Genomic DNA, 241,865 nt, shown 5'->3' with positions numbered 1-241,865 from the left:
CTGCCTAGAATTCGCGGCCCGGATTCGCGACGTCTGAGCTGTCGTGCATGCCGACACTGTCGTCGTTATCGTCGCCGTCATTTTGTCGTTGCCATTGTGCCACCTATCGCTGCTTTGAACAGTCCTTCGAGTGGTCCCGTAAATTCTTTTTCTTAATATCTTCGAAGAGCTACGTTTGGCAATCTAATCGCACACGAGCAAAGATGGAACACAGACACGCGCGACGCGTTAGCAAAGACGATATCAAACGCGCCACGCCGAAACGAGATTCGTTCGAAGCGGCGTGTTCTGGTCGAGCCGCCCCCTTCTTTTCCGTCCCCTGCTGACGTTGCAAGTACGTTGCAGAAATACTGTACGTAGTACTGTGAGAGTCGGGTCAGTTTTTGTTTGTCCGAATGAGATCTCAGCGGGACAGCAAACAGGCGCCGTTGAACGTCCATCGCCGACGCGTCAACTGTTCTATTGCAGCGTGCTCGCCGCACTCGGGGAACGAGAAACTGCGGCGCATAACCTACCACGTGGCGCTCGGCAGTTATCGGAAGCAATTCCTCTTCGCTGCAAGATTATTATTCTGTGCACTGACAGCCGTGTCTTCAGCTCGAGGAAGCCTCTGTGGAAGATCCTTAAGCGCGGACTACTATTCCGAGCTTTACAAAAGAAATACTCCGGGTATTCTAGAACGACGTGAGAACATCCGCGTTCACTTTTATTCAATAAATAAATAAATAAATAAATAAATAAATAAATAAATAAATAAATAAATAAATAAAACGAGCATCATTTAGCTGCAGCTAACTGTCAGAGTAAGCGATAGCACGCTTATAAAAGTTTGAGAGGTATACCAGCAACGTCGACAGTTGAGCGAGTAGGTGACCAGAGTGATATAATTTATTCGACTAAAGGCAGAGAGGCCGGCCTGAGCTAGTATTCTTTCATCGTGACGGCTAGCTCTCTGAGACGCCGTGTTAAGCTGCGCAAAGTGGGCGAAGTGGGCGAAGTCCGCCTCACATTAAAAAGCTAAGGAGCGGCGTGCAAAAGAAAGGAAGACGACCGAGCTCAAGGGGATGTGTATTGTTGGCACAAAAAAGTTTACGGGTTACAGGGTCTGCGGCAAAGCTGAAGCCAGGCCAGAAAGTCTGGAATTCAGGGATCTATATTATACAGGCAATATCTGGCGACTATAACATAGCGTTTTATTCGCTTTAGATTCTGCATCATCATGATACCTTGGTGGTGAAGCAGTGCACTTACAAGGCGAAGACACATAAGAATACACCCAAACTCGTAAAAAGTGGCATAGCGGCCTTAATTAACTAAGTCTTGCCCGGAAAAAATAAAGGAATGTTTCAGCCAACACCTTATCAGGTTAAAGAATGCAGGATACGAAAAATGTGGGCTGTGTAGACCAGCCTATAAGGTGATTCATTATGTGCGCAATGGCTACCAGAAAGCGCGTAATAGAAAAGAGAATGACAGCAGAGAAATTGTGTCGATACCATACGCACACAAGATTGCGCATAATCTAAAGAACGTAGGCAGCAGATATGGTCTACAAGTAGTTTTTTTTTTTCCAGCACCTAACAAACTCGGTAAAATATGTGCCGGACTGGACCGAAGAGTTTCATCAAAAATAAAAGTAAATGGCTATAGGTGCACGGTCAAGCATAGGAAAGAATTTGTCAAGTGCAGGTCGTGCGTCGTATACTGTTTGCCCATATCTTGTGGAAAAGTATACATCGGCCAAACGGCCGGTCGGTGTGTAAACACAAGACTTTTGGAGCACAAGTAAAACTCTTACTTGGGCTAGTTGGTTCATGCTTGAATGAGTAAAGAGCAAGGCGCAATAGACCAGGACAGAAGAAGGGCACAAACGACGGGAGGCGCCGGTCCCGTCGTTTGTGTTCTTCTGTTTTGGAGCACAAAAGGTCACTGGGGGAAAACGTTCATTTCCACATTAAAGGACATTGCTCACAACATGGGTGCTGGCCGCTTTACAATGACACTACAGCATCGCACCACAAGGATAAGCTGACCAGCGAAATAGTGTAAGTTTTTCACATTTACAAGAGAGGAGAGGGTTGTATCAGTCAACCATCTGTCCTTCTGGGCCATCGTGAGGTTGCCTTTTTGGAAGAACACTAGGAAAAAGAAAAGAAAATGTAATAGAAAATGCTTGTTAGGGGTGCAACAAATAGATAGGATTGCACACCATGATAGATCGGTTGCATATCTTTGACGCCCGAGTATGCGCGGGCAAATGAATTTGAAAATGTGTTTAATCTTGCCTTGCTTATCTTTGACGTCTGAGGGTGCGCAGATGTATAGATATGAAGTATGTGTTTTGAAATTAAGTAGTTGCGAGTGTGGCGAGTGTCGTGTATTCTTGCGTGCCTTCGCGTTGTCCTTCTCAGTGCGCTGCTTCACCAACAACGCATGATGATTAATCGCCAACTCGCCCAACTTTCCACGTGACTAGATTATGTGTGCCCGAACTGAGCAGAACCTGAGCTCTTCAGTCCGAACTATCTAAACAGTCCACGCCGAATGTGCATCTGTGGCCGGTTCAGCAGGTATAGAGTGACTTCTGCACCATAAAACTACAGACCAGCTCGGCAAGAACAATGCTTACAATATACTGGAAACGTTTGTAGTGCTGATTAACGATGATGAATGTTATGGCAGTTATACTATTCTGATATACTCTTCATAGACGATAAATTATAAGAACGTTTACCATAAGGAAGGGTATGGAAGATATGCACAGATTGTTGCAGACAAGCACGCCTAACATCTAGAAAAATAGCAAGAAAGTGACAGCAAACGAAATAGGGAAGCAGTAATGATCAGCCAAACGTAAAGGTGCACTTTTCCCTTTATCGCCTTTCGTAACGATAGCAACACATCTGAGCAGATCGCTACTCCACTCCACCAAAAATAAATACATAAATGAATAAACATTTCTTACCAATATGAATACTTGCTAATGCATTCAGTGATTGTAGAAGTGCCAGGAATTATTAAAAAAAATAATTTATTAACTTTTAGTCCTAGCCCTGCGCAATATTTTCCCTTTCCTGTTTTGTCCTGTAAAGTCTGAATTTCCTTTTAATATCCTCGTTAGTCCCCATTATTGAGTTCTCTCTGGGCTCTGTCAGGTATTTTATATAAATAAATAAATAAACAAATAAATAAATAAATAGTTTACCATGTCATTCGTCCTCTGGCTATGACTGCATTAGCAGTAAGTTCCTTAAAAGCACTAGCTTCTTTAGTTTCGTGATATATACTAACAAACGTTTTTCAACCATCCTTGAAAACGTGTGCTTCCAAAGGAGTGGAAAATTGGGAAGCTGGTTCTAATCTATAAATCCGGCCTTAGAAATGAACCTCTTAATTACCGACCCACATCCCTTACAAGCTCTTGTTGCAAATTATTAGAGTTTGCAATATTAACAAATATTACTAGCTTTCTTGAGTCAACATATATTTCATTAAGGCACAACATTTCTTTTTAAAACCATATTACTGCTGAACTCACCCTGTTTCTTTTGTTCATCAGTTGCGTCTCATCCTAGCTCGATCATCCTGCGCTGATTGTGTTTCCTTGGATTTTAGTAAAGCATTTGATAAGGTACATATGCCATAAGCTATTTCCCTTTAAACTAAGTTTGATAAATATCGACTCTGAAATGGAATAAACGTTTCCTCACTAACCGTTTCCAATTCGTTGCCACTAGCGGTCATAACTATACACTCATTGAAGTTCAATCAGGTGTACCACAAGGCTGAGTGCTGGGGCCCCTGTTATTTTTTACGTAAATTAGAAATCTTACTGCTACAATATCCACTAACATACATCTGTTCGCAGACGATTGTGTTGTCTTCCGGAAATTGTCAACGCTGGCAATACTAAAGCACTTCAACCTGATTTGAATAATATAATTGTCTGGTGCCGAAAGTTCCTAGTGGAATTAAATATCAACAAATGTAAAGTAATGCGCGTGTTGAGAACTAACTACAATCCAAGCAGTTACCAACTTGACATTGTCCCCTTGGATTTCGTCACATCGTGGTGTGTTCATCGTAACCAATCTAACTTGGGTCATTCATGTAGAGTAATCGCATGAATAATCGCATGTAGAGTAATTCATGGTAATCGCACGCACAGGTACTTACGGCGTAACTTTTCCAAAGCACCGTCCCCTTTAAAGCTACTGCTCTGCAAGACGCTCCAAACTTGAACATGCAACTACGATATGGAGGAGGAGGAGGAGGAGGAGGAGGAGGAGGAGGAGGAGGAGGAGGAGGAAAGACAGGGAGGTTAGCCCGTTCCCAGACTGGCTGGCTACCCTGTCTACGATATGGGATCCTAGTCACTTTAACCATACATACTTCACGACGACCTCATACTGCGACCGCGGTACATTTCAAACCGTGTCGATCACCGTAGTAAAGTAGGCATTGATTCATGTTAAACAAAGTATTTATTTCAGTCTTTCATTTCCTCCACATCTCAGGAATGCAACCACCTTCTCTCAAGTCTCGTAGCCATCAATGTTACCAATTATTTTTGTGAAGGTTTCTTTATCATCGTTATCACATTTTATCACATATGCATAATCAGGAGAGTCTTTGTCACCAGAACTGAGTGTACTTGTTTGTTTGTTCTATTTTTGTTACTTTGTAACCACTTCCCTCTTTAATGTCACGTTACCAGGTATTATAAGGTATTATAAATAAAAAGAAACTAATAAAATATTATTAGTCATGCCGAGAGGGTGCGCATGCTCGCAATCTGTTGCACGTTGTTCTCCCCAGGGTAATCCATTAATAAATCTTGGGATGTTTCCGCCATAACCCTCATCCTGCAGGGTCAACGCTCGAATTTGTATCATTCTCGCTAACGCAGCCTTCCAACGAAACTTGGCGTTTCTTTCTTTTTATTGTTATGCTTATCTCCCCTTCTCCATCATTTTTTGACAAGCTAGCCTAATTTCGACGTTGCGCTCCGTACAACGTGTCTCAATGCAGAAGCTCGTGCCGATAGCGAGTTTCTAGTTTTGATTCCGATACCGATGGCGGGAACAAAGCCCCGCTGAACGGATAACACAACGGTTAAGATAACAGAAGTATGCGCGTAAACAAGCTATATAAAATTATCGTGCCTTATAGTGAACACTCAGGCACATTTGTGCGTATCTGTCGGGAGCATCAGACAAAACGCTGCGCTGAAAAAATGTCAAAGCTCGGTATATATATGGTTCGATAATATCGTTGTTGTTTAACTTCGCTAAAATTAAAATTAAAAATTAAATTATGGGGTTTTACGTGCCAAAACCACTTTCTGATTATGAGGCACGCCGTAGTGGGGGACTCCGGAAATTTCGACCACCTGGGGTTCTTTAACGTGCACCTAAATCTAAGTACACGGGTGTTTTCGCATTTCGCCCCCATCGAAATGCGGCCGCCGTGGCCGGGATTCGATCCCGCGACCTCGTGCTCAGCAGCCTAACACCATAGCCACTCAGCAACCACGGCGGGTAACTTCGCTAAACGCGAGCCCGGTCACGCCTGATTTAAGCCCGATGACCTTCGTTCCCTCGCACGCACATCCCTGTGCACAATACAGCGCAAGCAGGTCTTTCAGCTATAACATATAGCGTGTCAACCGGTGTCGTCGACGGTCTTGTTGCGGTTGTCGTACTGCTGAGGTCGTCGTCACCACATGTCTTCATCGTCGCGTACCCGTCGCTGTGATCGTGTCATGGTTCTTGCTCTTGTCGCCTCAACACATGGCTCATACACACCAGAGAGGAGGAGGAGGAGGAGGAGGAGGAAGAAGAAAACGTTTATTGAGCTCTAGAAAAATTTTATGAATTTGATGATAAGATGATGTCTTCCACCTTCTTAGCAATGGCTGTCTGCCCCTAGTCCAGGGCTCCGCTGGATGCCGCTGCCAGCTGGGCCCGTCGGATCAGCCATAGTTGGACGTCCTGACGGTCGCTGTATTCGACTGTATCCACATGCCCAAAATTCTTATAAGCGAGAGGATTTGTTACACCAGAGGGGTGAAGAACGATAGGCCAGAACTTAGCACCGCGAACTCTTAACATACTTTTGATTGTGACGTCTCGACTGCTGCGCGCGCGTCTCGAATGCACCTTTGCACTCATTTACCAAGTGACATTTTTTTATAACTCGTATCTCTTACAAACTTGCAATTTCATGCACACTGAAATCGCAAGTAGTCTCGAGGCGTGTTGAGCGTACGATGAACATGCCTCGAGTTTCCTCTTACGTACCTCGAAAGTGGATGAAGTTTGCATATATGACTAACGCTATAAAGAAATGCTTAGCCCCGATGGCGGGATCGAACACCTGTCTGCCAGCACAGCCGCCCGATGATCTGACCGTTAGGCCACGTGCGATCGCACGCATGCTGCTTCTCTCGTGCATATCAAATTCGCTCTTTGAGACGTAAGGCGCGTGTACGTGTCACGTGTCAGTTTCCGTGCATTCCCTCGTAACAGCTAGCGCTTTGACACGCTGGGTTAGAGTGCACTGTCTCCGTGTGCAATTATATGGTCACTCCAAGCGAATCTTCGCCGTGGTCGTCGCCCTCAGCGTTTTCGTGAGGCTCCGCATATATTTAGGTATGCCATGCCATGATATATGACATGCTGTATATGCGGATTATATTGCTACACTATTCTATCGCTAAAGTTGCTCATGCCAGCGGTTACATTCTCGACAATATTATTTCTCAGAATTTTCATAATGGCAGCACAAAAACAAATGTCTCGATGCACAACACTGACAGCGCATGCCTTTTATCTTAAATATTCTCAGACTATTAAATATTCTGTTGGATCAAGTCCAATAAAGTGGGTGAAGTTCGCCTATAATGCTGTCCCATTAAAATATTCCAGAATATTTAAAGGACTGAAAAGCTACGCTTCGTAGATAAACCAACCAATAAACGTGCTAGCTAGACTTTTGTCAGCGTGCCCCTTCGTCAAATTGCATCTTTTAAAGTCGCAGAACTTCTTTTATTTCGATGAGCTGTGCGCGCAAGCGTTCACACAAAACTTGGCCCTCTTGCCAGTGAAAATGATCGGTAAAGCCAAGTGCGGTATAATAATCACTCACAGCTTTCAACGATATTGAATGTAGGCTGTTACTTACCTAGTAGATCCAGAGGGTCGCCATAATCAAGTAGCGTTTGTGCGATCGTGGTTCATGAAGTGTTTTGTATGTCAGTAGTTAATTAGAACACGACATCAAATCGCTGTCATAAAGTACTAGGGAATCTAGGGAAAAAAAGGAGGCATATACTTAGTCCAAAATTGGCGGGATAAGTGTTGTCAGGTAAATTCTGGGCCCACATGATTCACACATGTACAAATGTCTCGCGGCAAAAGATCCGCTCCTTTTATCTTGGCTATTTGGCATTTTGCATACGCAGAGCTTTTTGTGTGGGCACCTGTTTTGCATCTTTTGTTCCCAAGAGCACGGTAACTCGTGGTATTCATGCTTAGCGAACACAGAGTGGTCGAATTCGTGTTACACAAGCATTCGCCAGAATGTTTCGTTGCAGCAGCCACTCAATCATTCCACTAGCTCTTTTCCACCTTGCAATTCCCACTGATTCGAGGACCGTGAAAATGTCAATCGCGGCAAAGTATATGAACCATGAAGACCATGATTACACCATGAACCATGAACCATGGTTACAAACTAAAAAAGAAAAATCGCCACTACGCTAGTCGACTCGCACTTACACATTCCATTTCAGACTTAAGCAATGTTTATGATTCACACAAGTGCACATGGCTGAGTGATGTATGAGAAATGGTGCTGAACAAGGGCACACAAAAAAATGAAAAAAAGAATGTGTGAGTTATGACAGTATGTTCAGTCAAGTGAAGCGTAGAAAATATAAAAACACAAGGACGGGAAACAGTCTAAAAAAAGAAGGAAGAAAAAAAGAAGAAAAAAGGGAGAGAAGGAAACTAAATTGAAAAAAGACGGTGTTTTGAGCCGGGTGCCAGCACTCTACGGATTTTCCGCATCATCGCCTTCGCCGAACACTTCGTCATCCGCGTCATCAGACGTGCTGTTGCCTGCGGAACTGCCGATGTAGTACCACAGCTTGGATCTGCCTGCAGGCTCGTCGCCACCGGTCTCAGGAGCAGGCGGGGCACCCGCCTCGTCTTTCTCCGGCACCGGGGCCTCGACCTCTCGCATCATTCGCGGCCAGAGCTGCATATTTTCTTTTGGACCACCGCCGTCGACAACCAAATACGCAGTCTTGGACGTGACGCTGGACCTCGTCGACACCTTTTGAGACTCTGGCGACGTCGACTCGAAGACCGCGGAAGCACGTTCAGACAACGTCGTTTTTTGAGAAGCGTGTTTGTCGGCGCCTGCCACTGCCACCCCCGTCGCGTTAAGAGACAGAGCTCTTAGCTCCTGCGAAGTCTCTACGCCGGCGGCGGCAACCGGTGTCCCGGAAACGTTGCCCGGCGACGTCGTCTCGACGGAAGGCTCCACGGCGGTGGCGGTGCCCGCCGAAGAAGACGCGAGCGTCGAGTCGGTGGTGCTGGAATTCGAGGGTGGAGAGTAGAACGTCTTGCCGGCCGTCGTCATGGACGAAGACGCGTTGTCCGGAGCCGTCGGCGAAGCGGAAAGCGGCGTGCCGCCGTTGACGAGAGCCTTGGCGGGCTCCGGCGAGCCCAGCGCTTCGCCGCTGGCGTTTGCTTGCAGCGGCACTCCAAAGAAGGCGAGAGCCCCTTGGAGGACGTCTGGCTTCTTGACGATGACGGCGAGGGCGCCGAGACCGACGCACATGCAGAGGACCCCCGAGATGAGCACGACGCGCACCTTGCGGCTGTAGATGGCCGGCATGCGGCGCCGGATGGACTCCGCCGACGAGCGGATGCGCAGCTCTTCGTTCATGGCGCGGCCCTCGTGGACGGCCACGGAGCGGCCTAGGGCTGCGCTCAGGTTCGAGACGGGAGTCCCGCTTCCCGAGACGGCGCTTCTTCTTCTTCCTCTTCCTACTCGCAGTTTGGTTTGATTTGGTTTTCCTTTACTGATGGCGCATGTCCTTTGTGGGGAAACGTCCAAGAGTCGGATGGCATTGGAAAACACGTTTAGTTATTACTAATCACAATGGAAACTTCGGGGAAGGAATGAAGTTTCTTTTTTTTTAATGACCGAATCTTCAAATTCTGTTTTTGTCTCTTACAACCATTCCGTTCTTCCTTTTTTCAGAGCAAGAGGGACAGAGGAAGGGAGGAGTACTCAAATGGCAGAAGAGTGGAGAGGTCGGTCTAAGTGAAGTGCCAGCCTGCAATGCGTAGCTCGATCTTCTATTGTGGTTATGCGCAGTGATCCGCAAAACAAGCAAATCAGCAATTACGAGGAAATTTTTTCTTATTATTTTGAGTAGATAACTGCTACCATTTATGCAATATTAGTTGTTTGCTACGCCTCATAGACATTAAAGCATTGAAATAAACTAATTCTGCACAAATGGGTTTTACAGCACAATATCATGCATGAAGTTTAGCAGGATTCTGTATTATTAATCTTCTTGCCCCATTGTGCTTAAGTCAGCCAACCGGTCATGTACGTAGAAAGACACCAAGTCTCCCGGACCGGTTGCGGCCTGTACGTGCATGCGCGAACGCAACCTGCGGAACCTGTGCCTGCACTTGCTGTGCCAGGGGATAAAACGTGCACATTCACTGTACATGGGAGAGCCTGTCATTCCACTGCAATAGCAGCGCGAATTAGCGAAAGGTACTCCGACCTATATCCGACAACAGCGTCGCAACACTTCACTAGAGATTCGGCAGTAACTGCAATCGTAATCATTGATCGAGGCTGTGTGAGCAACGATTGGTGTCGCATTACACGCAAAATGGCGAAACTCTCTTGCAGCGTCCTTTCTTGACGATCTTACAAGGACTGTAAGTAGCTCCGGTGTGGACATACATGACCGTGTCGTCGGCTAGACGGTCTCCTAGCTACGCTCCAATAGCCTGGACGAGGGTGCCTCGATGTCAGCGCCGCCTCCCGCCGTTAACAGCGTGGCATCGAGGCACCCTAGCCTGGACCACTCACCGCCATGAGGGTTGGGCCGGGGAGCATACAGGTGCTGGTTGCACGCAAACTGCAGACTGTGCAGTAGCTATCATCATCATATTAGTATCATCATCATCATCACCTTTACCGTACCACCTTAACCTTCCTACCCTATCTCTTTAGATGCTCCAAACTGAGTAGCAGGCCAGAGTTACTCAGGTCCGACCTTTCTTTCATAAAAGATTCTCTCTCTAGGCGGTTGCCAGCAATTAAGCACTGACCTGGCAGCCTCTGAAAAATTATGTCAGTACCATTAACCACTATAACCATTACACCTGGCGTGGCGCCGCTCAGGTCCGGGCTCTCAGTCCCAACTTATTTAAATCGTCTAGTGTTGAGGGTTGGGCGAGTTGGTATTAGATTCTCAAACTGGTACAGCGCAACAAGGAAAGGAAGAAACAGCCAAGCCAGCTCTTTCCTCTTTTCGCCGGCTCGGCTGTTTCTTCCTTTCCTTGTTGCGCTGTACCAGTTTGAATACCAGTACAGTACCAGCCTCTCTGTACCAGTACAGAGAGGCTGTACCAGCCTCTCTGTGTACGCTGACGACACCTGCATCTCGGCCTATGCGGCGACGCGTATCCAGGTGCTTGCAGCCCGACATATATGCACTATAAATTTGTGCTCAAAACCACAAAAATTTCGATCAATAAGCTGCGCGTAAGTGGCTTTCATCCACAGGCCCCTTGATGTAGTTGCACCGATTGCATCGCGGTAGCAGCGCTGAAAAGGAGGCCCAGCACAAGAAAGACCAGTCGAGGAGAGGAGCTGACTTCAAATGATATTTTGCTCGAAGAATGAAAGTAGGCGTACATTACCATCTAGCAGCTTAGCTTTATCAAACACGGGTTGCAGGGAGCAAACATGGAATGCTCTCGAGACACTTGCACGAGAAGCCAACAGGCGCTTAAAGCGCGTTCAGGTTACGTGTGACTGTGACTGTACGTCTACTGAGCGGTAAATTGTGCATCCGATCGAAAGAACAATGCCAGATATAGTGCGGATTGCAAAAACATTAATACACTATAACTCTTTACCGTTATATTCTTCTTTAACACCATTTTAATTGGAGAATTTATATTCTGGGACTATATACGTGCCAAAACCACGATATATGACTATGAGATACGCCGTAGTGGGAGACTCCGGAACCATTCTGACCACCTGAGGTTCTTTAACAGGCATCCAATGCACGGTACATGGCGTTGTTGCATTTCGCCGCCATCCGAATGCGGCAGCCGTGGCCGAAATTTTATCCCACGACCTCGTGCTTAGCAGCGCAACGCCATAGCCGCTAAGCCCTCGTAGCGGGTTAAATTGAGAGTCGATCAAAGTGAAGGCAAAAGCAACGAACGATTTGGGCATTTGCTAGACACATTGAGGTTGAGAGAGCTAATAAACGTCTTTATTTAACGTCTTTGTTTCTCATCTAGCTCGGTGCTTTATCACCGAAAAAAGCCAAGAGAAAGAAATCACTGAGCCAACCACGAAAGCAAGAAATCTTCACCGTCTTTGACGGAGGCTTTGTTGCATGTAGTCCGAGTGATCTGATGACACATACTACTCGCACCTCTCATTTGGGTCTTTCTTATGATGTATAATCATCAGCATCCTATTTGGCACCAGAAATCGCGGTATTGTGTAGTCGTAGTAATCGTGCTAGCAGTAGGTGATGATGATGACGGCGGCGATGATCCCAAAAACTGTGGTCAGCACCATCTGTTTTGTCTTCAATGTAGTCGTCGTCGTAGTAGTATAAGCGCTTTTTGTTTGCGGCTCCCTTCTACCGTCTGTTCATCACTGGGCTATATTCATCGCATTTATGAGAAATGTGTCCTATTAGCGACGAAAAGGAATAGAAAGGGGGGAAACTGTCTCTCCCTAGACCTAACTTACATATAGCGTGGATACCACGCCACTAAGGAATTCATCATAATGAAACAGCTCTCTCGCGCGCCTCTTTAAATGGTGCGCTGGTCTTTGTTGCCGACTACTGCTCATGTCACTGCCGCTAGACGTAGTCAGCTTTCTTTGACCGAGAACAAAAAAAAAAAGCCTTTTGCTAGCAAAATGCACCAAAATCATACATCCATTTTCTTGAAACCATCAGTGCTGTCATACGTAACCGACAATTCAAAGTTTCATTAGCAGGGCTACGTTGCCATATCCCCTCGCTTAATTTTTACGCACCTGCAATGAGCTGCAATCAATTGATAACCCTACGGTTATCACTATCTTTACCGCCACAGTGGGTTTTGCCATTGCTGAAGAAATCATCATCATCATCATCATGATCATCATCATCATCATCAAGACCAACACCACCATACAGAAGTGACAGAGAAATGATGGACACGGTGCGTTAATATACCAGACAATATGAGTGGTCCAGAGATAGCGCAGCTGGGATGCAAGGACTCTCTGCCCCGTGTGTCCGGTGACCCCTTTAGATGAGTTCACTTTTGCAACACTTCAGGTACTAAGAGATATGATTGTACCAGCCCTTTGGATAAGAAACGACAAAGACGACAGCAAGAACAATGACAAAGAAGTTACGTTTCCCCCGTTCATTTGATTTATCGCGAAATGTATCCGTTGCTTTTTAGACAGAACTGAGTCTTTTTTTTTAATTCCATTCCGCTCCTAGCGAATCCACTATTGTCGGTATATGCGCCACCTGCAGAGGGAAAGCAAAGCGAACCAATCTCTGCCACTCATCTTCCAAAGTGGGTATGTGTCAAATGACCGTCACAGTGGTGTACGAAGCACAGGGGCTCGTATAGTGGGTTGTGCCATAACGATTTCCGAAAACTCTTGGGACGTTCGTACACAAGGAGTCTACATTAAGTTACGCACATTTTCTCTCAGCGATATTTTCCGAGACATATAGTTTCAAGCTGACGTAAAGGCGTTGCCGTTGCCGATTACCCCGGTCGATTTCACAGCTCAGGGGGTATGCTCAGAGGACACAGCTAGATAAGGGGTAATTGGAGATCGGAGGGAGAGGCCTTCGTCCTGCAGTGAACTTAAAATGGGTTGATGATGACGATGATGGGTCATAGTTCAGGACCATCGTCATTATCATCACAGCATTTTCGAAGCAATGGTTTCCGCCGGACCGCACGCCGCCCACCGACGCGCCAAGCGCTCGACTTCGACGGGATTCGGGCTGCCCATGTACGCCTGCGCCCTGCTCAGTGGCTCGATCACGCTGGCCGCCATAGCGGCAGTGCTTGTGCTGCCAGAGTTGGTGCGCGCCGTGCGGGAACGGCGAGAGCGCCACGTGGTCACTGCCATCGCCGCCGCCGCCCCGTCGCCCAGCTCCGTCAGACGGAGAACTGCGGTCGTCGCGAATGTGGAGGACGCGCTCCCCAAGGTCGCGGACAGCTCGCCGCAAGTCGCGCCCGACTACGCCGCAGGAGACGAAGTCGACGTTGAAACGACGAAGCCGCTGGACGACGCCGACCGCAGCCGGAGCCGCCTGAACGAGTCGTCGAGCGCCGCAAGCGACGCAAGACCGCTGCTTGTCTAGGGCAGCCGCGCGGTGGGGGCCGCGCGCGATAATTTAGTTTAACTATAAACTTGTTGTTTCGGGAGTTCGCGCACCCGTCTCCCAAACCCCTCGCTTTATTCTTCCCGGATTTTTGAAAGTACGAACGATTTATTGGCGTGGTGCGATATTAGGCAGTGCGCTGCGAGACGCGCTCTGTGCGATAAAGATTGTTGGAGAACTTCCTCCCGGGTGTTGCTACACCTGGGGGCTACGCGTGCGTGTAGGTGAACTAAGGCTGAATTTTGCACACTTGTCGAGTGCTTTGCCTGCTTTATTTCTGAAAGCTTCGAATGTGTGAAAATGCGTGATGAAATGCGAGACTGAGTGCTCAAGGTCGAGTGCCGTGATGTGACGATTGTTTTAAGTGAGCAGTACTTACTTTTCCTAGAGTTCATATATATGAGGACCGCGCCTCTAAATAAATAGGCGTTGAATATATGTTACTAGTCTCAAACTGTCTTTTTCTTGGAGGCTCTTGGACTGTCAATTGAGTATCACAATGGTGTACGAAGCACAGGGGCTCGTACAGTGGGTTGTGCCATAACGATTTCCAAAAACTCTTGGGACGTTCGTACACGAAGATTCTACGTTAAGTTACCCGCATTTTCTGTCAGCGATGTTTTTCAAGAGTTTCGAGCTGACGTAAACGCACTGCCGTTGCCGATTACCCGGCCGATTTTACAGGTCAGGGGGTATGATCAGAGGACACAGCTAGATAAAATGGACTGCACAGATCATAGGGTAGCAACAGCGTTAGTAAATAAACACTTTGAGGCTGTGTTTAACTTGAGTGAAGAACTCTTGTTTCAGTATAAGTAACCATTCTATTTACTTTCTTTTTAAATAATTCGGCAACCGGGCAAACTGCTTTTCCGACCAAGAATCATCATGCAACATTAGAATGTTGACACATTCCAGTTTCCGGCGGGAATGTCAGCGAACTCAATAGACTGGGACGAAAATAAATGAAAGACACGCATTCAAAGTGCCTAGGCACTTAACCGTCCGCATTCCTTTCTTTATTTATTTAATTTATTGTTCTTCCGTACGCACTTCTTTTTTTCCAATAACACCTTATTAACTCAGCCAGATGACCACCTTCATACGTTCTGAGTGATCATAGCCTTGCAAGATGTCGCCACGTGCACTTCTGGTGCTGTCGGTGTCTCTGTGTCACTGTAATTCACCGACCGCAAGGCGCGTACGTAATGCTAAAACTCTCCAATAACTAGTACCAACTCGCCCAACTTCGATATGTTGTACTTCCGCAGCCCTTACATATATCGTACAGTATTTAAGTAAAGGAGCTATTTAAACCTAACGTTGATATAAGTTTGTTCTGGGCTATTGTATACATTTCAGCCCGTTAATACAGTCATAGAAATCACTTACAACGGTCTTCTTCTAAAACAGTCGCCCCTTAGAGGCACAAATTGTGCGACTAAGGTAATCATCAGCTAAGCGACTTTACACTTTGTGAGGCGGAGGAGCATTTCCAGCGGATGGCACCCACATAACGGCTACGTGCGGTTACCTGTAAAGGGTGCACTGCCACGTGGCGGTCATTGTTGAGGTGAAAACAACCTTTTCCATTGTCTTTCTGCGGAACCGTTGTTTGTTAGCTTTCTTTTTTTTTTTTAATGAAAAAAAAAACGAAATGAAATGTCTCAAAGATACATTTGAGTCATCTAATTTTAAATTTGACAGTGAAGCTGTTAGTGTGACTGGAAGTGCTCAAAAGCGTTATGTGTCCGATTCCACGGTTTTTAGAAAAACAAAGCAAAAACAGAAAAAATAGGTGACTCGCGAAGTTATTATTTTGAGGAAATGTGAGAAATGTTAGGGGGTATATGCAGGCAAATTTTGAGGTATGTTTGTTAACTAGACGCTAAGTGAAAACTGCTGAACTCGCGTTTTTAGTCTGCTTAGAAGCGTCATATGAAACGCTCACAAAGGTTCCCCACTGCACTAGGAGGAATAATGACGGCATCAATTTCATATTTAGAGAAAACGGGCGCCATGATATGGGTGAAGTGCATAGAAAGTTTCAGGTAAGTTGGTATGATAATTATGTACTTTGAAAATAATTACTGAAGACTGGTCTTCTCCCTTATTTCATGCGTTGTAAACGAGGCGAGCAGTTGGCTTTCCCGGTCTCCTCGGCAAACGATGTGAGACACGTTGTTTATATTTAGTTGAAGTAGGGAGACTGCTGTGTGCGTCGTGCGATAAGTGGTTATTGTATGTAGCTCAAGTACTGCCTTCGTGAATATTGTTGGAAATATTTACTTATATTCTTTCGTGGGCGTTTTGAACACTATAAATGTATGCGTGAATGCATTGCATATTGAAAACTATGTTTCAAATAATTGGCTGCGTTAGCTTCTTCGAGAATTACTGTTCTCAATATTTTTACGTATTAGAGTGCATTTACATTGTGTACGTGAATATTGCTTTATATTTGAAAATTCCGCTTAGCTAAATACTGGAGTACGGTAGCTAGCTGGGCGAGTCGGTACATCTGCACAATTATTACACCCAGCGCGCACTAAAAAACACGGACGAAGAATAGAGACAAACACGAGCGCTCGTGTTTGTCTCTATTCTTTGTCCGTGTTTTTTAGCGCGCGCTGTGTGTAATAATTATGTGGCTGACTACTGTTTCTTTTCTATTTACGTTGTTAGTTCGTAGATAATTGTATAATTTATGTTTACATTAACAATGGAAATACATCCCAGTGCAATACGCGTAGGTGCTCTTTCTCCGTTTGAAATACTGACTGGAGCAAGAGCCCTTGTCATTTAGCACTTGCTTCGCTTTCTTTTGTATTCGGAAAGAAAGAATAAAATTCTTCTTCGTCTAAAATTACTCAGGCGTTGCAGAATGTCATACTGTCATCATCTGCAATGCTTTCCAGAGTCATAAAAGATCTATACATGACACCAAATCCAAATTCAGTGTATATGGGGTGGCATGCCAAGTGTAATGTGTGTCGCACCTTTAACGTCCCTGACTTATTTAGAAACGGTGCAAGTAATTACTGAACCCTCGACCCGTTCCCCTACCTTCCCCTACCCCCTTTTCATGCGTTATACGAGGTACGCAGTTGGTTTTCCCGGTGAACTAAACGTTGGCAAAGGTCAAATTGCGTTGGTTAATTGCGGCATTTGCAATAACTTGTGTACTCAAGCACTCCGTACCCTTATGAAGTTGTTTTACGAATGGTGCTAAATTTCTACGCTTCCCTGGCATAACTAAAGATTCTACCGAGATCAAACTTAACGACAATGAGAGGACAACGATAGCAAACCAATACCTGAAGTAAAATGCGTACGGATAAAATACAGCGTTTGTAAAAAAATAATTTTAAGTGCTTGCACATGTCATACGGCCGTTATTAATCGTTTCTTAATGTCCCGGGAGAGCTGTACGTTACACGAAGTTTATATTAGGTGCCAATGGGGAGCTTAATTAGGAGCGTTGCTAATACTTACTGAACCTTCTTATTTTCCTTATCTTCACGCGTCATACGAGGTTCGTGGTAGGTTTTCCCTGTGTCCTCGGTGAACTAAGTGAACCACCTTGCTAATATTTATTCAATATAAGGGGCAGGTTATGAGCTATATAGACAAAGTTCAAGCCCGTTAGAGGGTCGTTTATATTTCGCATTCGATTCGGAAATTTCACAACACCGAACACCCCTAACATTAAGAAATTTCGATCGATAAAGCAGTATCAATGAGCGCACCTCAGTTCTGCGTAATAAAACAACAAATCACTACATAAAACGGGGTAATATGTATCTCTAAAGCGCACGGGCATCTTAAAATTTTCAACGGCTTGCCTGATTTTCTTCAATTTATTACACTAGGACCACCCATTCTTGACCCATTGCGTGTGTGCCACTGAATATACCTGGCTCATTTTTTACCATTCCTACGGAATTGATATGCGTATTTGTGACACAAGGTGTTTATCATTGTTAAATGCATATTTATAAGCATTATTTCCTATTTGTCTGTGCATACACCTCTCAGCACCACTCACTCTTTGCTCTACGAACATCACACTACTCATCGTGACATTGCCCCGTCGACGTGAAACAGAATTTGTACGCGTCGCATTTAGTTTCAAGTATAGTATTTATTAACCCACTTCACTAATGCTTTGTTTCACAAATATTTCAGTATTTCCGTTGAATCTGCGTAACGTTTTTTCTTCTTTTTGTTTACTGGCAGCCATCAAGAAGAACACGCATAGCTTTCCTTGTTGTTGTTGTTTTCTTCTTCTTCTTAAGTGCAGCTGAGAGGCACCATCAAGTTTCTGTGTAAAATAAGTTTGCACTGCTTTCTTTTAAATATTCGGTTATGCAAACCAACGTGAACTGGTTCGAACTGGTTTGAGCCGTTTTTTTTTTTTTTTCGCTCCGGAGTAAAATTGAACCGTTCTCGCTGAACCAGAACGAAAGTCGGAACAAAGAAGTTTCGGTTCGGCCCTCTGTATTTGCTTATGAGTGTGTTTTACGAACGGTGCAGAATAAGTTCTGCCCTATGGAAGGTGGAACTAAAAGTTGAAGAACGGTCAAGTTTCGGTAAAAACGGGGGAACATTATGGCCAGCGCACTCGCGAAGTAAAATCTGCGTGAATAAGATGCGCGGGTGAGGTTTCAAACGAGCGAGTCATGTGCGGGCGACGTTTTAATGCATGTGGTTTAGGTATACCTAGGGACCTGAAATTCTTATTCCAATTGCTCGAAAGAAACAGCTTCCCTGAAGAAAAAAAAAACTGGGTTTCGATTCTGTAAGGCTGCACAAATCTTCTGTGCTCTCCGTTCGGTCAAGAGCTAGACAGCATTGGGTATTAAGCATTGCGGCACCGAGGTTCTCTACAAACAACAGCTCCCGCAGTGTAGCGCCCACGCACATGCTCCCCGCGTAATCTTCCAGCAGCCTTCCCTACTTTCGCTCGTAATGATTACACACACTCCTTTCCTCTGTGCCTTCACATATCCTCCTCACACAAGAACGGCAATCGGTGTCACTCGTAGCAAAAGTGTCAGCCATCATTTCACACGAATGTATTTTCGCCGATGAAGTATAATAATAATAATAATAATAATAATAATAATAATAATAATAATAATAATAATAATAATAATATGTGACGAGAAAGAGCAAAGCCATCACCAGATCTCTCAAGCTGATGGAAATAAATGAAAGAAAAAAATTTAGGTAGGAAGGGGAGGCTGGGTGGCTTATTATGGGGTGAGGGAGAGAGAGAAAATACAAAGAAAGACAGGGAAGTTAAGCACATGAACGACTGGTTGGCTACCCTGCAGCGGGGAAAGGGGATGAGAGATTGAAAGAAATAAGGAAAATGTAAAAGAGGTCACGTGCACAGTGCGAGGAGAGAGAGGTGCGGCGAGCCTTACCTACCACCGCCGAATGCAAGATAGAAAATAAGTACAACGCGATAACAGCAGGAAGGAATAGGATTTATTGACAGGAAAGACAGAGAGGTCGACAACGCGATAAGATATCCACTGCCACTCTGACAACAACGTAACTGCGTTTGGGCGTACGGTAGGTACACTTTACCTGCCAATGCGTGTGAAATCGACAGGCCAGTTTGGGCCATGCATGTTCTAGACGCGGAAGAAGAGAAAGAAGTGCACACGACCCAGGCCACTGAGCCACGGAATGTCCGACGACGACGACTCCGACGAAGCGGAAAAGGAATCTGTCGGGTTCGCCTGGACTTCGCAGACGTGCCAGATACGCATCGTCGTTTTCCTGTTCGTGCTTTCGATTTTGCTGGGTGCTCTCACGGCGTACATCATCCTCCCCCGTCTGAAAGAAGACTGCAAAAAATACCACTTGAGAAAGCAGCTGTCCAAAAACAAGCGAGGTTTGGCGATCCCCGTGCGAAACCGTACCGGCAGAGGTGGCAGCGGCAAGTCACCGGCGACGAGCAACGGCGCGACCACCGTCTCCAGCCGCCTTTATAACCTGACGAGAAACAATGCTTCGTTTTCAAGCGATACCCGAGGTCTCTCTTCGGCAACTCCTCCAGATAAACGTACACGAAGTTCCCTAGATGACGCGGCTGGAGACTTGAGTGTCCTGCCCATCGACTTTCGTCCTGACAACGAAAGCGATAGCGAAGACGTCGTGGTTATTGTGGGATCGGATCGAACGCCGGTGATGGCTACCACTACCGCCGAGGTCACAGCGGAAGACGAGCTGAACTTCATTACCATGACCACATTAGGTGAGCTGTCGAAGTCCGCATCGCTCGAAAACGTTGACCAAAACGCAGTCCAGACTACGGCGACGGGTGCTTTACGAGATGATACCGAAAAATTCCGCCTCGAAGAGAACACTACAATGAGCAGGTATGCAGAAAGAAGCTCGGAAACAGCTTGGGCCGAAACATTTGTAGCTGCTTTGTCCACCAGCACCGCGGCCGCGACGTCATCTGATGTTTTGCCCTTAGGCAAGAACTATGGCGGTGGCTTTTCCGAAGCTGAGATCACTAGTGAATACTACCCACTAAGTGAAGCTCGAGCAACTGATAATGCCACGAATGTCTCGGTAGCAACTGGTCAGGACGCACCGGAAGACGAAAACAAACAGACAAGCGACGCAGACGTCATCAGCAGCTTCAGCGGCAGCGGAGCCTCTACATGGCCGAGTGAGTTTTTCGAGACCATCCTATTATCCAGCACTGCTCAGGTTATGCTATCCAGTGAGCAGTCTACTGCAACTAGCTCTTTCGGAGACGCCGTCGCGCTCAATGCCTCCAGAGGACTTGCCACACAAGGTGAAGCCGATAGTTCTAATGACGACACGAACGCCTCTGTGGCCAGCTCTGCAGGTACCGCAGCGTTAGATGAACGCCACGAGCCAAGTCAGGCGTCACTGGCCGGCGGCTTTGGAGACACTACCAGCGACACATCTGGAATCGCTTGGTTCAATACCACGCTGTCAGAAGTGACCGAATTGAACTCAATGATTGATTATTCTCCTTCGCGTGACAGCTATTCCATCAGTTTTGAAGAGCACAACACTGGCACCCTGGTGACAACTAGCGACATAACTGAAGACATGAGCCGACATTCGTCCCTCATCGCGATCGGCGGAAACTTGGACGGCACTACCACCGATTATCAAGCAACAATTCGAGACAGAACATCTATCGGCACAGCTAGCGACCCCTCAGACAATAACGCTGTCCACTTTCAGCAAGAGCTCTATTCTACAGTTACTGGACAAGAAACACCACTTCATAACGACACAGGAGGCTTGGGTCATTTACTTATAACTCAGGAGCGGAAGCTGTGCTTTTCTGAAAGTGAGGCGACGCCTTCTGAAAGCAGAGGGACGGTTGCAAATACAGGACCAGACGTTCCACTCACTTCAGTAGTCAGTGTCGCTCAACAAGAGAACGTGACGCCTGAAACTCACCTTCTTAACTTCACGAAATTCGACATCGACGCAAGCAGCAAGGGGAACCTTGAAAACGCCAGTGAATTCGGCACACATTATGTTAATACAATTATGGAGCCATCTTCACGGCCGAGTTATGTTGTACCTAGCCACATTAGCGAAGTGACGTCCACTGAGCGAAGTACTTTCGCCAACGCCGACGATGCTACAACCGGCAGAAGAGAGATGGCACAACATACATCGCTCGACAGCGAATATGACGATAGCACACAATTTGCATCAGTATCATCGTTAATCACGAAGCTAATATCTGACAAGCTGCCATTTGAAACGGCAACAGACGATGACGCTGTGAAGGAGACAGTCTCAGGAGCCGAATTTGACATCCCCGTCCGCCAAGCCAAATATGAGTCCGAAGCCACGGAGGCTGAAGACTACGACGATACAGTGATACCCGAAGTATCCCCTACGTTCCAGCGATTAAGCACAGCAGAGACGACTACTACCGCACATTCGACGGAAACGGACGCAGATGAAAATGTGGAAGCAAATGACATTACTAGCGGCATCTGGAAGGCCAAGGAAGCCTTGCAGCAAAGCCGACCGCTCCCAAACATTGAACGCCTGCGAAATCTGCAGAGGAATATGTTCCGAAATATTAATCGGCCAGCCACCGCTCAAGGCGCCATGCGACTCGTGCACAGATCAAACCGGCGTCGGGGTTTCACAGCGCGGCGTCACGCAAAGCACTTCGAGCGTACCTTCGCACCACAGGCCAAGATTCGCAGTTTGGAGGAGTGACCTTCCGCATGTGCGTCTTTGATCGCACCGATAGATTAACGCACAGATTTCGACAACTTGACTGCGCAGTGTGCGAACCCCTTTGCTAGTGAACTTGCGTTATCACGTTCGAGCATTTACACCGGTAAATTTCGCTATATATCATCAACACATTTCCAAAACGCGATTCTCGCTAACCACGCAGCTTGCGCGCACTTATTGCGATAATGTATTAGCCTGTTCCTTGAACACTGTACAACAGTAGGTTAGGTACAGCGCATAAAGCTCGAGTTTAAGGTTGGGCGAGGTCTTCGCCACAAAGTGCACTTTGCTTCGCCAAATCTGCGCTGCCAATGTGCATAGATCCAACCTGCGACATTCTAGAATCCGTCGCATGGTTTAACTGCCTCTACTGCGAACAAGTTAACGAAGCGAAGCTGCACGCATAACTCGCGGAAACGGTACTCTTACTTCACAACAAGCGCGCGCACACAAACTTTTTATTTAATGAAATTTTTCGATGCCATACTCGTCGCCATGCGTCGATTCCCTCTATACAGAGCAAGCAATAGGAACGTGCCACTACCGCGGTGTAAGCAAAGAGAACGACGTCTGCACGCGGCGTCACGTCACTGCATCTGTCCCGTCAAGGCGACGCCCTCTCCCTCGCCACTTCGCTCAACCATTTCGGATTTCCCGCGCAGCGCCGGCTGCTATACCAACGGGAGCTAAAACCAATAGAACCTTTTCTTTCTTGAAGTTGGGTCGTACCGCCGAGTATACAGGGTTTCCAAACTATCATGCACCAAGATTTAAAAATATGCAAGTGTCACATAGTCGGACAGAACCAAGGTAATCTTGTTTGCCATCGCTTGGAAGTACATACTCTGGCTATTTTGTGCATTCCGCCTAATTGCATAATCAGTGGCGGTTTAGCCAATGTATATAGGATATGGAGCAATTTCTGGAGCAGGAAAAATGTCGTTCTGGAGCAGCTTAGGAGCAGCTACATCAGCATTTTGGCGCAGTTTCGGGGCAGAAAATTTTGTCTTTTTGGAACACTTGCGGAGTAGTACAGCAGTAATCTATGGCCATTTGGCAAAGCTTGTTATTACTGTGCAAACCAGTAAGTGCTGCTCAACAGTAAAGCGAGACACAAAGCCAACAGCGACATATAACATTACAAATGCGCTAAAACAATTTGCGCCGTCAGGCACTGACAAAAAGTGATGGCAAATGTCTTATGTGCATTCCAAATGACCGACGCGCTTTGATATGCTTTACCGCACTAGACAAACTGTGTATTACGCCCAAGAACAAAGCTAGAAGCTCGACAAGAGACGATGCATGAACGGAGCCAAGATGCGATGCCTCCGCACGGTGTGTCGCAAACATGGTGATGGCGGTGGAGCGCAACGTTCGTACCATCCCGCACACAAACTTTCGTTGTGAGGCGGTTTGTCGGCTTCCCGTGTGTCGTGTGGCCTCTGTGAATAGATACCAGTCGATTCGGCGTGAAATTGCAACTTCTGCCGCCGATACCCGTGCGACCTTCCGAAGCGCTACCGATTAGGCCTAACGGCCAAGGCAGTGTGCCAGGGCGAAAATTGCATGTTGGCCGTTGGGACTCGCAAGGTTTCCATAAGCCCTCGCGGAAAGCTTGCCGCTATTATTTTCGTATGAGTGGCTAACCGACGATCGGTTCTGAGATCATGCATACGTGTGTTCAACAACCGTCCAAGCTGGCAACTACCGCAGTGGCGCATAGAAGTTTGCAGATTGACAAAAAGTTCCGAACTGCATTTGCAAACGCGTGAATCCGCGTGCGTGAACACAGGTATGTGATATGATCTGCGTGCCTTCCAGTGGCTAATCGGTCCTATACCTTCGAACATAGGCGCTGCTTTCGTCGTCGTTACCTATGTCGGCGTCAGGTATAGGAATTGCTACGATTGGAGTTGATGACCCGGACGACCCTTAATTTGTACCAAGGCGTGCCTCATAATCAGATTGTGGCTTCGCTGCGTAAAAACTCCAGAATTAAATATTCTTTTGTCCCGAAACCAATTGAGCGCGCTGGTAAGGCTGCGTGCAATGCATCGACCTCAGCCGAGTATTTTACCAAATATGTGAGAAATAGAGCAGTAGATAATCGAGTCGCGAATTGAATTATTTGACTACTCTCAACGTCCGATTTCCGACTCCCTAGGGGCCGTGAAAACGTCCGAAAAAAAAAAAAAACGAATCTATGCCTTAAACTTCACTGCCCCCAATGGCTCAAATCGCCACAGGCAGGTCCGAAACGGCTCTGAAAGCCTGCCAGTACACTTTTAGCCGTATCGGTGCTCTTACTGTAACAGGGGACGGCGGGTGAGCGCGTGTATAATTAAGGAATACATACTGTGCCCTGTGACAACTGCCCCTTCCCACTCTTGGTATGCTTCACCGAAACAATACTTCCCGTATGGTTCACCGCGTAACACTGCTGTATTGAGAAGAAGCCAACTTTCGGGAACCAGCATTATTCAACGCGTTGTGCTTTCCGAGTTTCGAAGCCATCGGCGAAGATTACAAAGGCGTAGTCGTGCTATTGCTAACAGCGGCGATTGTTTTAAGGGAGAAAAAATACACGGCACCGAACAGCAAGAACCTAGGCCTAGCGTTGCCGTGGTGGTGGCTACGGCTGCCAGCGGATCTGCGTGCGAGAGCGCCTGTTCGAGGCGGCAAAATAATCAAAATGGCGGCGGCGGTGGCTTCGATCAATGCCGTTTCGGACCTGCGGTCATTGCGAAAGTGCGGAAAATGGGCGGCAAAAGGTTTTTGCGTCCGAAATCGTACGTTATTATACACTGATTCTACGGGGTACCGAGACGGTGCCGCGAAGGCATCCGGAAAATCAGTCGTTGACTGTAGTTGCATAACGCTAATGAAAACATTGCATTGCAGCGAGAACGCGAAAATACCGCACTTTTGCGCAGTTGGACCAGCACTGCATAATTAGTATGAATCAACAAACTTCTCAGATATAATAATTAGATGAAAAAGTCAATGAGAAAATTGTAGACAAACATGAAAAACTCCCGATACAGCTTTCTGTTGCTGCATAAAACATTTTCCCGAGCGTGAAACAAGCCCGTGAATACATGCAAAGTGCCCCGAGTGGCCAGTCGCACGGCAAATTTGCGTGTACTCGCGGGTTTCTTTCACGCTTGGAAAAACGCGTTTATGTATAGCGTATTGAGCAAAAGAAAGCTGCATTGGAAGTTTTTCATCTTACCTACAATTTTCATTGGCACCTTTAATTTAATTAAAATATTAGAGAAGTTGATGAATTAAGGCTAATGTAATTAGGCATAATGCAAAAAATAATCTATCTCCAAGCAACAGCTGACATTACATTGGTTCTGCCCAGCTACGTGGCATTTGCATATTTTTAAATCTTGATGCATGATAGTTGGGACATCCTGTATATATCTTAGACCATGGCCACGACCAACTGGGGAGAGGGGGGATGCAAGATGAGAAAGGTCCTGAGTAGGGGCGGGGGCGCCCTTGCAGATACAATCTATAGGGTCAGCTTTATGGCGCTCCAGAAGAAGGGGGCAGCCACCCCTGTCAAGCCACACTCAATCAGCACCGCCGGAGCCCGAACAACAGCAATATTCTAGGTGTTGGCCAGGACAGTGTTCCTGCTGAGCAGCTGTGGACAATACCATACCGTGGTGCATACACTTGTCGGAGAAGAATGGTCAATAAATGACAAGCTAAATTTAACTATTTCATTGGGAGCTGGCAAACGACGATTTCTCGTCACTCTTATCCCATGCACCATCAAGGTGCGACGCCGGCGTGGAGGGCAGAAATAGGAGAGGCCTTGATGTCATGCTTTCGATGCCAGAAATACAGCCACGTTGGTGTGCCATCTCCCTTTACACCTCCAATCAGCTTGCCAGAGCAGAAAGGTGTGAATTTTGAACTTGCATTGCTACGAACCGCTGGAAGTGTGTGCTACCGACACGCGTCGGAACAAAGCCCAAGAAACTTCTGTAACGGCTTTAGTGAAGCAGATGTGCATCTGCGCTTTTCTGTGGCATGTTGACGATCACGACGACAAAAACCTGCGCCGTAATTACTTTATCTTTGTTGTCAGTTGACACTAATGCACACAGACCCAAAACACAACCGTCAAACTTACACACCATGCTCCTAATTCAGCTTGTCTCGCAACAGAATGTGCTGCGAGAAAGACACAGGCCGTAAAATCTTCTCTTTTTTTAAAGGCAAGAGCAGCAGCGAGAGCTTCATGAGGGCGTTTGCTCTGACAACGTTGAAGCTTGAGGTACCAGCAGGGAGGAAGGAAATTTGTCACAGGGAGCATTACGTCACGCAGCAAACCTTGGCAAGCAAATGCTCTGTGAAGCCACAGTGGTGGCCCAACACGCGACCTCTTGCACTGAGATCACGTAGCACGAATTGCGATTGGCTGAGATGTTTGGTTCCCAGTAGCTGTGACACTAGATTTTATTTGGTGTGCATTTGTTCGGTTGCTCTGCCTTGACTCTGCCTGCAGACTGGGAACACCAAAACCAACCACACACTTTGACGTGATCACATGCTGGGCCGACTGGTTTGGCTTCAATCGTGTTGCGGTATGCTCCCTCCTATCTTGTTCTCTCCTCCATGCGAGGGGCATCATTCCCGATGCGCAGCGGCACCTGTATCGCATGCTGTGTCGACGGCGGCGACCACGGCGAACCAACGTGACTTCCAGAAAGATTCTTTGCGCAACTGGGAGGCAAGCCCGGGCTTACTGTGTGCGTTGCGATCGGAGTTCCGCGCGGGTTTTGGTATTTTATGATGGCAGCCGCAGAAGTCTTCAGCCGCAACGGCTGCATTAATAATGAAATGTTCATCGCTGAAGTTGGGCACATAGCACGCGAGTGATGCTATGCCGATGCTGCTGCAGGTTTTACCAAGTTCACAATACTCGTCGCAGTTGAGCCGACTGAACCACTAGGAGTCCTGCAATATCTTTTTAAAATATAAAAACATTGTAAGTTAAAGCGTATTCTGTTTTATTGCCATCTTTAGCACATTGCTTAATGTGACCATTAAGCGAAGGTTGGGCTGCCTTCGATCAACACACTAACCTAGCAACACTGCGCCACCGCAACTAAACATGCGACGACGTGCGGTAACTCGTGCATCGTTTGGGTGCGCGCCCTCTTTCTCCGTCGGGCGCGATGCGACGTTGAGTGAGCGCGGCACGTGCGGACGAATAGGTTATCAAAGCAATATCAACGGCCAGTGGTTGTACGAGAGTGGGCGCAGGCGGCTCCCATGTAAGTTATCTGTGCAGGTCTAGAGTTCCAGTAGGTCACTGTGCAAGGGACTCGGAGCCATACCAGACTTTGCTATCATGATCAATGCCAGGCAAAACTGCCAATTTAGACATCACATTAATGTCATATCAAGCAATCATGCAAATAACACAAAACATTGAATGCACACAGCTTGAGACTGCAATCGGGATGCCCCAGTGTGCACCATCTCTCGCAAGGCAGCCAAGTGCAGCCACTTTTTTATCCAAATTAGTACCAACATGTAATTTCGAAGCTGTAGAAGCTCTACCACACGTAACCAGATGACGATGGGTATAAAAGGGCATTTAGACCGCTCCGAGGTCAAAATTCTTTGTACCAGTCTAGCATATAAATAGAGCAGAAATATTGTTTTACTTATGAAACAATGCTGTAATAGTGAAATTAGAGTTGTTTGAAGAGATATCATGCCGCTGCTACAAGACAGACTGAATGGAAGCTTCACGGAAGGAATCAGAAGCGCCCAATGGCCAATCCACCCTTAATTCTGTGTACACAAACCCACAGCAAGGCCAGAGGGGACATGTCTCCCCTAGCGCAGCTCTCGTTACATTGACGCTTTTGTCCCTAGACCATTCGACAGCTGGTTACCTTAGAGACATCACACACACACACACGATTGCTGCCATCATAACAGGGCCAGATGAAGGATGAGTGCTTTCTTTTTCTCCATTTGTGGCTTCCCCACGGTACGTATCACCGACATGTTCATCCAAGATATTGCCAGCCCCCAAAGAAATTCTGTACCTTGCATTACGACTCAGCAAAATTGGCGGGCAGGTAGCAATTAAACGAGGTATGCCACTGCTGATAAAAAATATGCTGCGCATTTTTCCTGAGTGCTCACATGTGGCAGCTGCAGTGATCACAGCAGTGGAGCAAGCGTAAGTATTGTGGTGCCACGATGCATTTATCTCCTGCATACTGAAACCGAAGCTAGCTCATAGAAGCAAGTACATCTTCACTACTCGGGGAGCTCCGATGCTGGGCACTATTCTTTTTTTTCTAGGGTGTAACACAACAAAATGACATCGGAAATGTCATGCCAATACTCCTTTGAAACATGTGAAGTTGGTCATACAACAATCTGAGCTTGAATTGGCAGTAATGTCTTTATTAGCACTTTGTTACATTATTTTCTTATTCACAGACATTAAGATGTAGCAGGAAAAAAATTAATGTGAAATCTGCTTTCGGCAGCCACTACCGCACATATCGAAATAATCATTTTATACATCATGTAAAGCAGCCCTTTTATTGTCTACAACCATTCAATCATTTCATCGCTGCCTTACACACACCACAGTAAAAACAATAGAGCACAAGGGTGGTAACAGCTCCAGATAAACAGCTACAACTGAGCAACTTGAGGCAGGTTCCTTTCTTGATTGCCCAACCACACTGCAGTGACACAGCAAGAGCCCAGATTCACCCACTTCAATTAAACACTCATGAAAACAGAACAGCAGAATGTTGCCGCTGATGACACGGGAAAATTTACATTTCACCAAAAAAAATTTCTTTTCAAGGTCCATTTTTTCTTGTCCAACTCTGACAACAGGCTTCCTCCTCGCCAATGTTGCCGTCACAACGGCACATGCGTGCGCAACAGTTTCAATGACAGCACAGTCCTTGCTGTCAGCAAATTCTTAGGCCGGGGAGAAAGGAAAATAAATAGCACTTTATTACCTTTACTTCTGCAGACTTCACACGACACAAGCACGGAAAAAATGGTAAATTTCGCATGAAAGGTAGCAGAGAGAAACCAGTGGCATTCGACATTCTGCAAACGGTGATACAGTGGGGATTGCTCCTGCATGCTCTTCACCAATGCTCAGATCTAGAAAGGGAACGAGATACACAAGGTCAGAACAACACACCAACATAACAGCCAGCATGATGAAATGTGGTAACCAACATGCAATACACTGCTGCTTGAGAACTAGGTGAAAGTAACATATGGCAGCACGACACTTACCCCCTCAATGTCCTCATCGCCACTGACTTCATCGAACTCAATGTTGTCGTCTTCCTCTTCTTCACCAAAGTTGACAGTGTCGTTGATTTTCGCTGTAAGAAGATGCAGTGATTTAGATGTCTGCACAACACCAGTTAACCTCAACATGACGGCAGTGCACAAGATCAGAACAGTGCTACCATTAAAATCTCGGACTTCAAAGCAAATGACCCCACATGTGAAAGTATTCACACTGAAGAAAATTCTAAAGAAACAATTGTTCCACTGCAAGCTACAGTGGCAGTTCTATATCTTGCATTGAGAACACTTCCATCATTCACACAAATGAACACACCTTTTATTCAGGAGATCACTACACGCAACACAGGGGAGACTAGCGACTGCAGGCCCGTAAAGAAAGTTACAAGAGAAAAGTTATTACACTGGAACACTTTCCATTACCGAAATGTCTCATCAAAAGCCATGTGCCAATAGACTTCTGGACCACCACAGCTTATGTTCCCTTCTCTTTTCTATCCTGTAGTCCAATTCATAGCACAAACTTCTCACTTATTTACCTCTGTGCTGATTTAGGCACTAACAAGCTACCCTAAATGAGTTTAGGCTGGCAAAGCATCCTTTCAAAACAGTTTTAATTCATTTAACAGTAAAAGTGTGACTATTAGAGCAGAAAATGAAGGACTACTCTTCTTGTGCCAAGAAAATTGCAGAGTATTCTCTCACATTAAGGACATTTTGACACAAGAAAGCTTCTAAAAACTTGCCAGGCCTTCTTTACCAACAAACCACTTACTACACCCATTTGACACTGCCAAAATCCACAATTTCATGGCGAGGCAGTGCAGGAACTTCAGGATGGCATTGCCACTCTTAATTCCCTTTTGTATTTTTTGGCTTACTTTCACAATAACAGTGGCCACAATAGCTTAAGTTAGAAATAAGGCTTGGCTTAATGTTTCTATTAGCGTACATTTAAGACAGGTTTAGCGAAAGGGTATGAGCCAATGCTTCACAGTGAAGTTCTGGTTGCACTGCAGAGCAAAAAAATACAACCCAAAATGTTCCCAATCCCTGCAGCAGAAGCCACAAATGTTCACGAAGTTACTCAACAGACGCTGCCTAATTTTTTTTCAAACTGCCTGTGTTTAACTTTTGTCAGAACTGGGTCTTCAAACTTTTTAAAAGTGTTTGCTACACTGGAATGAAGAAACTGAAGTAATTTGTGAGTGCAACTCTGATATTTGAAGGTAGCTGCATGTGTTCCATTTAGTTAGCACTGCAATGAACTGAAGCAACAAGGAAAATCAGTACGCCTCTCAAGCTGCAGCTTACCGTGCTCTGGCAGTTCTCCGTAGGACTTTAGGTTTCGTGCTTCGTCTGGATTGTATTTGAGGATGACGTCTGCCTTGGCATCTTGGTAGTCCCGCAAACCCACTAAAATGATGTCACCCTGGTTTATCCAAACCTGCAACCAGCATTGCAAAAATCAATTCAACAATTCTTCATGTAAACTTTGTTGCCTTTTTCATCGCTTGGTATCCATATTATGTTGATTAATTGCTTGATTGATGAAATTCTTCCCTCCAACGCTACACAATGGCAACAACAGGCACTGCGGTGGGACAACTACAATAAATTATGGATAGCAAGGGGGGAGGGGTATTTGTAAGTGTCCACCTAATGGACATGTTCATTTTGTCCATTGCTGAAGTGCTGGTTAGGTAGGAATGCTCATCTCGTTGTGACGCGCACTGGCCAATCAGACCTTCAGCAGCAAACAAAATGAACATGTCCACTAGGTGAACACTTACGGAACACCCTCCCAGGTCTACTAAACATGCCCATAAGCTCAACTTGACTACAAGGGTGGTTGACCACTATTAAAAAGTGGTAACCAGTTGGGAAGCAAGCCAGTGGCCTTGTACCTCACAGATGACTGCGACAGCGGACTACCTGAGTTACGCACATATTTTAATGCTTTCCTAGTATCAATAATGTAAAGCAGGAAACTTGGCAACAGTTTCATGCAGTACTTCAAAGACTTTTGAACCAATAGTATCTATTAATGATGTAGATGCTATTACATGGTCAACTTCAATGGCCAACCAAGTGACAATCTATTGAGTGGATAGGGTTATGCAGATAAGTGTGAGGGATTTTAGTCAGCCTTGCAGTCTGCACTCATTTAAGCCTGCAGACAACCCTGGCATAAAGCAGGTTGGTGAAAGTTATGCAGTGAACACAAATGTTCCATTTTAATTTTTCTCCCCTTCATTTTCGCCATATGCTGGCGAAACTTCAGACACGAGGAAAAATAGAAAATGTCTTCATTTGAATATCGTGACATCAGAAGCATTTAGTTTTTTGGGTCTGCATATGCAGAATACAACTACAATCAGCAAAGAGTGCACTGCCACTCAAAAATTTAGAAAAATAAACGGAAGAGAAAAAGCACGAAGCAAACAGTACATGCAATGCAGAATCAACAGCTCACAAGAAAAACTATAATGTAGGGCCACAGAATTTTGGCTTTTTCACAATTTGTACATTACAAAAATTTGTGGGCAAGAATACAGCTACTGTCAGACTTGACCCGAACAGTGAAGATTCATTTCTAGTGGCTTAACAGCACTTATGTGTTAAAATGTGGACTGTACTGAGCAAGAATGAAATGTCTTGGAAGGACGATGTATTAAGCTAGCATATTTAAGGCACCCAACACTAAAAACAGTAATATATTCTCTATGGGGAAGCAATAAGGCACTTAATGCATGTTCAGGTTAAATACGACAGAGGCTGTACCTTGCCGTGCCTGCCAAAGGTACCAAAATACCTACAACTAGTAAAATAGGACACTGAAATACATGTCACAGAGCATGCACAGCACACACAGCTATACACCTTCGTATAACTTTTATACTTGCTTTTTTTCTCAGTTTTCCTCGAATGTGACACAGTCTCTTCATGCCATCAAAGCACATGGCCTCTAGCCGTCCGTTGCCAAGCATTTTGATAACTTGTGCATATTCTGTTAGAAACAAGGAAGCCACAAAACGGAAGTTGTTATACAAAAGCAAGAATGTTTGCTACTGGTCCAATGAAAAAGTATATTCAAATGACTACACCTTCCTAAGAATCGAAACTGTGAGTGACAAGATTGTTGAAGAAACACCAGTACACATAATGAAAAACAATTCTTCAAAACAAAGCTCTAAAAGTTGCTGGAGCCATTCTTTCAGAACGTAGGTAATCCAGAATGTTATTGCTGTATCAGCTGCATAATGTATAGCGGGAAGGAATGGCATATGCCACCTTCACATCAAGTCACAAGATAAAAGCAAGGGTTAAAGAAAACTGCTAAGTAAGATTGCAAAGAACAATTAGGCCTCAAACCCAACTCAAACCATGCAAAAAAGCTAGCACTAGTTCGAATTGGGCGATTTCAATAAGCCGAATTTACTACTATACTTAGTTACTGCCTATAATTATGCTGCTCACCAGATGCAAACTTTCACAGAACGGACAGTCTGCTTGTTCGTTAATGCTTACAAGCGACGCAGTAAATGACCGGGTAAGTGATCGCGCATATACTTTGTAGTAGGCGTGTGCAAAACCTTACCTTGGCCGTCCTCCTTGAAGACGAGTTCTCTCTTTTCAGTTTCATTTTCGTTCTTTCCTCTTCTCCTATTTTTACCTCCCTTTCCTACAAGCATCAAGAAAGGAATGTCAAGGCCCAAACATGACACAGCAGCTATTGGGGCTATGCGTCACTGAATTATGTGATCCATTACAGGCTATTAGCGTCGTACATTACACGAATTGTGAAAAGGATTTTGGTACCTAAACACTTTCGCTGCATTACTTATGATTTTACACTCCGTTTACGGTCGTCACAATGACACCACGGTGAAAGCAGTGCCCTACTATTCGATAAACATCGCAAATATAAATATCCCCAATATCTCACAAAACGCTTCGCACGGCTAAAAGAACGTGCACAGTGACAAAGTGACTGCGGAGTCTTTGCAGAAGTCAAAATTGGTGCAGCAAAGTATCATACATTCCTACTAGAGATAAGGGAAGCAGTCTCGCACCATTTGCGCTACTGCCTATACTTCAATACGTTTGTTTCGGTTCGAAACTTAACACAACCTTTATAACAGTACTGATATGCCTTCCCGCAACTACAGAAACTTGGAGTAGATTTTTTGCAAATAAAGTATAACGCTGTACGCATTACATCAGCGCCTGAAAGTACAACCATTGTGGGCCGCAGTCAGCCGCCTCACACTAACGCACGAGACTTAATACTACGGCGATTCAGCAAACAATTGAAAGCCGAGTACTCACCCTTGTTCTTCGGCATATCAGGAGTACTTAGTTGGCGTTTTTCACAATGAAATGCTCACAAATTTCGGAGACCTACTTGTGCAGCACGCAATATGGACGACGCACAAGCCCGGAAAAGATGGCGCTGCCTGCGGAGCCTCATTGTTGCTTATATTTGCTGTGCTATTTCGCATAAAGCACTGAAATCAGCGTCACCGCGTGATAAAAAATAAAATTCAAAGTACAATAATTTACACCGTAAATTGCCGTGTGGTTTCTGGGCATCTGCGTAGGTATTCTATAGAACTTATTCAAAATTTTTTTTGTGTTTGATCTGACCCAATTCTTGTTTTGGTTTTTGGTCTCTATGATGGATGGATGAATAGATGGATGAATAGATAGATGGATGGTGGCTATACCCTTTGTAACGGACGGCGGCTGGCGCCACCTAGCCTTTTTCTCCCCCTCCTATTTTATTATTATTTTTTGTGGCGCCGCAGTGGCGCCGCAGTACAAGGTTGTTAGTGCAGCCGGGCAGCGCGCAAGTGGAGTATTTAAACGCGCTCAGGGGCGGGGAAAGAGAGAAACTGAACTTCAGTTGCTTCAGTGCTCCGCCATAGACTCCGCAGCGAGCCGCATTCTGAGTTCTCGCTACGCGCGACTTTGCTGCCGAAACCACCGGTCAGACGTTGAAACTTTATATAAACGGTAATCCTAAGAAGTCAGGCACTCGGGATGACAATCAAGGCCGTCTGCGTATTGTCGGGCTCGGACAAAACCAAGGGGACCCTTCACTTCTCGCAGGAGGTGAGTGGCGCAGCGGGTGTGTTCGTTCATTTCATTCGCGCACATTCGTCATGTGCCAAAACAGGCGACTATGTGCCAAGAAGTACCTTTTTGCAACTATCGCAGCACGCATTGCTACCTTAATTATGTAGCTATCTGGCAATATATCTCATCCGTCTGGTACTACTTGTTATTTAATGGTCTAGGCGCCGGGGCTCTGCACACGGCACCATTACCTCGATCGTCGCATGTTTCCTTCTCGAGTGCTTCCGCGACTATCAAAAGTTACGAATGGCCTTAGGGCCACTCGAAAACAGCTACTTCGTTTATTAGTTTGTACACGGCGTTTTATTAATCGTGCGGCGGCGTTTTTTGCAGGGCGAGGGAAAGCCGGTTAAAGTTGTCGGCGAAGTAACTGGCCTTGGGAAAGGACTTCACGGGTTTCACATTCACGAGTTCGGCGATAACACTAACGGTAAGTTGAGTTGTTTCACACCAGTTAAGCCAATTTGGTTGATCACGGTTTCTTTCCACTTTTTGTGCCACTCTGTGTGCACGGCCAACCGCGCACACAGCGCATTTGTCCCACTGGGGCAGACCTGCTTCTAACAGGTGGTTTGTATCCTGCGTGTTATTGACGTGGTTTTTCTTTTGCAGGGTGTGTGAGTGCAGGTGCGCACTTCAACCCGCACAGCAAGGAGCATGGTGCACCGACTGATTCGAACAGGTGATTTGTCTGGAACTCGATGCATCAGGGCGTCGATGCGTTTGGTCAGCTCATTGAAATTTTCTTACTGCCTGCGCACTTATCCTTTAACAGGCATGTTGGAGACCTGGGCAATGTTGTTGCTGGCGACGACGGTGTTGCGAAGGTGAACATCGAGGACTGTGTAATTTCGCTTTGCGGAGCGCACAACATCATTGGACGATCTCTTGTGGTGAGTGTCAAATCCCCGGGACAGTTAATGCCTGCTTTTCACGCAGAAGTGTAGCACTTACCAATATCCCTTGTCAGCACTTGTTGCACTCAAATGTACAGGCTGGCACCACATCAATGTTTACTTGTTGTTCTCGCTCTGTAGTGAATGTGAATAATCCGTGAAACTTCTTTCTCTGCTGTGCAATTCATTGACTAGCAAATTCTTTAGCAGCAGTGATGTTTTTGTAGACAGTGTCACTATGCAACTCATGACAAATGCCAACAGGTTCACGCCGACCCAGACGACCTTGGAAAGGGAGGCCATGAACTGAGCAAGACTACAGGGAATGCGGGTGCCCGACTTGCCTGTGGTGTAGTTGGCATCACCAAGTAAGCCAACCAAATGGCACACATGATACTTCGTTCATGCATTCTCAACATGCAGACCAATAAACTTTCTTTTTCCCGAAGTGTCCCCCCGCTTCTTTTTGTGGCTTTATGCAACAGCCATTCTGCATCTTTGGCATGGTATTGCCTACTGCTAATGCGACTCAGATGCACTGTCATATATCAATTTGGCATTCTTGTAGCTAACATTGCTACCAATTCTGCAGTCGCTGTGCACACACTCCCAAGTTTGAAAAACCTGTGCATGCCCTAGCCTAGTATTCAGACTTGCTGCAAATGGTCCTCTACAATAACAGGGTGTCTACCAAGCTGACATTTCCTAATTCCCCGAGTGCATTTGCAAAATTCCCTGAGTTGCACAGAACTTAGTTTCATGTCAAGACGGGTTGTCGCCCGATGTTCCACTCTTTAGTAAGCATGTTAAAAAATTACAAAAACTATTTGATCCAGTTTGAATAGTAAGGAGCAGTGTGTATATTACTCAAAGAAAACAGAAGTGCGGAGCTAATAAAATGCACAGCGAATAACCTTATCTTTGAAAAATATGGTAAAACACTGCAAATTGAGTCAAACATTCTCAAATACAAATAAAAACGAGATGCATACAGAAGCAAATATATTCTAATATGAGATTTCTATTAACTCGTAGCAAGCTCATTGGTGTGAGGCCTGAACTTTGTTACAAGTGAGATTCTCTTAACATTTCCTGTCAACCTCAACTATCCCGACATATTCTCAGTCCACGCACAATGCCTCAGTGTTGCGTTTCACTGCTATAAAGAGTTTATTTTGGTTTGGATGAGGGACCCTTGCATCTTGGCGTCAGCCAACAGTTTGCTTTTTGAGCTCAAGCTCCTTCAAAGAAATGGCGGCACACTGCTGAAGAACTCCCCACCATCCCTACTCCCCACCCTCCCCAGACCCCCGAGCGATGGGAGACCTTGTTGTCCAGCCCCGACCTTCCGACCCAGCTCGCGCTGGCGGCTAGGGGCCAGGAACTGCTGGACGCACATGGGACCTGAGAAGGTTCCACCCCATCTGGTGCCAGTGCGCACCAACATTAACTAAGGGATCAGTATAAAAGTTGATTCTCTCCCTCTTCCTTTCCCATTCATTCCTCAATGCGTAGGTCCTTTGTGTTCTCGTACTCCTTTCGTCATGCGTTTGCCCCATGGACCATTTGAAGAATCCTCTTGGTCAGTTGTACAGTCAACGTCCGAAAAATCGGGCAGTTCGAAAAAATTAATGTCTGTCTTTTACTGCCCTCAAAGGCTGAAATCGCCACAGGCACATCCCAAAAAGCTCTGAAGGCATGCCAGTACACTTATTAAGCATATCGGTGCTCTTACTGTGACAGAAGATGGCGGGTGCACGCGTGTATAATTAAGGAATACATACTGTGTCCCGTGATAATTGACCCTTCCCACACTGGTTAGCTTCACTGCAATACTTTTGTGCATGCTTCACCACGTAACACTCCTGCACTGAGGCGAAGCTGACTTTAGAGAACTGGCTTAATAAATAGCGAACGTCGAAGCAGCTAGGCATAGCGTTGCCGCAGTGGTGGCTACGGCTGCCAACGGATCTGTGTGCGAGTGTGCCGGTTCGAGCTAGGCGGCAAAAACTCGAGGAGAGTGTGTTGGGAGGCTGGTTGGTAAGGTGTGTGTGTGTGTGTGTGTGTGTGTGTGTGTGTGTGTGTGTGTGTGTGTGTGTGTGTGTGTGTGTGTGTGTGTGTGCGAGCGTGCGCGCGCGCGCGCGCGCGCGCTTAAACTGCGCTAGGGACGAAACACCGAAGTAGATCAAGACGGGACTAACGCAGTTGTGTTCGTAGTTTCGTTCTGCATCTACCTCGGTGTCTCGTCCCTAGCACAGTTTCAGTTAACAAAAAAGGTAATCATTATGGCGGCGGTGGTGGTGGCTTTGATTAATGCCGTTTCGGACCTGCGGTCACGGCAAAAAGTCCGGAAAATCGGACGGCGAAGGGTTCTCGCGTTCGAAATTTCAGACGTTCTTATACAGTGACTGTATAGGGTGGTGCCGCGAAGCCGTCCGAATTATCGGGCGTCCGGAAAGTCGGTCCTTGATACACTGGGAACTCCTCCAGCGGATGAAACGGCGTCGAAGAGGATTCGTTACGATTCCTCTCTGTCACTTGAGCCAGCAGTACCGCGACTTCCGTTCCCTTTCAACAAGATTACTGCTAATTTTCCGGTGGAAGCAGAAATTCTCGGAGTTATCCCTAAGAATTCTCGGTTTTCCCGGTTGGTATAGACACCCTGAATAATCGGCCTCCTTCAATTACAATGCCTCCAGAGTGCTGCCCCTCAAGGAAGCTACAATTGTGTACTAGGTAGCGAGAACAGTAAACATTGCTAGCTGAAGTCTTTACTTAGCATGTTGTGCTTCAGTAGATATTCAGCACATTTTTGCTGTCTATTCTCATCAGGTGCATGCTGGCTTTGCCGAATTGCAACAGCTTGGCTGCCAGTCTTTGTGCACCTAACTTAAGCAGACATCTAAGCAACATTAGGCTACACTACGTGACATGCTTCGACTATTCCAATTTTCTTGCGCAGCATATGATGCTTATTAGCAGCCAAAACATCAGTTCTATCTTCACATGTTGCTAACAAAGCATCATCACTTTTGAGCTTTTCTTTCACATACAAACAGCAAAAAATACAGAAATAGACATTAGTGCGAAACTAACACAAGGTCAGTTCAAATTAATAAAAGGTTTCACATTTTTGTAATGTTACAGTAATAGGTCAATAGAAGTAAGGTGAACACTTTTTTCAGAGGAAGAAAAATTGTCAGTTTTACGCAAAGGAAGAGCATTGAAAGCGATAGCATGGTTTAGCGTTGCACTGAAGGTGTCTTGGAAGGCTGGCATGATGAGCGTGCCAGTAGCATGGCAGGTGTCGCCCCTCGATGGCGCACGAGATGGGTTTACTGGAGAACACACAGATGCAGCTCCGCGCAAACGTGTCGGCGCTCTGCATTCCAATTTGACCTTGGCTGAGCTTAAAGGTCAGATTTACAGAACCAGGTGTTTTCTGGGCTTGTACCTGGAGAGCTCCAATATGGTCAGTCTTTCCCGAAAAGTGGGAAATTTGTCATGCAGAGCAAGATTGCAAGCTTTCCTCAAGCAAAGCTTATATTAGCTTACAAATTTCAATGGCGGTGTCGTGGTCGCACAAAAAAAACAGTTGCTCCTGGAGCAGTGCAGTTGCGATAAAGGTTAGTTGATCAGTTGACAGCTGCGCTGGCACCGGAGCGCGAGTCATTAGAGAGTTTTAGATGAAGGAGATGCAAGCGTTGGGGCCCCCTAGTGCTTGGGGCAACCAGTACTGCGCATGCGCAGTATTGTGGCCCCAAGTGCTAGGGGGCCCCAAAGTTTGCGTCGCCCTAATCTAAAACTCTCCATTAGCAAGGATTCCAGCTACATAGGTGCGCATTCACGCAATGTGCACAACCGGATCCTTTTAAACTCTGCCAGAGAGGGAAAGGGTAAGAAAGGGTTTCGCGCTCGCTTCGTTTACATTCAGTTCCATCTTGAAAAACGGATGGGGCGGCCACATGTAGTGCGTTTCCTCGAGGAACTGACAGTCTTCGACAAGCGGCAACAAGAACTCACCCGTCAAAGGGCTCGCCGCCGATCCAGCCCGAGCCTCGGCAACCAGACTGTAACGACAACATTCCGAACTGAGAGAAGCGGGAGGCCCAAGCAATCCGGCAGTTTTACATGTGGGTTACTTAACCGTGACAAAGGTCAGGTGCATGCACATTTTCCTGTAGGGAGAGGGTTGCTCTTTATTTTTCATCAGTTTGCACAATGAATCTGACAGACTGTTGCTGGTGCTGTGTCACATCTTCGTGATGCTTTTTAAAAATGACACCTATCATAATGCCGCAAGATAGAACAAGAAGTTGCTGAAGACAATGTGTGCAAATGCTTGTTTCTTGTACAGAAGACCAGAAATGCATTCCATTTCAGCAGCAAATCAGTTCATAAAAGAAATGCACCCACTTGCACACATGCTGAATTATGACAAGGCAAAATAAGTATAGGACGCTAGGAAGTCAACAATGTATCAAAGTGTTTATTGTTTAGCAATCTCATCAAACAAATGCTTCAGAGGAAAGATCACATCAATACAGGTCTAACCAACTATGAAGACATGCTAGCAAGGAAGCGCTCAAAAGGTTAGAAGGTTTAAGTATCATGTCCATCAAAGGAGTTCTACTTTACATCATAGGTACGAATGCATTTCTGCATCCTAGTGTGGGCATACCTTAGAAGAGAATTGTAAAAGGAAGGACGAGCCTAAAGAATTTGTCAAGACGTATACTTATCGATTTTGCTCTCGGTGATGTTCCCTGGTGTACCACAAAAACATTCAGTACAGCATCCATACTGCTGCTAAAGATTTTATGCAATTGAAAAAGCCTGAAAGTAGTTCAGGGAAGAAGCATTCGAGAAAACTACACATGAGCCACAACACAGATTAAAAACAAAAACATGTTTCGAAGTGTCAACATACACAAGACTGTGGTCGAAATGTGAAGTGGCATCAGACATCCAAGCCTTGTCAACCTGGACGGCCATTAGCACTGGAATGAGGCTACGGCAAGTGCTTAGTGCCATATTACATGCTTCCAGTTCAACAAGGTGCATGATTTGAAGCACTGCAGAAGAAGCAGAAATATTGTGATGCACATACTGTGCCATCTTGATGCATTGAAATAGCTATGTAAAAGTCTTCCTACACTGTTTTCCCATTTTCACAAGTGAATTGTGCTACCAGCACTAACTTAACTGCTACCTCCTCTTCAGTAGTTCTCACATATAAGGTTCCTTGAACTCCAATACAAATTGTTGGCACTTTCTCCCAGTTTGCTGCCTTATTCACATCTAAGCTGCCACTTCTTAGCATACTACTATTCAACTGGCAGCTGTGTTTTCACTCAAGGCTACAGTTAAAACCACCACAAGTTCACATTTAAAGCATAAAATATGAAAACCTGTTACAATGTCACTACTTCTATATATGCCTCTATGAACATAACACGTGTGAGAGAACAAACTTTTTAATTTCAGAAATTTAAGACAGCGCACTGAATTGTGAGGAGCAACAGTGCAAACTAATCGGGGTATCAAGACGTGACAACCAATGTGGGTATCCCTAGCTGCTCTTCTGGACAGAAAAGCAAAGTAGCTTTAGATTTGATTGGTGCCGAGAAAACAAAACACGCAACTTGTCTCACAAGCTAGAAATTCCGCTACTTCTGCAGGCACTGTGGCCACATGGCTGATGTTAGCAGCAGAACTTGAGGCAGCCATCACAATTGAATACAAGCACTTCAGTGCAGATATTTACAACCATGATGTACCTACACTGTGAAGAGCAGGCCGTTTGTCGTGGGAGTGATAGCTCTAAAACTCGCTGCCTGTGCCCCCAACTACTGTGCAGCAGAGAGGGGTATGAATGCAAAAGCTGTTCGTACTCAATACATCTCGTTGCATACAATGACCAAGTGCCTAACATTCATCTACCTGTGAAAAACATAGGCAGTCTCACCAAGTTGGAAGAGCAGTCATCACTGTTGTTTCATTATAAGCATTAGACATCTTTTAGAGCACAACCCACTGAAAGCAACGTCATGTTCAATCACAGAGTTTGGCTTCTGGTGTCGGACACAGTCTTCAAAACAAAGTATGCCAGCAAAGTGTGAATGCTTTTCATGTCTACAGTGTAGACAATGCACAACAACTTCTGTTGGAACTATAGACAACACAATATTACATGCACTAAGTGCGGTTCAAAAACAAAAAGACTGCACACGCATAATGTTGCATATAGTGCCAAGATGACCCAATTTAAAAAAAGAACATAATCACTGTGCTTTTCAATGTACACCGAAATGAGACGTACAAAGCAATGAACTGATTGATGAAAAGAGAAAACAGAAAACACATGGTACGATACGGTGTCCAATACAACATGCAACGTGTCTGAAAGATGGCCGTTTCAACTGTCGCAACATGAACCTGTTGGAAATCTGCTGGATGTGGTTGCCAGTATGGCTGGTGGTACAAGGAATCACACCACGAGCCTTCTGCTTCAGCACTGCCGCCCATCAAGCTCAAAAGCAGTTGCATGCATATACTGTAGGCATGTGAACAGACGTCACTGTCATCTCTTCTATGTCAATTAAAAAGGCACAGTAAAACATTTTCTTTTGCCAAAAGATTTAAGCCAACACATTTGTGCAGTTCGAACAGTGTAAATGGAAGCTGTCGCACCTGGTTTGTGAACTAGATATGTTCAAAGAGAGCAAAAAGGTAAAGGTGTTGAGGTGCTTGCACTAGGTCTCATCTCTGCCACTTCAAGCTTTTCCATTCCATAACACACTGTACTAGGTGCACTTCGTGCCAAACTGTTCAGTCTTTGCACAACATCCACGACACAAGTACACATGAAAGGAAAGGCAGGTTCAGCAAACAAATTGGGAAGAGAAAGTTCGTAGATGAAAAACTGCACCTGCTGAACACCTGGCAATACCATTTGACCAGTACGCTAAACTACTACAGAAAACAGAAAAATGCCGCAGCTAGAAACAATTAAGTCGTTTTAAGAATGTCTGTACACACTAAATATAACTTTCACTATGCTTTCTTCTCTTTCTAGCACACCGTAGAACACAAAAGGTGCTGCACATGGCTACCAAATGGATACTACAATTTCTACCAACAGAGATCCAGATAAATGCAGCCCATGCTGATGCAAGCAAAGAGGTGCATGCCAATTGCATTCGTCTCACTCGCCAACACAACTGCCAGCCTTTCTGGACTTGGCAAACTGGTCAAGAACACAAGCTTCACAATACAATCAACTACAGCGGATCACACTTGCAACAAATTATGCCGAGGTGCTACACAGGTAACACAGCTCTTGCAGGTCCCTGTTCAGAAACCATGCAAAACTATCCATGCAGGGGAACAAGGTAAGGTTCCTGAAGGAGTAAAACAACTCAAAATTAATAGAAAAAAAATCAATCTTTGCCTATAAAAGATCCGATGGCACATAACCTTAGGTACTTCAGTGACAAAAGAAACAACACATGATTCATGTACGACACAGATATACACACACACACATATATATATATATATAATTATATGCTATAGGGTATCAAGGTGGAACTAAACGAGTTATTCTCCAGCAACTAATTAGTTCCTCAGGTCAAAAACAAGAGACTTAATACAGCAATACACTTCTACATGCCACTAAGCAAACTTGCGCACAGAGGCACTTTCCGAGCTCTTTGAAGTCCAGGCGGTTTCTTTTGCCTGCTTGTTTCAAACAATCTGCAGCATTTCATAACCCTGCACTGTTCCATGCAAGTCCTTGCAGAGGCCTGTCTCTTTCAAACAGAAGCGCACGCAAATGCAAGTGCTCGAACAGCTACTCGGTGACAATGAATAACAAAAAAGCAAGTACACACGCAAGAACATAATGGGTTCCAGATGGCCAACGGATGCGCGCTGAACTCCATACCGACGAGTCCGAGGAAGCTGTCACTGAATGTGTGCAAAAGGCAACAGAGTCGATGTCTTTTCTTTGTTTGTGTGTTTTCCCTTCTCTGGAAGAATCAGGGGCCCGTCAGACCTCTGTGGATGAGTGGTGCCGTGCCTTGTTTGCTCGTCTCCTAGCCAGTTCTGATGCCGCAACGGGCTCCAGATTTGGGGGCTTGGGGTAGTTGTTGATGGCTCTGAATGTGGCTGCCATGGCACCCTGCAACACAAGGAGAGATCCAGCTTTCTAAATTCCAAAGATATACACACTGAATACTTAAAAAGCATGTTAAAAAACAAAACTTGGAAGAAAGAAAAGAGGAACAATCCGACTTAGAATGCCTTTACACTCTCATTTATTCCATACTTCTCAGGCAAAAAAAGAGCCAACAAAAAGCAGGACACTACGGAGGCGGACACAGTTTGCTCCTTTCATTCCTAGCCAATGGAAATGTGCACTATGCGAGAACCGGCACTTCACTTTTGCCCAAATGAGATCGCAGCGGCTAACATAGAGTCCATAATGGCAAAACACAATACCATAAGTCTGCAGTAACAATGTGTCATTATTCATTGGGCTGTGGCTTCTAAAGTGGCATCTACCTAACACTCCCCCCTTGCAAACTGATCTCTCAACATGTGACCGCCACTGTGACCATTAAGCCACGAAATGACAAGCGGAGCGTTAGCTAATTTTAGAGAATTTATCCGCTAGGGACAAACTGAGCAAAGCATGTCCATTCTTCGTAGCAGCTAGGTGCACCACCCCAGATTTTTCTCTTGAAACTCACACATGCGCACAAGGGTCAGGCAAACAGCATATCTCGCTCAAGTATCTGGGCCCTTGACAACATGAAAATACAGACCTTAAGCCAGCATAACCTAACGCAACGAAAGCCAACCAGGTCAATTTTAACCCACAACATAAACTCTGTGCTAGATGAGAAAAGCACGCCATGGATGAATATTACTTGAAAATCATTGTTCAATACTAGCTCTCCGCTTGATGGCAGCTTCCCATCATGAGAGTGACTGACCATCGCAACCCACAGTTACAAATGAAAATGAGAAGCAAGAGACAAACCTTCACCAGATGAGGCTCCTGATGGGAAAGCCTGCTGACTGGAAGATTGTTCTTGTTCACAATCCAGGCATGTCCCAAGACATCAGCTGCCCTGTATCTTTGCTTTGGGTCCACATGCAGCATTTTCTGGACTAGATGCTGCATACAAGATATAATCCCAGTTAACAACGAATATGCAGTGCAGATGTGCCTCGTTTGGTTTTGAACACTGAAACGAGCCAAAACAATGCACCTTTGCCGGACTCGAGATATTGGCCCAGTTTCCCGACATTAGGTCAAACCTCCCTTCTCCAATCCGGGCCAATATGTGGTTTGGCGTGTCGTTCGGTCCATTCGCAAAGGGCGTATGCCTGTCGAGAAATAGAGGTACATAAGCATAACTGCTGGAGCTACAAAGTACTAATAACAAGACAGGGCAATAGTGAATGCTCATAATGTTGCAAAGCGAGCTCCATCGCAGCACATAATGCTATGGAAAAGATGGTGCCTTGCAAACTACTCAAGCTAAGCTGCTATGTTGTTTTGCAGCGTTATGCACAAAGAACGAGCTTGCCTGTCGAATTTTGAATGCTCCGTTCCTGCTAAATTTCATAAAAAAAATTAAATTATGGTGTTTTACGTGCCAAAACCACTTTCTGGTTATGAGGCACGCCGTAGTGGAGGACTCTGGAAATTTTGACCACCTGGGCTTCTTTAACGTGCACTTAAATCTAAGTACACGGGTGTCTTCGCATTTCGCCTCCATCGAAATGCGGCCGCCGTGGCCAGGATTCGATCCCGTAAACTCGTGCTCAGCAGCCCAACACCATAGCCACTGAGCAGCCACGGCGGGTCTGCTAAATTTCATGTCACTCAACTAAAACATAGTTTAATCAAAGAAATTCAAGGTGTGGATACTCTTGAGGCTTTCACTCCCTTGCACCTGAAATGCTCATTCTGGATATTCAAAACCTAAAAAACCTACTTTCTCTTTTTTTCCCCTTTCCTCCATCCCTCTCTCTTCTTTCTGGTTCTTGTGCCCCTAGAGCTAGCATAATGTCAGGCTGTACTTGATCCCACATACAGGCATTTACTTCATAAATGGATTAGTAAAAAGAAAAAATTACAGCATCACCCTAATTTGAAGGCAGTGGGTACTTATGCAAGGCTTTATTTAGTATTACAGACTATAAGAACATAAGAAAGGGACAAGGTGAGCGCTTTATTTAGTAATGCTCCATCAAGGAGTTAAACTGCACAACCACATCTGCAACTTGTTTCCACACATAGCTGGCAAGCACAATTACTTGAAGCAGTTACAAGAAGACTACAACTAAATGCAATAGGTGAAATCTGGGCACAGACAAGCCCTAGGCAGACCTAACAAAAATGGTAGCTACGACATACTTCCAGCATCTGTGGTACGCAAGGGCATGGCCTTCATGATTGCTTTCTTTTAATCTGAGGAAGCTGTCACTAAAGAATACAATATGAAAACAACATATTGACCTTTTAAGTAATTTTCACAAGCCTCGAATATCATGTAGGGCCTAGCTCTTGCAGTGACAAACTCTTGTGTTTTCTAGGTATTATGCATTTGCACAGCTTGTCATTTAAATTTGTTATCTGTCATGAATTTGTTCACATGAACACAAGCACTCAAAAACATTCAAGCAAGGCTGCAATATGCCTCAAAAAAGCACCACGTGTCTTTGGCATTGCAAACACTTGCAAGAGTTGCGCAACAGGCAAAGTGGTGGGTCAGCGCTTTGGCCACCATCCCACATGCAATGTCACTGAAACACAATTGGAAGGTTACTTGTGGTACGAAGAGAGTGACCACGTTATCTTTTCGTCCATTTTTTTTTTCTTTACCATGTTATCTCTACAGTTCAATAGAATGTAACAATTACTTTGCCCCATGCTTTCTCTGGCTTCATTATCTGTCACTTCCTATGATTGTGACTAAACTCTGTCAAGAGACTCACCCCGCCAGCATGGTGTACAACAGCACACCCATGCTCCAGATGTCGCAGGCCTCATCATAGCCCTGCTTCTTGAGCACTTCGGGAGCCACGAAGTTGGCCGTATAGCACGGAGTCATAAGGAGTCCATTCTCAGCACGCATCTGCTTTGCAAAACCAAAGTCGCAAATGCGCAGGCTCTCTGGACTACCACTTTCGTCTGCATACATGATGTTCGATGGCTTTAAGTCACGGTGAACCACCTGCAACATTGGTCAACAAAGCACTGATTAGCTGCCTAGTGAGCTTGGCAGCATGGAACTTGCTAGTGTTTTACTGAACGACAGGAACCAGCAAAGTGCACCTTCTTTTATTGCAGTTAAAATAAGAGTGCATATACCCAGTACAATGATCAGAAGAAGTACACATAATGCTGTATTGTCATATACATAAGCCATACAAGAACTGCAATAGACAAATTTCAAGACAAGTTTCACTAAGCCGCCACTTCCATAAAGCATGCCATTAGTATAGCAATCCTCAGCGGGCTGAAGGACAACTCTGGTAAGAAGCGTGTTGTGTTTGAACCACGACGGATACGCTCAAGATCAAATGGCAGGGAGGTAATAACGGAGATTCTACCATAGGAGTGGAGCTGAGGAGATACACCCCCAGCTTCCCCCTAAGATTCACAGGAAAAACCCAGTGGCATTCTCATCAGTATTGTGCTCAACGCTGCCTTGAACCCAAGTAAAATAGGAAAAGTAGGGAGGAGTGGTGTCCTCATGGTGCCAGCAGGGCTGCTCCACATGAGCAGTGAATATGGTGAAGTTTGTCTGTTACAGGAAGCAGATGCAAGGTTGAAAGGCCAACTGTAACAAAATTTCACTTAGGCTAAACTGCTTATAAATGCTTAGCATATACTATGCATCTAATCATAGCAAAGGCACTGGGCTGGTAATTGTGTAATTTTATTATTAGCAGTCTTTAAATAGCACCTAAGCAGATTACACGCGCACCTGGCGATAAGCGGTAGCAATAGCAAAATGGTGAAATTTTGAGAACTGTACACAACAGCTGGTGCTGATCTCTCATTTGCGCCTAGGTACACAGGTGCGTTGCTTGCTCAACATGTGCAAGTTGACGTGTGTCTCTCTCGGCGTGCTTTCTCATTGCGCAAGTGGTTCGAGCATGTTGCACGATTACCGATGCATTGCATGGCCGTCGGGTGCTTGAACACGTACTGGAACATGAGCAATTGCTGTGCAGTACACAACGCCGAGTAGAGGGATACCAAAGACCTATTTTCTGTTCCAGTTTTCAGAGCGCAAGCGTGCACAGCGCCGCAGCAGGCAAGTCTGATGTGGACCAGCCAACGGGTACAAAGCATGTAAGCTGCAGTTGACGAGAAGCTGCAAAAGGTATATTTCAACAGCACAGTCACTTACCTATGGAATATCTGCTTGACAAATACTTTTTCAGGATGACTATAAGTACTACAAGCCATGATGGCGCTCGAAAACCAAAGGAGAGTTATATTCAGGGGTGATATTCTCAGGCAATCATTTCTGGTAGTGCATAATCTTACAGGGCATTTCATGCGTCTCTACATCGGAGACTTCAAAGAAAACAAATGAAAGCATCTCCAACACAGCGTCAGAAACTGTCAGCAGAAACTCCACACTGCATTTGTCATGAAGGAGAATGTAACACGGCAGCCATGGTTTAGATGTGGCAGCAAACCATGCAAGAATGTGATGCTGCCAGAACAAAATGGACGAAACTATCACGGCCGGAGTCCAACCTGTCTGGCCGTTAGTTTACGCACACTTTGCATGAGGTCCACGGCCGTGTGCTAGAGGGTAGACCCCACTAGCCTGGAATACCGAACATTTCAGAATAGCAATCATTATTCAGTTTCACTGCGATGTTAACAATGCCTCATCACTATGAACTAATACTACGAAATCTGGGGATTCTTAGATTTCCGTGTATCCTTCACAGCAATCAAAACAGTAGGCTAGCAGACAACAAGGCACAGAGAGTGGACGTAGCGGCGCATGGGTTTGGAAAAGCAGAGACAGCATCCGAGAAAAGAAGAACGCGGGCGAGCAGAGGCGACAGAGCATCAGGTTTTGCGAGCACATGCTCCGCCCAGAAAAGTGTTGCCTAGCAACGGAGGTGCGTCTCTTCCTTCTTTCAGCCTTCCGCCTGTGCATGCCTCTTTCTTTCGCACTTCTTCCTGCGGCCGTACTAGCTACGCGTGCGGTGAAATGTACCCTCCATATTCGTGGGGATGCCACACAGTCGCACTTTGCAGACGGTGTCGTTTGTGCATGCTTACACTTTGACATAGTTCAGGTGTCTGTCTCGAGCGAGACATTTGCGGTGTCCACGGCAAGAAATGTGAAAAAAACAAAAAGCAAGAAACATTGTGCTTTGGAGGGGACATGGCACTACCTTTTTGTCAGTAGTTTTCTTGGCGTCGGCGTCTGTTTTGCATGCGTGGTGGCGCAATCTATGGAAAATAGCAATAGCGCATGCTACGGGCTAACAGCGAGAATTTCATGGATAACTCGTATGATGACAACTTATAACTGATGGGTTGATGGGCGGAATGGTTAATTTTAGAGCTTTCACTACAATAATCTTTCAGAATAATGAACAATTTACCGCAGTCCCCTGAAATTCGTTATATTGAGATTTCACTGTATTCCCGCACCAGCCATACTAAGACTGTAGAGCATCCCATTTTCGCTGACGTAGCGTAACTACACCGTGCGTAGATTGAATCTGCGTTAAGCCATCCACACCTTTAGCTTGGCCACCCCAATGAGCTCTTCGAGCAGAAGCAGAACACATCGAGGCTCTGCTTGTTGAACATGGGCAACCAGATAGAGAAAACCAGCTTGACTTGAAGAATACTTCGCATTAACAGAACATCGCAGGCAAGCAACGGCGTTGGCAGAGCACACAAAGCAGCTACCAAAGTATACTAACTCTGTGGCTAGCAGACATACGGGACCTGTGTGCTCACATACAGGAACGGTGTACAAGCAAAGAAAGCAGGCGACCTGGGTGCTAATTCTCTAGAGTATGCATAGCACATCACTTCTTGCTGGCCGCAGGTTTTTTTTTTTTTTTTTCGGTATCAAAAACATTGATTTTTGCTAGCAAATTGTGAAGCGTCCACTCACATTTCAAGCATAAAATTTCCCACAGAGGCTATTGTATGTCTAAATTATCTGATATGGGGCTTCTTATGCAGTCCAGGATTTCGTTGCAGTTGGCCTTTAATGTGCAACAGTTAACCCTTTATTGATGAGTGTTGCCTACAGGCAACATACCAAAAAAGAATTTTTTTTTCTTGCCGAGTTTAAGTATTGAGTGCGAAGTTTCTTGCTAAATGTCTTCGGCCAACACTGAATGAGAGGCAGCAAGCGTCATTTGTTGGTTTAGAGCAGGAACACTGGACGAGGAATTAGCCACACGTGTCGCAGGCTACAGCAACAACTCACTGTCTCGTGCAAGCACGTTCAGAGGAGATAGACCGATGCAACATATGCAGCTGCAGTGGTGTCACACATGTGATGTAAAGCAAATGAAATGTGCACCTATGGTTCACATATGATGAGAGCTGTCTATACAAATGGAAAATGAAGCTTTAGGTGGCTTGGGGTGAAGCCCACTTCCAGTTTCCTGCCTGGGTTTTCCCTCTATTGCTGAAAAATTTCTGCAAAATATATTTTCTTGTTGATTATGCTTATTCTTGATTTATTTTGCATATTTAGATAGAAGAATAAAAATTTTTTCTCTGTATTTATATGTCTCGTCATTAAAGGGTTAATGACCACTGTACAGTAACTAGCTTGTGCAGCACTTGCTTTGCACTGGAGGCATTGTGAGCACAGATGCGCGAGAGCAGAAGAGAGAACTGACCCCATTGTCGTGCAGAAACTTCATTGTCTTTGCAACCACTTCCAGTACAGCGCTGGCTTCTCTCTCGCTGAAGTGCTTCTGGTTTAGGATCCTATCCAGGAGCTCCCCTCCCTTGAGTAGCTCCATGATTATATACACAGAGGTGGCATCCTGGTAAACCTGTTGTAATCAAGAAGTTAAAAGAAAAGCAAGTGAATACTTTGAGCTATATGACATCACCCAAAAGAGTGGCATCGGGGCTACAAATTAAAACTGCTACACATTTTTCAGGGATGTTTGAACATTAGAAAACTTTCAAATAATGAATCAGATATTGTTCTATTTGATTAGGTCATCGAATCAAATAGTCATTATTCGCAAATGTGTTTATTTTCCTAATAGTTTCCCAATACTTCACACTACCATCTGTGCACGATCAGACACGAAACTGAAGAAAATTGAGGCCAATTTTATCCCAGCCATCATGGACATGAAAAACAAAGTTACATAGAGCACACTGGGTCACTCAGGGAGCCAGGTTTTTCTAGATAAACCACAATCATGTGCATTGCCATTTCTCTCAGACATTACATGCAGCAATGAGTACTATTTATGTTTCATCTGCAAGTTCTTCCAGGTGTAAATCTGAATACATTTGATTGCAACTTTATTTAACAGTGGCACTATCTGCTGCAACCATACCAAATAGAGAAAAAGTTTTTTGCTCTCTCTCTCTCTCTCTGCCATCACTGCAATCAATGCGCATTTCTGTTTTAGTCTCGAAGATATACACATTGCTAACAAGCTCACAAGCCTGCCTTTCAGAAGTTCATTCTACTAATGCATGACCACACATGCTCCAAAGAAGCCTGCTTTTTCTTCATAATGCTTCATTCTAGCTTTTGATAAGGCGTACTTCATGATGTGTAGTGCAGTGACAGAAACTTGCTAACAGAGCAAATATTGGGATGTCCACATTGCTTGATATGGTCAAAAAGGCTCTCCATTATTCTGAAACTATACGAAAGTGTTAATATCCAATTCACTTGAATTCACTTTTGGCACTATTCAACTTGAATTTTATGCAGTCTCAAAAACTACTATTTGCACACCCATAACACTTGTTTGTGTCAGCTGCCTGACTTGATAATCATGCTATAAAAGCTCAGTTTATGGGTTATGTAATCAATGATCAATAAGCTTATCATTTACTATAACCAGTCTTGGTTCACATTCTCTAAACTTTGGGACTACTCAGACACCCAAAGATCAAAGGCATCTGGTGATTGCTTCAAAAACCACTAACATGCAAATGATGCTCTACTGTTCATACAAGCAGCCCAGAATACAAGGTTGGCACACCTGAATAGATCTCGCCGAATCTCTCCAACGCCCCAAAGTAATTTAGGGCCTCTCTTATGACCTTTATATGACATCATAACTTTTAAATGAGATAAGGTGCTCTCTAAGCTGTGTTCCATATAGGTATATGGTTGGAAGTAATCAATGTACTACAGTTAAACCTTGATATATCGAATCACTGCTTATATCAAACATCACCTGGAAAATCGCATGCATTTTTAATTTATTTCAAATGGGGTCGGATATAAATTGGATATATCGAACTCTATCACCCCAGACCATGTGCACTCTGTTGACAGGTGGTGAGCTTTCCTACAACACCCTCGAAGATAGCGGTGGCACGATGGGCATTCCCAACTGCTGCGATCGCGCCGAGGGCGCCATTTGAACGTAGCGGCACACACACGCAGCAGCTTGGCTAGTTCGACAACGTCAACGACGCATTGCATTTGCTGTGCTGACTCCTCCTCGGTGCCGCGCTCTGCCTGCCACGCCTCGCGAGGACTGGCGGTTTGCATGCACAAAGACGCACGACAGCGCACGCTCACTGGACTCACTCATAGAAGCCACTTAATACTTTGTTATTGACAGTGCTTCAAAATGCTTCGATTGATGGACGTGGAGATTGCAGCAGAAATAGCAGCCAAACGAAGACTCTGGCAGAGGTTGATCCCGCAAGCACCGATGTTGCTCCACTCCTGACTTCAACTGGTTCTGTAGCTGCTTTGGCCCTTCTACGCCGCTACTGTGGAGCAATAGAGAGCACCAGCCTATCGCTTGTGGATCGTTTAAAATATGTTTAAGCACGTGGCTGCCAATAAGAAGCAGGCTACACTGCTGCAGTACTTTCAGCCAAATAAATGAATACTTCATATGAAGCTTGAAGTGCGTATTTACTGTGCCACGATTGGGGTGTGATCGAGGATCGTTGTTCGGAGCGCACGATTGGCCTAGGCCGTGCCCATTCGCACGGCCGAGGATGTTGGCGCTGCCTAGAATAATCGCATGCGGCGCAATCAACCACACGTTCACGGCTGACGAAGTTGGCGCCGGCACAACCAAACACACACTCTTAACAACAATCCTCGATCGCGCCCTTGGTTCATTGATTCATTTGCAGAAGCTTTTGATACATTTTTAACGTGATTTTATATATTGAATTCTGAATATATCGAACTATTTCGCGATCACCGCGCTGTTCGATATATAGAGGTTCAACTGTATTGTACTCTACTACGAGTTGAAATACAGGAGTCTACGACTCAAGTGGCATTGAGACTGCACAGCAGTGCCGACATAAAAAATATTGCTGAACTAAATACTAGTAATTAGAACAGTGTTTAATTCCCCAATTTTTTGGATGTCATCACCAGCTGCAATAAAAAATAACAGTGGCATCTGGGCTTTGAAAGTCTCTGCAGACTGTGTATGACAAAGAAGAAATTTGAACACAACACCATGTCCTTGGTGAACAGTGTTAATAAAATGTCTATCTGTTAATACAGTACTCATTTCAAGTGGACTGAATTTATTCTGTACTGTACATATGCCAGCACCTTTTCCACACACTGAAAATTCAAGTGAAAAAGACTTACATCGTACACCGTGAGTATGTTAGGGTGCTGACCATACCGCAGCAGTATTTCCACTTCCTCTTGACAATCTCTCTTGAACTTGTCAATGATCTGAAGATAAACACTGCTTTGTTAACAAGACCATGTGGCCCATAGAAAAACAAGCAATCATCCCCCAAAATTCTTCGTGTTTTCTAATAAAAGTGAGTGTAGGGCAGTGGAGTGGAAAGTTACAACTCAACACTTCTATCTTCCATAACACAGACCAAAAATAAACGCTCCTGGCCAAGACAGCAGCATCACACAATAGAGCCTCATTAACAAGTCTCATAACAAAACCAAACTTTGTTATATGGTATATGTTTGTCACATGTTCATATCAGCAAGAAAATTTTTGTTTAAATAGTTGTTATTTCTGTGCTTGTTGCATCAAGGTTCGACTATGTGAACTGGTAGGGTACCACATGAAGCATATGCGTGGAGGCTGCGTATTCGGTTTGCATAATGACTTGTTTTCCTCTTGTCATATTCAAAACAAAGAAAATGAAATTACAATGCATACCCAAGGTAATTAAAAAAATTAAAATGCAATTAAAACTCTTCCTATAACCTTCCCAAGGTTTAGGATCACTAGTGCAACGTTTTGCAACTTAATTTCTTCAACAAGTCTTCAATTTCCTTTGTTTTCTTTCTGCACATGTACGCGTGTCGCCCATGGGTTCACAGCATGACGGGAAGGATGCAAGAAGACAACACACCTTGACGGCATACTCCTTGCCAGTTGCCCTATGCACAGCCCTCTTGCAAGTCGAATAGGAACCTAAGCCAAGGTCCTCCTTGAGCTCATACTCCTTTGTAATAGCTTCCTTAAAGTGAAGGCCGTACTGAAATTTTCAAGGACATGAATTAGAATAGCTACACAAGACATTTAAAGGAGCGGTGACATATATCTGAAGGGCACTTTCACGAAAATTTGCGCATGCAGTCGTGGCACTAACCAGAATCCACTCACAATCATTGATATGATGTATTGCTAAGCCTAGGTTTCAGTGTCACAAGTTGCCAGGCATGACATGATCAAACTGACAGCAACAAAAGTGGCAGCGCAAATGTTCTCGCAGTACAAAGTCAGCAGTGACACGTGCAGCCAACTAGAGGGCATGCACTGCAGCTTGACATGGAGAAGAAAATACCCAGAGAGACAGTGTTGGCTGTTAACACCACAAAGTCAACATCATTAGCAACCATTGCATTTACACCATTGCTGGTCAACCAAGCATGATACTGTGTTAAGTGCTTGTATCTGAGAAATTGAAACCAGCAGGAAAAACTAGCTTCTTTTTTGCACATGAAAGCTCCCTCTTCCGGCATCCACAAATTGAATACGGTTGAACCTTGCAATGATGAAACCAAAAAATTCGCTTTTGCAAGAATTTTGTTGTTGCGAAATGAGACAGCACAGATGGGTAATGCACCACAGAACAACACTTTCCTGTCAAAATTCCATTACCCTACTTTGGCAAGCTTTGCTCGCGGATTGCCGACAGTACAAAGTGCACTGCATGCGTCGATCAGCAGTGGCATCACTGCTGTAAAGTAGTATTCCCAGTCAATTGCTTTCAGAGATACAATTACTTTTGCGAGGTTTTGCGTAACTCGCCACTAGACGCAGTGCAACAGCGCTCCACGCACATAGCAGCATTTCTTCAGCGCACGCTGTCGCCCATAGGCACCGACACGTCCGGTGCCGAGTGCAAAAGTGCTCTTATCTCCTATACCCGAAGAGAATCGAACAATATTACGGCCCCTTCAAGCAAATCTATTTCCGGTGCCGGATCCGCACGAGATGCCTGTCAGGTGGCACCAAAACAGCATTCTTGAAGGAAGGGCTGCATATTCCGGGATGATCACCAAATCACGGCCCGATGCGTGGCACTCCATGCTACGACCGCCATCTCAAGCGCCATAAACAATTCCACGTCTGTGGGGCATGGATTTCCTTGCTTTTGCTGCATGTTCCTCATCAAGGTGCACATTACGCACTGCACTACGTGTGCAAGAACCGTCGTCGCATGTCGGTAGCAACATGTGTGCTGCTTCAGATGGGCGATCAAACAAGATGGTGGCTGTGACGCATTTCCAGCACACACTATCGCTTTCAGCGCTTGGTTGTTCTCGTAAATAAAAATGGTGGCGCCCACGCAAGTGTAATGTGGTGGTATTTTATGCAATTTTAGTGCAAGGCAATCACATTTGAGCACATTTTGGAGCCTGCTAGCCTTGCGCGAGTAGGTAATACCGTATTTACTCGCATAATGATCGCACTTTTTTGTCAAAAAGAATTGACGCAAATTCAGGGGTGCGATCATTACGCGGGTTAAATTTCCCACAAAAAGAAAAAAATTCTTTTCATCCTGCATTTCCTGCGAGATGACAACATGTCAACAAATAGACGGCTGCCGCTGTATGTAGGTATGTAGTGCGGGACACCAAAACAAAAATGGCAGCCGGCGGAGCAAGCCGAACGTGCCGAACGCAATTTTTTTTCTTCTCATGAGTACATTACGTGCGTTGAAACAGTTTCTTCCATATCGGTAATGAATAATATTGTTAATATCGGCAAGTTTGCGGCAATAACGCAGCCATGTCCACTTTGAGGGGACAGAAACAGATAGGCGCACTTAGCTGCCAGTGACATAGGAACACATGGCGGGCATGCTGCGGCAACTGCGGCATTTGTCTTCACTACTATCCTAATACAACAGGTTTCCGCTAAGGGAAGGCGAATATCTTAGCTGTGTTACAAGCGTCGGCGTATCAATGGCGTACACTTCTAATGTATCAGTGTAAACATGGCTGCTATCGTTGCCGCTGGCGATTTGTTGCGTGCCCACGAGTGCACACTAGAAGAATCGAAAGGAGCCTTTTTTGTTGTTGACCACAACCATTATGAAGCCTACACATAATAAAGTTAAGTTTGGTTGTAGCTTTTTTTTTTGTCGTGGAAGTGCGGAAAGTGATGAAAGGAATGAAATAGGGCATCTGCTTAAGAATGTTTGGTGCGAGAAGACTGCTTGGTTTGTGTTGAGTCGTTCGCGTAGCATTCAACATATGGTAAGCACGATCCTTTAGCTAGACTTGGCACACGACATATCGCTTCGGCAAGTTCGGGGTGCGATCATTACACGGGAAATTTTAAAAAATCGAATTTTGACGACAAAATTGAGGGGTGCCATCATTACACGAGTGCGATCATTATGCGAGTAAATACAGTATGTGGGGTTACATTCCAGCAAATTTCGTTGTTGCTTGGAGTACAGCAAGATTTCTTTGTCGAGAGGTACGAAATGCATTGAATCCTATAGATGTTTGCCGGGAATACAAAAATATTTCATTGTCGGAGGATTTCGTTATCACAGGTTTTGATTGTATTATAGTTTCAGAAAAATTTTTATGCAAGCGTGCAGTCAGCACTTCACCAGTGCTGAATCGACTCCACAAGTATTACTCCATCACATCAGGAGGAGGCAACAAACCGACCAATCGCTGATGTGCTCACCTGCTGAATAACATCTGTGCTCCAGCTGAGTAGAGTGATTACTGTGTTGAAGAATTTTCGAAGCAATAAGTGTAGCTAGGACACACTATAACAAAGATGTGTAGCCATTTTGACCTGTTAAGTGTGAAACAATCAAAAGTGCCGCTCTATTTTAAGTCGGTCCATACAAATGATATTATAGCAGCAACAGTTGTCTATTGCTGCTCCTTCTGTAACCAAACGAGTACAGGAAAGAGTAAAAAACGTGAGCACATCACTATGTTCACATGCTTCTCTTCAATGTTCTATGCTTCGATGAACAGCTTTTTAAAGTAAGCTTTAAAAGACTTGGCAAATCTTGCCTCCCGAGAAAATCCCTGCAAGCATAGCATTTCAATTTCCTTTTTGCGAGTACAAAACTTGATAACAGTGCTGCCACGGGTTCATGGTGTCATGCTTTATATATAGTCTATGCAGCAAACTCACCCATTTGGAGGACTGGTTGTCCTTGCTTTTGACATAATCTTCCTCGGTCAGACTAGGAGCTACAAAACTGAATCCTCTGAACAACTCATGGGCATTGGCACTTGGAGGCACTCCAGGAGAGTCTGAGGAGAAAGCCAGTCATGGCAAAAGAAACAGAAGTGATATTCAAAATAAAGTTCAACCAGGCAAATAAATTAAGAGAAAGAGCATAGTATGGGCAAAAAAGAAAATATTACCTGTAAAATCTTTTGCGCAACACGAGGTTTGTTGCAATAGAAGAAAAGAAAACAGGTAAGGTGAGAAAATGGGCAGAGAGCATAGCAAAGAGTAAGAAGGATGGAATGAAGTGCTACCTTTGAACATTTGTGCTACAACTTGCTGGGGTGAGGAAAGAACTCTGCTCTGATCAAATGACACTGCAATCTTTACATCTAGCCACTTTTTGTACAAACAGCATGTGCTAAAGGGACTAAAGGCATTGCAATTGCAATAGGTCAGACTGACCACTATAACCTGATGTCATGGGGATAGCATACTCTCTCAAATTGCTTAACAGGCCTAGATGTCTGAACAAAATCATTCTAACGCACTGTGGAAATCAAATATTGCCTCACTAAAAATAAGACACATACAAGCCATCTTACTTTACAAATGCGTGCATTTTGATCAAACATTTCTCACTGACACTGCCATATAAAGTCTCTTATAAGCAATTATCAGCAGATGAATGAAAGAAGACGAGCCACACCAATGATGTGCCACCCTATTCACACAGCCACACAATTGCTCGCTTAATAATAAAATTCAGCATAATTAGCGTACCATATTTTCTCGTGTATAATCAACCCCTGCATAAAATCCATAACTCCAATTACAAGCCACCTTAGAAAAGCTTTGTGCACTTAACACACAATTAACAACATACACCAGTGCTCAACCCATTACATGAATATCACACAATTATTGGAACAATGAGGGACCCTACAAACAATCTTGTGTGTGTTCAATCACCACTTTAACTGCCGCACTCTCAAAGTGAAATATGAATTCACTGCATTACACTCTGCATTACAGAGTTTAATCACATTGCTTAAATAAATAAGTGCACCTGGTCGTAGGGTAAGTCTACCTACCTGGCAGGACAACAGCTTGTTTCCATATGGTTACGGAAGTGAATTACCTTACAATACCCCATGTGGCTAATAATTAAAACCCTGGCAGCACTTCAACTTTACTGACACCGAGCGTCAACAGATATCTTCAAGGCAATAATTCTGAGCCCACTGGCGTGAAGCTACACTGCAAGACATGGTGCATGTTTTAACCCACGGATCAATTTCTACTGAAGAAATTCTCTAATTGTAGGAGTCTGTAATACTCATAAATATACAATATACCAAGTCAAAAGAGACTATTTGTATGCACAACTTGCAATAATTTCCAGCTGTGCACTAACTGCATCTATGCTAACATTCATAGCATGTATGAATTTTTCTGACACCAGCATGTCACCAGTTGGCCTGCCTTTATAACAAAGAAATTCTCAAGGCTAGGATGCAGCCACAAAAGCAACTCTTCAATATATCAGTATGCAGACCTTCTGGCGTCTTCGATGTAAATTCCCTGTCGAAATACAGTGTGTTATCTGGTCTTGACACAGCTGGTATGAAAGGAGGCACCACTTCCCTCCTGTACAGATGCCCCCAATCAATGGTGGCAAAAAACGGGTGTGCCTTGATGTCGCCGATTGCATTTGGACCGGACCCTTGAACAGTGAAAAAAGAAAGGGGGGGGGGGGGGGGGGTCACATGCGCGCATCATTTGTACCTCATGCAGGCCTGCTAAACATAAACCCTGAACCTTGCAGTAGTAACTACATAAGGTCTCTAAGCAATTACTGAAATGCATTTTATCATGGTTGCACCTTATACCAAGTACAATGTTATGATCCACACTGCCCTACCATGCCTTGATTTGGCAAGGAATCTAACAGATCAAAAGCCGTTTCTCAACATTACAAGTTGATCATACATCATAACATCACATTTTTAACCATCATATTAACCATTCACCTTGTTTGCAAGAATGACAGTACTCAGTTATTACTGTAGTTGTCATTCTCTCCTATGCTCTCCATTTACGACAAATTATCTGAAATCTCCCACACCATCATGCTGCATGACTAATGACACCAGCACTGGAGACTCAAAGCTCAGCGCACAAGAGATTTTGTTTCTCATCCTTTCCTGAACCAAAGCCGGAAATCAAACCTTCAACCTCAAGCTCAGCAGCACAGTGCCATAGACACAGACCCATTACGTTAGATCCTGTGGGGAAAATGACCTCAAGACACTATAAATGGAGACATGGCACATTAGTAAGGATGAAGGAGTCTCACCTAATCTATTTGCAGGGTTTCTCTTGAACAATGCCCTAAGAAGGCTCTGTGCTTCAGGACTGAGGAACTGCGGCATGCTCAACTTGGCCCTAAAGACAGCAACAAAATGGGTGTTGAACACATACACAGAGAAGCAGGGAGCTCAAGCTATTTTGCGACCACAGCAGAGAGACTCACTTGAGTATCTGTAGCATTGTCTCCTTCCTATTGGTACCTTGAAATGGCAGGCCGCCTGTCAGCATTTCAAACTGGAAGTGAAGCAACATGAAATGAGCAATGGACTATGCTATAAAATTTTGCTCATGCTGATGGTGGGGCTAAGGAATTGTTGCGAACTAGCCACAATTGTTCAGTCATAGTGATACAAGGCATGTGCCCTGAATGGGCAGGGCACACTTAGGTTCTTCTATTCAAGGATGTGTGAAACACCAATATGGTCTCATTAGAAAGGCAATGAACTGAGTCGAGTTGGATTTCTTGTATTTAGGAGAAAGCTAAATTCTAACGACTGTTGGAAGCAGAAGTTTGATTTAGGGCCTCAAGTTTTTCACATCACTGAAAACAGAAAAAAATTGACTAATTAAAAGAAAAAAGAAGAAGCACAATGCTTGCCCAGTTAACACAAAGCTGCAGCCCAGCAAAAAAATAAACAGTATTATACTTCTATAGACTGCATCACTGGTACATACAGACTGGACAAAACTGATATATTATACAGCATTTTAAAGTACTATACCACTAATTTGCAAGTAGGACTCCTGCAGTACCTGCACAAGCATTATCATAATTCTGCACATGCTGTAAACTAAATACACCACATAACTGACACCAAAGGTTGTCATCAATGGTGATAATTGTTGAGACAAAAATAATGCCCTAGAGGTTGTACAGTTTCTTAAAGGTATACAGAACTGTTTTACGCCATATACAATGTGGCGAGAAGAGAAAATGCAACTCACCATAAGTACTCCAAAAGACCACCAGTCGGCAGCCATTGTGTGTCCCTTGCGGTTGATGACCTCAGGTGCCATGTATTCGATAGTGCCACAAAAAGAGTAGGCCTTCTGGTCATTGAGCGCTTCTTTGCTCAGACCAAAGTCTGTTAGGCTTATGTGGCCATCAGAATCCAAAAGAATGCTGCAACATGAACCAATTGAGTACCCCATAAGCAATGATGTTAATAAGACTTCTACACCTGTTCAGCTTTATAAATTAAGACTTTTTTAAAAGGAGTAAAGGCAGAAAATTTGTGTCATTTTTATTTCTTTACTGGATAGCTGTCAACCCAGTAATTGCACTATGGAGCCTCTATTCTTCGAGAGCACAATAAATTATGTTAATTGTTAAAGGCCAATGCTAATCTTAAGAAAGCCTGGCACACATAGAAACCAGCTTCCATGCAAAGTTTTGCACTTGAAACATCAGTAGATTCATCACGAAAGGCTTGCAAAAGTAGCAAATCTTGGAGGTAACGTGCTGGGACTTGCGTCATACCCGTCAACCACCAGGTACATGTGTCTGTCACAGTGCTATATTTGAAGGCTGCTTAAAAGAAAATTACACAATTACCAGCACTGCAGATTAGCCAACATTGCTTCAGTAGTATATAAACTACTCGTGTATAACCAATTTAGCCAGTGAGATTTTGTTGCATTTGGTCTTTGATGCTACCATTCCAAAATGCATGCCTAGTGCAGTATGTCTTCAGACATGAAAAAGAAGACTAAGAGGAGAAGTATGAAAAGAGAACAAGCTTACTTCTCTGGCTTGAGATCTCTATAGATGATGCCGAGGCCATGAAGGTGGTCCAGAGCGAGAGCAAGCTCAGCCAGGTAGAACTTCACATCTTCCTCAGTGAACATGACCTAAAACAGCATTAAAGGGCTCTTACTATCGGGCCATAAGAAGTTTTAAATACCAAATGGAGGCGCATATAACTGCAAGGCAAAACAACTCGCAGTGAAAGAAATGTGCTAAGGAGAATACTTCCCGACTACTGAACAAAGCAAGGGCAAGATTGCGCAAGCATCTACCTTTCCGAACATTTGCTTGCTCACTCGCGATTCACCGGTGCAACGGTTTTGTCAGCATTCCTTAGCACGGAAAAGCGGCAGCCGGAATTTAACACTGCCTCCTCTGTGACGTAGGGGGTGAAGCAAACATTCGAAAAGCAAGATGCTTCTGCGATTGTGCCCCAACTGCTTCATTTACAGCACACACCATTGCACAGCATAAAGCGAGGAAAAAAATAAGAGAAGGCAGTAGGACTCTGTCAATTGTAGCACCACCCAGAGGCAACGGTGTTTGGCTGCTAAACATGCGGCCACAGGATCGAATCCCGGCCATGGCGACGTCGTTTCGATGAGGGCAAAATGCAAAAACAACCGTGTACTTAGATTTAGGTGCACATTAAAGAACCTCAGCTGGTCCAAATTATTCTGAAGTCCCCCGCTACGGCATGCCACATAATCAGAGCATGATTATGACACATAAAACCCCATAATTTTTAATTTAATTGTAAACACTCGGCAGTTTAGAGGATTATTATGATGCAAGCCGCAACCTGCAAACATTTTCCTTAGCAAAGCAATCAAGGCACTGTTGGCTGCTCACGGACAGACAGCACACACGGAAAACAACACTAAATAAGAAAAGTGGAGACACACTATGAAACCAAACTCGGTAAATGCCTATGACACAAACAGCCTAGTGATGAGGTGCACTGCCATCAAACAACAAACAAGTAAAATACAGCACACAAAGAATCAATTGAAACAGGACGCAGCAGTAAGCACTCTGTGAAAGGAGAAGGAAAAAAAAAAGGTTCACCTCTTTGCTAAGCCTTGTGAAAAGATCGCCGCCCTTCAAAAAATCCAGAATTAGATACAGTTTTCCTTCAGTCTGGAAAGCTGCAGAAAAAAAAATGGGGGGGAGGGGGAGGCAAGCAGGCATGTGTTCAATAAAGCACTAGGCAGCCCAAGGTTTTCATTTTGTGCAGTGAAGAGAACCATACCATAATGCAGCTTCACCACAAATGGATGCCGAACTTCAGCAAGGATGTCTCTCTCCATTTTTGTTCTTAACCTGTCCCTTACTGCAAAAGAAGAAAGAAGACAACATGAGAAACGGATGCTACACAAAGGCCCTTCTCAGAACACAAATGTCTTCCAAACAAGGCAAACCTTTTAATGTTGCTTTCTTCAACACTTTCATGGCATATAATGTGCCTGCATCTGGACCCATAATCTTCTTCACTAGAAACACCTACAGGTGAACACAACGAAAGAAATTAGAGGCACCTCCTGAAGCATCCATTAAATTCTTCATGCCAGCAGTCATGCAGACACAAGCGACCAAGCTGTTTATACAGCAGCAGAACATCAAAGCACATCATGACACAATGGAAGTAGTGAAAGTATGGTCTAATGATGCATAGCTTTTTGCCCAATGTCTGAAAATGGCAAGAAGAGACACTAACATCTTTTTGGAAATATGGAATTTGACAGCTTATCCATTCATACTGACAAACGCTTGTAATGTGGCAGCACAGGTGTGGCCAAACATTTTAAAATTTATTTACATAAGAAACAAAAATGGCATATGGCTGGCTGTGTAACAAAAATTGCACATGGCTGTGCAATTTGGCATAAATGACAAGGACACAGTGCAGAACATGCATTGAGTTTTTTTAGCATATGAAAAGCTATAAAAAAAGTCGTGAGCCATTCCACTCTGCAAAAGTGGATGACCAGTGAAGCTGTTTAGTATACGATACAGAGGGGACGCAGAATTTTTAACATAGGTACGGACTCATTTACGTGATTTTTATTTACATTCATGCAGACGACGGGACCGAGGACCCGGAGGAAACTAGACACACGTTAATGTTTCAACAGAACCACCACCATGGGAGAGGGGAAGGAAAGGAAGGGACATACACAAGCACTTGGAATGCTGACACAGCAAAGGCGGTGCGAACGTAGACATGGCCGGCGCGAGTAAAAGTGTAGTATCTGTTCTTATCAGCTTAATATCTGATACAGGTTGTATTTAAACACAAGATATTACACTTATTTTTGCAAGTGTTGCCGGAGTGCTTGAAGCCTGCTTCACCTCTGCCACAGGTAGGCCTAGTATTGCACTATCTTCAGGATCAGCCCACAGGAGAGCGGAAGGAAAGGAAATCTGCAAGCACTTGGAATGTTGACTAAGCGAGCGCGGTGCGAACGTAGACATGGCCAATGCGGGTCAAAGTGTAGTACCTGTTCTTATCAGCTTAATATCTTATACGGGTTGTATTTGGACCCAAGATATTATTAAACATATTTTTGCAAGTTCGTGGAGTGTTTGAAGCCTGCTCCACCTCTGCCGTGCGTTGGCCCAGTATTGCACTACCTTCGGGATCGGCCCAAGGCATTTGGTCCACAGACATCGATCCACTGGAAACTAGCCATATACAGCTTGGCTTTAAAAATGTAAAGCCTTAAGCCACGGTTAACTTTAAGTGCGATGCACATCCCATTTAATGTTCCATTTGTTGCCCGATTTTGGACCTTAATCCCTTTGTTCCTTCATAAAACCATGCTCATCCACTACTGTGGCTCAGTGACTATGGCAAAACCTGTCAAGCATGGGGTCGTGGGTTAGATTGCTGGCTGCAGAAGCCACATTTCCATGGTGCAAAATGCAAAAACACTAGTGTACTTAGATTTAAATGCACATTTAAGCAGTGCTAGTGGTCAAACTTTCTAAAAAGTCCTCCATTGTAGTGTCCCTCGTAATACAGTGTGCAATTTCAGGATGTTATAACCCACAAAACCAAGCTCAGTGCTACATATCCAATCGGGGCAACATAGCAGAGACCATAAAAGTACTCTTCCTAGGGCACTGGAAAAAACATGAATGCCCCATGTTTTTGGAGAACTCAGAAAGACAAACAGGACAAATGATGCAGAACTCGCCTTTCCAAATGAGCCCTGTCCAAGAACCTTGAGGAGCTTGAACTGACTGGGATCGCCCTTTGGGTGGCCTTCTTTTGTAACATTTGTCAGCTCAATCTCGTGCGTCCCTTCTGCCATGTCATTCGTTTCCATGTCCTGAAAGAAAACAAAACACCCAAGTTAAAATAGGAATATTTCAATCAAGACATCATGAAAGATTCATATCAGAAGATTGGTTTTGCCTGGCAGGTGATGACTGCAGGTATTCAATATCCCATTTGTCTAATATATTGAACATTAGACAGCTGGCCTCAGCAGCCAGAGAAACACAGCTGACACAATGAAAAGCTGCTGTTGTTTTTTTTAGTTTGTTTGTTCTGGGACCTGAGCTGCCATCTGCAGGGTGTGATCTATATGCACTTCTTTCCTTCCAAAGCGGGAGCTTTTAAAATGGCAAAATAGGAGGACTGCCAAAGCGTGAGCTTTTGTTAGAGTGATCATCGCAGAATTGGGTGAATATATGGGTACCTATTTAAGAAACCAAATGTTTTTAAGCATTTCTTGGTGTTTGGGATGACCGAATGAACATGTAAAAACTAATAAATGGGCACCGAGTGCAATTGTGTGTTTGCAATATTGGCAATATCCAATACATTGGACAGTGTTCCTTTACAGATATTTAAAACACTATAAGAAGTGGTTTTATGGTTTTCTGAAAGACAAAATAGCATAATTATATAGATGGAACAAATCCACGACACAGAATACACTCAGGAGGATAAATAATGTACAACAGTGAATGCCTGCAAAGCAATAAATTTTTTTTTTAATATACAAAGGTGCCTGGAAATGCTGCCAGCAAAAATGTGCACAGAGGCAACATCCTAAAATACAATTTGCCTCGAGGTGCACATGAAAAATCAAAGCCCTTTCTTAAAGAAATATGGTTGAACGTGAAGCTTTCTCTCAGTGCAAACTGAATCAAAGTCCAAAGCCAACGACCAAGCAATGAACCCAAAAAATGCTGAGCGACCCGATGCTATGCGTATGCAATTTGATTGCTTACTTAGGATTGTATTTTTTTAATGTTGAAGTTTAACGAAGACACATTTCGTTACTTTGCATAGCCTTTATTTTATATCATGTAGCTGTTGATGACATGCCCACACTCACACTTTCAGGGACGACTCTACACTTGCACAGTACTGCCTTGCGATCGCTGTGGTAGACAGCCAGAGGCTCTGCCATTGTAATGTGACACAGCCTGCTTGCAAACACGAGATCAATGCAGGAACGGTGTTGCATCGTGGATCTCTGTAGTGTCTTCAGTTTCAACGAGTAGAGATCTAGCAATAAACTCTCTATCCATTTGCCATGCTCATTCGCCACATCGATGTTATAGTCATCGCACACGAGGATCAGCGTACTATGTGGCTTTAAGGTGTTCATCATTTCTTCCAGGACCGTTTCCGCGTCACGAGACGTGTTCGGTCTGATGTACACACTGATGATCACAAGACCAGTAGGCAGCTCGACTGCAAAAGCGTCTCCCGTATGGCTTCTACATGCCGTTTCCGATACACGAAAGCAGCCTTACGGGCACAATCACGCTCACACTTACATTCGCATATGGTAGCCTCTTCTGCCGTGTGCTGCATCCGTGACCTACCCGTGGCGACGGCTGGAAATGCATTGTGTGACGTGGGTAATGCAATGGCAGATAAATACAGTTAGTCTGGGTAGCGTGGCATTCAAACATCTTTCTTTAAGAAAGGGGCTTAGATTCTTTCTTCCAGATCCTAAGATGAGCTCGTATTCACACGCACTTGCTGTCTCCGATAAGCAGAGAAGCTCAGTTAATCGCGACAGGGGTGGTGCCATGCCTAGCATGATTTGCGCTTCCACTGAGCTTTCTTGCTGAGCTCGTCGCTTCGCACCGTTATTAGGCACTAACCAGCTGGCCAGTCGATGCTGGCACGGTACTGCGAATGTGAACTGTAGTGTTCTACGCAGGTGGGCAAGTTGGCTTTCCTGCAGTGTGTTTTCAGTGGTCATGGACGAATCAGTGAGACATAGAAAGCTTCGTTTTAAAAAGGAAATTGACTTCGTTTTAAAGGGAATTGACAGAACCAACCCTCTCAATGTTAAACAAACAATGTTGATAACTCACTTGTGTTTCATCATTTTCGTCGACAGCCATGTCTTCACCTGGCGGACCCTGAATGACAAGTAACGCAAAATTTATGTTACGGTAATTCATTTCATATGCATGTCACACTGGCAAACCAGAGTTGAGAAATAATACCAGTCAAGGCAGTGATGACAGGGGCAGAGTTATATAATGACACAGCAACAACTGCACTAACTGCACACACTGACCAACATGATGCTTGTAATACTGTAACTTCTAAACACGATCACCCAAGATTATTTAAAAAAGAAAGAGGGATGGAGAGTTACAGTGAGAGAGAAAAGGCACAGGAGAGGGTGGCTCTAAGTGCTAACGCAAAGCTTGAATTATTTTAGACTGTCCAGTGAATGGCTCCATGTTTCAGAGCTTGAAGCTTCAATAGACAAAAGCAGCCAAAATCTGTTATTTTGCAAGAGCTTGCTACAATATTGGGTTGCTTATGGTGCAATAAAGTCTTCAAACTGACTGTTTGCAAACAAGTCTGGCATTTATTTCCTTACGTGCATTCTATCACGAAGTGCTAACAGACAAAGGGTTCTGTTGAATTAAATTTATCTCTCTCATTCAGCCAATGAAACTATTCCTAAACGGAGTCAATTTCGTATTCGTTCAGCTTCCATTCAACAAGGTATTATGGTGCAGACAAAAGTGAAAATTGCAGTAGTTATAAATTTTACATATCAATGTCATATGTTTGCATGCAAATGCTGCACAACTGCAGGCCTGTTGTTACAGTGAAACATAATTATTATACCAAGTACTGTTGTACCATATGATGCTCACCAGAATGATTCAATGAATATTACCTTTGCTGAAATGCCCACCGACCAGACTTGGACAAGTTACATAAAAAAATGTAGCCATTTACAAATAATTCCTTCAAAATTGGAATTGATTACAGCAACGAATTGCTGCTCCATGAAACTGATTGAGTAATTACTAAAAGTAATTGATTACTCTTACGTTGCTTTTTTCCCAACATTTACTAACATTGCACAATATGTTGAATCATTGACAAAGAAATGAATTTGGCTTCGCAATTTCATCTTGAGTCTGGACATCCACACAACTGAATGCACACTCAATCGTATCGACGGCAAATTTTCACACGGTCATGCATGGTGTTTACATCACATCTTGAAATGTACATGACCAGATTTTCTTCTTGTTCATCCTCATTGTGAACAAGGCTCCTGAGCGGAGACGAAACATGTTTTATTTCATTTTTATAGTCGGCATACAACTTTCAACTACCTACGTCTCCTCCCGACCAGACGGGTTTCTGTCAAACTCTTGATTTCATTGCATAAGTAGAGCAAACAGAACAAGCTGGCCAGGCTCTTTCACTGTGTCGTCTGCAGCTATTCACACATTGTTTATCTTCACTAACAATTGTGTTGAAAAATTTTCTTCAGTCATCCTCTCTTTTTCTTATAAAAACTCGCGCTGGTGAGACGGGTGGTGCTGTAACAGACAAAGACATTGCACACAAGATTATGGTTACTCAATTCCACAATGCTTGGGTCTGGTCCACTATGAAGTGCTGAGCTTCATTTTTCCTGAGGCTCGGAAGGCACTCCCAGTACAGCCAATGAAAAGATGGAAAAATTGTACTGAAGGAGAATTTCTTTGATCAACGTTCGAAGTTAGGTTCATTAAGGTTGATAGCCAGGCTGCCTTGTTAGATCTTGGGTAAAGCCATTGAGTTGCCTCGTGCTATAGTAATTTGTTACGTTGGTTAATCAGCCATGACATGTGTATCACAATAGAAACATGCACTTTCTGTGATATGATGGTTGTTTTTGATAGTTTATCTGTATGCAGCAGTGGGGGGGGGGCTGTGTGTTGGTCATGTGATGAGTGTTATATATTGGTTGTTTTCTTCCAATAAACAAACTGTTAGTCAGCACCGTATTGTATCCCCTTCTATTCCTTTTATCCGCATTAATCGCGCTGTAGCTACCATGAAGCTTCAACTCACGTAATTTTCCATCTTAATGAGTCCGAAATGGCTATCGCTATATAGCAGCACCAGTTCAATTTGTCAGCTAACATTTGGTTTAGCGTTCTGGACGAAACAAATATTGAGTGCCTGAGTTTGCCTGTCTGAACATATGCATTCGCAAGGCTGCTGCATGACACGACCACAGTTCTAATGTCGCTCCTGTCAAATTCAAGAGCTCAAAGCTGCATCACCTATTACAGCTTGTCTCGTCAATGAGGTGGTTACATGTAATTCATTATTGAAAAAAGTAATTGAATTACACTGAGCATTACTCAGTAAAAAAGAAATTGATCAATCACAGAACTACAAAACAATAATTGATTCCAAGTAATTAATTGCATGTAATTCATTATGACAAGTCTTCCATATGCATACCTAAAGCAATGCCAAACAGCTGACCTACAGCATTAAAGTCTACATAAAATCTTTTTTTTTTTTCTGTCTCTTTCAGGAGGCTAAGGAATATTTAGATAGCAACGCTGCCTTTCACAAATGCTAACATGCCCATCAACTATTTTACTGAAACAATTTAGCGAAAATTTACCATTATTATGCCACATGATCTCAGTTTCCAAACACCATGTAATGAAAGGTGCTAGCAGGTGATACTGAAAGATGAGCAACAGGATCAAATGACAATACCGCAGCAGCTCGATGCTGTGCTGCGATTATTAGTCACCATAAGCGATCGCTAAGTTGGGGCAATGTAAGAGATCTTGAATTTTATCTAAACGATACCACAACGAAGTAAGAGAGTTTCAAATTAATCAGGGCAACGATTTTCAGAAAAAAGATATTCAGACAGTAAGAAATGTGCTGAGCTCCCGTACCGAGCGCATACACCTATGCGTTCCTATCATTCCAGTACACACGTACCGTGAAGAACGCGTCAAGCGGATATGTGAGAAGTCTACACGGCGTCAACGCAAAAAAAAATAACAAGAAATAAAGATAAGCCAACAAAGAAAAAGAGAAGAATTTTAACTACGTGACATGCCGGCATTCACCGCTCCTAGTACGGTGGTTCGCGCGCTATGTACGCTACGATACGGCATTCGTTCGCCCAACGGAACCTCTATTCAACGCTTCTAATCGTACCAAGTGCCTGTCACGCACTACTAGACACGACCGGCACTTCTTGAAACGTTAAAACGACGATAGATATGGGGGATGAGAAAAAAGAGAACGATACAAAGATTGAAATGCGCGCAGGACTTATCTATCTTATCAACGTTCTCGTATGGCAGTGCCTGTGACCGAGGATTACATGTTAGCTCGTCGCGTCAGCTTATACACAACGCAAACATCCCAAGCCGGATCGTGCCCCTGTATTACGGCGATCCTGAGTCAGCGTCCAGGAGAGACAAGATAAAGCTCAAGATGGTTGCGAGAAAAAGAGCTAATAATAATGGCCAGATGCACAAACATGGAATCCGCCGTGTTAAAAACACCTCATAAACAGGTCTGTCAAATACTCTAGCCGTTCGCCGAAAGGCGCAGGGAGGTTACAGCGCTACTCCAGCTACGCCAACAAATATCACGGCCAGGAGAACCACGCAAAAAAACAAGTTAAAGAAAGCGATGCCGGTCAATGTTTGTGTTACAGGGACGTCGCCGTTGGGACGACGGTGAATAATGAATAGGCGACGGGCGCACTCACCCCGCAGTCCGTTTTGATCTCGACCCAAGGGTCCGCCGCAAGCTGAGCTAACGGCATTATACTCGCCAGCGTAAATCGTAATATGATTGAAACCTTTCACCCTCAGACACATATATATGTCATCTGTTTCCTGGCGGTAACTTCCGCCAAGATGGCTTGCGCTCGGAAGTTCAGCCACAGGTCCAGCCTTTAAAGCACGGGCGGCGTCGCCAGCCGGCACAAGACTAGCTCATTGGCTTCAGTCTACACTTCAGCGCGAACACTGAACGCGATGGATGAATACGAGATGTGGCACGCAGACGCGCTGAAACAGACCTCGCTGCCGCGGTAAACGCCACCTCGGAATGAACACAAACGGAACTAGCAAAATGACGCTATGGCCTACAAGATTTGGTGGCGCATAAAGTGCGGACAAAAATCTTGGAGGCTATAAATGCGCTCTAGCGGCTCTAGCGTAGTTTCAAGAGATGGCGCGACAAAATATACTAGTTTTTTTTTTTCAAATAAAAGACGCACATTGCGCATTTTCAGATTTGAGAGGCGATGTTGATCACTTTTACACTGTTACTCTCTTTCCCTCTTATACTATAGACCTATGTTTGACTAATGTAGACATGTCATGATTTATCTGCACCTTCAGGAAACCTATAAAGCTATCTAAAAGGTGTCGCCCTTAGACAGACAAAGTGAAAACTGCGTGCAAAAGCTTGACATCTTCTTGGCCTTCTCGCGTAGTTATACTATACCGTTATCTAGCTTCATGACTGTCTTTTTTTATTCTTGTTGTTCTTTCACCATGGTGGCATAGGTAGCAGGTAGTCTGCTGTGAATGGTGAAAGCCGCGAAAACACCGTGCCGTTGTGCGAAGTGCTGCCTTCAATATGCACAGATGTTTACACCACCAGAGCCTCATCGATGTCAAGTGACACTCGTCGTACCGTAGTGTTCGGTGGCTAAAACTCCCGATCTCTGCAAAACGACTCATTCTGCATCAGTGCCAGCAAAACAGAGAATTGCAAGTACTACAAATAAGTAATTTTAACTGCGCGTAGTAAATATATAGCTGTGTTCATGGCTTTTAAGCCGAATGTGAACTCGTAACATTACCTTGGCGTCTTCGTAACGTTTGCATCCTTTAAATATGGAAAAAAAGAAGAAAAAGTAATGAAGCGCTAGTCTGCATTTGTTCCAGTACGCAATTTCTGCAGAAATAAGAGGAAGTGAGGACCAACTAATGGTTTGAATGTAAATGGTTTCCGATTAATCAAAATTTTGGTCTGATGCTGCGTTTTATATAGCATGCATAAACCCTTCCTGGCGATGGCCCTCCTAATCAGTGCGCACCATTCTCGCAGAAAACATGTCAGACGACGACAAGCCCGAGCTTATGTACCCTGCCTTTCCTGTGGAAGACACTGGGGAAGAATATGACTTGGACCTCCCTCCCACAACAGCAAATGAATACTTGAGAAGGGTCCAGTAAGTGCACCGAGCATTTACAGTAGTGCGTGTATACTACCGCATTACTGAACCAGCAGGTTGTTGCACTTACTTTCCGTATGCCAGGGCTGATTTTATACTTGTCAGTTTGTGTCCTTTGTTCGCGTTACAGATTAGAAGCCAGCAATTGCCCCGATGTTGTTGTGGCAGACTTGGACACTAGCCAGTTTCTGACCAAGCAAACTGTATCTTTCAGTAACGTAAGTAATTGAAGTATCGAAACAGCTACTCTTGAAGGAGCCTATGCTGTCAAGTAGTTATCTGCGTTGGTATTTCAGTCTAATGATTGTCCACCACCCCCAGAGGGTTTTGCGCCTTCACGTGAATGGCAGAGGAAACAGGTCTACAACTTCCACATTGCTAGAGAGGCAAGTACTTTTATTAATGAGCACACATCAAACTTGTGCATTTACTGCATTGTTGCAACCTGCCCTTGCAATTCTTTCTTTTTTTTTTTTTTCATTTTAGAAAATCATCAAACGGAAGGCCCTTTTGAAAAGGAGTAAGGAAAGGTGTTCTGTGAAGCTGGTAGGTCAATCCTGCAAGGTGACAAGCACTACTATGTAGTGAAGCCTTGTGGACATGAGCATTTGTCTTTAACCCAGTCGCTGCTGTCATACTTCACTTTTTCTCCAAAGCACAGTGCTTAAAAGTATTGTATGCACTATGCACTTGCTGTGTACAGGTTTGCTATTAGTTCATAAACTTTGTGTTCAACAGCAACTAGGCAGTGGCACCACAAATTCAACTTCATTATGTTGCAGAGCTACTGTCAGTTTCAATGCATGTTTCCAAGAGAGATGGTCCATGTCTCCACTAAAGTTTTCAAAAGTTTTCTGTTACCTTTGCGCCAATAAACTCCATTTATCAATCAACAATTTTCTACCAAATGCCTCCCCGCATTGTTCCAGTGGGGAAAGAAAGGAGCCTCAAAAATTAATTGTTAATTTTCCACTTGCTGCTGCTTACTTTACAACCAAGAACAAAAGAACATAGAAGGTTGTGCATCATGTGATAATTGTACAACCAAGACAGAGCTGGGAGGGTTAAAACTGCACACCACAATGATTACAATTTCTTTGTAGTTAAAAAAGCTCCTCAGCTGCAGCAACCTTTAAGGAACTTGCCACAATGTTCATCACAGCATGTTACACTTAGTGCAAAATAAATTTTTCTTTTCTGTGCAGCCCAGATTTGAAGAGAAGGACCGATGGAAGGCCATCTTTTGCGGCTCTGCTGCACCAAGCATTCATCCTCTTGTCAGCATTGTCACTACCATCCCACAGGTCTGGCTCTTCCATCTATCTTTACTCATACAAATATTCTGTCTTCTTTGTTGTGTGTGTATATATATATATATTACAAATTTACAGCAATCAATAGAAGCAGTAATCAGCTACAGTGCACGATGGATTGAAGAGGAAGGGTTCTGTGCTAGTATGGTGAGTACATGTTTAGAGATAGATCTCAATCTGACGAACACTGGAAAATGTGGATCCAGTCCAAAACATAACAAGTGTGTGTGCATGCATGCACACATGCTGAAGTGCAGAAGTATAAACATCTGTAAACCTGAGAGAGAGGCATCAAACCACCTTCAGCATTTGCAACATCAAAATATCCTCATTCGAGTAAGAGATGCTGTTGTGACGAATGCAGCTGGACCTCATTATAAAGCTGTATCCGGCACAAAAATGCAGTTGTTATATCCAGTGTTTCTTATAACATACATTCGTTCCATGGTGATAAACATTACTTTTTTTACATTGTTATACTCGATTAATTCATTTTATGGAGGTTCAACTGTATACTTCAATCAGGTATGAAACGATAATGAATGTGGAATGACTTGAATATATCGTGTACATTTTTGTAGGTAAGGGCATGTTACTGACTGAAAAAAAATGTCCTGTTGTTGAAGGGAAAGTGGCTGTATGCCCTGCTCGCTTGTGTGGAGAAGCCACTGCACCCAGATATGTGCTCCAACATCCGTGCCTTGGCACGTGCTTGTGCATCAGCAAGGAGGAAATTGGTGAGTATTATCGCAGGAAGCAACATTTTTATCGGTTAAGAATGTTTGGTCTCGGCAATGCTCGAGCTGTAAGCCTAGGAGCATCTTCTCAGTGAATCATTTTTAAGGATACTTTCACCTTCGCACAACAAACCTCTCAAAGCAGTCAAGAACTGTGTTATTGATTTTGGTTAAAGTGTGGTGCAACACAGACATGGACACATGAAGAGACAACAGACACAGCGCTTACACACCACAAAGCAAGCACTGTGTGCCCATGTTGCACTGCACTATATAACTGACCAACAAGTCCCCATCGTCAACATCAAGGAACTGTACGACCTCAAAGTGACACTGATTATAGGTATGTGATTGCGTTTGTCATGTCTACTGCCATTGGCATAGCCAACCAGGAGAAAAAGGTGTTCTTTTAATAAATGCCCAAGATGTTAGCCTGGCCACATGCCTAGCATGGTACTCCAGCTGATGAGGGCGACACAAAATGACGCATTCGTGCACAGTACTATCAGCGTCAAATGAAACGTGAACAGCGGAGCGCGTGGCCCAAGCATAAGTGAACGTATAGTGCGCGCTGTCCAGTCATCACCATTGACAGGCACGCACGTCCGGTTTGGCAGCACTGCGCAATGTTTTCACTTCTGTTCTGGTTCTTACGTTTGAAAGGGATAAAATAAAAATGAGAGAGAAGCTAGAACATTGCAGTTTGCGGCGAGTATTGTCACGCAGTTTGCCGAAACCATAAGTGCTATCGGCGCGAACAGTGGTGCAGGTAGTGCAGTTTGCACCGTCATTATAGATTTGCTTGTGTGGCTTGCCGCTTGTGCGCCACATTCATTCTTTTGATCAGCAAGCTTGCACAGTGTGTTATCGCTGGCAGCCGTGACGGTGGCTGGCGTGGGCGTGCCGAGCGCGTTTGGCCGCTTGTTTGACTCCCAAACAAGCACCGTGCGGCCAAATCGCATGTGCGAGTTTGTCAGAGGTGATGATTGGATGGCGTGCACTACACCTTCACTTATGCTTGGGCCACGCGCTCCGCCGTTCACGTTTCATTTGACGTTGACAGCACATATGCGCTGCACATGAAAACTGCACATGTTGCTGGGTGCGCAGTACGTGCGCTCCCAGCAACAAGTAGCTAGAGGGCATTATCGAGACCAGTGTCTGAGAAAAGCCAAGAGTGCTCTCAATGTGTGCAAAGCAAACGTTGCAGCCTTTAAGAAAAAAAAAAAATACAGCTTAAATTCAGGGCAGGTTCTGGAATAGCCCCTGAGGCTGCAAAGTGACAAATTGGCATGCACAAATGCAAGACATTCTTTGTCTAGGCAGTGAAGCGAGCTCACAGTTCGCTTACTGTATGTTCAAGTTGTCAATTGACAAACAGGTGGTACAGCACAGCTGCATGACTGAGTTTGGTGTTTTAATTCACATCAAATGGGGCACTCGCTATGTCACAAAATGAATGTTATTCAACACATTCAGTGCAGTAGCACTTTTCGCAGTCATATTGCACTGGTGAGTCACCAGGGGGTTGTGTTCCTTTTAAACTTCATCAAGTTGCACACAGTGCCACAATGTGTCAAACTAGGAACAATTTTTTCTTATTGATTTCTAGCAAGGATGTCGTATGCGCACTGCAGGAGAACCCTATACAGCCGCACAGCGGGAATAACTGCCATGATCCACAGGTGACCCACGCCATAGGGAACGTGTTAAAATTTGTGGGCACTACACAATCTGTGCAAGCTGAAGGCACAATATGGCTTCCTCAGCAAAGGTCCTTGTGCCCACACTTGATTCATGATTTCACTGTCATTTCAGACATCCAAAGATGACCCCAACCTTGCACCTTTGAACCTCATCATATGCCTCATCGCTTGCTACTTCAACCAGACAGACTTGGCGGACAATTGAAGAAACAAGAAAGAAAGGCTGCATCCAAGACGCCAACACACTGGAAACATTGCCAACATCCATCATGCTTTAATAATATTCGTTTAATAATAAATATGAATGAAAATGTTTCTACATTACCACAGATCATACAAAACATTAAATTTACAATACAATGATAAAACACATGCTTGGTCATGTTTTTGCCACAAGGTCCTAAAAGAGCACGTGTGAACATCATTTGATGACACTGATATTGGGAGACTTGCAGAGCCTTTTTCTTCGGTCACCGAGCACAGGTGTACTGGTCTGGGCACTGCTCAAGCTTGTTGTTAATCGACCAGGTTTCTTTGCTGGCTTTTTGAACTCTCCAACATCTGTCTCTGAATGTGCTGGCGAATCGGGGACCGATGTTGCAGAGTTTTGTGGTGGTGAACTTTGTACAGAGTTAGTTTCGCCAAGTTCGATTGGAAACCTCCTCCTTGGCGACCGAAGCCTCCCTGAAATGCGAACTCCCGAAGGAGGCGTAGGAGTCTGACTTTTCTTTCTTATTCTTCTCTTAGTTCCATCTGTGGCATCCTCAATAGACAGTGCGCTGATGTCACTGAGGTCAGATAAACTGGAACACCGCGACAGTGGGGAATCTGGAGCACCGTCTTCCATCAGAACATCGCCTTTTGCCTGCTCTTGTACTTGACTGTCAGCTAGGTCCATCACGAGTTCCTTTCGTGCTGTTGAGTTGGAGCGGCTGTTTGAAACCCTCAGTGGGGTCACTTCAGAAACAGACTTGCTGGCCGCAGGTGCTGCAGAGTTTTGTGAAGAGTCCTTTGGTCGTCCGGTTGGTGTAGCTCTAGAGCCACCTTTGCTTGACACAGACTCGAGGCTAGCCGTGGAGCTAGCCCGACTTTTTGTCCGTGCATTGCTAGGTGTGTGTTTTGAAGCAAGCTTGTCACCAGCTGGTTCCTCTGGATTATTCTCAACAGCGTTTTCCGCAGCTGCAGTTGAGGCAGTGTCTCCTATATTCAAGAGAGAAAAGAAAAAGTACGAGACATTGTAATAACTTCAATTAGTTTGGTCTATGCTCAGTTTAAGATGTATAGTTAAGAGTGAGAACGGATGCTGCAACACCCTGTCTCGCTTTAGTGCATGGAAGGTCATTTGGGAAAGTGACATCAAGAGACAACAGCTATGCACTATTTCCTTTTTGCAGATTTCGCAAATGCAAAGAGCCATGAGTTAGGTACAAGGCAGCACACCAGCGCTGCGTTGCTGATCACTGTAAATTACAAGCCACTGAAGTGTGCTATAATGTGCCTAACCAGCCTTAATGGCTAACTATATATTGCCAGTTCATACTCACCAGTTCATCTTGCACCATACTACAAATAACATGTATCATGCATTCTCACTTTTCTTGTGAAGTTTAAAAGAAATATAAGCATATGCACATCAATGAGGCTGTCCACTTAAACTCGAAACTTGGTTGCCACTGATACTCTCCAACATGCTGCAATGTGCAGTTATACCATGCTGTGTGCACATAACAGTCAGTCAGTCAACAATGTGAGGTTACGTTGCAATGTGCAATGAAACTGGTAGCTGAAGAAGCCAGCTGTTTGAAAGATGCTGAATGAAAACAAACTGCACTGCTTGTTCTGTTAATACTAATAATGCTTTGCAGACCTCTTGGGCAACACACAAGAAGCCAGCTGGATTCTCTGTGCGCATTCCAAAACAAAACACTTGAAATACTTGTTTGAATATTCAGTGTCAAACCACTGATCTCGCCACATTGAGAGCACGTGCGTCTGCTCTTCTGGTGTCAATGCCTGTACTCCGTGCCACTTGCCCCCTGTACTTTCGTACAAGGCAACCCTGAGATGAACGCTGAAAAGAATGCGTGTGCTAACCTCCTAACATCACCTTGCTCGTTTTAAGAACTAAGCCAGTTTGTCGTGGTGATATGTATATACAGGGTGTCTAAGGTCTATATACAGGGTGTCTAAGGGTGTCTATAGACTCGTATAAGGGCCGCACTTTCACAAGTTTGATGAGGTGCGGCCCTTACGTGGCACCGAACCTTTTGCTCAAAATGGTGTCGGTGACTTTTGCACACTCCTGATATACTACTGCAGCAGAGGTACTGCACAGCTCTCGTCAGCTAGAGACAACACACGGAAGTACGCAGCGTGTGAAAATTTGCAGATGCGCGCACGCAGCATCGGGGCACTAAACGTGACTGCTTCTATATTCGAAATCTTTTTCCAAATTTTCAGCTGCCAAGTTGGGGGTGCGACCCTTACAGGTGTGTAGCCCTTACACAAGTCTATACAGTATTCCAAGGACATAGCTTCAAATAATTATATAGGTTAAAATTATCATTCTATCTAGGCACATTTGCCGTGGTGGCTTAGTGGCGATGGTGTTGCGCTGCTAAGCACAAGGTCGGGTATTAAATCCTGGCCGTGGCAGCTGCATTTCAACGAGGGAGAAATGCGAAAACACTTGTGTCCCGTACAGTGGGGGCACGTTAAAGATTCCCAGGTGGTCAACATTAGTCCGGAGTCCTCTACTACAGCATGCGTCATAAAGCATGGTTTTGGCATGTGAAACCAGAATAAATTTTTTTTATATGTAGGCATTTTGTCTTCACCCTCTTTCACCTATACCTAGCACATTTCAGAACAGCAAATTCCAGCCTGACACAGAGATAAGACATGCGACAAGAGCTCATGGCCAAATGTCATCTGTAACAGAGAAATAAGCACTGCTAGTGGTCATTTAGGCAGTTGTACAGTAGGTAGAGGCCATCATGAGCGAGAACCCTGAAAAGCCAACGAAGGCCACTGTAGAGCAGCCTCATGTGGCAAAGCCAACAGTCAGGCTTTCTGTACAGTAAGGTGTTAAGGTACCATTCATAAGTAATGGATCTTCCTCCAACAGGGCCTGCGCAATCAATCAGTGGCTGGCTGTGAAATTCTGCAACCAAGTCACCCTCAACGTGGTGGAATAGTTCCCAACATTTAAGTCCACTACACACTGCTATGTGAGGCATCACTGAAGCAGGGACTAACAAACAGTTATAGAATGCTGAAAATTTGCTAAAGGCTGCTATTGTGGAAGCACTGGCCAACGTCAACACACGCAACCTGATAGACGCATATGGCTGTTATTAAAGGCAAATTTAGTCAATAACTGAGGCTGAAAATGCTTCACACAATATACCTCGCACATCCAATATTTGCTTATTATCGTAGGTGCCCTTCAACCTATCAAAGGGACACCAAGGAAATACTAAATCGGTTAGGTTGATAAAGTAGTCTTTCAAAAATATTTAGATAAAAGGATGATTATTACAAGAAAAGAATGAGTCAAAATTCCACTTTCAAGCTGTCATGCCGGAACTCCAGTGCCTGTACATAAGTGTCATGTCACAGTTGTGGTTCAGTAAGAGTTCACGAAATTTGCTAAGTCTATGGCTCCTCTGAAATATGATGCATTCATAATAATTTGGCCAGGCCTGAGCAGACCTAGTCAAAATCCACATGTGTCCGTCATTTCGGCACCATCTCTAGCTTACAAAGCTTTTCACGGTATCGGTGGGTTTTTGGTATTGTAGAATGGTGATTTGATAATACAGAGCTCAAATTATTTTCTCTCTAGTGTTCCTTTGAAACTACAAGGGCTACAACCATCAGCTGCTTTTGTAGCAGTGACGACATAGTGAGACTTGTGGCAAGATTATTCTATTCAAAGCTTGCCGGTAGAAGAGCACACATCTCTCACCTTGGTCGCCTTGAGGCGCAGCCTCGCCATCGCCATTCTGTTGCTCTGCAGCCCCTTCCTCAGATGCAACTTCTGGCAGCACCACAATGCTGCGCCGCTTGATGGCCTCTTCCCTGAGCTTACGCGCTGTGTCAAGTAGTTCCCTAAGCTCTGGGTTTGCCGCACGTGCAGGCGTCTTTGGTGTTGCAGCCGGATGGCCCTCGGCAGCGGCCTCCTCTTCTTCCTCCCGTTCCAGGCGCCGCAGGTCAAAGGCAACCTCGCTGGCCAGCTTCTTGTCTGCCGACAGCATGTCCTTGACCTCCGCCTTGTAGTCGCGCATTAGCTCGCGTAGGAACATGAGCAGTGACCGCAGTAGTGGTGACCGGGCAGCCTCCAACTTGTTCTTGAGAGCGATGACCACAGGGATCACGTTCTCCACCAAATTCACCCGCACCTGCACAAGCGAGTGTTGGGAAGCTTATTAAAGCAAAACCCTACCAGGTTAGGGAAGTTGACACAATGACATCTTTGGCTAGAGCGTGAACATAAAAGACGCAAGCACATAAGAGAGAACACATAAGCACTTGTGCGGCATGTTTTCTCTACTATGCTCCATGTTTTACGTTTACACTGTAGTCACAGATGCAGCAAAGCAAAACCTGCACCACATCATCACAATGAACAAGCACCAGACACCATCAAGTACAGCCTTTGCAAGATCAAATGCGCAGCCAAGGTTCACAACTACAGCTGGTCCTCAGCAATGCAGTGGCTCTTCATTTGTATCCCCACATGCTCCAAACTTGTACAGGTGATGCATATATCTAATAAAACTTCAACCATGTAGGATGATATGTATAGTCAGGACAGTAACAGGTCAACAATGCTGAAGATGTTTCTGAAACAAAACCAGGCTGTGCTTACTCTCCAGCCCTTCACACTTCAGGAAAGTGGTTTCCCTACATATGTGACAGCAAGGTGAACATGAGCAAAACGAGAGCAAGGTAAAAGTGGGAGTCAACGTTTCAACAAGTGGACTTGTCGTTTTCAAGGTGACATACCTATGCTTTCTTTGGCACAGTGTATATAGGTATGGTCCTTCTAAAGGGTGCAGCAACGAATGAAGGTGTGTTAGTGGTGAGGGTGTAGAATTGAGAATAAAGGAGTGCTGTGCGCAAGGCCGGTGACACGGCCATGTGTCAGCCAGCGTGTGTTCCAATGGCCATGTGCACAGCACCCCTCTATTATCTGCTTTGCTGGAGGTCGTGGGCTATCGTGTCTCTGAAAGAGATAATAAAAGGAGGGGCAAGAAAACGATGCTCATGAAAAAAGAAATATATACTGAAATGGACTAAATACATAAATAAAAGGAAAGAAAGGGAAGAAAAAAAAAACACTACGCAACCAAACTAAGTGTTGTTGCCTACGGCTTGAAATTTAGCATAGCAAATAGATTCTAAAGCTCCCTTTGAAACGTTCATGCCTATTGGTTGCAATGTCTTGAACTTATGGATAAGGTATGATTCTCTGGTACGATTCTTTATCGATAAGTTCAAGACATTGCAACCAACAGGCATAAATGTTTCAAAGGGAGCTTTAGAATCTATTCGCTATGTTAAATTTCAAGCTATAGGCAACAACTTCTTAGTTTGGTTGCTTAGTGGTTTTCTTCCTCCCTTTCTTTTTTTTTCTTTTAATTATATATTTCGTCCATTTCTGTAATATTTTATTGTTTCTTTATTATTATTTCCTTCTCCCCGCCTCCCCCACGAGCACCGTTTTCTGCCGCTCCTTTTATTATCTCTTTCAGAGACATGATAGCCCACGACCTCCAGCGAAGAAAATAACAGAGGGGTGCTGTGCACACCGCCGTGTCACTGGCCTTGTGCACAGCACTCCTTTATTCTCAATTCTACACCCTTGCCGCTAACACATCTTCGGTCGTTGCCACACCCACTCGCCTTACCCCCTCTCCCCTTAAGAAGAACCCTACCTATATATACTGTGTTGAGGAACGCATATGTCGCCTTGAAAAAGACTACTCCACTTGTCGAAACATTGGCTCCTGCTTTTACTTGTTGCTCATCGTCTTGAATTTCCATCTGCCGCCTTCCCCATGTTTTCCAGCAAGGTGAACAGAAACTTCACAATGACTTGCACGCATGTCCTTAAGTCAGCAGTGCATGGCAAAATAAGATGGTGTGCTAGGTGCTGGCAAAGAAAAATATGAAAAGCAGCATGGGTGAAAAGCGTGGCAGCCTGGGCGAGTTGGTATGTCATGACTTTTATAGGCTTGTAGCGCAGCTCGGAAAGAGCTGCCTATATAATGCTTAAATAATGCCTAAATAATGCTTTGGAAAAATCGTGCCACCATACCGTTTCGTCTAGCTTTGCCTCTCAGTGCGAACGGCTTTCGCAGGCTGGTTATCCCGTGTCCCTACAAGTGTAGTAGCAGAACGGATTCTAAGAGAGTTTAGAAAAGACAACCAGCACAAAGATAATCCTGCAACTACTCTGGGTAGGACAAGCATTACTGCTTATATTCACACAGTCTCACATAATCTTAAGAAAATCACAAAGCGAGTGAATATTCGTCTAGTGTTTTCTTCCCCTAACAAGCTTATGAGGATTTGCAAGCTCGCTAATCCCAATAATGAGGCTCCTCCTAGCTGTGATAAGAATCATAAAAAGAACTTTGTTAATTGCACATATTGTGTTTTTTATTGTTTTTCACTAAAGTGCAGAAAATGTTGCGTCGGTCAAACTGGCCGATGTCTGAATGATAGGCTGCGCGAACATGGTTACAATGCTAAGAATTGTATTACAGCTGGGGGTTTCTCACACAGCACTGCAAAACGTGCGGTTGCGAACCTGTTTTAGAGGAATGCGTCATTCTAGGTCATAGTCATAATCAGCTCACAAGAGAAATCATCGAAGGAAAGGCTATCATAGGTCTGGGCCATGCTCACCTTCATTATGATTATCAAGCAATGAATTGGCGTATCTCAGGCTGCCGCCACAGGCTGTCTGAATATGTGTTTTCACATGGTAACTTTCGGTTTTGTTGCTTGGTTTTGTGTAATCTCTTCATGTCACATGGTTCGCTGAGTGTATAAGTAGCCTTCTGTGTCACGAAATAAACTATCAATTGGAAGTTAGCGCTCACTCTGTTCTCCGTTCCTTTTCATTACCCCTTCCACCTTCCTTTTTGCTCTTTTTGAGCTGCGCTACAAGCCTAAAAAAACAGCATAGGTGACTAGGAATAATACTAAAATAGGAACTACGCTCGACAAAGCTGCTATGCTCAAGGGAGGATGAGTACAGCCGAGACCTCAGGTTTGTTAGAGGCACAAAAGTACTCACCACAGTGCTGAGTATTGTTTTGCGTGTGGTGTGCAGCAAGGCCTGGGCAGGGTCTTCTTCTGTAGCTGCATCCTCAGCTGCAGCTGCAATGGTCTGCAGTTTGATCTCCTCGGAGCACAGCACCCACAATGTGTCATGCAGTAGCTCAGGGCACTCCTCTTCCATGCCGGGGCCAGTGTTTGTCTCATCCGCACAGGGCACAAGCACACTCTGGGTCAGTGCAAGAGTTAGCTTAAACCTATCTTCATCCGGCATGTTTAGCAACATGAAGCGGTACAATGCCATACGCTGGTCCCGCCGACCCTCTCCTTCGAGGCTGAACAGGCGCCGGTCCCGCTCGGTCGTCTCAACAACATTTTCCTGTGATGCCTGGCCGCTGCAACCCCGGTAAGAGTTGAAGTAGCAGAGGCACTCCACGAACCGATGGTAAAAGACATGCGTATTCCGTTTGAGCACACAGTCCACTAGCCCAAACTCTGCCAGCTCGCGAATCTCGCGCTCCTCGTCAGTAAGGGCTGAAAGTAACCTATAGAAGAGCCGCCCATGCAGCTTAACAAAATCCTGTTGCAGCAACTGCAGCAAGCATGTGAGGACCAAACTGCGAATAGCTGGAACAGAGTCTTTGATGCAACGTGTCACAATGGGTAGATACGGGTCAACCAGCACTGCGTAACGCTTGCACATGTCAGTCAATGCAACTATCAGGTTGGCACGTATCATCGGATCCTGGCTGCTTGACAGAGAATTTCCCATGGTTGGCACAACGGTCTTCGCAAGCATTTCATTCTGTATGCAAAGCATACCCATCACAATCACTGCATGGGCTCGCACGCGCCGAGTGGGTCGCAGGCAGCTCTTTCCACCACCCGACAGTCGTGCCCGGGATCGCCTGGTTGGTTTCTTCTCCTTGATATCACCATTCTCGGCATCAGGCTCTGACATGGCAGCATCTTCCCTGGAGACAGGCTCCGATGTGGGCTCTGGGCCACCCGGACTGGTCATGCAGGCCTGAACCAGGTCATGAAGCTGGCTGGAGACAGCACGAGGTGTGGGCTGAGATGCCTCCCCAAGGAGCATAAGATGGCGCACCAGTTGCTCTTCCAGAAGTGTGCTGTCTGCACCCTTAGTTCCCATGACGGCCTGGGAAAGGAACGTTTGGCATTTGTCCAGCATCTGCTTGCACCATACCTGGACAGCACGCTCACCCAGTTCAGGCCGCTCCCGGTGCACATTACGCTTAAGACTGTGCAAGCAGTCCACTGTGTGAGCGATAACCTCTACAGGGAGACTCAGCTGAGATAGCCGCTGCTCCAGATCTGCTATCAGCTCTCGAAGCGCATTTGAGGGCAAGTGGCGAGACACTTTCTTGAGGACAATGAGCACGTGGTTAACTGTCTCGTTGGAGGCGCGTGGGCTATTCGACCCTTCTGGCTGGTCCTCCCACTGCTGCTTCCAGTAGCTGAAGGCGAAGTTGCCCTGGCCAAGGTCACAGCACAGAGAGAGCTTAGAAAGCAGCAGCCAGACTGAGGCATCGTTGGGTCCTCCAACATAAGTTTTCAGGACGTTCAACTCATTGGGCCGCAACTTCTCAGCACGATGCAGCTGCAGCACAGCTTGCTGGAGGTACTTGTGGTGCTCACGAAATGGGCCTTGAGACACCTAAACATGGGCAATAAGGACGAAAAAAAGATGCGTTTGTTACAGCTGAAGCACATTAACTACAACATAAGCCACATATGCTAACACTTAACAATGTGCACACCAAAGCCACACTAAACAAGTGATGACACCAGTTTAATGCTATACTAAACTGCCATATCAGCAAAGGTAGCACTCAATGGTTGGAGGTTCTTACAATGACCTGGTTTGGATGTGCTCAGCTAGAGAAAATCTTGCAATGAGAACACAAATATTCACTCACCAACATAAGACTACAGTGAAAAGGTTGGCATGTGTCATTTTTTTAGCAAGGCCATGGCCACATAAGGCTATCAACACAGCATTCGCTTCCCGATGCTGGCGCTTTTCATGATAGCATCATCCCACTGTGGGCAACACTATCAGCCACAGGAGCAGAGTGAACGCGAAACTGTGGCTGGCTTCACTTTTTACCACCGATGTGAAAATATTATCAACACGGCATGAAACAGTATCTTTTGTCGCCAACTCTCAAATATAACAATATATATATTATATATTACATTCAAGCTTGCTTTTTCGAATTGCCCAATAATTTGAAAAATTTTGTTGCCCTTTTCGTATAAGAAAAATCCATCATCAACTGAACTTATTTGCATAAAAGATTGAATTTCAATACAACAAAGCAAATTGCCAATTTTACTGACTTAGTTATATCAATGTTTTAACCATATCCATCGCTACCCTAGTTCAATCTCTTACATAATCTTTAATCTGGTTTGGCAAAACAAAGGTTGTTTAAGGCATTGTGACACAACTAAGGTCACCATAACTAAGTTTTGATAAAATCATAACTCAGTGCAGCGAAGGATGTTCATTGCCATAGCTACACAGTACGAGAGATGATGCAAGTGTACCAACGGTAGCACCACCTGATGACGTGGATATTCAGGTGCAAGACAAACTTGCTTCCATTTTGACTACACATTGCGTGCAGACCAGCCACATGCTTTTTGGTGTGCTCCACATAGCACCACGGGTACAGGCTAACAAATGACTCGGACACGCTTCCATTTGCGGAACTGTGCCCGAAAATGGCTTGGTCATCAGTATCCAGCAAGAGCATACATTATTTACTCGGCATCCCTGCATAGCAAGTCAAACTTTCTCGATTCCTCGGCATGTTCCAATCATTGTATATCGGCTTGCAGGCTTATCGTATAGAAGAGGCAATAAATGCCTTTTTGTGTTCACATTAGTGTGCGCTATGTCCTTTGTTCCTAGAGGTTTTTCAGAACGCACAACATTTAAGGCACCTGCCTGTGCCAGTAGCCGCCAGGCCAGGTTGGCATCAGGCCCTGGTGCCAAGAGGCACAGCGGTCCCAGAATCAGCTCCTCAACGGCCTCAACAGCCTTCTCCATGACAGTGTTCTCGGCATCCAGCACCAGCGGAAGCGCTCCTTCCAACCAGAGCCGCAGCAGCAGCTCTTCCTCTGGATGTGCACGCAGGCACTTGGTCAGAGCCTGAAGTGCCTGCTTACGCACTAGCAGAGCCAAGTCCAGGCAGCTCTCTTTCAGAATCTGCACATTAACAGATGCACATGTCCCTGTAAAATGATGTGATTACTCAATTGACTCTCTCTACAATTACTCCCTATGGTGAAGCTTCTGCAACCTCCACCTGTTGCTTGAAAACTGCAGATAGTAAGGAGTACGAATTCTTTAACGTTCAGCAACCCTAACCACAGAAAGCTAAATGGGCACATTAAAAACAAGCCTGATAACAGTTCTGGTGCATGTGTTAAACCTATCAGTTTCAAGTATAGTTGATTACTGCTAACGCAAACTCAAAAGGGCCAAAAACTGCTTGTTTTGATGTCTACGGTGCCTGCCCTGTAGGTTTCCACATTGTCGTCAACATTGGCGTAGCTGTTTAGTCCAGAGAAACACCATTTGCTTTAGCTAGCAGAGCCCGACCAGATGTACACGTCTGGCAACTGTCTCAGCTTTCGTCTGATTGTGAAAAAAGTGACTACCATATTAATTATGTTATTTCTGCGTATTTTATTTTACAATCCTGTAGGCAGCTACGCTGCCAAAGGAGGTGTTACACAAAGTACATTAGTAAGCACTTTTTAAAATGGAACATTATTACAGTCAACAGCAGATACAGGTAGTGTATTACACAGCTCAACAGTGCTAAGGAAAAAAATATTTTTAAAAATGTTTATCCTAGCAAGGTTATGGGCGTACAATCATGCTATGATTTAGTTGTGATGGAGCAGGCAAGTAGGCAAGCAAGCAGGTACGTTGGTGGAGCAGGCAAGTATTTATGCCATTCTGAATCTGGTTTCAAATTATACAGCTGACAAAAAACTTTAGCTTCGCTACCTGTCGCTGTACTTCCAACAGCTGGAGCTCAAGTGACCGCAACATATCGGAAAGTGATGATGTAGCTGAGTAATTTGATTAAATGATCCTAGCTGCAACTTGCTATATGCGTTCAATCCTTGCGATATCTTCAGAATAACATGGACTCCACACAATAGCAGCCTACTCAAGAACTTGGCAAATGAAGCTGCGATATGACTCAGGTGTAACATTTGAGTGTTAAATTTTGAACTTCCATCACAAAAGGCCTGCAGCAAAAGCTTCTCAAACCAAACCACTTTATACAAAGAAGCTTTTCTCTCTCTCTCCTTTGCTGGAATCGGCACACACTTATCACATGCATCTTGCAAAGGGAGACATGCAAATGATGCTCCAGATTTATACATGCCAGATATCACCTACATGCTCTGAGGTTGGGGAGATGGGTGCAGATTGTGCACCCACTTTAAAAATGTCTCCAGACGGGCTCGTGAACAAAGTTGGGGATCCTGCAAATTACTGGAACCTCATTCTATCCACAATGGCCCGCTGGAACGATATCATGTCCACTAGCCAGCATGCACTGCACATGTCTCGGGTAAATTGCGTTAACAGTCGCTACTGTAAACTAGTTGCTATTGTAGATATACCAAATAATCCCCTTTTTTTTTCTTACTCTATTTCCTTTTTATAGCTACCACTTTTTTAAGCCTTTTTGTCACTTGTGGCCAGCAAAATTCTTTTCCTTCCTTTCTTCCAAGAACCACAGGTAATAGTTGCCATTCCCACAATCAAATGTGAAAAGCCAACTCCATATGTGTGGTCGAGCCAATAAATGGTTCCTTCTTCATGCATTGTGTTTATGGATAGCCAACCAAATATTTACACATTTTTCTCAATATCCAGAAATTTGGCTTAACAAGGTTTGTAGTAACAGGAGTCCACTGTATTGCACAATCAGGGGTGAGACTGGCCAATGTCATTTTGAAGCAATTTTTGGAGCAGATAAAATTGCGTTTTGGAGCAACTTGGAGGAGACAAAATTGCATTTTCGGGCAATTTGGAGCAGATAAAATTTCATTTTGAAGCATCTTGGAGCAGGCCAATCTGAATTTTGGTGGAATAATGGAATACGGAATATGGCAGCACGATGAAACCACGGTGAAACATGGAATAAACCAGCACAAAGCACATAGTAGAAGCATGCTTTCAAGCTATAGAGTGCTAGAATATGGAAGCGTGTGTCGAGAGGCAGCAGAGCGCAAGCTTTCCTATAAAACTGAGAACATCGGTGGCACTATGATCGAACCTTATATTTCCGCGCCGACACTCATGATGATAACGGAAAATGTGCTTTAATTACGTGGTCCAATCGATGCAGTACCATAACTTCTGGGTCACTATATGTCACCACAGACCCAGAGAGCCACGATCAACCCTGTGCTGGTATAACATAAAGCTATTCCAATCTGTTTTCATTGCATTAGCAATTATATGGACACACCAGGCACATTTCCGCCGTCGGTGTCCACCATGACATTCCTTCTATATAAAGTCCAGGGGTGACAACATTGTCGCTGCGCGCCACATGCTGTAGAGTATGTGCAAGTGAAAGCGTGCATGGGTGAGCCAATGATGGTGGCTCAATCTTGCGCGTGCAAAGGAGCAACGCAGGAAGGATGCACGCCATCTTCTATCACGCAGAAGGCAACGGAGGGAGGGGGCGTTCTATTTCAGCAGCTGCGAGCAGCCGTTGGGTATGGAGCAGCTGCATGTGCCCTATCTTGAAAGCGATCTACGATGGCGACAGAGTGCAAGTGCTGATAGCTTCGTGTGCACTGTGTTTTCACTGTTTAGTGCAATTCTTTATTCTCTGGCTTAGTTTGCGTAGAAGTGAGAGGCAGCATGAAGGTCGATTCGCTCGCTGCTGCTGTCACGCTTCCTCACTCCAGCGGTTGCCATGGTCAGGGAGGGAGAACTGTTGCTTGTGCCCGCATGACACCATGCTTGTTAATTTAGTTAGTAAGCTAATGTTTACAAGTTTACACGGCTGATAAAGCTACTATCTTCACTTCGTGTGGCCGTCTACTAATTTACAATCGCAATCGATGCTTCGCCTTTTGGGCAAAACGAATACTTTTTATTCCAAATCCTCCATTAGGATCAATATGGCTCAGGTCTCTTGCCGATATGGGCCTAAAATTAAATTATGGGGTTTCACAAGCCAAAACCACGATCCGATTATAAGGCATACCGTAGCGGGGTCTCCGAAAAATTTCAACCACCTGGGATTTTTTAAGTTGCACCTAAATCTAAATACATGGGAGTTTTCGTAATTCACCCCCATCGTAATGCAGCCTCCGTGGCTGGGATTCGAACCCGTGACTTCGTGCTTAGCAGCCCAACACCATAGCCACTAGGCAATCAGGGCTGGTATATGGGCCTAAAAACAGAGTGGAAGAGTTTTACGTTATACTGGCCTCGGGAACAGAGACGCCCGCCCACTGAACACACTGCAGCGTGCGTTTCCCTAATAATATCTAGTTCGTTCGGAGCGCTTTCAGCCTACTTTTTGTTTTATGCCTCAGCTACAGGGAGCGCCGCGCTACTCAGCCCACTCAACCGTATTCTAGTAGACTCTAAACATAGCCGCCCAAGCGGCCACATGCACGCAGGCCACTTGCCGGAAGCACCATTGCACGGTGTGTGGCATGTGAACGGCTGCACTTTTTTCTTTTTTTAGAACGAATCTGCTCGCTGTTTGTGGCTACTGCCAGTACACAAACGCTGAAGCCATTCTGGCTCAGCATGGAGCAATTTCCGTCAATTTTCTGCATTTGGCGCTGTTTGGCACAGGAATTTGCGTTTGTATCAAAATGGCAGAACTGCCGCAGGAGTTCGCAGAACCCCTGCTCACTGTTATAGTTATGGTTCCCAGCATAGTTTTTGTTTTTCCATGTATGGCTTTTCCTAAATGAAATAAACGTATCCAGTAGGGCCCTGAACAACTTGTGAACAAGTCAAGGGCCCATGATGACTGCAAAGCAGGCAGATAGTGCATGCACAGAGCTTATAACAAGACAATGCACAGTAATATAGTCACTTGTGTCCTTTGTAAACAAAGTGATTTGCTGTTTCTCTGATACAGATATTCTTTTGTCATGCTAAATAAGTGATGTATAATGTGCCTGTCTATAACACTATTGACATATGCATACAGCACAGCATATCCAAATAAAGTGTACAGAATGCGACTAATGAAATGACACACAATAGTCATCATTAACATTTGTTAAAGCACAGGATTAGTTGGTAATGTCAAGAAGCAGCCTTTGACCTTGAGCATAGCTACAACAAAAGTCAAGCGCTTCCTAAGTGCACCAATGTAGACATAAGCTATATTTCAACACTATCTGACAAAGCAGGCTTCACTGCAGCCTGATATCTACTGTAGTGAAGTAATCTTCACAACTGATTCAACAAAGAGACAGAGGAAGGCAGAGGGTCTTTTGTCATAGCGGTATCCTTAAATGAGCTTCAGAATATCTTTCAATGTTACAAATTACCACAATTTCAAATTTTTTTAAACAGCAATGAAAAGATAATTACCGTGACATCTCAGCCACAGTAACTCTACTGAAGACACTGAAAGACAGAATTTTTTATATCTCAAGTCTTTCATCTGTGGCTGCGTATGCATACTATATTCTGTGCGGCAATATTGACTTCATTTTTTGCTCTTCTGTGTCCCCCCTAAAGCACCTAACAGATGTGAATTTGTCTTCAGGGTAAAACAAATAAATATGCACTGTTTAAGTAGGCAACAAATATGTACACTGTACTGAGAGAAAGAAATAAGGTTCAATCTCATAAACAAATAAATAGAACCAATAAAGGGACCCTGAACCACTACTTATCGAAGTCGAGAAAGGCATTTGAAGTAAAAATAGGCTATTTCAGAAATATTTGCCACAATAAGTACTTCAATTCGTTCAGCAGAAGTGGAGTTATTGGCAATCAAACACGGCCTCCTCTGCTCTCCCATTGCTTCTTCAATGCCTTGCACTATGAAGGCACAGTGGGGTGTGCCCACAACACTCCACTTTCTAATTGTCACCGTGGCGAGCAGTTCAAATTTCATTTTGCATGTTAACATAGACGCCATGACTTCCAATTTTGGTGCGTACAAAGCGCTAAGCGTAAACCAAATGCGGCTGTCCTCAGCGAGCCGCAATGCGCTTAGCCAGTGGAGTCGTGGCAGCACCATGCGGCAGCCACGGTATCTATGCTATGTAGCTGGCCACAACTACCAATGGCAGTTGCATACGGGAATCCACTTTATTATGAAATAAAGCATAAGCCTGCCTTCTTATGTGAATAAGCAGGCTTCTATTCAAAAGTGCGGTTGAAAGAAAGGCTAATCCGATTGTGAGCTCCACACACTGCATACGGCAACAAAACTTGGCTGAGATGTTCACAGTAGCGCATGCCACCCATAGACTTTGTAATTTCACCAAGCCCAAGGAATGGTTCAGGGCCCCTTTAAGACTGCAGGGCTTTGAACCGGCACAGGTAACAGCAGGCCTGACAAACATTGAAGTATTATCTTTGGCTTCCAGTTTTGTGAATGCACAATATAATAACTGGTGGCTTTATTCCCATTCAAAATTCACAACCTTTCTTGAAGAGCATCACAAAGTGCTACAGTGTGATCCTCTACACAGAAACCTGTGGTAACCTGTGGTAACACAGAAGCCTGTGGTAACCAACATCAACTACATAATGGATTAATTCGCCTATGCCTTTGGCTTTGCACATTTTTCGCTCCGTATCACAGGCTGCCACACCCATACACGAATGAGAATAGGAAGCAATGATGCCTTGTCATGCTTTTGGTGCACACCTGAAGACTGCAGGCTATTCGGGGTGTATTTCAGGCTGCTATGTGGGGTATATTTAGAGATGCACCATGCGCAGACATCACAGCGGTGGTGCTACATGGCACAGCACGTACAGAGGGGGAAGCGTGAGAGAGGAGCCTGGCTGCAGTACACACCTCATGCATGACGCATTTCACTAGTAGCAATATGGTGTGTTGCTAGATTGTTTCAATGCTAATCACATTAATGTCAACAGTCATCCTGAGATGGTTTATGTGAGAATATTTTTTTCATGGAACTTTACTCATCACTCGTAAAATTGTAGATAAAGCTCAAGTTCTTATCTTTAAAGGAAATTCGGGAGAGTATGTAACCTCCCTCTGATGTACAACACAAGCTGTTTAGAGGGACAATAAAAGAGGATATGAAGCTATATTAACCTCAGCCTATGGAGTTTCAAGACTTTTCCTCCACCAAAATAGTCCGAATGTAAGAAAATACTTCAAGATTCTTTGCATCACACTGTATCAACATGAAAGTAAAAAAGTAAGAATTTTGGCCCTTGCTACCAGCGGCAATAATCAAATTTCTGCTAAATGAACGAACGAACCAAGGTTTCAAAATAACACTTTAGCAGTCTAAGCTGTGCATTTGAACAAAACTCCAAAAGAACATCTGGTTCCCACAGGGGCCACTTGTTCAGGCTGCCCTGCAATCTGAACAGCACGTGCAAAGAAATGGCATGCTTCACAGTTTAATTGAGCATTGTGGCACCACACTCACCTCCACATACTCCTCCTTGATGAAGTCGCCACTGGCGCAGAGTACATTCTGCAACAGAGAGAGTGCCGCTTTGCGCACATTCACTTTAGAGTCTTCTGCACGATACTTGAGCACCTCCATCAGCTGGGAGAGGCGGTCGTCCTCAACGGCCACCTGTTCCCCTTCACCCTCGTCTCCTGGCTCAACAGGGTTAGAAACCTTAAGCAGGGGCGTCCACAGCTCGTGCTGCTCGTTCGTCACGCTCGCAAGCACGGACAGTGCCTTGGTCTTGACTGAGGCAGCCTTGTCATTGCATCGCTTCATGGCAGCAAGCAGCAGGTCCGACCGCTTGTCAGCCACCCTCTCGTCCCATATGAGGGCAAGGATCATTTCGAGGGCGAAGATACGCCGGTTGGCCAGCGGCACCGTTGTGAGCTTTATGAACCACTGGACGACGCGCTTGAAGCGCTCCTCGGTGAGCTCGCCCATAATCATGATCACGGCATGCGTGGTCTTAAGTCGGAAGTCGGTGCGGTCCACGGCGTGGAAGGCGACGTTGTGGATCAGGATGATGCCCACGTCCTGGAAGCTCTCCCTGAGGGAGTCGTCACACGTCCGCATCACGTGGCACAAAAAGGCCACGGCGTTGTCTCGGATATTCGCGAAGGGCCGGGTCACGGTCTGCGCGTTGCCGGCGGCCAGCATGAGGATGTGCGGCATTAGGCTCTTGGCAATGGTCCGGAAGTTGTCGGCAGGCTCCCCGTGCTGCGGCAGGCACAGAAGCTTGAGCGCGCAGTAGGCGTACGAAGTCAGCTGGCGGTAGTGGCAGCCGCGAAACTGCTGCTCTAGGCCGACGTTGAAGCGCACGTCTGCACCGGGAATGTCGAGCTGGGCCAGTTCGCACAGATGTTGGATGAGAAAGTCAGTCACTTCCCCGTAGGGGCGCAGGCTGAATGTCTGCAGAGCCCAAACGAGGTCCTTCAGCGAGTCCGTCATACAGGTCATGAAGTCCAGAAGCATTGATTCTGAAATGGTCTCACTTTCGACAATCGTGCTCTCATAGGCGTCGGCGTCGTCGCCAGCCGCGGCTGTGGCGGACTGCTTTCGCCGGCCGCCCCGACCACCGCCACGCGTGCTCCCGCTCTGTGACGCGTTTCTGCTTCCCGTTCCATCTGCATTCAGGTTGGTGTTCTTGCTCGGAAGACGAAAACACTGAATGGCGCTTTGGAAAAGGCTCTCCTGGAAAATTCTGTATGCAGAGCTTCCCGGCACAAGCACGAGGTTGAAGTAGAGTTTAGAAAATCGCAAGGCTATCTTCTTCTTCACGAGGGAGGCACCTGCAGAGTTGCCCTGACCGATTCCCAAGTATACCAAGCCTAGCAACGCTTTGTAGTGGACCCCATTGTCCATGAGCGTTCTCCAAAGTTTGTCGTCGCTGTCTTCCTCTCCTACGTCCACGTCAGTCACCGAAAAGCGAGACCACTTCTGGCAAACGTCGCACGCAGTCGACAGAGCGTCCAGCAAGGCAGAACTGTTTCCTTCAACAGACTCCAACAAATCGACATCGGGGAGACTTATATCCGTGTACCTGTTATCCCATGCCGCATTGATCCATGATTCTTCAACAAGGTCGAAGGGCAGTTCCCCAAACACGGTAATAGTCCAACTTACGAGAGCGTCGGTGTCGTCCAGGTCCATGATAGGCTTAATGGTCCTCGACGGGTAGTTCCTGAATGTAATGAAATATAAATACTTTAAACAGCCAAAAAAATATATATATCCGTCTAGAGTAGCGGAATAGAAAACTTCAGCTAATTAAAAATGTAGTTCGCATGCCGTACGTCATGCTTCACGAAAAAGCTTTAGTTCCAACGTAAACTAACCGTGCAAACTCGCGACGCGCCAACACCGCTTTGAACGTGCGGTTTGACTGGGCTTGACTGCGATTCTGTCTTGGCTTTAGTGGCAAGGACGCATGGAGCCACCGGGATCGCAACAGATCATAGTGAAACTCTATGCAACAGATGCCGCTATGATCTCGGAGGCACGTTTGGAGCAGCCGCCGCAACTAGCGCTCGCAGCCAACCCTGGTGGAGAGGAGAAAAGAGGAGAGGGGCCGGGACCTGCTTCTTAGCTCACGCAAGGAGGCATTACATGGAGGGGCCATGAGAGGTGGTTTTCTCGTTGAGTTAGCATAGAAATGCTTACACATTTAAAACAGTGGAGTTGGGCGGGCATGTAATACGTAGGGCAAACAGAAGCCTGTCGCATGAGCGGGAAATCCATGGAGGAAGGAAAACCAGCTGCCCTGCTCTTTTCTACTTTCAAATGGTGTCGCGAACGCCATATATGGCTGGCAGAACCAGGCTGAACTACTGGGAGCTATCTTGCATGGCTTCCAAAATCTCCATCACGCGTGCATGTCAATCTCGAAGGCCATTAGCCTCTGCATCATTGCTCAGCGTATGTTTGCAGGCATGGAAGAAGGAAAAAGTCGCTGCGTTGGCAAGCGAACGCTCCGTGAAGCCCATACGTTTGCTCAGTGGTGGCCCAATAGATGACCTCTTGAGTCGAGATCACGGAGCAAGAATCGAGATTTGCTGAGACCACAGTAGTAGCCAAACGGCGCCCATCGCGCGACGGCTCTCGAGTTGCCGCCGCTTTGCGTCAGGTGGCAGCAGGCATGGCAGCAGGGGTAATAATTCTGGGCCCATTTCCCCGCTCCGCCGTAGCGGGCCTCGCGTGCATTCAAACTGTATTTTTACGTCTGTAACGCTTGAGAAAGAGCTCTGCATCGTAGTGCCGTACACCAGACAAATCTTCAATCACACTCAATAGTTACTACTGCTTAAAAACGGACTTTTCGCGCGGATTTACGCGTGACTTCAGACGTGTCGTTTATTCCTTGTTTATTTGATTGTTTTATTTCTTTATTTTGCTGGATACAGCTTTGTTCGATAACTATGCGGTGACTAATGCGGTCTTTGTCAAATGAATCACGTTTGAAACGAAGATCTTTTTGATATCTTCACGATCAATCAGTGCACTGTTTTTTAATTTTTCCTTATTACAATATCAATAAAAAATTCTTTATTAGCATGTACTACTATGCAGAAAGAGTATCTACTAGCAGACTATATATATATATATATATATATATATATATATATATATATATATATATATATATATATATATATACTTTTGCGTTTGCATGCTCTGATCACAAGGAAACGATTATGGCTCATTTGCTGCATAACTATACGTATCAATGAGAATGCGCCAGTATACAAAAGGAAAAAAAAATCGAAAAGCGCAGGACAAGACTGAAAAAAACGGGGGGGGGGGGGGGGGGAAGACAAATTAAGTCTGCAGTGAAGCCCCGCCCACGCCCTCATAACCACCAGTCACTGTTCCTCCGCGACGGTGCAAATAATTCGTACTTCAAACTTTTCCTGTTACCCAAATAGGCGGTAACCACAAAAATAAAATTATTTGGGCTTAATTTTATATATTTTGCCTCGCCTATTATAGTGGAATGACCAAATCCTAATTCTTTATTGAACTGAATCTACATGCTTGCTTTGCTGCGTACCCGCCGTGGTTGCTCAGTGGCTATGGTGTTGGGCTGCTGAGCACGAAGTCGCGGGATCGAATCCCGGCCACGGTGGCCGCATTTCGATGGGGGCGAAAACACCCGTGTACTTAGATTTAGGTGCACGTTAAAGATCCCCAGGTGGTCGAAATTTCCGGAGTCCTCCACAACGGCGTGCCTCATAATCAGAAAGTGGTTTTGGCACGTAAAGCCCCATTTTTAATTAATTAATTGCTTTGCTGGAACTATTTATTGTCAAGTTTCACTTCAGTTTCATGAGTAAAAACGGGTTCAGCAGTGAAATGAATGGCACCGCAGACTTTTGAAGAGTGAAATGCTCAGACTCCATACACTTTGCCCATGTCTGTTGCACTCCTCATTGCTTCCGCCGATGAAAAGACTCTTCAAGAACAGCAGACGCTCCGGAGGTATCAAGTAAGACGGCGATATTGTTTGCTTCTCTGATTGGCTGGCGAAGTAACACAACTCCGCGCGGTTTGTGTGCCTTGGTTGCCAACTGCTGTTATTTTTTAGTTGTATTCTACTAATTAATCTTTCATGAGTAAAAACAGGTTCAGCAGTGAAATGAATGGCACCGCAGACTTTTGAAGAGTGAAATGCTCAGACTCCATACACTTTGCCCATGTCTGTTGCACTCCTCATTGCTTCCGCCGATGAAAAGACTCTTCAAGAACAACAGACGCTCCGGAGGTATCAAGTAAGACGGCGATATTGTTTGCTTCTCTGATTGGCTGGCGAAGTAACACAACTCCGCGCGGTTTGTGTGCCTTGGTTGCCAACTGCTGTTATTTTTTAGTTGTATTCTACTAATTAATCTTTATTTTACACTTTAGCTTCTTGTTATTGGCAGTGTTCTTCCTGCGCAAGTGCATTTGACGTAGTTCCTTGTTTGCCAAGTAAAGGAAAGGTGCATCGCACAGGCGTACCTGTAAAATACACCTTATTTAATTTCTCTTTTGTGGGTTTACGCGTTCTTATGGCGAATGGTGGACGTTATTCACATTTTTACTAGTAAAGTACCCCCCCCCCCCCTCATTTGAATAGAAGTTTCCCTGGGTTCTGGACCCCGAATCCACAGCCAAAATACTGGCAAGCCTCATAATGACATAACTAATTTACTAAAATAGTATTCTTCGATTCTCTTCAAGAAAGCAGCACAGCAGAGCCCATACAGAGACTTAAATCGTTATTCCGACAACATTAAAAGAAAATTGAAATATCGCAAGAATAACTATAGTTTTAACATGTAATTTCACCTTTCAACAGCGCCCCTGAAAATTTCTTTTTCTGTTATAACTCAGGGACAATGGACAACAATAATTGGACAACAATTTAATGGACAACAATAAGATCTTCTTATTTCATTTTTTTTCTTCTTTGTCCGCATGATTCAATAAAACGCTTGGCATAATGATTGCCATGTTTCGTGTGTTCATTTCATAGCCGACAAGCAGTAAAACTAGTCCACGCCTCCGCAGTGGCTCACTCGCTTCTATACGACAGGTGCACACACGACGGTTTTCATTACTTTATTTATTATTTTATGTACGAAATAACAGGCAAGCGTAAATGACGGATGCGGACCGGCGAGAACAGCGCAGAAACATCCTTCAAAGTTCGAATAAAAACATAGGTCGATATATACGCATGTTCCAGGCGCCAATCGCGTACATCTGTTCGAACAAGCGCCAGCACAAATGGTAACGACAGAGACGTACGACAGCTTCACAAGTTCCGCTTTCGTTTTTCTTTCTTTCTTTTAGGCTTCTTGCTTATTTCTGCTCACATATACGAAAATAGTCAACGAAGCGTTGTAACGCATTTGCATGGACGTTCGCCAGATAAAATACTCACAACGCATATAAATAAGGTTTACTACTATACTATGGACAAACATATGCGTGCCCGAAAAGGCACAATTAAGCTGCGATAGGTCGTGCGCAACGGCGAAGCCTTCGCGGCAGGGAGCACGTATAGTGCACAAGCTCTGGTTCGGCGCGATTGAATTGGCGGCAACGCGTCGAAAGGCAGAGGCGCGAAAAGAGTCCCCCCCCCCCCCCCCCCCCCCCCTTGGGCAGAAGACAAAGAAGCTAGAGTACACATACACTGCAAGCAACGCTGCACCGCGTGGCGTGTGCGGCTGCGGCTGCGTATATGGCTGGCCGTGCGGCGACTGCAGACACCGGCTCCCTTTTGGATTTCATCTTAAGCGGCAGCATCTGCTCAGCGGAAGAGAGCTCCTACTCCAGCGAAGACAGGGTACGCGCAGCGATTTGGTCAGATCGTTCCGAGGGCAGTTTAGGGTCCAGTATACGGTGCGAGCGGACGGGATCTGTGAAATGTACACGGCCTGCGTGATTTGAAAGCGCGTAGTTACTGTCTGAAGTTGGTACAAACGTGAAGTCACGAACATCAAGGTAGGGAGAGGAGGGGAAGGAGTAGGATAGGCAGGCCAGGACATGATTCAAATGCTATTCATTTTAAGGATAAAATCAGTGCGTTTAATTATACACGGCAGAAAACTAAAAGACGCAGTGATCGTATCCAGGGTGTATCGGTTACTGTACAGGAAGCAATTAATCATTTATCCTTAAAACGCACATGGCTGCGCGTTCAAGCTTATTTACGAGAGCGTTTCGGTGGTTTTATTTGACAAGGTAAACACTTTTTTGACTGAGGCTGTAATAGACGTATCTGCGTGTCACTACGGGTGTTAGACAACACTACGGTCTTAAATCACGTTTCAGTGCCTGTCTTTCGTGGTTTCTGTCAGAGTAACGCGTCCGCGCATATGCGCTTCTGAGAAGAAAGTGTACTGAAATGAAGCAGTTCAAAGTACAGTAATCGTCGTAGTTAAGTATATAGTCTCAATGTCAGCGTTTTTCCCTGAACGTGCACAGCTCGCGAACATTACACCGAGTTTTTCACGAAATGCGTTCGAAATTCCTTAACCCTTTCGCTGTCGGACGTTTCTGGCCGTGACGCACCCCCAGTGTCGGCTTGGTTTCAGGGAACGAGCATAACAGGGAATGAACATAGCAATTTATTTTTGATTATGATTGGTATACAAATAACATAGTCAATGCAATATGCACATTTCAGTGTTCTGCAGCTGTTGTTAGTAAACATCATCATCATCATCAGCCTGACTATAAAATCTGTTCAACATCCGAATCTGACGATGCGGAACCCTCTTCGTCTCAAGCGACTTTGTCCGAGTCCGAATCCGAGCTCGGCTCGTATTCTGAATCGGAATTCAGCCACCGCTCCCATGAGCAGACGAAGGTCCCGCGCGCCGAGGCATCCGAAAGTAACCGCGCGCAGGGAGGATGCGCTTTCAGTCGCCCGCGCAACGGAGAGAAATGGAACGTTGCGTGATCAAGAAGACAGAGGGAGATGGAAAAAGGCTAAACAAAGTTCGAAGGGCTTTACGTTTACTGCTGCAAGTCGGAAGCGAGGGTGTGGCGAGAGAGCGAAAGCAGCAATCGAGTCACCCTTTTTGGAGAGGCAACGGCACGTGCGCCTGAACTTGACGCGCCGTAGCAGGCACACCAACAGAAGAAAAATAAAAACCTTCAAACCAGCGGAGATTACAGAACAACCCTTGAACCCATAACCACACGCGCGCGACGCATGATCCAGCGAACGCGGAGCCACCGCGCCACTCAGCAAAGAGAAAGTGGGGAGTGGCAGTCGCACCGTACTCTTCAATACATGGACTAACACAGGTCGGGGCGAATGTACGAACTTTTAGAAAGAGTCAACAGATGGCGTGGCCAATCCAGGAGCGCCTGCTTTTGCGCTCAGGCGCGAAATTTTGAACGCACGATAGAGAACGTACCGGTACGTCAGTGACACCGTGGGGGGGAAGCGCGATGACGTACCGGTACGTCAGTGACAGCGAAAGGGTTAAAGGCGCCCTGAAACACTTTTCTAACGAATCGCGGCATTACATCCCTATATTAAATTACGTCGCCTCACGAACCTCCACAAGCGAAGTTAGACGCAGTTATCGGACCAATCGGCGGCTTTCCGTCTCCTTCCGTTTCGCTAGCGCGCTGGAAGCTACACAGGGGAGAGGGCGAGGGGGCGCAGGGGAGCAACGCCTTGATGGCCCCTATAAAAGGTAGAACGCGAGAATGTCCTGCGAGGATCTCGGAGGCCATGAGGCGAGCACAGAGTTCCATACAATAGTTATTCTAGGAAACTATATGAACGCGAGACGGGCTCGTGGCGGCCGCGGTTTCTACGCTACACTTTTCATCTCGCAGGCCACGCGCAGCAGACGCAGCAAAGCGCAACTGTCGTGTTTAGACCGGCAGTGCGTAGTTGAAATGGTTTTTCTGTCTTTTTGAGGTCGCAGACGTATATTTTCATTTATTTAACTCAATCGAACATTGATTGTATTACTGAGAATGTCCTCGCCATCACGAAATCAGACAATAGTTGTTGTAGGTCCAGCTGCTTGCGATGGCGCTGTATGACGACACTGCGGAAGCTAGAGCAAGCGATTTTTCACTGCTTTTGGCACGAGTTCGTAAATTTTCTGCGGCATGCAGTGCAATAATAGTTGGCTCACATGTTCAGAGGAGCCTCGTTAACAAACAGATCACTTTATCTTACTGTGTTCAAAAAGTGTTTCAGGGCCTCTTTAAATTTAGGAAAGCTAATTAAATGGTTTCTTCTAGATAAGTTTTACCGCAGAGGCACACATTTTAAGATGATTCAATGTAGTAATTATACAAGTAACTATGCGAATTCGAATACCTAACTTTCTAAACAATATCGCCTTGCGATTGGTCCCAATGAAAGACTTGAAGCGGGAAATCCGAGGAGTTCACAACCCTTTCCGGAAATGAAAAAAAGAAAAAGATGTTGACGCTACTGATTTTTACAGCGCAATTAATTACGGCCAGTTCCACACAGAAAAGCGAAACTGAACAAACCGAAGAGCGCAGCTGTTACGGTAATTAGACGCCCATTCACGAGTGTCGTCACTGCTCGCGCCTCACACCGTTGGTCGAGCATCAAGCGACCGTCCTTATGAAGCGGGATCGTGCCTTTCTCTGCGCCAACCCACGGGAAAACACACACACACACACACACGTGCGCGCGCGATTAAGAAGGAGAGGGAGAAGAGGCAGAGAGAGAGATAGCAGACGACGCAAACGCGCCTGGCTCCGATTGGCTGACGCCAGACAGATACGTAATTATGTTTGGCTAGGAAACGGCATCCGTCCGCCCCATGCCCGAGGTGTTTGGACCGCTCAACAAGAACCTGTGTCACAAATATTGCAAAAAAAAAAAGAAAAGAAAGCTCATTTCCGCGTATGTAAATATTACCAGTGGTCGTTTCCTGCCGCTGCGAAAATAAGCAAAAAATATAACAATATTTGGCAGCAATGTACTACTGACAAACCCACGCGCGATCCCAGCGCGGTCAAATTTGGAAACATTGACACGTTTCCAACAGTTTGCGAGGTCCGCTAGGCGCACGTACTTTGCCCACACACCACGGCAGTTATATCTTCAGTCATGTGTCGACAACTGTATTGCATATTACCCTAGCTGCAACATTACCCGAGCTGCAACCGCGTCTAGAGTGGAGTTTTAATTATATATATTACGGCAGCATAATTTTACAGTACAATGATTTCACGGTATCGAAATGAAATCAAATTTCAATTCATATCAGATTTAATCAAGTTGTTGCGTTTCAACCGTGGGACATAAGTATATACAGGGTGCCCCAGCTAACTTTAGCCAGACTTTCAAAATAAGCAAATGCCACGCAGCTGGACAGAACCAAGGTAACATTGTTTGGCGTCGCTTCGAGATACTCCAACTATTCCTTTAATAACGCCTAAATGAATAATTAGTCTTAATTAATCAATCAACTTTTCAAATATTAGATGAAAAGTGTCAATGAGAAAATTGTAGAGCGACATGAAAAACTCCCGATACAGCTTTCTATAACTCAATGCGTGCTACATAAGTGTTTTTCCGAGCGTGAAAGAAGCCCGCAAACGCACGCGACTGGCTGCTCGAGGCACTTTGCGTGTATTCGCAGGCTTCTTTCACGCTCGGAAAAATTTTCATGTAGCCCGTATTGAGCAACAGAAAGATGTATCGGGAGTTTTTCATGTCGCTCTAGAATTTTCTCATGGGCACATTTAATCTAATTATAATATTTGAGAAGTTTATTGATTAATTAAGGATAATTATCTATTTAGGCGGGATGAAAAAAAAATTAGTTTGAAGGTAAACACACGACGGCGAACGACACCACCTTTGTTCTGTCCAGCTACGTGGCATTCAGGAGAAACGTTGAGGGACAGGAAGAAAGCGCTGTGGATCAGAGAGCAAACGGGGATAGCCGATAATCTAATTGACATTAAAAAAAAAAAAAAAAACAGAGCTGTAGAGGTGATGTAATGCGTAGGTTATACAAAAGGTGGACCATTAGGGTTACAGAATGGGTGCCAAGAAAAGGGAAGCGCAGTCGAGGACGGCAGAAGACTATATAGGTGGGGTGATGAAATTAATAAATTCGCAGGCGCTATAGTTGGAATCGGTTGGCTGCATAACAGGGTCAATTGGAGATCGCAGGGAGAGGCCTTCGTCCTGCAGTGGACATAAAATAGGCTGATTATGATTATGACGACGACGATGATGATGATGATTATGATGATGATGATGAACGTTAGCTGGGACACCCTGTGACACTGTCGCTCATATACTTTCGATCAGTTCCCACCACGTCTTAATGTTCGGCTTAGCGAGGACATCGGGAAGCCCTGCTCGTGCTTTCCGAGAAGCACGTATCGATATTAGTAAACTATAGCCGATTTAGGGAAATCAACCCTTTGTAGAGGCACGCTCCGCCGTTGAAAGACCTGTCAATATTTCGGTTTTTCTGGTCAAAAAAGACGAAAGAGAGCCGCACTCTGTAGTGCGGCGAAACAGAAGCCCGCATGTTTCCAACCGTGGCTGCTCACAAAATTATAAATCAATTTCGCCGTATGTTACGCGGAAAATTATTAATTTTAGTGTTTGAGGCATGTATACGCATTTCCTTCATTTGAAAACGCATAGAGATGCGTCTCGTACGCAGAAAAAAAAAAAAAAGAACACGCCTTTTTCTTCTTCTTCTTTCTTTTTCTTCTAGTTTCTTGGAGCGCAGGTTCACTGAGTCACGTTGGCCGATGTTTTATTATTATTCTTGGAAGAGCATGTTTCGATGTGTCCATTGCCGCCCTATGCATGTATAGCAGTCAGATCCACCCTTTGCCGATTCAGGCACTCGTGCAGTTAATGGGCAAAGCGGTCTTGCGTGCGCGCGCCTCGCCAGGACAACTTTGGATGCCAGCTCCGTGTGAGGAGGAGACACGCAGTCTGCGCACCAGCATGGGTGGGGGAACAGCAAGAAATAAACGCGCGTATCGGCGCCAGATCTCGGCAGTGGGTGGGTGGGGCAACGCCTTTCATTGATTGCCAATTCTTCGTGTACGGGTCGGTCGGCTCGACTGTTCGGTATCTATAGCGACTGCATGCAGTGCTTTGCAGGCGGTTCGCTGGAGCGGCTTGTTACACACATATATGCAGGCAGCGTATATAAGTCCCTCCACAAACAACGAGACGAGCGTCGCCGCAATAAAGGACAAGAAGGAGAAAAGAGCATCCATCCTACTAACACAGCGCAGTCTCGCGGAAGTTGCGAGACTTCATTGCGACATAACCTCGCGTTTGGTATATTTATTGGTAAGGCTGTATTTCCAATCGGCTAGTTTCAGTCGAGTGTGTGGGCAGATAATGCGCGAGCAAGTGGTCAACGTTACGGGCTATATAGAAAGAGTAGCGCTGGTCTTTGCCGAACTGGTCAGATTTTCACTCCACTGCGTGCTTAGGTACAGCAAGGACTAGTTCCATCTCACGTTGCGTCTCTTGTGCTTCCCGCTGAACAAACGTGCGCGTGTCTATACGACGGATGGGGATGGATGATTTTTGCCGTCCTATAGGGCACACCCGCTGTGAGATTGAGTTGATTCTGTAGTACACACGTTGACACAGACTATCGGGGACGGGGGAGTGAATGCCGCAGCGGACAGCTCGGAATGAATTTTGACCACCTTATGTTCTTTAGCGCACAACGTGTAAATCTCAATTAACCGGGCGTTCCGTCTGGTCGCAATGAAGCCGCGCCGCGGCTTGGGACCTAGCTTCCGACATCTACGATATGGTGAGCAGCAGAAGGATTCATGTATTTTGCTAGAGGCAACCATGGCTTAAGGATTCCCTTCAGTGGAGTGGGGGCCCTCAGGGTGGCGACCAGTATATAGCGCGCGCACACTCACACGCGCTCGTATATGTAATATCCTAGTATTTTTCCTACCAGTTTCACTGCCGGATCCCGTGATTCAATGCTTCACTGATTTATATATATATATATATATATATATATATATATATATAACACTACTGGTAATAAAATCAGCTTCAGTGCTTGTCGAATGGGTGCCGCATTGCTACAGTTGACCTGGCGAGGGGGCGCTTAAGTAACAAAGGGGTCCCCCCCCCCCTCTCTGACTTTAAGCACCATGGGGGCAACGCGAATAACGAAGACAGAGAAGTTATAACAAAGGACGACGGCACTGTCCCTCTGTCCACTACAGAAGGACTGTACTTGTCCTCCATGTGTCCAGCTCACAGTAGAAGCACTTGATCTCTCCTTTTCTCCATAGCAGGAAGGCCACCTATCTGGTCCACAGTATGACTCCATCTGTTCTATACATATGTAGGAGGACTTTATCTGTCCCTCTGTCCAGAGCAGTATACCATATCTGTCCTGTCCACTGCATGAATGATTCCATTCTGAGGGGGGGCCACCGCGGCGGGCGCGCAACAGCGCGTGCATACTGCGGGGCACGCTTGCTTTCCTGTCATGTCTGAAAGCCGCTTCCGCGACGCTGCACGGATTTGCCGCCACGGATTTCTCAGCCGCGAGCGATCGTGCCCGTAAGTACGGGCAGGTATACACGAGCGGGTTCTATGTATACGCGTTGCTCGGATGATGTTTGGCCTTGGCAGAGTTCTCGAGTGGGCGGGGCCGACATGAGAGCCCTTCTATATGTTCATGAGAGTGGCTTGTTGGGCTAGTTGGTACATGGTTATGCTAAGAAAATGCCAGCAAACTTGGAAAAAAAAAATGGAGAGGCAAACATCGGCAAAGCGACAGGAAGGTGTGTTTTTATGCGGATATATATGTGTTTTTAGACGAACCGCCTGGTCGCGGAGCTTGGGTCCCTGCGTGCGTTCGGTGCGGCGTTTCCTTCTTCCGTATATACTGTACGCGGACCGCGCGCGTAAATGACCCGTGGCTGCTATGATTGAACGCTGGTGCCTTATGCCTCGCGTGCGGCTGAGTGTAATGTGCCGTGAATGAATAAGCGGCTGTACATATACAGCTGTACTCTGCGACAAACGATTTCGATTTTCGAAGACGTGACCTTTTCTAAAAGATCACGCCAGCAGTGTCACGCAAGGCAGTGTGACAGGAGGACTTAGAGGTTTCTGTAACTAGCACGGCGAGAAGACGAATTAACAAACGGGGCTTTTATGTACGCGCATTGCTATAGAAACGTTACGGACCTTTTGCGTCCGCGATGTGGCCAGCAGTGTGTTCATGACTCCAGAGAATTTCCGGTCAACCATTTTTCGACAATACAATTAGCCAAGAAAAAAAAAAGTATTTTGTCGTATAGTATCTGTAGGCACATATTCTTGATGATTTCAGATATAAAGAACGTGTGTCATGCGTCGAGCTGATGTACGGACTTCTTCTTCTTCTTTTCTTTTTGTTGTTGTTGCACTTAACAATACAATTGACTTCTCAAACACTCCAACTCTGCTGCAAAACAGGTGCCAGCTGGGGGATCCTATAAATTTATAGGCTATCATAACTTATGTTGTTCCGGAGGGCTTAACCGGAAGTCTTCTGGGAACTCTGTAAGCATGAAAAGGGTCTATATGAATATTTGTATTGACACAAGTAATATACAGTTTATCCACCGTTGTGCGCACCAGCGCTGCCCTGCGTTCTTTCCAGCGTTCTTGTCTGATTCGGGCTGCAGTGTTCGTAAAACCAAGGGTGTAATTTTGCGGCGGAACACATTCTTTCGCGACCAGCGCTGACGAAACACACGAGGGACTAAATGAGACATGTCAACCTGCGATGTCCTTGGACGTACTAAGCACGCTCCTACTCGTCCATGAGCGAATTTGAATTCATTGCACTTATTACGGTGTTCAGCAGCTCATTCACCGGCTACTGTACTAAGGCGTAAGCGTTTTTGCCGCAATAATATGAACAACGTGCATGCTATACAGGGTCTACATTTCTCAATGAACAAAAATGACTACGTCATCAGAGTCACTGTATGGATGGTATACCGTTTGGATGAACTGCTATGACACAAGAAGTGCCACGTCTGATATGGAGGTCTCCACTAGACGTCTCTACTCGTACCGTTTCAGTTACAGCCACAGCTTGACCAAGCTGCTTCATCAGTAACTACAGCGCGGAGGAAGTCCTGCCGCGCACCCTGCTCTTTGAATTAATACAAGAGGAAGTCCACGTGGCAGGCAAATCGAGTTACGAATATTGCATCATAACTGAGTAAGACGTCACGGTAATGATGCATTCGTGGGACGCATGCGATGGAGAAAAAGATAGCAGGTTAAGAATTGCATCGGCGAGCAAGCGGGCGCCTTCTCTTTGACGTCGTAGCGGCAAACTGATGGTGCACGCGTGAGCCCTTCCTTTCAGGCAATCGGCGATCCTATCAAAAGTTGGGCACAGACGAAGGAACGCAATCAAAAACGAAGCAACAATGACGAGATTAAAGCGTCTTGTCGTATCTTTTCTTAATGTGCTCTTTTGTCTGCGCGCAAGCATCAGCAGTTATTTCAGTGGCGAAGCACTTCTAAGGTGATAAGATTATCCAGATATATGAAATGCATTAGCGTTTACCGACAAGCATGTTCTGCCCGTAAGCGAATCCACGCGGATGAAATTTCACTAGTCGTTATAACATTCAAAGCCATTGAATGTCCTATAAACAGCGGGTACAAAACCCTGCTGCCAGCGCGGAACTTATTTCTTCTTTTCTTTTTTTATCATTATTTTCCCTCTCAAGCACTTCTTTATTAAATCTCCATCAGTGCAGTAGGACGAGGCAACCATCAGAAGTTGTCCCGCAGGCCGCAGCATTTCTGGAAGCAACACAAAGAGTGATGCGTGAGTGAAGTCCGAGTCCAACAGCACAAAAATTGGAGGACGCTTAAGCTTCGCCTTTAAGAGTGGAACGCGATAACATTTAAAGGTCCTTCCCACGCTTCCCGGCAAGTGCAACTTATGCAACCGTAATGTTTACACTTTTTTTAAAATAAACGTTTTCATATATACTACCGGGAAGCGCTGGCGGCGAACTTTATGCACGAAGCCGAGCTTTCTGGTAGAAACGCGGCATCTTGCGTATACTGTAAGTCGATCCCAGAGATTGTGCACAGCCGCCAGCAAAAAAAGAGTTTATGTCATTGTTTTGCACTTTCAATATTTAAATCTGAGAAGATTTATCATAAAAGGCACGCGCCTGTCGGTGTTTTGTTTCGTGACATTTGTTTGTGGGCTATCATTCTCAAAATTCCGAGGAATAACTTTGTCAAGAATGTGAGGCAAGGTATGAGCAACTTCAGTGATATAATGGTGTGTCAATGAACCCGCATATACCGCATGCCATATAGCCAGGCGTGGCACATACATGTACCTAAGTATATACGGAAATTTTCTCTCACGGACAACTCCGCCGACGCCGACACCAGATATTCTGCGACACGGGGCCCTTATAAGGCTATCACTTTAATATCGCTTTAAAAGTCCCCGATGCTGTATACTTAGCCTCAAACGCACTTTTTGTTTATTACCAAGAAAAAACAACAACAAATAAGAAGCACCAGAAGAAATTAAGGCGACGCTAAACACATGCACTCAGAGCACGTGCCACAAAAGCACATGCATGTATATTCTCTCGTGCCGATGCGGATATTATATAAAGCACGATTGGCACGCGTGTGCGCCACGTCGCATAGCAACATTTACCTTAAACAAGCGAGAGCACGTGCTCGAACATTTTCCATTAGGTCACAGACACAGGATGGAGTGTTGCACCGCTTTCGAGATAGGCCCAGATCGTAACGGAACACGCTGTAAGCTAGGTTTCTCGCCGGAGAAATCAGTCGCGTTCTCGCCGTCGCAGTCGTGCTATCGGCTTTGCTGTCGCCACACGCACGTTCGCGTCGCACGCACAATTTCTCGACTAGAACGAACGCGTTGGCTCATCTAGTAAAGCTTTGCAAAACCCCAAAGAATATGTCGGATAGCCAGGTATAACCGCAATTAATGCTTCGCGTAACATCGATTGCCAGGTTGCGTGGTAACTGCACATTTCGTTTTTTTTTTTCTTGATTGAGCTTGATTTCTGTACCTGGAGAAGACTCCAAGCTGGAACATACCCGCATGGAACACTGCTGCACGCCATGTATCCGGGCACCTACAGGCGAGACTGCAAGTTCTGCCCGCCGGACGCGCCCAGCACCGCCATATGGTGCTGGAGTGCAGAAATAACCGCGAGGTACCACCGTCATCATCACCACCAGGTCATAACATGCAGGAAGAAGCGGATATAGAGTAAGAATCGGAAGACCAGTGGGAGGCTCTGCTGGTGACGCAAGACCCTGACAGCCAGCTACGGTTGGTAAACAGGGCTCGGGCGGCGGCAGCGAGCCATGGCTACCTGGACTGAGGAGGCCACCCACCTTTGGGCTCAAGAAGCCTGGTCTAACAATAAAGTTTAATTCTCTCTCTTTCTCTTGATTGAGCGCAGGTATATGCGCTCAATCAATATAAGCTGCACCTCTCAACGCATATATACGTTTGTAGCAAGCGGTTCTCGGAGCTCGGTCATCGCTGCTGCTGTTGTTGAAATGCATACACAAACGCCCTCGCAAGACTCGGCTTCTGTACCGGACGTGGCTTTGCGGTCTGGCGGCGTTTCTTCCGTTCCATGGCGATCAGGAATCACGAACTGAGTCCAGTCAAGAAGAGTAGGAGGGAAAAAAAGAGGAATAAATAGAACGGAGGGCTGAGACGACAAGGACAACAGCAAACGGAAGCAAGAAACAAAACGGCACTAGTTGGAAAGTGAGCAGCCGAAGGAACTAAAGTCATTGGACAGTATTTTTTTTTGTTTATGTAGACCTTGCCTTTTGTGAACCACAGGCGTGACGACCTTAATATGGTACATATACTGTAGTCGACCACAGGGAGTTTGTGCAACTTGGCAAGCCAACCTATGCGCACAAGTATACAAGAAGTAAAAGGCATGCATACAGAGACCGTCAAAAGTTTCGACGCCCACTGCACGCGCCACCGGACTATATAACGTCAGGAGACGTTCTGGAGCACCTGCCAAAGTTTGACGTTGTGCGCAGGCCAAGAAAACGATGAAATACATTTTAATAATATGTAATTCCCTTCAGCCCCGTGTGGGCGAGACAAGTACAGAGGTCCAAAAAGCTGCCACGCGGATGTCAATATGTAAAAGGCATAGTATACAAGCAAAATAATTAAGGTAGGAGAATTGGCGGAGAAGAGCGGCGGAGTAGATCTGTCAGAATATTAATGAAATCCACATGTAATTTTAATGACAAGGCGACACCTGTAACCACACCTACATATATTTAATCCGTCCATCCATCCATCCATCAATAAATAAATAAATAAATAAATAAATAAATAAATAAATAAATAAATAAATAAATAAATAAATAAATAAAACTTCAAACTGTCGGCTTTACATCTCCCGTCAGTTGCCTCGCAAATCTTAGAGCAAAGAGCGCATAATGTGTGCTGTAAAGTCTGCACGACTAAACCGCGATGTATTTTTCGCGCCTATACTGTACCACGCGGAGACATTTGTGAATGAATGGACAGTCGCAGCTGCATAAGCACGCGCGCACGTACAGCGTTCGCACGTTGCTTTAGAAGCTCAAGCGGGCGCAGTTACAGAAATGAGTGTATACGTTTAATGGGGAAGGCGAGTGCAACGCGACAAATTATACAAGGCGTTCTTTCTTGATTTTTTTAAACGCGATTTTCTGGCTTCGCTTCGGCTCCCAAGCACTCGTAGTCCCTTTCCTTGCGGTTTTCTTGGAAAATTTCGCTAAGTCGTTCAAGCACAACAGTACCTTCGGACTACTACCAACTTCCTGCGAGAATGTGTGCGCAACGGAACTTAACGCCATTAGTGGTAGCAGAGTCCTTCAATACTTTTTGAAGGACTCTGGTGGTAATTGAATCAGAGGAAACAGCTTAAATAAAAGAGAGAAGAGAGGACTGCATAATTTTCTCGTTCAACTGCACATATACCAAATCCTAATCCCATTTTTTTTTTCAGTCGCTATTTGTATGAGATTAGGGGAAAATTTAGGAAAAATAATTGAACAGACATTAGCAACTGCAAATTGCAAAGCACGTCCTTTCTTGTGCCCATTACATGCTTCTTCTCGTCGCCTTTCCTTTATGGCCGAATCCTATAGGCTGTACAGCTCTCTTCATTTCATTTAGATTTGCAATTTATATTTGCAATTTGCAAATGGTGGGGGTGCACTACCACTTGACAGGGGGAGGAGGACAGTGGTCGGTGGGTGTTGTCTCACGTCATTTTATGCTAGCTTTCTGGTACATAGAAACTTCAAGGGGAGAGGGGGGGCCATGAAGAAGAAATTAGAAACTAGAAAGAAGACGATATTTTTAGGCAGCTAGGCCTTTGCAGGTCACAGTTTGCAACTGGTCAGAGACTTATCTACTACTCTGATCTATGTACACGATCGTGTATATCTTCACGCGCGCGTGCATACTGTTTAGCGCACAGCAATAAAGCGCAGCTTCCTGATTACGAGGAAAGCGCCATATGTTACCACCGTGTTTGATCTTAACTACGGCGTGTAATGACTCTCCATTAGCGGAGAGAGAACAGATTAAACCAACTTTCCGGCATTTCCCTTTCCCCTACTTCCCGCTTACGGACTAATTCCTTCCCCCTGTTCCCCCCTAAAGCGCTCTTAAAACGCGCCCACCCACCGAAGTCTGTGGCGCGTTTCGAGACATCGACAACAAGTGGCATGGTTAAACGACCACGCCTCTGTGCGCGAGAAAAGTGGTGACAACCCGTTCGGTCATTTTCTCGTGTGACCCACTTTCTCGGCAGCTGCGTGCTGTGCTGCTAGCGGAAAGCCTCGTAAAGACGCCGCGTCCTCCACCGTCGGCGACGGCAGACCTTGCACCGCGAAACAATGGTGCATTCAGTGCCGCAGCATCGTACATAATCGCGCAGAAAACGAGTTGAGACCTGGCACTTACAGAGCCGAGGAAGAGTCGCCTCGTATGCGCGTGGTGCCGAAACAAAGGCTGGAGGAAAGGACAAATCTCGCCACCAGCGGACTGGTCTGGTGACGTGGACAGTGATAATTGCGGTTATTTCTTTGCGGGACATTCCGGGCGGGAGGAGACGGAACCTTGAACTTGAAGGCCGCGCCGGACGACTTTCTTTCTTTCTTTCATCCACACGCTTACCATGGTGAGACGCCGTAATGGGGGCCCTCGGCTACATGTAGCCCTAGTGCTATTATTGGATGCAGCATTCCATCAGTCGTTGTTGCCAGTACACATAAAGATGAGAAAGTATGTGTGCGAGTGTGGCAAATCAGTTCTGCAGAATCCCGCAAAGAGGAGGAATCATCATGAAAGGAAAAAACTGTCGTCCACCCGAATGTATAGCACGAAGCTACAAAGGAAACTCATAGGGGTTTCTCAAAAAGAAAGCTTCGCTGTTGAAAAATTCGTCCTGGTCCGGGATTCGAACCCGGGACCAACGCCCTCTAACATCTGAGCTCTACCATCGGGGCTGTGCACCTGAGCGTAGCCAAAAATGTCCGCGGTGAAGCTGCCAATATACACCGAGATGAGGCCGTTACGGCGCAGACATTTAAAAAAAAAAAAAAAAAGAGAGAGAGAGAGAGAGAGAGAGAGAGAGAGAGAGAGAGAGAGAGAGAGAGAGAGAGAGAGAGAGAGAGAGAGAGAGAGAGAGAGAGAGAGAGAGAGAGTTCCATGGAGCGCAAACTTCCTCTATTCAGGGGCCGAATTCACGAGCCTTCTCGTTCGTATGTGCCGGCCGCCTTCGCTAACTAGCCTAGCACCAGTATCGAATGAAATTTGCTCTTACGAACAATTTGAGCGTTAGAGTCTTTTTTTTTTAAAAAGAATAGTGGCCCAAGCCTCCTCGAAAACTTCTTGAGAAGCGATCCTTCACAATGCACCAATTCAAACTAGCACGCCCGCGCTATACATGCGCTCACTGGCGTGCGCTCACGTCGGTGTGTATACGCACGCTCATATTCGTGTCACACCAACCGCCACTCGTTCACATCGCATCAATGCTGTGTACCAGTGAGAGGTCGACCTTTAGCTGATAGTTGGGCCTGGCGAGCTTTTCAATCCCGAAATGTCACAAACCGTTTCATGGTCGCGCAATATCGCAGGGAACGAGGTGTGGAACAATCTGCCTGAGGTCTGCCAGGCTAATGGCAGGGAAAGAGGAGTATATATAATGTTTAGCAAATGCTTCGCAGCCGCTCCATATGTGACAATATTTGTGTTGGTGTAACCCCATGCACGCGTTAGGGCTCTTGTAATGTATCGCCTGTGGCTCCGAAGCCCAGATGAGTGAAAGAGAGATATAACTTTATTATGTCCTTGATGGGGTTCAGGGGTGGCGGGGGTCGGGAGACTAACCCCCAGTCCCCCCCTTCCTCAGACGGCGGCCAGTCCTTTTCTGGATGCGTCTTCAGCCATCCGGACGGCCCAGAGCTGCTCCTCTGGGTCCAACCTGAGCGGCAGTCTCCCACTGCTCGGCCGTAGTTATGATGCGTGTGTTAGTGCGGTAGGTGTTGGTGGGTGAGGCTTTGGGGCATTGCCAGATAATGTGATCTAGGCCAGATGAGTGAAGTGCACTGTGGCTTCGAAATATTTTCACCATGGTCGCTTACACGCGGCAGGGCAGTGAACGAACGTATGTTTACACCATTCCCTGTGCGAATATATGTTGTAGCGTAGCCCTCTTATCACGGCACCTGATGCAGGTCGCAACAATGATGACGGTGAAAAATGCACACGATGTGCTGTAATTCCCTGCACAATGTAATTATGGTCCTTCGTTTTCGGGCAAAACTCAATTATGCCCGATATCTGTACCCCGAATAACATTTCTGAAAATCGGGTTGAACACGATTTCTGCCCGAAGTTTGCTCCCTTTTGTGAAGGATGATAATAAATGCAGGTGTTACAAAACTATAATGAACGCTGCCAACCTTTTGTGAGCAAGTGGTCAAGATATGTCTTAATACATTTTTGTGGCATATATGCATCGTTTTTGAGTAACAATAGCGAAAACTGGCATATGTAAATATATAATATATAGAGGACATGTTGGCGTTAAGTGAACGAAAGCTCGTCGCTTTTTAGTAGCCGCGTTTAGAAGAATAGGACAGTGGGCCACTACAATCGCATTTCCGGCGCGTCACATACGTGTAAACGGCGAAAATGCCGCTGTATGAGGCGACTTCTCAGACGTTGCTCTGACGCTGTTCTGCACTGTGAACAGTAGCTGTTACGTTGGGAGGATGTCCCCCCGAGCTACGTTGTATACCTTCGACGAAGAGTGGCCGATTCGTCTAGCCAATCTTTCATTAATTTTGTTACAGGAGCGCATAGTGGGAATCAGTTAAACAGAACAACAACTGACAAGGATGAAGGACCCATCATGTCTAAGGTGGACGTAGAAATGATTCCAGAACTATGATAACGTACGTCAACAAGGACTTGCAATAAGATGAAAAGCATCACACCTCCTGTGAAACATGCGCCATGTGCAGAACTTTTTTCGTTTTTTAAGAAAGTGCCGAGAACAAAGTAAACAAGGGATCGGCAAACCCGTCTTCATTTGTTATGTTTGTTGGTTTGGTTTCTTTCAAATGCAATAATAATGCCTGACAAGGAGGATTTGTAGAGACAAGTCCGTCACAGGATTTGCGAGCAGCTCTCTTAGCCATCACGTGTTCGTGCGCGAGTGATTCCTCTTGTTCAAAACAGTACTTTCATATCCGAGAGGAGACAACTGCACGTGTTAATCGTTTGTAAAGCTTACCATAAATATCCCGAACTCTGGGCCACAAGACAGCGAAACACCCGATTTGTTTTCCCGGTTTTTCGGCTAGACTGCGAACCGCCGATTTCTCCCAGGTTTTCCTCTATAAGAATAACACCAGACCTTTATCCCCGAGTTTATTCTACTTTATTTATTCTATTATGTTCTATTCTCTTATTCTATTTATTCTATTCAATCTCTGTATTTTGACAGTGTTTTTTTTTTTCCTTCGAAAATGCGAGCGGCACGCGCAATAGCTCTCTACAAAAAGGGAAGGAATAAGCAAATAACGTTGCAAATTATCCAAAGGTATCTGTTGTCCTCGTGTTCTTAAATTTTTAGAAAAAAATTGTTTTTGTTCGCGTATCCTGTTTTTGAAACAAATATGTCGTGACAAAATCGCAAAACGGCTTTTCCCCCACCCAGAAAAAGTTAAGTCTACGTAACTCACTCTATTGGATCAATAAGAATATATACTACAACATTTTGAGCGCAGGACAGGGATAATTGAAGATCGCAGGGAAAGGCCTTCGTTTTGCAGTGGACATGAATAAGCTGCTGCTGCTGATGATGATTTTGAACAAGAAAAATTACAGAATTTTTGTGGATTTCACTTAAGCATTTGAGTACGTTCACCACGTCATTTTATTTGAAATATTAAACCATTCTGACATTCGTGGGCTCCAACTCAAGTGATTTGAACGCTATCTGGCGCATATATGTCAATTTGTTTCTATAAATGATTTACTATCGGATAAGAAGAAAATAATTTCAGGTGTACCACAAGGAAGCATTCAGCATCAGATGTTATCGTTTCTAGTAAAGTTAATGACGTCTTACAGAAGTCAGACAACTGGACAAGAAACAATAAGTTAAAATAACTGGAACTAAAACGAAAGCCGTAGTTTTTCATTCGAAGAGTAAAAACGTGTCTTTCCAGAATAGCAATGTTTTTAGAGGCTATAATATAAAAATAGTGAAGCCAGTGAAAGTACTCGAGGTACATTTCTCTAGTTCTTTGCAATGGGATGACCACGTGAACAATACTGAAATAAAGTTAAGCCGGATAACTGGAATTCTAAGCCGCATTCGGCACCTTATCCCTAACTCGGTGAGTTTATTGATATACAAATCGCACTTTAGTTCTTATCTTAACTACGGTTATTTGGTTTGTGAAACAACTACAGAAACAAATTAGCCAAAATTATTGAGAATACAGAAGATGAGGCTGATAGACAACGCTACAACGCTAGCCCGTAGCGACTCACTATATATTTTAAAAAATACATCAGGCTGAACGACCTTTATCAATACAGACTATTGCGAGAGCGCTGTCTTAGCTGCAAACGCTTAAACTTTCTGTTCATGGATATGGCGAATTTTTGCTTTAAAAAAAGCCTATTAAAAACGAAATAGAGAAATGTGGAACATTCCTTATTTCCGTACTAATTATGGCTTTCAAATGCTTCGATGTACTCTTCTACGAATTCTAAATCATTACAATACCAGATTAATAGATGTGCTCAATTAAGCGTAGCAGAATTAGCCGCCCTTTTTGCTGTGTAAACTATGTAGTCATTTATTTAAGTTCAGCAGACTTAGCGGCTTTGTTTAAACTAGGTAGTGTCTAAGTGCAGGATATAACAGCGGCTTTCTTTGTTGTATAAGCTATGTCTTTCAGGTTCCTCTATGGCTTGTTCTTTATCTAAATCAATGTGTAACATAAAAAAAGAACAATGCAGTTATTTAGTACTGTCTTTCAGCTGTCCCCAGTGTTGACAAAGGTGGTGAAGGCCCACTCAAGCCGTCATTTGAACGGCTTTTCCCTCCACCTCCTGTTAAGTTTGGCTGTGACGAAGCAAATAAATAAATAAATACCCCCAGCGGACCAGAAATGCCGTCAAATGCACGGCTTTTCCTCCACCTCCTGTTAAGTTTGGCTGTGACGAAGCAAAAAAACTATAACAATAAATAAATAACAACCCGAGAACGCATCACCCTTAAAATAATGTACAGCTGCTCTCTGTGGTAACGAGCTGAGCCGTTCATCGGCGACCCGCCCGAGGTCCCCATCCCACCCACCCTCCAACAACCCACCCATCCAACCATCCTTCCATCCAACCTCCCCACCCTCCATCCATCCATCCATCCATCCATCCATCCATCCCATACCACCATCCATCCATCCATCCATCCATCCATCCAACCATCCCATCCCCCTCCATCCATCCATCCATCCCATCCAGCCAACCATCCATCCATCATCCATCCATCCAATCCAACCATCCATCCATCCCTACCATCATCCATCCATCCATCCTCCATCCACCATCCATCCATCCATCCATCATCCATCCATCCATCCATCTCATCCACCATCCTTCCATCCATCCAACCAATCCATCCATCCATCCATCCATCCTTCATCCATCCAACCATCCTCATCCATCCATCCATCCACCCTCCATCCATCCATCCATCCATCCATCCATCCATCCATCCATCCATCCATCCATCCATCCATCCATCCATCCATCCATCCATCCATCCATCCATCCATCCATCCATCCATCCATCCATCCATCCATCCATCCATCCATCCATCCATCCATCCATCCATCCATCCATCCATCCATCCATCCATCCATCCATCCATCCATCCATCCATCCATCCATCCATCCATCCATCCATCCATCCATCCATCCATCCATCCATCCATCCATCCATCCATCCATCCATCCATCCATCCATCCATCCATCCATCCATCCATCCATCCATCCATCCATCCATCCATCCATCCATCCATCCATCCATCCATCCATCCATCCATCCATCCATCCATCCATCCATCCATCCATCCATCCATCCATCCATCCATCCATCCATCCATCCATCCATCCATCCATCCATCCATCCATCCATCCATCCATCCATCCATCCATCCATCCATCCATCCATCCATCCATCCATCCATCCATCCATCCATCCATCCATCCATCCATCCATCCATCCATCCATCCATCCATCCATCCATCCATCCATCCATCCATCCATCCATCCATCCATCCATCCATCCATCCATCCATCCATCCATCCATCCATCCATCCATCCATCCATCCATCCATCCATCCATCCATCCATCCATCCATCCATCCATCCATCCATCCATCCATCCATCCATCCATCCATCCATCCATCCATCCATCCATCCATCCATCCATCCATCCATCCATCCATCCATCCATCCATCCATCCATCCATCCATCCATCCATCCATCCATCCATCCATCCATCCATCCATCCATCCATCCATCCATCCATCCATCCATCCATCCATCCATCCATCCATCCATCCATCCATCCATCCATCCATCCATCCATCCATCCATCCATCCATCCATCCATCCATCCATCCATCCATCCATCCATCCATCCATCCATCCATCCATCCATCCATCCATCCATCCATCCATCCATCCATCCATCCATCCATCCATCCATCCATCCATCCATCCATCCATCCATCCATCCATCCATCCATCCATCCATCCATCCATCCATCCATCCATCCATCCATCCATCCATCCATCCATCCATCCATCCATCCATCCATCCATCCATCCATCCATCCATCCATCCATCCATCCATCCATCCATCCATCCATCCATCCATCCATCCATCCATCCATCCATCCATCCATCCATCCATCCATCCATCCATCCATCCATCCATCCATCCATCCATCCATCCATCCATCCATCCATCCATCCATCCATCCATCCATCCATCCATCCATCCATCCATCCATCCATCCATCCATCCATCCATCCATCCATCCATCCATCCATCCATCCATCCATCCATCCATCCATCCATCCATCCATCCATCCATCCATCCATCCATCCATCCATCCATCCATCCATCCATCCATCCATCCATCCATCCATCCATCCATCCATCCATCCATCCATCCATCTTTTCAGAGATGTAACCAGCCAACCTAACTACAACAATCAAGTCTAGGGAAAGCAGTAACGCAGCAAGAAATCTTGCACATTTGTGTATAAGGTTCACACGGTGCTATAGGGCCACAGAGGTTCACGCTATAAACGTGTACACAACGAGCGGCCACCCTGCGTGAACCCGTGTCCAGCGCGCATATCTAAACACGCATAGTGTGTCTATATAGACACACTGTGCGGTGGTCGCCAGCGAAGTGGGGCTCTGGTCTTTCCCCTACCCGCACGTCCCGACGAAATGTCCTTTTTCTTCTTCTGAAAATGCGCGTGCCCCCCCCCCCCGCCCCTTCTCTCTCCCCAGAAAAAAAAAAAAAAAAGACTCGCGCGCGCTCCGGTTTTCCTCCAAAGCGTTCGCGCCACTGTCCACGAAGACTCTCCCCTCCTCCCTCGCCTCTCGCGCAAAGAAGCTGTGCTGCGTGTGTGCGTACGTGCGTAGACACCGCATGCTGTGCGTTGTTCACGGCGGGGCCTTCCGCCGCCCGTCGCACCACCACCTCCACCACCACCACAAACAGCCTAGCAGGAAAGGAGAAGACACAAAGACACACAGGCGAGAAAAAAAGAACCGCGGCGTATGTTCCTACCAGACGCTCACTTGTCGCGTGACTCCTCCGGAGCCCGCTAGCACGCTCAAAGCCTCGGCGATCCTCTGCTTCTTTCGCCGAAAAAATACAGATCCCATCGCGCGGGAGCAGGAACGGGCGCCCCCGGCCGAAAAAAAATATGGTCAAGTCCACGGGACAGGTAAGACCTGCGCTCCGCGCTATAGGCGTTTTTAGGTGGCCAGCTCTTTCAGCATGTACGCGTGCGAGCAGACTCCCGTTGTGTGGTTTTGCTCGTTGCCGCAGCCTCGCTGTTTGCCTGCACCGGTAGGTCGGCCTTGCAGTTCCGGTGGTTTCTCTGAATGCTGCGTGCCCTTGAACGATACACCTATATACATCTGCGTTTTTCCTTTCCGTTTATGCATATCATAGAACATTGCGCTTGTAAGCTTACGAACATTTGCATGAAAAGCAGACGAACGCGAAGATATGTAAACTGTTCCAACATGTATTGCTTGTGGAGCTACAGTTAAAGCTACGAGGCGTGCCCAAGCGCTTGAAACTGCGCAGGAGATTGAGCTTGAGTTTGAGCAGACGATGCTCTGACACGGGGGGATGTTCGGTGCGTGATCATTCGCTCGCGCCAAGTTGCGCTTCCACTGATATACCAATCCAACGTCGTATTACTGAGATCGTAAGAGGGCGAAGTTCGCGGACGCGAAAGTTCCTGAACTCATATTTAACGCTTATGTTACCTGAACCCAGTCCTCATCTCTTCCTCGTAAAGCTGTTAATTTCAACGAGAAATTTCGTCTTGACGCGATACGGCTACCATGTATGATTTAGGTTACGACGTAAACACGAGGTTTTTCTTTTCTTTTTTTACTGTGACGTCATTGGCTGTTCACGTTTCCGACGAATATTTAAACACGTAAGGTTTTCCCAGTTCTCTCTCTTTCCCTTCGACGACGTATCACGACTCCACGAACGTTCTAGAGATGCGTGAAACGTAAGCGGTTTTTAGGTCACTGCTATTTGCGATATTCACGACAGGGAGGAGTGGGAGAGAAGGATCAAACAGAAGCGGCAATTTAGTCGCGGGACGTAGACAAGAAGGTTATGGGGGAGGGATAGTCTTTGGAGAGGCCTCATTAAGGGGCCCGTCCACTGGACACCCGAACTCTTCGAGGTCACTTCTGCTCGAGCCGAAGCCGGAGTACCAGGAACGCTGGAATGTGAGAGATCAGCAAGCGTGGATTAAAGCGCACCTCCACCGGACAGCCGCCGCCGCAGTAAGCCATACAGGAGGGGGGAGGGGGAATGTCTGCATACCTGCAGTTAATTGTACTATCGAAAAGAAAAAAAAAAGCACGCAAAGAAAGAAAAAAACTGCACACCTGTGTATAGTTAACTGCATACTATCGGGCCACGAATGTAGCGCGAGCATTGCGACGTGAGGTACTGGGGTACGGTTGTCCCTTAGAGCGTTTAGCGCTCGTGAACCGCGCCGCGGCACTATACATTAACGATTTCGTTCGCGTTGATTAGCTCTGCCCGCGTTTTGTTACGGCCTGGTGTGGTGTGACGAGTGCTGATGAAGCGATATACGGATATACGTGCAGTGCATGCTCTTATGTAGAGTGGTCGAGTGGCCGATATGTGTATCGTTCGCGTGGAAAGGCGTGAACGCTCTGCGATTCACACTTTGCACTGCTGTCCACTGTTAAATTGAACGCATGGTTGTGTGAGACATGCAAATTTTCCCCTCCGGTATATAGATGCACAATCGCCCGGCTTCGCAGCAGATTACTTGTGGTTGGTGGGGTTGGCATTTTTCCACCCATCTGTGCAGCGAGCATTTGCACAGTTTCAGTCAGCACTTGCACCTGCATACAACGCCAGCAAAGCGAGAGTCGCACATTAGAGTGTACCTATTAACAGTAAACCGTACTGTATACATTTAATGCTGAAATACACGCGCATCGATACCCTCAGAATAGTATTTAACTGAGCTAGTTGGTTCATAGCTAAGACAAGTTTGAACAGCTGAGCTATAAAGACTAAGGAAGACAGACAATGACGAGAGCGACATCCTTTCCTGTCTTCATTAGTTCTTTGCTTTTTTTTTTCAATTCAGCTGTTAAAACCCGTCTTGGATCGATACCTTCACCGTATTCTTCCACGATGGATGCGTCTGCTCGCCTATCCGCATGCACGGCGTTGATCTGCGGCGTGCGATTAAGCACAGCAGACGGCGACATTTGAGCCTTTTGAGCCCCAGCCGGTTTACGCCTTCTCAGGCACATTCATTAATTACGCGTTCGTAATGCGGGCTTCTCGACGAGCGCATACCTGTGCGATGAATTCACCGCGACGGAGACCCCTCCCCACTGGCCATCCGTACTTCGAGACTGTAGTTCACGCGTTCGCGCGCGTATACACGCCGTCTGGTACACACGCCTTCGCTTCCGTCTTCATGAGACAGTTGTGCACATGTACACTTCTCAGCGATAGAAATCGCTACACTAGCAGGATAAGCGCACAAACAATGCGTGCTCCGATCAGAGCTACGGAGTGGGAACTCCGTGGCTGGAATGATTCCGGAATCATTCCACATTTTCACACATCCAGAGTGGAGTGGAAATGTAACGATGGCACCAGTCAGGTAGATGGAATGGGAATAGAATGGAAAAGGAAAAGACCAGGAAGATCGTTTACATCGACCGGCCACGTTAATCCTGAGTTGAACAAAACATAATTAACGCCGAAAGTGGTCCATTTCTTCTTTCTATTTCTCCCTCCGTTGGCCAGAAGGTCTCAGGTCACGGTACTTCGAAAACAACAGCAGCAACAACGATAATAATAATAATAATAATAATTATTATTATTATTATTATTATTATTATTATTATTATTATTATTATTATTATTATGGACAGCATACATGAAGCAGAATGGGAGAGAATGACCGCTCAGCATGAAGAAGGGGGATGAGAACGCCGTTGTTAATAAGAGTTTACTCCCTTGTTCAACTAATCACATGGAGCCCTTTCTTTCAGGGCGCAGCTCTTGGCGCACGCGTTCCTCGGCGAGCGTCGGCGTTGTCGTAACCGAGCGAACGAGCACTTCGGAGGATGACATCGAACGCGGAGCGCAGCGGGAAACGAAAGACGGCGACAGCGATAAAAGCGCTAAGAGGAAAGCGAAGGGGAGGGTGCAGCGGAACTATGAGGCGGAAAGTGGAGGAGGGTATGGCGAAAGTGTGAGAAGGAAAGCTTAGTGCTGCGCAAGATGAGCTTTGCGGCGATGATGGCTCCAGATGGCGCCAGAGTAGCGCGCGTCGTCTGTATGGAAACACATGTGCTTGCATGAGCGGAAGTCTGTGCGGCGGCTGTTGCGAATCGCGCCCAAGCGTCACCCACGCGCTGCCTCTCGTGATCTCCCGATTAGCGAGGCAGTCGCATCACACTAGGCTCAGTTTGCAACGAGCCGCAGTGGAGATATTGTCCGCGCCAGCCGATATGTCGCGAAATGAAAACGTGTATATAGAGCTGCGCTCAAATTTCGCATAGGGAGCACCGTATAATCGTCGGTGAATTTCTTTCTTCTTTTTTTCCTTTCTTTCTTTTTGATCAACCCCTGCTGTTCTCCGTCTCTGCAACTGCGTGCCGCGCCGCCAACGCTATACAGACTACGCCCGTCAATCAGGAGCGAGAATCAGAAAAATGGTCTCCCCCGCTGTCAGCCACTGATTAAACAGGCATCATTATGTGCGTCGCCGGGGACCAATTATGGAGGTATTATAGCTGACGCACAATATGTATAATACGCGAGCTTTCCGCGTGTTTCTGAGACACGTAGGTGATCCTTGGTCGGCTGAAAGGGCCCGCAGCGTTCGCAATGCACGGATGCGAAGTTGCGTCGCATATAGTTCGATGACACATATACGAGGAAAACCCGAGAACACACACACGATGACAGGCGTTTGTGTGATCGCGTTACCTTCGTGTGCGCTCTATTATAGAACCATGCGACACAACTTCGCCTCGCATCCATGATCAAGAACCAGCTATAGCTATAAACGCAACCGTTCGGTGGATTTAGTTCCCAATGTTCTGCACAAGCGACCTGACGAGAACTGACGGTTTAAAAAACGGGCCGAGGACACCGTATTAGGCTCACGACCGTTGGTTATTTACGCGCGTGCTCGTTCGCGATCGATAACACGCGGCACGCAGGCGTGTGCGCACAAGAACCGTGCACTGGCAGCGAAAGAAACGTGCTCGTTTGGCTCCACAACAACGCGGCGCTTCGCCGATGGAACGCGCGTTGAAAGGACGGCCTCGCGTGATATTACGGACTCCGGGCAAGTCTAGTTTATCTTAACTTGGCCTGCACGCTCAAGAGAAAAACGAAGGAAAAGTTCGCTAGGCTGGATGAGTCGCGATAAGTCATACTCGAGGTTGGCCAAGCGCAGATAACTGGTTCGTGCATGAAATAGAGGAGTGCATATGCCTGAAGATCTCCGACCTGCTAGAAAATGGGGGCCGCGGTATGCATGTATTCTCGCGACAACTTCTCCAACCTTGCAATTTTAGCGCTTATATAGATTTACGCATATGCATATACGATTTACGTGTGACTGGTCTGTCGCATTTGGATTTTTTTCTTCACTTTTTTTTTTTCAACGCCGTGCTTTCTTCGTAAGTGTGCTTTATACGGACGCACACAAGAGACGCATCCAGCGCAGATACAGCATGCTATGCAAGGCTTCACAGTTCCGTCAGTGCTCACTCGCTGCAGGCTGTTGGAATCGCACCACTGGCACGAGTTGTTGCAAACTCAGCGCTGACACCCGTTGTTGCAATCGGGTCGCAAGCCCCAAGGGTAGCGTTGGCCTGGCGGCCTGGGGCACTGGAAGCATCCGAAGGTCTCGGCAAAGCATGAGTCGACTGGTAACAGAACAACTGGTTTATTCTAACATCGCAAAAGAGCGGGCGGTCAGGTCGACCGAAGTGAGAGACGGGAGAGCACGTAACTCGACAGAAGAAATCGGAGCCTCTCTCCCGGCGTCCGGGGGCAGCTGCTTTTATAGTCTCGGAGTCGAGGGCAAGAGGGAACGCCTCGATAGAGGCGCACGTGACGGGGCACGGACACGCTGAGAGACATGTTGAGACGAGTGTGGTGACGCATCCGCCAGTGGGGCGCCGATCAGACCTCCTCGCTTCACACTTGGGGAGCTCCTCTCCCCGGCTGCCGCGCTTTGACAAGCGTGGGCACACACACACACACGCACACACGAAGACACGTGGCACTGAAACACGCCTGGACGCGCTTGGCGGGGAGGCGTATCGGCGGCGCTGAACGGGCCAAAATGTCCGCCGCTTTGAACGAAGCCCCCGCGTCCGTTGCATCCGCGCCGGCTATACCGCGCGTCGTAGGCGAAACGTAACAGACCGCCCCGCCGGGGGAAGGAGATCCCGATGGTCAGGGGACTGCATCCGCTGTCCGGAGGGATGTCGCTTGATGATGCTCATAACCGAAGTCGGTCGTCCTTCGGCGTTTCTTGAGCGCAGCGCACAGAGAAGGCCTCGTTCTCTCGTTCAGGTTCACACAGGACACTGCAAAGTGACTTCGGGAGAGTTGACATTTTTGTTCTCGTTCCCGGCAAGCGTTAGAACTACGCCGAAACTCAACCGCTTAGTCAGCAAGCACGGCACAACCCTCACTAAGCCATGCCAGGCTCTTTCCCCTTTTATACTACTGCCTAGTTCCTTACAGTAGTTTAGCAGCACTCAGAACGCGTCCATAAATGGGAAAATTGCACTAGAAAGCACATCATCACTTTGAAACACTACACAAAAGCAATATGTTAAAAATCCTGCCTCAGGAAGAAAAACATCAGTAACAAACAATTTTGAGGCTGATTCCCACGTTAGGGGCTTCGACTTAAGCCATCGGCGTTACCGTTGAGACTCCCCTTTTTGTAACGCACCTCAAAGGAATGTTGTTGCAAAGCGAGGCTCCAGCGCAGGAGGCGGCCATTTGTGGAAGAGATAGTCTGCAGCCATTGGAGAGGGCAGTGATCCGTCTCGAAGCATGCGAAGCGGAGATCGCAGCGAGCGACCGTACACTAGCTCAGCTGGCGAAAACCCCGTAGCAGCATGCGGCGCGGTCCTTAATGCAAACATCACCCCAGGCAGACACAGCTCCCAGTCAGTTTGTTGTTCAAAACACAATGCTCTCAACACGCGCTTCATGACGGAGTGGAGCTTTTCAACGGAATTCGACTGTGGGTGGTACACTGAGCTGTGTAACAGCTTTACCCCGCACCTTTCGAGAAAGGCTGTCGTCAAAGCGCTAGTAAATACTGTGCCCTGATCTGATTGGATTTCCGCAGGAAAACCAACTCGCGCAAATATGGACAGTAGTGCATTGACTATCTCAACTGAGCTTAGTTCTTTAAGCGGCACTGCTTCAGGGAACTTTGTCGCTGGGCAGATCACAGTCAAAATGTGTCTGTACCCCGTGGCTGTTACCGGCAGAGGTCCCACTGTATCAATAACGAGCCGTCTGAAAGGCTCCGTAATGATAGGTACCAACTTCAACGGCGCCCTCGATTTGTCCCCTGGTTTGCCCACCCGCTGACAAGTGTCGCATGTCTTCACAAAGTGGTCTGCGTCCCGAAAACACCCTGGCCAATAGTACTCTTGCAAGAGACGGTCCTTAGTTTTCTTAACTCCTAGGTGTCCGGACCACGAACCCCCATGCGACAAGCGCAACAGATCCTGACGATAGCATTGAGGCACGATCAGCTGATCGAACTCCACTCCTCTGCGGTCTAGATACTTTCGGTACAGGACCCCACCTCTTTCCACAAAGCGAGCATTTTTCTTGGCGATACCTTCCTTGACAATGCAGCGTATGTTTTCTAGGCTGCCATCCTTCTTTTGCTCGGCTATCAAAGCCGACCGGCTGACTTTTAGCAACCTATTAAGTCCGTCTGACGTAGGCGCGATGAGCAAATCTGCAGATAGCTCTTCTAACTTTCCCGTGTCGGGCATTTCCTCTCCAGTATCTGGTGCCTTTAACGCTACAGGCTCAATTTTATTCAGTTCGGGCGTGCTCTGAATATCAGCTTGCTGCGCCTCTGACCCTTTCTCATCGTTCGACAACGTCGGCCCCGCAACTACCGCCTTTGCAGCGAGCTCCCGAACCTTCGATCTGGTTAAGGCCTGAACGCTAGCCTCACCAAACAAAAGCCCCTTCTCGCGCAGGAGGTGATCGGACCTGTTCGAAAATAGGTACGGGTACTGGGGGGGCAGCATAGATGACACTGCGGCCTCCGTCTCAAGTGCTCCGAAAGGTCCTTCAATAAGCACTTTTGCTACGGGCAGACACACGCTATGAGCTTCCACTGCTTGCTTGATCCATGCACACTCGCCCGTGAACATATCGGGTTCTACGTAAGAGGGGTGAACTACATCCATTGTAGCTGCGGAATCGCGAAGCACTCGGCACTCTTTCCCGTTCACGAGGAGGTCTCGCATGTAAGGCTCGAGAAGCTTCATGTTCTCGTCAGTGCTGCATAAGGACAAAAACACGACTTTTGTTTTTGTTTCTGGACACTGCGCCGAAAAGTGACCCGGCTTCTGGCACGTATAACAAACGCGCGCTTGCCTCGTCTCGAACCGCTTTCTGCGTTCGGCTTCGGTTGCCGCCGTCTCCTTACGTTCGGTCGGACACTGCGCCGAAAAGTGACCCGGCTTCTGGCACGTATAACACACGCGCGCTTGCCTCATCTCGAACCGTTTTCTGCGTTCGGCTTCGGCTGCCGCCGTCTCCTTACGTTCGGTCGGACTGCTTTCACTCGCATCCGCACTACGTGTGTCCCCCTTTGCTCTCATGGGCGTGAACTTTGGCCTCTCAAACTTGGAGCCAAATTCACCCTTTTGACCGTCCTTAGCTCCGCGAGCCCGACGCGTCACAAACTCCTCGGCTAGCTCGGCGGCTCGAGCCACCGTACTAACGTCTGGCCTATCCAAGACCCAGTACCGCACGTTCTCAGGTAACCGACTATAAAACTGTTCTAGCCCGAAACACTGCAGAACTTTCTCGTGGTCACCAAACGCTTTCTCTTCTTTGAGCCACTCCTGCATGTTTGACATAAGCCTGTAGGCAAACTCTGTATATGACTCACTTTTGCCTTTCTCATTTTCCCGAAACTTCCGACGGAACGCCTCCGCGGACAGCCTGTACTTTTTTAGCAGACTCGATTTCACTTGGTCGAAATCCTCTGCCTCCTCTCTTTTCAAGCGAGCGACTACGTCGGCCGCCTCGCCGGGTAACAAAGTGAGCAAGCGCTGTGGCCACGTTTCCCGAGAGAACCCCTGCTTCTCGCACGTTCGCTCAAAGTTAACCAGGAACAAACCAATGTCCTCTCCAAGCTTAAACGGCCGCATCAGGTCAGTCATTTTGAACAATACTCGTTCTCCTGCACCGTGTGCCTGACTTCCATTACGAGCGCGTTCCATCTCTACCTCGAGACGCTTCATTTCCAAAGCGTGTTCGCGCTCTTCTTTTTCTTTCTGCTCTTTTCGTTCGCGCTCCTGTTTCTGTTCTTTAAGTTCGCGCTCCTGTTTCTGTTCTTTAAGTTCGCGCTCCTGTTTCTCTTTTTGCTCTTGAAGTTCGCGCTCATGTCTTTCTTTTTGCTCTTTAAGTTCGCGCTCCTGTCTTTTTGCCCGCTCCTCAATGGTCTCAAGGCATTCCGACAGCTCGTCATCCTCAGCTTCTAACTCAAGAATAGCCCTTAGCAGTTCCGGTTTTCTGAGTTTGTCTGAGACATCCAGACCCAACTCTCTTGCAAGCTCCAGCAATTTCGGTTTGCGCAACGACTTCAAATCCATGGCTGCTCTGAATGCTGCTTTCTCTACTGCCTATTGTCTTGCCGCAAACTAACCCGGCAGCAACGACAACCACAATTACCAGCTCTGTTTCTGACACTAACAAAAGCCTGGCAAAACTCAGCAGAAGAAAGTCCCGCACTCACCAAACCTCGCAGCCAAGAATACAGCGCAGTCGTTCCGCTGCAGGCAACCAGTCATCACACAGGGCTCGTTGCACTGCTCCCGGATGGTCGTTGTGCTGCTCAGCATACAGTCAACCGCATCTCTTCGCTGCTGGCCTCCGTTGTCGCGATCTCACCGCTACCAGCCAGTTGTTAGAATCGCACCACTGGCACGAGTTGTTGCAAACTCAGCGCTGACACCCGTTGTTGCAATCGGGTCGCAAGCCCCAAGGGTAGCGTTGGCCTGGCGGCCTGGGGCTCTGGAAGCATTCGAAGGTCTCGGCAAAGCATGAGTCGACTGGTAACAGAACAACTGGTTTATTCTAACATCGCAAAAGAGCGGGCGGTCAGGTCGACCGAAGTGAGAGACGGGAGAGCACGTAACTCGACAGAAGAAATCGGAGCCTCTCTCCCGGCGTCCGGGGGCAGCTGCTTTTATAGTCTCGGAGTCGAGGGCAAGAGGGAACGCCTCGATAGAGGCGCACGTGACGGGGCACGGACACGCTGAGAGACATGTTGAGACGAGTGTGGTGACGCATCCGCCAGTGGGGCGCCGATCAGACCTCCTCGCTTCACACTTGGGGAGCTCCTCTCCCCGGCTGCCGCGCTTTGACAAGCGTGGGCACACACACACACACGCACACACGCACACACGAAGACACGTGGCACTGAAACACGCCTGGACGCGCTTGGCGGGGAGGCGTATCGGCGGTGCTGAACGGGCCAAAATGTCCGCCGCTTTGAACGAAGCCCCCGCGTCCGTTGCATCCGCGCCGGCTATACCACGCGTCGTAGGCGAAACGTAACAAGGCCAATCAGAATGGTCAGTCGTGTATGAGAGACAAGGCGTTCGTTAGACAAAAAGCGGTTTTGCGTCGTGAAATTGAAACAATCGCTCCAACAGCGCAGTACGCTGCAACGGCTTTGCCTCGCATTCAACTCTCTCTTTGTCTCTGCATTCTGGCGCACCCGGTAGCGTGTACGTAGAGTCGGTCACAAAAGGTTACGGGACACAGAAGTTGGGAAAAAGCTGTATTCGCACAAACCTTGGACACGTAATTCACGGTTTCTGTGCGTATAACAGTCTTTGGCGACCTATCTACACAGTGATGCACTAAATCAGGAGCGCCGTGCCTAACAGAGCAGAAATTCACGTGTGCCGCTGAACCAGTGTCCCGTAAACTTTTGTGGCCGACCGCACATTCGCTCTCCGTGTGCCGCATCAGAGTAAACGCACTTTATCGAGCGGTTACGAGGGCTCTCAAAGACGGAGTTAAATGAGAGTCAAGGCGGCATTACCGACTGCCGCGCTGACGGTAAGAAACGGCGACCTGCGATGTTCACATATCATCATCATCATCATCATCATCATCATCAGCAGCAGCAGCAGCAGCAGCCTGATTACGCCCACTGCAGGGCAAAGGCCTCTCCCATACTTTTCCAACTACCCCGATACCTCAATATGCCTCAATATGCGGCCGAACGAAGAACACTCAAATCTACTGTTGACAGCTTGGACTCCCGCCCCTTTCAGAAGAAAAGCTTTTGGGCGCTTGGAGGAGTGTTCACTGTGCCCAATGTGCCATAAAATCACTTTTGAACTTTTTAAGTGAGACTGGTTTAGACGATCGCCTCTAGAAGCTGTGAGACGTGCAGTCAGTGCGAAATAACTTTTTGTGACAAGATTACTTTCTGTATGGACAAGATTACTCTTACGTGTATTGCGCCTACAGTGCGCATCCGCATATTGGACAACGTGTATATAGTATCTCATTGTACCATAACATAATCACCCGCCACCAAGCTTTCCCTGTATTTCCCACTTCCCCTTTCCCCAGTGAGGAGTAGCAGGCTAGAGACACGCTCTCCAGGCCGACATCTCCTCGTTTCTCTTCATTAAAATCTACTCCTCCTCCCTCCAGTCATGTACTAATTTTGGTCATGTTGTCGCTGAAAACTTCTTAATCTCGTCCGCATATATATGGAGGTGCACATATACCGGCGTGCAAATACCTGTCCATCGCCACAGCGAAAATTCTCATGATTTGTGGGAGTTCACTCGCACCGTCATCACCAGGAAAAAATAACCGTCAGCGCATTTCGCGACGTCCTGCCCCCGATTGTCTCGGCAGTTTTGCGACTCGAGCCGCGGAGCTGAAAAATCCAGCAGCGAAATTGTCGCTTTTCGACCAAAGCGACCACTTGCGACCAACGTGCATCGTGTGCTTCTTTCAGTCACCGATGTGAATGCTGCCTAAGGCTTTCCACGTATAGGTCACTGAACGCGATGACGATCAAATTATTCCGTATATTGCTTCCAACGACTGAAAGAAAGACTACGACGACGTAATACGTAATTACCCCGCCGGAGTGGTTCAAGCGTCCAGCTGTTATTATTTTGTGCGTACGTGCGTGCGTGCGTGCGCGCGCGTCGTAAACACCTTCGTGTAAGTACATTAGGCGCGCTCGTTTCCCGCAGACTTTGATGCGCGATTTCTCGATAAACACCTCGTTTCCACCGACGTGGGTGTCGTCGCCCCACACGGCATCGCAATTATATTCTTTCGGAATAAGCAGTGTTTTCGTTGAATGAGCAAGATGGTAACGGGACTGGTTCGAGGAGCGCCAATATCGGTAAATCCATCCAGTTTTGCATGGTATATATAACGAAATGCTTCTACAGATGTAGTGGTATAACTGTTGATGTGTTCCTGTATACCTATATGTTGCTCGCCATTACAACTCATTAGCACTGTGCGAATAGTAATTTTCAATACCGAATGGAGAATACGAATCCAGTAGATGCCAGAATCGAATCGAATATCGAATACTTTTCGAATATAGTTTTCGAAAAATGAACAGCCGTTCTCGCCATCGATGTTCGCATCCTATAGTATATTCACAACGTTAATCAGCAAGTTAATGTCATTACACTGCACGTGCGCTATACGAATCGTTATTATTTGTTTTGTTTTAGTTAACCGCAATAATGGACCAAGCATATAGTTAGCAATATATTCGCAAATTCGAGACTCGTTCGCGAGTTAGAGCTGGCTCCCTGAGTGACATGTAGCGGGCTCCGGCATATGTAACTTGTCGAGTTTTAAAAGCCAAAGCTTTACTGGCCGCGAACTTGCGGTTTCGCCGTGGCGGTGCTCCAAGGAGGCACATGACGTCACAACGCGCGCCTCTCGCTCCCTAGTCACTACTGCGCTTGCGCCACTAGTAGCTCCGAGCCACAGGTGTTCCGCCGCTAAGCAGCGCCGCGCCTTTCCGCCGCCGCCGTTTGGTATGACGTCACACAGCGTTCCTCGTCGTTGCGCTCGCCTCCGCTCGCTTCGCCAGCTGCGTCGCATGCCTGATAACATGTCGGAGGATTGAGAAGGAGAGCTCGCGTGCGCCGCAACCATAGTTGAGGCGGCACTATGGACGGCGACAATTCTGATAAGCAGGAGGAGGCCTGGAATCGACATCGGAACGAGATGAAGAGGAAACGAATCGCCCAGGAAACATGACGAACAGCGCGCCGAACGACTGGCTAACACCGCAACATAGCTAGACAACCAGACTAACCTGGACTTGCAATCAAGATTAACCAAGGCTAACCATGCTATGCCTTAGCTTTCGCTACGTATATCCTGGCATAGCTGAGCTAAGCCACTGCCAATTTTTATGCCCACTGTGGCAGCCGGGATGCAGTTTTAGCGCACAGTTGGCTATTTGATGTATTCGAAAGCTATTCGAAGAAAAATATTCGTTTTTACGAATAGTGACTATTTGATTCGAAGATCGAATTGAATAAGGCAATATTCGATTCGTTATCATGCTTTTGGCAGAGACTGACAGACTATACGACCACAGGAAAATGGACGCTCTTTTATTTATTTATTTATAGATACCGCGATCTCACAAACGAGACCATAGCAAGGTATACAGTACAAGACATCACGAAAAAGAAGAAAAATAAAGGAAGCATAAAAGAGGGAGGGAGAGAGAAAACAGCAAGTCACTTTGGAGGAGGATAGCACACGCATCAGTCCAGATTTGCCTCGCACGATAACAATGAGTTCTTGCGGACAACATCGTTAGTATGGTTATTTCATTCAATGATATATAGTTCGGGGAAGGACTAGTACTTAAAACAATTGGTTCTTTGGGAGTGCCATTTCCTTGTAGCACAACCTGTTGAGAAAGTTAAAATATCGGACGTGTCAAAGTTGTAGTTGCCATTGACTATTTGATAAAGGCGCTTAAGTCCTAAAACACGATTTCTGTGACTAAGTGGCAGGAAACCACTTTTTCTGCGATCATGTGAGTTGTAGTACATGATTCTTACAGCCTTTTTCTGTATTTTCTTTCTAGTTATTTTTTTTTCTAATGTTGGGTTTTGCCCGATGGTATACAAAAGCTGGCAAGTACAGGCTTTCATCGTTACAGATGCAGTCACGGTATAGTTGCACGATCTATTCCCTTAGTGACGAGCGTTCCGACGAACTGCATAACCTCCGCCGACGATGTAGAACCCATCACAGTTCGTTTCACTGCAGAATCGGTTTCCCACGCACAACTAATTGTTTGCGTCGTTCTGTTTGGCAAGGTGAACTAAAGTAAGAGATCTGACTTAGCTACGATTCAGTAGACAGTTCTATAAATAGCATTTTCCCCACTCTTTCTGCTACGACCTGATTCTCTATATCGCTTCGCTCCCGCACCCCTTCCCCTGGCATTCGGGCCACCGTTCAAGTTTCAGCAGGCTCAGTTAGACAGCTACAGTGCGGCCAGCAGTAATTTCCTCTTTTGCTTTTCTAATGAATAAATAATAACCTTTTTATGGCGAAAGGCTGCAGGATAACATGGAACGCTTTAACAAAGGCGCCTCGCATGTGCTATACACGGAGTCAAGGCTCAAAGCGTGGGCTACTTGGTTGGAAGTAATTAAACTAACAGCGCCGTGTTATCGCAACTTCTCTTGTGTCGAAGCTTCACTTTCGCTTTGTTAGGTTAATTAGGATCAGTTCAACGTCAACAATTCTCGCTGTTGCGCGCTATGGTAAATTCCGGATTCTTCGCATTGCCATTAACAGCAAGTAACAGAACTGTATGTATAGTGACATCGTCACGCTCTGATAGCGCGATAAGACCTTCAGATAACCGTGTGACGTATAATAAAACTGCGTCGAGCCAATAGCCGTACTCGCCGAGTGAAATATACGAAGGCGAATCGGTGCTGTATGACACACTCTCGTCGGTGATAAAATCTGACGACGAGTAGTCGTCTTCAGGAGTAATGTTGTTGTTTACGCGCACAAAGTTGCGCGCGGATGCGTTGTAATCATCCAAAGAAAGTGACCGTTTATCGGGAGTGCCGCCTCGCGATAAAGACTGTAAACAGTGATCGCAACTTAATCGTTCACTATGCGTCTGCTTTAAGACCTGCCAGCTCGCCGGTTGCATGGTGTGTGCAGTCTTTGGCGTGTTATACATGACGGCCCAGCAGTAATGCGTTTGCCAAGCACTGAAGGTGCAACCACGCACTTCATCCTTTGCGTGCTGGGCACCCTTCGGATCCGAAATGTAATAGGACAGTGACCTCGTGATGTGGAGTACCTGAAGAAGAATCGGAGTACATAACCTGACTTAAAATGTGTATGCTACGGAATACTGGCGATAGGAGACACAGAGAGATATCGTTTTTTAAATGATAACTAAAGAGGCGATGGCCTGTCAACAGGCTTACCGTGCTCTTTGTGATAAAGCAGGCAGAAAAATAAAAGATGGGAGGGGGGCGGAGGGGGATAGAAAGTCACTAGTTTGCATAGAAACAAATAAACCACCACACAAACTCGAGGCAGTCTGCGGCTGCTTTAGAACGGTATTCTCTTGCGCCATTTGCTGAAATATAATTTGAGGACAGAATGCGAAAATCAAAGGACCACAGGAAGGTGACAAAGGTGCATAGGGCTGACGCTGCTAACAACTGTGCTATTAACAACAAACTTTTTCCATATCTTCTGAATAAAATTTAGTTTCAAGTACATACACAGGGTGTTTTACGTAACTTGAACCTACGATTTAAAAAAAAAAAAGTGGTTAACCGCAGCTGAATGAAACCAACGACATATGGTCTGTCGTCATGTGGCGCTCCTTAGAGTATTTTTTTATATCCCACTTAATTAGTTAATTAACTAAGATCAACTGCGAAAAAGATTTAATGTTAACTTTAGGGCCAAGTGCGTTTCGTTGCGTTGCAGAGGGGGCTCAGAAACGACCGACCCAATCTTTTGTGGCAACGAACATGCTTCGTGGCGATTTTTTTCGGCGCTTTAAGAAAGCCCGCAAAATATGAAATAGAACCACGCGACTAAAACCACGTGAAATAAAACCGCCAGCCGCAGCGGTCGCGTTCCGATGGGGTCGGATTGCAAAAGCACCCGTGCACCGTGCCCCAGGTGGTCAAAATTATTCCGCATTCCCCCGTATACGGCGTGCGTCGTGATCAAATCGTGATTCTGGGGTGCTGGCGTGTACACCAGCACGATTCATTGTTATTCAAATTATGTAGCGCGAATCCCGTCCGCGTCTTCCTTTTTTGTGAGCCTGTGATAAGCACTTCTTTTTTCCCTCAGTTCACAGGGCTGTCATTATAGGACTGCCGCGCATGCGCATAGGAGTCGGAGCATGCACACACTAGCGCTTTCTCTGGCTGTCGACGCAAGCGGAAAACCCGCCTGTCGCGGAAAGAAAGAAAGAAAGAAAAAGAAGGCTCGCGAGCGAGGCCACTGGGGCGACGACCAGGCCGTGAGTGATCATCGTAATAAATTGGCGATAATAGCTGTCAATCCTTTCCGCGAACACGCGGATGTATACGTACATACATGACGTGGCTCACTGCAGGTCATTCGACACTTAGCGCAGGTGTAGGTGTAGGAAAGATGAAAGAAATGGACGAGCGTGCAAGGTTAGCCGCGCCAAGGTAAACAAAGCATGTCAGACTACGCCTTCAAGGAAAGCGGAAAGACGGAATCCTGTTTGAATAAGGATACGGTGGTGTCGCGAAACGAAACTATACAGCGACCGCACTTGATTCACAAGTTGCAGTAAGTGTACTGCCTTTATAGTCAAACGCTTTTGTAGGGAAGTTATGTGGTACACCTCAAAATATTATTCGTTATACAGGCCACTCCGTTGTAAGGATACAGCGCGCGATACCACTCACAATATAGAGCAGGCCAAGGACGTCTAACAAAAGGAAACATTAATTTAACATTCAAGACAGACTCGATGAAGTGGGTCGCTAATTTTTTTGCACGTGCGCACTTCCGACTGAAGGTGTGACTGCAGCCGATCTGATTGCACCGAGGTTCACGGCACGCTCCGCAGCGAAAGGCGGCAACAATGCAAGGCACATATATGGCGGCAGACCATCGAATACCGCTATCGCCTCCCTTGCCTTCAGAAACCTTGGTTCATTCACGGGCTCTTCACTACCGTTGCCTGTGTTAAGACTCGCGTCCTTTTCCGCCCTATCATGAATGGCTTTGAAGACGTCGTCGGAAGTCATTTACGATCCGATATCATCCCGTCGTCGTCAACTGCGACGTACTCGTCAGCCGCCGCACACGGTGCCATATGTTACAAAAAGAAGCGTGCAAGTAGGGCGATAGCGGACATACCGGAGTAGTGTAGCAGGACCGTAACATCCAAGGACGTCGGCATGCTCGTCAAGTGTGTCGCTATAGCGCGCTGCCGTTTATAGCACTGGCGCTGAGCACAGCTCAGTGGCGTCTGCGTATAGGGTATCGTTATTTGCGGTGCCGCTGCGTGGCGCTCGTTGTGAAGCAAAAAATCTGCCGACCGGAGACGCCTAAAGTTAAGTTTCATCTCGAAATAAAACAGCCCGCAAAAACCGAGTATACGGATAGAACAAGAGGCCCACCCCCCCAACCAGTCCTCGTTTATCTATATTCCATACGCGTGCTCCTTGTTGCGCACTGTTTTATATCGTGTCGAAGCATCGCCACCTCGTCCAAGTCACACTTTTAGCGCCTAAATTCCTTCGTTGTACGAGCAGATTCGTTGTAGTGATCTCCGTAGTTAAAAATTCAATTATGGGGTTTTACGTGCCAAAACCACTTTCTGATTATGAGGCACGCCGTAGTGGGGGACTCCGGAAATTTTGACCACCTGGGGTTCTTTAACGCGCACCTATCTCCGTAGTAAGAGAGTTCAAAATACACATGAAAGATGGCGATTCGGCCGGGACATGATCGATCCTTCGTTATAGAGGTAATTTCGTTCTGGAGGCGTTCGACTGTAAATACGCTGCAGGCTACCAATTGCCTTACGCAAGGGTGGTGCAGAGGGTTGAAAATTTCCAAAAACGCAGAAATGTGTTGTCTGGCGTAATGATATAGATTTTGTCACCCTGGCAATAATTGATTGCGGAAAATATTTTTCTTGTGTTTATTACCGAAACAAATATCAGCGTTAAACAAAAATATAATTATATGTATGCATGTGATGGCCTTCCAAGATGGTCACCATGAGCTTACAATCTACCCCTCCTCCAGTCCCTGCCACCCCCCCCACTCCCCCCTCCATAAGGGACACATCTTCTGTGCGACGCTTTGACCGCTACTATAGCACGCTACTGCTACCTACATACTGCTGCTGCCAGTGCATTGCTACCAAACCGCTATATATACTGCTGGATTGCCTATAGCCTGGTTTTTCATCCTTGTAGTGTACTAACTGCTACTGTCTCCAAGGTGATATATATAAATCATGGCGTGATTTAAAACCTAGCCTGGTCCATTTGCAGTTACATTATTCTTCTCTTTTTTCATTATAAAATCTAAGATACAGAAGTCCTTGCCCCTGCACGGTCGCGACCGCGCCTTTCAACGCATCTTAATGAGAGAAAATATAGAAAGAAAAAAATACACCCTAATGCAAATTAATAACTCTCGTGGCACATTGTTACGACCACTTTGCGGATGCTCGCGCCATACACAGAGAGAGAGAGAGAGAGAGAGAGAGAGAGCGACGGAGGCCACCCTTATTCTTAAGGCTGTAAACATTCTTTTACTGTACATGGCAGCAAGCCCACTGAGAGAAGCTGTACCGTTGAAAACTCTTAGGACAGAAGCAGATCACTGACCATAAATAAAAGGATAATGACCTACGAGATCCGTACGGATCCCTCGATTGTGAACACGGGATCCGTATGGGTCTCGAAACGTCATTTCGTTTACAGCGACATGCTTCATTCCTTAACAACGGTTTTACCTGACCAGGCGGTTTTGCTTTCCGTCGAACTCTAAACGACATACGAGAGTTGAAAACTGTGTATCACTTCTGACCACCTGTTGCGCAACGAAATATCCGACACAATAGTTTGACAGCTATAGCTATTAAAGTCTATTTCGCGCCCGCTTTCGTGTCGTTTCTCTCAGCTGCCATCGCGCTTATTTCCAACAAAAAGTCGTCGGAAAAGAAAACTTCACTTGTCGCCATCACTGAACCGATCCTACTCCTTACCTTAGCCATGCGACGAACCAGGACATTTAGGTGTTCACTTTCTTTCTTACTTTCATTTTTTTTTTAATCTGAGGAGTGACAAAATAATTCTAGAAAAACACATCGCCGCGCAATGCGAAAGTTATATTCTGACCCGCCGCGGCAGACCATGGCTGCTAGCTGAGCTCGAGGCCACGGGTGCGAATCCCGACCGCGGTGGCCGCATTTCGATGGGGGCAAAATTCAACAAAAACACCAGTGTATACTTATCGATTTAGGTGCACGTTAAAGAACTCCAGGCGGTGAAAACTGATCCACGCGGCGTGCCTCACAATCAGGTCGTGGTTGTGGCACGTAATTAACCCCGGCAGAAGGAAAAAAAGGAGTTCCACCCTGTATACAGCGCGCCGATGAACGTGTGGTAACGGGGACGAAACTGAAGAAAAAAAAAGAAGGAATAAACCGAGGTGGCGTGTTACGGCATCGCGCGTTCGCACGCGCTCGAAGACAAAAGAGCTCGCCTCGCAACAGCGCGCGAACTGCACCTTCTCGAGACGCGAAGCTGTGGCCCAGTTCGATATAATGCAAAACACGCCGCTGTGGCTGCGCTTTATTTTCTCTCCTTCAACGCGACCGCCCTCTGGCATAAGAGCGACCGAGAAAACGAAGGGAGACAAAAACAGAAATGCAGAGGGGAAGGGGGAAGAAAAAACGGAGACAAGAGTGCGCAATCTGTCGGCGGGTTAAAAGGGGTTGAAGAAAAGCGGCGTACGGAAAAGCAGGGTGCCCATGCTTTCGTCCCCACTAGAACCATACAGCACTACGGAAGCCAGAGCTTATCGTCAGCGAATCACGACAGACCTTGTGCCGCATTTGAACAAGCCCCAAACTCCCCAGACATATTTTACCTCACAATATATACTATATAATAGCATGTTCACACACTCAGGGTCTGGCGACATTAATTACGATTCTTGTAACTCGTCCACTTACTGAAAGTGAGCCGCTTGCCTATTCAATGTACACCACGATGTACCTACACAATGTACATCTACGTACACGATGTACACCACAACATACACTCTCTAAAGACTTCTGTTTACAAGACAGTCTCTATGTATTCTTTCTGCAGACAAAAGGCCCAGACGGAAATGAGGAAGACCCGCCGCTGTGACTCAGTGGCGTATCTGCTGCTGAGCGCGATGTCGCGGGTTCGCTTGAGCGCCGCAGCGACCACATTTAGATGAGAGCGAAATGAAAGAAGCTAAAAAAAAGAAAGAAGAAGTAAACGCACACGCACGCACGCACGCACGCACGCACGTACGCACGTACGCAAATTTGAGATTTAGGTGCAAATGAAAGGACCTCCGGTAGTCAAAATTCACCCGCAGTTATACGGTGTTCTCCATTACGGCGTCCATCATAACCCTGTCCCGGTCTTGCTTGAGGTAGTTAAAACGCATGAGTCAATAATAATAATAATAATAATAATAATAATAATAATAATAATAATAATAATAATAATAATAATAATAATAATAATAAAGGCAGAGAGTGGTATACTTGAATTTTATAGACGATCTCTAGATTGTACAAATTCACTTTAAAAGGTACATACGTACGAGTTATAAACATAGGCATAGAATACACACTCGTATCGATTTTCTTTCGTATATATTTTGTGCGTGCGTGTGTGCGTGTGTGCGTGTGTGTGAGAGAGAGAGAGAGAGAGAGAGAGAGAGAGAGAGAGAGAGAGAGAGAGAGGGAGAGAGAGAGAGAGAGATGAGGCAAGCTTGAGCATTCTTTGTTCCAGCGGGCAAACAAGCGTTCGTTCAAATCGGTTGATGTAAAGTCGGTCAAAGCCTATCAAACGCGCGACCATCCTCACTGCCTGTGCCATTTGTGAAGAGCGTCGAACTCACGAGTGAGCAGCGTGGTTGCGTTATGTGCATCATCGTGGCGCACTCAGTGCACACGTGTTCTTTCAAAGTTACCGCTGTTGAGAACTTGTCAAGTTTATTCGCGCAGATCAGCTATAGAAGCCACAACGAGCTAGGCGGGGTATACTTGGGCTGGGAACAACTCAAGTATACTCAACGAGAGCTATTTCACATTCGGAGACGGCAGTGTGTGTGTGTGAGTTCGGTGTGGCCAGCGAACGTAGTTTCACTGTTTACGTGTTTGACATATGCCCGTCGCAAAGTCGCGTTGTGAGGGACATCCTGCGAGTTTTCCCTTACTATATATACAACGATCACTTTGAGCTTTGAGCTTGATTGTACAGAGAGACGGGCATTATACTTGCACGAGAAATCGAAACGCGCAACCAACTACTTGATGAAAATTCACTAATTCTTCTCTTTTTAATAATTAAATTACGGCACATATTTCAATTTAGGAATTGTAGCCGCTGGGCTTGCATGCAAGGAATATACACTTGGGAATTAATTTTAGGGTGGGACGGATTCCGCGATGTGCGCCATCAAACTAGCGGTAAAAGATTCCCTGTTCCACTTAGATTTTTATGAAAGCGCTATTTGATGCATTGAAGCCCAAAAGTAACTGAAACGATCGTGCATTTGGCAATATGCATGCTTTGGCATGAATATCTTGAAACATGGTGTCACCCTTAAAAATCATTCAAGCTCACCGGCTACGATTCGTAATTGCAATATGTGCGGTAAAGTAATTACGTAGAAGTTGATTATATAGCGAACGTTTGTTGATTAGTTGAATATGTTTTTCGATTTCTCGTGCAATACGCGCCTCCGAATAATCCAGCTCAAGCACTGGAATTACGCTATCTGCCACAAGCGATTTCTTAAAAGTCTGTAAACCTTAAAGATGATCGTGTGGTATCTATTCAAGTACCGTGGAAACGCGGTTAGGCGCTTGCGAACAACCATGTGGTGCCACAGAATTCACTACAAGCGATCGGGTTTATCTTCCTGTGGAGCCATCTTGAAAAAGGCTTTAAAGACATTATTTATTTATTTATTTATTTATTTATTTATTTATTTATTTATTTATTTATTGTACCCGCAAGGTTTTACAGCATTGTAGAGGGGAGGGGCACAGAAAGAACTTACAAATTTGATAAGAAGCACTTTACCTAAAACAAAATAAAAAAAAAACGACAGACAAGGCTTTAAGCGCTTTTTTAAAGAACGAGTACCAACTCGCCCATTTTGCTACTATAGTACCGCTGTGGCACGTCCGACAACGGAGTGAGCGACCTTGTACAACATAACGGGTGCGCTGACTACGCGGGTTGAGCCAACATGCAGGGCTTAATCCCGTAATGTAATACATACATACATACATACATACATACATACATACATACATACATACATACATACATACATACATACATACATACATACATACATACATACATACATACATACATACATAATGAAGTTTTGTCCACCTATGCACATATCCATCAGTATTCGCCTACAGCGTCAATTTATGGCTTGTACACTATAGATTAACATTGGAGCAAAATTTTACCCAGCTATTCCTTGAACTTGCTGGTCAGTAAAGCCAAAGAGGGCCATCGACGATGATTATAGCAGGGCTGTTCAAGCCGCGTTATATATAGGCTAATCTTCTCCACTCACACCCACTTCAACATAGGTTCCCAGCATTCAACCCTGTTTTGAACACTCTGGTCGGCTGCGTATATGTAGTACATCACACAAAAGAGCTGCGCGTGCGGCTAGCGAAATGTGCGTTTCCTAAACCATGTAGCTCCCACAGTGCTGCGCGCTTTTAGCGGTATACACTGCAGAGGAAGGCAATCTGCACTGATCAAAGCCGACTGGAGAGGGAAAGCGACAGATACTCGAGAAGCGAATAAACTACCGTAACGGGGACTCGGTGCGCGCATGCCGTTCCTGCGCAACGCGTTATATACATGCGAAGTGAGCGCCTGTTTCAGCTTCGCCGACGTCTGTATATGTATTGCTGCGAACCCGCTCTCTTTGCGGGCGCTCGCGCGCGCAGCAAAGTCAGTGGCCCAGATCGCGAAATGCGGTACTCGCGATGCGAGTCGGCAAACGAGGCAGCGCCGTTGAATAAATCATCCTTTGCTTCGACGGTCACTCGCAAGCCGGAATGACAGCGCCCAGAAAGCCTATACACGCCAAGCCTCGCGGTGCGTGTAGCCAGACCACTCTTGCAAACTTTACGACTAAATCAACAGAAAAGACTAGCTAGCACATACGGGGCGATTAAGTCAAAGGGGTTCGATTCCGCAGAGTTCTTTAAAACGGAGGCCTGAAATAGCTTCCGGATGTTCTCATCCTTCCCGACTAACATATTATTACGGGGAAGAATATTTACAGGGGATATATGTATACAGAAAAAATCCGCAGCCCAATAACACAGGGCAGAGCGATACCAATGATCGACGCCAGCTTCACATCATCCTACTCTTCTTCTCACCACGTCTTTTCATATCGGCAAAAACTGCTATATACGAAACACGATTTAGGCCTTAGACCCCTCTTCCTAAAGCCCCCCCCCCCCTTATTGTCGACCATGTACATGCGACAGTGCTGTCTGCCGGAAAGACGTGAGGTTAGCATGGCTGTCTTTGAGACAAACGCGCAAATCCCTAAGGAAAGCCAGTTGTACAAGCTTATCAGTTTAATGAATTCAACTACGATAATTCCTAAACAGCGGAAGAGTCAACGCTGCACGCTAACTGGCACGACGCTCGATTACGTGCGCTTTTTGAAAAGAAAAATAATAGAATCATAGAAGAGGAACTACATTGTGACCCTCATTTCTTGTTTTACTCAGACTTTTTGATGGAGTCTTAAAGGAGTCAAAGAAGTCTCTTTTCTTCTTCCCCGCTTCATTTCGGTATATAATTAACAGCGCAGAAAAAATAGGACGAATAAGAAGAACGACACATGAGTCACGATATTGTGACCTTCACTTCTTGTTTTACTAGCACTCTTTTTTATAGTCAGAAAAGACTCCCAATCATTCGTGACTCCCTGGTGGATCTGTGCATGGTTAATAGTGAAATTTTCGAATGGAATCGAATACGAATAGTCGATAAAAACGACCTCCGAATAACGAATGGAATATTTTCTCATTTCTATATATAAACAAATTATGAATGTAAAGTTTCCATGGACTGCGTGTTTGTGTACATTATTTTGTACATTAAGTGTTTGTGTACATTATCTGACATATGCAATGCAGTTTGAAACTGGACGTCTAGTCAACTTAGGGTTTTGTAAATGAGAAACAACAGCTCTCAGTAATCTGGTGCTATACGAAAATGACAACAACGAAACAATGGAACAGCACGTCACCAGATGCACGCATTGTTGTATTCGTTGAAGGGGAGAGAAATCGATTCTACCAATTTGCATTTAAGCTGTTTATAATCTACAGACATTTTTTTGTTGAATGACTAAAAATTATTAAGCACAAGTTATCTGCCCCGTGCGTTCGTTCAGAAACTGGTGCCTATCTCAGCGCAACGATCACGGTCCTCCTGCGCATCAGAATCATTGTCAGAGCAGTCCTCACTTCTATCAGCCTCTCTCCGTGGATACGCTAATAAGCTGTTGTAAACCCTAATCTTCGAACAGAGGGATATATATATATATATATATATATATATATATATATATATATATATATATATATATATATATATATATATATTGGAGAATTTCGATTTGTGAATTATCTTGAATATACGACCCGAATAGCAAAGACTATTCGATTCGTGTTCGAAAAACATTCGGATCGCCCTACAGTGCTTATTTATCATGCATGTTCCTATAGAACAACGTTAGTTAAAAAAAAAAGAAAAAAAAATGAAAGACAACAGTTAGTGAAAGGCGCTTCTAGCTTCCGTCCAATTAGCCAATCCCGTGTCACAAGCGTGTGCACAAATACTTTCGGGAATGTGATATCAAAACATACAAGTCGTCGGCAAAGTGTTTGAACTAGGGTTGACACGCACGTGCGTAACCTAACGCGCGACGTACGCGCGTGAGGTTTGCGAGCACAATTACTTGCTTGTCGATAAGCGCTGGGAGCTTTAGTGTTGCGAGTTTTCTCTAATTCTTAAGTTCTAAAGGCAAGCCATGGAATTAAGATATGTTTTTTTAGCTTTCTGCAGGTTATTAACATTGAAAACAAGAAATAGCGTTGAACAGCCTGAAAATAAATGTCCATAACAGGCCACGGCAGCTCGGCGACTACAGCGTTCGGTGTCTGAGCACGAGGTCGTGGGTTCGATTCGCGACTGCCTTTTTATGGACGCGTGTTCCGACCTCTGAGTACCGGTGGTCACTAAACCGTCAATCAAAGCTCTACATGCCTAATAATTAAGCCCGTGCACCTCCGCCGCAGTTCGATTATTTCTCTACATACTGTGCTACATCATGAAGCTTGTCTCAAAAGCCTATGAGTTCGGATCAATCACGTGATGGCGAAGCGAAACCCAGCATTGTTTCACGGTGCCTCTTGTTTCGCTGTCATGTCGCAGTCCTTGGCATTTAAAGTGAGGATAAACTTACTGCAGATATTTCCAGATTACCTAACATAGTCTACGTGAGTTACATACAAAAGCCTTATTCGCAAAATAGCGGTATTTTCTAGCATTTTTTTGCAACGCGCCAGTTTTGTTCGCTTTAGGCATTCTAACAGACGACGACGTAGTTACAAAGTTAACGCCTGAATTTTCACGAAATTTTTAAAGCATTGTGAACTTTTCCAAAGCATTTCAAGGAGAAAAATAATCTGATCACCCTATATACAGACATTAAGTATGAATCCGACTTCTTTTAAATAAAAAGAAAAGTGGTTCAACTTGCGGTTCAACAGCTGCTTGATGAGAGTGCTTCTGCGTTTGACAGGTATTTCATCAGCTAAAACGCCATTTTAAGCTATGATGTACGCTATATAGTAGAAGACCCATGAGCGAAAGGGAATTAACCTTTGTGGCGTCCTATCGCACACAGCCTGCGAGTGCAGTGATATCCACCGACAGTTTCGCAGAATATCGGCCGTCCGCTCACCACGGCAACGAACGATGCAGTTCGAACAGTAGTCGTTAGTAGCTAGTTAGATGTAAATCGTAACAACATACGGGACGTTTTCATGGCTGAAAGTATAATCGTCAGCGCTTGTATCAGCTATAGTCTCGGATTCTTGTATATGAAAACAAGCAGCAGGTGAATTAAAACGGCGAGTGAGTTGGGTGAACAAGAAGAGCGCATGCTGCCTCAGCAAAACCATGTGTTTTCACGATTTCCAGCCACCGCGCCGGCATTTCCAGGAAAGCCAAATGCAACAAAGGCTACCGTGCAGTTATTTCTCAATTTGCGGACTATGCCGGCCGGAGACATGCGATTTCTCGCTGCAACAATTTTACTGTAACACATACGCAATGCTCGTTTTTTTTTTTTTTTTTATTTACTCATGCAGCTCTGCAATAATATTTACACGGAGTTCACAAAACCCGTTGCAGACGAAACTCTGCGGCACCTTCACGTGCTCGGGTGTCAAAGAGATGCTAGACTCTTCCAATCAGTTCGCGCTAGGCGTGCCGATTTCTTATCTGCAGTCAGGGGCGGATCCAGGGCAGCATCAGAAGGGCGCTCATGAAAACAAAATAGAGAACGGGGTAGGGTTGTACGGCTTACCGCAGGCTCAAATTTGTCAGCGCCACAAATTTTTTGCGCAGCATGTGGGTGCAAGTGCCGGCATATCTGGAGAGGGCATACTCCCACCTCCCTCTTTCCCCGGACACAAACTTCTCGATTCACGAATATCTGTAATACGCGTTGAATTAATGTAATTCGTATGCACATGCCAATGATCAGTTCGATTCTGATTAGTTGGCGCATACAGTATATGTTGAACAACAGTTATACTGCATAGCGCGCTTTATAGAGCTCTACAAACAGCACTAGTGAATAGGGGATTGGCATTTGCAGTCGGAAAAGTTCGATGCAATGCTCGCCGCACGGGCACTTAAGGCTCATGGAAGGAATAAAATTAAGCACTGTAGGTTTTCGCGGTTAGACTATAGTGCAGTGCTCAGTGTTAATCACGTCGTCAAAACACGTCATAAAAAGCCTCTTCAAGGGCCGGCAAACGTTCGCCACTTTTCTTGTTATCGGCCGCTGCCGAAGGTAACTGCGGAAATTAGTGTCACGACCGGCGCTGCAGAGGATAATGTAACCCTCCCATATTTACAGTATATATAGCAAGAAAATGCGATTTTGCCTACGCGCGCGCCTCTCTCGATCGTCTTCCCTAATGAACGCACGGACACTAATTGACGTAGTTTGTTGACGAGTGGCGTACAGATTCGGCTCCCGATACCAAGGCAACGCAGACAAGAGGAATCCTTTATCGGTGAAACATTGATGAGTCCCCGCGGGGCAGCAGCCAAGAACAGGCTGCCGCCGCAGGCAAGAAGCTGCTTTCGGCGAGTCGCTCGCTCACGTATGGCGCTATTACCCGGTCAGAACAGGGTTTTTCCTCTGTCCAACGCCGTTTTCTTGCTCCTCTTCTTGGCTGTGCCCGTTGTAAGTATTGAGATCCGTCCTACGAGCCTACCTCCATACGCGCCCACGTAGTACGTACTGCTTCTTGCGTAAATGCGCTCGTTGTGTCTGTCAGGCGCACTGAGCGCCTCGCAGAAGCTGTACTCGCGCACGTCTCGCATGCTCCAGGATGTGTCCCAATGTCGCGACCCAGCTACGTCGCTCGACTGGGCGGTAACGAAATTCAATTTCAGACCTGTCAGTCAGTCGAGCTACAGTCAAGGATAGAGTGAGGCGCGGTCGTTGTACTAACATTTACGCCGCGAAGAGAACGCGAAACAGAGAAACGCTTTCGCGTCGATTTATCGGTGCCTGTTTTTGGGGAGTGCAGAGACGCACCACCCTGTTCCGTTTCTAGACACCTTTATCACGGCAGGCACTCCTAAGCGCGCGGTGCAGTTTCCACACTGAAGACATCAGCCGATGCGACCACGCGTGAAGAGATGAAAGGGAAAACAAAAGCTGTGGCATTGAGCGCGCAACACTACGAGAGTGCTTCACAGCGCTCTCGAAAACCTCTTTGATCGATACATATCAAACCAGCCTATCCCGTCCCGATCGGCCCACGCGAACGCGCGATCAATGTGTGCACCCTCCTCCCCCGTAGAAAGTACATGACTGCCGACCAGTTGCTGATCGTAGAAAAACGATTGTTGAAAGGAGCGCGCCCGCGTCGGGTAAAAGCGAAAGGTCTGACCAAAGCGACGGCCAAGTTTCCTTCCCCTGCGCTCAGGGTCGCAAACCAGTTTGGGAAACAAGGGGCGGGGAACCGAAACTGCGTTCGGTTACGACATCGGCGTCGCTCTCGTACGGGCCGGTGCGCCGCAAACTTGTGATCGAGAACGCGTTGGGCGAGCAGAAGCCAATCAGCCTCGGCGCGGGCCGGTCGTTCGGTCCCGTTGGCTTTTCCAGCGAGGCGGGCACGTGCCCGCTGGCGGCGTGCGTCAAAGCGTCGTAGGAGCAGGGGCGCGCTCATCCGTTTCCGCTCGTCCGACCGCTACCGCCCGCTGCCGCCGCGGCGGTTAGCTACAAATAGGAAAGTGCGCCGCGAGCCATCGTCAGCCAAGCTGGGCTGCGTTCAGAGCGGCTCGCTTAAGCCTTGTGCCTCCGTTGTCGCCGCTGCAGACGCCGCCGGGATGCCTCAAACGTCGTACCCTCCTTCTCTGTCTCCCCAGTGCATCGCTCTCCTCAAGGAATCGATACACCTGTTCGAGGAGCCTGTGCAGGAGGGGCAACTACACATCTTCGTCGTGCTCGGCGCTTCGGTAAGTGGTTCCCACGGGGACGTCGCTGCTCTTCCTCTTGGTTTTGGTTTTGCACTGCCGCCGCTCGCTCTCCTCCCAATGTTTACCGACCAGCGCTTAGCGACGGACCCGAGCTTGGCTGTTAAAAACAAGGGCCCACGTGGGAGCGGGCGGTCTTTGAAGTCGGACGCGACTCCGCGATGGGAGTGATTCGAAGGGAAGTTGCCGTTGCTCCCGCTCCTGGCGCGAGCGCCCGCGATGCGACGAACGGACACGCAGAGTCCACGAGCGACCGCGGCAGACTAGCGATTGTTGTGGTCTTACACGAGCTCGTAGGTTTTCGAGGTGATGCATGCGGAGTGTTCGATGTGCCTGCATGGCGGTGTAGTGTACGGACGCACCTGTAGCTGCACGCGGTCGTACTGCGCAAGCTTCTTCCATGCCTGCCGAAGCGCACCTTCCCCATCAGTTTTTCCTCGATGTAGGTGCACGCCAGAAGTGTACTTAGCCGCACTTTCCTTGTGTTTTCCTTCTCTCGTTCCTTGGCGAGGTGTGACGTTCGACTCACGCATGTGCATCGCGCGTGTTGGGCACGTACTTGACCCACCTCTTACCCATATTTTTCCTTATCTTTCGTAGGGGGACTTGGCAAAGAAAAAAATTTACCCAACGTTATGGTAAGTGCGTAAAGCCCTTCCAAACATAGTTCTCGCTTTTCAAGCATTGCAGAAGACTGTAAAAAAAAAAAAAAATACTCACGGTTACATTTAAAATCTTCAGAAATTTATTGACAGTGGCATAGGTGGCTTGATAATTCCGGAGCTCAAAGCAGCAATACAGCTGCCTTTCAAGTCTTGCTATCACTTTAGTCAGATATACTCCATCCACTTGTAAATTATGTAGAATGAGTGGATGACTTTTATTGAAACAAGGATGGCAGGTTTGGCTGCCTGAGGAGAAGCAATATGTCGTAAGATGTGTGTTGCAAGCATTATTCTAGAGCATATCGCTTTTTATTTTTTACCATCTTGACATGCATGCTTTTCTACTGTATACAGGCATCTTTTGCTCCAGAATTAGAACATTTAAGGTGTGTTTGTATATACTACAAATATTCATAATTCGGGATGCCACTTCCTTGTTGAATTACAGGGCACTGTACAGAGACGGTTTACTGCCACAGAAAACAAAGTTCATTGGCTATGCTCGCACCAAGATGACAGTGGAGGAGCTGTGGGGGAAAATAGGCTCATTCCTAAAGGTAAGCTGGTTCTGTGTTACCTTAATACTTATAAAGTCTATTCAGGTTTGGCCAGTTGTGTGTGAGCTCTTTATCACAGCCAACCAAATTTATGTATTACTTGTGACACAATGACAAAGGTTGGCAAATAGCCTGCTGTTTTTGTAGTTTCAGGGGCCGCAATGTTGTGGTATGGGACGCACCAGGGAGGCAGTAAGACAGCAGAGGCCTTTCCCAAAATTTGGTCTGCCACTTCGGCATCAGAGTAACTTCGATATCGCATCTGACTGGATATTGAAGGGATGTAAATGTGAATGTTAAGTTAACCTTATTTGATAAAAGACATCTCTGAAATAATACTAACACTTCAGTTTTGACAAGCCAGAAATGACACAAAAACTAAAAATGAGGCTAAAGTTTCTGTGTTAAAGGTAAGTGTCTAAGCTTGGTGGGTTTTGAAAAATTTCTCATAACAAGAACAGTTCAAATATGTGGGGAATAAATTGAAATATGTAACTTCGTACTGACATACTGGTACTGCAGCTGAGGTGCCAACTTCAGAAACGGAAACTGTGCCCTTAAATTTCACTGCTAATAAAGTGTTTCTACAACAAATAATGCAAATGAACTCTTCGAAAAAATCCTCCTAGACTAAGCTATTATATTGTTGCTCGTTAGTGTGTCTCTAATAGCTGAAGTAAAAGTGTTCTTCAGTTCTTCAACAGCTGAACAAGGGTCACCCCTCGACTACTTCAACATTTGTGAAGTTTGCAGTTTCATTATTTCTTGTGAGCCCAACCATACTTTTGTTACAACTGCATCACTAAAGCTTTTTTTACGCTTGCATTGTTTTAAAGATACACATGAGCATTGCATTTGGTAAGGAGGGGTTCTCTTTTCATGCCTGCCTTCCCTTACCATGAGTCTTAACCAATTTTCTCAGCTTTCTGTCATTCTAAGCAAAAGGTACTAGTGATTCATAAGCTTGGAAGTCATTACTATAGGGTTGCTGCAGGATTCACTGCTTCCCTGTAACTCACTGTATGTCACCATTATGTAATGCCATGATGCTGCAGCCATATTCAGAAAAATAAATAAAAAAAAATAAAGTTGACTTTAAGCAAAAATAGGTTGCACAAGTGCTTTCAGTATTTGGAGCTGCACTGGGTATCATCTCTCTTCCTGATCATTTTCTACGTCAGGTGAAGGAGGAAGACAAGAGCCGGTTTGCGGACTTCACTCGTGCCAACTCGTACTTGGCTGGCACGTATGATGTGGGCGATGACTTTGCAGCTCTCAACAAAGAAATGCAGAAACTCGAAGGCGGTGCTGCTGGGAACCGGATGTTCTACCTGGCCCTGCCGCCCACAGTCTTCCAGCAGGTCGCCACCAACATCAAGCAGCATTGTATGGGCAAGCAGTAAGTGAAAATGTGATGGTTCATGTTTCCCAAAATTGATACCAACGATGGCCACCAGGCTTTGACATAGTTTCCTACTTAAGTTACTAAAGGGAACTCTGGAACTGCGATCCTTCAGCTTTTATAGGAATGATGATTGGTACATGGACTTGTATGATCTTTGTGCTTATGGCTTCAGACGTTCTTGTGGCTTTGTTTCTTACAACTTGCCTGCCTTTACTGGCCTAAATTTTGAAGCAATCTAGTAATCATTGTAGGAAATTCTGTGGACTTTGTAATTAGCAGGAATTGCAATTTGGAACAACTCGCCAATGAATTAAGGTCTGCTTTTACTCTTTCGTTAGTCCTCGAATAAAAAAAAAATATACATATTTTTTTATACTACACAACTTGCTTTCTAAAAGTTTGATACTCTGGCTATCGCAAAATATATAATGCTATGCAAATCACGTGTTCACCCACTTGTTATTGTGTTATCATAGTATTTAATGCAAATGAAGCTTTGTATACAACTGCCACTGAAAAATGTTTACATAATTCAGTAGCAAGTAGGGCAGGGTCCATTAACAATTATTTTGGGGCTCCGGCATGTTTCTGTACATGTGTATATATGTATTGTATTGCCAACAGTAAAATTCAGTTAAATTATGTCTGCTTGTCTAATGTTACTACACTTACTTTGGGAAATATCAGGTTCGTTGTGCCAAAATGGTACGTTCTTCAGTGTATAAGAGGGAGAAGAAAAAAAACTTCAGATTTCTCTGTATGCAGTGCAGAGTGGCATCTATCTGATATATTTGTCAGTGAAAAAGAAAGTATTCTGGGCCAATATACTTCCATTACGAATAGCAAAGCACCCCTTACAGGAAAAAAATAAAATAAAAATTCGCGTTGATTTGATAAAATTGCTTCACATTCTACCTACTGCAATGGTTCAGTGGCTATGATATTCTGCTGCTGTTTACAATGTTGCGGGTGCTATTTCTGGTCTTGACATCTACGTTGCTCTGGATTATGGATGCAGAACCGCTTGTGTGCTTACATTTTTGCTGCATTTTAAGAATCCCATGTGGCTATACTAATGAAGAGCACTCTATTGTAGTCTCTCTCATCATGCCCATTGTTGCCTTCTGACATTACAAATCTCGTGCATCAACCAAACAATGCTGCCTATGCTGCAAGAACGGTCTTGGTGGTTTTCTTTACTTTTGTTTGGCTGACCCTGTCATCCTCAATGTCCCAGGGGCTGGACCCGTGTCGTAATTGAGAAGCCATTTGGCCGGGACTCTCAGTCGTCTGCCGAGCTTTCGAACCACCTGGCATCACTGTTTGAAGAATCTCAGATATACCGCATCGACCACTATCTTGGCAAGGAGATGGTTCAAAACCTCATGGCAATAAGGTGAGCAGTTGGAACACCTTGCACTGCTTCAATATCTTGACTAAAATTTGCCGAATGAATGCTTCCATGCTCTTGATCGGCTGTCTACACATTCTAGGTTTATGTCATTTAGCGAGTAGAATTTAAAGCTGCATCTGTTTCAGTTCCTTTCTTTTTCCTTTTGTCTTTCACATAGAAAACTAAATTAGTTACATGATTTTTGGGAAGTTACCGCAAGCAAAACACGAGACTTGAAGAAACAACACGAACCGCTTCATAATTGTCTCTTTAAGTCTCATGTTTTGGTTAGGTAACTTCCCAAAATTGTGAATCACCAACTGGCCTACACCCACACTCTGCCATGTTAGTTATGTAAGCTTAATATAAACACATTTATATTCTTGTGCAACTTCATTGGATTGGGTGAGAAGAATAGTTGGAACCAAGGGGCTCAATATCATTGCTAGTAAAAAAAAAAAAAAATGAAGCCAACAAACAATGCAGCTAAGTAATCCGTGGGGGAAATTAACTGTCTTTTTAAAGGTGTAGATAAAGGTGTAGATAAAGGTGTAGATGAAGTTTTAATTGGACTGTGGAAATGAAAGTGGCCGAAAAGACAACTTGCCGCAGGTTACCAGGGAGTTCTACCCGCATCTTGAACATTACTCATGCTAAGCTCTTACACTTGAGCTGTCGTAACTGTTGTCTCCCGCATATTCCTTCTTACTTGTGTACGTGTAATTTAGCCACGGAAGTTTGTGTTATGGAAACAAGCACTTTTACTTGACTGCGAAGGGAGAAACTATTCTTTGTCGTTGTTTGTGTATAAGCCATTGTGTAAACATGTGCTGTATTGCAGAATTCTTTGATATCTTCCTTCCTTTCTGTTTTTTTTTTTCTTTTTTTGCATTGTAACAAGATGACGCTTTGCTGGTTTACACTTTTTTTTTCTTTCTTGTTTCACATGTTATTAGGTTAAACCCTTTATGTATATCCCACTCCTGCCTAGGGCCTCTAAAACAGGCTGGCAGTACGAAATAAATAAAAAATAATAAAGTATTCCCTTGTTTGTTTGGAGTGCTCTCTTTGACCAGGCAGGTCATGCACTGCTATGAGCATCATAAAAAGCTGCGAATTTATTACGTCTGAACATGTGGTACTGCCTCTCTTGTGTTTTTTTAATTGGTAAGATCATAGTTAACTAGAAATCTGGCACTGGATTACGCAGTATGTAGTGACTAGTGAAATTGGTGACTGGCTTTCTCTGTTTTTGCTGGAAGTGTTCTTGCGTGTATATCTTTATTTTTCCTCCATTCTTGTCCCACCTCAGGTTTGCCAACCAGATCTTTGGTCCTACGTGGAACAGAAACAACATTGCCAGCATTGTGATATCATTCAAAGAACCATTTGGAACACAAGGCAGAGGTGGTTACTTTGACAGCTTTGGCATTATTAGGTGGGTAACTGCTGTAAAGTGGTGTCATAATCCTCATCTTGCCTGGTATCAAAGAAAACTGCTCTATAGTCGGGTACAACTTCAGAAAAAAAAAGGGGAGGCCCTGCCCAGACGACCGAAGCGTGACAACCAATTTCCGTTGCGACTAAAATAGTCCCGCTCAAAAACCGTGACTGTAAATGCGTAATTCTCGATATAATTAAAGACTTTTGTATTTTGATGACTGGCTTGGTAGGGCACTCGTGATTGGAATGCCACAGCACATGCCGGATTGTGAGAGAAAACAACCCTGTATGTTTCTCTTGTCTGTGCCGAGTTGCCTTCAAGTACTACCAACTATATTCACGTAAAACAAAATTTGTACAGACATTACAGAGAAAGTCTAAATCACTTTAGACTGATAAATTATTCTTCCAGAACTCTACTTTTATTAATTTCTCGAAGTATGGTTACTGGAAGAGCAAATTAAGTCCAAATTTTGCACCGTACTCCAGCGTTGGCACATTTTGTTCACTCATCGATTCGAAGTTTCTTGTATTCGGGCCATTCCATTGCAGAAAAAGTTATCGAAGCTTGCCAAGTTTTTTTTTTTTTTTAATATGCAGTGTAGTCTAGCTGTTTTTTACTAGTGAACTACACTCGGGTAAATGATATCGGAATTTTACTTCAGAACTGTGGGAACCTTAAGGTGGCAGCGCCACCTGTCTTTCATTTCTGCTTCTTTTCCGACTTATGAAGGATCATCTTATTTAACAGTGACTTATTTTTCTGTTGCATAAGGGTAATTTACTCATGGAGCTAAACTTATTTTACTCTTTAGTGTCCCTTTAAAAGAAATTGTGCAGATTCAATGTGCATGTTAGACTCTTATCTGAAGCGAAGCTATAGTGTAGAGGTTAATGAAGTGGTCTAAAACTAAATAATGCATACAGTTGTCCCTGTTTTTACTTTATGCAACATGCCATCTCAAAGAATCTTTATGCATTGCACAGGTAATAACTTTAATATTGTAAAATGTTTGTGTTAATGGCACAATACTGTTCCCAAGCTATGCTGAAATGCCATGCAGGTCTTCTGAATGTGCTGCAGTAAGAGTTTTTATTTCTTTAGAGGTGGGAGATAGCATAGAAGCCCGTCTTTATCAACAACTTTCTCATATGAGTGCCTATTGTGTGTGTGTTCTTTCTTTGAAGGGACGTCATGCAGAATCACCTGTTGCAAATTATGTCCCTCGTCGCCATGGAGAGGCCAGTGTCCACTGATGCAGAGGATATCAGGAATGAGAAGGTTAGCAGGCTGGGTTGCTTGCACTTTGTGTGCTGTCTGCGGGTGTCTGTGCTGATAATGGGCAACCGGATGGCGCACCGTTTCCTGCTTCCTGCTCCAGGTTTCAGATCAGGAAGTCTGTGCTACAGGCATTTATTTCCTTCTGCACTTTGCATGCGAGGTTGGCATTTTGCAACCTTATTGCATGCATTATTTGTGTTGACATTGCTTAATGAAAGGTTAGATTTATGTTGTATGCACAGTTATTTATTGCTTTCTGTCGTACATTTTCCTGAGCGTTGCAACTTATTGCCTGCTTTTTGCCGTTCTCTGACAAAATACGTTGTCTGTGTCACTTCATACAGTAGTAATTTTTCATTGCTTGATGTTACCTGCAATTCCTTTATTGCATAATAACCCGCTTTGAAAATTCAAAGTACATAGTGTGGTATTGAGATTACACCATCATTTAAACACTTGTGCTTCATTTTCATGTAGTATCTAATGTGTGCTATGAATGCAAATTGTGTACAAATTTTGCCTTCAGAAGTGTTTCCATGACAATGTGTGCCTCATTGCCGTGAAGTACACTCGTGTTTGTACAGGGAACAGCAGTGAAGGCCGTGATAACTATGGAAAAATATCTGCAGCTCTTTGTGCTGATGAGTATGTGGGGTTGGTTCTATAAACATTTGAACGTTATTGTGAATGGTTTTATATGGTGCTTTACTAATTTTGTTTTCCTGAGGCTTGCAGTGTTTTAATTGGGAGGTGTTGAATGAGTTATACCCCGGTCAGACGAACATATTTAGTGAAACTTCGAGCGAGTGCACTTTGCCATTAGTCTCACTCGCACGCTGTCAGACGGAAGTGTTAAGTGACACTTGCAGTGGAGTGCACGTGCTAGCAAGTGTGTTCAAGGAACTCTCTTGGCTGCTTTGAAATGTGTAGCCTCGATAGCAGTGCTTCAAGAATAAATAACTGAATGCTCACAGCAGAGTCGGTGCTAATTCTAAGACTACTTTTTCGTGATTTCAAATGTTATGAGCATCTTCGTGACATCAGTCAAGCAAATAAAAGCTTGAAATGTTCATTTTCGGCAGATACTGTTACTTTTACCCAGTGGATTTTGGATATGTTTTTTGCTTGTATTGGCTCAAAACAAATAGACATGTTAATGGGATTGTAGTATTTCTTGTACATAAGCATATTTTTTTGGAATAAAACAGTGACCGTTTCTGGACTCAATGCCGAGAATCCTATTAACCCCTGTGGCTTCACAGATCATCACTGCCAAGTTCTGCAGCAGATTGCAGACTTCGGGGTGTCGCACGCACTCTGCAGGAACATTGCACTGTAGACCGTTTCATCAAAGTATGTGGCATTAGTGCCGCATTTGAAAAAAGTTTTTGTGGTCGTAGCACTGGGTGAGAATGGTGTGCTCTTATTAGCCCTGAACAGACATGAGGCACAGGTACACTCACTTTGACTGGAATGGGTGTCGAGCAACAGTGGAATGATGTCAGCACTGTGCAGGTGAAGGTGCTCAAGTGCGTTCCCCCGATCACCATGGACAATGTGGTGCTGGGCCAATATGTGGGCAAGCCTGGTGGGACTGGAGACGAGACCCAGGGCTACCTGGATGATCCTACTGTGCCGAAGAACTCCCGCACGGCCACCTATGCCACAGCAGTAGCTTACGTCAACAATGAGCGCTGGGAAGGAGTGCCTTTCATCTTGCGCTGTGGCAAAGGTGTGTGGGTATCTGTCGGGGAAATCACTTGTGTATTAATGCAAAACATTATGCCAAGCACTGCCTCTTACAGTACAGTTAGTGGTACGTAGAGGCCTCTTAAATAAAAAAAAATGCGTGTCTGGTGATGGGATTTCAACGAGGGTCCCCAAGCACAGCTTGCACTATGTGGGATCCTCGTCACATTTTTGGCAATCATTTCATGTGTATGTGCGCACCCTTGAAAGCTCATACAGAACAGCTGTATGAAATACTTGATAAGCCATGCACAGTTGCACAAAGTCATATATGCAAATAAACAACAGTTACCCTTTGCTTCATCTTCAGAGTTTGTCTCCATATCTTATGGAATTTCCGTGAAAGTGGTAGGCTTACATTATCGGCATCCTAATTTTCTGGCACATTGTGCTTGTTTTTGCTGGCAATAATTTACTTATCACATGTATCTTTCTTTGCTTTGCCCTATCTTCTATGCTATGCAGCACTGAATGAACGTAAGGCAGAAGTGCGTATCCAGTACAAGGAAGTTGCCGGTGACATCTTCGCTGGCGAGAGCAAGCGAAATGAGTTAGTACTGAGGGTGCAACCTGACGAGGCCATCTACGTCAAGTTCATGACCAAGAAACCTGGCATGGCCTTTGACATCGAGGAGACCGAGCTGGATCTGACCTACGGCAGCCGCTACAAGGTTTCTCTTAGTTCCTTATTTCATTGCATTTTCTAAATATTTCTCTACTCTCCGGAAGTTAGAGGCCCAGAGATAAAAACAAAGTTCAATATTGATAGAACCAAATATGCTGAAAGGTTCAAGCAGGCCTTGTTTGACCTTGGCTATTTTTGTTTTACAACATAAGCATGCTATCAGAGTGTAGACTTCTATCATAGTTGACTAAGTTGCTGCTGCCATCCTGCTAAAGCGCAACATTCTGCTAAAACAGCATTCGACATCTGCTAAAACCAACTAAAGATGTGTGCACACGTACACACATACGAGAAAAACATGCAAAATCTATGTGCAGTTTTGCAACTACATAAGCTAAAAGAAATTCGCCAGACCTAGTGAATAATTTTCTATAATAGAAACACCGGTTGTGTTGGTGCACATTGACTTGGTGTGCAGGGTGCCTTAACCTTTGGACTTGTGTGCTGCTAACAGTGCGCAGACCAGTCTCGTACAACACTGCTGTCCTCATTTCATTTTATTGTCCATATCTTACTTAGCCAGTTGACAACTGCACACGACTGAGACTTGCCCAATCATTAATTTCACCGTAAAAGTGCTGTTAATTGTAATAATTTCCCTCGCCCAAACTTGCACCCTGCCTTGAGTTAGTCGTGACATTATTTGTCTTTCCTTGCAGGGCATGGTCATGCCAGACGCCTACGAACGGCTCATTCTGGATGTTTTCTATGGCAGCCAGGTGCATTTTGTGCGCAGTGATGAGCTGGCAGAGGCGTGGCGTATCTTCACACCCCTCCTGCATCAGATCGATCGGGAAAAACCCAAACCAGTGCCTTACGAGTATGGCAGGTACGCCCTTTCCTCTGCCGGCTGGCAGTCTGCAATTTCAGACCTTTTTAAAGCGAATAGCTTTCTTTTGCCCGTTTTCATGGTCGGTGGTCACCTGAAGATGGACTTTCACCACTGATGCAACGGCACTGGTGCAAAGGGAGTGTGTTCTTGCACAACCCAGTCACAGGCCGCATACGTCTCCATATGCCAACAGTACTTCTTTTTTTTATCTGTTTACACCAGGAAGGTGCAGGATGGCCCAGGCAAAAAGCAACAAATTCGCTTGAAGAAAACCTGAGTCCCCCTTGTACATGGCATACAGAAAATGCAAACACTCAAATATGTCTATAGTACAAAAAAAAAAAAAAAATCTTACAACACTGATCCGACAGGCTTCATCAATAGTTCAATAAGTATACCATATCAAATACTATATATATATATATTGTGTGTGTGTGTGTACACATGATTGTAGACTGAAATTTCAAAAAATATATAAGTGGCATTTAATATCTCCTATGCTGCAATCTTCTTCAACATTGTCAATTCCTGGTGTGTTATCTACGTACTGTCCACCTCTATTACTGCTACGGATGTGTTGGTTAACAGCTCAGTTTTCTACAAAATTATACAATGAGACGGCAAACATGATCTGAACACCCTCGCTGCAACAAAGCACATCAACATTAAGCACACCATTTGTTTAATGACGAGAATAGCTTTCTAGATGCATTAGGTTATCTGCTCGCATTGTTCAGAAACATCGATGGTGAGGTGATTGTCAACTTTTCCCAAATTCGCAAGTGTGTGCGCTCCTTTTCATTACATATCTATCCAGCTAATGGTGGCATTGGCCCATGGTTCAAATGAAGATGGAAGTGCTAGCTGCACTGCTGGGGCTTGTCTCTAGTACATTTTACAACGAGAGCCATGTCTACATTTACCGTGACATAACACATGGAAGATGTGAACTGTGCTTGTACGCACTGACGAAAAAAATGACTATGCTGCCATTAGCCTCATCTGGAAAAAGTGGCTTTACAATTATGAAAAGGCTACAAGCATTTTATGTTCGCATTTTCGGCCAATGCAGTGAATGAGCTGGAACTTCAACTTCCTGTAAAGGCAGTACCTTCAACAAATACGAAACTGGGCCTCGTGAAGCTGTTGGCTGCCTAATGAGCTGGCATACTCTAACCCGCTACTTCGCACTGGAATGGAGGGGAAAAAAATTTGAAAAAGGATGGATTGGATAATGATGCCTCTGGGTTTAGACATACGGCTAGCACAAAGGCATGCCCCTTTGGAATACAGTAGAGCAGTACCTACTTATTTAAAATAATTTGGTGTGATTTATGCAGCATTTTCTTTTTAATATGAATTGTGGCTAAATACAGTGAGGCTTCCATAAGTCAACAGCTGAATTTTATGGAAAAATAAGAGTGCTTGATTGAATGCATTGCAGGTGTGGTAGGAAGTATGTGTATTGTTCTACCTGTGCGACTCCCATTTAGGTATATTAAGTTTCTAAGGTTCTCAATAATAATAAAAAAAAGATTTGAGTAACATTTAATCAGCATCATTGAACTTAAGGAACAACACAAACATCTCTCTGCTTATGACCTTTACTCCTTAAAAAAAAAAAATTGCTTGTTGAACGCTTTTACAATGAAACATGCGCTAATGCATGGCATGTAGAGCATGACATGTTTTTTTTTTTTTCCTCACTTGCTTTCAACACACTTGAACCTTTAGACCAGTGCATGCCAATGCAAGTTTTTCTTGTTTTAAATTTTAATAATGTCCATTAGTGAACACTAGCCGATTAACAGAATGGTATATTTCCACACGCTGTTGCAATTGCATTGAGATATACTAATGCTAGCAGTAAGCAAGTCTAGCAAATAGGATAAGTGCTGTTACTTGAGGCAGACTGTGTTGCTGTCCATGTGTATTTCTGACAGTGGCTTGATTGTGCATTGCTTTGGTTAACCTTTAATCGTTTTCAAATTTTCAGCCGAGGCTTCAAGGAGGCGGACGATCTCTGGAAAAGAGCGGGTTTCAAGTTCTATGGCACATATCGTTGGACAAAAGCTTAAGATCCGTCCTCGTTTATTTATAATTATTGTATACATGTGAAAAAAAAAAGAAAATATTATTTACAGAAGGAAAGCAGTAAATACGCTGCTTCAATCCTTCTTTTTCAAAAATAAACATTGATACATTGATTCTTGAATGTCTGGTTTCTTTTAATCACCTTTCACATTACAGTTAAAAAATATACATCCACATTGTTTTCTATGAGTGTACTTAAACATGTGTTTCGTAACAGACTTATACATTAATTTTCAAGGTGATTGTAGAAGTGCAAGTCTGCCCTTCTTTAGGTTCAACTAGCAATAAGGTTTAAAGAGCAGGATTGTAGTCCTTTTTTTTTTCTGCGTGTGACAAAGAGGATTCTGCCATTTGAAGCTATGTGCAACATTCGTTTGTAGTCATAACAAGCATTGCCTATTTAAAATAATGCTAATGTAACTGCGATGGCTAACTGTTAGTTAAACAGAGCAAATGAAAGGTTGTGCTATGCTTATTAATGAGCACAATAAAGTTTAATTCTAAACTGCCGCACATCAAAATCTCACTGCCTTCAAAGGATAAGCACATAATGGCACAGTTGGTTGATTAATCTGATTGAAATAAGTGCACTTGTAATTGTTATGTTTCTGTGGAGCCTGCAGTCTTGAAAAAGGTACTACATAAAAATAAGCAAATGCTAAACTGCAAGTTTCTCTGTCAATGTAATGTGAATAAATGCAAAGCTATAGAACTTCAGACTAGGAACATAATTGCACAAACACCGCTGCTCTGTTTTTAGGTCCTGTTATAAGACCTGGTAAGTTTGAATATGTTTGCTTGTGCTGTTGCATGCAACTGCAAGAATGAGGGGACTGTCTTGTTTTAAACACAAAGCCAAATTTAACCTAAATCAAAACTGATCGAGCAAAATTGAATGCGGGATGTTTACAAAGGCAGCTTGAAGAACACTGCTACACATATTTCACGCCAATAACTCGCGTGGCGATTACTGTAGCACATTCTGTTTTATAACTAGTCGTGTCAAGTGAAAATATTTGCATTACTTCAAAGGTGAAGGTATCAGACGTCTTACTCTACGTATAATGCCACAAATTTGAACTTCGCGATCTACAATTCATTAATTTTTACTTCAAGGTGCTTTTTTCAATTATGGTCACCCCAGCCCAGTCGTTTTACGAAAAAAGCACAACAGAATATTTAGGCTTACATTTTAGCTTGAAAACATCGAAGACCTATTATATTGTACCTTATTATGACGCACGTACGCCTGATACAGTTGGTGCAGAAATAATTATACAATCCTGTCTTCCAAAAACACATCGTGCTAAAACAAACTCGCGCGCAGTGTGCGCAATGCGCGCCAAAACGTAAATACCGCAACAACAGAGAACCGTGACGTGGTAACCCTATGCTGCCTACGTCACCACTGTTAACAAGAGCGCCATCTTGCCTTGTACAAATTAAAGGGTCAGCGGCGCGACGCTTGATCTGTCGTTCAAGGCTAATTACGGCTATTACGCGTCCCTTGATTCCCCAAATATCTGCTGCTTTATCCGGATGAAGAGGAGCAAGAGGTTTTGTTTGGGCGTCGTCGTTTAAACCAACAACTTTTCGGACGCGAAAGGCAAGTGTCCCGGTTATGCCCTCGACTGCGGAAGAACAGAGACCACGCGATGCAGAGACGCGTTTTTCGTCTCCCGGCGTATCTGTACTCTACAAGCTTTGAACCGTTTCAGAACACCGTGATCTCGTCTCTTACAGAGGCCCGACGACTCCTTTGGACGACGATGTCGCGACTCAAGCAGGAAAAGCGAGGTTGGAAGGCGCACTTTACGTGTTTTGTTGTGAAACTCCGGCGATGAGGGGTGTGGATGGGATTGACAGTGTAATGTGTCTAAATGTGTTGAAAGCTGCCTTTTCTTCGCTTTCAGTCTCCGAGCTCGAACAGGCAAGATCGAAGCTTGATGGCGTCCTACAAAGTCTCGTGGAGAAAACCGAAGAAAGGTGACCACGCCGAGTTAAAGTAGCGTCACTCACCCGTGTTGTAGATCTCGGGTATGCTGTAATGCTCGCGTCTTCGCGTAACGACACTGTATACATTATGCAAGAAAGAGGTGAGGCGTGCAGACAGGACACAAGAGCAGAGAAGTGGACAACACGAACGACAACACGAACGACGTGTTGACCACTTCTCTAATCTTGTCCTGTCTGCACGCCTCACCTCTTTTTTGCATAATGAATCCTTACCAACTAGCTCAGCTTTCTGTCGTTCTAAGACACTGTATACATTACTTAAGCGTTGTTCTCGGCCGGTGATGTATGAGTTTCGCAGAGTTAAAGTCGTGTGGGCGTCTACGAGCGACAGTGTTCCCAAAAAGTGCCTAACACGCTGTCGCCCGCAGACGCCGAACGCGTCCAGCGCTAGTCACGTGAAATCACGTGTAACTAATTAAGGCACCTCCGAAAGTGATCGCCCGAGAATACCGCCTCTGGTCTTTCTTTGACAACCGGCCTTTTATTTTCCTTTTTTTTTAACGTGCTGTTTACAGAGCCTTAAAGACTGCTACGCTGATGGAACAGAATCTCATGAACGGAACACCAGTTGCTAGAAAAACTGTCTCACAAAAATTACTCGTAGATTACAGAATGGCCGTCAAATATGCGCAGAGCCGAAACAGTTTATCAGAAATATGAAACCGCGATATAAACGGCATTATACTTGGGAAAGGCCAAGCATGTGAGGCCAACAATTAATGTGTATTTTCTAGTTAAATTATGTGTAAACCTGGCGGGGTCTCTTTTTTTTTTTTTTTTTTTCCAGTCAGAGTTCATCATCGCAATCGGAAGATGAATCAAAGGCATTGGATTCTGCTGCTAAGTGAGTAGGTGACCATTAGTTTTGGGCTAATGCAGAGCACCACCAGCAGTGTTCACAATTCGTGTCAAATTGTTTCAGGGATGCTTCTCCTAAGAAGATTCAAAAGACCCAGAGAAAACGCCGTCGAAAAGATGACTCTGCTGTGCAGAATTCAAGTATGTTTTACTCGTGAAAATTATATGGATTTTTCATAAATATGTGAAGGACGTTCACATATGTAAACCTTTATGCATCCTTGCAAGTCACATTTAACATAGTGCATAAACAATATTTCTTTCAGTGCTTTCCTTAAACTAGTTTTTGAAAAGATCGGGCTTAATTGTGGATAAATCGATATGATGGACACCTTTCCTTTTGTTACAGACACATACATCACAAAAATATATGGCTGCAGTGTTGACCTTGCCCAGTTTGATGAGAATTCTCCATTGTATTCAATGTGTCGTAGCTGGATACAAAATAAACCTCTGCAGAGTTCGGAGCGGAACCATGGTGTTGCAGAAATAGACAAGAAAAAGGTAAACTGAATTTCTTCCATGCGCGTAACGTACATTGTCTGCCAGAGTCGCTTGAAAAGAACAGCAGTTTTTACACTGGCAAATGACTGCAGAAATGAGCGGGGGTACTTATCTCATAGGATGAATAAATGCCATCCTTAAGTTGCTAAAGTGAATGAGGCTGTTTTCATACATTTTGCTCTGCGGAAACTAGCTATTGTATGTGGTTTGAGGTTTGCCTACTTGGTGCAGAAACAGCTTTGAAAAAAAAAAAAAATGGGGGGGGGGGGAAGGTGAGAGAGGATGGAGGGGCACCCGAGGACAAAATTATCTCTGGCCTCGAGTCCCATTTTTGCATTTTTCTAAGCATGTTTAAGTTTTCCACTTCATTGTTTACAGTTCAAACAATGACTGTGCTAGCTAGGAGCTGGAAGGTCTAAATGTAAAGTTTCTTTTTATTTGTTTAGTTTGTAGCATGCAAGCCCATGCAGCTGCTTTTAATGTTCCCTTCCACTGCTGGCCAGTATGCTGGTTTGTCTGTAGTTGGTGAGGAATGTATTATTCATGTTCAAGTCAAACGTAACGAAAAATCGTAGTGTAAGTACACACAGGTTATGCTGTTTGCTGCTTGTTGAGAAATGCTCATGTTGTGGCAACATATTGCACCAAACTAATCAAAAGGAATATTGTGCCTCTTGCCAAGACTCTTGATGCTTGCCTTTATTTGTGAATAACTGTGAGACATTCTCGTCATAGTTAAATCTCCCACAGTTGCAGCATTTCTCATAGCCTGTGGGCTGTTTTGTGGACATTGAAACCGATTAATCAATACACTTAGTCTAGTCAATATCGTAGCATTACTCACTTTCCCAGCATGACAGATCAAAAGAACAGACTGGTGATCTAGTTGGTACTGCATAACTTGAGGTTAAGCGCAAGAGAGCACTGATCGACTAGCCCAAGTTATTGCCGATTTATGTTTGTGAAGTACAACAGTTGTTTTCTGCTCTGCTGCAGAACACCAATGATAGTGCAGATGATGATGACACAAAGGGCATTTTTTTCCTACCTGCACCTGTGGCACCTCCCAAAGATGATGCTGGTAACGTCAAGGACCTTCGAATACCTTCACCTGTTCCACAGCCCAGTGAAAAGTTCTTTATGGCATCGGTGAGGCCTTGTGGTTGTGCATGACCAACATTATATTCCAGATGAGATGGACACATAGTATTTTAGGAATTATGGCATCTTTCGATCTCGTATTGAACGATCCAAAGCAGCTGTCACACATTCTGATTATTGAAAACTGCATTCGCACTTGTGAGGCCTGTTCAGGTTGATTAGATATTACATCTACTTTGAGCTGCGAGTTACCGTTCTATGTTGATCCAAAGACAGCAAAATTGCATTAGTTGTGTTTCATGGACAAGAAACTGTCCTTGGTAAATTGGACAGTTACAGCATTCAGTGGCCATCGATCCAGGTGCATGTGACACTCTTATGCAGCTGGGAGCAGAAGTCTAAAGACCATGGCATTGGAAGAAATTTTACCCTTGCTCATGCGTGCTAAATGTGGTATTGGCTAAACAGGCGAACATAAGCTGTACCAATTGATTTCAGCCTGCATAGTTAGACTGTGAAGAAAAAAAAAAGTTGCTGCATCTGTGGTCTCCAGAGCTTTTATTTTTTTTTTTTGCTCTCAAGACTGTATGTTGCCTTTCCTTTAACGATTACGAACATTGGTAGAAGACTTTAGTCCTGTTTCTGTATGCAAGAAAAGCTCGGGAGGGTGTTTTAACAGTAATGTCAAGTGTGCACGAAAGTAAAGGCATTCTTTAGCTGCCCTTGTAATGGCTGACCGTTGAAACCATTAGCGACAATTGCATTGCATTGTGCAGTAATGAAGTGGTTTCGTTGTTCAGTGTGTTGATGATGACACGATTCAGTACAGCTATCTGGCCAAGCAGTCTTGGTGCTTTTGTTAATTTGCTAACTGTGATAGTACTGCGTTGCAATGTGGCTGGACTTACTGCCAGTTCCAAACAGTCAAAGGCATCCACAACTCGTACTTTGGCATGCACTCATTACATGGTATTTCATTGTCGAGCCCCGGAGTAGGTTCTGTATCAGTGCAGTGCCTCTAAATTTTCTCACAGCCTAGATAAATGTGTCAAATTAACCATCCTTACTTGTTCCTTGCCGAGATCATACGGGGCCTGGAAAAACCAAATGGAAATTTTGCCCAGCCACATTAGCTATCTGTAGTTTTCACATTAGATATGAACCTATGAGACCCTTTCGTGTATATATATATTTTATGCAATTTATTTCAGCCAAGAAATGGTAAAAAAATGGGCGTCTCTTGCCCAACTCGTGTAAGAACATGCCGATTATAATTTCAGGATGACAGTGAGGTTGTGCCTGTGAATGTCTTACTGGCTGGCCATCAAACACGTTGGAAGAATGTGCGGCAAAAGTGAGTGTGGTTTTGTTTATGAAGTCCAGATCTGTCCTTAATAAGCAAATAATTAACTTTTTTTTATATTTTAGAACTGTTAGTGACATTCTTATACTCTCTCCTATAACCACTTGAAGGAGGTATCATTGCAACATCTAGCACTATTCAAAATCACATACTGCTTTCTTGGGGTAAGAATCTTTAAACAGATCTATGTATACTAATGTTGTGAAGTGTGTGACATATGCCACATGAAATAGACAAATCTGCCCAAAAGCATTGCACTGAATAATCAAACATCTGTCACCAATAAATTCTAGCATGAAAGTGCGCACAGTTGTTACCCTCTGCTATAGTTTAAAAAGCCAAATATTAAGTCAAGATAGATTGAAAGATAAGGCTCCTGTAATAATGATTTCTTCATAGCAAAATGGAGCTTTTTAAGTGAGGAAATGACGTAAATAAAAAATTGAAGTGGTGCCATCTGTTCACTATAGTACCTCTTATGTGTGGCATCAGCACCTCTGATGCACAGAGAGTGGCTGCCACCCACCACTGAGTGGCTGCCACCCACCACTGAGTGGCATTGCTTTTCTCTGTTTACAACGGCCGAGGCAGCAATGTGTGACAATTGACCAGTCTGCTGACTCCCACTGAGGAGGCTCAAGTGACTGTAACCGATAACCTGGAACCAAGCAGTACGCTTCATATATATATAGAGCTGAATAAACAGTTTACAAAAAACTTCATGGTGGTCACGTGGAGACATCAAGTGCTCCGCTTTGGCGTGGGCGGTTAAAATTGAGGAGCAGCAGCGGATCCTTCGATGGTTATTTTTTTAATGCAAGAAATTTATATATTGACACACAGAAAACAATGATAAGACTTCAAAGCAAATACTCTGATGAACTAGCTCTACAATATATTCCTTATCTTATTTTTGCTTCTGCGTAGTGTGCTTGCAGCAAAAGTTTTTTGCATAATAAAATTTACTTAGACACCTTGTAGACATTGACATGTTCCAAGAATATGTGCATTACCGTTTACATAAGGCATTTACACGGGCTTTCAAACCAATATTTACCTTTACGAGAGATGTGTCAGCTGTAATCAGTAGCATCACAGTCTTAAAATTATGGCAGCAGATGCTTAAAATGAACTGTTGGTTGTACCCAGTGGCGTAGCTAGGTTGTCTGGCACCCGGGGCCCTTAGCTCTTCTGTTGTCACCCCCCCCCCCCCCCCTACTGGCCCCGTGCACCCGGGGCCCACGGCCCCCCCGCCCCCCCTGTTGCTACGCCACTGGTTGTACCTGTCGTGCAAATTTCTTTGGCGTCATTTTCTTTTGAAAAAGATATTGGCTATGCACAAACTTCTTATATTCTTTTTTGCTGCTAGGTGGAAAGAGGCAGCTATGGCAAATGAGGAGCGCTACAAAGAAAGTGCAGCAATTCTTCTCAAGGCAATGAGGCAAGTTGGCAATACATAAGACTATTAAAATGTCAACCTGTGTGCTGTGACTGGCTGGAATGAATAATTTTGCAAGTTATTACCAAGAACACTTTACTGATATATATTGTGGTATAAAGGATATTAACAGTTTATAACCGTTATACCAGAATGTGCTATTCCATCTGTCAGCCCCATTCTTAATTTTACTGATATACAGTAGCACATGCTTATATTCTGCCAGTTGCATACATGCTTTTTGTGGGTACAACTTGCACTTATCTATGTACACTAAGCCATCAATTTGGTTAGTACATGCATAAGATTCCTCTAGATGAGCTATCAATTGCATAAGTGATTTGCTTTTCTTATATCATGGAGACACTTTTAGTATGTATAAATTCTGCTTTTGCAAGCTGCACCACTGAGCAGTCTGCTTATGCATACATGTTCAATGACACTAACACATGTTAAACTAACACAATGTTAAACAAACGTTGCCATATACAGGGCAGGGCGTCTACCAGGTTGACGCGTCTAATTTCCCTGAGCGACACAGAACTTTATATCAAGACGGGTCAACAACATGTCGCCTGATGCTCTCACTCCTTAGTAAGCATGTTAAAACACACACACACGCTCACTTTATCATGTTTGAACAGTGACTTAATCGAGTTTGAACAGTAAGGAGTAGTGTTTGATTCAAAAAGAAAAAAGTGAGGGGTTAGTAAAATGCCCAGTGAATAAGATATATTTAAAAGAAATGGTAAAACCCATTGCAAATTGAGTTGAACATTATCAAATACATATAAAAAGGAGATCCATACATTAGCAAATATTTCAGAATATGAGCTATTTCTATCAACTGATAGCAAGCTCATAGATATGAGGCCTGAACTTGAGAAGTGAGATTCTCTCACAATAGCTGGTAATTGTCAACCTCAACTGTCCTGCTCAGCCCCCGCACAACACCTCAATGTTGCGTTTCACTGCTTTGAAGAGTTTATTTTTGTTTGGATGAGAGACACGTGCATCTCGATGTCAGCCAACACTGTTTTTTGAGCTCGAGCTCCTTCAAATAAGTGGCAGCATGCTTATTTTCCTGTATTTCTCAATGCATAGGTCCTTTCTGTTCTTGTCAGCCTTCTGCCACGTGTTCGCCCCACGGAGCATTTGAAGTGTCCTCTTAGTCAGTTGTACAGTCAACGTCCAATTTTTTTTTTACTTCCTAGGGGCCGCGAAAACTTAAGAAAAATTGGTCAGTTAAAAAAAAAAATGAATGCATGTCTTTTACCGCCCTTAAGGGCTTAAGTCGCCACAGGCACATCTGAAAAAGCTCTGAAGGCCTGCGAGGAGATGGCGAGTGCATGCACATATATATCAGGAATACATACCCTGCCCAGTGACAATTGCCCCTTCCCACTCATGTTATGCTTCACCGCGTAACACTGCAGTATTGAGGCGAAAAGCTGACTTACGGGAACTGACATGCAATGCGCTGTGCTTTCGAAGCTTCGAAGCCAATTGCAAGGACCACAAAGGAGGAGTCTGTGCCATAGCTGACAGCAGAAAACACGGCACCGAATGGCAAGAGGCTTAATAGCATACACCGAAGCAGCTAGGTCAAGCGTTGCCGCCTTGATGGCTGCGGCTGCTAGCGGGACTGCCTGCGAGAGCACTGGTTTGAGGCAGCGAGGTAATTTCGGCCGTGGCGGCTTTGATTGCCGTTTCGGACCTGCGGTCACTGCAAAAAGTCCGGAAAACCGGACTACCAAGGGTTCTTGCACCCGAAACTTCAGACGTTTTTATATATTGAGTCTATGGGTTTCGTGGTGGTGCCGCAAAGCAGTGCGAATACCGCGCGTCCGGAAAGTTGACTGTACACTGGCAACTCCAGCCGACGACACGGCGTCAAAGATGATTAGTTACGATTCCTCTCTGACTCGAGAGGAATCGTTCCCTTTCAATAAGATTAGATTATTTTCCCTGATAGAAGAACAAATTCCCTGACCATTCAAGATCTCTGAGAATTCCTGGTTTTCCCAGTTTGTAGACAGCCTGTGCATAGTAGGAAGAATGCTGTAATAGCCTCGCTGTGAATTTTTCCTCATGTGTATGATGCAGTTTCTTTTCACGTTCCAGCAATGACCAAGATGCACCATCACAATGGGAGAGTGCACCAGCTTAAGGAAAAATGTGGTTCCGCTTGCATCACTCCACTGAATTAGCACGACATGTAGCATCACAGACTTGAATGCAATCAAACTCCTGTATCAAAGCTTAACTGTAAGAAAAGTCCAGTACAGTGGCTATTTAGTATGCGAGCATTACTCATCATTTGCAGTGTACTGACCTCGTACCTGCAAACAAGTTTAGACTCGAAGCTTCATTTTAACTCTGCTTGTTTATGACAGTGCCGCCCCTCAATTGAATTTACTAACTGCATCACAAATACTTGTCCGTAAACATATTACTTCTTTTGCAGAATACCAGGTTACCTGAGACAGAGCAATAGTAACAACACTGGTAGAGCCATCTTGTGCCGTAGAGTTTAACCAGGGAAGACATGAAGCTTGTTGCAGTGAGCACCCGTAAAGCTGTTGGCAGCAACGTAGTTATCATGCAGGTTTAAAAAATATATTTTGTGGTTAGATCAACCATCACAGGATGGCACCACCAGCATTGTTATTGCCAGCCACGTCTCTGGTATTCCATAAAGGGTAACACCATATACAGGCAAGCTAAAACTAAATGCTTCTCTACGACTCTTGCGATAAGAAGTTGCTTGAGAGAAGTACCCACCCCAGTGCCTTTCAATCGACACTGAGAATGCCTTGCAACAAGATCTTATCAGGTGAATCACTGAGAAGCATTATCGAAGTGCAACAACCTCTTTAGTTGAATGACTGGAGTGCCCTCTACTTTCTGGAGTTCAGTTGAAGTGTCAACTTGAGGAATGTTTAGCTTATCCAAGCAGCACATGCTAAAGGGGCCCTGAAGCACTGTTTTATCAAAGTCGCAGTGTGTCTTAGTATGTAGAGTAACGGCCTCACAAGCCTGTTCTGGCAAAACAATTTCAAAAACATTTAGTACAGTGGAAATATTGACAATTGGATGTTGCCATTCTTAAATATAGCGCTGGCTCAATTACTGACAAAGCTTATTAAGCGTGAAATGAAGACGAGTGCGGCTCCGAGACAACACTATCAAACACTCATTTAGTGCTCATTAACCTTAAGCAGTATAAATACGAACTGATGAGTAATCTTCAATTACGTGCTCTGGCAGCCACTTTATAGAATGCCTGTGTGCTATGGTTTCAGTTTTCTTTAAGAGACTCCACATGGTCGAAATTGATCCAAAGACCTCTACAGCTGCATCCCTTGAAGCCTACCGTGGAGTTACTGGACATAGAACCTTGTCAATTATTACTTTTATCCTTCTCTGCTAGTCTTTCATAGCAGTCACAGACTGTGCAAGTCTACTCATTCCAGTCTTGGCGCTGTCATGGCTTTTGTATATTGTTTTCTGACCTGTTGGTCGACGGGCATTCCAAGTTTCAGTACCTTTGAAGGCACTGGAACATAAGGGATGTTGAATTAACGGGGTTTATCGTCCAGAAGCAACAAATGGGCCACGAGGGATGCCACAGTGGAGAACTCTAAATTTTGACCAGCTGGTGTAGTTCAATGTGCTTTGCAACCTTATGCTCAGCATTAGAATGCCATGGTCACTGTGGCAGCCATTAACTAATGTTGAACTAATGCAAGCTCTGCTCCAGATGTTTGCGACTGCACAATTTTAGAATTTGTTTACCATTCTAGCATGTTTCAAGGGCCTCAAGGGCCCTATAATGTGATACTATCATATACTTGTCTTTTCCCAATGCGATTGTGACTACATTTTGAAGCTTGCTGTTCGGCAGCACTGACATCACAAGTATGGGAAGCTAAGTCAGATATGCCCTGCACCGACACCTTTGGCGCTGCTTTGAAAGAGGCGAGTGGAGTCTCTGCCTTTTTGTGATGAAAAAAGTTCATTATCTCTGGGAGGTTTCTGCCACATCATGCCTGCAAATTTCCCCAATCTTCACGAGTTTATCCAGTCCTTATCTCCTCTTTGCGACCATTCTGTTACTCTTAGTAGACAACTGGTTATAGATTTCCTAGGTATACTTGATTGTGGTGCGAAATACATTGTGAAAAGGGGACAGAAAAAATGACAGTGAAGTGCAAGTGGGCACTTCACTGTCTTCTTTTTTCTGTCCCCTTTTTACGAAATTTATTTTGCACTACAGTCTAGTATACCTACTAGTCTGGTATATTCCATTGAAGAAGTCCTTCTTATAGGTTAGCAGGCCCCATATTTTGTAACATTAGATTTGATTTTCCATTCCTTCCTTATCACATAGTGCGACGAGTGGCCTCAGAAATAATGCTAGTGCTGGAATTTGCGAGTTATGACAAAGGGTGGCAAGGATGGAAAAGGACATGCAACGTTAGGGGATACAGTTTCAGGCAGCAATGAACACATCATCTCAAGCCAAGAGGTTGGGCCAAGAATTGGCCCAACCTACTCCAGTAGCCTGCCTCCGCTCACTGTGGTATCCATCAAATGAAAGGGAAAATTGGTATCTCCTTCAAAGCGAACCCATGCAAGTTTCCTGTGAAAAAGCTTCGCAGACAACCAATCATGGTGCCACTTCTTAACAGAGCAGGTACAGTACCAAGTTCACCTGGAGGCTAGCAGATGGCAGGGTGCTGGTGAATGAATATCCTGTGTGTGGCAGTTACTGACCTGCCATGAGAACGGCTGATTCACATATTTGAACTTTGTTCAGAGATGTACATGATGACTGTGCATCTCTGTTCAAATGCCCATGAAAGGTAGAAATACTCTCGTTAAACAACTACTGAACTGATTAAAGAAAAACAATGCAATGACAGTGGCAAGGTAGTTAAACATGCAATATTTGTGTATGCTCATCAGCAGAATGCTATTGCCATTAGCCACCACATAACTTTGGCGAGCAAAAAAAATTTATGAGCATGATGCAGAACAAATACAGTAAACTTATGCCAACCCTTGAACTTCCATACAAGGCCCATACACTTTGAAATGCCTGGTCAGTTAAGACTAATAAATGAAACTAATGACTGTTTCATTACGTTGCCAAGTGCATGAACAAAATACTGGCATGACAGTGCTCACACCTGTGGGTCAATTTGCTTGCGGTGAATCAAAGCCTCGTTCCTTAAATTTGGCACAGTGTATTCTGTCCATGACAAGTTGCATTTTGCCCTGCTATGTGATGTCAGTGTCTCAGTGCTATCACATTAAACCAGAGATCAGCTCTATGCTTTAATGACTAATAACTGCTTGCCAAGATAAATTTGGGTAGCTTTGCCTTTGACAATGGCTGCAGCAAATTTTGCCACATGAAAGTGTTATTCTGCTAAGTCAAATGGTCATTCCAATATTTGTTGTTGCTTTCATTGTTGTCGTCACCAAAGTTCAGCTGCGAAGGTAAAACTTCACGCCGCGGCTTATTTAGAAGCACATGTCCAGGTATTGTATAGCTAATGGTGTGCATTGTAGAAAAGTAGTTTCTTGCACTTTTATCATAGCCTGATTTGTGCCCACATATGTAGGTTATGATCATACTTTTTTTCCTTTTCTACTTGTTAATATTTGTACTGTGTGTTATTCATGTGTGTGGATTGTCCTTGAGCTGGTTCCTAAACATTTGCTTACTGAGTAAAGCTGAAAATAAACACATTGAAGCATTATTATATGTTGAGCTTGTTTTGCAAGCTTCGCTGCATCACCATTTATTTCACTCTGCGCCATCACAGCCTGTACAAAATATTCCATAGGAAGCATTCACATCAGATGGCAATGCATAGAAAAACCCAAATAGAGCGCAATATACACAAAGACCCTTGATAATTGCTGTACACAATCTGCAGAATAAAGAAAAGGATTCGTCATTTTGCTAAGACCGGAAGAAGGCCCTCCCCTGCTGTCAAGATGTCCTCAGCCTTTGGAAGAATACCTGCAATAATAAAAAAGAAAAGAATATGGCCACACGTAACTAACAGAAAAACAAAAGCCACAGCTACATAAACAAAGCAAGCTCAGCATCGTGCTCACACTAAACTTTATAGTAGCAGATGCCTGTCAAGATAACATTGGGAATTTGTCCCAATCGACAGTTATTAAATATACATGGGAAAACTAAAATGCTCCTAAGGTGTTCAAAGTAGAATTTCGACAATAAAATATGTCATATTTTATGAAAATAGAGGCAAACACTGCCTGCTACAATAAAATGTTTATTTATGAAGTAGCATGCAATATACTAGTTTGCAAAATTGCGAAGCTAACAGCAAAGAGGCTCATGTACAACTCGTAATAAAGCTGAGGGTACCTCACAATAACTGACAGTGCAAAAGACGAGGACAAGGAAAGAACCACACAGGACTTTTTGTCCTCGTCTTTCGAGCTGCCCATTGCCGTCAATCAACACCAATTTTCTGTTTTTTTGAGTATACTTGTTAAGCAAGCAATGATGACTTTAATACTCTGTACAATGTATATAATGTATGCGATATATTTGACTAAAGCAGTAGTTAATAAAAGCACAGCATTATTTCTGCATTATTAACTTAAATGTCCATAGAGTTGAGAAAGCATTGTAATGCAGCAGTGCAGAGCAACATGGAATTGTCTTTTGCTGCATTACAAAGCCTCAGCTTTGTGGAGGCCTTGTGCCGTGTATCATGACTTGAAGTTTTGGAGTAAAAACCAAACATGATGAGCTAATAAAAAGGCACTTTAGGAACTAGACGTGCAGCCAGAAGATGCAGAAATAATGCCAGTGACATTGTAAATGACAACCCATGCACTACCGAGTGAACTTGTCGCTCACCTTAACGTAGTTCTTGAACACCTTGGGATCACCCTGCAGGTGCATGCAGTAGTCTTGGATCTGCTGTGGCGACAGCCTCAGCAGGGTGGGAAGGTACTGGGTGCGTAAATACTCCGTGAACTCCTCGCCCTGAAATTGCGGTCACATATAGCACCAAACTCCTAGCACATTCCGGCGCTTTGTCGGATTCAAAATGGTGGTTGCCTCTTTTCTCTTCATTTTTCTTTGTTTGCTTTAAAAGCACTTTCTCGTGTGTGCCAAGGCATGTCTGCAACTAAGTGTTGTGGCAACCAACAATGGCTAGACTGAAAGATCTGACCAGGGCCATGCCCAATCTAGTTTCCTGAAGTCACTGCCACTTCTGGAACGTTCAGGCTGTCCTACCTATGTAAGTCGGTACACAGCGATGGTGTGTTTACCCAATCTACACGGTACAATAAACAGACCGATATACTAGTTGGAAGAGACGACGGTTTCATAATCAAAAATGACAATTCTGGCTCAGGCCGTACTTGGCCCTTCACAGGTTGGAAATCTGCACTAGGCAAAATCTGGAACTATACTTCTCTACAAGTAGTCAATTTCAATACCACTGCAGGCAAGATATTATTGGAGACAGAAGTGACATGCTCTTTATTCTTTTCCCGAAGCTTCGGCGCACTGTGTGTCTGTTGTGTGCAGTTAGTATTTGCATGACTATGGCACAAATTTTTTGTTTGTTTTCCAAAGGCTGAAAATGTTTGTGCAGATTATATGGGCAGGTTACCAACGCAAGACTATGGCACCTTTTTAATTTGAGAAGTGCAAATGTGAAATAGAAGCAGAAGCAGTGGTACACACCCGCTTGGCAAGGATCATCTTCATGCAAAGAGCACTTTCAGATAAGGCCTGGAAATAGGAGAAAAACAAGGTTTGTCAAGGCTGAGATTTCTGAATTGAATGTACCAGTGGCTTAGACATCACCTGATTGGTTACATGCAGAAGACATCAAAAAAGAATGTTGCTGTCTTTTCTGTGTTTACTTGCATTAACTGCCCTTGCAGGGCTGTCGTGAAAGTCAAGAGGGAGAGGACGGGTTAGATAGTATGTTACAATCCGGCACAAGTGCCGCACATTTTCCTTAGGGACACACCAGCCTCGATCAAGAAGGCCACAGGACTGGGTCAGTTCCCACATTTCACACTGTCGCTACGCTGAAAGAGTCTCTACGCTGTTTCACATTGACAAACTCTTCAAAGCTGCCCAACACCTTTTAAAGCAGAAGTTGTGGAACCTTCATGGTAAGCATGTTTCCCATAGCCCAGAGGCAAGTATGATTGGCGTAAAAGTATTTGCACTTTTAAAAATATATACAAAGAAACAATGAAAACACACTGCCATGTATCAAAAACTATGGGTACCTTTGCAACTGTGTTGTAAGATAATGAATTGTTGAATAAATTTCTCATGTACTTGCCTCAGCTTCTTAATCTTGATTGGCTGAGGCACACATGCATAACTGTGCAGATCTTTTAAAAGAGACACTAAAGAGAAACGATGCATCAGCTGAAATCGACAAAGTGCTCTTTGAAAACTCTATAACCATCAATTTTATGGTGCTAGGTTGAATAATGGAAGAGAAATTGAAGGTCAAAATTCCATTTTCTTAATTTTTGCACTGAAACTTCAGCACCAGTATGTCAGTGTGATGTCACAGATTTCAAAGTATCTTTTTTTTAACCTTTTTTTTTACACCGTTGTGCCTCGGCAATATTTGCCCAAACTTGCCAAGTTCAGTTTTTGGCTTCTTTAGAACACAATGTGGTCTATCTTTACCAATAAGCAGGTGGTGTCAAAATCTGTGGAATCGTGGCAAGTTGGTGCAGGAACTTCAAGGAGGGTTTGCCATGAGTCTTTCATTTTTACGTCTTTTCTGCATTACGAAGCTTCTTCCCATGGCAACAGTAGCTTTTTTGGTATTGTGGAAAAGTAATTTAACAATGAACTTCAAATAATTTTTCTCTTTAGTCCTCAAACTATGAAGAATCAGACAAAAAAGCGATGCTGAACAGATGCCTACAGCAACTGCAGCTTGCAAGAGTTGTTAAACAATAAACTGATTACACACCAAGCACTTGGCTACATACCAGGATCGTCTGAGCATCGGTCAGGTCAAAGGTGTCCTTGAGAGGGGCATGGAAGCAGGCTGGCACAACCGACTTGTACACAAAATCTACAAAGTGCGGCTCGGCATCTGGTCCGCCCCACAGCTCCACCATTTTCCGCAGGATTGTGAAGCAGGTCTTCTGTGCCTGTACAATAATTGCTGCCTGAGGCTTCGAAAGCTCAAAGGGGTAAGCTATGTCAGTGAATGCCTCCAAACATATTCCCTGAGCAGGTACGTGCCATCAAAAAGAGTTTTTTTTTTTTTTTGCAAAGAGGAGGACGAAACTTTTTTGACAAAGGTAAAGTCTGCATACAAAGAAAACAGAGTGTAAGTCAACAAGATATCAAATGTGACTTGAGGCACAACATGCTTACTCTAGCTATTGAAAAGTATGCACACACATACACACACCAAAAAGTTCAGGTTACACTACTTATGGCAGTTACTAAGTAAACCCTTTAAAGGTTGAATTTTTTGGAGCTGTGGTCAAATTATTTTACTGTAGTTTACAGTAGTAGGAAATTATTGGAAAACCGTGGATACAGCAGGAATTTATTACAAGAATATATTGCCTTAATAGCTTCACTCAGGCTAACAGTATGCACAGAACCTACGGCCATCAATTTGTTGTCCATAAAACAGGTTTCATCAGAACGAAAAACGTGTCAGAAACAAATCAGAAGAAATGCTTGAGCAGACGCCATGAGAAGAGGCATCGTGCACGGCCATACCAAAATAACGACTGTGCGCACCCCAGTGTATGGGAATACATGAACCACTACTGAAGGAGGAAAAAGAGAAACCCTTATTAGTATCTCTGAACTTTGACCGTGTAGGGCTTATATCTAAGCTACCAGAAACACGATAGTGACAGCCAAAAAAACATTAGCATCTCCACGACAGTGTGCGCGCAATCCCATGAGCAAGCTCTTCCAATCAAATCAAATCAAATCTTTATTTTCCATCAGGTGCTACAGGTGCTACGGAAAGAAAGCTGCCACTTGGCGGCTTGACGAGTCCGCAGACCCATATATAAGGCAGCGTCTAGACAGCACCAGAGCATAAACAAGCGATAAACAAATCAAGACACTTGATCAAAACAAAATAAAAGAAAAAGTCCTGAGCCAGATCAATCAAACACAGTCAACACAAAAGAATGAACAAGCGATAAGCATATCAAGACACTTGATAAATGCAGAAGAAAAGAAAAAGTCTTGAGCTAGATAAAACAAACAACAGAATAGATGAAATCACGTTAGTCAATGAGCAAACAGGTCTCTAAGTGTAACAGTGGAACAACTAAATAGATCAATATTCAGTGACTGACAATAGCTTAATAGAGATGGCAGAGAAAAACACAAACGCTCCATACCAGTATTCGAGCGTGGTACAGCAACCTTCCAGTTTTCTCCACGTCTAGTATTATAACATTTCTCATTTCTTACTAAATGTGCCAAGGCATCGAGGCTATGAATATTTTTCTTCGCTTCATATTTAAACCGAGCACTCAAACGGTAGCGGTATAGCTTGTGAGCTGTAATAACATGTGCCCTGTGAAAGAATTCTGCAGTGGTTGCATTATAACTAGCATTGTACACGTGACGTAGATACCGTTTTTGCATATGGTATATTTTTTGTGTGTTAGAGAAAGTAGTTGTGCCCCAGACAAGTTGGCAATAGTTGACGTGTGGATAGAAAAGAGAATTATAGACCAATATTTTTGTTTTAGTAGAAAGCATGTACCGGAGACGACCGACTACACCGGTTATTCGAGGAAGTTTGGCTAATACAAAATTCACATGCGATTCCCAGGACAGATTGGCAGTGAATATAACACCTCGACATTTAAACTGGTCAACAATGTCGACAGGATGAGAGTTTAAAACAATATCGGCATGAGGAGGAACAGGTTTATTTTTCGGCCGGAAGACAACTGCTTTTGTTTTATTTTCGTTAATCTTCATGTAATTGGATAAGGACCATTGCTGCAGTTTGACTATGGTATCATTGCAATCAGTGATAAGTTTACCGATGTTATTACCAGAAAAAAATATGCTGGTATCATCTGCATATATAATATATTTGGCGTTCTGATTAATGTTAACAATGTCATTTATATACAGGTTAAATAGCAAGGGGCCCAATATGCTGCCTTGTGGAACACCACAAGGCAGTGGCAGCACTCGTGATCGCGTGTTGTTTATTTGGACTACTTGACATCGATGAGATAAATATGATTGCAATAACTGTAATCCACACCTTCGTATACCGTAAAAGTCCAGCTTCTGCAGCAGAACATCATGATTCACCAGGTCGAATGCCTTGGAAAAATCGACAAATAGGCTGAGTACTATTGCCTTACGTTCAAACCGAGTTAAAATATACTCTTTCTGGTGAAGCAGAGCTAATTCTGTAAACATATTCTTCCTAAACCCAAACTGGTGTTTCGTTATTATTTCGCAGTGATGAACAAAATTTACAAGCCTACAGTGTATTATTTTTTCAAGGGGCTTAGAAAATATAGGTAAGATAGACACCAGACGGTAATTGCCCAATTCATTTCGGCTTCCCTTTTTAAAAAGCACTACTACTTTTGCAGTTTGCATTTGCACTGGAAATGTCGATGTCATCAAACATTTATTAAAAATACGTTAAAACTGGTGCAATAACATCTGCGACATACTTTACTGGTTTTACTTGAATTTCGTCGATATCTCTACTGCTGCTGTTATCTAAATTTTTTATTGTTGAAATTACTTCCTGTACATTCACTGGCTGTAGAAACATTGATTTTTCATTCTGCGTGCTGATATATTGACATGCATTTGAGGAGCTTCCTGGCGTACTAATATTTGTAAAAAAAATATTGAAAGCATCAGCCAGTTCTGCCTCGTGCAAAACTTTGCCGTCAATTGTTAGTTTAGAAATGAAGGTACGTTGGTTATCGCGACGCAATAGAGTGTTTAATTTGTCCCAGAGCAACTCACTCGGCACATTTTTGTCGTCCAAAAAACGTGAGAAGTACTCTTTATGTGCAGTACGCAGTTGTTTGGTGGTGAACACATCTGATTGTGCGCAACCGTGAGCGGAAACACAATTTCGAGTGACTTTGGCTGACTTCATAGAAATTGCAGCACCTCTAAACAACCATTGGGGTCTAATACATGCAAATTATCAAACATAAACACAAGTCCTCAAAGGGTTAAGTTCAGGTAAGACAGTACTGGAAGAGTAGCTATACATGCTACATGTATATATGTACATACTACACAGCTGGCACAAGTGTGCCCAGTCTTTATAGTATAGAGTAAAATTCGTACCTTGGAACAGCCTCTCCCTAAAGTGAAACCTGTATGTCGCTAAACCTTTGTTACCCAGAGTGGCCATAATAGATGCCATAATGACTAGAAGAGATGTTACTACAGAAAGCTCCTGATTTGAGATTAACTTGAGCAACATTTTGAGTGGATTTAAAGGCGCCACTTGACTGAAGTGATCAAACAAGGAATGGATTTAGCTTTTTACCTACAAAAGCAAGTAGCAAACATGTTGCACGTAATTGCCTAGTCTGAATGACAACTTACCACTGGGTCAGGGAATTCGACAGCACCCTGGATGATTGTCGTGAAGACTTGCTCCAGGCTTTGTGCATCTAAAATGATAGAGGATAGGGGAAAAGGAGTGACAAATCAAGTTAAAGAAAGAGAAAGCGAATGACCAACCAAAGTTCAGCCAGCCATCATCAGCATGCTAGGTCCTGTAGAATATTTAGGTGAATAAAGGTATAATTGTGCAATAAGCATACGGGTGAATTCACTTTCTTTGTCCCTTTAATATTTCGACTCTTTTACACAGAATACACCGAGATGTCAATTATAACAAGATATTGTTTTACTACATAGCTTGCACTTCAAGCCACCAGAGCAATATTCTCAGTTCGTCTAACTTGTATATATAGGCTGGCCTTATAATTATAAGCAAATGTTCTGTGAGAAACTCTAGATTCTGCATGAACTAGGCCTGCACCTTAATTATTCTGACATCATCCTAATCAGCTTACTTTATGTCCACTGCAGAACGCACGCCTAAATATAAGGCCTCTCCCAGCAATTTACAATTACCTCTGTCTTACATCAGCCAGCACAATCTTGAGCCGGCAAATTTCCTAGTTCCATAAAACCACCTAGTTCTCCGCCGCCCTTGACTGCAGTTCCCTTTAGTTAGCACTGTAACTAACAGACTGAACAATTTCACAGCACGAAAACAACACAAAGACGAGAAGAATGTGAATGAGGACAAGCACTTGTCCTTGTTCACCTTCTTGTTCTTCTGTGAGTTGGGATCACAGATCATAGTTGACATACTTTCCTAATAAACCACCAATTATGTGCCCTACACATTACATGACCTGCCTAATTCACACCAGCGTCTTCCTGTGTATTAACATAATGCCTGTAATTTCTTATTTAACTGGTCGTCGCACGGTCCTTAATCAATGTAGCGTGCCACATAGCAACTTGCGAGTAAAGAAGTAGTACTACTGCAATTATATATGCATAGCCTTATGCATGGCACTGTTCTCACCTTGCGAAGCAACCACCTCAACCACGTTGTTGGTGATGATAGCAGCCACGAAGAGGAAGTAAGCGCGCTGCAGCAGTTGCCGATCACGCAGTGCCTGCTCATCGCCAGGTTCCACAGGCGCAGCCAATGCACCGAAGATGACTCCGACCAGCGGCATGAACATCCGTTGCAGGAAGGGCACCACCTCTTTCTGGAACACCCAAGACAGCTGCCCCCCTTGCAACTTCAGGTGGCCAAACCCCACAGAGCCTGTTTCCAGGTTCCTTCGAAACATGGCTTCTAACAAAGCTCGTAGTGCATGATACATACTGACACATACTGTTTTTCTCTCTCTTTTTTAAATATTTTGAAAGTTACAAAAACTCAACCACACGATTCTTGCACATAAAGGGATGACACTCAGCAAGTATGAAGGCTGGGAAATGGTTATAAGACATTTTCATTCGATCCTGAAGTTCACCTCAGAATGGCAGACCCTACAACATTGTCGTTCTTGTGATGTGTAGCCATAAGGGTATGTGCTTGCTGATAAAAAAAATTAATTAAAAAATTCCGCACGTCGGTTTTCATTCACCTTGGTATGGAAGCCACAGCAATAGCAGGAATGGAGTGAGCTATTCCTATGCACCAAAACTGGTTCACAGGAATGATTATAGTTGATTCTTTAGGGTGCTCTGACATTTGCCATTATGCTTTTTATGGTTTAAAGAGCTGGGACCTTAAATTAATGCAAAGATAAAATGACGGGTCGAAAATGTTGTGTTAGTACTTCATTCATGCTTGTCGGGAGCCGAGACAGAGACCCTTGAGGAAAGAGAGTCAACAAGCTACAGAGAGTAAGATGCCCCCCAAGCTCCCTTAACAGTGAAGTTGATTGCTCAATCCTAAGCAGCTACAACAGCTTTCAAGCAAGTGTGTGGAATTCGGAAACCCTAGTCTTTTGAGAGAAAAATAAACACTTTGCCACAAATTCCAGCACAGGTCTCACGTGCAACCAGTTCTAGCACTAATCCATGCTGCATCATCATTTCTATGGTTAAAAAGCACCAAGGTCACCAAGGCAGCCAAATGTATAATAATTTTGTCTTTGCAGCTGCCACATGGGAGCAGCTGCCACTCTTGCTACTTGCTCTCCACAGATAAGACAATGGCAAAATCAGCTTTTACTATGTCTTATCTCACTATGAAGACAACACATTAGACATTACCGATGATTTGTTGTCACTTTCAAGATGAATTGTCCACTTTGACAATGTAAGGTCTAACAAAAGATACCTCAACATCCATGAAAGTTCCTTGAAATGTGTACCATATAGCACCACAGCATTACATAATGGCTAAGTGTTGGTGACATGGAATACTTTACAAAAGTTCTCTAGAGCACACGCTTGCAAAGGGCCATAGCTGTATTGTATGCACTGAAGCAAACAACAAAAACACCACTAAAACCATCAAATTACAATCGACTTTGCTAAATCGACTCCAGTTAACTAAATCCTGACCGAAGGTGCTGGCCAGTGCCCATACATTTATATGGGCCCTAACTTTCGTTATCTTGATCCCAAAATTGGTCTTTGACGGTTATTTCGAACTTCACCAGCCAGCACACATACACCTTACCCGTACGATGACCCCAATAACAACCCATTTAAATGCAGTGTCTTTCTCAGCAGAGCTTAGGCGACTGAATGCATTGAATGATCTCCTGTTGAAAACACTTAATTCTGGCCTGCCCTAGAAGCTATAGGCACAGCTCACAATTATCTGATTAAAGTATTTACCAGATTCTAACGCGCACATTTTTTCTTTTATAGAATTGCACTGAAGATTGCTTGCCTGGTAATCGGACACAAAACCAAACCTCTCTTTTTTTAGGTTTGCATGGGAAACACACATGTATTGCGGCAAAGCTGACTAAGAAACCGGCCGTCAATGTGCAACACATTTAATACCCTTGCCCATCTTTCTTGCAAGAAAATCAGGTGCGCTTTGCAAATTTCTACTTCGTTTAGGAGCTTTCATGTCATTTATATGCCAGTTTTCTTTGGACACATTTCTGCATTTTGTTTAATCCAACCCGCTAGGATACAGGGTGTCTACCAAGTTGACATTTCCAAACTCCCCGAGTTTTCCAGGTTTTCCCCCGAGTGACACAGCACTTTGTTTTATGTCAAGACGGGCCGACACATGTCGCCCAATGCTGTCATTCTCCAGTACGCATGTTAAAAAATAAAAAAACAACTTAATCCAGTTTGTATAGTAAGGAGTAGCGATATTTATCAAAAAGAAAACAGAAGGGAGGTGTTAGTAAAATGCACAGCAAATAAAATATATTTAAAAAAATGGTAAAACATATTGCAAATCGAGTCGAACATTTTCGAATACGAATAAGAAGGGATGCATACAAAAGCAAATATTTCAGAATATGCACCATTTCTATTAACTCTTAGCAAGCTCATTGGTATGAGGCCTGAACTTTGTCAGAAATGAGATTCTCTCAAGTGTCCTGACATACTCTCAGCCCAAGCACAACACCTCAGTGTTGCGTTTCACTGCTTTAAAGAGTTTATTTTGGTTTGTATGAGGGACCTTTGCATCTCGGCGTCGGCCAACAGTTTGCTTTTTGAGCTCAAGCTCCTTCAAAGAAATGGCAGCACACTTCCTTTCCTATTCATTCCTCAATGCATTGGTCCTTTCTGTTCTCGTCGTCCTTCTGCTGTGCGTTCGCCCCACGGACAATTTGACGCATCCTCTTGGTCAGTTGTACAGTCAACATCAGATTTTTCAGACCCCTAGGGGCTGCGAAAATGTCCAAAAAAATCGGGCAGTCCAAAAAGATGAATGCATGTCTTTCACTGTCCTTAAGGGCTCAAATCGCCACAGGCGCGTTCGAAAAAGCTCTGAAGGCCTGCCAGTACACTTACGAGGTATATCGGTGCTCGTACAATGAGAGGAGACTGCAGGTGCACGCGTGTGGTAATTTAGGAATAGATACTGGGTCCCGTGACAATTGCCTCTTCCCAGACTTGTTAGCCTTCACCTCAATATGTTGCGTATGCTTCACTGCGTAACACTGCTGTATTGAGGCGAAGCTTATTTTCGGAAACCGGCACAGTGCAATTCACTGTGCTTACCGAGTTTCGAAGCCAATGGCGAGGATTACACAGATTGAATCGGCGCCATTGCCAACAGCGACGAATTGCTAACAGTAGCGAATGCCGAAGTAGCTAGGCCGCCGTAGTGGTGGCTACGGCTGCCAGCGGATCTGCGTGCGAGAGCACTGGTTCAAGGAGGCGAGATAATCAAAATGGCAGCGGTTGTGGCTTTGATTAATGCTGTTTCGGACCTGCGGTCATGGCAAAAAGTCCGCAAAATCAGACAGCGAAGGGCTCTTGCGTTCGCAATTTCAGATTCTTATACATTGACCCTATGGGGTACGTGGTGGTGCTGCGAAGCCGTCCAAATTAATGGGCACGTCCCAAAAATTGGGCGTCTGGAAAATCGGTCGTGACAACTCCTCCAGCTGATGACACGGCGTCAAAGACGATTCCTTACAATTCCTATCTGTTACTTGAGCCAGCATTAGCATGACTTTCGTTCCCTTTCAATAAAATTACAGCTAATTTTCCTTGATAGAAGCAGATTATTTCTAGAATTCCTTGTTTTTACAGAATGGTAGATGCCCAGTGGACAATTCGATCAACTGTGTCGGTCCCGTCAGGCTCGAATTAATGGAAGTCGACTGTATTTGCTATAACACAGTACAGCTTTTTAAGCTTTTAAGACATCACAAGTTCTCCCACCTTGAACTTGCAGACGATCTGGTTGATGAGTGGTATTAACTCCTGCACCGAGCGTACGTCGGGGTTGCGCAGAAGCTGCTCACAGGCGCGAGGCACAAGTGGCAGAACTTCCTCTTCAAGGCACACAACCATACGGTGAAGAAACTGCCGCACACCGGCCTGGAGCAATGGCTGCTCATATGGAAGCTGCAGCAAAGAATAGAACAGATGTGATGACAGCCTGTGTATAGCATTTTCTCTGAAGCCATGAGTAGCATGAAATCGTGCTTTGAAATTGATTTAAAAACAATTAAATTCTGAAGGGTTATGTGCCAAAACCACAATTTGATCATGAGGCTCGCCATAATGAGGGACTCTGAAATAATTTTGACCACCTGGGGTTAGAAGCTGTAGCAAAGAATACAACACGTGATGGCAGCCTGTGTATAGCCTTTTCTCTGAAGCCATGACTAACACCAACTCGTGCTTTAAAATTGATTTAAAAAAAAATTAAATTCTGCAGTGTTATGTGCCAAAACCACAATTTGATCATGAGACTCGCCGTAGTGAGGGACTCTGAAATAATTTTGAGCACCTGGGGTTCGTTAACATGCACCCAATGCATGATCCACGGGCATTGTTGCATTTCGCCCCCATCGAAATGGGGCCGCCGCAGCTGGGATTTGTGCCCACGCCCACAAACTTGGTAGCGCAACCCCATAACCACTACTCTGAGATTGAAATTGGTTGCTACATCCGGTTATATGTACTGGGGGTGTAGTCTGGATAGATCAATTTTGGAGATACCTTGCAATTTTGTGCGACATGTACAATTTCTTCTGTCACTTCTGTGTTTAATTGCCCAGCCAATAAATGCACTATGAAAGTGAGATTCAGAATGTGGCCACAGGTATCAAGACTCTAATGAGCACATAGGCATTAAGGCCAACTGCAAAAGCAGATAATCCATTAAAAAAAAAGCCCCTTCTGTCAGCAGAAGCGGATAGCTTTTTTTTTCTCCTGCATAATGTAAACGTTACAACATAGCCCACTGTATTCTTGTGTTGAAACAATTCTTTTGCCCTACAGTTTCATCATATGTAAGAGCATTTATGAGTACTCACATCCAAGGCCTGCAGGAACACCTGAAGTGCTTCCAGGTAAATGGAAACACAGTTGCAAGCTTTCATAGTTTGCTGATTTGAGAATGCCTTGCTCGTTCGACTGGAAAGTAAAATGAAGATGTGTGAAAGGGTTGTCTTTAAAGAATACACAAAATTACTTGGACAGCAAGAGACTTGATGTGTAATGGCATATTGGTGGGCATGGCGGACCATCGGTGACCATGTGGCTTAAATCTTTCTGCTACCACGTGCAGGCGCTTTCTTATGGCCTGGCCAGATCAGCAATACCGCAGCATGATCAGCGTTTAAAAAATGCATTTGACCAACCCTATCTGCCAAACTTCACCACGTGCAATTGGACCTCAGGTGCGACAGGGTTGTCGCGTCACTGCCTTCATGATGCCATTCCTTTGCTGTTTTGGGACACATCGACGTATTGGCTTAAATGTCAACAGCTCCAGACGTACACTTTCAGTGGGCACGGTGGACCATCGGTGGTCATGTGGCTTAAACCTTTCTGCCACCTCGTGCAAGTTAGTAACTGCTATAGCAAAATTAGAAGTGACTGTTGTGGTCTTTTGGTCTTGCCGTGACCCCTACGGGTGTGCTATTGTCCACAATGTGTACTGTGTATGCTTGCTGCTGTTGTGTGGTGACATCGAGTTAAATCGTGGCACTACCGACAGTAGCCGGGCCTCTATCGAATCCATGTTGAAGGAGTTGCTGTCCGGTCGAAATAAGTTGGCAGCGGATGCAACTGCGCTTAGGGAACAACAGAATAATGAGGAAAAAGTTATCGCTGATTGGGGAGCCAGATTCATCGAATTAAGCAAAACAAGCCTCGCGTGTAGATGACCTTGAGCATACAGCAAGATCACTGGAGGTGAAATTAACTGATTTGGAGGATAGGAGCAGGCGATCCAATCTGGTTGTTTTTGGCATTCCAGAGGATGTCGGCGAAACTGAACCTATTCTTAAAAATAAAGTTATTGAGGAGGTGTTTTCTGCAAAGCTTGCTGTACCTTGCAAGTCTGTCGGCAGGATTCATCGCCTTGGTAACACAGGTAACAAGAGAACAGTCATCCTTTACTTCCAGGATTTTACCGAAAAACAGCTTGTAATATGTACAAATTAAAGGGCAGTCAAATATCGGCTCAAAGCGTTTAGTTGCACAGCTCACTAAGGAAACTCAAACTCCTTTGGGATAGTGCTAAAAGTGAAAGAAAACAGGAAAAGAAAGTTCACTTAAGGGGGGACACGGGTCTTTGCGGCGAAAAAATCACGAAAAAAATCGATTTCTTGAAAATGAAATTTTCGAATTCTACAGCTAATATTCCTTTAATTCACCAAGCTTCGAATCTCAGGGAAGAGTATTTCGTCCGCAATATCAATTTATAACATCACTGTGAGCTGAATTCCGCGCAAAAACAGCCCTTTTTATCGCGGCGCGTAGCTCTTTTTCTATCGCAGCCATCTTGGTCTCGTTGGTAAGAGGAGCCTTCCTTTCTATAATTTCCCACCAAAAGTGACTCCGTCGGTACGCCAGTGACGTTGAAATCCGGGGAAGAAAAAAAGCCCGAACGCGCGATCCGTTTCGTTGACTAGTGCACGTGCCCAAAAACGCGTGCTGTGGTTGGCTGCGCGAGGTTCCCATCGTCTGCTCCACTCCGCAGGCGACGCGACGGCGCGTCTCGTAGCTTTGTTGGTACATGCCCAACGATGTCCAGTCCACCGGGGAAGTTCACCACGAGGCACAAGTTCGGCAAAAAGAAGAAGCGATCAGCTTATAACTTTTAAAAGCGCTCCATTGCTTCTGAAAGCATCGAGAGTAGCTAGCCGCCAACTGCAAATGATGCCAAAGCCGCGGACGATGCCGAAGTAGGCCTAGCCAGCTCATAAATGAGTGAAATCGTTACGGACAGCGGCCGCGTTCGGCGTTACGCTGAAATGTCGCAGCGTGCGGTTTTTTTGCAGAGGGAGATGAATGCTCAAAAAAACTTTTCAAGTTCTTGCGTCAACGCCAGCAACAAAGCGGGTGTTGGATTAGCTCACTCGCGCCGACGGCGCTGCAGCTGCGCCAGTCGACGCCGAGGCAGGCTTCGCTATCCTCAGTAGGACTCCGTGAACGCACTGATGTCGTTTGTCAAGTGCAAGGTGTGCGGCGGCAGCGTCGCAGGAGGCAAAAGCGAACGGTAATCTGGCCTCGCCATAAAGATCGTTATCACGTGCGCGTGTTGCGGCGATATCGCGTCGGCGTGGAGCTCGACCCGCGTAAACAACAACTTTGCCGCGCGCGCGATGCAAGCCAAACGATGTTTTTGCCGCATTTGGGTGGCCATGGTCAGAGCGACTACATTACTGGTGGCTTTTAGCCACTTTCACTGCAAAATAATGCAAAATTATTTCTGTACTTTTGATTAAAAGTGAATGTATTCTCGAAACGCCGACTTTTGACTTGTTGCTGATTTGCCGCGGCGATATCTCTGCCTTCAAAGCAGATAGAGCCACAATTTTTGTTGTGGCTTGTAGCTGAGTGTGCAAAGTACACAATGGTAGGGTCAGATTTTGGAATTTATGCTTTAAATGTTTTCTATTCTGCTTTAGAACAGACAGTGGGGTAGCCACAATTCGAACAGTAAAGATTGAATTGCTATAAAATTGCTAATATTTGATGTATCAAAATAGTATTCCTACCATTGTGTTCCTTATGTTTTCTAGTACCCAGGCATGTGCCAATATGAATTGTGTAGCGAATTTTTTTCCCCCTGTTGTTTGTGCAAATTATGAACAATGAATTTCATTTATCTTCAGAACTAAATTACCTATTGGAAAAATAATTACATATTTGAAATCAGCACAAAAGTCTTAACAAGAATGGAAAGTTTCATGAATATTGATGGAAAACATCATGAACATTATTTGAAGAACAGTGTCCCCCCTTAATTAATGATAAAATGTGTGTCAACAATGAGCTATTCACATGGGATGAAACTAAGAACTTGAGGTTAAAAATTGACAGTCATGAAAGTAGTTCGAAAAAAGCTCGACTTCCTTCTGCTGACACTTCCCCTTGTACTAAAGAACTGAGAGTTTTAAACATCAACACCTGCAGTGTCGTTAATAAATCTGAAAGCCTTGAGGCAACTATCATGGGTTACAATCCCCATTTGGTTGTGATCACAGAAACGTGGTTGCATGACAATATTGAAGATGCAGTCGTGTTTCCTCCGTCTTATGGAGCATATTGCCATGACAGGTGTACTGGACGGGGCGGGGTAGCTGTTTTGGTAAAAGAAACTGTCTGCTACCCTGTTACGTCAGGCCGATAACTTGGAATTTGTTACAATAAAGCTTACCTTCTGGGATAAATAATTTTCACTCTTAGCCGTTCATCAAGCAGTTGACTCTCCCTCAGAATGACCTTCATGACCTTCTTGATTACATGGTGTTATTCAAAAGCGATAAAGTACTATGTATAGGTGACTTTAACCTACCAGATATTCATTGGGAGGACGGGTTCTTCTGCACCGGGAATAATTCACATATAGCTTACTTACATGACATCATCCTGTCTCACAATCTACAACAGGTTGTTAAGCAGCCATCGTGCATCTGTGGTACGTCAGCCACTATACTTGACCTCGTTTTTGCGAGTCGTTTACTAGATTTTTATTTTTTTTTTTTCGGTTGAACATAGAATTTCCAATCATAGTCTGGTACAGTGAAACCTCGTTAAACCTTAGTTGGCCGGAGCTTGGAAAAAGTACTTACTAAACGGCAGTACTGCTTAACCGAAATAGCATGACATTGCCCACTTACCTGTCAAAAACGGAACTCTGAGAAAGTGCGATGAAAGGGGGGGGAAAACATGCAGTATTTATTCACTTCGCACGACAGAAGTGTTATTTTCTTTTGATGCCATGGCGGCCTAGCAGCGACAACAGAGGCCTGTCATTGACTCAGTCATAATTGGCCCCTTTGCGCGAGGCAGCCAATCACAGTCGAGAATTCCGATCCGGATCGGGCTAGATCGTGATCAAAGTGTTCACTGGTATTACTGAAGCTGCGAGCCAGCTTTTCAGCCAGCCCCCTCTTCTCACCAACCACTCGCATGGCAGACTTCTAATTGACGTTGCATGTCCTCCGTGCATGCAGGCGGTAGCGCTGCAGAAGTCGTGGGGCGCCTTTTTCATTGCAGGGTGCTGTTCTCATCGCGGCAATTGCATTCATGAGGCTGATGTAACGCGCAGCTTCTGCCACTGTCAGGCCTGAATCGCTTGTGCTGTCGCTTTCCGTGTCGTCCTCGTCACTGTTGCTGGTCGACACTTTCGCAACAACAGAGGCAATGATGGCAAAAAGTCGAACCTTGTAGCCGACATCTCTTCGCAGTCGCAGCAGTGCTGCCGAGCAACTTCACATTCTAAATGCCACACACCGTAGCCAACAGTAGATCCTTATCGTGTGCCAGCGCAGACTTCTTCGTATCACGTTCGATAGCACGAATGATGCCTATTTTTTCTTCTATGCTGAGCACTCGGCGTCTTTTTTTATCTGAGCTTCGGCATCACGCAAGTCCTTCTTTGCACGACGCCACAACACTCTCTACAGCATGGCGCCGAAATGATGTTGATGTGGCTTCACACGCAAACGCAAAAGGTGCTTGGTGGCCATTTCGATCTCTGAGGCTTGTTGTTCTGCCGGGGTACTCGATGGAGATAACGCACTGCTGCGATTGTGTGACGAAAAGTGGAAACACTACGTGTTAACCGATATGTACGCAATGAGATGGTACGGTTTATGTGGATACAAAACATTATTTTCAATGGCCGCCGAGTCAGCAATTTGACTTTACTACTTTTAAAACAAAACTACTGTTTAAGCGGGTACGGTTTAACGAGGTTTTACTGTATATTTTTCTTGTCCTTTGGAAGCGCTGAACACCAGAAAATGCAAAAGAACCATTGCTAAAGATTTCTCTCGTGCCAGAGATGAAAGTGTCTTAGATTACCTTGAACTGTGCCTTGATGACTTTCATAATAATGATCCTACTCTGCTTTGGGATAAATTTAAAGAAATTATTGCTTACTGTCTTAGCAACTTCATCCTCAATAAAACTAAAAAAACTTCTAAGACTACTTCCCTGGATAATGAGAAATCTTACACCTTAAAAGAAAAGTTAAGCGCTTAAGGCGATGACGTGCCTCATGTGTTTCAGTTCACAAAATCCAGAATAAACTAAACCAAAGAGTACGGCAAACTAAGCACTGGTATTTTCACATTTTCACCATACATTGCCAAACTTCATTCGAACGGCACGCCGAAAATGTTGGACTTTTCTAAGCACGAAACCAAAGCCAATTGACCAAATTGTTCATAAGGGCTATGTCGTCAAAAAACAATGTATTGCAGAGCACTTCAATCATTATTTTTTAGTGTTTTTTTAACTATCGATAGTGGTATAACCCCTAACCGAATGCCATGTAACTCGATTCCTGATATTGTATCACAACCAGGTGTAGTATTGAAGTTACTGAACCTCAAGGCTAAATCATCTCCTTGACAAAACAAAATACCCAACGCTTTTCTGCGCAGGTATACTAAAGCGTTAGTCCCTTTTACTGTTGTTAACTTTCGTTCCTCGTTGTCTTTGGCTACTCTTCCTACAGACTGGCTAACTGCACGTGTTTTTCCTATACCTAAAGAAAGGCGACGCAACCTTAGTGACCAGCTATCGTCCAATATCGCTGACATCATCATGCTGCAAGTTAATCGAACATATTATAGCTAAAGAAATAACCAAATTCCTAAGTGACAACAATGTACTGTCTCCTCACCAGCATGGTTTCCACAAAGGTTTCTCTACTGTGACATAATTAATGACAATTATTCACAACTCTGCTAGCGCTCTTGACAAGTCAAGCCAAATTGATGTAATATTTCTAGACTTTAAGAAAGCATTTGACCTTGCTCCTCACAGTAAAATTATAGAACTGCCGTCGGTTGACCTTCCAGCCTATATAGACTAATCGTAAGCAGTTTGTTTCAATTGATAGTTATTCCTCTAACGAACTTTCAGTACCCTCTGGAGTACCTCAAGGGAGTGTGCTAAGACCTTTACTATTTCTAATATTAATCAACGACATAGTTAACAAAATTTATCACCCTGTTCAAGTTAGACTATTTGCTGACGATTAATGAGGTTACTTGCCACGAGGATCAATTATTGCTTGATTCTGACCTTCAAAACATTATTTCCTGGTGCAGTTGGTGAGGCATGAAATTGAAACAGAGAAAAAACAGTTTACATGTCCATAACAAGAAAGTAAATAAAATGTTGTTCGTCTATAACCTCGGCTCTGAACCACTGACCAAAGTCAGCCAGTATAAGTATCTTGGAATCACAATAACCAGTGACCTCAGCTGGAATAGCCACATTTCTAACGTATGTAACTCGTCTTTCAGGAAACTTTGTCTCCCCAGGCACAAACTAAAGCACACTCCATTTACTGTATTTATTCGAATCTAGGCTGATAGTTTCTTTTTCAAATTATCATATACCAAACTCTAGGGTTGGCTTAGATTCAAGGATTAAAAAAAAAAAAAAAAAGACTTGCTAGTTTGTAATTAAATATGATAAATATGGTGCATAGCTAGCGCCACCTAGAAAAGTCAGTATTGCAGCCGCTATTACCCACACCAGTAGCCAATTAAAGTACATGAGCCGCACGAGTGACGTTGCTATTTTGACCTGTAGCATATCGGCGTGCAGCGTGGCCCATAGCGTGGCGCTTCTGTAATGGCACCAAACAGGCGATGCCACTATAGTGCTGCTTTCAAACGAAAAGTTGTCCTAGCCGCAGAGGCATCGTAAAACGTTCAAGCCGAGCGAGACTTCGGCATTGATGAGAAAAACGTTCGTTGTTGGAGGGGTAACGGGCGATGCTTTTTGCCTGTGCTGCAATGCTGATAAGGAAAGGATAAGGAAAATAAGCACACAATAACAGAGAGGAGCTGTTTACCGACATCGTGCCATGTTTCGATGTGTGCGAGCCGTGCCGCATTGTTTGCGCATGCATGAGCGCACCGACATGAGCTTGCGTGCATCCGCAAGCGTGCGTGTGGTCTGGCTAGCGGCGATGATAACATAGACTGAGCTCGGCATGTTCATATTAAATAAATGCTGTTTTCATGCTGTGAATGCTGTCCTCACCTTTTTGTTTGGCCTAAATTCGAGGTAAGTTTATTTTTTCTGGCTTCGTACATTCGGGGGTTGGCTTAGGATTGGGGCCTGCCTAGATTTGAGTAAATACGGTAGTACTAGGTTACTGCTTTGCACTTCACTTATCTGACTGAAACTGGAATATGCATGCATTGTGTGGGATCCCTATAAAAAAACTAACATAACGCTTTAAAGTGTGAATGCGCGACTCTCACACGTCCTCTGATATGTTGTTTTCCCTGCATAGCTCCAGTCTCCTGTAATCCGGCTTCGAAGCGTGGCTTGGTGCCAGCGGCAGTTGGTCGGGTTGAAGCGTAGTACGAGAGATGGCGCGAGTGTTGCTCTGCTAACGCTACCTAACGGCGGGGTTACTTGGGCGCAAAAAGGAGAAGGCTCTTCCTCTTTGGCTCGGGCTTGGCAAGCGGTGCGGACGTTCTGCGCGTGCGCCGATCTATGCTTCAGTGAGACTGCCTCGCGAAGCCTACCCCGGAATAGACGAACACGAGCATTCGAACGCGCCACCGTACGCGTGACCGTACGCGTGAACGACCAGGCATTGGTGTCCAGCATGGGGCAAACATATTCGCTCGTTATCCGGTCGCGGTGAGTTGGACTTCCGCGATCTGTTGCGCGCCCATCGGCATGTTTTGTGAATAGCAACTCAGCTAGCAGGCATTAATTTATGAAAGGTGCAATAAACGCCCTTGTGATTGTTTCCACTACTGTGTTGTCGTTCCTTTGTCCCAAGAGCACGGGTAGGAACCCCAAAAGAGATTATCTAACGGAAAGCTGTAAGGTTTATTTTTTTCTAAATACGTATAGAGTAAGTGACTCTCCTACTACCTTAATAAATCAACGCAGTATTCAGATGCTACAGCTACACAGGAAAATACGAAGACTGAAATTTCTTTGTTTGCTTAAGAACCACTGGTTATCCCTCCACCCGGATGCTTATGTTAAACTACTTACAGCGCGTTGAACACGGTATCGTCATGCTGATTCTTTAACATCTTATAACACACCAACTAACCTCTTTCAATTTTCTTTTTCCTGCGCACTATAACAGATTAGAACAGCCTGCCATTATTGCAATTGATAAGCACTGATTCTATTGAACGCATGTGTCTTGAATGTTAATGGTACTGCTATGTTGGCAAAACTTGTTACTGTTTTGTTTTTTTCTTTTACACGAAAATATTGTTGATACATTCCACATCTTCCTTCACTATTTTCAGTATTCTACAATTCTTGCTCGTTTGTCAACTTATCTCTGATACTCATTGCCTTTTTTCTGGTGGGAATGGTTGCAAGTGCTTGCATGCGCGTATTACCTTTATGCTGTGTATATCACCTTTATTATCTCTGTCTGATACTGTTCTAATGTATGTCAAGTTTTATTCCTTCAGTGTAATTTCAATTAATCTTATTTAGTTGTTGCTTTCATTATTGTTCGGATCAGTGCCTGAACTGCAATGCATTTGTATTCATTTTTCATGTGTACATATATACACTTAAGTATGTATTCATGTATTCTGCCCCTCCTGCTTGGGCCCCCATTTGAGTCTGCAGCACTGTATAAATAAATAAATAAATAAATAAATAAATAAATTCCAATCTAATGAAGTTTTTGGCAAAAATAATGACTTCTGCAATTGATTGCAATATTATGAACACACAAGACCTGGTTGTGGGTTGCAATCGAACTGGGCGCCACTCACCTGGTCACTGCAATGGCATGATTCATGCACTCTGCAATGTCTCGCCGCTTCTCCTCTGCAGGCTCAAGAGGCAACCGCTGGGCCAGAGTCTCGAACTTGCGCATCACAGGAGTCAACTGGTTCTTCAAGAGCAGCTGCTTCTTCTGAAAGTGCAGTTCACACAAACAAAATATATCATCGATAAGTACAGACTGAAGAACTTGGCATCCATACATGCATTAACTAGTATAAACTATAAAGGTCTTGATTTGGGGAGGGGCAGTAACAAGTAGTTTTGAGCAATCTATTTGTTTCAGCATTCTACCTTTACCCAACTTTGTTCATCCTAAAGACTTTTGTTCCCATTCTTTAATCATGGAGACAATCTGGTTTACCTTCATAACATTTACAACTGTGCTATTACAGTCCACATGAAAAGTAGGGTTCAGCATTTTAGGCATTCACAAGGTAGTTCACACAGTGATAACTGTTCGCGAGACAAAACACTGAAGAGCTTTGTGAAAGGTTTCACTGAACAGATATCAGTGAAGTCTTGCATCTTAGCACGCTGTAAGAGCACCTCTCCCACAGGCCACCAAAAAACTGCTGTTTTACATGCTGAAACTACTGTCTAATTTATGAGGCACACTGTAGTGTGGGGCTCCAGATTAATTTTGACTACCTAGGGTTCTTTAATGTGCACAAAATGCGTGGTGCAAGACCGTATTTGCATTCCGTGCCCATTGGAATGTGGTTGCCACAGTCAGGGTCAAACCCGCAACCTTGAGCTACCGTGACGGGTGCAGAGACCATAAAAAGCTGGAAACATGGTGTGGGCCTACAGCCATGCATTGATGCTTGCAATAAATAACCAGTGGCACACTAACAATAGTTCAGTAAAGACTTCTGTAGTTGTTCATACTGTTTGCGCTAGTGAAGACTAGCATCGGCAAGGGTGTGATGACAACACTAACCGGAGAGGTATCTAAGAAATACCTCACAACTTATTCCATGCACATAAATGAAGCAACTATCAGAAAATGACATGCAAATTTTACACTTCCTGCAACAAATATTTCTGTACCAATTACAAGATCATTCATTGCGAGCGTGTTTTGTTTCGCGCCTATTTCTCACTGTTGTGTTTCACAGTCATTTGATCTCTCATCCCATGCTGCAGTTTCATAAATGAAGAGGTCACCAGCGTGACTGTGAGAGTTGTGTAAGAAAACTTTTAGCTTCACCCCATGCCAAAGCAATAAAAAAATATATATAGATGCGAATTCCTCCTTTCGCTGCAGCTGCTAACAGATGCTGCTTCACAGCCCTCAAAACTTTGCCCAGGACTCACCTCTGCGTTGAACTGGCCCGACACTATGAGCATGGAAGTCGCCTCAAACAGGTACAGTTGATCGTCGGGTGACAACAGTGAAGACATGGTGACACCATTCTCAGTGGGGCACAGCACCAGCAATTCTTGCAGCTGCTTCAGAATGTCTTCAGTGAAGTTCAACATGTGCGCTCTATGCCGAAGGAAGCAGGGAAAGCCGACGTCAGCACATTGAGGAAAAAAAAAAAAAAAAAAGCCATAATGCATTGCTGCACAGATGAAGACTATGAATCGAATTTACTTGTTTTGTTCACAGTTGTGCACTGATATCACACAACAGAAGCAGCATAATTTTTTAAATGCACCAACAGGCACGATTTGTACATGGTGTACATATACTGTATTTTTGCGTGTGTGACCCACCCACTGTGTATATAACCTGTCGGCCCAAACACAGCCCATGGGGAAAAAGAAAAGGAAACCCTGGCATGTAAGCCCTGTAAGTAGTCACACACAACATTTTTGTGAAGCTGCACCTAAAGCAAGAAATCATGTACAAGTAACCTCTGTATCGCTGTGAAGCCACACTGGAAAGAAAAACTTGTGTACAGCCCATAGGCCCACTTTTAGAAAGAAAATTTTGAACGATGCAAACTTACTTATGTGACTTGATGAACTTCGAAAAAAGGTAGGACACCCGGCTGCGCACGCTAGGACTTGGGTGGCGCAGGCCCCTTTCATCCATGAAGGCAACCTAGTTGAAAAAAAAAAAAAAAAAAAAAAAAAAAAAAAAGATAAGCCTTTTTTTCTGGGTGCAAACAGTGCTTGCACAAAGCCCCTTGCAGTAGGCACAATATGAACCACACGTGGAGAATGAACTTGGCAGAAGGTAGTGCATATGCTTGAACTAGTATATAATTTTTTAAATGACAGACAACAAAATTATTTTGGGCCATTGTCCTCTTATTTTCTAGCTTTCGCCTATATCACCATCCACTATTTCACCTAGAACAAGATAATTGCATATCACCAGTTGGCTTGTACACAAAAGATAGCCCTCTGTTTGTGCAGTACCATTCTCGTGAATTCATGTGGCATGTGGCAAAGAAATTCAAACAAGACAGAAGTCCACAGGAAGATGGATGCTAGCAGTGGTGAACACTGGGGCCAATGTTTCAACAAGTCCCCTTGTAGAAACATTGGTTCCAGCCACATTCTGTGGTCTGCCACTGATTCATCAGAAGGAAATTAATATGGCACAGAAACTTGCTGCACACTGTTGCAAATAATTGACTAATTTTTGCACCTGAGAAAAGCCAACAACATGGCATCTACAGTTCTGTTGAAAACAACTTCAAGTAGCTTCCCAGATCATACAGGTCAAGTCACTAAGGGGCAAGGATGGACCTAAACCATTTCAGTAGTGCAATGACTGCTTAGAACATTATGCTGAGTTTGCCTGTTTATGTGTGACTACCACAAGTGCTTAGACGAAGTGATAACGTATTTTTACATTGCACTGAATAAACAATCAATGACACTGCATTAAACAAAAACACAAATAGTAACTAAACAAACTTCATTTAGCATTTGCTGAATAGAGTTAAGAATGTGAAAAGGTTTTCAAAATGAGTCAATGCCTTCTTCAGTAGGGTCACACATAACATCAACTTACAAGAACGTCTGGAATGCTTTCTGGCTCCTGGCTGAAGAACTTCTCGTATCGTACAATGGTCTCGAAGAACTGCAATGTTACTGCAGGATGGCCACAGGTGCTTACACCACTCGAGATGAGCTACCATGAAAAAGAAAACATGTGGGTGCAAACAGTAAAGGGCTTTGCATGACATCAATGAGGGATTCGTCTGTAAGCCTTTGCAGTGCAGAAGAAAATGAAAATGAAAAATCATAAATGAAAGTCCTTTTTCTGATGTGTTCGGCACTTTATGTCGCACTACCTGTCAAGCTAAGCAAACAGTCGTTTAATTTATCCCACCGTACTCAAGGGCCCTCTCTAAATTCTTTGCAGTTATCCTCACATCAGCTTGGCTGATCAGGAATCAAAGGGTGCCCTCCAACACCACCATTGCTCTACCTCTTTATTCACCAGAGCGATGCTCTTCTAGTTAGGATTAAAAAAAAAAAAAGGAATAATGCCATATGTGTAAATTGTCGCCCTTATTTCACAGTCAGCTTGACAAGCTTGTGTAAAGCAATCAATGTTACTTAAACCTTGCTATTGACGAAGAAAAGACTTATGTCCACTAGCAGGCATCCATCATCTCCTAGGTGCTTAGGACAATTAACAGTAGATGGAACTCATACGACATGAAGTAAGACTGTCATTTCTCTGCTGCGGTGAGTAGATATGTTCATAACCAAATGATACGAAAACTAAGTTTGCCATATTTAACTATGGCAGATGTACAGTCATACCTCAATATACCGAAGTTGTACTTGCAGCGAAAAACTTCATTAACTCACAAATTTATTAAATTCGAGGTTTTAATGTCTCAGCAGTAAAAACAACTTTGCAAATTCCCAGATCATTTCAGGCAGATAGTATTCTTTCAGTAAGCACTTATAAAAATATTACAAGAAGGTTCGGCCATAATAGCGCGGTTCCTGCACTATCATGGTCCACATGTAACGGGAATGGTGAACCATACCTGCCGCATAATGACTACAACTGGTGGAAGAGCATCTGGAGCCCCATTAACCTGAGCACTGTGGAATCCCTGAGAGAGAGAGAGAGAGAAAAAGGTGAAGGCAGTTCAGTAAATGGTTACAACAATTGCACAATTCTGGGTACAAACTTCAAATCAGTGCAAAAGCTCATACGTGCTAGACCCCCAATCTGATTATGAGGCATGCCGCAGTGGGAGGGTCCAGATTTTTTTACCACCTGGGGCTCTTTAACGTGCACTCAATGCACAGTACACAGTGCACAGACAACAAAGCAGCCACAGGTAAGGCAGAGACAAAACAATAAAGGGCCTTCTATTTTAAAGCAAACCTAAAGGCAAGAATGAGCTTAAAGTGTGTGCGTACACTTATGTCCAAAACACAGCAACATAAAAAGAAAATTTCCAAGCAGAACCCATCTCACAATGACTTGCAACGTTAATGGGATTAACATACAAGCAATGTAGTGAAACACTGTATTTCCACCTCCGAAACACATCATGTATGAGCAATGTACTGCAGCCAGGCTCTGCTCTTGCACTTCCCTCTAGACACACTGCACCGTCTAGTGGCAGGTGTGAGAAGCCCGATAGAAATGTTCTTCCGTTTATGTGGCCTCTGAAATTGCACCTGCAACGTGCTGGTGCATACGAGCCGTGAACTGCCAGGCAGGTCCCTCTTTCGTGCTTCCCTCTGGACATGCTGAGGTATCTAGCAGAACACCTATAATGTTCCCCTTCTTTTGCATGGCCTCCGAGATGTGCGACATGCCGGTACAAGCTAAACGGATACTAATTAACCCTTTCGCTGTCGGACCTTTCTGGCCGTGACGCACCCCCAGTGTCGGCTTGGTTTCAGGGAACGAGCATAACAGGGAATGAACATAGCAATTTATTTTTGATTATGATTGGTATACAAATAACATAGTCAATGGAATATGCACACGTCAGTGTTCTGCAGCTGTTGTTAGTAAACATCATCATCATCATCAGCCTGACTATAACATCCGTTCAACATCCGAATCTGACAATGCGGAACTCATCTCCTCCTCGGATGAGACGCTGTCCGAATCCGAGCTCGGCTCGTATTCTGAACCAGAAGAGCCACTGCTCCAATGAGCAGACGAAGGTCCCGCATGCTCAGCAATCCGAAATCAACCGCGCGCAGGGAGGATACGCTTTCAGTCGCCCGCACAACGGAGAGAAATGGGACATTGTGTAATCAAGAAGACAGAGGGAGGTGGAAAAAAGCTAAAACAAAGTTTGAGGGGCTTTACGTTTACTGCTGCAAGCGGGAAGCGAGCGAGGGAGCGGCGAGACAGCGAAAGCAGCAATCGAGTCATGTGTCGGTCTCTTTTCAGAGAGGCAACGGCGCATGCCCCTGTACTTGACGCGCCGTAGCAGACACACCAACAGAAGAAAAATAAAAACCTTCAAACCAGCGGAGATGGCAGAACAACCCTTGAACCCATAACCACACGCGCGTGACGCATGATCCAGCGAACGCGCCACTCACCAAAGAGAGAGGGGCGAGTGGCAGTTGCACCGTACTCTTCAATACATGTACCAACACAGTGTGGGGTGAAAATACGAACTTGTAGAAACATTCAACAGATGGCGTGGCCGGTCCAGGAGCACCAGCTTTGCACTCAGGTGCGAAATATTGAACGCACGATAAAGAATGTACCGGTACGTCAGTGACACTGTGGAGGGGAAGCGCGAAGACGTACCGGTACACCCGTGACAGCGAAAGGGTTAATCCCTTGCGGGCATTTGTGGCGCAGTGCTAAAACGTTGGGTTGCTGTACATGAGGAGCCCGTATGATGCAAGTTAGATTCTGCCCAGCGTGATATAAATTTTAACCCTTTGGGGGTAAATGCCGTAAATATACGGTGCCATGAACATGTTCCAAATGGTCGATGCCATATATTTACGGTGTTGTCTCTATGTTCGAAAAACATGCCAATTTTCCAACTTTTTGTTCAACACAGGGTGGCAACAAGCGCTGCCATCCTGTGTGGATACAAGGAATTTTCTTTTGCTCTGTAGTCGCCTGGTTGTCATTCCGAGGCTTTTTTATGCTGGCATTACAGCGACCGCAAGGTCGCACAGTGGTTACTTTTGGTTTCATCTCATAGGCTCTTTCCGCTCTTTGTGCTTGTAAAATATCATGCCTATCTCGTTTCTAATCTCTCAAAGGGTCACTGCTAGATGCTCACTCGTCTGTTGCTCACAGGGGTGCGATTACATTCACAGACGGGTGCTGGTACGTATATAAAATCGATGCTGCCATATAGAAACGATGCTGCCATGTCCGTGCTGGTGAAAAAAACTGACCCTCAAAGTTTTTTTTTTTCTTTTTTTCACTGAAGAGCAGTGTAAAGAGGCTAGATAAGCCCAAGGTGTCGGAGGCAGGCTAAATGTGTTATTTGCATTAAAACAACATGCCCAGGTTTGTGCAGACAGCACAGTTCATGTGCAAGCCGTAAAAGCTGGGAGCAATGGCCACACTAAAGATGAGTCACACCAAACGTAGTTACATTTTATGTAAGGACAAGCTGAACATACAAAACTATGTGCCGGAGCAGGATACCCATGTACATCTGACAATTTCCTGCGACACAGATACAAGGCATCCCACACTATGTGTAAGTATGCATACCTCAGAAAAACTGAGCAGTGCTCTGGCAGTGCTACAAAGGCAGATAGCAAAGGCAGATTATTGCTACAGTAGCTGCTTGTTCCAGAAACTGCCTTTAGGCAAGCCATCCTTAATGACTTCTGCAGCATAACCAGAACGCTATAAAATGATCAGTCGAACATGCCAACACTTATCTTGGTGCAGTTCCCACTTGCACCAGCTGGTACTGAATTGCGGTTACATGCCTAAATCGAAGGCACCTGCCTATGATACAAGCATTAGCAAATGGCAGCTCCATTCAAGTGCACAATACTCTTGCACGTTTACATGATTTTTTTCAAGCAGATGTAACACAAGCGGGATTGGAGCCCATAACACTGGGAAAAAAAAAAAAAAAGAACGCAAGTCTTACGGGAATGGCCTCGCCAAGGAGATACAAGAACGAGATGGCAACTTCCACATCTTGAAATGGAACGCTCCTCCAATTCTGAAGTGTTGTGCTTATCATGCCTTGTGTCAGGGACAAGGTCATGTCTTTATCCTAAAAAGAAAAAGAATGTAAGAAATATTTTTAAAATGGCGACCATTTTTAGCATCTATTAAACCACAATAAAAAAAAGATCCTTTCTGCTTGGGCTCCGACTTTTCCTGCAGGTCTTGATCCTACAAGTGAACCAGTGAACTCCTAAGGATTCAGGATTATGTCCCAAAAATAGCACAGGAGTCTTGTCCTAACAACAAAGCAGATTCTTCTGAAGACAGACGCACAAGGGATGCCTATGAAACCGTGTATTTAGTAGCAGTTTCACACTGATGCAAAGTGCAGCCCATAATGATGACACATACCTAAGTATCAAATAATGATTACCTACATAGCAATGCCAAACTATCTATGCCTAAGTTTACACGGAGAGATTCAGTGCCCCTTGTTGGATATAACCAAAGCAGTTTTAAGTTGAACTTTGACGCACATGTAAGAGAACAGTGCATTCTTCTGCTTCTGCGGTGGCTGTTATGAAATGTTAAGACGACGCTTGTATAGACATTGCCTCCTCTGTTTGCTGCCATGGTTACACCTGATCAGACAGTTTTCCTTCAAATGCTGCACAACACAGATGCAAGGACAGCTTTCCCTTTTGAACATTCAGCACATTTCTGTTTTATTGAACCTTAGGTTACAATCACCTTGTCCAGAAAAACTGCAACAGCTCAGGTAGCCAGCCAAACAACACAGCTGGAAAGAACTTGCAGCAAACAACACAAAGGACAATTGTAGCTTGTCCCCAGTTAAAAGCCTGTGGACTCACCAGCTGAGCAACGTTGTCAAAGAGCACCTTTAGTGTTTTTCTGTATTCTAAAAATAAGGCTTCGTCTTCGCCCTGTAGAGAAAAAAAAATCAAAAGGTAAAACATGGCGAGAAAAATGCCTCCATAGCTGCATACCATGTGAGCAGTAAAGCCCAATACTCTGCAACCATAAGGAGAACTTTGGCAAAAATGGTTGCAGTGTAGAATTTTTTTTCTTTTTTTTCGATACCAGCTGCACATGGAAGGCCCAAGAAAACTTAGCCATTTTGCATGGTCCCCAGGGTACCTGCACTTTTTCTATTGATGGTACGTACAATTCCACTCAGCAGGAGTTGCCATGATATCTCAAGAATATTTTGGGGTATCGATATCTGACATCATAAGTGCCACATGACTAGCTTTTAACTTAGTGTGGCTATAGTCACATTTTTGTATCAAAAGACCAGCTTCACCATGTTCAGAGTTCATGTACAGCAGTTGTGCCGGTACCATTATGCCAGTAGTTCTTACTGCTTTCCCACTACACCTAGGCTCATCCACCAAAAAAATTTCTGGCGTTTTACGCGCCAAAACCACGATTTGATTATGAAGCACGGCGTAGCAAGGGACTCTGGATTAATTTTGACCACCTGGAGTTCTATAATATGCAGCCAATGCCCGGTATCCGGGCATTTCTGCATTTCATCCCCACCGGTGCTAAAGCACTGGCAACAAGTTACCCCATTGGCGACAAGTTATCTTTTCGTCCACTTTCGTCCCCCCCCCCCTCTTATTACTTTCTACATTTCAATTTCAACCACAGCTAATTACCCCTATGCTTTCCTTGGCTGCATTGCCTGCTTGTTTTATACGACATATGCTCAAGCCAAGATTAGGTTGTATGCCGAAGACCAACTCTGCAAAGCGTCTTTTGCAAGCAGATAAATTGGGGGATCGGGAAGTCACATTGACCTGCTGGTGCTTATAATGCCTTGAGGGCACTTGGCACATAACAGCAACCGCTTATCAGCACTGCCTAATGCAATGCAGCAGATATGTAAGTGATTAGTATCTTGCTCACTGTGGGCTTTCCTGAACGTGCTTGAACAGTGCACTTGAATAGCCCAAGATAGTAATTGTAAACCTAAAACCATCCCTACAGTTTCTACGAACTAGAAAACATTTGAAGTTTGTAGCAGAGCTCTCCACTTTCTGCAAAAAACTAGCTTTCAGTACTAGAACTCCTTCACTTTTGGAAAACAAGGCAGAATTAGGCAAGAGTAACTCACCTGACGTTCAAATAAATAAGAACTGTCATACTTGTATTTGTTAATTACTATGTACAACACCGCCTGAAAGAGCAAGAAGATGAAAAACATCATTATCAACACAAATGAATGCACAGCAATACAAGCGCAACACAATTACCACCATTACATTTATTCTCCTCTAAGAATGCACTTGCTTGCTAAGGACAAAGTACCTTTGCAACTAAAAACAAAACTTCCCGCGGCAGTGCAAGGTAGCCGTGAACTACATGGCGACATCAGCAATGCAGGCACCAAAGTTCCCAACTGGATGACAACATTGTCAAAGCCCAGTATAAGTCAGCTGCAGTTCATTTTGGCATGTGTAGTTAAATTTATATGCTCCTGCATTTTATTACATGCAGTTTACATTCACTGTTATGTGTTCAGATTATATAAATTTACATGTGTGTTGCCGGGAAGACCCATTTTCAGAAAAATGTTTCCTTTAGATGATTGTCGATGCAAATATACGTTCATATACACCTAAGCCCACTCATAATGAAGCTAAGCCTTTTGCAGCATGCATATGCTGATCAACTGCTGGAGCTTAACATCCAAAACAATGCCAGAGCTATGAGGAGTGCGATAACAGGAGCTATGGATTATCTTTAGGGGTGTGCAAATATAAAAATTTTCGAATATAAATAAAATACTTCACTTTGAATATTTAACCGAATATTGAATCATATGCACATGCATTTATTTGCAAGTTCAGTTAATTTGTTATGTTGGAACACTGCAAATGCATTGTCAATGTTAAAAAACTAGGCTAGAAAGCCGTTATACTAAAACACTGTGCATTTGGCTCATGTTAACTTGGAAAATTTAGTAATTCTCCGTAGCTGTCCTCTCCAGTCTGTGCATTATTGTACCAGATCAAATGCCCGTAAACTTGAAGGCATTTAACCCTGTGCCAGTTGTCACTCAACACACTTGCTCTCTAGATGCAAGCTCAGAATTGAGTCTGGCGCTGAAAAAAAAAAAAAAAAAAGTGCACCCTCGCTGTCCGTAAACCTGTGCCCCTAGCTACTGAGAGGCTGGCTTTCCCGCAAAATTTAGACGTTTAGTGGCTGAGTGTACCTTACAGTCGAAATTTCGCTAGCAGCAGAAAATTGCCCCAACATTCTTAGATCAGATAAAACGAATGCTAAGAATCATGTTTGTTCCCGCACAGGCAGATATATATTAGATTTGATTGGAATATTCATACCCAACCAAATATTCGAACATTTTTGAATATCTATTTTTCAAATCGTATACGAATACCAAATATAATATCCGATAATATTCGTACTTTTCAAATATTTGCACACCCCTAATTATTTTTGATCCCCTGGAATTCTTAAAACATGTGCTAATGCTCAATACATGAGCATTTTTGTATTACTCCTGCAGTTACTATGGGCAGAAATGAAATCTGCGACTCGGGTGCAGCAGTAGAATGTTCGAGCCATTGAGCACTGCAGTGACATTCACTTGCTTCATCCCTAAGTTTCTACCAACTGGCCCAATAACAATGCAGCCAACAAAAGACAAAGCCTACATGAGCTTAATTTGGAAAAACGAGGACGACACCTCTAATGTTTGTCACTTTGTGTAGCACAGATAAACGGCCATTTTTAGGTTATGAAATGGCTAGTTTCTCTCCGAAATTATTGAAATAAGCAACTTAAGTCACTCTGATAGCTCACAGTAGCTAAACTGACGCTGCAAACTTCACAGATCATCCACGTAGGGTGTCATCCGTGTAGGGTCATGCAACATGAGCAGCTTCGGAACATTAAAGAAGAAAATTTTGTGCACTATGAAAAACTTGCAAATTTTGTTCACTTTCTCACAAAACAACTACGAAATTGAGAGCTCAGATGCGAGTTATTTAAAGTCAACTGCATCTCCCAATGGACAACACAGTTCCAAGTACCCACCTCAATATTGGCCTTGTCTGGCTGCTTGTAGTTGCCTGGCTCGTGCTTGAGGTATTGAATGTATTCGCGTGCGAACTCAGCCACCCCTTGGGATACGTCGTCATCTTCGTGTCCTAGGAACTGAAGCATCAGGGGCACCTTGGAGGCCAGCTCTGACTGCACCAGCTGCCGGTTGGGAGCATCGCCTTTCTTCTGCAACCTGCCACCACAAGACCACACATTCTACAAGGACTGACAAATGAACGTAATGACAGAGTGATTGATTCATGGATTTTCAAGGGGACTGAAACAAAACTTTGGTCTGTGTAAAAAGCTTACTTTCACAAAGCGTACATACAGAGCAGCCTGCCTGCAAAATTTTGCGACTGAAATGTGAGTGGATGCATAAAAACTAGTAAAAGTTAGCAGTAATACCAAATTACCCTCCCAGATTAGGCAGCACCCGTGATGTATCGAAAATCTCAGAAACCAGGTTCTGGATTTGCATTATATCTGCTAAACACCAGATGCCTGCATTGTCACCTTAGGCACTATGTAAAGTGCTGCTAATAAGTACGCTCCGTTCAAGAACTATTCTTTGCATCTATTTTGGCCAACTGGCACTCTTGTATGAAAGGAGGAATAAACACCCTTTTTGTGTCTTCACACTACAGCATTGTTGTTACCTTTGTCACCAAGAGCACTTCAGACCCCACAAAATAACTAACATTCTAAGAACAATAAAATAAAATATTAGAGGCTAAATGATGTTAAGTATTGCAATACAATAAATTTGAGGGGGTAAATTAGCTTTGAGAAGTTTATAATACCAGAAACCACAAGGCCTTTGGAAGCAAGACCAAAACTCAGACTAATGCACTTATTGCCCAACACAAGCAAAGGTGACACAAAAAATTTGCACATAACTCATTTCCGCATTAACGCCACTGAGGCAAAAGAATCTGCATGGTTAACCTACAACATGAAGCAGTCAATATACTTTCTACAGAACTTGGTGCAGCTCTTCGACTGTTATAGTTACCAATTGGATGGCTTGACACTTGCACTTACTTTGAATATGAGTCGAACAGCTGGATCCCCATCGAATTTACAAGCTTTGCCAACTTGATAAGAAAGTCCACATCTTCTCCCTGAGAGGAAAAGGAGGGGGAGGGACAAAGAAAAAGTCTAAAGGATGTCCTCTCCCAGACAATGTAACAGCTTGAGTTTACAAAAAGCAATTAAGAATACAGACTGCAGCTCGCAGATGCCTTAAATGACAGGCCAGCTTTACAATGGACGAGTTTGGTATGCCAAATAGGGCACCAAAATCTAACAATTGCTGACGGCCATTAAAAGCTACCACACCAACTTCATGTTACAGTGGAGATTTTGCCATCATATGGCTAGGCTACTAAATTGTAGGCATGTGCAAATACCGAATAGTAGATTTTGAATCAAACAAAGGAAGAAAAAGCCGAATATCAAGTATTAGGAAATTTCCCCCTCACTTTATTGTTTACAAATGTTTTACAAGCAAATATGGTACTGCACATGCTTGGGAGTCTCCTAGCATTGCATAAGAATAATGTAGAAAGCTATCAGTAACTAAGGTACATAGAAATGAAGTTATACGGTACGGTCTACTCTTATTAACCCTTTCGCTGTCACTGACGTACCGGTACGTCATCGCGCTTCCCCCCCACAGTGTCACTGACGTACCGGTACGTTCTCTATCGCGCGTTCAAAATTTCGCGCCTGAGCGCAAAGCTGGCGCTCCCGGACTTGGCCACGCCATCTGTTGACTCTTCCTACAAGTTCGTATTTTCGCCCCGGCCTGTGTTAGTGCACGTATTGAAGAGTACGGTGAGAGTGCCACACCCCCCTCTCTTTTTGCCGAGTGGCGCGGTGGCTTCGCATTCGCTGGATCATGTGTCGCGCGCGTGTGGTTATGGGTTCAAGGGTTGTTCTGCCATCTCCGCCGGTTTGAAGGTTTTTATTTTCTTCTGTTGGTGTGTCTGCTACGGCGCGTCAGGTTCAGGCGCACGCGCCGCCGTTGCCTCTCCGAAAAGAGTGACTCGATTGCTGCTTTCACTCTCTCGCCGCACCCTCGCTTCCGACTTGCAGCAGTAAACGTAAAGCCTTTCGAACTTTGTTTTAGCCTTTTTCCATCTCCCTCTTCTTGATCACACAACGTCCCATTTATCTCCGTTGCGCGGGCGACTGAAAGTGCATCCTCCCTGCGCGCGGTTACTTTCGGATAGCTGAGCAGCTCGAGACCTTCGTCCGTTCATTGGAGCGGTGGCTCTTACGATTCAGAATACGAGCCGAGCTCGGATTTGGACTCTGACAGCGTCTAACGCGACGAAGAGATGAGTTCCGCATCGTCAGATTCGGATGTTGAACGGATCTTATAGTCAGGCTGATGATGATGATGATGTTTACTAATAACAGCTGCAGAACATTAAAATGTGCATATTGCATTGACTATGTTATTTGTATACCAATCATAATCAAAAATAAATTGCTATGCTCATTCCCTGTTATGCTCGCTCCCTGAAACCAAGCCGACACTGGGGGTGCGTCACGGCCAGAAAGGTCCGACAGCGAAAGGGTTAAGGAAACACCAAATTAGTATGCCAGCGCTGATTACAGCTCAGTTCTAGTATATGTGAAGGTCTGGATAACATTTTTTTAATGAGTAGAACTTCTGTTGAATAGAATCGAGTGCCTTTTTCCTCTGAAACTGACATTCTGCCGTACTGAACTTCTTTAGTAACGTTTAATTATTGCATGGAAAGTTTTGCTTCCTAGTTTTTGGCAAAACTGCAGAAGGGCTATCCCAATTTTATGGCAAGTGGGTTATCGCAAGACCAATATGCACAACAGATGAAAGAACCACACGAAAGAACTGAACTCTGCATGTAGCAGGCACCAACGGTAAAGAGCAAGCACCGTCTGTGCTGTTTCATTGTCTGCTTCGGCATGATTTGCCACCTGTCAAAGATTCTGTGATCTGGAGGGTCGGTGTGACAGCAAGTTCGCACAACGCTCATTCCCCCTGCCACTTTTGTTCATCCACCGCCCGTCTAAATGTGTGTAACTGGGTCATGACACTTTTGCGCCTGCCGTGTAAATCCAAAGCCAGTCTTGTGAGGGGCTGCTCAAAGCTACAGAAAGAGACCAAGGTGCATTTATATATGGTGGCAATGGTGGCTGTGAACAACTCTGTCGCCATCCCGCACACTTGCTTTCATTCCCAAGGCTGTTTGTATGCTTTCCGAGTGTCACCCGGCTGCTAAGAATATATGTGTATCGATTCATCCATGATCGGTCCCAAAATCACACGTGCGAGTTACATTGATGGCTGTTAAAGCGGCAGGAAGTTTGTAACCATGTGCTCCACACGATGTGCATGCCTATCGGCAGCATCTCTGCCCAGCTTCACACAAGCTCTTTCGCACTTTACAATGCACTGATTTTGTTTCCGTCCTCTCTGTCTGCATCACATTATCATGTTGATTGGTCCTGTCAAACAGGTCAGAGCTTGTACTGATAGAGACAGCCCCGCCCGATACGGCATTGTTCTGCAAATTGCGGCGTTCGGGTGCTGTTTGTGCGATCCCTGCACTGAGCCGATGTCGGGGCGGCCTGTCTGCAGCACTCTTTTTGCACCGAAAACGAAGTGAAACGCTCACTTGGGTGGCATCAAGCACGAGGGGCTCTGTAGCACATGAGATATCTGGCACTGCATTCATCTCTACACCGAATATACTGAATAGTATTCTAAAAATCAAATAGGAGATATTTGATTCATGAATTTAATTATTTGAACGTTCTATTTAACGTGATGCGGTAATTTTCGAACATTTGCACACCTCTAATTTCTCTTTTTTCTGAGAAGGAATACATTTTACTCAAAAATAAACAAAACCACAATCTGGCAACTTATGCACACTTGTTTACAAAGGCTCTATGATGTTTTCAAGTGCCTAGGTTATCACTTTGGGATCATCAATGCTGCAGTTGAGCTTGAAATTTGAGATGATGGAAAATTTTGCATCTATTTTTCTACACTAATAAGAAATCTTTTCTTTAGAACAAATTGCAGACACAGCTATCATAGTTACTCGCGTAAAGAGACTTCACCAATACAGCACACTTCTGTTAATTCAATCCCAACCAAAGGTCCTGGCCAGTGCGCATGCATTTTTATGGACTCTCGACATTCATTACTTGGTCCTAAAATTGGTATTCACTGGTTAATTAGAACTTGACCAGTCAGTGTGCAGACACCTGATCTCTATGGTGACCCCAACAGACTCCTTTAGTGGCAGCGTGTGTCTCGGCAGAGCTTAGGGGGCAGTGAATGCATTGAGCAAGTGTCAAATCTTCTGTCAAAAACACACATTTTCAGCCTGCCCAAGGAAGATTTTCAAGCAATAACTATAGCTCACAATTTCTCATTATGGTACTTACCAAGAAAATCGGGCAGAAAATGGCCTGTGGAGTGCAATCGCATACAAAACCAACTGCCTTAACGGCATTCGTATGCTTTACCACATAGCAAGAATGTACTGTGGCGAGGCGGTCTTAAAAATTGTGCCGCTAAGCTAAGAAACTGTGCAACAGATAATAAACCCTTGCCCCTTTCCTTGCAAAAACTCAGGTGCGCATTAGATTTATACTTTGTTTAAGAGCTTTATTGTCATTTATACATTAGTTTTCTACTTTGGAAACATTGAAAATGGGCGTGGTGTTAGAATCGAAAAAATACTGCCAGAAAAATCTATGGTGTGTTTTGGCATTTCTTCTACATCTTGTTTAATTCAACCCGCCGGATAATTTATCATGTTCAGTCGGTCTAACCTGGGTCAAATTAATGGAAGTCGACTTTAATAGGGCGGCTACACTGTATTGCCAAGGAACTTGCAAAGTGCTGTAGCAATCGTTTTGCGATATCAAGGCTTGATATCTCAGGCCATTAGCTGTACCCAAGGTCAAAGAGGATGACTGTTCGTGAATGACACATAAACACACACATACAAATGTGCCCTTAACGTAAACTAGATCATTTGCAGGAGTGTACTGCAGTTTCTTCCAAGCAATCTCCAGCCTAATGGTTATCCTTGTTATATTCCAATTGTGTTGCAAATATGTGATTTTCGTTCTTAGCATCTGGCTCTACCACCTCGCATGAACAAAATGAAACAAACAATTCAAGAGCTCACACAATGTTCTGTAAGTGAACTTCCTAATGAACATCGCATGAAAAGTGGCGATGCACCCACCTCAGCCACTGTAAGCACGCCAGCCCTCTGAAGGACCAGAGAGAGGGACTCGACGAGGCGTGCCTTGTCGGCCGGGTCCATGCCCTTGGCCAGGATCTCACACACACAGTCGCACGCCGATTCTCGCAGGGCCGGCAAGGACAGAAAGTGAACCAGTGCGTCCACAAAGCGGGCGTTGGCCACTAGGCCAATGTCAATCCAGGCCACGTATGCGCCCACCACTTCAAGACACAGCCGACATAACTCCACACCAGCAGGGCTTTGGCACTGGGTCGTCTGTTTGGCACACAGACAATGAAAACAAAAAGAAAGCTAGAGCACCCGCCCAGCAGAAATAAAAAATACATTATGATGATAATAGATGGAAGACTCCCTTTAAGATGAATGTGAAGAGGTCTCTGGAACCCTTTTTGTTTTACCAAATGTTCAGCGGTAAGTTCTGACATAACATTTGTCATTCATCCATGTGGATGAACACAATAGTATGTGAAAGAGCAGAAAGGCTAGATTAAAACATATTCTATGGCTACATCAATCAAGCTTGACATCAAATCCGCCACCAATCTGTTCCGAAGGGGATGCTAATGATATCCATGTAGGCTTCACTGCAACGTAAACAGTCATAAGTAAACTTTCCCAATGGCAGGTCAAGATCGCTTGCAAACATTCAAGGTAACAAAACCAGTCTATTTAATATGTGGCTCTATGACAGCTTTAAACCAAGCAAGGCTAAAAAGCAAAAATCAGGACAAATGTATGCAGCTGTCTACATCACAAGTGCAGCAACTTTCACCAAGCAGACAATAGATTCAGCGTGCTGGTGATTGCAAGGCTCACATTCTTACCAGGATGGAGTACCAAGAGTTCACCATGTCCACAATGTGTGTTTCTCGGATGTTGTCCTTTAGCAATCTGTTTCGGTCTTGTTCCTGTTGAAACCAGATTATAGCACCCATTGTTACATCATGAAAAGAAGTAACAGGATAAAAATAAATATAGCAAGCCTGTTACAATACATGAGGGATCCACAATGCTCTTTCTGAGTCTCATTAGCCTTAGTGAGTTAACCACAGTATGTAATATTGTGTATAGCGTTATATCATAAAACCTAATTAATAAGAAGTCCAACAGATTGCAAAATATCTTTCAATTAGGCAGATTTTCTAATTAGCAAAAAAGAACAAAGAAATGCAGGAAAAGAAGGGTAATACTGTGCAGCACAAGCATGTATTTTGTGTGAGGCAGGAGTGCTTAAATCACTGATGTGGGACTGCTTGGGATGGTAGTTTGCTGCACCAAGGGCCATGAATGATGTCTAACCCGTTAATCAAGCATAGGATCTCAGTCACCACTGCTATACTCTACAAAATTGTAGACAACGCTTGTGGACTTCAGTACTATAACCATTGCTAAAGTGGTCGCAAGAGTGGGCTCCTTATCATAACTGCGATCACCTACTGGCACACTGTCGGTGACTGCTTTCCACATTAGTGTACAATGTCTGCACATCTGCATCTATGTTAAAATTATCGGCGAAGCCTAAGTATATCATTTCCTTTGCCATTTTCGTAGACTAGCAGAGACGTACGTGTAGCCAAGATTTTTCCTGCGGTTGGGCATCGCACGCACACAATACATTGGCAGTGAAGAAAACACATGTGACACAGCTTACGTTTCCATGGGAAAAACTAGAAATTAAAAAGCCAAGAGTGTCACTTTTATTGATGATGATGATGCTCTGACTCTCTTCTTTGTAGCAGGCACATACACGTAAAATTAATGTGCGCTGCCAGACAATGCAGGCACTTCGCACAGCACAGCTCTCCCGAAGTCTGATCTAGATTCAATAACACGTCATGGTCACCATATTTCTAACACTGCCTCAAAAATGTGCGAAGCTAGAAGCTCGTCACAGCATCCTGGTATCAGAGGCCACGACTGAAAACTACGAATTATCCAGATGGATACACACAAGCTTTTCAATTTATCCAGTATAATTCGCATTGCATATTAAGAGACTGCACATAAACTGAATTTTCAGATAGCCGGACACCAAATTATCACAGTTTTACTATATTTTCCACTTTGCAGATCTTGAAAAAATACTCGCACAGCAAAAAGGCTAAGTGGCTCTAGTTGACAACCTAATCTGAAGGAAGTGTCAATAATATAAGATGTGTCATAGGTGACATGTGCATTTAAATGAGTAACAAATTAAATTTCATAACAAATTAAATATAAAGGTGGCAGCCGTTCGCACCACCACAGCAACGCTAGGCCTACATTCTTAAGCAAAATCACACTCTTTAGGTCGTATTTTGCTATGCAACAATAATCGTCATCTGTCTTGCCCGCATTTCCTTTCTTTAACGCTGCAAGCCCAGTATTTCCAGGTCACGAACGGCATGTGCGTTATCAGCATGAGAGCATTCTTGACAGGAAAGCAGCGAGCGCAGCATTTTCAAGAAAGGAAACAAAAGCAAGACAGATGACGATTATTGTTGTATGGCAAGATACGACCTAAAGGGTGTACATTTGTTTAAGAGTGTAGCTACATCGACGTTTGTTACCAAGCTTCTTGCTGTTCGGTGCCGTGTTTTTCATAAAAACAATTCGCCGCTGTTAGTAATAGCGCCGACTCTGCCTCTATAGTCCTTGCCAATGGCTTCGAATCTCGGAAAGCATGAAGCATGGCATAATGCCGATTCCCGAAAGTTAGCTTCGCCTCAATACAGTAATGTTAAACGGTGAAGCATGTGCGCAGTATTGCGGTGAAGCATACCATGAACGGGAAGAGGCAATTATTACGAGACACAGTATGTATTCCTTAATTATACATGAGTACACTCGCAGTCTCCTGTCACAGTAAGAGCACCAATACAGCTAACAAGTCTACTGGAAGTGTAACAAGTGGCAGGACTTCAGAGCTATTTCGGACGTGCCTGTGGTGATTTGAGCCTTTGGGGGCAGTAAAAGGGATGCATCCATTTTTTCAAGCTGCCCGATTTTTCGGACGTTTTCGTGGCTCATAGGGAGTCTGAAAAATCCGACATAGGCAGGATTTTTAAAATAAAAACAGACTTGCACATTCTGAAAAACTGTATATATATTATGGTGGGAGCTTGCAAATATATTAATTGTAGTCATTTCATCAACCTTGTTAAACAACGGGCGAAAGAAACTAAGCAACGAGCTCCAGATATGCCAGTATACGCCGGCACCACCTTCGCCAATCTTGGCACCCTCTGACTGTAATCAATAAGGCACTATTTTTAACATAAATATAGAGTCGCACACTCGGCAAAACTGTGTGAATATTATGGTGGGAGCTTGCAAATATATTAATTGTAGTAATTTTATCAACTTTGTTACACAATGGGCAAAAGAAACCGAGCAACGAGCTCCAGATACGCCAGTACCACCTTTGCCAATCTTGGCGACCAGGTTGCCTGCACTCTTTTCTCACCTCCACCGCGTCCAGACACTAAGTTAGGAAAACAAGTTTTGGATAAAAATAAATAACTTTAAAATGTTCTCATAACCTTCATAATTTCTTAGAAAGCTAAATTTACAAGAAAACTCATAAACACCATTTCCAAACATTTAAACTACAACATTCCGAAAGAAAGTGATGAGTGAATGACGTTAACATCGTCAAAATAGCAGAAGCTTGGTTGGTCAGCAAGATGGACTCGAACGACAGCATGGAAAATCCTGTTTAGAAGTATTTCTCAAACTTCCCTCTAAAAATGAAGCCCAGTGTTTCAATAAACAAGTCATACTCATACATTATACATAAGTATTCCAACAAATAAGTAATACTTGAATGAACTGTGGTCTCATTCTCACAAATTAGTCCCCTTAACCCCACAAGCTCGAACACCATTCCACCTCAAAGAAATTAAAAGAACTTGCTCACACATATTTCTGGTCATGGAGAGTATATTGGTATGAAGAAAACAGTGAAATTATAATTGCGTAAAAATGAATTAGTATGGTAGTTACTTCACTAGTAATTTGCTGAACTATTCACAAATGAACACTCCCTTCAGGATATCAAAAAGGCTAGTATGGGCTGTACATTGGGTTTGCAGCACTAAATCAGATTTTTCAGGCATCAAATTTAACGTATCAAAAATGTTATGTTGGTCATTGTGGGGTTAATAACTGCATGTATCCAATAATTATCTTGCATGCCCCTTCGCAGACAAGATTTTTTAATGGCAACTATTCGATATTTGATTAGAAAATATTTGGCCAAAATTACTACTCACTTTGAATTCGCTTCGAACTCAAAATCCACTATTCGCACAACCCTACAAGTCACAAAATGTCAAACAGCACACTAAGTGCTCCCATGGCACAAGTGCTGGCCTCTGCACTTTTGTGGCCGACTGTGCGTTTCCTTGTTCCTTGAATATGTACTTGTATTAATATTAAAAAAGAAAGAAACGTTTAGGTGGAATTGTTTTTCTTTGTATACAATTGCATGAATCCAAATCTATCCTCTGGATAAGGGTCCAAATTTGATTAGTGTTAATGCAGGCCATGTTGCTAAATCAATTAACCGAATAACTGAAACTGAGGCTGCAAAAATTCCACAGCAGTGAGGAATGAATAAAATGAAGATACATGTGGCTGCACGAACCTTGGCAGTGCGCGGTATCTCACAGTCGGCGATTTCACTATTGATGGCAAGGACAACACGCAGGTAAGCATCCACAGCAGGCGGTCCCAGTGACAATGTTTGGAGCATGTCAGCGAAAAAGCTGGGCCAGCGTGCTGGGTAGTCCCAGAGGAACACCCAGCACACCAGCTGTGCCACTTTGTTGCGGATGAACACCTTCTCTGGAATCGGGGCATACACCTGCGCAAGGCACACGAGGACATTGAGCCTCATGAACAGGCATCTCAACACTTTGAACAGCTTTCGTTCGCCACAGCTGCAAAATCAGATTGAGTAATTGCATAAGGCAGCACTTTTTGATGACCTTGGTAACACCGTCAATAGACACTTGGGCAACTGTCGATTCCCCTGATACAGAGAAAATGATACTTTCCAAAGGAGTTCTGCCTACAGGGAGTCATTGTCGTTCTGCCACATGGCCTATAGCAATATTTTAAAGGGCCCCTCACCAGGTTTGAGCACTGCAAACTGACAAGCGTGGTACATAGATCACACAGTTGCAAACATGTTTTCAAAATATGAAATGGCTGCATAGCACGAAAACGGCTCATATTTCAAACAGAAACCCACGCGCGCCCTTCCTCTTTAGGGAACCCTGCTTTAAGCCAAAGAGTCAGGGTCACAAGCACGTAAGCCTGCACAGCCTGCAATGTCACCGATTACAGCATGTGATCTTGGCATGAGCGTGCTCTACGTGAACCTATTTCTCCGATGACGTCAAAGTTAGCCCATGCAGACAAAAGTAGCATAAGGTGGAGACGAAACGCTGCATTCCCAAGCATTTTGCACAAGCGTCAGGCTCTCGGTAGTTGCTACAGTCGGCACTCAACCATCAACGTGCACTCGGCCCACTACCGGAAACCAGTTACACCGGAAGTCAGCTGCACTTCCCTTATACGACACCATGTGGCGCTACGTTCTCACGAGAGTTAATGTGCTACATGTAAACGGCGTCGCATCGCCTTTCCCAAATGCGCTTGGAAATGCGATGCGCCACTGTCGCATTCATGTAAACGGGGCTACAGTCGCCAAGTTCATGGATTCATTGCTGGTGGACATGAGCGAGTGAACTGAAGCTAATTAAGCCATTAAGATGAAGAAAACTGCTTCTGCAGTTTAGTTTTGACCACATGAAATTTTAAAAAACGGTCCATTTCCTATAGTGCACACGAAAAAGCTAGAAGCGATGACACGGAATGCTATAAACATCGGTATGTTACCGTTATTGAAGGTGGCCAGTGGCACTCACCAGCACTTCCATAAATTAAATCTGACTACGTAAATGGGTGTATTTTTACGCATTGTTATGCCGACTCATTATTTAGCTTCCGAGATGCAATGTTTGCCTCGTATCCCAAATGTATAGCAAATGGAGGCCTCGTCGACATGGAAGTGCAAACAACCTCCCTGTTCAGCTGCCAATGGTGTCAATACTGGCATCAGCGTTTCCGGAAAAAAACTACACATTCTCTAAATGAATGATCATATATGCAAAGTCCTAATCTATGTCTACATTACAGAACACATTAATTGTGTGCATGAAGAGAATATGAAGAATGATAAGTAAGCAGCGTAACAATGCTCCCGTACTACAGTCTCCTGCTTGCTGTTTTTGAAGGTGTGTGGTCGCACATATCAGTGCTACTCAAAGTTGTGCAACGGTGCTTACATGCACAAAATCCACATGTTTTGATATGTTCTGACATTAACTGATGTCACCAATGAGTGGCTAACATTCAATTTCGGTGGCTGAAGCAGAGAGAGGAGCTCGGCGCAAAGAACAAATTGAATAATGTATTCCGTGAGGAAGCTTGGAAGTCCCTGGAACTCGTAAGAAAAATTGGAACAAGTGGCCCAGTCTTAGGTGAGGACCGCACCTCGTCACAATTGTGAAAGAAAAGGCCTTTACTTGAGTCTGTACAGTATATGTATCATTTCCAAACAGGGCTATTATCTCCAGTTATTATTTTATACTTTATAAGCAGAACTTATTAATTCAATGCAAAAACATATCTGTAATATAATGCACATTTGTATATACATAGTGTTGACAATAATGACGCTCTCAACATACTCATGTTTTGATTCCGATGAACAGTCAAACAAAAATGAAGTGTTCAGTGACAGTAGGCAAGTTGGAAATACAGTGTGAACTAAAGGTACAAATATAACTTTAATCAACTAACAGAACAATAAGGTCAATGTCTTTGCCACACAAACATGTGTAATAAACAATTAAACAAGTATTCCATGATAAGAAAAAAAGCTACATCAAAATGGCAGTAGAAGTATGAAGAAGAATCATGTCAAGCTTGCAAGTAGATAGGACGATGAATGAGCATGGAATACCATGTCATTAAACAAATACTAGTAATGGCAAGCTGACTGCATACACCCAGAAATCAAGGTTGCATCTCACACTGTCATGGTACTGTGGTTCACAGGTGTATGTGGCTTGTATTACAGCTCTGAGTAAATGCTTAAGGACAATGCCCATACCTGCCAAGCTGAACATCTAGAAATTCGTAAATCTATTGCAGCGAGGGGGGGGGGGGCTGCACTTTTTTTTAAGGGATTTACCTTTTGCGGCAAGCTTACTCATGTTTTCACAACCGAAAGTGAAATCCATGTCTTGGAGAGTAAAGAGCGAAAACTCCATTGGGGCACAATTTATTTTTGCAATGATTTTGCTGTTGCCTACTTTGCCGGCTTCAGAAACTTCTCCGTATAGGTTAGCTCAAAGTAAGTACCACTCTGGTGCCCCTTGACCATCAGCAGATTTTCGAGTGTTTTCTCACACACAGATGAGCGAAACTCCGTTTGAGTTCTGTTCAGAGTGCTGAATATTCTCTCACATTCAGCATTGCTATGGGAAAGGGAGAGACTACCCAGCATAACCATTGAAGTTCTGTGGAACCTTAGCGATTCTTCGACACTTCGAACGCTTCCTAATTGTGACCACTGCACGTCGCACCTTGGCTCACTGAATATGTTGGCTGGAACCTGATATGCTCGCAAGTTGGCAAACTCGACTTCAAGTGCGTCGATTGCTTCTTTTGATTCACCACTCGGCTGGGGTAGGATAGCACGGAACACCATAACAAAATGACATACGCTGTTGAATGAAGCAGTTTCCAGAGCTTGTACTTGAGCAACTTCAGCCATGTTGAGGTCGACGGCTTCTAGCGGGAATTTGTGGCGAATGTAATCGTATGCAGTTAAGTACAGACGTACAGCACAGAATAACAGCTCTCTCTCAACACAGCTCAGTGTCTCAACCACAGAGTAGGTTGTGCTGCCAATGACCATGTCTTCATCACCTTTCTGGTTCTCTGCAGCTTCATAGTCAACTTCCAGCAGTGAATGACATGCCTTGACAACACCTGGGCACACAAATCTAGTCAGGAGATCCTCAAAAAGGCGGTTCAAGAGGCCCCTCAGTACATGAATCTGAGGAGCCTGTGCCTGAAGAAGGCAGTTTGCCTTCTCAAAAAGCAGTATAACATTTTGGAGAAAAAGACAGCATGCCCCGTTTAGCTCCGATGACAAAAAATAAAACAGGCGTTCCTCCAGGGTCACATGGTTGGCTTTCCCAGAATCCTTGGTATGAAGTTTCAGTTTTATTCTTGATGTCCAGAATGAGCTCCTTTCGCCTTTAGCGACAGTTCATTGACGTCGGTGCCTTTTTTACCCCAAGGCTTGCAGCAGTGTTGTGAAGATGTGTAGCAGACTTTGGGGTCAGTGCAGGGTTCTTGGGGGCTTGTGAGGAAGTCTTCCGAATTTGGTACGACTCCAAAAACAAGCTCTGCTTGTTGCACTGCTTTGCTTAAGATAAAAAAAAAGCTGAGTAGTGGTTTCCACTGGTTGAGCAGCCTCTTCAAACACTTTCCTAATGACAGCCAATGTGTCAGCGACTGCTTCAACATCTTTCTAACCTTAGCGTCATGCATTTTTTTGGAACTCTAAGTCGATCTTTCCGCTTCAATCTTTTCTCTAGGTAAAAAAATGTCAACCAAAGCCTTATCAACCTTTACAGGAAGACATAAAGCTCCTTTTTGGGCGGCCAAGTTGATGAGATGGCATGGGCAACCAACCCCAATCAAACCTGGTTGAGCCTCTCTTCAATCCAGTAGAAACACTGTTTTTCTTGCCGATCATGACAATGGCATTGTCCAAACACACAGTCAACAGGTTTCCAACAGGCAACTTTTGAGACTTCATCTCGTCCAGAACCAGATTTGCAATCTTGTGACCCGTCACTTCCCCTTGGATTGTCCCGAGGCAAAGAAGGTGGCTTTCGACTCTGCTCGTTTCTTTAATGAAATATGTCACTACAATAGGGTAAAGCTGCTTATCCCTATTGTTACTGCCATCCACAGCGATCGAAAATACTTGCTGTTTTAGGGCATCCAGCAAAGGAGTCTCCGTGTTGGCGGCCAATTCCCGAACAATTGACGTCGTCTTTGTTCGTCTACAGGCGTAGTGTTTCGCTTCTTGGCACCTGGGGAACATCTTCCGGAAAAGCGGTTCGGCATGATCACTGACACTCAGTGGGATGTTGTGTTAACCTAAAAACACCATGAAGAGGCATTCTGCATTAATCACACCGAGGTCGCTGTCGCTGCGCACAAAACTTGCAAGGCTTGGCTGGCTGTCCGCAGCTCGCACGTATCCCTGATGCTTTTTCGAAGCGATGTGGACCTTGATGTCAGACTTGCCACCGTGCGAGATGATCACATCAAAGGCACATGTGGTGCAGAATCAGAACTTCTCCCCTTTCTTCGACAGCACGAAGCACGGAACTTCTGCCATGTACAATATCAAAAACACTTGTGAGTACTGTCGGAGCTTCGAGCTCGCCATTGCATTGCGAAGCCGTTACAGGCCAGAGTCGCACTGCGTCTGACGCGGCAGCTAGTCACACAAATAGCGAGGCCAACACTGCAATGACTGAAGCTGTCTGAAGTACAAACCTGCGTGCCCACGCAAATAAAGACAACAGCATGGCAACAGGTTTGCGGAGGCGCTATAGGCACTATCGAGCTTTGGATGTGGATTCGTGACCCCCCTAGTAGACAACAGAACTCGCTACAGTAAAACCTCGTTAATTCGGAAATTCAGACGCGTCGTCTGGTCCCGTCAAACATGCACATAACCTTATGGCACGAAAGTCCCGTAAGTTAGGACATATTTGGTCGTGCTTCGGTTAATTCGGACAGTTCGCGGAGCTCAGAGGCACGTGAGGCATATAGCATCGGGTGGCACTAGGGGGTGTTCAAATCACACCGCCAGTGATGGAGTCTCTGATTAGCGTGCGCCGATCTCAAAGGCCATGCTTGCATGTGCTGGAAGTGCTGAAAAGCCAGAAATACGTCAAGGCCGCCATGTTTATTTTATTGCTACATAATAGACAAACCTACGTGTCAAAAAACGTGGCGGCAATGACGTACTTCTGGCTTTGCAGTCGCTTTTGGCACTTGGCACTACCTCTGCATCGCTATGGTTATCGACACAGTAGTTATCGGTCTATGCTAGCAACCCTAATTTATACATATGTTTTTTTCTTTGTACACACGTATTGCTGTCTGCCATTTCTGACGTCTTTTGCAGTTGTGCAGTTTTCTTTCGTTGTCGTGTTTATCGGTTTGCATCAGGTGTGTGTGCGAGGGTGGCGGAACTTCTTGTGTGTGTGTGTTAAATTTTGTTTGTGCTTTTCTTTTTTCCGTTTATACTTTGTTTTTTCTTGACATCGTGTGTGTACCCGTCGCTTTGTTGCTATGCAAGCCGCGCCACCATGTGTTCTCGTGCCCCATTAAAGCGGGCGAAGGATTTGGCAGCGAAAGTAGAAATATCTATTGAAAGCCGTGAAGGCAGGGGTGCCTCGGCAGGTCATAATGAATAAATTCAACGTGAAGAGAAGCCCGCTCAGCACGTACGTGAAAAATGAAGCGGAGATTCTTCAGGCGTACGACAGCGACAAGTTCGCTGACAAGAGGATGAGACTGCGAATGGCAGCACACCTGAAACTTGAAGCGTTGTTAAGATGGATTGCAGATTCCTGCGACGCAGAGCTGCCGTTAAGTGGCCCCCCTTATCTGTGCCAGGCCGAAAAGTAAGCGCTGAAGTTCAGCATCGAAGACTTCAAGGCATCGGAAGGCTGGATCGACTGATTCAAGATACGGCCTGGTCTTCTGAAGCATGTGCGACGAGAAAGGGGCTGTGAATAAAGGCGTTGTCGAAGATTGGAGGGCCGGATTACCCGGACGCCTAGCCGATTATGATGCTTGCGACATTTTTAACACAGATGAGACGGCCCTCTTCTACAAAGCCTTGCTAGATAAAACCATCACATTTAAGGGGGACCCTTGCGTTGGCGGTAAACGAAGGAAGGACACAATAGTTTTGCTGGCTGCCAACGTTACTGGCTCGGAGCAGCTACCGCTATTGATAATCGGCAAAGCAGAAAAGCCAAGATACTTCAAAAGCACCAAGAAACTTCCCGTAGCCTATTGCTCGAATCGAAAGGCGTGGATGACATCAGCAATATTTCAGGCCTGGCTGCGCGAACTGGACCGGCGCTTTTGTGCAAAATTGCACGAAGCGCTAATTGTTCTAGATAATTGTAGTGCGCACAATAATGTGTCGGGGCTGACAAATATACAGCTGCTTTTTTTTGCTGCCTAACACAACGGTTTCCCTGCAGCCTCTGGATCAGGGAATTATTTAGTATGTGAACGGCCGATACAGAAGACAAGTGCTTGAGCGCATGTTGCTCTGTATGGAGGCAAAGAAAAAATATGATGTAACTCTGCTCAGTGCAGTGCACATGGTAGCGCATGTGTGAAGCAACACACCGCCCGCAGTAGTTGCGAACTGCTTCCGACACGGCAGCTTTGTTCGTGACGCTGATTCTTTGGAAGCCGGGGATACGGATGTTAACCAAAATGCTGAGGAAGATGACAGTCGCTTCAACAGACTTCTGCCTGCAGACGCTGGACGAGTACATACACGTCGATAGTGATGTTGTTGCCGGTCGCCTCAACAACGAAATACTGGATCTACTAGGCGACGAAGAGCCAGACTCTGATAGCGAAAATGCGCCTGTCATGGATGCATGTGAAGTGCCGTGCCACACTGCTAATGAGGCCGATGATGCCCTTAAAGTTTTGGAGGACATCTGTCGTTTCTCCCGACAGTCTGCGCGGACTGCACCACCTACAAGAACTCCGAAAAATTGTGCTTCCCGCGCAAATTTCTCGCGCACAACAAGCAACAAGAACCAGTTATTTCATGAAGTAAAGGCATGTTGGTGTTTTAAGCATTTCTTGAGTTATTATTGTCATAACCTCTTTAATTCGGCATTCGGTTAATTCGGTCATTTTCTCTGGTCCCATGAAATTAGAATTAACAGGGTTTTACTGTACAACCTTGCAGATGCTGATGATGATACCACGCATATGTATTGCTCTCATGGCGCTGCTAGGTACCAGGATGCAGTTTTAATACATTTCCACTTTTTTTTTTTTTGCAAATAAAGTGTTTTCCGTAAAATTTCAAGCAAGATTTGTAAAATCGCAAGACTGCTCGAAATTCGTACATTTTACGGAAAATTCGAAAGAGTTGGCAGGTATGACAATGCCACATGTGCTCACCTGCATCTGTATCCACTGGCTAATAAAGGTCCGCATGGCCTGTTGATCACCTTCCTTGGCTGCCTCATACCTGCAGTAAGACACACTCAGGCTAAACATCACTCTCACACTTTTGGTTATAAGTTGAGAAATGCTAAAATTAGCCTTACCCTGTCTTTATGTAGTGTTCCAGGACACTCAGGCAGAAAAACTTCACAGAGTCATCCCTAAAAGGCAGAAAATGATTTAACAAAATTTTAAAAGTGGCATATTTAGGCTGAGTGATAAGGGAAGATGGGAAACAGTCAAGGACAGCAAAAAATTGCATGTGATAAGCTTACAAACTTTGTAGACACAGGATGGAAGGAGCAGACACAAGACAGAAGCAGAGGTAATATGTACAACGCTGTGTATATATTTTGTACTCTCAATCATGATGAAACTGCCAATACAGGGCCCCATGGCCCTGTCAAGCTGTCAAACAGTTTTCAGCTGGGCTTCAGAATCATGTATTCTCTACAATGACACAAATAAATCATTATTGTTATCATTATAGAGAGATTGCTGACAGAAGCTTCTGCCATGCAGTAAACAGAGAAAATTCAGATGTAATGGGGACATTGCAGGAAATTTCTAGTGCCATCAAAGCCTAGAGAACGTTCCTTTGGAGAAAGAGCGTTCACCATGAAAATTGAAAATTAAATTATACCTAGTTGAATTTTACAGCAAGGATGCAACCATACTTTAGAACACTGTGCTTTAGAACACTTTACATACTTTAGAACACTTTAAACACTGTGCTTCAAACATGAATCAATTTAAAACATGGCACACCTAAGAATGGCTGCATATATATCTTGGTTGTAACAACAGGAAACTGAACTTACTGAACGGAAGGCTGCAGGAGCATCTGCATGGAAAGCTGCCAGCCATTTGGAGCACTTTTCAGCTGCTCAAAGTACTGTAATGCCTGCATTGCCAAGATACGAAAAAGTATGGTCAACATGGAGTTACATTTGTCAAAGGGAGTGACATTAAAAATGTCAGCTCACACAGCGTAAGGGTGGCAGCGAGTCTACAATGCAGTGTGGCATCTCCTACTTCAAACACTTCTGATTCATCTAAATTTGTAATGCTTTTTGTGTCTGACAGTGTACACAAATCTGCCTAATTATTGTTATACATTTTAAAACGGCATATGAAACAGCAACCTTCTCACAATCTTTAAAACAGCACTTTGCTTTTTGCTCAATTTCTAGCCATTTTCTCCTCACCCACAATGACCAATTTCAAATGGCACACTGCCTCACTAGGTGTGGTTACAACAGAGCCCGTAAACTTACTGTTTACGGATTACAGGGTTACCAGAGCCTTGTATGGCAGGGGCAACACTGTTGGTGACATCTTGCAATATTTTGTTGAGCTACAATTCATTCGAAACATTCTTGTGTTGCACGAGTGCTCTTGTCTAAGAAAAACTGCAAAAGGACTGCATGTCAACAATTACCTTGCTACTGATGCTTTACACAAGAAGTTAAGCAGAATATGGTAGGTCACTGAAGCATAAGCTTTGTGTGCTCTCTGGTTAAGCTCTGTATCACAAGATGTCACTACTGCTGCCAACCCCCCCCCCCAGCAATCAATATTCCTGCAAATGGTGATACATTTACTGACAAACTCTGTAATGCCAAAGTGATAGTCACTGTAGCAAAGTGCTTTTACATTAAAGGGACAATAAAGAGCAGCAGTAAGACTGTTTAGGGTAGTAGAGTATGGTAGTTACACTTAACATTTTATTGATGAAAAAAATTGGTTAGCAGAGTTTTAGATGAGGGAACGCAAGCAGTTTGCATGCCTAAGAACCTAGTCTGCAAGAATCTAGGCTTTGCTGGAACTCAGGCGGCTTGCGTATGCTGACACCTGGTGTCCCCTAATCTTGATAAACTTTTTCATGCTAATGCCTAAGCACCAACAATGAGAGTGCCATGGATTTCACATGTTTGTGTATTGGCTTCTTTTGTACAGAAGTCACTACATGCACTTAGGTTGAGTAGTTCATTTCCAAATGAGTGAGGTAATAATTATTTACTGATAATAAGTGGCATGGAGTGGATACTGGCAACATATACACTATGTCATTCTGAGCTCACGGAAAAATTTGATGGTGGCAATACATTTGGTTCCTATTTTCTCTTTGAGGTTTACCAAGTTTCTACTCACAGAGGGACTCTCATGTTATGTATTAAGGATGTCTCCTTAACTTCTAGTGTACCTCAACATTTAACTTTAGAGTCTCCAAGTAGTAATTCACTGTCCACCTGGCTGGTGTGAAACTATACACAGCCCACCAGGAAATTTGCGGAGGCAAAGATTTGGAAAACTGCAATTCTTACCCTGGCATGTGAAGCCTGGTCCCCATGTGCAAGGAATCCTTGAATCACCTGAACGTCCATAGTGTCGGAATGTCAGGTTCTGCAATGAGCAATGTTGGCGACATTCTTTCATTTTTTTTTCAAGTAAATTCATCCGCTCACCCTGATTCCCAAGTTAAGTAGGTTCTTTAAACTTGCACCATGATTAAAATTAAATATTTATTTTCAGAACACAACTGCTTGCTGTTGGTATTTTCAGCTTAATGTTTATCGTAGTGCAATATTTTGCCACCTCTAGACACCTAGAGCATATTTACTCAAGTGACTGCATAATAAGGATCATCAAAATGCTGGTATAAAAATAATAATTTTGTGACTTCTGGTGTGAATGGTTGCCCATGAAATGACTGCAAAGCATTACTTACAAGCAACAACAAAGCCGACAAAAGCCACAGCTGCCCAAAACACCCAAGATTTTAGCTAGATAAGACAATGGCAAGAGAAATGTGCCATAGCTTGTTAGTTAATTGTTGCATCTTACAGATAATTATGGACCTTATGTGCAATTTAATGCATTAAAATCAGCGCTAGGTTGGTTGACCATAAAAACTTATGTAAATAGGGATGAGTTAATGTTTCAGTGCCCCCTGTATAACTTCTAAGTCTTCAGTAACCAGAGAGGAGAGAGATAAAGACACTGATGAATGGCTTTTGGTCTTTTGGAATACTTTGGCCCTTTAGGGTACTTTGCATCCTGTGCACGCTACAGAGTGCATAATGTCAGACTGATTGTGCAACCCATTAAAGAGAAACTTCAGTTATTCTTTTTTTCTACGTGTACATACCTGAAAGAAATTATTGCACATTGCCCTTTCATTTGTACAACGAACAGCATGAAAGAGTTGTGTACTGCTTTTAGAGTTGTGTAGTGATATTTTTAAACATTGGCTAAAGTTAGCTGGGACACCCTGTATATAACTTCAGAGTAAAATGTACGATGTATGCTGTTCTTGAACAATATATTGTGCAACAGAAACATACATCATACCTTTTTCTCTGAAGTTGTACCACCATAGCCCAGCGTGATTCCTACACTACATATTATGCACATATGTGTGCATGCCAAGAAGAGTTCTGTGGAACAGGAACATTTAGAATATTGAGTTCAACTGACTTGTTGCTACTAGTTCTTCTGTCTCAACATCACTGACCTCACAAGAAGCTCTTTTGTATATTAGATTTTATATTCAATTTGATATTGGATCAAAATTGTATGCTTGATTGTTGATAAACATTTGATTTTGTTCAATGTTGTTTACCCTGTCCAAATTGCCATTGTAAAAAAAAAATATTCTTTTGGGCCTAAACTAGCCTAGGGCATTGGGTCCACTCAGTGTGGCCAAACTTTGTTACATAAGAAATAAAAGTCAATCAATCAACCAATCTGGGCTGCTCATTCCAGTGTCAATTTTAACATCAGGCATGCTTTTTGCTTATCAAATTATTACTACATGTGTGATAGAAGGCACAAAGCAATCTGAAACTCCTCAACCATGGTGTCAAAATTGCGAGAGTTGTCCGCTAAGCATATTCTGGAGAGGCTCCAAAGCTGGCATTCTGCACTGCCGAACACCATGAAGAACAAACCTCTCATCAGCACGTATGAAAAACATTAAGCTGGTCACTTATCAATATAAATAATATTTGACCTTTTGCAAAATTTGTCAGTGTGCCTGCAGCATTATTAGCAATCAGCATTCCTGCACAACAAGAAGTCCTTGGTCATAGTGGCAAGTGTCATTTTCACGGCAAAAATATTGTGAAGTGTTTTTTGATGCAAGGCTCTTTGTGCAGACTGATTTAATGTCCTAGAATAAGTTCACTATCTCACTAGGGCCAGGGTAATTTACGTTCTATTTCAATTATTTTGTTTTAAGCTTCATCAGTAGTCTGTGCAGTGCTTCGCTTACTTCATCACCAGAATTTCGTGCGTCTGTCTGTCAATAGTTTCGTGATTATGCTTGAATTTTTTCTTAGTTCTACCTTTGTTTCTTTTGAGAACGAATTTTATCTGCAGGAGCAAGGCATTTACATTGGCTCTTGTGTTTCACATGTTTTGTGCAATATCCTTTTAGCAGACGTTGGCCGTTGTTTGAATAGTGTTCTTGATGAGGGTATTTTTTTCAAAGTTTTTAGGTAAGTACATGATTTTTTAATTCCCTTACAGAAGTCTCATGTGGCCATAGGCAAGTCTGTTGTTTTTTTCCTTGATGCGTTTTGGCAATGTGGGAAGGGCTTGTCCTTCAACCACGGGTTACCATCTGACGACTCTCTGCAATATTTAGATTTACGCCCATTTTTTAGGTGATTATGTACGTTGGGCGTATAGCCCCAGAGAATGAAAGGCGCTGTTGCCATATGATTCTGCGCAGTCTAAGTTAGTTAAGAGAAGGATTGCTAAACTTTGCCTCGGTTCCGCTCTCAGGAAATTGTGCCACGTGCAATGCACAGTAGTTTTAATTATCAAGTATGGTGATCAGTTAATGCCGGATACCCTGGCATGGTTGTAACGGCAATAGCAGAGGTTCTTCTGCGCGAAACAAAGGCAGCCCGTTCAAGGACAAACACCAGGCGGCTAAGTAGTAGTAGTCCAGAAGTGTTGCTATATGTGCATCACCTCTCCCACAACCTGAAAAAGGTAGCCAGCAGGCACAACGTGCCGATCACTTTTTCCACCCCGCACAAGCTGGCTGGGCTTTGCCCCAGAATCTCTTCCAAAAAGAAAACGAACGCGGAGGTTGTGGCAAAAAGCACGTTCAGAGGCATGTGAAATGCACGGTCGGCATTGTCTACAAGATTCCGCTACCTTGTGGAAAGTTATATGTTGAACAAGCCGGACATTGTGTTAACGATTGGGCAAGGGAACATGAAGTTTCAATTAAAAATAAAGGTAATGCGCATTTGCCTGCGCATTGCCAAGATTGCATGTGTGTTCCAAATTTGTGAAAAATAAAGATCTTGGGTAAAAGCCAAGATGCCACTACAGGGGCGCTGATGGAAGCTTTCTACATATCTCTTAGAGGGAAGGCTTGCGTAAGTGACATCTATTTCTTCAATGGATTGTGAGAAGTGTATTTTGCATGGCTTGCTCTAGTGTGTGGTAGTGACAATGTGATTACGTTTTGCACGTGTGACTAAAAACATATGTTGACGAGCGACGAAGAATAAAGTTAATTGAAAGTTAGCACTTGTCCGTGCCCCTTACTATGTCCTTGTCTCGAATTCCGCACATATTTTTCCTCGCAGTATGAACCAACTTGCCCAACTACAAGTCTTGTTGCATCACCAGGACTGGCTGGTTTTTAATGGTGGATGAAGATATGCAACAGAGTGAAAGTAGAGTGACCTAGCGAAAGGAATCACGGCATTATACCAGCCCAGTACTCGCCGTGCGGAGATTGGGTGCAGTAGTGGCAAAACAATGCATAGCAGATGCACGCAAACATTATGCCCATACATGCCTGGTGTTTACGCAAACACACACACACATAAATGCTGTGCAAAAAATTTTCACTGTGTTTGAAAGCTGACGTGATGTTCTGGGCATTCCATGCCAAACAACTGTTGACTGCACCCCACTCCACTCCAATGGACAAGTCAGAGGTTGATGCCCTCTCTCCATTTTCTCTAAGCTGCACACTGATCAGTTCCTAGGTTCTACCGAAGATCACCTGCGGAGGGAAGCTTTTGAAAAGGAACAGTGATTTGCCACATGGCTCTTCACGACAGGCGAGAGAACTGCCGCAGACTTTGCTTGATTGATGTCTTTGCTTGACGTCTATAGAGTTGGCTTTGCAAGGCAGCTGACCTACTGTATGTTGCTGGCAATGCTCCGTTCAGTTACCATTCTCATGCTTGCAAGGGATAGCATGGCATGACGGCTTAATTTTCGCGAACATCTAATTTTAAGAGGTATTCGCGATTTCGAATAACTGGTTTTGCAAACGATTCGCACTGGACGTAGCCTTCCATACATGACATTGGATGTCGCAGCATTTTAAACATTTGGTGACCGCGAATTGTTCAACAATCTTGAATTGGTCATATGAAGGCGAGCTTATCGAGCTCGCGACTAAAGCTTCGTTTGGTGCCTTCCACCGAAAGTTGAAAAGGCTGAGTGTTTCGCGTTACCGCTATAGCTCGCAACGATAAATCGCGTCTTCTTTATCACCCCTTTTACAAAAAAATAAAATAAAAACCACCTCCACGAATTCAACTTCACAAATAAGATTTATTGCCAGCACTTTGTAGAGACTGTAATACAACCAGCACATTTCACTAGGGCGAAGCCCAACATGAGCAACGCTGATGCAACGACAGCTGGGTCGGCTAAACTATTACGACGCAGGCAAATCGGCTGCTCATTCGAAGCGCCTCAAGCACGTTTCTCCGAAGCTGCGCTATCGTCGATAGTGCATCGTGCTTTGGCCAGCCGAGAGCGAAAAAAAAAATGAATATAGAAAATCCCTGAAATCACACTATGCCATTCTCAAATTATCGCCTATCTCATCTCAAGAATAAGACGCGGCCGTTTGACTCCTGTGAATGAATCTTTACAACGGCGACAGAACATTTGATACAAGAAATACTAAAAGCTACATAGTAAGGAATTATCCTTATAAAACGAACAAAATACACCTGAAGTTCCACCCGTTTGGCCTAAGCGGTGCTTGAACGACATGAATAACGGAGGTGCGGCCACGCTAGCTGCTGTTCGAAGAAACGTTGCCCGAAGGCATGGCATGCCACCAACATCCAAATTCGAGGTTAAGCCCACGTGCAAGCCGTACGTAACAAAGTGCGGTGACGGAGTCCTGCGGACGGTTTTCATTAAATCCGTGTTAATGACTGCGACCTGCAAGACAACGCTATTCCCATGACGAAGCTTACTTACGGTCATGTTTTTACCACGAAGCCAGCGAAAGACTCCGGCATCTTCACTGCCGCCGACGAGGCACATGCGATATCATTTCCGATACCATATAGAGACGCAGTGTCTGCACTTCAAGAGCACTCAGGACGGCTTCGAGGAGTCTGCTGCAACGCAGCTGCCGTAAAGAATATCCTTACATTAATTAAACGCCATCAAACGGGCACATTATAGACGATGAATTAAAATCCATGCTCCACCAGCTCAATAATAAAACGCCATGACTCGTTGACAGTTTCCGCAATACCGCAGCAACTACAGATATTCTTGCAAAGCTTAATATAATAAATAATTATATATATATATTTATTCATTTCTCTTGCATAAAAAGTTTATTAATTAAATATTTAGTTTTTATCCTTTTATACCAGATTATATTTAATTACTGCGGAACTGTCGTGGTTCCTTTCTGTGTGCACACCGCCAGCAAAATGAAGGCCAGCGGTTTGGTGAGCGCTCATTTTTCACAAATTATTGCATAACATACAATTTTAAAGATAAAATCTAGTTGATCCGGGGAGCATAGTACTTGTGAATTTGGTGCATACTAAAAGGGTTGCCCTGAAAACCTATTTTATAACTCAAACTTAGTACCGCATGTCCACGTGTAGCTGTCTGATACGTTAAGCCTAAGCACACTGGTCTCGTAATTCTTGCTGTGCCTCAGTACTTCAATCAAAAATCAGCACAATGTAAAACTTGTGCGAACCTGCTCCTTAATTTTGCACTTGTAGAACTCGCGGGAAATGGCACCGCTCCGTATGTAGAGCGACGGCTGAAGTGGCGGAGTTGCCGGGATAACGCCGTGTCGAGATGGCTACTCAGTGGAGTCAGTCTCGCAGCCACGGTGTTGTGTTCGCGCAAATTATCTGTCGGTGAACCATCCACATAATCGTCGGCTGCGAGAACGACATAGGCGCCAATAATGAATGCGAGGATCGTTGAGTCGTCTCAAGTTCAACAAAACAAAGTTAATCACCTGTAATGACAGCCCACGTCGTCGGAATGTGCGAACTTTTTGCAGGCAAGAACTACCGTTCAAACGGTATGACTAGTGAAGTGACAGCGCATTTCTGACGAACCCAGCACTGATGCGTATCGTTGACTGCGCTAAGTACATCGACGAACTTGACGCGCGATATTCATATTGTTTATGCGGCTGTTAACATGTTCTTATGTGATATAAGCCTTTTTACAGTGCCTCTCTAAATAATGATCGCTGTCGTTATGAAACTTAGAGCCATATCGTATTTTAACTCGCCACTTATTTCTATTTTGTTGCTTGCAATTGGAAGGATCAGAAACAGGTACCGTCAGCCAGTCACGAGTGGTTGTCGCTGCCTCACTTTAATAATTTGTTGTATGATGTTTATTTACAGCTTAAGCAGTATGAAATCATCGGGCGGCACTTGCCAAACGCCAAAAACAAGTACCCGTCCTTGTACAAGATGATGATCTTCGCTCCCGACAAGGTGGTTGCCAAGTCCCGATACTGGTATTTCACCCGCAAGCTAAAGAAGATGAAGAAGACGAACTCTGAGATCGTCTCCATTCGTCGGGTGAGTCTCTTCCATCTGCCGACCATTGAAAGCAAGCTCGTGTCTACTGCGCCACTAAAAACCCAGTCGAGGCCTGCAAATGCCTTGATCGGTCAGAGGTGACGCTAGAATAACTCGACAGATGTCGCATGCATTTTCTGCCATTCTCTGTGGATTTTGCACTGAACATTTTGTCAACATATTGCATAACAGTTGAATAATTTTGCGAAATGAAACATGCATAACAATAGGGTGAAAGTGGTAGAGCTTTGGTACATTTCTTCATTCACACATTATGTATCAAGATTTCACAATTCATAAGTAATGCATTATTGATGCTTGACACATTATAAACTAAATGACAGAAGCCATCGTGAAGCCCCTCTTCTGGTACCTATGAAACAATTTGCTTGTGCATTGTGCTAGGAAAACTAGTGAAAGATTAAATTATGAACGAAAATCCCCTTCATAGTATTTGAGTGAAAATAACTTTTAAAGCCTGGACATCAAAGGAGCATTTTGCATTTAGCTCATGCCCTTCATGGATAGCCAGATATATAAATTTGTATTTGAAATTCTGTACATGTTAAGTCATTGGTGGCACCGATGTGCTTCACAGTACTGCTAAAGCTGTTCTGTTCTCCTTGGGTGTGAAATGCATTAATGGTGTTGCATACAATTTGCATTTCTGAACTTTCTGTTTACTTTGTATTTCCTGCTTCTTGTGTTTGTGCCAGATCTATGACAAGACTCCAATGAAGGTCAAGAATTTCGGCGTGTGGCTGCGGTACAACTCTCGTAGTGGCACACACAACATGTACCGAGAGTACAGAGACATGACCGTGTCGGCTGCTGTCACCCAGTGCTGTGAGTGATGCCTTAAATTCAATTTTCACACTTTTCTGTCTGTGGCCTGTCTCACAGTTAGCTATTCAACACAGCAAAACCTATTTTCTTGAAAAAAGGTAGTCTACGATTAATTGTGCCTTGTATTTATGAATAATTGTATTTATGAATTGCCAAAAACTCGTATTTATGAATAACCACACGAGAAAATATAGTTTTTGAATAATTGTATTTATGAATTGCCAAAAACCCGTATTTATGAATAACCACACGAGAAAATATAGTCTGACCTCTGTATGTAATGAAGCAACTACGATTTTTTCTTGTCAATATTGGCATACAGTCTACTTCTGTTAATTCGACCCTGACAGGATTGACGAACTTCATCGAATAATCAGCTAGGCCATATTAAACAGGAGGCAGAAAAAATAAAATTTGCCTGATTCTAACACTGCCTGGAATCGGAATGAGCATCTACTATGTATTCAAAGTGAAAACTAACATAGGAATGACATAAAGGGCCCTTCAGCAGGCCACATACCAAAATTGGGTTTTACGCTGGGAGTTATGTGCCCTCTAAGGAGTTCTACTGCAACAATTTTGTATCTTAATAGCAGAGATAGAAGTATTAGAAGTGGTGCGAACCCATAATTTCAGGAGGGGAACGTCATCACCAACATAAGACGCTCTCTTCACTTGCACTGTCCAGTCTACGCAGGCGAAATTCCTTCCCTGTGTTTTCCCATACCAGAGCCGGAAAATTGTATGACTGATACATCCTTTTTCCTCTCACATTTTTGCTGGGTGCCGCACTTCCGGTGACAGTTTCGCACATGAGCTGTTGCGCTTATCTTGTTTCACGCAGTGGACGGTTCCGTGCTCTGCATGAGAACACTTGATGGTGCCACAATCGTGAGCAATGAGGCAGCCATGAGAGGATAAAAGAGCATGATTGCAGCGCTGGAGCACTGTAGAAAATGAGATGGGAATAAGCAGGCGAAACAGGCACGGTACATCTCTCTTGCAACAACACGAAGTAAAGCAAGAAATGCAGACATTCACTTTGTGTTTTATTATTTCTCTAAACTTTAATTCGTCTATTGAAACCACAGATGAAAGAAAACTGATGTTGCCTTTAGTCTCATGTCACTATGAGCGACATCACACAACACTGCCATGTACATAAACGCACTTACGCGGCACCCAAGAGAAGGAGGGCAAACAATGTTTCGTTTGAAATTTAAGATCTCCGTAGCATGTAGCAATGTAATACTTAGCAGACACGATCGTTAGCTTGCATTGTATGCACTGAGCTTGTCCGCTCAAAATGGCCAGACCTAGTGAGGGTCTTTAAAGCGCCTAAACAAAGTAGAAACCTAACACGCGTGCACTTCTTGAGCACGAAAAATGTAGCACTACTCTCAGACAGCACTTTGTCTATGAACCATACATCTTCTGTACAAATTATTGTGCATTTGATATTGTGTATTGATAAAATGACTGCAACAATCACCACAAATGGGATGATGGCCCAATTCTAGAGTAACCAGTTAGCTACTTTGTCCTGCAACGGATGCAGTTCTCTGAATGCTAAAGACACGTGACATGACTCGCTGCTAGCTTAGCATGTAAAATAAATCTTTTTTTCAATGAGCGTTCATAATCAAAGACAGCGGTTCGATGTGACTTTAGTCCCGCAAGTGGCCAGAAAAGGTGTGCGATATTTTTGGATCAGATCAGGCTTCGTTTTGAAGAGGTATCGACAATGTAAAGCACGAATTCAAGGTCTGTTCTGAAAGTAGTAGGACTCATTTTTAAAAAAAAATGTATTCATGAGAATAGTACAAACAAATAAAACTTTTCAAAGTAGCACCCTTCCGCCTCTACACACTGCTGCCAACGAGTTTTCTAGTTTTCGTACGCCTCCAGGAATGCCTGGACCCGAATGCTGTTGGCCTGTTGAACCGCCTCTACTGATCCGTGATGCTTCCCCTTGAGTGTCGATTTTATTCTCGGGAATAGAAAAAAGTCTGGCAGGGCCAAGTCGGGGCTCTAGTAGGGCTGAGGCAGCGTTGACACCTTGTGCTGGGCAGATACTCCACTACGCAGAATGTGGTGTGGCTCGGCGCGTTGTCATGGTTTAGTCTCCAATTGTTGGCGATGGCTGGGTGGACACGAACAATGCGTTTTCGCACTCTTTTGAGGACTTCCATGTGAAAAACTGCATTAACTGTTTGTCCAGGTGGTACGAACTCTTTGTGGATGACTCCATGTCGATGAAAAAACGCAAATGAGCATGGACTTTTGCTTGGATTTGCTCATTCGTGCTTTCTTGGGGTGGGGAAGAAGGGGTGTGGCATTCTGAGCTCTGCCGCTGGCTCTCCAGGTAGTAATCAAACACCCATGTCTCATCACCGCTCCCTACATTGTCCAAAAAGTCGGGGTCCTCGTTCACATGATGAAGATCCTGGCAGATTGCTTTCCGGTTGGCCTTTTGCTCCTCTGAGAACACTCGCGGCATAAACTTCGCGCACACTTTTCTCATGGCTAAGTTTTCTGTCACGATCTTGAAAACTTGGGTTTGAAGAATGCTCAAGTGATCAGCAATCATTCTGATACTCATCCTACGATCACTGTTCAGTAAATTTTTAACTCGCGACACAGTTTCATTGGTCTTGCTGGTCGAAGGGCGCCCGGAGCGGTCATCTTCCACTCTTTCCCTACCTTCTCAGTACAGCTTGTGCCACTCAAAAACGCCTGATCTACCCATGGCAGCATCACCGTAGGCCTCCTTAATCATGTCGTGAGTCTCTTTGCCCATTAACCAAGCTTTACACAAAATTTGATCACGTATCGCTGATCCAGCTAACGCTCCATGATTCTCCGTGACGAGGCGTTTCAACGCGAGTTCACAGTACAAGTGACCTGCTCTCTCCAATGGCCGAGAGCTGACTGCCGATTTTTCCCAGCGTTCCCAATATCCCATCTTCACCGATCCTGCGTGCACAGACTGCCTCTCGTCCCCCCGTCCGCCCAGGAAAAAAACGCAGTCCTACTACTTTCAGAACAGACCCTGTATATCGCTCTTCCTGCTCAACTCTGTGTGCAGCCTCAATGGAAGGTAGGCATAAACTGTATCTCTAGTTGGGAATGCTTTGTATGTGCATTGCGCTCTGTACCGTTTGCCAGCTTGGGCCTTGTCTGCCCTAGTTGGTCAGAAATGGGCGCAAAAGTAAACAAGCTTTTGTCGCATGCATGTCCACTATCGTGAACATTGCACTGAACCATTAGCCGACACTTGACTTTCAATGATGGGTAAACATCTTACCTTTCATCTGTTCAAACAAGCAGCTTTCACTGAGGTACACATTTCGGTAACTGACCATGGGTTTGAATATGGCCACATTAGTAGTCAGAGTTTAAATTATTGCACAAATCGTTTTAAGGTGTCTGAAACTTCAATTTAGCCAAGTTTCTCTGCACCTTATGCACAAATTTACGGTGAGCTGTGCCCTCGGCACCCCCATCCATGATTTGGGGTCCAAGGCAAGGTGCCACTGTGGTAAAGCGCACCACAACTGGGGCACCACCTTTGGATTTCTGTTTGTGGTTCCGTACACATTTTTCTGAATCGAACAAACCTGCATTGCCTCTCGCTTCGACGTGAACTAAGCAACGAGAACACAGCGCGGTGCGTCTAGGTGCGTGGCCTCTTGTCTCCATCACAGATCGCTTTCAAGATCGGGGCCGTACCGTGCGTAACAGCCGCCGGTTTAGAGCGCTAGTCCTGCATGCAAGTTTCAGGAACTTCTAACGCCCGTTATGCGGCCCGATTTCCGTCCGTCTCCGCACACGTGATTGCTTTCCTTTTAATTGTGGCATCATGGTGAACTCGGCATGTCTTTGCAGTTGGCACTTCCGTGCTGATAGAGCAAATGCAGAAAACTGGAAGACCAGGAAGACTGACGATGCGCTAGCCAAAGGAAGCATCGCCCACGGTGGAAGTGGCATTGCCTAAGCACACATACTACAGCACATAAGAAAGCTACAGCAGCTAGGCTTGAAGTGCGTACAAGGCGGCCATATTGAAATGCCGATTACAATATGGTAACATATTTAAGGTCGTACTCGATTCTAATGTGCACATGTTTTTGGACCTGTTTGATCGGGAGAAAAGTGCGCATCAGATTTGAATAAATACGGCATACAGTCGCCGACCGATTTTCCGGACTCCAAAAATTCGGACATGCCCGATTATTCGGTCAGCTTCGCGGCACCGCCGTTCTCCCCATAGACCATAATGTATAACAACTGCCGAAAGTTCGGACACCTTGCAACCTCTCGTCTGATTTTTCGGACACTCCTTGAGCCAACTCGATCGAGGGCATCATGCACAGACTCTGACCGGCGCATTGTTCGACTTGCTGAACGCCATTTTTGTTTTGAACGGAGCCTCCTTGCTGCCCCACGAAGTGGCGCTACTGGAAATCCCCGCTCATCATCATCGTTTCTGCCTGGTTCGATAGAGTGGCCGTACAGCAGTTCCGGTTTCAGCTTAGTAAGCCATGTCAAGACAATTCAGCAGCTGATTTGTTTCTTTCGCGCACGACGCTGCGAACAGGCCGCGTTTTTCGTTTGTGCGACTGGTGTCGGCACGGTGGTGTTTGCTTTGTGTGCTGTGTCGAGGTTCCGGTATTCCAACGCGGCGTACGGAAACATCGCGTCGAGTGTGTAATGGCGCTGACAGTGCCCGCGCAGACTGCGCTGGGGAATGCCGGCAAGCGGGTGCCGGGAGGCCTAAGATTTGTCGCCTTCCGATGTGCTCCCTACTGACGCGGAAAATATTCTGCCGAGACCTGCGCAGTGGTTGCATTGCGATTCCGGACACCGTCTCATTTGACAGTTTCACAGGTGCTGACACTGCTGTACTGACATGCGCAGAACTCGACGACGGCGAGATCATTCGTCAGGTTTCTGCTGCACCCATTCTCTATGCTGCACCGCCGGACGATGACTCCGAGTCGGAAGATGACGCACCATGTGCTACGCTGCCGTCGCATGCGGAGCGTGCACAAGCAGTGACTGTGCTTTCAGCCGCCTATAGTGACCGTGCGACCCTCTCAGAGATTCAGGCTTATCTGATTGCGTGAAACGGAACAGCGTGCAACGGCGCACTCACGATTTCTTCAAGCCTAATGCCGAGCCCGAATAAGTGCGTGGAAATAAAGGATTTCATTTTTTTTTTCTTAATCTGCTTTTTCGGACACCTGTTTATTCGGACATTTCCGCGGTCCCCGTGAGGTCCGAATAAACGGTCGGCGACTGTATTGCTATTACAAAAAACAATGCTCAAAATTGTGGCACCAACAGTCAGACTGTTCGTTGTTGTATTTCTCATTTGTTGTAAATGTGTCTTGGCTTTGTAACAAATCCTTGTTGCTAGTGTAAGTGGTGCAGGACGAATGCTTTGACTATTATCGCAGATCGTGACATGGGTGCACGACACAGCGCACGGGCATCCTCGATACAAATCATTCGTGTCGAAGAGATTCCTTCCAACAAGTGTCGGCGACCCCACGTCAAGCAGTTCCACGTAAGTCTGCATCAGGACTAGAGGGCCTTTACAAATTCTTTTGCATTGATTTGAGATTGTGTCTGGCTTTAATGGCCATGGACAATACTTGTCTGTTATTGTAGTTTTGGAGCCATGAAATGTGAATAGGAGCTATCATTTAAATATGAAGTTAATGAACAATATATGGCCTCATGGGAAGATTGAAGATAGGCATAAACAGCATCTTTAGTTGGAAACACTTTTGTGTATGCAATGCGCTCTGTACCGTTTGCCAGCTTGGGCATTGTTGTTTGCCCTAGTTGGTCAGAAGTGGGCGCAAAAGTAGACAAGCTTTTGTCGCATGCATGTCCACTAACTTCGTGAACGTTGCACTGAACCATTAGCTGACAATCGACTGTTTCTGTAATGTGATGAACACATTACCTTTAATCTGTGCAAACCGGCTGCTTTTAATGAGATGCTAGGGTGTCTACCAACCGGAAAAACTGAGAATTCTCGGGGAATTTGTGCTTCTATTGGGGAAAATTAGCTATCATTGTATTGAAAGGGGACAAAAGTCACCCTAATGCTGGCTCGAGTAAACGAGAGGAATCCATGGTGCTTGAAGTAACTTGCCTACTGCCATGCCATTAGAAAAGCAAGTCATGCTTCGACTTGTTCTTTGTTCGAAGAATTTCTTAGGTACATGAACTATAACTTGCTCTCCGGCCTTTTCCTGGCTTTTGTTTTTCCCTGGTACTACAGTGAAAAATGCTTGAACAGGGTTTCGCTGTATAGGTAGGACAGAACCATCGAAACTTAAAGCATCTGAGAAAATGACCAAGCAAATTGCTTAATTTGCTGTGACTATGCTTGCTCTTGTCCCAAAGCCCTCATTTAATTACCTTGCCTACCTTTTGTATTTTTACCATACAAATAAGTGCTCCAGAGGAATTCCTTGACGTGCTGACAGAGTGTAGGCTAATGCTTAGCCTCCACTCTTGCTAGAGTGCCAAGTACTGAGCTTCTTTACACCTGAGTGAGATTGCCTTTTTCTTTTCTGATGTTTATAATACCATTTCGCTTGTGGAAGCACTGTGAAAGAGCATAGCCCCGATTACTTTGTATATGCAGGACAGCAAAATCAAGTTCCCCCTGCCATCAAGAATCAACCGGAACTTCCATGCCCCCAGGTTCACAACTGTGCGACCACAGGCAAAGTTCTAAATGCCTCTAGCCCTCAAGGGTTCCCAATAAACTGCTGTTGGACTGTAGCAATGTTTACTCAACTGTGCATTTACGTACCCAAAAGGGCAGTAGTAGTGGCTTGTCTGCCATTCACTGTACTCTTTATGGAGGGTCATGGGTCATCAGGAGACCTCCACTTCAAACATACTCGAGCAAAAAAGCTGGGCCTCAGCTAATGCTTCCTTTTAAACCCTGCATGTACAGCTATTTGTTTAGCATTGAAGCCTGTAAGGAAAAGCTGGAAGCTTCTCGTAAGCGCAGGTGTACACACAAAAATCTGCAAACTCATTATTTACTTTCTACTTATGATTATTTGTTTCCACAAATTTACGGGGTGGAAGTGCCCTGCCATCAGGGTTGCCAGGTTTGGCTACTTTTGGGTTGGCTAATTTAAAATTTTTAGAACTACAGACATATTACAAATAAACGGTATCGTTCACTGTACCACACCTCTTATGAGATGCACGATGTGCAACAACCATGCTCTCCATGTGTATATGGAAGGGAGGACAACGTCCACCTTGCAACAGAGAAAATTGATTCAACAGGCACTCCTCTTACATGGAATGTCTCCTTTTATAGTTCAGTGCTCTGAAAATTATACCGTGGAAATGTGTTACGGTTCCATGACGAACTTGAGTAAAGGCGTGTTGAACACATCACTATATGGCTATAAAAACTACTAGAAAAAAACTCTTTAATTTTCCTAAGTGATAAATCCTGAATAGTATATATTTTCTTGCAAAGTTGAGATATGCCACAGGGATACATTGACAAGACTAGAGCGAGGATTGTTCACAGTACATATTTGCTAGTACTAGAGTTCAGTGACAACTATTTCCGTTTATCATTTATACAGGGATAACCTGCAGAATACAGAGCCACCAATTCTAACTTGATCCCCAAAGTCAGTCCAAGGACACTATGCGCTGCACATAACCTGCTACATTAAAGGGCCCCTGAAACTGTTTGGACAAATTTTGTAAAAGCGTAGGGTACAGCTACAGTTAATCATTCACGCCAAAATTTGGGTGAAGTGTCTCGTATTAAGAAAGCTACAGACAATTTGCTCTCCTCCATAGCCATGTATTTTCTCAACTCGTTCAACGAGTGATTGGAGCTAAGCTCTGCCTTCACTGGCTCTGCTTCATGATGGCACGTCGTGTCTACTACTGGTTGTCTAGGAGCAAGCGCATGAAGCCTCTCCGACTTCGCCAGCAGCTTGGCAGTCGACCCCAAGCGAGAGCTAACGAAACAGCAAAGCTTTGCGAGCATTCTGTTGCAACACCGAGCGTGTCTGGTATTCTGGTAGCCACAGGCGAGATGGGCATTTCAACAGATGGGTGGAGGCATAAACTCAAGCTGATGTAGGAGCTTTGGCATAGACATAGGTGAGTGGCCTGATTGGTCTGCATGGTCCAGCCACCTGGTGGCATAGAGTTAAACCAGCCAAACAGAGAGCGAATATTGCTCTAAGTGTAAATCATTTTAAACATTTACAAAAACATTTTCACGATTACGCCCCTGAGGAAAATTTACACCAGCAGCAAAGTAGAAGACTATTATAGTTACGGTGTTTGGCCACCAGGTGGCTGCACCATGCAGACCACGTTTGCGCCGCTGATCATACTGTAAAACGGCATGGTCAAACGGCCAGGCCCAGCCCTCTTGCATTTACCCGAATACTGGACACGTGAAACACTATTGCGGTAGTAATCCTCCGGCATAAAGTGGCGGCCACAAATGTGCAAATCCTGGTGCCGATGGGATAGCGACAGTCCGATGCGCTGCAGCCACTCCGCTCATCTGCATCCTTGCAGAGGGACACGATGTCGCAGCTTGACATATTGCCAGTCGATATGTTTGCGGCCCACAACATAACAAGGGCGAACCATGATGCTTACGAAAAGAAAGATCAAGATCAACACTGACCGCGGAGCTCTCGTCAACACGGAGCATGTTGTAACACAAGCAGACGACACTTGCTTTGTGCCGGAAGTGCTTAAGTGTAGTGAAAAATTGTCCTTGTGCATTCTCTTTCTGTTACTTTCTTTTTATAGAAACAAATCAACTAACATTCCAACTATGATGAACAACATTTGTTCACCATAAAGTTGGAAAAGTGAT

At 44.6% G+C, this 241,865-nt stretch overlaps 9 protein-coding genes, 1 non-coding gene and 1 pseudogene across 18 annotated transcripts; 7 read left to right on the top strand and 4 right to left on the bottom strand.

Annotated features, from left to right (window-relative positions):
• Window positions 1-28,405: 28,405 nt before the first annotated feature.
• Window positions 28,406-33,765, bottom strand: eIF1A (eukaryotic translation initiation factor 1A). Its single transcript, XM_050170077.3, has 6 exons — window positions 33,641-33,765; window positions 32,910-32,993; window positions 32,215-32,318; window positions 30,623-30,755; window positions 29,291-29,382; window positions 28,406-29,152 (listed from the first exon to the last, which is right to left on the bottom strand). The coding sequence occupies exons 1-6, from the start codon at window positions 33,654-33,656 to the stop codon at window positions 29,147-29,149; spliced, it is 435 nt and encodes a 144-aa protein (XP_050026034.1). The 5' UTR covers window positions 33,657-33,765; the 3' UTR covers window positions 28,406-29,146.
• Window positions 33,766-34,142: 377 nt separating this feature from the next.
• On the top strand, window positions 34,143-35,799 carry Sod1 (Superoxide dismutase 1). The gene is made up of 5 exons (XM_050170075.3): window positions 34,143-34,426; window positions 34,784-34,880; window positions 35,063-35,132; window positions 35,226-35,343; window positions 35,611-35,799. The coding sequence occupies exons 1-5, from the start codon at window positions 34,355-34,357 to the stop codon at window positions 35,716-35,718; spliced, it is 465 nt and encodes a 154-aa protein (XP_050026032.1). The 5' UTR covers window positions 34,143-34,354; the 3' UTR covers window positions 35,719-35,799.
• A 4,016-nt stretch (window positions 35,800-39,815) lies between these two features.
• S6kII (Ribosomal protein S6 kinase II) lies at window positions 39,816-70,690 on the bottom strand. Its single transcript, XM_050170070.3, has 19 exons — window positions 70,411-70,690; window positions 66,725-66,772; window positions 64,576-64,710; window positions 62,797-62,878; window positions 62,628-62,708; window positions 62,444-62,523; window positions 61,373-61,479; window positions 60,574-60,751; window positions 59,792-59,862; window positions 59,615-59,703; window positions 58,814-58,981; window positions 57,217-57,338; window positions 53,951-54,076; window positions 53,214-53,303; window positions 50,278-50,436; window positions 46,363-46,601; window positions 44,628-44,745; window positions 44,396-44,533; window positions 39,816-43,531 (listed from the first exon to the last, which is right to left on the bottom strand). The coding sequence occupies exons 1-19, from the start codon at window positions 70,465-70,467 to the stop codon at window positions 43,400-43,402; spliced, it is 2,220 nt and encodes a 739-aa protein (XP_050026027.1). The 5' UTR covers window positions 70,468-70,690; the 3' UTR covers window positions 39,816-43,399.
• On the top strand, window positions 63,600-63,781 carry LOC126521764 (U2 spliceosomal RNA; annotated as a pseudogene).
• LOC126521765 (U2 spliceosomal RNA) lies at window positions 63,849-64,031 on the top strand. The gene has a single exon (XR_007597284.1). It is a non-coding gene; the product is annotated as a U2 spliceosomal RNA (small nuclear RNA).
• Window positions 70,691-71,116: 426 nt separating the features above from the next.
• Window positions 71,117-75,972, top strand: Gem2 (Gemin 2). 2 transcript variants are annotated; one of them, XM_050170067.3, is made up of 9 exons: window positions 71,117-71,429; window positions 71,766-71,889; window positions 72,023-72,110; window positions 72,189-72,278; window positions 72,379-72,438; window positions 73,098-73,196; window positions 73,284-73,352; window positions 73,832-73,942; window positions 75,761-75,972. In XM_050170067.3, exons 2-9 carry the CDS (start codon window positions 71,771-71,773, stop codon window positions 75,851-75,853), a joined length of 729 nt encoding a protein of 242 aa, XP_050026024.1. In that variant the 5' UTR covers window positions 71,117-71,429; window positions 71,766-71,770; the 3' UTR covers window positions 75,854-75,972. The 2 variants fall into 2 exon arrangements, with proteins under 2 accessions (XP_050026024.1, XP_054921916.1); XM_055065941.2 differs by having other exon boundaries at window positions 71,118-71,425.
• Window positions 75,899-94,668, bottom strand: LOC126521375 (condensin-2 complex subunit D3-L-like). The gene is made up of 6 exons (XM_055065940.1): window positions 94,494-94,668; window positions 92,632-94,339; window positions 85,919-86,179; window positions 82,961-84,619; window positions 79,619-80,051; window positions 75,899-76,848 (listed from the first exon to the last, which is right to left on the bottom strand). The coding sequence occupies exons 2-6, from the start codon at window positions 94,306-94,308 to the stop codon at window positions 76,070-76,072; spliced, it is 4,809 nt and encodes a 1,602-aa protein (XP_054921915.1). The 5' UTR covers window positions 94,309-94,339; window positions 94,494-94,668; the 3' UTR covers window positions 75,899-76,069.
• Window positions 94,669-98,365: 3,697 nt separating this feature from the next.
• Window positions 98,366-159,793, top strand: Zw (glucose-6-phosphate 1-dehydrogenase Zw). 6 transcript variants are annotated; one of them, XM_050170056.2, is made up of 12 exons: window positions 98,366-98,485; window positions 147,468-147,557; window positions 148,176-148,213; window positions 148,689-148,797; window positions 149,979-150,196; window positions 151,440-151,598; window positions 152,908-153,033; window positions 154,227-154,320; window positions 155,836-156,052; window positions 156,535-156,740; window positions 157,414-157,583; window positions 159,583-159,793. In XM_050170056.2, the coding sequence occupies exons 1-12, from the start codon at window positions 98,381-98,383 to the stop codon at window positions 159,662-159,664; spliced, it is 1,614 nt and encodes a 537-aa protein (XP_050026013.1). In that variant the 5' UTR covers window positions 98,366-98,380; the 3' UTR covers window positions 159,665-159,793. The 6 variants fall into 6 exon arrangements, with proteins under 6 accessions (XP_050026013.1, XP_050026015.1, XP_054921913.1 ...); XM_050170058.3 differs by lacking the exon at window positions 98,366-98,485 and adding an exon at window positions 119,209-119,314; XM_055065938.1 differs by lacking the exon at window positions 98,366-98,485 and adding an exon at window positions 134,843-134,977.
• Window positions 159,794-161,084: 1,291 nt separating this feature from the next.
• mip40 (Myb-interacting protein 40) lies at window positions 161,085-172,734 on the top strand. 2 transcript variants are annotated; one of them, XM_055065939.2, is made up of 10 exons: window positions 161,085-161,286; window positions 161,399-161,477; window positions 161,594-161,666; window positions 162,484-162,540; window positions 162,619-162,695; window positions 162,904-163,058; window positions 164,055-164,207; window positions 165,440-165,513; window positions 166,892-166,963; window positions 169,085-172,734. In XM_055065939.2, the coding sequence occupies exons 2-10, from the start codon at window positions 161,450-161,452 to the stop codon at window positions 169,128-169,130; spliced, it is 735 nt and encodes a 244-aa protein (XP_054921914.1). In that variant the 5' UTR covers window positions 161,085-161,286; window positions 161,399-161,449; the 3' UTR covers window positions 169,131-172,734. The 2 variants fall into 2 exon arrangements, with proteins under 2 accessions (XP_054921914.1, XP_050026017.1); XM_050170060.3 differs by having other exon boundaries at window positions 161,086-161,286; window positions 161,424-161,477.
• Window positions 172,729-230,799, bottom strand: LOC126521370 (exportin-T-like). Of its 2 annotated transcripts, none has more exons than XM_050170052.3 (26): window positions 230,517-230,799; window positions 225,584-225,662; window positions 224,078-224,160; window positions 223,361-223,417; window positions 223,212-223,281; window positions 215,521-215,739; window positions 211,718-211,801; window positions 210,873-211,148; window positions 206,653-206,732; window positions 205,603-205,801; window positions 203,657-203,719; window positions 202,389-202,460; window positions 201,494-201,622; window positions 198,425-198,493; window positions 197,431-197,550; window positions 196,415-196,509; window positions 195,777-195,948; window positions 194,447-194,589; window positions 185,510-185,609; window positions 184,407-184,592; window positions 180,604-180,811; window positions 179,604-179,671; window positions 176,000-176,164; window positions 174,714-174,761; window positions 173,874-174,002; window positions 172,729-172,997 (listed from the first exon to the last, which is right to left on the bottom strand). In XM_050170052.3, the coding sequence occupies exons 2-26, from the start codon at window positions 225,641-225,643 to the stop codon at window positions 172,968-172,970; spliced, it is 2,925 nt and encodes a 974-aa protein (XP_050026009.1). In that variant the 5' UTR covers window positions 225,644-225,662; window positions 230,517-230,799; the 3' UTR covers window positions 172,729-172,967. The 2 variants fall into 2 exon arrangements, with proteins under 2 accessions (XP_050026009.1, XP_050026011.1); XM_050170054.3 differs by having other exon boundaries at window positions 180,604-180,793; window positions 230,517-230,798.
• A 122-nt stretch (window positions 230,800-230,921) lies between these two features.
• RpL18A (ribosomal protein L18A) lies at window positions 230,922-239,764 on the top strand. The gene is made up of 5 exons (XM_050170061.2): window positions 230,922-231,001; window positions 231,932-232,111; window positions 232,828-232,957; window positions 238,420-238,529; window positions 239,625-239,764. Exons 1-5 carry the CDS (start codon window positions 230,984-230,986, stop codon window positions 239,715-239,717), a joined length of 531 nt encoding a protein of 176 aa, XP_050026018.1. The 5' UTR covers window positions 230,922-230,983; the 3' UTR covers window positions 239,718-239,764.
• Window positions 239,765-241,865: the final 2,101 nt, after the last annotated feature.

This window comes from Dermacentor andersoni, chromosome 6 (genome assembly GCF_023375885.2).
Source record: "Dermacentor andersoni chromosome 6, qqDerAnde1_hic_scaffold, whole genome shotgun sequence".
Taxonomy (NCBI): domain Eukaryota; kingdom Metazoa; phylum Arthropoda; class Arachnida; order Ixodida; family Ixodidae; genus Dermacentor; species Dermacentor andersoni.
The sequence above is the reverse complement of the archived record's forward strand: the minus strand, read 5'-3'. Positions and strand labels throughout refer to the sequence as shown.

Excerpts from the sequence above, each read along its gene's own strand:
- Zw (XM_055065938.1), top strand. The coding sequence starts at position 134,858 with ATGCACACACTAGCGCTTTCTCTGGCTGTCGACGCAAGCGGAAAACCC. Across the intron at positions 147,558-148,175 it reads TCGTCGTGCTCGGCGCTTCG|GGGGACTTGGCAAAGAAAAA; the intron begins GTAAGTGGTTCC and ends TATCTTTCGTAG. Across the intron at positions 157,584-159,582 it reads GTGCCTTACGAGTATGGCAG|CCGAGGCTTCAAGGAGGCGG; the intron begins GTACGCCCTTTC and ends TCAAATTTTCAG.
- Sod1 (XM_050170075.3), top strand. The coding sequence starts at position 34,355 with ATGACAATCAAGGCCGTCTGCGTATTGTCGGGCTCGGACAAAACCAAG. Across the intron at positions 34,427-34,783 it reads CCCTTCACTTCTCGCAGGAG|GGCGAGGGAAAGCCGGTTAA; the intron begins GTGAGTGGCGCA and ends CGTTTTTTGCAG. Across the intron at positions 35,344-35,610 it reads TCATTGGACGATCTCTTGTG|GTTCACGCCGACCCAGACGA; the intron begins GTGAGTGTCAAA and ends AAATGCCAACAG.
- RpL18A (XM_050170061.2), top strand. Across the intron at positions 232,112-232,827 it reads AGATCGTCTCCATTCGTCGG|ATCTATGACAAGACTCCAAT; the intron begins GTGAGTCTCTTC and ends TGTTTGTGCCAG. Across the intron at positions 238,530-239,624 it reads CCCACGTCAAGCAGTTCCAC|GACAGCAAAATCAAGTTCCC; the intron begins GTAAGTCTGCAT and ends TTGTATATGCAG.
- S6kII (XM_050170070.3), bottom strand. The coding sequence starts at position 70,467 with ATGCCGTTAGCTCAGCTTGCGGCGGACCCTTGGGTCGAGATCAAAACG. Across the intron at positions 66,773-70,410 it reads AGATCAAAACGGACTGCGGG|GGTCCGCCAGGTGAAGACAT; the intron begins GTGAGTGCGCCC and ends CTTGTCATTCAG. Across the intron at positions 57,339-58,813 it reads TACATCGAAGACGCCAGAAG|ACTCTCCTGGAGTGCCTCCA; the intron begins GTCTGCATACTG and ends CTTTCTCCTCAG.
- LOC126521370 (XM_050170052.3), bottom strand. The coding sequence starts at position 225,643 with ATGGACGTTCAGGTGATTCAAGGATTCCTTGCACATGGGGACCAGGCT. Across the intron at positions 205,802-206,652 it reads CTGTTCGACTCATATTCAAA|GTTGCAGAAGAAAGGCGATG; the intron begins GTAAGTGCAAGT and ends TTGTGGTGGCAG. Across the intron at positions 179,672-180,603 it reads TGAGGTGGTTGCTTCGCAAG|ATGCACAAAGCCTGGAGCAA; the intron begins GTGAGAACAGTG and ends CTATCATTTTAG.
- Gem2 (XM_050170067.3), top strand. The coding sequence starts at position 71,771 with ATGTCAGACGACGACAAGCCCGAGCTTATGTACCCTGCCTTTCCTGTG. Across the intron at positions 72,439-73,097 it reads AAAGGTGTTCTGTGAAGCTG|CCCAGATTTGAAGAGAAGGA; the intron begins GTAGGTCAATCC and ends TTTTCTGTGCAG. Across the intron at positions 73,353-73,831 it reads AAGGGTTCTGTGCTAGTATG|GGAAAGTGGCTGTATGCCCT; the intron begins GTGAGTACATGT and ends CTGTTGTTGAAG.
- eIF1A (XM_050170077.3), bottom strand. Across the intron at positions 30,756-32,214 it reads GAGGAAAACTGAGAAAAAAA|GTTTGGATAAACCAGGGTGA; the intron begins GCAAGTATAAAA and ends TGCTGGTTGCAG. Across the intron at positions 29,383-30,622 it reads CGGAGAACTGCCAGAGCACG|CGAAAATCAACGACACTGTC; the intron begins GTAAGCTGCAGC and ends ATCTTCTTACAG.
- mip40 (XM_055065939.2), top strand. The coding sequence starts at position 161,450 with ATGTCGCGACTCAAGCAGGAAAAGCGAG. Across the intron at positions 162,541-162,618 it reads GCATTGGATTCTGCTGCTAA|GGATGCTTCTCCTAAGAAGA; the intron begins GTGAGTAGGTGA and ends AAATTGTTTCAG. Across the intron at positions 165,514-166,891 it reads TGGAAGAATGTGCGGCAAAA|GTGGAAAGAGGCAGCTATGG; the intron begins GTGAGTGTGGTT and ends TTTTGCTGCTAG.
- LOC126521375 (XM_055065940.1), bottom strand. The coding sequence starts at position 94,308 with ATGGACCTGGACGACACCGACGCTCTCGTAAGTTGGACTATTACCGTG. Across the intron at positions 80,052-82,960 it reads AAACAATACTCAGCACTGTG|GTGCGGGTGAATTTGGTGGA; the intron begins GTGAGTACTTTT and ends TCGCTTGTGCAG. Across the intron at positions 76,849-79,618 it reads TGCGCCTCAAGGCGACCAAG|GAGACACTGCCTCAACTGCA; the intron begins GTGAGAGATGTG and ends TCTTGAATATAG.